Source organism: Lepidochelys kempii, chromosome 1 (assembly GCF_965140265.1).
Source record: "Lepidochelys kempii isolate rLepKem1 chromosome 1, rLepKem1.hap2, whole genome shotgun sequence".
In the NCBI taxonomy this organism is placed as follows: domain Eukaryota; kingdom Metazoa; phylum Chordata; order Testudines; family Cheloniidae; genus Lepidochelys; species Lepidochelys kempii.
Window position 1 is genome coordinate 315,607,532 of NC_133256.1, and position 288,358 is coordinate 315,895,889.

Below are 288,358 nucleotides of genomic sequence, written 5' to 3' on the forward strand. Positions count from 1 at the left end.
ATCATTCTTCTTGCTTTTGTCCAATTTATCAAGTTTTGCAAGGTGGCAGTTTCTGGGGCACATTGCAAACATAAGGTGAGCTCAAAATCCAAGTCTAGTTTATAGTCCAGTTCTACCTTTACTTTTTCCAATCAATCTTTCCCCACTGTTCCCTCCTAAGAACGCAACTTATTTTGTCAATAGGAAGAGACAGTCACTGACGCTTTTCTAGGACTCAGGGAAGAGGGGTTCCGATACTCTAGAAATCCAGTAGTTGAACTGTTTTTTCCCCCAAGAGCAGTCAAGGGTATGCACTACCTCATTTAAAAAACTTCACTTAAGTGTAACCTCCCCCTCCCCCACCAAAATGTAAAGTAACAAGTTTAATTTTCAACACTTAAGCTACCAAGTGCTGAGTGGTAGCATATAAACTCATACCACTATTTTTGAAGATGCTAGCACTGTCAAGCTCATTGTTAAAGATAGTTTTTACATCAATTGGCACATGGAAAAGGTCAGATACTTACATACTAAAACTGTACCTGGTACAATTCACTAAAGACAAGAGTGCCACAGGAAGAATTAATACAAATAGTAATATTAGTTTCAATATGACCCATTGCTTTGTCATTGGCAATATACTAATATACTGTGCACTGTATACACACCAGCAAAGTAGTTACTGGTGTGCCTATGTAGTATCTAGTGAAAACATACATTTCTAGCAACTGCAAAGAGGCAGCTGCTCACAACTATGAGCTCTTTAGTGCAGGGACCATGCCTTGGGTAGAGACACCACCTACTACAATGCAAACATTTAAATGTAACCGCTTTATTTAGGAGAAATTTGAACTCATCTAGTTTTGTAGATAACTTTTGAAGAAACATGCCACTAAGTTTACTCAGATAGTGAGAGCACTTTTCTCCCATTACTGAAACTGCAAAGGAATCTTTCTGCTTTCATCTACTTTCCCCTGTAACTTACATTTAAGGCAGAGCGTGGAGATTGTCTCAAGTTGCAGACTCACACCAGTCAAAATAAATCTTTATTGAATGCAATATTAGGCATTCAGCTTTCATTTAAGACAAGAGTTTTCCAAAAAGACTCCCTTTTACAATTTCTAAAAGCCAAATTCTACTATAGAAAAAATATTCACGTCAGAAGTCCCCAGATGGTCAGTCCATTTTGTTTGAATTATGAAGTTCAGGATAAACTTAAGCCCCTCAAAAAGGATTATCAGTCTTAACAGATGCTAGAATGAGAAATAGGCAGTTTGCTTAAGAATAAACTGTTTTTAAATCAAATATACCAATTCAAACAAATTCTATACTTCATCCATCTAGAGTGAGGTTCGTAGTTTGAGGGTTTTATTAAACCTGTATAAAAGTGGCATTTATTTAAGTGAATGAAGAAATGCAGCTGGGAGGGCAATTAATCACTATCAGTTTCCAAAATAATCATACTGGCAACCTGCATATTCAACACCATTTCCACAGTACATCAGGTAAACAGCACTTCAGTCCAATAATTTAAAGTGTAGATATTAATGTCTTCCTTTGGAATGCAGATCATAAATCCTCATGTCCAGCAGATGGAGGTGCAGTTACCAATGTCTCTACTTCTTCTCCTGTAAAAAGTGTCTCAGTTAGAATAAAGCCTCTAATTATATTTTAGAATAAGTACAACCATATTTGTCACCTTTTGACTCTGGGAACTTACTGTGTTAAGAGAAACTACCCAAGAGTATCCATCAAGAAAGAACCAGCAACATGTGTCTAGTCATACTGGGGAGATGCCTGCTTGCATTAGTCTCCTGTCTTAGCTTTATAAATTGGTTCCAGTCTACAGAGCCTGTGCTTACTTGAGCCAGTGTTTCTATATCATATAAGTTCCAGAGGACTTAATTAGAATACACTTATAGCAGAAGCAATCACAATACCAGCAACAAAAAGAACAGGAGTATTTGTGGCACTTTACAGACTAACAAATTTATTTGAGCATAAGCTTTCGTGAGCTACAGCTCACGCTGTATGCATCTGATGAAGTGAGCTGTCGCTCCGGAAAGCCTATGCTCAAATAAATTTGTTAGTCTCTAAGGTGCCACAAGTCCTCCTGTTTTTTGCAGATACAGACTAACCCGGCTGCTACTCTAATATGAGCAGCATAGCTTTTTCCATTTTAGGCCTTTGTTTTCACTGTATTATAATTTTGACTTAAGTTTAAGAACAATCAATTTAGGTATTTTGATAACAAGGAGAGACACCCTCTTCCAATTAAAATAAAAAACTCTTAATGTACCTATATCCCAAACAGCTGTGTAGGAGACTAACACTTAACAGGGAAATAAGGAGAAGTGCCTTTTGAACATTCTGGTGACATTCAGAGTTATAACCCCATTAATTCACATTGTGAACATGCAATACATCTCTATTCTGTGTTAGACTCAAAATGCCTGATCCAAAGCCCACTAAAGTAAATGGGAATATTTATACTGATTTTAGTGGGCTGTGGGTTGGACCCATAGAACACAGCTAAGGAAGACTGCACATGTGTGGCTAACTTAGCTATTTAGTGAAAATTATACTGAAGGCAAGCATAGCTCAATCCTTCATGACCTTAGGAAGGGTGAAGGAGTTAAGGAGGGCTTCAGCACAGTATGGCCCACCTGGACTAACAGATTAAAAATCAAAAGGGACCATCACCACCTACTGTGACTGTCAGCTCCCCCATATCACTGGTCATAGATTTCCACCCAGTAATGCAGGCATCAAGCTCAATAACTTGGTCAGATTAAAGCATCTTTTCAATGGCTCTCAACCCTTCCAGACTACTGTACCCCTTTCAGGAGTCTGATTTCTTGCGTACCCCAAGTTTCACCTCAATTAAAAACTACTTGCTTACAAAAAGACAAAAAATACAAAAAAGTGCCACAGCACACTATTACTGAAAAATTGCACATTGACTCATTTTTACCATATTATAAATAAATCAATTGGAAGAAAATATTGTACTTATAGTTCAGTGTATCACATATACAGCAGTATAAATGACTCATTGTATGAGATTTCAATTTGTACCGATTTCACTAGTGCTTTTTATGTAGCCTGTAGTAAAACTAGACAAAAAAATATCGAGATGAGTCCATGTACCCACTAGAAGACCTCTGTGTACCCCCAGGGGTACAGGTAACCCTTGTTGAGAATCACTATTGCAAGTGACAGAAAATCTGTCACATCCATTAGTGATCTGTTACAATGGTTAATTTCCCTGACCTAAAAATGCACATCCTATTTCAAATTTGCATTTTCTAGTTTCAACTTCCAACCACTGGATCTATTTATGCCTTTGTCTGCCAAAATAAAGAGCTCTCAGATATCAGGGACCTTCTCCTTGTGTAGGTATTTCCAGACTCTGATTAAGTTCCCCCAGAGCCTTCTCTTTAAACTTCATGGCTTGATCTCCTTAAGTCTCTCATGATAAGGTGTTTTCTCCAGACCACAAATTCTTGTAGCTCTTTTCTGAATCCCCTCCAGTTTAACAATAAGATAGACCCTGGTTTGGATTTTTTTGACCCCTTACACAAGAGGGGCTCTCTCCCAAGGGGAGGACAAAAATAAAAAGTAGTAGAAGGAAAGGTACTAGCAAATAGAAAGCGGACCAATAGGACAATAAGATTAAATACTGACACTTCCTATCTGGGAATGCCTTCTCTACCAACAAACAATTTAATATTAAAGACAGTAAAACAGGAGGCCCAGATTAAGGGCTGATGGATGTGTATAACATGCACCCACAGATGAGAAAATGGAAGTGACTGGATACTCTCAGAACAAATACAGTGTCAAAGCTGTAGAGTATTCACACCTTGTAAGCCTGATATGTTAGGCATGCTGTACTAAAGTACATTTAGTTTCAGGGCCTTTTTTAAGTCACTCACCTGCTTTTACAGTCTGAACACAAATACCATCTTTTTCTTCAAAGCTTTCTGAACAGACACACGTGTAACTGCCTGGGGTATTAATACAGTCTTCATTTTCTCTTACACACACTTTTTCTCCAAGGTTACACTCATCAATATCTAAAAAAAGAAAGTTAACTGCTTTAAAACAAACAACTGTTTAATTTATAGTGAAAACTGCTAGCACCCAGTTCTACGAAAGTGTCCAACAATCAGATACATAGGGGGTTTGCAAAGAACTTTCAAGACACATTTAATTTCAACAAGGGAAGACAAACATTGCTCTCTTCCTTTGTGGATGTCAAGGCACTTCTAGTATATTCATTTACTGCTCTCCTCAGTACTGAAGAAGGCAGAAATCCTGCCCATAGTTTTCAATTCTGTCTCAAGAATGAGCTTGATTCTGACCTGTCTTGATTCTGCTGACTTCAGACAGATGTCAAACTCATTGGGAGGCGTGTGCTGATTCCATGTTTGATTGTAGATCATGGGGTGGGATAAGTTCAGGACTTTGTACTCATCTCAATATACAGCAAATCTCACAGATGTCAGCGGAAGATTTGCACAGACATCAAGGGGAGATCAGAGGCTTTGTGTAGTAAACTATTTTTTCAGTACCATATGGTCACATTCAATAAGAAAATGCTCCTCTTTAGGCCATCGATACATCTGCCTGTTTTAATCTTCCCTCCCCATCTTCCCTTCACTGTTTTGCTCCCTCTTTGTATGTCCTCTGTTCTTCTCTCCAAATTTCCTTCTCCACAGCAACTCCCATTTCCACCCCTTGAGGGGTTCACTCCACCTCTTTTCCCAATGCTAAAGTAACAACCAATGAAAAAATTAACGTAGACACTGAAGTATCATCCTGGGGCTTCAGAGTTGCCACTCTGATGAGATTAACAGGAGAGAGAGTACACGTCTGCTGCATTGTTTCAGGCTGCCTGCTAACTCTGGCAGATATGACAAACTACACTGTTCACATTTGCAAGTTTGCTTTTAATAAAAATTGAAGCTTAGAGTCTGCATAACATGAGCATGTATAGTAATTCAGGTCAGAAATCATGAGGCCATACGTTTGACTCTCCTGAATGAGTTATCTTGTCACTATAATAGATATACCAGGAAAAAACTTTAAGTGTTAAACGCAATACCTTTTTCCCCTGCGTAGGGGTGTCTAGTCTTTTTAGGCCTTGCTGTAGATCAGTTTAGCCATATGAGAGTGCCTGAATATTAGAAGGGATCTTTATTTTTACATAAAACCAATGGACTGCTGAGCTTTTTATTTTATGAAACATTTTGAGCATTTACAAGAGCTGAAGCTCTAACAGACTAACATTTAAAGAGAGACACTCAGCAATAAACCATCTTGTATTCCAGCTTTTGGAACATATGTTGATCCAGCAAGTGCACTACAGTACATTAAGAGTAACTCAAAAATCCAGCTAACCTGTACACTTTTCATCTTCTATTGTGTATCCAGACAAGCAGCTTTTACATTTGCCAGAACCTTCTCCTGTGCAGCCTACACAGCTAGCATCGCATGCTAAAACAAAAACACCATTAATCAATACTGGAATGCAGATGAGATGTAAACAGAAAAGATTGTATCTTGAATCACAAATTTACAAAAGAAAGAGGGGGAAAAATGTGAAAGAAATTATAGTTCCCAAAACAATACTAACTTGTTCACATGTTCAACATGGAACCACCTATAGGCCCCTCCCCATCTCCCCCTAATCAGGACTGGGCACTGTTATAAGGATGTTTAACTGAACAATAGGACAGTCCCTGATGAGCTACAAATTAGTTCCTTCACTGTTGTGCATTTAATTTTGTAATCTTTAATTTGGATTCTGGGGAGGAGGGTAATTCAGCTTCCTTGATTCGAAAATGAAACAAAGAACATGAATAGAAACTGCCTGTGCTGGTTAATATTAACATTTAAACATTCCTTGTGGGCAGTGGAGGGTACCCATTATTAAGCTGAATAGTTTCTACTATTTAGCCAGACAGTTTTCTGCAGTGAGGGTTTAACATGGCAACAATACATTAGTTTACATTGTGAGGACTTTGTGAAATGGAAAAATATATATATATTTAGTTTTCTTCAAGCATTCCAGAAAAGTCCACTTTAAGTTGAAACCAAGCACAGAAAGTTTGGTCAATAAAGAAAGTTTCAGAAAGCTAAGAGCAAGGAAAAGCTGAAAATAATTAATGGTATTCTAGGTGTAACTATATCATCATTTAGTGCTGCAAATAGTATAAGAGGCTTTAAGTGTTTTATAAACAAAGTTGATTTATAATGGTGACGTACACAAGGCTGTAAAAAAATTGCAGTATGTGTCATTACTAATACATTCAGATTCTGAACACCAGCAACAAACTTCAAGACACTCTACAGATGATGTCAACTATACAAACATCCCTCAAATGAAATATGAAAAAAGGAAGAGGGCACAAACAGCAAATTCTCTTATTCCAACTTGTGGTTAGGACAGAAAAAAATTATAGTTAAATTAAAAAAGGGTATTTTTGAAGCAACTGTATTAGTCACGCTTGTCTAGCGGAAGAAAGTAACAGAATTTGTTCCATTCTATATAGATCAAATATTATTCTAAATGTTAAGGTAATTGAAAGGAAACCTTTGCATATAAAAGATCCATTTGTGTTTAGACAGTACTGATCATCTTTGCAAGGAGAGGCTTCTACAGCACATTCATCCACATCTGAAACATAAGAAATGACACAGGTTATCTACAACTGTGGAATGTGGTTAAGTTAACATAATGTTTAAGTGTTAATCTTCAACATCATGTAAGAACTACTTTATACAGGTCATGATCCAAGTCCTCTGAAGTCAACAGAAAGACTACCATCCAATAGGTTTGCATCAGGCCCACAGTGTCCTGAAAGCAAAAAGTAGTCAGTGCCCAGTATTAATTTGCCCAACTTGAAAAGGTATATTTGACACTCAAATACTAATGAAGTTTCATTCCTTTTAGAGCAGCAGTAAGACAGACACTTTGGACTGGAATGATTTCAAGTTAAATAAAAAGCAACTGAGACTGAGAAAACCTCACATCCTGATGTGTTTCCAAGTCTAACACTTGGAGGTATGCATTCTCCTACGCTAATCACATAAATACTACAGTAGAACCTCAGAGTTACGAACCCCTGAGTTATGAACTGATCGGTCAATCACACATCTCATTTGGAACCAGAGTATGCAATCAGGCAGCAACAGAGACTTAAAAAAAAAAACAACAAAAAAACCCCCCGCAAATACAGTATTAAATGTAAATTACTAAAAAATAGGGAAAATTCAAAAAAAGATTTGACAAGGTAAGGAAATTGTTTGTGCTTGTTTCATTTAAATTAAGATGGCTAAAAGCAGCGTTTTCCTCCTACATAGTAAAATTTCAAAGCTGTATTAAGTCAATATGTTCAGTAGTAAACTTTTGAAAGGAGAACCATAATATTTTGTTCAGAGTTACAAACATTAAGTTTTGAACAACCTCCATTCCTGAGGTTCTACTGTATGTAACTTGCAATATTCAGTCAGTCACTTCTACCTCACTAGAACACTTCTGCTTTTGCTGCTCCCATGTTACTAAGCCAGCAAAGTGCTCTAGGTGTTGTTAAAGATACAAGATTGAAGAGGAAAGTGCAACACAGGATTGGAAAAGAAATTAAGTTTGATTAACAAGCCATGTTGAACATTAATGCCACTTTAGGAAGCCAAGTACATGCTCATTTTGGTTGTAAATTCAAGGAAAGGGTGCAAATCCACTCAACTAAAAATCAGACAGAGTAAGGCTACTTGGGTCATCCTTGCTGCCCACTTCTTCCTGCTGCTGCTTACATCATAACTATTATTTCCTTGATGTAACTTGTACAGATGCTTTTCCCTACGGTGTTCTACACTTACCTACACAAGTATAGACAATAGCTGTAATTCTGTTGATTGTATACTAGCTTTCATGCCAGTCACTTCTAAAGGGGCCATATCCACACAAGTTTTCTTCCTTTTTTTGTCCAAAGGCTTGTGGTAATTATATCTGATCCACTTACTACTGCTAAACCTTGGTACTGATGAAGTGTAAATTTGTAGATTTAATTCTGTAGTACTGAGAATTAAGAGACCATCCAGAATGTCCTGATACCACCTACTTCGGGCAGCTACAAGTAGTACTGAAAGACTTGCTCTATACCAGTGGATTGCAAAAAAATTTTTGTGGACCACTTGAAAATTTCTGAGGGTCTTGGTGGACCACTTAATGATCTTTCCAAATGTCATTTGTGCTGTTAGCTAACTATTGTAAAGCAATTTGGATAAAAGCGCTATTAAAAATAAAAAAACAATTTTTTTGTTCTATAAATAAAAGCACACTCATATTTTTAATATCAGTAGTCTTACCTTTTTAATGCAACAGATGTGCCCTCTCTCCCCTGCCATGGCAGCCCCTGAGCTGTGGCTGGGAAGGAGAGGGTCTTTCCCCTGCAGCCACAGCCCTGGAGCTGGGGAAAGTCACCTCTTTCTCTGGCTGCCACAGCCTTCGTGTCCCAAATTCCCGCCCCCTCCCCCACCTCTTCTCACCCCACTTCCCCCTCCCACCTACCCTCTATTCCCCCCCAAGGCGACCACCTCACCTTACATGTGCGTCTTTTCCAGGGTCCAGGCACCTAAGTAGCGAAGCCACGCCTGCGTGGTTCCACTAATTAGGTGGGTGGCCCTTCATTCTCTCATGTCCGGCCACCCAGGTGCACACCTTAGAGGGAACTATCTGCGGACCTGCATAACTTTTCTAAAAGTTCTCTTAGGCAATCCCACAATACATAGTATGATGCCATTCAAGGTATTTCTAAAGCACTAATTAAAAATATTTAGTATTCAAATGTACCCATGTTTATTAGCAACGCGATATTTGATGTATCTACATTTGTGGTTCAGTGGATTACAGATGCAAGCTTTCAGTTCAGATTACTTGGTATATCTCAGACTGAACATTTGTTATGCTGTTGAAAGGCATTTTATTGAGAAAAAGGAAGATATCCTTCTGGTATTGCCATGCATGATGTTACAAGTCAGGAATCAAGAGACCACCATAAATCACAGAACACATCTGAGCTAGTTTTCAGAAGGATACCATAAATGCTCTTATAGTGGAATGGTTTCAGATTGATGTGGTCTAAGCTTATTGATGTTCACTTCAACTATTTTGTATTTTGTGTTTAACTTTGTGTTAGCATGGACAAGACCTTGCTTACCCACACATGTTTCTTCCTCATTTTTGATCCAGCCCTCTTTACAATCTTTGCAGTCTTCGTCAGTTGAGCCAGTGCAAGTTTTACAAGCATCATGGCAAGCTAGAAAAAGATTTTGAGCTGTTAGAGCTACATTAACTTATGCTTTAAACAAATTAGACTCTCTTTCAAACTAAGTCTTCAGGCAACCAAATACTAGGATTGACCAGAAATTACCTGATCACATTAACGTATAAATATGATTCTTTATAAAAAACTCAGATTTATTCTGATCATATATATATTATTTTAGTTTTAACCACACACACTACCAAAATCTGACCACCTACAGAGTGGAAGAGAGCAAGCATTTTAACTAGCAACACTATACAACTAGCTGGGTTTTTTGTTTTTGTATTTTGCATAAGTGTAATGAAGAGGTGGGACAGAATGTAGTTACCCACATTAGAATTTAGTAAGTACAGAGAGGTTGGCACCCTTGTGTTGAGAGGAGAGCCATTAGATTATTTGATCACTGGAAGTGGTTAGAACCAAATTTCACCTCTTATCAGAAATACAGCAACTCCTGCAACCCTTTGTTCACTAGCACAGTGTTGGGGCACTAGATTAGTACTAACCCAGAGCAGTGCTACCTACTGAATCAGCAAACTTCACTTTTTTTAGCACATAATTTTGCTTTAGGATCCAACAACCTGAGATGGTACTGGCCTCAAAAGGCTTGGTGAAACATGCTATGCATCCAGCATTAGGATTTGATACTACTGGATAACATTTCTTTAGATCATAACATGAAGCAAGTCAGATGGAAAAAAAGTGCTTAATAACTGCGTTATAACACTGCCAAATTGTGCTGCTAATAGTTCAGTTAATGCTACGGAACATTTTTAGTTAAATCCTACAATCATGGTTTTTAAGCTACTAAATTAGTCTGCTCTGCACTGAATTGCAAAATTAGACTGTGAGGTTTTTTATGTTTTAGATGGAACTTGAAAGTATTTTTAGCCAAAATCCATTTAAGTGACCAGGACAGACTATCACGCAGGCTATAATGTGGACCATTATATGGTAACCTACGGTCAAAATTTCATAGGATATTTGCTACAGATTTTAATGTATTATTTCTGCCATTAAAATCAATAGTTACATTTAATAATTGAATTCTGCTACAAAGTTACTTAAAGATCATTGTCAGAAGAGATTAACAAAAAACAAAGACCATTCAGAAGAATGATTTGCCAGATCCTCCACCACCATGGAACATGTGCATGACTGATACGTCTCACTGTTAAGACACAGTAATCTAACCACTCTGATTTTTCCCCCCCTCATTTATTGTTAACTATATCCTCTACTTGCACAATTTTCTAAGATATTTTATTTATTAGAATTCTTAACTACTAACAAAGGGTTATACAAAGATGAAAGCAAATGCTAGTTACCTGCACAAACTGAATGTGTATCATTTTTCAGGATGCTGTAATAACCATCAGCGCAGTCTAGACAAAACTCTCCTGTGTACTCCCTGTTACAACTGCATGATCCATCCCCACCTCTAGTGCCATCTCCATCACAGTGACCATTTCCATGACAAGGCCTTTCTGATCCACCAAGACATGCTACAAAGAGAGTTAAAACATTATAACTTAGAACTTTTCATTACTATGGGGTAAAAAAAACCTTGACATTCTAAACAGAAGTATTTTCTATCTTCTTCCCATCTCCTTCCACCCATTCCCAAATTAGCCAATAAAAAGTGAGGGGGGAATTTATTTTTCACACTAGAAGATCACATCATGTGCAGAACCTCCTCATAAGTTGTGTTCTACTCTTGAAACCAAAAAAAAGTCCCATGACAGGGTCTTACTTTTGTACGTCAGTATACAGGTCAATGCCAATAATCAGTGTCTCAGGGACATCGGACATTAAAATAACGTGTTTCAGATAAAGACTGGTTTTCATAAGAATTTTAGAGTTATCTGGAGTTTACCTGTTGTGCTGAATTTCTTTTTAGATCATTTCTTGAAAAATAGATGTAAGAAAATAGATTTGCTGAAAAAAGGTAGCAAAGAGGCTTAGATTGAGGAATGACCCTACCCTTTGCTCACTTGCACATACACATTCAAAAATTCTAACTCCAACCAGCGCCGGTATGAAATAGCTATGTCTGTGCTATCTGCTTACTGGAGTTTTGACTAAGTTAATTCCACGTCTTAAATGAATGTGTGTTTCAGGAAGACAAATTTCATGTACTTTGGAATTCATTTAATTAGGCTTCGTCTATTTAGCAATTAACAAAAAGATAGTCGGATTGTGAAGAGTGATCAGATTGAAACTGCAGACAGGTATTAATGGCACTACTTATAGGAGAGGTCAATTTTTGATCTAACCCACTCCTCTTCCCACCCACTTCTCCTACTCTTTTCCCAGAATCACCTAGCAACTGTGCTTCCTCTGCTGCTGTTCCTAAACCTCTCCAGCTGCCTCCCTCCCATTTCTCCTCCTCTCCATTCCACCCGATCCTCAACTGTGGATTTGCCTGTGTCTTCCCCAGCAGCCTCCAGGATGCTTCGCTGTCTCTGGCCTCTCAACTGGGAAGAATTTTCTGTAGTATCTGGCTAATGAATCTTGCCCATATGCTCAGGGTTTAGCTGATCGCCATATTTGGGGTGGGGAAGGAATTTTCCTCCAGGGCAGATTGGAAGAGGCCCTGGAGGCTTTTCGCCTTCCTCTGTAGCATGGGGCACGGGTCACTTGCTGGAGGATTCTCTGCTCCTTGAAGTCTTTAAACTACAATTTGAGGACTTCAATAGCACAGATATAGGTGTGAGGTTTTTTTTGTAGGACTGGTGGATGAAATTCTGTGGCCTGCGTTGTGCAGGAGGTCAGACTAGATGATCATAATGGTCCCTTCTGACCTAAATATCTATGATATGAATAACTGCTGTTCCACCTTCAGCTACACTAGCTACTGCCATATGTGCACACGCTTCCTGCTATTTACTATACTACTATTGTATATAGATCACCCTGGTATCTGGACACGAACCCTCATTGTTATGATTCTGCCTGCTCAGCTCCACTTCAAGATACCATTTCCCTCTCACCTCTTTTGATCTGGACCCCCATTAAGTCAGATGGAGTCTCCAGCAAAGTTCTATTTTTACAAAGCGGTTCACGATAGACAAGCATTAGGTGACTGGATAAAACAGAGCCAACATACTCATGGGTTTAAAATGACTGTAATATTTTCTAAATTTAAAGAAATACCAAGGCAGTCTGGTCCATATGTTCCAGCAGGGCAGCAAACTTCAGTAGTTTCTATACAAAACCATTTAAACAAGTCAGGATACTTCTTCTTTCTGTAGAATAGACATTACATTTCTTAAAAGGAGGAGTAAAGATTCCTGTATCTAGCACATCACACAACTCAACAAAACTCTGTTTGAAATATACATGTTTAAACACAATTCTCAAGAGTAGTGCATGGGCAAACGTCTCACCTTGGCTGACACTACTATAAAAAAAGTGAAGGGTAGTTTTGGAAGACAGAACAAAAATAAAACATATGGATTAAATGATTTTAAAATGTATCACAATTTTTTTCTGTCAACAATGGAAAGAGCTATCTTAGCTCTTTCTGGAAGGCATCACTGAATTATCTTAATTGGATTCCCAAATGGAAAGATTTCAGAGTAGCAGCCGTGTTGGACTGTATTCGCAAAAAGAAAAGGAGTACTTGTGGCACCTTAGACTAACCAATTTATTAGAGCATAAGCTTAATAATTAGAGCATAAGCATAAGCTTTTGTGAGCTACAGCTCACTTCATCGGCTGTTATACAGCCGATGAAGTGAGCTGTAGCTCACGAAAGCTTATGCTCTAATAAATTGGTTAGTCTCTAAGGTGCCACAAGTACTCCTTTTCTAAATGGAAAGAGCTATCTTAATTCAGTGACACCTTAATTCTGGAAGCCTTCCAGAATCTGATGGTATTCCAAAACCAAATTACTTTAAACCTTTTCTGTTTATTACACACCTTTCATTATTTAAACAGTTTTTGTAGCTCTCATTTCATATCCCCTGACTTTAAAAAATACGGGGAAAGGTAAACAGTGAGGCAACAGTCCAACCAGCTAATTTTTTTCGTAAGGTATGGAATATAGCATAAACCTGGGCAACCTGCGGCACATCAGGGTAAGCTGATTGCGGGCCACGAGACATTTTGCAGACATTGACCTTCTGCAGGCACAGCCCCCTGCAGCTCCCAGTGGCCGCGGTTCACCATTCCCATCCCTGGGCTGTAGGGATGTGCTGGAGTACATGATGAAATAATACAAGCATAATTAGCCTACTAATCCCAGGTTAATTTGGCAAAACTGGCAGTTAGAGGGGCTACTTTTTTACCTGTAAACTGAGAAAATATCTGGAATTATGGAAGAGATATGGAATCCTACAAAGCCATCCTCACTGAGTATGATTTTTATTTATTTATATTACAGTAGTACGTAGGAGTCTTAACCATTGATCAGGATGGGAACAGTAACAAACCATGGGATTGCACCAAAGACTATTAGAAAAATGCTACAAATTCACAAGGGATCAAATCCCTGGACTCACATTAGCATCAACCTTCTATACAGTGAGTTAGTAAGCCAGGAAAACAACCAAAAAGAGGCAGTATGTACACACTGCCTGTGTCTTTAAGGTAATGTTCATATAGGACAAACAACAAGAAACTCCACAGGCTCATAGATCTAGTAACTGATCCATACAAAGGTAAATAGAACAATATGCTATTTATTGTGAATAGTCTTTCAAAATTTAAGAAGAGCTAGGTCTTTTTGCTCAAGGTACTTGAACAGAGATCTCAAGATACTTTTAATAAGAAAAAAGGTTTGCCAGGGTGTCTTAGCTAAATGTCTACCTTTCCTCATTGCTGTACCGCATGCCAATTGGGTACTACCATTCAGTCCAGAGACTGCTGCATTTCATAATACTTTGTGTATAGAGTAATAAAGTGCTTTTAGAGCCTTTGGAATGAGAGGTGCAGTATAAATATAAAATAACCTCAGAATAATTTCATAGCTACACTATGCACTTTCTCCACAGTTTACCTGATTCCATAATCCTAATTGATCAGTGACCACACAGAGAAAAAAGAAAAAGGAGTACTTGTGGCACCTTAGAGACTAACCAATTTATTTGAGCATAAGCTTTTGTGAGCTACAGCTCACTTCATCGGATGCATACTGTGGAAACTGCAGAAGACATTATATACACAGAGACCATGAAACAATACCTCCTCCCACCCCACTCTCCTGCTGGTAATAGCTTATCTAAAGTGATCACTCTCCTTACAATGTGTATGATAATCAAGTTGGGCCATTTCCAGCACAAATCCAGGTTTTCTCACCCTCCAACTCCCACACACAAACTCACTCTCCTGCTGGTAATAGCCCATCCAAAGTGACCACTCTCTTTACAATGTGTATGATAATCAAGGTGGGCCATTTCCAGCATAAATCCAAGTTTAACCAGAATGTCGGGGGGGGGGGTAGGAAAAAAAAAGGGGAAATAGGCTACCTTGCATAATGACTTAGCCACTCCCAGTCTCTATTTAAGCCTAAATTAATAGTATCCAATTTGCAAATGAATTCCAATTCAGCAGTTTCTCGCTGGAGTCTGGATTTGAAGTTTTTTTGTTGTAATATCGCGACCTTCATGTCTGTAATTGCGTGACCAGAGAGATTGAAGTGTTCTCCAACTGGTTTATGAATGTTATAATTCTTGACATCTGATTTGTGTCCATTTATTCTTTTACGTAGAGACTGCCCAGTTTGACCAATGTACATGGCAGAGGGGCATTGCTGGCACATGACGGCATATATCGCATTGGTGGATGTGCAGGTGAACGAGCCTCTGATAGTGTGGCTGATGTTATTAGACCCTTTGATGGTGTCCCCTGAATAGATATGGGTAAGGACAAAGAACACTATCCCCGATAATGTCACGGCTAACCTGGTGGCTGAACTTTGTGACTTTGTCCTTACCCATAACTATTTTACATTTGGGGACAATGTATACCTTCAAATCAGCGGCACTGTTATGGGTACCTGCATGGCCCCACAGTATGCCAACATTTTTATGGCTGACTTAGAACAACGCTTCCTCAGCTCTCGTCCCCTAAAGCCCCTACTCTACTTGCACTATATTGATGACATCTTCATCATCTGGACCCATGGAAAAGAAGCCCTTGAGGAATTCCACCATGATTTCAATAATTTCCATCCCATCATCAACCTCAGCCTGGTCCAGTCCACATAAGAGATCCACTTCCTGGACACTACAGTGCTAATAAACAATGGTCACATAAACACCACCCTATACCGGAAACCTACTGACCGCTATTCCTACCTACATGCCTCCAGCTTTCACCCTGACCACACCACACGATCCATCCTCTACAGCCAAGCTCTGCGATACAACCGCATTTGCTCCAACCCCTCAGACAGAGACAAACACCTACAAGATCTCTGTCAAGCATTCTTACCACTACAATACCCACCTGCGGAAGTGAAGAAACAGATTGATAGAGCCAGAAGAGTTCCCAGAAGTCACCTACTACAGGACAGGCCTAACAAAGAAAATAACAGAACGCCACTAGCCATCACCAACCCCCCAACTAAAACCCCTCCAACGCATTATTAAGGATCTACAACCTATCCTGAAGGATGACCCAACACTCTCACAAATCTTGGGAGACAGGCCAGTCCTTGCCTACAGACAGCCCCCCAACCTGAAGCAAATACTCACCAACAACCACATACCACACAACAGAACCACTAACCCAGGAACCTATCCTTGCAACAAAGCCCGTTGCCAACTGTGCCCGCATATCTATTCAGGGGACACCACCACAGGGCCTAATAACATCAGCCACACTATCAGAGGCTCGTTCACCTGCATATCCACCAATGTGATATATGCCATCATGTGCCAGCAATGCCCCTCTGCCATGTACATTGGTCAAACTGGGCAGTCTCTAAGTCATTATGCAAGGTAGCCTATTTCCCCTTGTTTTTTCCTACCCCCCCCCCCCCCCCCCCCAAGACGTTCTTGTTAAACCCTGGATTTGTGCTGGAAATGGCCCACCTTGATTATCATACACATTGTAAGGAGAGTGATCACTTTAGATAAGCTATTACCAGCAGGAGAGTGGGGTGGGAGGAGGTATTGTTTCATGGTCTCTGTGTATATAATGTCTTCTGCAGTTTCCACATGCATCCGATGAAGTGAGCTATAGCTCACGAAAGCTTATGCTCAAATAAATTGGTTAGTTTCTAAGGTGCCACAAGTACTCCTTTTCTTTTTGCGAATACAGACTAACACGGCTGTTACTCTGAAACCACACAGAGAAAGAAATAGTAGCTTCTTACTGAGTTATTGTAGCGTGGAAGGGGAAAAAAGTGAGGCTGAGCTGTTCTTATTGATCAGACACAGGATTTAGTAAAAATGGACTGTCCTCTTAGATATTTAGATTGTCTAAAGACAATCTCTAGATTGTCGGGCTCAACGGGTAGTGATCAATGGCTCCATGTCTAGTTGGCAGCCGGTATCAAGTGGAGTGCCCCAAGGGTCGGTCCTGGGGCCGGTTTTGTTCAATATCTTCATAAATGATCTGGAGGATGGTGTGGATTGCACTCTCAGAAAATTTGCGGATGATACTAAACTGGGAGGAGTGGTAGAGACGCTGGAGGGGAGGGATACGATACAGAAGGACCTAGGCAAATTGGAGGATTGGGCAAAAGAAATCTGAGGTTCAATAAGGATAAGTGCAGGGTCCTGCACTTAGGATGGAAGAATCCAATGCACCGCTACAGACTAGGGACCGAATGGCTAGGCAGCAGTTCTGCGGAAAAGGACCTAGGGGTGACAGTGGACGAGAAGCTGGATATGAGCCAGCAGTGTGCCCTTGTTGCCAAGAAAGCCAATGGCATTTTGGGATGTATAAGTAGGGGCATAGCGAGCAGATCGAGGGACGTGATCGTTCCCCTCTATTCGACATTGGTGAGGCCTCATCTGGAGTACTCTGTCCAGTTTTGGGCCCCACACTACAAGAAGGATGTGGATAAATTGGAGAGAGTCCAGCGAAGGGCAACAAAAATGATTAGGGGTCTAGAACACATGAGTTATGAGGAGAGGCTGAGGGAGCTGGGATTGTTTAGCCTGCAGAAGAGAAGAATGAGGGGGGATTTGATAGCTGCTTTCAACTACCTGAAAGGGGGTTCCAAAGAGGATGGCTCTAGACTGTTCTCAATGGTAGCAGATGACAGAACGAGGAGTAATGGTCTCAAGTTGCAGTGGGGGAGGTTTAGATTGGATATTAGGAAAAACTTTTTCACTAAGAGGGTGGTGAAACACTGGAATGCGTTACCTAGGGAGGTGGTAGAATCTCCTTCCTTAGAGGTTTTTAAGGTCAGGCTTGACAAAGCCCTGGCTGGGATGATTTAACTGGGAATTGGTCCTGCTTCAAGCAGGGGGTTGGACTAGATGACCTTCTGGGGTCCCTTCCAACCCTGATATTCTATGATTCTATGTTTTATCCACAAATAAAACCTCATTAGAGATTTTGTTACCTACAGTTTGAACCACCAGTTCTCTATATGTTCTTCATGCTCTTCTACCATGTTGTTGCATTCAAAATTACTGCTGTCACACAGGTTCTCTATGATCTCTACAAGACGGATTTCACTAGAAAGGAAAAAAGTTACAAGTTTAAAATTAATTTAAGAATGGTATGCGATCACTGAGTATCTAGACTCCAACCTCTTAACTTTTATTACATGATCACTTTGTGGTGTGATTTGGGCCACTTCCCAAACATAGCAACAAAACAAAACAACTTTTGCAGAAGCATTAAGAGTTAGCTAATATTGCATCATCAACTAAGCAGCCAGCACCATTGAACAAAATCACAAGAACCACTTTAATTTTACCAGTTATATTTATAGATGATAGTGGGTTGCAAAGGCAAAAAAGAAATAATTTTCAACCACAATATTTTTAAATAATCATCAGATACTTATATTTATCAGTAAAATCAGATGCAGGCAAGCAATATAAATCCACAGCTTTGGTAGTTACTCAAATCTAGAAGTTTCACGCTAGCATCTTATTACTCAGAGACCAAAATTCAATACTGAATTTGCAGATTGGGAGAAGAATGCAATTCAAACTGGCAGGTTTTTTTAAATCCTGCATATGCAAGAAATGGGAAGGTGAAGCATTAACTGTTCTAGCACTGAAACAGGGAGAAAGTCTGGACCTTTGGATTACTGTCTGTCAAAGTTGGTCCAATAAATGGTATTACCTCACCCTCTTTATCTCTCCAATATCCGGGGACCAACACTGCTAAAACACCACCACATTCTACAATAGTGCAGGCATTTAGGGACCGATTATTTAACAAACGCTAATGCAACAAATATGACCGCATCTTGGGATTAAAATCAAGCCTATGATAGCTCTGACAGAGAAAAAAAACCAAACAAACTACTCAATAAATAGCTAAATAACCTCACAAGATTTTCAACAGCGTGAGATAATGGAGCCTAGTTTTTAGTGGTGTTGGTAAAAATCAGATAGAGGGTTAAAACACTGGACTGTAGTCTTCACCAAAAACTGCTAATATCCCTGGAAATATCAAATTGGTTGTATTTGATCAGAAATCATTAAGAACACATAGCTTTATATTATTATTGTACAAAAAATATGTTCAATATTTATGCTTTTGTACACACTGCTACAACATTATGGCAGATGAGAAACATGGCTTGGTCACGAAGTAAAAGTTCATAGATATACTGTACCTGGATTCATACTTGGATAGTGTTTTCTCTTCCCAAGCAGTGTTCCCACCACCAAAATTCTTTTTTGCTGTATCCGCCAATCCCTACAGAAAACAAAATACTTTTTAAAAATAAGTTTTATTGAAATAATTATCCGTGTAGACCTTTACTATTAAAAAGGTAATCACATTTTAAGTGTAATAGGGGAAAAAAGTAATATTTATAACTTTCACAACATGCAAAGTTGTGATAGGTGCCTAACAAACAAGATTTTGAAGCTTACCATCAAATGTTACATGAAACAATGGGACGAAAGGCAATGGGGGCAGGGAGGGGGGTTAGAAGAGAGACTAAAAAAAAAAAGTAAGTTACAATCGTACCTGGTGCCTAGATTGTCATTTGCATAATAAGGTTCTGGAATAGTCTTTATTAAGATTGGTTTCCTGGCTGCCCTATGGGAACGTGAGTGAAGTCCCAGCCTCACTGAAGTCACTGGAAGTTTTGCCATGGAGTTCAATGGGGCCGGAATTTTACCCCAACACTCGGATGAACGTTCCCACATGTAGCGTCTCACACACCCACACGCATCCCATAGAACAGAAGAGCCAAGGTGACAACAAAGAGCCGGCGCAGAGTCGCTCCCGCAGCTGGCGCATCACACCGGGCGGAGAATGAACCACTGCCCGATGTGCTCAAGTCTCAAACCCCATTAGCTCAGCAGCCCCAAGAAGAGATGCGAAGGGAGCCTCTCGCCCCAGCACAGCGTGAGGCACGGACCGCCCCTGCCTCGCCAGCAGCCCCGGACCCCTGGAGCGAGGCTCCGCTCTAGGAGGGCACACCAGGCTGGGCGCCTGCCCCGCTCTCGGGGCCCCGGACGCCTGGGTTCCATCTCCGTGGGCCCCCGTGTCCCTGTGACGCGCGGCTCCCCCGGCCGCGCCCACCTGGTTGAAGCGGTCCGCGATGCCCCGGCAGGTGGCGCAGGCCTGGCGGGGCCGCGGCCCGGCGCCCCGGGCGGGGGGCGGCAGCAGGGCGGCGCACAGCACCAGCGCCGCGGCCACCGGCGCACAGCCGCGACGCGGGCCGGGTTTCATGGCGCGGGGGCAGGGGGAAGCAGGCCACAGCCGCCCCTCGCTCAGGAGCCGGCCACCCTCACAAGCCGCGAACCGAGCCGAGCCACGCCGGCCGGCCGGGCCCAGCCGCTGCCCCCATTCGGATTTCCGCGTCAGCCCCACGCATACTCCAACTGCCGGCGCCCATTGGAGCAGACAGCGAGCCTGTGGGAACGTGGCCCAATCAGAGCTCGCCACGCTCGGGGCCAATGAGAACGGACGTGTAGGCCCGGGGCGGAGATGGGCAGGAAGCCGCAGGAGAAAGAGCAAGGGGCGGGGCCGGCTGCACGCTCAGCGGCCATTTTGAGTCCGGGCAGCCGGGAGCCAGGCAGCGACCTCGTACCTGGCGCCCATTTCTGTTAGAAGCTGCGCGTCCAGGGGCTCCTATGCCTGCTGTGGGTGCTTTGCCCGAATCCACCATGGCCGCCTGGAGCCTCTTGTACGGTCAGGTGATCTGAGGCGGTCACCTGCGCCCTGTGGGAGGCGGCCACGTGGCTGACGGGCTGTAGCTGGTGAGTTCAGGCGGCTGCGGAGGCAGGTTGGCCCCTGGCTGCTAGGGGTGGAGTGTAAGGGGCGGCTGGCCAGCCTGCAACCCCTTCCACACCTCAGTCTTCTCCCCCGGGGGTACCCCCTCACGCGGGGCGCCGGCGCCTCCAGGGGAGGCGGGAGGGGACTCAGGGAGGATGAGGGGGATTCGTTTGACTTGTCCTATCCACGCGTGACCGGCCTTCGCGTGACCGTGTGGCAGGCACGTCGCTGTGGGACACTGCGCGAGCCCCGCCGACTCCCCTCCCCACAGCGCTGTGCCGTGGACTGAGCGGAGCTGCCCGGCTCGCGAGGCGCCCACGGGGAGAGCTGGGGCTGCCCAGTGGAAGCAGGGTGAGGTTTTCACTAATGCGTGGAAGAGGCCAGGGCTCCCCTACGACAGCACTGGCTGCTGGAGGAATGCACACACCGGAATAATAATGTGCAGGGAGGGGGGCCCATCTGGACATGTCTCACCCCTGCCAGCTGGGAGAGCGACTGAACTGGGTCATGGAGGAGAGTGTAGGGAATCTAAGCTAAAGGCAGGGCCGGTGCAAGGATATTTTGCGCCCTAGGCGAAACTTCCACCTTCGAGCCCCCGCCTCCTACCACCGCACATTGGTTCATTGAGGGGCAAATCCCCACAAGCCTTTACAGACCCTAGGGGCCAGCCATGCCCAGGGGCTGCTCCCCATACCAGGTTTCTCCCTCCCCACCCGCTGAACCCCCCTGCACAGCCCCCCCACGAGCCCTCCCCACCCCACCCCGGCGGCCCCAACCCCGAGTCCACTCACTGGCTTTGCCGGGCTTGGGCCGCTGCAGCAGCTCGGCAGGGAGGAGCCGCCTTCCGGAGGCACTGGAGAGCCAGAGCATCCCGCTTGTGGTGGCGGCGAGCCCTAGCCATGGAGGAGCCGGCGCAGCCAGTGATGAGCTGGAGCCGGTTGGCTGCAACCAGTTGTTAAATTTAGAAGCCCTTTTAGAACTGCTTGTTCTGTGAGGGAGGGCTTCTAAATTTAACAACCGGCCAAAAGTGGCGCCTTAGGCACCAACTCCATGGGGAGCACCCAAGGGGAAAATTTGGTGGGTGCAGAGCACCCACTGGCAGCCCCCCCCAGCCTCATCTTACCTCCGCTCCACCTCCTCCCTTGAATGCACCGCCCTGTTCTGCTTCTCCGCCCCTCCCTAGGCTTTCTGCGAATTAGCTGTTCGCATGGGAAGCTGGGGCGGGCTGAGAAGCAAGTGGAGGTTTCGCACTCAGGCCCAGGGAGGCAGAGGTGAGCTGGGGCGGGGGGGAACGGACATGAGGAGGGTCGCCCACGCCGCAGCGGGTAACCCGGGGGGGCGCTCAGGGAACTGCTCTCGGCCCAGCTAACCTCCGCCACCCTGGCTCTGAGCGTGAAGCCGCCACTTGCTTCTCAGCCCTCCCAGGCTTGCTGCCGAACAGCCGATTCACAGGATGCCGGGGGCGGGGGGGGGGAGAAACAGAGTGGGGCGGCGCGTTCAGGGGAGGCGGTGCAGCGGAGGTGAGGTGAGGTTAGCTGGGGCCGGGTGTGGGGTGGGGAGCTGCCGGTGGGTGCTCTGCACCCACCAAATTTTCCCCATGGGTGCTCCAGCCCCAGAGTATCCACGGAGTCGGCGCCTAAGGTGCCACTTTTGATGTGATCAGTGGGGGGAGTGGCCGCTCCCCCTTCTTCCCCCCTAGCTAGGCTACCCTGCCCCTAGGAGCCAGAGGGACCTGCTGGATGCTTCCTGGGAGCTGCCCCAGGTAAGCACCGCCAGAACTCCCCACCTCGCCCACCGGCAGGTCCCTCTGGCTCTTAGGGGTGGGGTGGGCATCCGCTTCGGTGGCCCACAAGACCCTCCTGCCCGGTTCTGGGGGCAGTCAGGGGGGTGGATGGGGTAGGGGTTCCAGGAGGCAGGGGTGGGCAACGACCCCGTCGTGGGGTGAGGAGGGAACCGATTGTTAAGATTTTGGCAGTTCATCACTGGGCGCGGCACGGGGGTGCAGCAGCCCTGCAAAGGCGGTGGCGCAGCTGCCCCCCCACTCCTCCTGCCCAGGCCGCGGGCCGGCACCCCACTCCTCTGGGGGGCTCCTGCAGGCTGCAGCAGATGCATGAGGGCACCAGCCCCCATGCGCCCCCGGTTCCCCTCTCACCTAGGGTTACCATATTTCAACAACCAAAAAAGAGGACGGGGGGGAGAGCCCTGCCCTAGCCCCACCCCCATCCACTCCCTCCCACTTCCTACCCCCTGACTACCCCCCTCAGAACCCCCAACACCCCTCCACTGCTCCTTGTCCCCTGACTGCCCCCTCCTGATACCCCCACCCACCCTAACTGCCCCCCTAGGACTCTACCCCCTACCTGTCCCCTGACTGCCCCAACCCTTATCCACAGCCCCGTACCCAGACAGACCCCTGGAACTCCCATGCCACATCCAACCACTTCCCTCCCCCTGACATGCCCCCAGAACTCCCGACCCATCTAACCCCCCCTACTCCCTGTCTGCTCCGAGTCTCCCTTCCCCCACCCCCCGAACTCCCGACTCATCCAACCTTCCCCCTGCTCCCTGACTGCCCCCTGGCTGGGACTCCCCTTACCATGCCCATGCCGGTCAGACACTGGCTCCACGTGGAGGCAGAACATGCTGCCCCGCGCACAGCCCCTCCCCCACAGAGTGCTGAGGCAGTGGGAGGGGCAGTGGCTCACACTCCCGGGAGCCGCAGAGCTCAAGTATGGTGACGGGGGATGCCTGGGGGCCGCCGCCCGTAAGCATCTGCTGTAGCCTGCAGGTGCCCCCGAGGAAGAGGGGGTGCTGGGCCGCAGCCTGGGCAGGAGGGGTGGGGGACGCGGCTACTACCCGCTAGTGGCGCCACCGCGTTTGCAGGGCTGCTGCCCCCCTGCGCCGCGCTGGCTCCTCCATGGCTGGGGCTCGCAGCCCCCACAAGCCAACACTCTGGCTCTCCAGTGCTTCCGGAAGGCAGCTCCTCCCTGCCGAGCCAGGGCACCGCTTTTTGGCACCCCTAACCATTTGGCACCCTAGGCAATCGTCTAGTTCACCTAGTGGTTGCACCAGCCCTGCGTTTAAAATTAAACCAGGGTAAAAATTTGACAAAAGTTTGTCTTTTGACAACATAGGTATAAATATTCACATCATGCATCTCATAGCGTTAAACTATAAACAGTGTATTTGTAATCATATTTCTGAAGCCATTCATTCTGTCAAACACCCTTCCTTTAAAGGAAAACTGCACTGATTGGCTCTAACACCTTCTGGAAAGCATTCCCAAAAGGTTATGAAATGACATAATAATCGTGGATTGTGTTAATGTTTATTAGAAATAACAAAATATTTCAGGATATTTTTTAGGGCTGTCAAGCGATTAAAAAAATTAGTCATGCAATTAATCGTGCTGTTAAACAATAACATGATACCGTTTATTTAAATTTTTTGATGTTTCCTACATCTTCAAATAAATTGATTTCTATTACAACACAGAATGCAAAATGTACAGTCTCACTTTATATTTATTTTGGTTGCAAATATTTGCAGTGTAAAAAACAAAAGAAATAGTATTTTTCAGTTCACCTAATACAAGTACTGTAGTGCAGTCTCTTTATCGGGAAAGTTGAACTTACAAATGTCGAATTATGTACAAAATATAAACTGCATTAAAAAACAAAACAATGTAAAACTTTAGAGCCTACAAGTCCACTCAGTCCTAATTCTTTTTCAGCCAATTGCTCAGACAAACAAGTTTGGTTACAATTTGCAGGAGATAATGCTGCCCGCTTCTTGTTTACAATGTCACCTGATAGAGAGAACAGGTGTTCTCATGGCACTATTGTAGCTGCGTCACAAGATATTTACGTGGCAGCTGCAAATGAAGATTCATATGTCCCTTCATGCTTCAACCACCGTTGCAGAGGACATGCGTCCATGCTGATGTCGGGTTCTGCTCGATAACTATCCAAAGCAGAGTGGACCAATGCATGTTAATTTTCATCATCTGAGTCAGATGCTGAAGGACATAAATCCACACCGTGTAGAAGTCAAGCACAGGAGTTTATTACTTAACAGCACTGACGGAGTGTCACCTTGCTTATTAGGCTCAGAGACACTGTCAATCAATTGATTACAATGGAATAAATGGATTTTCCATGGGCAGGGGAAAGTGACAGGGTAGGCAGTCCCACACCCCCAGATAGGTCTAGCAACAAGACATAATAGCACAGTAACCAATGGTCAAAGGTTACATAATGGTCTGCCCATGGTCTTAAATTGACAAATTAACATTTAACATTTAATTAGTACTTTAATAAATGTATTAGTATAAAATATATATATTGAATTCTGATTTGGAGTCCGTAGGAATGAAGTAGCTTCTTTGATTGTCCAATGGATACATATCCAAGGGTAAAAGCAAAGAAACAGTGAAAGTATATGGCAATAAAGTTTGTCTTTCAAGTTATTCATTTGTGTTTTAAGGCAGGCATTGGTCCCTGGGAAAGGGAGATGGGAGGAGGCCATATCTTATACTGAAATGCTTGAACCTTTCATAAACTCAAGGTTGGATGTGTGGGAAGAACATCTTCCTACAGAAGAAACTAACACAACAGAAACAGGGCTTTGTTCTATTTGCAACTTTGAATAAGGCACAATTATTGCCCCCAACATCTGGCGTTTTGCTGACCAGGCATATCTTAGCAAAAGCAAAGTTATCTTTGGTTATTCTACTTTCTCTTAACTAATCCCTATTTGCTAGGCCTCTGACCTCTTGACCAAACTCTGGACTTTGGGCCTGTACACAAATCCATATGCCAGGTTATTACATCAGCAATGGATTTTAACCCTTCAGTCCCTCCTCTTGACCTTAGGGGTTCCCTAACCCGCCAGGTCAAATATACCAATTTTAATTTACCCAGTCTATTTTGGAGTCGCTGGTAAAGCACCAATACCATCAGGAATGTCAGGTTAGACACTCCCCACATAACTTGACAAAATAGCACCCAGATCCATCCCCAGGGGACCTTATTACCTGAAAGCATGCTCCACAACTCGTCCCTCTCAGACTTTCATATTCTTAAACCTTGGGTTGAGTCCTGTAGCTATTTTTAGAAATCTCACATTGATACCTTCTTTGCATTTTGTCAAATCTGCTGATAAAGTGTTCTAAAAAAGAACATGCTGAGTCATCATCTGAGACTGCTATAACATGAAATATATGGCAGAATGCGGGTAAAACAGAACAGGAGTCATACAATTCTCCCCCAAGGAGTTCAGTCACACATTTAATTGACACATCATTTTTTTAATGAGCATCATCGGCATGGAAGCATGAAGGGGCATATGAACATTTAGCATAGCTGGCACATAAATATCTTGCAACGCTGGCTACAAAAGTGCCATGCGAATGGCTGTTCTTACTTTCATGTGAGATTGTTAATAAAAAGCCGGCAACAGTATTTCCTGTAAATGTAAACAAGCTTGTTTGTCTTAGCAACTGGCTGAACAAGAAGTAGGACTGAGTGGACTTGTAGGCTCTAAAGTTTTACATTGTTTTGTTTTTGAGTGAAGTTATGTAACAAAAAAACCTGCGTTTGTAAGTTACACTTTCACGATAAGGAGATTGCACTACAGTACTTGTATGAGGTGAATTGAAAAATACTATTTCTTTTATCATTTTTTACAGTGCAAATATTTGTAATAAAAGATAATATAAAGTGAGAACTGTACACCTTGTATTCTGTGTTGTAATACAAATCAATATATTTAAAAATATTTAATAAATTTCAATTGGTATTCTGTTGTTTAACAGTGCAGTTAATTGTGATTAAATTTTTGAGTTAATCGTGTGAGTTAACTGCGATTAATCAACAGCCCTAATATTTTGATAACCTGGTTACCACCATTTTCTATAGAAATCTTAAGTTTTCTCCTCAGATTTGCAGTCCAGAATTACAGCCTTCTTCCTTTGATTGCCCCGAACTCAAGAGATGTTAAAATCTAGAAAGACTACTATGATGTGCACTACATCACCTCACTTTGTAATGAAACCATCCCCTCCCTGAAGGAAAAAAAAAGCCTGGTATAGGCCTTCTAAGTTTAAAAATACTTTTAAGGCCACCTTCAAAACACATTGTCAAAGCAGCTGACACAGCTCAAGGAATTAAGGATTTGCCTTATTGTGGCAAATCCCAAAGGGATGTACCTTCCTTGCAGCCTCCTAATTCTGAACGCACTTAGAGTCAAATAAAAAAGAAAAGAAAATCTTTTTGTTAAAATTTTAATGTTGCAAAACCAAGCACTCAAAAGTTAAGATTGTATAGGCAGTCCTAACTCAGGTCACTGATGGGTATGCAATCTTTAATTACATGATCACTGTCTATTTTTTTCTACAGGACCTCTGCTCCCATCCAGTGCATTGTGGACAGTGCTTTGAGTAGAAATCAAGGTTACGTAGTGAATGAAGGTCTGTAGGACCACTGACTCATTTGTTTTAGAAGTTGGAAGGCTTGTAGTGAATAAGGCAGGGGACTGCAGGAAGAGAAAGGATGGTCTCATGGTTAAGGCAGTTGAACAGAACCCTGGATAATTTGATTCTCTCCCTGCCTCTGCCACAGAGCTCCTATGTGATGCCAGGCAGGTCACTTAAAGCAAACTTTTCAAAGGTAGTCACTAATTGTGTGTTCCTCATTGTTTTTGGTGTCCTGTGGGAAAAAAAAGTAGTGTATGATCAGTAATTAAAGGCTGTATTATAATGCACATGCATCCGGGGGGGGGGGGGGGGGGAATTTAGGATTCATAAGCAATCTTAATACTGGCATTTCCTAACTTTTAAGTGCTTAAGTTTGCAACTTTTGACACAACTATGGTAAAAGAATGTTAATTTCTTAAGTTTTAAACAAACCTTACCTTAGTTCCTCCTGTGCCTATGACACATCGGGCTGTCCAGTTCCTCCATTCATTACAGTCACTCACTAGCTGTGGTACTTCTCCTCAAGTGATGCCAGCGCATTCAGTATCCTCTGTCACTGTCTTCTGCCAGTTCTTCCTTGGTCTTCTTTGCTTTCTCTTTCCTCCCTTGGGTACTCTTGGTTAGCTTGTCTCCTATCTTTCAGAGCTGTGTCTATCTGGCTCTTCCTGAGATGTCTTTCACTATTCTATAGAGCTACTTGAAATCTCCCCTCTGTGCTGTTATTGCTGCCTTATAGTCTTCTCCTGAACCCAGGCAATTCTATCTTATCTGCATCTGTTCTTTAATTTTTAAATTTTTTTTTTATCCTTTTCTCTGTATCTTGCATCCACCTCTAAGAGTTCTGCCTGTGAATTGCACTGTTCCTTTTTGGCCTTCAGAGCTTTTAGCTCATCAGTTGCTTCCCATGTTCCAGATGTAATCCAGGCATCTTTCTTCTGCCCCCTTCGCTGGCCTGCTACTTTCTCTGTTGTCTCAACTACCATCTTCTTCCAGTTTGGCCATGTGTCTTCCAGACTTTCATCAGTCTGGTCCTGTAAAACAGTAGAACAGTTAAGTGCAATCTGGAAATTGATCTTTGTTTTTTTGTCCTGGAACTTCTTTATTGCTATAACATTCTTGTTTCCATTTTTGTGGGGTTTTTGAGTCTAAGTTGTAATGTGGCCATTCAAAGATAATGATCTGAGCCAACATCTGCTTCTCTGCTGACTTTGACATCCCTCCAGGAAGTTGCCCATCTCTTAGATATACACACATGGTCTGTCTGTTTGATAGTTGCATTCTCTGATGATCTGAGTGTGAGCTTTTGAATTCTCTTCTGCTGGAAGAGGTTTTTATGGTTTCTGTGCCACAGAGATTCAAGAGCCATTCACCATTATCAGTTTGGATGCCTGCCACTGCTGTGCCCATTACTTCTTTCCATCCAGTACAGGTGTTGCTGATTTGTGCACTGAAGTTGCCTATCATTAGCTTGATGTCATGAATAGGCATGTCATCCGATACTTGGTGCAGCTTGCAGATGGTGGGAGACCCTGGTGATGCCCAGTTATCTATGCTGCGTGGCTTATACACAGGTTCCAGTTTCCTAATCCTTGCAAAGGGGGACCCTACCCTTTGTGGGCTTTCTTAAATTTCTTCTGATGGGGGATCAAAATGAAAATTAAATGTCTCAGCAGTACACCCGAGAATATCTTCTTCACTGACCCAACTCACAGGGAAAAAGGCAGACAATACCATCTTATTGCAGGACAGTCTACTTAGCAGTTTTTGACAAGTTCGTCTGGCTGGGCTACTGAAATCAGGATCACTCTGTCAGGCTTACCCTGAGAGTTCACTGTACTCCCTCTAGAACTGGGGATGGATATCTCCTGGATGGGAGTTCCCCTTGTGTCTTCAGGAGTTGTTCCAGCAGTTTTCTGTTCAGGATGATCTTACCCCCACAGCTGCTTGCAGTTTCCTCCTTTTTATTGGCCTCCTCCTTATCATTCAGGATTGACAGGGGTGGCGAGGGAGGGGGGGGGTTAATCCTGCACATAGGGTGTGCCTTCCTTATCAGTGTGGGGCAGAGGTGGGCAAACTATGGCCCGCAGGCCACATCCGGCCTACGGGACCGTCCTGCCTGGCCCCTGAGCTCCTGGCATGGGAGGCTCGTCCCCGGCCCCTCCCCCACTGTTCCCCTCCCCCGCAGCCTCAGCTCACTGCGCCACCCACCGCCACCCACCGGTGCAATGCTCTGGGCGACGGGGCTGCGAGCTCCTGGGGCAGCGCAGCTGCAGAGCCTGGCCTGACCCAGTGCTTTGTGCTGCATGGCGTGGCTGCTTGTCCTGGTGCAGCCGCGCCACCAGCCAGCGGTGCTCTGGGCAACGCAGTAAGGGGGCAGGGAGCAGGGGGGTTGCATAGAGGGCAGGAGAGTTCGGGGGGTGGTCAGAGATGTGGTCAGGGATGTGGATAGGGGTCGGTGCAGTCAGAGGGCAGGGAACAGGGGGGTTGAATGAGGGCAGGAGTCCCAGGGGGCAGTCAGGAAGGAGAGGAGGGGTTGGATGGGGTGGCGGGGGGCAGTCAGGGGCTGGGCTTCCGGGGGTGGTCAGGGGACAGGGAGCAGGGGTGGGGGATGGAGCAGGAGTCCTGGGCGGGGGCGGGGGGGGAGTCAGGAAGGAGAGTGGAGGTTGGATGGAGTGGTAGAGGGCAATTAGGGGCGGGGGGGGGTCCAGGGGCGATCAGGGAGAAGGGGTGGTTGGATGGGGCAGGGAAGTTCTGGGGGGGCAGCCAGGAAGGAGGGGGAGTTGGATGGGGTGCGGGGGCAGTTAGGGGCGGGAGTCTGGGGGCTGTCAGGGAGAAGGGGTGGTTGGATGGGGCAGGGGTACCTGGGGGGCAGTCAGAAAGGAGGGGGGATTGGATGGGGCGGTGGGGGCAGTTAGGGGCGGGAGTCTGGGGGCGTTAAGGGGATAGAGAGCAGGGGGGCCGTCAGGGAGCAGGGGTCCCTGGGGGGCCATCAGGGAACAGGGTGGGTTGGATGGGGCAGGAGTCCTGGGAGGGCCGTCAGGGGGCGAGAAGCATAGGATAGGGGGCGGGGGCCGGGCCATACCTGGCTGTTTGGGGAGGCACAGCCTCCCTTAACTGGCCCTCTGTACAATTTCAGAAACCCAATGAGGCCCTCAGGCCAAAAAGTTTGCCCGTCCCTGGTGTGGGGTCTATACAGCCCACCACACACCTGCTCATAGAATGAGTACTTTTCGCTGCCACCTGCTGTGTTTGTTTGTGCATACTTCGATTATTGTACATTTGCTATGTTTTATTTATAGTCTAGCTTTTGTTAATCTGTTGTTCACTGGCTCACAAACCACAGGGTCTTCACTGTGATGTTATCCAGCATAATTTATACACCTCTTTTGTGCATTCATCTTCCTGAATATAACATTGTAGCTCCAGACACTATCTTGCCACTCCCTGGCCATCTTGTCTCACTGACACTGTGTTCACATGGTACTTTTTCATTTCTTGTGTGACCTGTGCCAACTTTCCTGTACTATATAAAGTATATACATGCCTATTTGGGTTACAGATTTGGTTATGAGGATTCAATATCTTGAGATCTCAGCTTTCTTTTGGCTTTCACTGATAACTCTCATACGTGGGTTTTGACCTCCATCTCTACTTACTCAAATTTCTGTTGGACTGAATTGTTTCAGTTGCGTTAAGGTTTTACCTGAATGGGTAGCAAACCTAACTGCAGAACCCTCCTTTTTTACCCAGGCTTCGGACTGGCATTGTTGCTTATATTTGGCAGTGCCAAAAGTTACAAACCAAGAAAAATGGAAAAAAATTCCTTTTTGTAAAACCAAACTGACGTCTGGATGTATTATCAACGGTGTTGGAACCTTTAGTTTTCCAGTACAGACCTCTGGGGGTAACACAGTAATTGGTAGTAGGTTGTCATTCTCTCCATGGGCCAAACAGTAGAGGTAGATGAGACACATACTTTGCCAGTGGGTTTCACAGGTATTTGCTGACAGCAGGGGAATGGTGAGCCTCAAGAATCCTGGGATCAACTTTAGGTTCTCAAGGTGTACATATTCTAGTAGTTACAGACCATTATACCTCTGATCCCTTCTATTTCTGCCCTTCGTTCTGTCTGGTCCCTGTCCCAGTCTTCCTTTTGGCTTGTGTGTTGGTCTCCCCTCTGCTCTTCACCCTTCTACATTCCAGTTAAGTTACCTCCTTCTCTATACTGCCTGGGTGCTATCGGGGTGGGGGGGGGGGGAGGGCATTGAGAGCACATAATAGAGAGACTCCTTGCTCACAGTTCCAGTGTATGGTACCACAGTGGCCCATGGCAACCAGGGGGAGCAATTACAAAGAAAATTGTGCTCAGCACTCACATTCCGAGTGTCATCACCAACAGTGTAGTCCTAAACTGCCGTGTCTCCGCACCAGCCTGATCCTTTAACCCCGCCTCATGCTGCTCTAACTCTGCCCCCACTCTGTAAGGGGTGGTGCACTGAGCCAGAACACCATGCTGGTGCATTCCAGTTCCACTACGCCACTGTTCCTCAGTTGCGCTGTGGGGATGGAACATATGCAGCCTAGCCAGCATGTAGAATGTGTTTGGGGGGAGGAACATGATGTCTGCCGACAGAATTTGCAGAGAATTTAACTATCACCCTCTAACATCTCCCTACTGAGCATGGGTGAATTATGATTTTTAGAGCTGCATAACTTGGTAAATTTGGGTGGATTTTCATGGGAACAGCAAAAGGCACATTCCTGGCACCAGGATGAGCTTCAGTTGTAAGAATTTTTTAAACATGGGGAAAATATATTGTTTTGCCCAAAGTTTGTTCTTGTAAACATCTGGACTGTTTTTACGGAAACTGCCTCAGAAATCAGCTGGTCTCTGTCACCAACAGAAGTTGGTCCAATAAAAGATATGACCTCACCCACCTTGTCTCTCTAATATCCTAGGACCGACATGGCTACAACAACACTGCATACAATTATTAAAGTCAGGCTATTTCACACCACAGGGAGGGGCAAGTTACAAAGATATGGGACCCGCACAGAAAACACTGTGCCACCAGCTCCTTCTCTTTTATGTTTGTGGTGGCAGTATGCTATGTGGAGAGAGGTTGTCTTTTACGGTAAAGCATAAGACATTAAGGCTTTATAGAGTAAAGCCAAAACCTTAAACTTCAGGCAGTCAGTGCAAATCATGGAACACTGGCTGAGTATGCTCTTGGCAAGATACTTCACTTTGTTAGTATATATGAAAACCTGATTGATTACTTGATCTGTTAGTCATGCAGTAGGCTACATGTACAGTAGCATTGTCTTTCCCTTCATATTTTATTAAAATGCATTAGTCTCTCCTTTTCCCTTTGTAGGCACGTTGTCATGATGTTAATATAATTTCATTTTTCCCCTCTGTCAGTTTTGATCTCTTTAATAGACGATATGTGGATTTCATGTCCAGCATGGCTGAGAAGAGGAGCTCAAGTGGACAATCACTCCTGCTGTTGCTGATCATTGCTGTGGCCTTTGCATATTTAACTGTCTGTCCATTTACAAAAGTGGAGGAGAGCTTCAACCTCCAAGCCATCCATGACATTGTGTACCACAGACTGGACTTGGAGAAGGTGAATAGGAAAGAGGACATTATTATTTATGGTCTGTCCAAGATAACCCACCTCTCTCTTGACCAGCACAAATGCAACATGAAGCATAAGAGCATTATTTGTCTAGTTCTGCTACATTCATCTGTTCTTAGACATTATTTCTAGCTTGCCTGTCACACTGAGCCTTTCTTTTCTTTGCAGTACGACCATCATGAGTTTCCTGGAGTTGTCCCAAGAACGTTTCTTGGACCAGTCTTTATTGCTGCGCTTTCCAGCCCAGCTATATTCGTGCTGTCTAGCTTGCAAATGTCCAAGTTTTACTCACAACTGATAGGTATGAACTTTAAATCAGGTCTGAAAGGAGATCTTGAATAGTGATGTATTCTGCAGTACTGGTCTGTAACACTGTTCTAAGGTATAGGATTTTGGATCAATGCTGGAGAATATGGTAGTATGTTTATTTTACAAATGAACTTGCAAGACTTGAGTTATTTAACTTAATGCTAACTTAAAAGTTCCACCATCCTTTTTTTACCAGGTAACCAACACAAAGAAAGTTATACTAAAGTAACAGAGTTCTAACAGAAAACTGAGGGGATGGTGGAAGGGAATTCAGAATTCACATCCAAGTTTTTATGGACACAATGTGTTTTATTTAGACATACTATTATCTACCGGTAGTCTGGTGGGTCTGTCTAACTGCTTGGGGACAAAACAGTCAGCCACGCCTACACACATACACACACACACCCTGAGGGCTGGGGACCAGGGAAGTGTTTGTCTCTCCTGGCTCTCCTTCTCTGACAGAGCTGGCTATTCACTTATATCTTCCTGCTGGGAATCAGCACCAATCATTGGCTGCTTCTTAGCTGGATTTGGTCATTCTCAGCACCTGTCTTCTGGGCTTCTCCTTTGGCCAGGGCTTGCTGCTCCTTGGCTCCGCAGGCCCTTAAAGGGGCAGACCACCCTGCTACACCACCCCACGTAACATCATTCAGAGAACTCAGCCCCTGCGATACTGAGTCACAACCAAACAAGGATGGATTGCACTGAAAACACTACCTTGGATACTTTATTCTTTTAAGTCTGATCTAAAATATTGTATTGTAACATAATTTGCCTGTTTCTTTATACACTCCTTACCCCATCTTTTAAATATTGCACTGCTTAATATTTTCTTTGTATTTGTGCAATAGTAATTTAATATTTCTTAACATTCCTCTTTGTTGTTGCCTACATCAATAAGCAACCTGACATTGCTTTCTTATCTTAATTTTTTTTCTTCACAAAAGTCCGAGGAAGTCTGGGGCTTAGTGTGATTTATGCACTATGGAAGTTAAAGAAAGAAGTCAGAAAGCAGTTTGGATCAACTGTATCGACGATCTTCTGTCTAATAACTGTTACTCAGTTTCATCTAATGTTTTATTGCACTCGAACACTTCCCAATATGTTCGCACTTCCTGTTGGTAAGCATTTATTTTGAGGATGTCATATACATTTTGAAATTATTTCTAATGTTATTGATAGTGAGTGCACATGGACAAATAAATGTAGTCAGACCAAGTTAATGTATATATGCTTGATGGCTGGACTGTGTGGCAAGGAGACTGGAGAACTGTGGTTGTATGTTTTATAGCATATGTGTTAAAATAATTCGCTAAACTGAAGTTGTATTAAAGCTGAATATATAGGGAGTTTACCTAGTAGTGACTTTGATTAGGTAGAGATTTGACTACATTTATTTTATTTATGAAACACGTGGCCATTGCACAGCCTCTGGACATTCTTACGATTTAAAAATCTATAGTAAAGGTAAAGCTAGTCTGTGCAGGAGACAGAGCTACCTCAGAGGACAGTCTGAGACTATGCAATGAACTCCCTTCCGAAATAAGGACCGTCAGAAACCTCACCACCTCCCTCTCTAAGTGCAATATGCTCTTCTTTGACCTGATCTAAACGCATCTGAAAAATAAAAAATCCCCCAAACCAGAAGATTCCACTGCACACACAGTTCTCCCCCTGGAGAGAGGATGGGAGAAACAACCAGTCACATTGGCAGATATTAGTTGTGTCCCTTAATGCACTACTGGAAGGTACTCAGATGAGGGCAGTATAAGAACCTATATAGAACAGAATAAAAACACATTGAATCATCAAGTGACTGTTGCACAGCGATAACCTTTTCAAAGCACTGTACAAGGTATTGAGACTACTAAAATACTTTTCTACTATTACTCTTTCATATAAGCAATTGCTGTAATTTCCACATGGATGCTTTGTGATCGCGACTGGTGCTCAATATGATCTTTGTTAGGATGTGGCCAACACTATGAAAAAAACTAGAGAACCCATAGTATATAGAGATGTGACACATGTGCAACTAGCCACCCAAATGTGTTCATATTTTTTTGTTCTTAGGAGACGCAGGGTACATTTTCTTCTTGATGCTTGGATCTGAGTGCCATTAGCATTAATGCAAGGTACACACAGGTCATGAGAATAACAAGCACACTGGCTGTCACAGAATAAATTATAATAGTAATAACCATACCACTTAGATTCAGAAAAGCTTTCAGTACCAGGTCACAAGTAGAGTTGTTCATGTCACTCATTAAATATACTCCCGGGGGAGGGATTCCAGACTCTTTCCTTTGTGATACACCTGTTCCTAGTTAGCTAGGGCATCAAACTAGAGTACTTTACAAAGGGCCCTATTCTGCATACCTTTCTCTGGCAAAGCTTTGCTGCAGTAGGAATACTGAATAGGGCCCAAAATAGAGGAGATACTTGAATTAAAAAAAACCTTAAAGATGTCCGGTGGTTAATACAGTGTTTTTATATCTTTTTACAGTTCTCTTGGCACTTACATCTTGGATACAGCAAAAGCACGGACCATTTATTTGGTTCTCAGCACTGGCAATTATTGTCTTCAGATCAGAGCTCTGTATCTTCTTGGGCCTCATGCTTCTGGTGACATTATTAAGTAAAAGAATCCCCATTTTAAAGATGCTTTCCCATGCTGTTGCTGCTGGCGTTGTTTGGTTGGGTAAGTGCTCCTTTTTTTCATTGAATTTAATATCTACTATTTCCTCTTTTTTCTAAGGTCTTCTTTTATTTAAAAATATGCCTGCAGTAAAACTTACTCAATAAAAAGTGAAAATTAAGAATAAATTTCCTCTGTTTTCACCACAAGAAAGCTAATGTATTCATTAAACTGGTGAAATTTTACTCTGGGAGAAATGCAGGATATTTAGCAAAAACCTTAGGACCATATTGTCTTCTACACAGAAAGAACTTGTGTAGGGGCTGGAAAATGCTGCATGTTTCAACTAGCAACGTTTCCTAGAGTGCACTATTATGGTAAGATGAGATGGAGTTTCCCACTCCCAATGTTCAGGGGGGTTGGCCATTATTACCATCAAATGGCCTGAGATCTGCACCCTGAGTAGCGAACTCAGACCGGGAATGAGATGTAATGTGATGTGACACAAGATGATATTGAGGAAGATGGAAGGAGGGAGGTTTACACAAATCAGGTTCTAGGGATACTTGAGTTGCCTGGTACATGCTATGTTCCCATCTTTTATTATTTCATTTCTTTAACTTTAATAGATTAGGTGTTGGTCACTGCAGAAAAACTGTGAAATCGCCTGGGTCTCAAGCCATCTGTGGAGGCCTGGAGCATATGTAGACCCACTGAGCCTCCTCATGGACAACACGACTCTCTTAAAAAGCATGCTCTCAGAGTCTGCCTGATGGTGGTTGCATCAATACATTTGCTATTTATGGGCAGGGGGGAGGGTGTTACAACATTGAGAGGAGAAGCAGTGGAAGATAATTCTGAGCACATCAGCATTCACTTACTCCGGCACTGTGAGGTGGAGGATGCTAACAGAGAGAAGCCACTCCCTGCTTCACATCCTTCCTGATCGACAGTCCAGACTATTGTTCACACTGGACATAGAGCAAGACCACAGTATGAGTCTCTCTCTAATAGTGCCTGTGATTTCTACAATGAAATGCAAACTGTGCAATTACCTGTCACATTTCTATGTCAGCACAAGACCCAGAGCATGATCTGGCTCCCATTGGTTTAACTGGCATTAGATCAGGCTCATAGGGTGTCCCAGTCTATGTTCATCTCTTAGGCAAATGTTCAGCTTGGATAAGCTCCTCAGTCTTAGATATTTTTTTTTTCTTCTAGGACTAACAGTTGCTGTGGACTCCGTATTTTGGAGGCAGCTTCTATGGCCGGAGGGGAAAGTGCTTTGGTATAATACAGTTTTAAATAAAAGTTCAAACTGGGGAGTATCCTTTAAATATATATAGGAAAATAAGGACATGGCCTTATGTCAGCTAAGCCAAATATTTGTACTGATTTATTCATGGGACTCAGCTGTGACATGATTGAAATGTTTGGCATCAATGACAGAATTCAGTTGAAATTTACCTTGTGGGGTCCAGTTCCAAGACATACCTCTCTCCTGTCCTCCTCTTGGTGCCTGCTCCTGCCCCATTAAAGTCAAAGGAAGTTTTTCCATTGACTTCCAGGGGCACAGGATCAAGCTCCTTGTGCAATCCTGCATTGTCCTTCAGTCTCTTCACTGCCTTATCGTTCACTCTTCTCTCCCTCTTGGTTGTGAATTCCACTGTCCTCCCTATCACCAAGGCCTTGGTGCTGCATCTACAGTGGCAAAAACAGAATTCATCGTTCCCCATTAGTGCAGTGGTGGCAACAGCGGTTGCAGCTGTAATACAGGCAGTGGCTAAGAGTAGGGTTAGATGATCCAGTTGCAAAAATGTCTGAATCCCATCTACGCTGTAGCTTCTGCTGCTGGTGGCACCAGTGGAACAACCCGGATGTATATATATTTTAAGGGTTCAACTTTTCCTATGTAGTCACAGCCTTGGTGCTATATTCAACTCACCACCACCCCTGGCAGTTATTCCTTTACAAAACCTCTACAATTTGCCCTTTCCTTTTTGTATTTACTGCTAAGGGCCCGATTTCAAAATCACCCCTTGACTCCTCCTCTCTTACCTCATTGCCTCTAACCTTGAAAAGAGAAGAGGGCTTTTCATGAGAGTGCATTTTATCTCTCTGTCCCCTTGAATCCAGCTCCCTTTTTCGGCAACAGTTTGACTTGCTACCCACTTCTTAATTCTCTTTGTCTAACTGTTTAACATTCCCAGCATAGTGTTTGCAATAGGAAGAGAGTGGGAAAAGACCAGTGGATCACCGACTGCAATTGCAAGGGCAGCTGAGCACAAAGGGTGAGGGAGAAGGGAAGCTGTAAAGTCCAGGAAACTTTAAAAAAAAGAAAAAAGATGTTTTCAAATTACCAAATTAATGTTTTTCCCAGTACCCTTCCTTTCTTCTCTTATTTTTCTTATAATCCTTAAAAAAAGACTTTAAATTCAGGATCCCTGTTGTAATTGCATTTAGCTGTGTATTTGTGCACAGTGGTTCATTAATATATGCCTATATGCTGCTTTATAGGTTTTTGTACCATGTTCATTGTCTTGATAACTGAATGCTTGAGGGGAATGAAGGCCCATAGCATTTCCAAGGATATATTAATGGACCACTGAAACATGCCTTCATTTGCTTATTTCTTTACATGGAAGCTGGTAAAAAAAAAAATCAAGTTCCTCAACATTTTGGGAAAAAAACGTTTCTACAACATTTTTCATTACCCTTTTTTTTCCTATTTTTCAACCAGCTCTGTAGATGACTGCAAAACTTAAGTGAAGAAAACAAAATCTTCAGAAATGACTAAACTGTCTTATTTAGAAGTTCAATATATGAGTAATTTGGAACAATGTGATAGCTGTAAACTAAATAAATTTATTGCATACTTAAAAAAGTTTTGCAGAACATCTGAAAGGATAAAGTTACTTTAACCCAAACATTTGCTGATAACAATAACATCCTTAACTCCCTTTTCATCTTAAAGACTTCTCCTTTCTTGTGGTATTTCTATTCAGCCCTGCCTCGTGCTTTGGGATGCAGCATTATATTTGTGCCTCTAGGTGCAGCAGACAAAAGGACTCGGGTATTAATTCTACCAGCGCTGGGTTTTATTTTTTTGTATTCTTTTCTCCCACATAAAGAGCTGCGGTTTATCATATACACTTTCCCCGTCTTCAACATAGGGGCTGCCAAAGGTTGTACACGAATGTAAGTTCAGAGTAATGCTTCTTGAACAGATTATTCTCAGTTCAAACTTGATAGTAGCTTACAAGATGCTGGTCAGTTCTTTTATCGCTTAGAGGAGAAAGAGATTAAATGTAATGTGCTAGCCAAAGGAGTGCACGTACGCAGGTGGTGATTGAGCCAGATTCTATACCTGAACTGCTGTGGCCAGCAGTGGCAGCACAGGTTGCAAGTTGGCTGCCCTATACTAGCTCAGCACAAAGCTCTGAAGGTTCTCCATAGCAAGAGTCACAGTGGGGTGCATGAGGATTGGACTATGGGGCATGGGCCACTCTTTTATGAGCATGCTTCTTCTAACCTAGCAATGCCCCAGGAACATGTTATTTGGGCACCCAGCAGGAGTAAGGTGGGGGGCAGGGCTGTGCTTTGGGTTGCTTGCTGCCAGCCGAAAATGGAAGTAGTTTAGCACAATGGTTCTCAACCTGCTGTCCATGGACCCCTGGGGGTCTGCGGACTATGTTTAAGGGGTCCGCAAAAGACTTGGACTGAAAACTGATGGAACAGAATTCAGCTATATATACAGGCAATAGATCTCTATACATGTCCGCACCTCCATTCAAAATTTCCAAAGGGTTCTGCACCTCCATTCGAAAATTTGTAGGGGTCCGCAAATGAAAAAAGTTTGAGAGCCACTAGCACTCTCTTTGCAATACATATGTGCACCTGTTTGGGAAAGGTTTGTTACAGTTCCAGAATTTGGCCCATAGTCCTAGCCTTATAACCAGATAGTTAAAAGTTTATTTATTAAATAAGTCATCAGTTAAGGCCAGAACTGTTACAACACTATAAATAAAGTGGGATCGCTATTGTCTGACTATCATTAAAATGATTTATTAGAAATCTTATTGTATATGCTGTATAAATACAGGTTTTTGTTCTCCTTGATGAATGTGTGACTCCAATTAATGAAATTTATAAGTAGATATCTGCAGCAAGTTGTACCCCAGCGTAGTGGTATAATTCAGTTAATTTCACCCACAAGAGAAAGGGGCACATTCCAGTGAATAGCTGTACTGTTTATTACTTTACTCAGGAAACTCCTTAGTGCTAATTAATTAGGTACATTTAACTATAATGTTTATCTTAAAGAACTAAATTAGTTGTTTAAATAAACAAATTAAAGTGAAATTCCAAAGTGCTTTTGAGAATTGTATGTTTATTTCTATAGCTAAAGGTTAAAAACACGGAAGTGTTAAAGTGTTATATTATGAATATTTTATTATTTGTTGTAATTGTAACTATTAATTTGTCATTCAAAATAATTCCTTTAGAATTAAGGGAAAGAAATACAGTGTTATAATTTTTTAGTTAATATAATAGAACTTGCAGTCATCCTCACTCTTGCTTTTGTCCAACAGTGAAACCTTTTATTTTTAAAATGTTCTGCCCCAATAACTACTTACAGAATGTAAAGGCAAGATCAACAGCGAATTTTCATTCTGGTTTTTTTACCCCTTAACAGTTTGCATAACTACAAAAAATCCTGGCTATATAAACTCGGATCGCTGTTGGTTATGACACATCTCCTAATTAATGCTGCTTATTCAGGAACATCGTTATATGTTTCACATTTCAACTACCCTGGAGGAGTTGCAATACAGAAATTACATGAGTTGCTGCCTTCAACAGCAGGTATGTAAAGTTGGTTTGAATGTTAAGTAGTGTTCATCTAACTTCAGTTTTGAGGATTCTTTGCTGTACATTTCTCATAAATACATTAGATATTGTTTATTTTGGAATATTTACACGTATCTTTATGGTCACATAGCTTATTCTTCACTTACAGGTGTACTGTAGTTACAAGCATTTTGAAATAGTATTGTTTTTGTTGTAGATGTCTCTGTCCATATTGATGTGGCTGCTGCACAGACTGGAGTTTCTCGATTTTTGGAAGTCAACTCGAATTGGAGGTATGCCATGAGCAAGTGGTTTTTGTCAAGACAGTAAACATTGTTTTTCCCTCTTGTGTGCATGCATGCTGGCAAACCGGATGGACACTGATTCTTACACAGTGTGTGTGTTAAGTCATGATCAGGGGCAATCAAATCTTCAGGGAATTTTGGTGAAGTCTGTAAGAATTCTCTACCAAACATGGAACGTCCGTGAAGCTTTTTGTTTTCTGTTTTTCTTGGCCCATTTATTGTTTAAGTACCAGAGATAATTTAAAGACACAAGAGGGAAAATCAAAAAATCTCTTAGCTTATTAAACTCAACTACCTTTGTTGTGACTGGATAAAAATGTGTCCTGGATAACCCTCAAAATCCATTTTTACTTCACTGGATCTTTCAAAACACGTTGTAGTAGTCCATCACTTTTCAACTGATGACAGTAGAGTGTATCCTAATTTATCCTAATTTTTAAGAACAGTGGCAAATATCTTAAATTGAAAAAATGTGACAAAATGTTCCGGTATTTGCATGTTCAAATATAGCCTTAGTTATGTGGAATATCCCTTCCACCATATAGAGTAGGGATCGGCAACCTTTGGCACGCAGCTCATAGGGAAATCCGCTGGCAGGCCGGGATGGTTTGTTTACCTGCAGCGTCCGCAGGTTCAGCTGATCGCAGCTCCCACTGGCCGCGGTTCACCGTTCCAGGCTAATGGGGGCTGCGGGAGTTGTAATTTAGTTCTTGAGGTGATCTGAGAACTCATGGTTTTTGGAGTCAGGGAGGAGGGAAAATGAGAAGGAAGAACCAATTAGCTTTTGTCAGGAGTGCAGAAGTTAGCCAGTTTGGCACCACTTATTGTTGCTACTTTTTCTCAATCTAATTACAATACTGAATATGTTAGTGGGGACATTTCCTCACAACTGTTCAACTCTCATGTCAGACTACTCTTCACATGTTGGAATCTGGAGGAAACTCTAAATCATGAACTGTCAGAAATAATTGTACAATGTCGTCGTCCCCCATGTGGTAAGACAGATATGGTAGCTAGAGTGCCCCAATTCTAGTTTATTCAGCAAGCTACTTTACTGAACGTACTTTGGACTATTTTACATTTTCTGTATATGATGCCTAATTTTGATGGCTTTTAACCAGTTTTTGCTTCCCATTGGTGGTGCAGCATAGAATGTGAGGCCGTAATGTGATGGAAAAAAGAAAGTAATAGCATTTTGTCACTCTGACAGATGTTCCGTGGTCTTGCAGCCTGATATGGAGGGGCAGTTTGTCACTCACTGTTATCTTTGCTCATCAGAAAGGTGCATCAAGGAAAGGCTGATTCATCATAAGGATCAACATAAGAGAGGTCAAGGATAAACAGCAGCTGACGATCATACACACAGGCACCAGGTTCTCATCACACAGCACAATAATGCAAAGAATCAGGGTAGTACCAGACCTTCCCTCTGGCATGAGGAAGCAAGAGCCCTGCAGATGGGTAGAAAATAATTTGCTGTCTTCACAGACTGTACACATAAAGGGATAATCAGATTTATGGATGGAGTGGCTAAGCAGACTAATGATTCATCAGGATAACTGCAGTGTATAACTAGAAGTGTTTTGAAGTGGCATGCCCAGATATTCTATTTGCCCCAAGACAAATGCAGGAATTCCATTATCTGCCTTCAAAGAGCGACTGTAGATTCTAAAACTGGATGGGTCTATAATCTTGTTTGCCTTTCCTCCATTAGCATGAACTCTTTGAAACAGGATGAAAGGTGCTGTATGAGCATAAGGTATTATTTTAAAATACTGTAATAATATTCAGGAAAGCTTGCATCCTAATGATAGCTCCTTTACTAGCCCAGAGGGAGACTATGGGATTGGAACTGGCAAGGCTGTTGGCCAGATGTCACGTTCTCTCCACCAGCCTGACCAGATGTGCCATCTCAAATGGTAGCTGGATCTGATAGTCCTTAAACTGCTTAGTCCCAAAAAGGTGGTTTCTTAGGAGAGACGATAAATATGTAGTTTGCATACATTAGTGTACCATTACACAGTATATTTACAGGCTTCTTGAGATTCTGCGGAATGTGCTTCATGCTGTGGCACCATCTTTGAAATTAGTGTTCTTAATGGGATTTTGCTGGAATGAAGGTTCTGTTTCTATTAACTTTTGTTATCCTTGTCCCTCTTGACTTCTCCATCACTGTGAGTTGCATCTCAGAGGTGAATACTGAGGGACAAGCAGTTGCTAGAGGACAAATGTATTTCCTGTCAGTTTTTCTCATCAGCTCAATGTTCATTAATTTGATTCAGCCTCAGCAAAGATGAGGCTGGTTATTTCATGTCAAAACTAACTTAGATTGATCAGAGCTGAGTTTTAGTGTTAAAGAGTTTTGGAAGCTTTTGTTCTGGAATTAAGGCCCTTCCTCTTGCTGGCAACTTTAGAGTAACCTTCGGATCCCACCAGGGAAGAAATTGCTTAGATGTGAAGGATTGGTGGACATACAAGTTGAAATGTAAGGAAGTTTCTTCATTCCGTCTTCCTTGCCCCATTGTTGCAAGGTATAGAAGTGGGAACTCTAATTACAGAAGGGAAGCAAATTGATAACTTAAACATAACTTTAGAAATTAGCTAAAAGGATTTATCTTTATGAATCATTTATGTACAATGGAAAATATACACATATAATGTGAAAATATAAATATTTCTTATCTTCCCACTATGTGGAACCTAATGCAACATGGTACATAGTCTCATGAAGGCTATGATTTAACCTGACTCATTTACTTAAGAAAATAGCATTCCCTTAGAGCTATTATATTTTCATGGGCATGCTATGTTTCTATCTATCCCCCTTTAATGTATTTATCTTCCCAATAGCCCTGTGCAGTTGGGCTGTCATCTCTGTTTTACAGATGGGGAACTGAGGGACGAAGCAACAAGTGGCCAGATGGCCAAAGGTATTTAGGTGTCTAAAGATGCAGATAGGTGCCTACATACTGCCTAACTCCTGTTGATTTCACTGAGAGTTAGGTATCTAAATGTCTTTGAAGATCTGGGCCCTAGTGTAATTTACAGAAGTATCTTGGCAGGTTAGGCATTTTGCATGCATAGGCATTTCTATAAACCATGCCAAGTACCGATCTGCATCTTCAGGCACCTAAGTACCTCTGTAACTCTGGTCCCACGGTCACACAGGAAGCCTGTGGCAGAGCAGGGAATGGAACCCAGGGACTCCCAAGTTCTACACTAGAGCCCTAACCAGTAGGAAATCCTACTTGTTTTATCGGTGGGGGGAGAAGAGATGATGACTCAGCACCATCATGATGTTGGACCCCCACTGCAACTGCCTGCCAGCAATGGGGGACTGCCCCTTCTGCAGCCTAATAAGTCAAACCCACATAATCAGATCCTAATGAAAGCCAGTCCACTCCCCCTCCCCTGCAAATCACAGGCCTCACAGTAAATCTTTTCTCCACAGCTTTCAAATAGAGGGGCAGAGAGGAAATATGCTATGAGCAGCTCACAGATCTCTATGGACTACCAAAGTAGCAGCAGGAAGAGTTGCTAATGCAATGTTTGACTTCCTTTGAACAGCACTTGTTTCTGTGGCTCACATAATGAAGTATGATGAGAATTAGACTGAGAATCTTTTTATTCCTTTTATGTTGTTTTTGATAGTACATGTCTGTGCAGATAACTAGCAGAAGTTTAGTATGTTCTGAAAAGAATGCAAATAAATCCACTGCATACTCCTTACAGGTATGATAAAAGGGAAGATGTTAAACCTGGGGACCAGATGATGATATCTTATACACACATTCTAATGGAAATGGATCCCATTCAAGTATCTCGTTACAAGATGACCCATCGGCCACTTGCACATATATCAGGCATTGACAGAATTGGGTTGAACCTTACCACACTACCTCCTTTTACTTTAAGCTTAAAAACAAAATTAATACTGTTGGAAAAGCTTACTCGCTCTTCTTGACCATAAGGAAGTTTTCTGACATAACTTCACTGATGACTTGATAATCTCCAAAATAATTGCAATTTGCCTAACAATGCAATTCAGCAGCTATGGAAAAAATACAATCTTTGTACTGATTAACTTATTTACCTATACAGCTGTTTCTTACATAAATTACAGAAAGCTTTCTAATGTTATGTAAATCCAATCCACATCATGATTGAACTGTATATTGTATGTATCTTCTTTGAAACATTTTCAAGGTCAGCATTATTAAATAATTTGATTTTTTTTGGCCTGTTTACCAATGCAATATATACATGGTTTTTAAATGCCTGGTATGAAAAATATAATGGAGCAGGCGTATGCTATTCTGTGGTATTTAATCCTTGGGCATTACAGATGTACTGCTTGCTGGTTCTACTGTATAAATTGTGATTTTTTTTCCCACTAAATTGCTATGTGAAACTTTAATAATCTCATTTTGTATCATAGCAAAGCCACATTCATTGTAGCTTTGTCACTATATATAATTGTGCTTTGTAAGCTGTTAAATAATTAAAGTTACAAGAACCCATCTGAAGCACAATTGTACTTTTTGGCAAGCACCACCTTGAGACAGAGTTGGGAATTAGAAGAGGGTTCATCACATTTTTATATTGAACATGGAGAAAGGACAATTTAGATTTCAGAGAAAAATATTTAGGCTTTTGTTCAATAATCCTTCCTCCACAACCAAACTATCTTGACACGTAACAAAGACATGTACCTATAAAAACATTCATTTCTATAAATTTCAGAGAGTTAAGTTGTCCTGGAAGACTTTGCAAAGGGATAGGGCTAGAACATATTTAGGAGACAAATGTACTGTATAGTATAGGTTTGGTGATATGCCCTTGTGTTTAGAGATCATACTTTGAGACTGATTCACTCAGCTTTCACGCAGTTTAGACCATCAGCTTTCACACAGATACATGATCAAAATCAGCACTGGGAATCCACCCTTGGGAATCCATCACCTCTCACCAGTAATTCCTGCTAAGTAAACCTGCACAGTCTACTCAAATAAACAAGGGATGTGGTGTATCAATTTAAATCTTGTGACATCTTGTTTTCTTAACCATACTAGATCTGGTGTGGTGAGAGGTCCAGCAGCATATGAAAATTCAATGCCAGTGACAAGTATAAATGTGATGGAGTTTAGCAATCGAATATGTAAGTCTTCCTTATTGTCTGAAAATTGAAGACGAAAAATATTTTACTGAGCAAAAAGTTTCCCCACTGAAAAAGCAGCAGGTGCTCACCTTCCTATTCATGGAAGTGCATGTTTACAACTCTAGGATTTTGTTTTCTTTTGAAGCCCCCACGTAAGATTCAGTGCGCATGCATGGGAGGAACTGATAATATTGGGTGGAGCCTGCTCCACTGTGGCAGTTGAGGCTTTCTCCCGCAGTACTCTTGCAAGGCTGATTCTGCAAAACCTGTTAAACCAGTCTTTAGCCTCCCCTGAAATTGCCATTGGTGAAGTGCCATCTATTTGATTTTCCCTGTGGGAAAAAAAACTTATCTAATTCCCTCCAGAGCCATCCTAAACATCAAATATCATAAGAGGTATTGAAAAGAGTAAGTATGCAAGCATGTAAGTTTACAAAACACAAAGGAAAGTTTTGAGTGAGTTCATCTTTCCAGATCTCAAAGTTCAGATTTTTTTGGTCTTAAAAGTTTTGCAACACAGCTTCAAAGGCACCAGCATTTAGAAGAGAATCACCTGTTTTCTGGTGTATTGTTAAACAAAATAATCTAATTCCTAGTTTGCAAAAAACTCTCTCTTGACTTCAGTATATTCCCCCCCCCCCCCCCAAAATAAAGTTTTAATGAAGTAAAGATTAAGGGTGCAGTACCACAACGTGCCACTGAAACAAATAATTACCCTAACTACCACTGTAGAGAAGCAACTATATATTTTCAGATTGAAGTAGGAAGTATTGCACCATTTATTTAGTTGGGCTTAAGCCTTTGGTCCTTTGGATAGCTTTAAGTGAGAAGTCAGTAAATAGGTGGTGCACTCAGCCATTGCTGTCTTGATTTATGAACTATTTTCCAACTTTTGTGAATGGCTACGTATTGGGTTTGGTTTATTTGTTTTTTGGTTGGCTGGTTTTGATAAAAACTTTTAAGAAGCCCTCTGACATAGGCTTAAGTTTAGAAATATACTCAGAGGAGAAATAGCACCATTGTGTTGCTTTCTTGATGTATGAATCAGCCATACATTTATAGGCACAAACCTTGTGGGTTTTTTGCAAAATTTTTTTTACACAAAGTTGTCTTTCAAAAGTTAACTGTTATGGTTAGTTTCTGTAAAATCTGAACTTTTAGGTATCATTGTTAATTAATACATAATGCTTCCAGAACATTTTAACTTCTAAAGAACACCAGACCATGTCTTCTTTCAAAATATTCTCTCTGTTCACGAGAGAACATAAATCCCATGCAGTGAAATCTTGCCAGAGATGATCGTTTGGAAAAATATACACCCAGCTTACCCATCAATGCTGCAACCTTATCTTCATTGTCTTCTTTTGTGAATGAAATTTCCATTTTTTTAAACTATCAGATTGGCTTCAGTAGAGGATGCCTCTGCTGCAGAGCCAGGAGGCCTGTACAAGAGAATCCTCACTGTTAGCTACCTTTACCCTACTTTCCCCCCAAATTTAGGAGTGCTCTTCACACCACACACTTATAAACACTAGAAGACGACCACCCCCACATGCTTTTTTACTTGTAGTTCTGAATGCTTAGATTCCCTCTACATAAATGAGTTTAATTCTTCAAACTGCAATAAGAAAACAAAACCACAAACCAGCATGATATCAATATAAGCAAGACTGTTTGACCGCAGCTTTCACTGTTAGTGGATTACACAACTGGTCGCAGCTTTGTCTTCAATGCAGTTTGCCACTGTGACTGGTTGAAAGGGTGGGGGAAGCAGGAATAAAAGCATCATTAATGAGAATCCTAACCTTAGAAGTTACACTAAATTGTTTTTTCTAAGGAATATAGTAGTTTCACCCTGAGATTTGTTTCCCCCCCTCTACAGTGGTAGGTGTTGATCCTTTTAATGTACAAGAGAATCTTTTATTATAAGTGGAGCTACCAGCTCCAATCCTTTTAATGTGGCACCAGTGCGTAATAGTTGAATTGCATTACATTTGTTAATATAAAATTACAATGAAGTGATCAAATCTGAGTACCCTAAATTTTAATTTCAAATCTTTTATTATAAGTGGAGCTGGTAGCACTGCTTGACATGTTCCATTATACAGTGGTTTTCTGTTGCTTATTACTTTGCCAAACTTTAACCAGTTGGGCTGAAATTTTCATGCTGGGTTTCTGCCTCTGACTGAAAAAACTTTCCAAAATAAAGTTCAGCCTTTTCCAAGAAAGAGACTAAGGAAAAATACGTTTTACCTATGCTAAAAAATTCTGGCAGTCTTTTTTGCTTCACAGTAAGGACTTGAAATTTGGTAGGAGCTGGATTTCACAGCAGGGATTTTTCCCATCCCTTTGAAAATCCACCCAAATTTGGTCAAGTTATGTCTTTGAAAAGTTACTGGCCAGATAGGCTCAGACTTGTAAGTGTTTAGCAGCTAAAATCTTTGAAGATTCTGTCCACTCCGAGCATACTCAAGCCTTTCACAGCTTCTAGTGCTGACCAGACTGCGCATGCATCATTCTCAGAGTGACTGAGCATGCTTCAGCCCAGGGGTATAACAGTTCAGCAGGACTTGTTCCCAGCCTGAGTGAAGTTGCAGACTAGAACTGAGCAGAGACCCAGCCTTTTGCATGTTCTCTCTGACCCACTGTGCTGATGCCCAGGCAATGTAGAGGAGGAAGCCACCTAGACTTAAATGCAGAAGGCACAAGAAACAGACCCAGATGGGAAAGCACTGGGTTAGAACAAATTCTGGTCTCAGGCCAAATACAATTCCCGTATATTTCAGTGGTGTTATTGTGCGTATAGTTGAGAACAGAATTTAGTTTTAATTGTTCCATTAACAGCCTATTTTCAAAATGTTTTGGGAAGTGTCATGTAGTAACTATTAAGCCACTGGGAGAACATCTCAGCAACCTTTACTTAGGTCAAGTAGGCATACTGAAATCAATGGAAGTAAGTAAGTAATTAAGTAAATTAAGTAAGTAAGTAATTGCAGTAAGACGCTACTCAACGTAAGGGCTACAGAAGATAGCTCTCTGGATTTCAAAGGCTAAATATACCAATTAATCTCCCTTCCATATAATGGTCTGTGCTAAAATATATGTTTCTGTATGTATTTTAATCAGTTTCATTCTCACATTAAACAGTTTTTCTACTTCCATCTGAAACGAAAAAGGCAGTGTTCAATAGCACTAGAAATTGCAAATAAAATGTTTAATTTCAGAAACTGAGTTCACCATTTATAAATACACTAAAACATAGTAAATGCAAAATTAGATTAGCATAGGTACAGTATTTTAACAAAACTACAATTTTTCTAAAAGGTCATAGGCAAATGCATGACTTGCTTCCCAAAAGTATTTAATCAAACTGAAATGGGAAGATGACTCTTTAGTAGTTGAGAGAAAAACATGGAAAACATTGTTTACAATTTAAATGCTGGCTATTTTTACTCTATTTTTGAAGTTTAGAGGGTTCTACAATAACTCATTTGTAGGGTCCTGCGAAATTCACAGCTATTAAAAATGCGTCATGGACCGTGAAATCTGGTCTTGTGTGCTTTTACCCTATACTATATAGATTTCACAGGGGAGACCAGTGTTTCTCAAATTGGGGGTCCTGACCGAAAAGGGAGTTGCAGGGGAATCACAAGGTTATTTTAGGTGGGTCGTGGTATTGCCACCCTTACTTCTGCACTGCCTTCAGAGCGTGGTACCTGGAGAGCAGCTGCCAACTGAGGGCTCAGCTCTGCAGGCAGCAGTGTAGAAGGGTGACAATAGATACCATATCATGGCATCCTTAGTTCTACAGTGCTCCTGGTGGCGGCTCTGTCTTCAGAGATGGGCTCCCAGTCAACAGCCACCGGTCTACAGCTGCCCAGCTCTAAGGCGGAGCAACCAGCAGCAGCGCAGAAGGGTAGCAGTACTGGAACCTCCCCACCCCCACTCCACAATAAACTTGCAACCCCTGCACAACTCCTTTTTGGGTCAGGCCCCCTACAATTACAACACTGTGAAATTTCAGATTTAAATAGCTGAAATATGAAATTTATGATTTTTAAAATCTTGTAATAGACCATGAATTTGGTAGGGACCCACTCATTTGCATGATGGACACCAAACAATTATGAATCAACCCTACTACATAAAATTCTAAGCAGTGCACCGTATCCATAAGGCTATTCTTCAGAATCAGAGTTTGTTATTTTTGTACTAGGAACTTTAAGACAAATTGTTATAGCCAGCTGTAATCATGTCAGGAAGCAGGGTTCAATTTTTACAGCAGGTAACCCTTATAATTGTGATGCACTAAAGATTAAAAAAAGGCTTTAGAACATCAGATCTTTCACTGTAAATTTCTTGCCTTTTCATGCACTGCATTAAACAACAAGCATTCATTCACAAACTTTGATAAAAACTTCCAAAAAGAGCTTATATAAATACTCAGAATATTTCTGTAATTCAGTAACAACGAAAAACCTGAATAGGAGAACAGCACATGGCAAGTTTTATTACAGATTACTGTATAACTGATGTTCCATAATACCTCTAAATTTAGTTACGTTTTCAAAGAGTAATTCAATAGTTTCCTGTCATAGTAAACATCTTCCATAATAATTCTTCATAACCCTTTAAGTACTTTAGGGCTTGCAATTAAAAACTGCTAGGTAAAAAGATGGCTTGAACTCCACCTTTTATGTACAGCTTTCTTTTGACAGCTACAAAAGCTATTTTGCTGCAATTAAAGCAATGTTTAACTAAAATACAGTACCTGGTTTATGGGTTTTACATAATTGAATAAAAAACTACAGAATAGAACTGTTTACATCTTTTTTGCCATTCTATTAAAACAAATGACCGCGCTTTAAGTTCATTTACAATTATGGATTAAAACCTACATAATTATGTATAATTTGACAAGACAGGCTATTTCTAGTGTGAACTTTTAAAAAACATATATACAATATCTGGCCTGAAGAACTATGAATAAGGCACATGTAGACATTTTAATGAAAGCTGACAAAACTAAAATTTTGAATTACAGTCACTGATTAGATGTCATACATGGCCCCTACTGGAGCAATTTAACAATCCAAATATTTAATATCCAGTGAGCAACAATAGTTTTAGTCTAATTTGTTCATTAGTTTCAATACTGGAAGTATATTAAGGGAAGATTCACTTTCAAAAAGATAAGTTTTTCAAAGTGTTCAATCATTAGCCTTGACTGACTAAAGCTGCTGTTTTCATTGGATGTATTGAACAATCTCTCTGAAGGAACAATACTTGGTGGACAACCCAAGAATCTGACAGCCAATTTTGACAATACTGGCCAAGATGACTTCTTAAAGTCCCAGTAAGTTAGTGGGTCACAGTTATGCTCAAGCACTTCTTCCTCCAAGTATGAGAGCACCATATCCTCTGGTAACTTTGCCTTCTCTTTTAGATCTTTTGATTTTTTCATGTCAGCCATAAGTGACCAAAGATTATCCTCCCCACAGGAGTTTGTAGATGGTGAACCTATATCGCACCCATTAGAAACAGGTTTATCATCTGAGGTAGAACTCAATATTTCCAGCTCCCTGATTAAGTCCAGTTTATACTGTTCAGCCTCCTCCTCTGTAAATAAGGATGTTTTGTAGCGGGGGTCTAAAAGTGTAGCAAAAATGTACCTTGGATCATGAAGTGTGCTAGACAATCTACTCGCCATAGCTTCTTTCAAGGATTTTAACATGGTGTCAATCCCCATTGTTTCCTCAAACAACATCTCTATTTTTCTGTTAAGTATGTGAATCATTGGAATCACCTGGCTTAAAGTGGACATGTGTGTACTCATCTCTCTACTCGCAACTTCAAATGGTTTCAGAGCATGACACACAGATTGCATAACTACCCACTGATCACAACTTATCAGCTCCCTAAAGCTGCACTCTATTGACATTTCATCAATTGCTCTTTTCTGTTCAATTAAGCGTTCAAGCATATGGAATGATGTATTCCATTTGGATGGAACATCTTGAATAAGTTGATGTTGGGGCAACTCATATTCTTTTTGTAACTCAGCTAATTTCTCCTTTGCTTTTGCTGACCGATGAACACGTTCACAAATCTTTCTTGCAATACTAAGCAAATTTTGAACCATTCTCTGACTTTTAATAGCCTCATTTACTATGAGATTAACAGTGTGACCAAAACACTGCACACTCGAATGATCACTTTCATTTAAAGTTTTTCCAATACTCTGATTATCAGTAACAGTAATCCCAATCTGAAGGCCAATGGAAGTTATCCAGGCTTCCCACCAATATTCTAACTGCTTTTGAATACTGATGCCATTGTAGTCACAATCAATCTGTGACACATTTAAAAGTGCTGTACAATGGTAATCTTCACACTGGGGTCTAAATGAGGACTCAAATGTTACCCAGTGAGCAGTAAGAGTTAGATATTCTCGTGTTTGATTGCTCATCCATATTCCTGATGTAAAATGTATTACTCCGCTTTCAGCTTTTTTCAGATGTGAAATAATTATTTGTTTCACGTTATCATACATTTCTGGAATTGCTGTCCTAGAAAAATACGATGGTGAAGGTAAGGAATACTGAGGTTGCAAGTATTCAAGCAGCCTGTTAAAGCCAATGTTGTCTACAAAAGAATATGGCTGAAGGTCAAGTGCAATCATTTCAGCTACAAGACTTGTAATTTTTTTGGCAACTGGGTGAGAATCACAAAACTTGTCATTGGTTTCATCAAAGGTTGAAGATCCTAATAATTCTGTGCTCAGGGGCTTGTGATTATCCGTAGAAGAGGACAACACTGTCTCTGAAACATCAGTTTTCAGCACATTGTTATGAAACCGCTGCAAATGTCTTAGAAGGCAACTTGTACCTAAATTTATTGGCTTTTTCCCCCTGCTTATTGTACGTCCACAGTGCATACATATTACTTTAGTTGAATCTGCAGAACAAATTGAAAAGTGATTCCACAGTTTTGAGGTCTTCTTGCTATTGACAGGAAATATAATCGGATTACCATTTGTAACCATTGTGGGTAAGTCAATCAATTTTGAAGAGGAACATTCTGCGGAAGCCAAAGTAGCATAAGGAGAATTTGCCAAACTTGCATCTATAAAACTCTTCTGGTTCCCAATCACCTCAGGGTGGCGTCTATATAGATGTCTCATCAAGCAGTTTGTGCCTACATCTCCTTTTTTCCCACAACTTATCATACAACTACAGTATCTACATATAGCTTTTAGACTGTCCACTGGAGACAGTGAAAAATGGTGCCAAACTTCCGATTTAAGCCTTTTCATAATCCTTTTATTCTGCTGAAACACAGAGCTATGTTCAAATATCAATGGACTTAATCCCTCACACTGCTTCTCAGGAGAAGACACTAAGGAGGCTTCACCTATATCATCAGATGACAACATCGATGAGTCTTCCACCAGAGCATCTCCAGAAGGAAGAGTAGAATGGATTTCCTCTGCCATTCTATCTGGAGAGGAAGAAGCAGACACCGATTCTTTAAGCAGTTTTCCTGGAGAGGACGACACAGAATTCAGATCACCGTCAGAAGGCAGTAAAGAAGGCAATAAAGTTGGAGGAGCAGAGTACAAGGGTGGTATGCTTGTACCACCGCCATTCTCCTGCAAAACGATGGAACGATGGGCTCTCCACATGTGCCTTATTAAGCAACTAGTTCCAAGATCTTTTCCATTCTTTCCTCTACTGAATTCATTCATGCAGTGGATGCAAACTGCTTTAGAATTATCTAAAGGAGACAAATAAAAGTGTTTCCAGACAGCAGATCTTCTTCTGGAACCTGATGTACTCTTTGGAATTGGAACAGTTTTCTCAGCTACATTCTCCACAGTTTCATCATATTGATTGTTGGGTAGGGGTGGAGATGACCCGGCCATGATTTCTTCTTTGATGCACTTTTCAGAAACTGAAAGGTCTGATATTTCTTCAGAAGAGACTATAGAAACAGATTCCTCAATTACTCGATCTGGAGATGGTATCTTAGAAGCAATTTTCTTGACCAGTTTTATAGGCGATAACACAGCACTTAAATCTCCAACATCTGCAGACTGAGCAGGCAGTAACAATGAAGGCGAAGAAAGAGAAGCTAGACCCGGCATACTTCCATTTTCTTGAATAAGTACAGTAGGATGAGCTCTCCTCACATGCCTCATGAGACAACTTGTACTTAGGTCCTTTTCATTTTTACCCCTGCTAAATTCTTTCATACAGTACATACATATTGCTTTAGTGCTGTCTCGAGGGGATATAAAAAAATGATTCCAAGCAGGGGATTTTTTCCGGGAGCTTATGTTTCTGCTAGAAAGGAGGCTTTGTGTCACAGCTTCCATTGCTACATCATAAAGAGTACTACTGTACTGAGAAAACAGAGATCCATAATCATCTTCATTTTCTGTAGATAAATATTTGCCAGGATTGTTATTAATGAAATGTTTTTCTTTGTCTTCTTGTTCATCGCTACTGTCTGTATGTTTGAAATCTTCATGTTCATTTTTTATATCCATTCTTTCCAAAGTACAATTATTCATGCCATCATCTTCTTGCTCTACTTTTAAATTGTTGATTTTATCTAACACAAAGTTACTGTCCATTTCTGGGGAATATGCCTTATTTTTTTCCATGGGTGACAAATTATTCTTGCCGAGTCTTCATGTATTAAGAAATAAATAAAAGTAAAGATGATTTAAAAATTTAATTTAAAATTATATATCTTGCGTAATGCACAAACAAAAATGTATCAGTATGACCCTTGGGTTTTGTATTCTATATTTTTGTTGTGCAGATTTAAATATCATTAGTCACAAAAAACGTGCTGAAAAATTATAGCTCTAATTTGTAAAATCTCAATTTCTTTCCGGGACCAGGAGATCTCAGGTCACAAATTAATTTCTCAAAGACAGCTACTGTTAAATACTTCATGTTGTAGACATAAGCCTATGAACTGAACGTTTGTTTTCTTCATCCAGGAAGCCATTCTGTTCATGCTGATTAGGTAATTATGATCCTTTCACGCCATCTAGAAATAAAAAGAAAACCATGTTAAACAGTTCAGATTATAATACATGAAAAATTAAGATATACTTCTAGAAACAGTGGGCTTATTTAATGTGATTTCCCCCCCTTAAAAAAAACCTAACAGTTTAGTATTTGTCAAAAAGGACTATTTCACACTCACTCTCACGAGCACACAGGTGGAAACTAGTTATTTTAGCTTTGAGTTTTGCACTTAGGGATTTTAGTTTTGCTTTGTTTCATATTTCAGTGATTGAATTCAATCTCCAAATTTGTTATATTTCTTCAGAGAACAACTGAATGTTCCATATAATATGTTTAGAAACATTAGGTTTTGATGAGGAAATACTTATCCTTTGAAATGCATCCAGCTTTCTTGAACCTTTCTTTGGGTTCCTCTAGCTGAACAACCACAGTCCTCACAAACTCAAAAATTCACTCCATCACTCCCCATATCTTGTATGCAAGTCACTTTTGATTTTTTTTTTTTAATTAAATGCAGTAACTGTTTAGTCAAGATAATTGAACTACACCACAAAAACCAATGAAGCTGCTTGGCTCTGTCAGCAACTTCCTTCTCTGATACAACAGGAGGCAGCTGCTTTTCTAGCAGAACTGCAGGTTTCCATATTGACACCTTGGATTTCAATTCTGTCACCCTGCCCCTTCTTACTAATAAGGGCTAAGACAAAGTAACAAGAGGGTCACAGAAGGGGAAGCTGAAGTTGTAGTGGGCCACAGCTTGAAATTCTGCTACGAAGGCAGCTGTTGCTTCGAACTTAACTGCCTGTGGTTCATCAGAGCACTTCTGGTCTGACATCTGAGAGAGTTTGTCAGTCTGGGACTTAGGTGCTGGGTTTACCAAACATGGTTAAGGTGAGGGAAGAATAGAGACTGGCAGCAAGGCTGGAGAGCAGAGCTCCTGGCTGACTCCTCGTAAACGTCACTGATTAAACTGATCAGCATTTCAATGCTAGAGAACGACCAATGACAAAACCTGACACTTAACACTACAAAATGCACTCTCGTCTGTGTAAGTGACATTTTTAGGGGCTAAAATTCACCCAGTGTGGGGGAGAAATGCAACAGAATGCACAGATTTTAGGCAGGCTTGGACATATGTTTGTAAAAATTTCCTTGCTAATTCTCCCTGCCTATGTTTCACATATACAGGTGGCTTCTCTGTAGACTCTGCAATGCAGTGGATACAAAGATTATCCGGACACAAGGCAGGGTAACAAATCTACATGGCACATGTAGTAACACAGGAAAAGGTTTGTGGTACCAAGCAGCTTTGACAGAGCTGTCAACTCTCCCAGTTAATCTGATTTTTGGCCTCTGTTGTAGGCAATCTTGGGAGGACACCAAAAGCTGCAGCCTTCATAGGACTTTCAGACCTGCAGGGAAAAGGCCCTTTGTTTAGTTAGCTTCAGCATTTTCCTACCTTCTCGGGAAGGACAGCCTACCATAGCTGCTGCAAGAGGTAGAGCTCCCTCCTGGGAGAAGCAGGAAGAGTCTATAATCATTTTCACATGTAGAAAGGGGGCAGCAGAAAGAGCACAGCAGCTCTGCTCCCTCCCCTCCTGTGCAAAGTGACAGTTGCCTCTTGCAACTTTGCACCCAAGAAAGGAAAGAAGAGGACCTCTGCTCATCACCAGGCTTGGAAGGTGGAGCCCTGTTGATGCTGCAGAAGGGGGCAGATGTGGGCTCTGTGTGGGGCAGAAGAGAATCAAGAAAATTAACTGGTATTTTTGGTTTTGGAGAGAAGACCGAAGCCCTACACAACAATATCAGGCAGCATTTAATACAGATTTGTGTAATGTGACTTTATTTGGAACTTTTTGGCTCCTGCTGCAGAAGCTCTCGCTCAGTCACCTCACTCACTACAAACTTGTGAAAGTTGGTAACACATGATCTCACACAGAGAGAGTGGGCAAGGAGTCCTCAAAGAGGAAATCAAAGAAAATGGGGGAGGGAGGAGGGGAGGAGGAGAAGAAAAGATAATATCTTTGTCAGATGGTAAGTGCATGCGAATTAGCTAATACATATCCCTTAAATATGCACATGTGCATAAAACACAGGAATTCTGGGGCTAGAGACTAGTTCCCAATTTGAGAAACCTTTAACAGCCTTTTTTCAGGAATTCTTCAACCCTCATCTTCTAATAATCAGATCCCTTTAAGGTGACAAGATGAGCATCTAAAAATTGGAGCACTCAAAACCATTAGTCAATCACTTTTGAAGTTCTGTCATTAGTATTTAAGTGGTTTATCATCCATATATATATGATCCTTCCCCCTATTCAATTCTACATAGGATTTCAATCAGTTCAATTTTTCAAAAAAACGTACAGTGGTATACAATGAAATCTAAACCTGCTTACAACCACTCCGCAGGATTTATACACACTTGCACACTGGGCGCAGAAACTCTACTACAGCTTAAGAGCTACTTCTAGAAGTACAGGATATTCAAGGAAAAGGTTTTTGCTTCATATAAGAGATACACATAAAGAGATACCTCACAGCACATATTTAATGCAAACTGTATAAATACTATGGCTTTTCCGAAGACAAATATGTCTGCTAATCCTTATGAAAACTAATTTCAAGTTTTAGAAACCATTTACTTATGGCCACCTCTCACAAAGCATGAAGTGTATGCTGAGTGAAATATGGAGATTGATAATATATGAGGAGGGGGTAAAGATGGATAGTTAAATGTATTTTTGTACAGTTGAATGCTTCTGGGTTTTGAAGAAAACTGCTATGTTCTCTTAAGGGTTTTTCCTCCTGAAGTGAGCAAATTCTTCTTTCTAATGAAACTCCACATTAATTTTCTCCTGGAAATAGCACGGTTACTATGGTGTGTAACTGGAAACAACTTTAAAAGAGTTTGAAATGTTTGTCATTGATTCGGAATTAAATGATTCGGAAAATTCAGCCTCAGTCACAATGAGCACATCATCATTTGGTATCTTAAGAAAAAACACTTGATGTAATTTTAAATGTAAATATCTTGCCTACTTCAGTACACACTGTTTTGTCATATTTGTTAAAATGCAAGTTTACAAATAGCTACTGTAAAATACTGCAAGCAAAATTCTGAAGTGCATAACATTTTCAAACTCCAACTGAAAGTCATTTGTGCCTTTGAAAATCTCCTCTAGTTTATATACACAAACAATGAAATACAGATAATTAAGGAAGGTAATAATGGCAATGAAAGTCCAAATATTTTGATAGGAGAAAACAGAAATAAAGAAAAACCACCTGTTCAAATCTACTACTATGATCAAGGCCAAAAAGAAGCATTTATGTAAAACAAACAAATATCTATATGTATTGAGTAACATATAGCAAAACAGGGTCAAAGAATACTTTCACATATGTAGATAACTTGTTTCTGAAAACAGATAAGGTATCCAGAGGTTGAGAAAAATTTGGATTTCATACTAGTAGGTTACTGTTAATTGTGGACCTAAATATTCTTGGGAATCCTTCAGCAAGTGATCATTTATAACAAGTGTTTTAAAAGGTGCTTGAGTTATAAAAAAAGTTTATATAAAACTAGCAACATATATGGTTGCTTTAAGGCAGTGGTTCTCAATCAAGGATACGCGGAGGTCTTCCTGGGGGAGAGGTACATCAACTCATCTAGATATTTGCCTAGTTTTACAACAAGCAAGCAGTAAAATTCAGATAGAAATAAGAAAGAAAATATTGTTCAATACTTGGGGAAAAGTTAAACAAAATTTGTAAATATGATTGAGAGAATAAAGACAATTAAAGAAAAGAGAGCAGACATAGGGTTTTCCATGGAAAACCCTAAACAGGAAAACTGGAATTGCTGTCAAATTTACTAGCTTGTCCACAGATTTAGAAAACATGGAAAAACCCAGCAGTGGCTAGTGGAGATACTAGACCTCATTGGTGTTCTCCAACTCTAACAAAGAAACTCAGGGCTCTGAGTGGCTTACATTCTCAACTGATGTCATATTTCAGACTTTAAAATAAATTATGGACTATTACTTAGCGCACACTTCTCTAGCTCTTTATATTTTCCAAGTGTTGTACAAACATTAAGTAAAATTTAGGAAATTAAATATGATTAGAGATCTGTAGGACTGGGATTAGGACTACAGTGCTAGGTTTTGGTAGTGAGGAAAGAGATGAAAGAATATCTGGTAAATTAGTAATCAATAAGAAACAACAGACATCAAGCTTAACTGATATCAGTCTTAAAAGAACTAACAGCTGTTTATTTTTTAAATTAATGAACTTGTTTGAAGAAAAGAAAATACAAAACAAGACTCAAAGTTTATGAAAGGAGATGACGACCTAGGAAATTATTATTCTGATGTTTATCTGGTACTGAAGTGAAAAAGGTCAATATTAAAATAATAAAAAATATTAATATGCAACCACTAAGAATAACATGGTGAATGATACGCAACACAAGTTAATAAAAAAACAATTATTCCAGATAAACCTGTTAGCCGCCCTTTGACTAAGTTACACGTTCATTGAACAAAGAGATTGGGAATGCAGTGGAATTAATTTATCTACACAGACTTTATACCAAAAGCTTTCTATCCAGCCCTTCCTGGAAAGGAAAATACAGAAGTTGGAAAGTTACTACAAGATTATATTAAAAGATAGTGACTAGGGCTCCATTCCTGAAATCAGACCTATGTGAGCAGAGATTTACACTCTCAGAGTCCTACTGAAGTTAACAGGAATTCTGCATTGGCAGAGATATCTGCCAGAGTGGATCAAATTGCGGGGGGGCGGTTTGGGAAGCGGCTAAAGAGGGTCTATGTATCAGAGGGGTAGCCGTGTTTGTCTGTACCCACAAAAACAACGAGGAGTCTTAAAGGCTAACAGAGCCCTTAAAGAGGGTCTGTGACTAAGTCACTTTTGTACCATCTGAATTTTCGGTCAGCTGAGGGAAGAATAAGAAATGTATGGTTTACTGGGACTCCCCATAGGCTGTCTCCTAGCCTGCAGCAGCCAAGAATTTCTGTAGCACCATGGAGACAGCTCCTGTTCCTAGCCCCAATAACTATACCAGGAGTTGCAAGTGGAGATGTACAGGGCTACACAAAGTGATCATGTGATTCTTGAGCTGGGGGAGTTCTCCCTGTAGCTGACTGCATCATGTTTACACCCCCTATATACCACTGGAACAGTTTACAATGGTTGGGGGCCAGACATATATGCTATCTTTGTTAATCCTCCAGGAGATGAGTAAAGTACATACTGATACAGTCTGTAAATTATATCAACATAGAAGTGGCATCTGAGAATAATTACAGAAAGATCTGAATATTTTAGAGAAATTTTAATAGGATAAGAATTTAGAGAAGTGTAAATTAATAAGTGGGATAAATTACCACCACCACTCACCACAAAAACAAAATAAGAGTAATATCTAGAACAGTCATCAGAAGAGTAATGAAGAAAAGGATTTGGTAGAAAAAAAAAGGGACAAATTCACTTTTAAGAGACTCCTGATTACTAATACTGAAAAATACCTAACTGTAAACATTGAAAGATTTATAAAAATTGTTTTACTTGTGTTTATGCTCTTAAAATTTCCTTTTCAAACCTGATTCACTTTTAACAGTGACAAATTGGAACAACAAGAACAATCTTGTCACTAAGCACTGGGCTAGGACTCTGGATATCTGGATTAAATTCCCAGTGCTGCCACAGAATCTTGTGGAAATCTTAAAACAGAGATATGTTTCTCCCACACTTTGTCTATTTAGATTATGTAATCTCTTTAGGGCAAGGACTGTCTTATAATAAGTTTCTACAGTGCATAACACATCGAGGTCCTGTTTTTGGAGTGGGTCTCTAGGCACTACTGAAATACTTATTGGAATAAAAAATTATGTTTGGTAATTTAAAAATATTCTAGATTTGGCACTTGAAAAGAAAATTTATTTTAGGAAGGACTATGATATTGAAATATTCTACTCTCTACATTGGAATACACACAAAATCATTGCTAGCTGTTTGAATTACAACAGAGAAGAAAAAGAGCATCCATTTCTACCCTCAAACTGCTGAGAATCAATATCAATGAAGTTACACAGGTTTTATACCAGTGTAAGTGAGCAGAAACATGCCCAGAATCTTGTGTGATGTCTCTACCAGGATAGGGGACAGAATGTTGGAATCAGCTGATTCATGGAGATTCTGTGACAGTTGGACACAGGCTGTTGGGAAAAGGCCGGGCATCATCTGAAGTATAGGGATAGCAGCTGATTCGCCCCACCCCAGCCACTTCCCTGGGAAGGCAGGAAACCAGAACAGTCAGGAACGAGAATACAATACAGACCAGGGTAAAGCACGAGGAAAAAAGTGAAAATGAACGGTGGAAAATGATGAAAAATAATAAGAAATCCACAGACAGAACAGAGTGGGAGGACTGAGGAACCCAGCTACAAAGGTATGTGAGCTCTTACTTGTTCTCTCACTTTCCGTGGAGGGCTCTGATTTATCAGAGACAATTCACCTCTCCCCACATAACTAAAATATCTAGATGCCTGGTCCGAGACTGAGACCAAATCAATAATTAATTTTGGTCAGGGATAACAGGTGTGACGATGTGAGTATGCAGCCACAAGTATCACTATCTGGGTTATTTAGCCCTAGTAACAAATGCAGGGGGTTGACTTTTCCAGCTGTATCTCTAGTGATAGAAACTATGCTACAATGTGAAAATCAGCAATACAATTACCTACAGTATAAAATCACAAAATAATTTTACTGTGTGTAAACAGGAGCCATTTTGTTTATATTAAAAATTAGAGTAGGACTGTTGATTTCAAGTTATACTTTTGTTCTTTAACAGTCTCTTGGGTACCCAGCCTCCTTCCCCCATCACAAAAAATAATGTAGTAAGATGACACGAATAGAAAGCTCAGAAGTGACTGTTTCAATTAAAAGGACACAGTCAAGCTGAAATATAGCCAGCCTTAAAAAATACATCAAAAGTGGATTCAAGTCAATATGATCCAACCCCAATTTCCCCTGGCTAATTTGTGATTTTACAATTGCTTTCTCCCTTCTTAAACTTGCTGCTTCAGTCTTCTTCATCAGGTCCATAGAGGCCACTGCTGGGTGCTCTTTATATCACTGGAAAGGGTGCAGGGCATGAACCAACCCCTCCACGCCCCAGGATCCCAGCACCTCTCGCTTGCATAGGTATTAGGCCCCTCACAGAGGCACACCCCAACTCCTGATTCTTCCTAGTTCTGGCCAAGCATTCTGGGTTCAAATTTGGAATCAGCAGCAACTCTGCTACCGTATTACTTGTAATACATTTCCTGAAACATGTGAAAAAGAGCCCCCTTTAGAACATAGAGAAGATGTGCTAGTGTACAAGACAAGAAGTGAAACAGACCAGCAATTAAATAATGAAAAGAATATACAAATCACTGTCAAGAACCGAAGGAAAAAAAATTCCTGACCAAAAGAAATTTCAGATACAAGTATGATTCCTACATTGATAAAGTCCCTTTAAAAACTTTACTCAAAGACATTTTGTAATTTAAACATGTAATTTAAAATAAAAGCACTTCTAAGGAATGTGGTCTTATTTTAAATTTAAAGAATTGATCAGGTCCTTATCTGCATAATAGAGCCAGTTTACTCTCACTAGCCCTCCACTCACTATGTAGCATCTTCATAACATGGAGATTTTGTTCCTCAAATATTACACATGTTCTAGCTATGTGTATGACACTAGGAAGAGAAACAATAGAAAGATTATATTGTGCCCACATGGGTAGTATGTTTGGTGAAAGTTTAGCTCTAAAGCCCATATTCAGGCGTCCGACTCTCAAAACTGCAAAGCATCCAAAGTTCCCAATTACCTCCATAATGGATGTTGGTTGTTCAGCATTTTTGAAAATCAAGAGGGTGCCTAAATAATGAACAAGAAGCCAAACTTCAGGCTATTTTTGAAAATGTTGGCATTCGTTCTCTGTTTTTCATAAGTCACTCGAAAATTACTGAACATTTACATTCCTGTAGCACCTACATGCCTCAACCAAGCTGGAGCTCCATTGTGCTAGGCACTAAACAAATGTAAACAAGCCCTACCCCAAGGATTGCAATCTAAACGTAGTTCTTGCTTTGCATGTTTTGAGGGTAAGCACTATTCATTTTCCAAGTTCTAACCCAGCAATACAGTTAATTTAAGTCTGACAGATAACACCCTAATACAAAAATCATAAAATAGATATTAACTTTAAGTTACAGTTGCTCTGCTAAATTTAAAAAATAAACAAAAAAACACCAAACTTTCCAATTCCAAAAATCTAATGGACCCCAAAAAGAAAATTATTACAAGCGAACACAATATCAAGTGTTAACTCTGACTTAAATTTCTTTGCCATTTATCAAAGTAATATTGTAATAACTTCTTGGAATTTTGCGTAGTAACTATGGGTAAGATTTGCAGAAATTCTCAAGGCTGGCCTAACTCTGCTTCCACTGAAGTCAATGGGAGATTGTCTCAGAGACATTTTGATGGTTTGATTATTTAGACACACACATTTTCCATGTCAGGTTATACAACTTTATTAACATTATTAGAAGACCTAGGACAATGTTACTATGAAAAGTCATTTGTTGAATATTAGGGTTTCTTTTTCAACAGAAAAACTGCTATTTAGGTTTCATTTGTTCATAGGATTTTTTAGCACTGGACATCAAAGCTGCTGTTAAATTCTAGTGCTAATAAGCTCTTGGGGGATCAGCAACAAAAGGACTGGAATAGGAGAACAATAGAGTGGAGAATGAAAAGGTGAGAGTGATAGCAAGGTGAAAAGGGATCAGAGATATCAGGGAAAGAGAAAAACAGATGAGAAAAAAAGAATTTAAGACAAAAGAAACATGTATCCCACTACAAACTGCATTTTGTTGGTTGAGAATGCCAGGTCAACTTTTAAAAAGCCACCCGAAACTCAGAGCACACCTCCTTTCTGATCTTGTTTCTCCCCCAAACCATCCCTTCACACAGCATAAACACTGCGCCTCAGACAACCCTCCCCCCAAACAGAGCCACTCATTAGCCACACTACAAAGCCCTGCTCTTTCCCTACCTCATGACACCCAGTCTGCTCTGTTCCCCTACTGTACCTGCGCTACAGAAAGACCTAAATGTGTCAATGATCTGGTATGCACAGTGGACATAGAAAGTGCAGCTGAGAAATGAAGAGGCATTCGCGGCAGGGCGGAGGGGGAGGGAGTGGGGATGTGTGCGCGTGTGTGTGGGGGACATGTCTCCCTTAATCCTGCTCCAATCTATATCTAGGAAAAAGAACATTCATAAGTTTTCAATGTAAGAATAATCATTTTGCTGAAACAAGGAATAAAATGACAAGTCATTCAAGAGGATGCCAAATAGTCAGTACTGGTGGAGGCATAAGGTGAGAGAGACTTGCTGGGCAGCTGGTGTGTTGTGTCTAGTCAGTTTCACTGTTTCTACTACTCTGTTAATATTTATAAGGCTATTTTCAGGAAGAGAAACACACAGATTTTAAAGGATTTTAAAAATTTAGAATACATCATTTAAAGAGTGCTCTAACCAAAACTGGATTTTTATTTATTTTAAGTTAGTCAATTTTTTAAAATTCAAGTTGAAAGATCAACTACGAAACTGCTAGGACACTTTTACTATGTGTCAGTTTTCTTTCATACTAATGAGAATCAGCACCCAGAAAGGTCTGTTTTAATCCCCAAGGGCTGCCCAGAACAGTTGATCTCTACACATACTTCCCACGGACATCAATATGAGCTGAACTTCGATGGACTGCATACAAATAAGTGTTTTAAGACAGATTTATTTACAGCCTGTGGAGATTTTTCATTATTTTATTGCAGTAGTACCTCAGAGTTACAAACACCAGAGTTACAAACTGACCAGTCAACCACACACCTCATTTGGAACCTGTAATACACAATCAGGCAGCAGCAGAGACCCCCAGAGTTACAAACTGACCAGTCAACCACACACCTCATTTGGAACCTGTAATACACAATCAGGCAGCAGCAGAGACCCCCCCACACTCTCACTCCCCCCCCCCAAAGCAAATACAGTACAGTACTGTGTTAAATGTAAACTACTAAAACTAAAGGAACAGTTTAAAAAAAAAAGATTTGACAAGGTAAAGAAACTGCTTATTTAATTTAAATTAAGATGGCTAAAAGCAGCACTTTTCTTCAGCATAGTAAAATTTCAAAGCTGTATTAAGTCAATGTTCAGTTGTAAACTTTTGAGAGAACCACCATAGCATCTTGTTCAGAGTTACAAACAATCTCCATTCCTGAGGTGTTCCTAACTCTGAGGTTCTGCTGTATGTTACATTTATATAGAGACAAGGTACTATATTTACACTAAGCTTGTGTTTGCTGGAACTGGAAGCCTGATTATGCATATGGAGATGAATTAATAAAAATAGATACATGTGTTGAGGCAGAGGGTCCCTGAAAAAGCAATATGTATATTCTGTGAAGCAATGAGTACTAAATCAAAATCTTCCATATTAATTTTGCTGCTAAGTTTGACTATTCTTTTACAGTTCATTCTGTTAAGAGCTCTGAATAGTTTTATATAGCTACCAAAAGTTACCATAAATTACAAATGATTCTTCAAACAAACCTCTAGTTCATCTCTATTCTAGGTTTTCCTCCTAATTCCAATATTTCCAAACCCCTGGGTTTTCTCTGTTAACAGGGTTTAACAGAGCTTGTTTTTTCCTGGGTTCATCTTAACATGTTTCTCTGATTCTTTTCTGCTGCAACTAACAATGGGCCAGGACAAAAGTGCTAGCTTGGAAACTTTATATAAGTCATATATATATATATAAAAAACAAAAAACAAAACAACAAAAAAACAAAACACCTTTAGAAATGCTTTACCTTGCCTATCATGGGAACAACTGTGACCAGATCACCCAATGAAGTTTAAACTTGAGGACCCAAAAAAAGTATTATGTGCTTATAAGCCTAAGTAAACTGTACATTCACCACAAGCATCCGAGCCTTCCACAGCGTCGTAAGGCCCATACCCCATTTTAGAACAGTAAGTTCCATCTCTAACTTCAATAATGAGCCCACTCCTAGACCCCACTAGGATAGTTTTACAGAGGCTTTTTCTGCCCACTTGTCAGCAGTCAGCCAGCTCTTCAGCTTACAACTACTCTAGGCTCCATGCCAGGAGTCGATGATCCTAGTCTCTGTTGCATGCACATTTTGCTTGCCTTCTGCTGCTTAGGCAAGACTGCAGCAGAAAGAGGCAATTGTTACCAGCAAGGGAAAAGGTGGTAGTTCCCACCATGGCAGCATTTGGTACAAGGAGGAATTCTGACACAGACACTTGTCTCCTCCCTGGCACAGCAAAAGCCCAGTCTCCTCCTCCCCAAGGAGCTGGTCATAAAAAAGAACTGTCCTATTGATGCAGGCATGGGTAAATACAATTTGCTCAAAAAGGTGAAATTTAATTTAGGACAGGAATTTAATTTATATGAAAAAATGAATTTTAATAATATTTTGCATATTCAAAGTGCTTCACAAACTTTAATCCATGCAACACTCCCTGTAACACAGAGAAGTATTATCAAAGTATCATCTGTAGCTCAATGGTTAAGGTTGCATTGAGGGTGGTTTGTGTTTTTTTTTTTTTTAATTTAAAAGTAGTTTAAATCGCTTCACAGAGCATGAAAATTAGTGTTTTCCCTAAGCAAAATGATACCATTTATTCTTTATATCACTTACAGGTCTAATTTCCTAGAAAACGAAGTAAATCCTTTTAACAAACCTAATGTTTTCGGGGTGTGAGGAAGAGGAACTGAACAAAATAAATGGAACAAAGGAGAGGAGCAGAGATGAGAGGAAAGGCACTTTGTTCCCTCCCTCTGCCCTCCACACCCCCAACAGCAAAGAGACTCCTAAAGCTGTGGCTAACATAGCATGTGGCTCCTTGAAAGCTGCCCTTTTATCCCTACTTCCTCAGTGCATGTACAAGGTATTAGCCCACCTGCCGAACTTTTTCCTTCTACTTTATACTGAACTGTGAGAACACATGCAACAGCCACTAGCATATTCTCATTCCCCCTCCTTGGGCTGTCTGTAGCCTTCTAAAAGAGTGAAGGAGTGCAGGGGGAGAGAGAACAAAAGTAATCAAGATAGAAAGCAAAGAAAAAAGAAAAAGTAGAATGTACCTGCCAGCAGAACTAAAAGGTCTGCAGAAGCAGGATCTCTGCTCCTATGAATCTTGCAGTTCCATACTGCAGGCAACCTGCCAAATAGCACATCTTCTCAGTTGCACAGGAGGTAAGCCTCACTGACACACCCAACCGAAGGTCTGCAGAAACTCTAAAGGGTATATTTACAAAGCAGTTTAACACTCATGGCTGGCCCAAGTCAGCTGACTTGGGCTCATGGGGCTTGGGCTGCTGGGCTGTAAAATTGCTGTGTAGTTATTTGGGCTCTGGGTCCCACAGCAATTTTATTGCCCCGCAGGCTAAGCCCAGATAGCCCAAGTAGCTGACCCAGGCCAGCCGCAGTCATGCCTATGGGTCTTTTATTCCTCACTAGACATACCCTAAGGGTATGTATACATTGCAACATAAGCACAGGGTTAGTAGAACTTTAGTTAGCAGACCCTGGGTGTATTAACCTAGGACTTGAGGGTCTACACTCATTTGTAACCCCAGGCTAGGAACTACTGAACCCTGTGTCCCAACCTGGTGGTCCAGCATCTATACTGTATTATGCGTGCCCAAGTCCAACCATGCATATCCCAGACTTCCTAGCTCCCCTCCATAATGCGGTTGCTCTAGCCCTTTGAGTATAGTGCAGTATGGAAAAACCTGACTGTTCACCAAACTTGACTGTCCAGAGGACAAAACACATTGGCCCATTGGATTCTTTTGATGGTCTCCCAGAACACAAGTCCAGTGGGGTTCCATCTACACTGCAAACCAATATTGAATCCCGAGTCCCAGCTTGACTCGGGTTAGAACTCCTAAACCCCATGGGGTCCTGGTGCCTTGGATCTGGACCCTGGGTTAGCATAATGTATGTATAGATGTAAGGAGGGTTAGGGCTTGAGTCTAAATTCAAACCCTGGGCTTACACTGCAGTGTAGACATATCCTAAGCTACACTCATGCTGCTCTTGTGCACAATGGGATCAGAGCCACTCTATGCAATCCCAAGCACCAGCACACAATGACCTGTGCACAATATGCTTTGTGCTGAGATCTATTTTGGTAGTTACACATTATATGTATGAAAATTTAGCAACTTCATATTTACTCTTAGTATACTATACAATATTTCTTAATACCTAGACAAATGACTTTTATTGCGAGTTGATACAGTAAATTTAACCCCATATGAAAACAATTATGGGCAAACAAAGACGTAAGAAACTGATTGTTTAAACATTTACATAGAGATTCTATTTTTTTTTTTTATATTTCATACTCCCAAAAACATGTTAAATTTCACCTTACACACTCCAATAAAAACCTTAATTCTAACTAACAGGACACATTCCGCTCTAATATAGGCATATATTCTATTTTATAGTGCCCCAAAGCATGCTCCATGTTACACATAAGCCCTATCCCAAAGTGCTTATAATCTAAAGTTAAGACACAATGAATGAGCAGGACAAAGAATGGGGAGTGACATGTATGAATTGTAAAGGAAATGAAATATTTATATAAAATGTTCATACTACTTAATGTCTAGAGTTAACTGCTTATAAGATTACATTATCTACTGCAGCAACCTTAGCTTGCAGTCAATAGTTATTTTGACTAGGATTATCCTCAAGAATTATTTCCTGAATTACAGCTGAGACATGATGCCCATTTACAATAGAGTTAAAGTGGATACTTCCGTATTTCCAATTAATGCTTTTAACCTTGAGAGCTGCATTAGAAAATTGCTTTAGGTACATCTATAAAAAGCTGCAGTATTTGACATCATATAATGAAATGTGAAGTAGGTACTAAAACTCACTCTGATGTGCACATTACATTTCAGTTTTAATACCTGCAACAAATATATATTTTAATAATATTTAAAATTACATATTACCATGTTCTGGAGAAAGCAATATTGTCTATTTTCATAGAGTTGAATAGAAAGGCCACTACAGAGAAACTGCTCTTTTTTATCCCTATTCCTGTAATTCTGTCTTAGACTGCCTTAATTGGCTACGTCTACACTACCATGGTAAGTTGACCTATGCTACTCAACTCCAGCTACATGAACAACATAGCTGTAGTCAACATATCTTCGGTTGAGTTACCGCAGGGTCTATACTGCAGGGGGTCAACAGGAAACACTCTCCTGTTGACTTACCTTACTCTTCTCATCAGGGGTAGAGTACAGGGGTCGACTGGAGAGCGATCTGCTGTCGATTTGGCGGGTCTTCACTAGATCCGCTAAATCAACTGCCAGTGGATTGATCTCAGAGTGTCGATCCCGGCTGTAGCATAGACACAGCTTAAGCTCTAAATAAGGAAAAGATCCCAACGCAGAACTAGTACACAACAGGACCTCTCAGGCTTACTACAGACATATGACCTAGAAGAATTGTCATCTTACATTCTCTTCAAACTTTTGGTAAATTTTGAGAAAATATCTGAAGCTATTATAGTGTTTAAGTGAGCCTATCAATGTTTCCAGACTCAACATTTTACCTACCGTAAATATTTCATCCATCTGTTGTCATTGTCCATATGATCCAATGAATGCATCCATTTTAAAAATTAAGTTAAATTGGATTTATGAAAGAAAAAACACATTCTGAAACCCTACACAAGAATAAATAATGTTTATTGTCAAGCTACATTAATATATTATGAACAGCTCTTCCCCACTTTATTCATGCTCTATGGGTTTTTAAAAAAATTTTTAAACGGGCAATAAAGCGTACCCTGCTCTTCTGATGACCTGTGCTTGCTGATCAGAGGGAAACCTTAGGCCTAGCACTTGTCTTTTCACAGGATAAGGATCTAAAAACCCTTAGCTATTTTGGCAAGTAAGGGTATTGATTTCAAAAGTAACTAAGGGATTTAGGAGCACAAATGAGACACTTGCTTCTAAATTCTATAAGCACTTATGCAATTCCCCCCCACATACTCACACTAAATTATGAAATGCTGTACAATTTAAGTCACTTTCATGATCACTGATTCAAGTCCCTTCTTCAACAGCTGGCGTTGCTCTAAATTAAGGGGGAAAAAGGTACAAACTGGAAAAAGAAGAGAGCTGTCCAACAGTTTATTGACAGAGACTTACATATCTGCTCCACTGTGTTCCATTGGCTTCATTTCAGGTTCAGTATACGCTATGCAAATTGATGCTGAGGAGTCTACCTGAGAGAGGGAAAAAAGCATTTGTTATTTTAAACATAAGAAATTTTCAGTGTTGTCAACTATCATGATTTTGTCCCAAGTCTTGCAGTATTTTGAGTTTGGATTCTTTTGCTTTAAGTCCCAGGTCCTGGGGTCATAACCACATGAGACTCAGCTTTCAATTGATAAATTTCCAGCCTCAGATGTGGACAAAAGCTGGAAAATCTGAATTCTATGAATCTTGTAAGACAAACAACATGCCTAACATTATAATTTTTAGAAAATTAATGGTTTTAACCCAAACTCATTTTTGGAACCTGACACTATTATTGGGTGCTTGGGGTTGGCAATACTGATTTCTCCCTGAAAATGAAGTCAATGCATGCCACACACTTCTCCCCATACACGGGACTTGCATCACATTGGAAACAATTCACTCAAAAGAGCCTATCAATTTATTACATTGCAAACAGAAGATCTGACAGCAAGTTATTCCTTCCCTCCATAAATTGAACATGCTGCTTCACCAGTGCTCCTAGCCTAACAAAATCTTGTATTAATCAACATGTAATACAGTACATGATCACCATACACTGAATCTCTCATATATAACATGTTCTATACACTCCATTTGTTCCACCAAAACCAGGTATTTTGAATTAACAAGTAGGTATCAGAGAATAAGCACAGGGGGCCAGAAATCACTCCCTCCAAACAGAAAATACACAGGAGGGACTGAGAGTCTGGAGGAGGAAAATGCAAACATTCACTTTATATATCTTTTAAAGAACTGACTCTCCTGGTGAGAGGAGCTGGGCTGGAAGCCTGCAGATTTTAAAGGCTGTGCCCCTCTAGTCCCACATATCTTGAGCCAGCAACAGGAGCTATCCTGTAGGGTCATCTACTGCGCCACAGCCTCCCCTACATCTGAAAGTACAAACTCAAGCAGAAGGTATGATACCACTGACAGATATCCCCTAAGGCTGCTCAGAAACTCCAAACTGTATCATCTCTTGCATTCATATTTTCATGTAGAAATCCTTGGATTCTGCAGTGGAGGGAAAACAGTTTGGCACCTTCCTTCCCCTCCTCCACTTCATGGTTCTCCAGAATCCACATGGGGTAAGGAGGAGTCAGTACAGTGTGTGTGCAGGTGCAGAGGGGAAGAGATGGGGGCCATGGGGGCTAATTCAGCCCCACAGAATTACAATAATCAGAACTACTCTGCAAAAATAGAGAGTTATGTCTTTAATTTATAATAAACTCCAACACCAACATATTGAGAAACTGAGCAGGGGAGGGACTAGGTGACTTGTCCAAGGTAAAGAGGGAATCAGTATGAAATATTGAAATTGAAAGTTGAGAGAGTTAAGCCCCCTATGGGCACATTCCCATTCTCTATCCCATGGTATCTCACCATCTACAGGGCAGTTACTAGTATATGAAATATTCACAATAAAAAACAAAGCTATTTGAAATTGAGTTACATTGTGTTACAAATTCAAAAAAGAGAATACTTGAGAATTATCACTGAGACACAAACCTTAAAATGTAAAAGTATGTCCATTTTCCAGTGAAAAGAAGCCAATAATCAAGCACAGACTTGATCTGTTGCCTATGAAAAGACATTATTTATGCAAACATGGCTTTTGTATTAATAAGTCAAAATCTGTGCTTTCACTGCAATTCAACCCAGCAAATAAAATGAAATTTTAGGGGGCTGAAATTATACACAAAGGAATTTTGCACAGCTCTCGTAAAAGCAGACATATTTCACTGTCTGGAAAAGCTATAGTTTCTTTTGACAAAATGCAATGAGCTTCTAGTCAGCTATAAAAATGAGTAACTCTACAAGTTTGAACAGAATAATCAATCCTTGTTCAGCCCTGCAACACTACCTAAAATTATTACTGGGGGAAAAAAAATGTTATAATACAATTTTACAGAATGCATTGTTTCCTAGTTTAATAAAAACTGTAGTAATATTGTAACATTTATTGTGCCAACTTCCACTAGAAACTATTACATTATGAATCCCAGAAAGATCAACACATTTTAAAAACACCATGGGTTTAAGTTTTCAAGAGTTCAGGACAAATTATTATTATTTTTTAAATTAAATATGGTACAAATAAAAAAGAAGAATGCCAAGATTATGTTATCCCATTCTGCTTATGTCACTTATGTGGCATGGCAACAACATAATAAATTGTCCAATACTGTAGTAATGCATTACAAGGATACTATCACATAGTTTAAGTCAAAAGTTTATCTAACTTTTAATTAGTTGTAACCTGGTGGCACCTTTAATGTTCTAATTTATTTTGAAACCTCCAACTTTAAAACCCACATAAATAGCTTTTTGAGTCACCAAATCAGCATGCACGCCACCTGTTAGTTAGTTCAGCACATGAAATTAACACATTCTCACAATTGTGCACATTTCTACTGAGAATAATGATGCTGGTGCAAATGCAGGAACAAAGAGCCACAGTGGCACAGAAAGCAGGGCAATTTTGCCAAACAGAAAAGGACACATTTGTTAGGGAAAATGTATTTCCAAACGTCTACAAAAGTAAACAGTTAAGACAGATGAGTTTTAAACATATAAAGCAGTTTTCACTAGTCTATGTCAGTACTAACAATATTCTTGAAATCTCTCTACTTAAAGAAATATTGATACTACAAAGTTATTTGGCTCAGTGCCTGAATTATGATTATAATCTATTCCGGTTTTTATCTCTTACCCATCACCGAGGTATCTGACCTACTGGGTGAAGTTCTATAGTTTGTGATATGCAGATCAGACTTAAGGATCATAATCATCCCCTTTGTCTAAAAAGATCTAATATTTATAGTTCTTTGGTTGCCTTAATCATCATGTGAATACAATTAATTAAGTAAAGAAAGTCTACTTTATTTCCCTTCAATGTACTCTGCAGTGGCAACCCAAAAACAAAGTATGTTTCTTTTTGGGATATTGAAAATTTCTAATTATGAGAGAAAACTTCAAAACCAAATTTTCCCCTACATGGAAATTATCTGGTCTGGGGATAGAAACAATGAGTTTTCCCCCCAACCTTTGTAGACTTACCCTGGCATTTTTGGGTTGACTGTGATGAGGGGCATGAAGCAGTATGGTGTTCAGGGAGAGACAACAGAACATTTACAGAGAGCTCATGTCCCTCAGTCCCAACTCCTCCTTACACAGAAACAGATTCCCAAAGGTAGTCTTCAGTTAGGTCATGGAAAAATGAGAGAGATTAACACATGCCTGCTGAGGGACTGTGGCAAGAGGATCAGCTATTTCCCAACAATCTAAGCATTTTTATGGGTTTTTCTGTAGTATCTAGTTAAGAAAATCTGGTTGGAGGATCCCATGCATTACAACATCAAACCACCCTTAGAGACTTTTTTTTTTTTTTTTTTTAAATAAAGTGGGCTTCTCAGATTCTCTCACTCGCTATAGGCGACCCTGACATTTTATTTTTTTGTTTTAATTTTATAAATATCAGCAGTGTGAACTCTGGTCTTTTCTGGTTTTCCTAGAAGACTGTATGCTTCAGATATACATTAATATTTATATTTCAGTATTGCCTACAGAGCCTAATCATGGTCCAGGACCTCATTCTGCTAGGTACCATACAGACAAGTAACAAGAATACAGTTCCTACCCCATATAGCTTGCAATCTTGATTTATGACAAGATTGAACAGGTGGATGCGGAAAAAAAAAATAGGTCTGGAGAAGGTGGGAAAACAAGTGGGTTTTTCAAAGTAGACAGTCGTTTCAGTTCACAATATAAAAATTTTTATATATTTAGCTCTCACACTGAAGATGTTGAGTCTAACAAAATCTTCCTTTATCCAAAGTGTCAGCAATTGAAGTTAAACAGGTGTTTTTAATAACAGTAAATTTTAAACAAATTTTCCCCTCTGAACAACTCAGCTTACAGTCTTTTGTGAGGCCAAAATGTCATATATTCTCCATTCAATTTAGGTTTTGCTTACATTATTGAAATTACACAGAAAAACTCCCACTGTTCCCAACATCTATTTGGCTACAGGGGTGTTAGCAATATTGGAAACCCTAATGTAGATGGTTCTCAGACTCTAATACTATGTCAATTAGACTTGCTCCCTCCGAGGTAGCCATGAACAGTCTTCCAATCCAGACAGGACTCCTATCTCTAACTTAAAAATCAATTGGGAGGGGGAGGGGTGGTGGTGAGGAGAAGAATGTCTTTCAGGACTTCTTTATCCATCATAATGAAGCAACAAATAAAAAGATATATAGGCTCTATTCTTCCTCTGCATCCACCTTTAAAGTTCTACATTTCCGTTATAACATCCCTCCCCTCCTCCAACCCTTCCAATATTTGAAAGAAATGGTGATTTTCATGGCTATAGGTATGACTTTTTGGGTGGGAAAGAGGGAGCTGACAGAGATTCTCCAAGTATCAGAGGTGTTGCTGTGTTAATCTGTATCCATAAAACCAACGAGGAGTCCAGTGACACCTTAAAGACTAACAGATTTATTTGGGCATAAGCTTTTGTGGGTAAAAAACCCACTTCTTCAGATGCAGATTTCCCCTCCCCACACACACCCCCTTCAAATTATAGGTCACTGTTAAAGAAAAAGTAAGGGACTGCGTCCCCTTTTCCTTTTTTTAAAACAATGCATAAGGGAAGCCTAAAAAGTTTGTTTTAATGGGGGCTGAAATGATATCTTCATTAAAGATTCAGTAAAGATCCCTTCAGTTAAGGCATGATGGGTAAAGACCTTTGAGGTCCCCAGGAAGTCCTCTAGCAAAACCAGGAAAGACCAGATTTGACATTCCTGTTATTTCTAATGTATAAATAAGATTGGGGGGGGAGAAGGAGAAAAAAAAATCAGGCCTTTTTATGCATCATAATCCAGCAAGAAATGCACACTCTTAACCTGTAAGTGTTTTTTTAAAAGTTATCATTAGTGTCAACAGGACCCTTTCATAATTTAACTTGCACATCTTTAATATTTTCACAATTTTAGGTCATCTAGTGCACATGCATGCTATATTTTTCAAAATATCTCACATCTATTATAATGGAACTGGTGTGCAATAAGGAAGTTTGCTACTCTATTACAATGTGCTATTTTAAAAAAGTAATAAATATCCAAAACATGTAAATATTGAAGTATTTTAAAGATGTTGTTAAAAAACGTAAAGTTAATATTAAAAACTGCATTGGAATAGATGACAGTCAAATTCTGCAGACTTTACTGACACGTCTCTTTAAACCAAGGGCAGTTCTGTCTGAATACCAACTGAGGACTGGGGTCCCTCAAAGGAGGGAGGAGTAGAGATGGTGTCTATATTATCTCTGATGCTAGCCATGGAGGTTCTTTCCTCTAAAATCCAGTGTCCACATCAAAAACAATTATTTAGACCTGGTGTCTAGAGTCTCGTTTATAAATTGTATGTTTGTGTATGAGAGTCCAGACGTACTTTCCATCTCAGCTTGTGCGCACACAAATGGGGGCGGGGTGTGTCTTGTTGAGCACACACTTTCCATCTCAGCAAGCACGTTACACACATTTACACCTAGATGCAGTACGCCGGGCAGGGAGTTCCCCATTACTCGTTAAGCCCACACCCCAGCATGCAATCACAGCTCTGCAGACCACAATGCCTGCCTAGCGGGGTCCTGGGCTATTCTTATTCACTCTTAGCCATCTTAGATCGGGTTCACACCGGCCACATGGTCACTTCTTCCTCCCGCCCCCAAGTGAAGGGCCCGGTTCCTCCCGCGGCCTCTGGGCGGGCAGGGCGCAGAGTGGTTCGGGCTGGCCTGGCGCTGTACGGGGCGGACAGCGACGGACGGAGACAATGCAAGTCGCGCGCTGCCATGCATGCGAAGCGGGCCCCGGGCCTCCAGAGAGGGCTCGTCGGGAGCCCTCCACCCAGCCTGCCGGATACCGCGGAGGGAGCACAGCAGCTCCCCAGGCAGGTCAGACCCGCGCCCCCCACCACCGGGGTTGGGGAGAGCCCCGCCCAAGGGAGCGGTACTGGGCACCCCCCACCTCAACAGAGCCCCCTCCCAGGGCCTCGGAGACAATGGAGCGAGCGAGCACCAGGGGCCTAGGCCCCCGCTTCCTGTGCCTCGCCACCGCACGCCCCTTGCCCGGCCTGGCGGCGCTGCCCTGTGGGCGCTCCTGACCGGAACAGGGCGGCGGGGAGCCCCGGGAGCCAACGGCTCGGGCACCCGGGAACTGGCGCGGCTGAGGCAGAGGCAGAGCCAGCCAGTGGTGGGGGCAGTAGCAGCCCCGGGAGCGGGAGAACCGGATCGCCCCGCTCTAGCCCCCGCCCTACGCCACAGCGCGACCACTCACCTCGCCGGTCAGCCGCCGCGGAAGCGGGAGGCCACCAGTTACCGCCCCCTGGCCGGGCCCGAAGGAGTTAAAGGGAAGGGTCAGGCAGGACCGTCCCATTCATTAGTCGGGCGCTTTGTCTCCAGCTGCCGCCGCCGCCGCGACGCTGATCGGCTCCCCCGGCTCGGCCGCCCCAGCGCACACCGCGCAGGCGCCACGGGCGGGGGCGGGGCCGAGGCACGCAGCGGAACGAAACTCAACGGCAGCACGTACGGCGCGTAACGTGTCGTCGTACAGGCAAAGCGAGGCAAAATGGCCGTTTCAGGAGTCTCTGGGTCTGGCTGCAGCGTGAGCGCGCATGGGACGTGTGGGGCGCTGAACGGTTACTAGGCTCTGCGCAGAGCCGCGCCCTCTTCCTTAGCAGAGGAGGGCGGTGAGTGAGACTAGGTCCCTGGCTGGCAGCGGCTGGCACCGACCGCACGGCGGCCCCGTCTCTACGGGGTTTCCTGGGCTTCGGTGGGCGCCTGACGGAGCTGGCCTGGGTGGGGCTCCCGTTGACTGCGCTGAAAGGGGAGGACTCTCCCCGCCTCATGCAAGTGTGGAGGTTGCTAAAGGGCGACACCCGCCCGGAGCACCGCTGTAGCGTCGGGGATGGGGAACTTCGCTGGGCCCGGGGTCTCATCCGCAGATGGCATCTGGCATAGGAGCGCTCACAGGTGTCTTCTCACAAGAGCTTTAAATCCGGCCCCGAGCACGGCTCCCGCTCTGCACAGCTCCATCCATAGGCTAGGGTCTAATCTGCAGTATGTTCATCACTTACTCGCCAAAGCCCTGTGTTCATGGTCAGATCCCAAGTAGCGCGCTTTCCCACCACAAACAGAGCTTCACCATATATATTCATCCCCCAAATATGCATATTATCCAACGTAGTTATGGTTTCACTATTCATTTACAGATATATCACACTACACTTTACACTTACGTTGAATATGATCCAATCATGTGTTTTCGGATGTAATCCACAGTGTGCCAAAAATAAGAATTATGCTCACCGTGTTTGGGGGGTAAAATACCTAATAAATCTAGCTCTAATTTGGGAGAGTTTTTTGTTCAGACTAGTAGTCTTAACTCTGATACATTTGCTCCCTTCAAGCATTTGGGGATCTCCAGAACACACATCTTCAGTTGGCACTAAGAATGCTTTCCTATGCATTTTTACAATACATCACTCTCCCATTCTGGGTAGGCCCTCACTATGTGTTTGGGGTCTAATCCAAAATACATCTGGTAGCTGTCCTGGGGAGAGCTTTACAAAGTTTTGATGTCTAATCATGAACCAGTCATTGCTCTCTGGAATTCAATTTTGATGTACACCTCTCATGTCAGGGTAGTAAACATGTTTTGATAGGTCACCTATTTTAATGCAGTCGGTCTACTTCCAAAGGGCTCTAAATTGCTGTCCTGACAGGCCAATCTATGACAATTTGGTAGGCTTTTATATTGATCTCTTGATCTTGGTCTTTGAAGAGGCAGCTATAGACTTCCCCCTTTTCTTAACTTCGGGCTCACAGATCACCATGGGTAGAAAAAAACTCATGTCCAGTATGGTGTTATTGTTAAATAATAATGTAAAAAATGATACTGTATCTGTGTAGATGACAAAAGTTTCTGCCTCAACCCTAGTGCTAAATCTCAATAAACAGATTTATTTCAAGAAGTGGAAAGCCTAGTTAATTCAAGCTGACTTTCTGTGCATGTATCTACCCTCAAATTTGTCTCTGGCTGATGTAACCACTCCATTATGGCAACTCAGTAAAATCACCTCCCCAAACAGTGTGGAACTATGGTCGACCTTCTGAGATTGACACAATGCAACTATAGGCGCTGCATGACCTATGTTGATCCAGACAGTCCTCCACAGCATCTGTCCCACTCCATGACAGTGACCACTCTGGTCACAACTGTAAACTCCACTGCTGAGGGTCACAGAGGCTGAAAGCCAACTTCTGCTTAAAACCCTCCATGTGTTTTTGCAATTCCTTTTTTTGATTGTACATCTTGACAGCTCATCTAGCAGTGTTCTCTTGTTGTGTGCAACTGACCATGTCAGCTCCACATACTAAACATGCTCCTGCCAGGAGTACACAGGAGGTATTCACTCACTTAGGCCTGTGGGGAGAAGAGGCTGTGCAAACACAGTTATGGACTAGCCATAGAACTGTGGACATCTACAAACAGATTGCATGCACTCAACACCATAGGTGCCGACTCTGTGGATTCTCCGGGGCTGGAGCACCCATGGGGAAAAATTGGTGTGTGCTCTGCACCCACCAGCAGCCAAGCTCCCTGCCCCAGCTCGCCTCTGCCTCCTCCCCTGAGCTTGCTATGTCCCCGCTTTTCCTCCCAGTGCTTGCCACAACAAAACAGCTGTTTCACAGCATAGCAAGCTGTGGGAGGGAGAGGGGAGGAGGCAGGGCCTGGGTGGGGATTTAGGGAAGAAGTCCGATAGGAGCAGGGAGTTGGAGCGGGGACTTTGGGGAATGGTTGGAATGGGGGCGGGGCAGGGTGGAGACAGGGCGGGGGGGGGGGGGGTGAGCACGCACTGGTGCCAGGAGAAGTTGGCACCTATACTCAACACCTGATACTTTGTGATAATGGAATAGAGACAATGGCTGTGCTCTGGAGCCACGTGTGGCTCTTCAGAAGTTAATATGTGGCTCCTTGTATAGGCACCAATTCCGGGCCCTGGAGCTACAGGCGCCAACTTTCCAATGTACTCACTGCTCAACCCTGGCTCTGCCACAGGCCGTACACCCACTCCACCCCTTCCCACCCCCTCCCCTGAGCCTGCCAAGCCCTCACTCCTCCCTCTCCCCCCCCCCCCACCAGAGCCTCCTGCACACCAGGAAACAGCTGATTGGAAGGTGCGGGGAGGGAGGGGGAGGCACTGATCGGCTGGGCTGCCAGTGGGCGGGAGGCACTGGGGGCCAGGCGGGGGGGGGGGGGGCGATGACATGGTCTATGTCCCAAAACATTGGACAGTTTTATTACATGGTGGTTACTTTAACTTTAAGCATGTGAGAGAAGACTGGTGTGTGTGTGTCTCTTGTCTTTGCTCTACCCCTACTCCCGGCAACTATCTCCTGCAACATATAACACCTTCTCCACCACCAATTCCAGGTAACCTACCCCTTTCCGTTCCATTAAGACATTACATCTTCAGAAGCCAGGTGTGCATAAAAAAGTTTGTAGAAACTGTGAACTTTAAGAAAAGCTGTTTTTTCTGGGAGGTTTTATCTCAGGAACCTCTCGCTCAAATGATCCCAAATTTATATCAGCAATCATATTAGACAGAAAATTTCAAGACAATACAACTAAGCATGCAGATTTCAGAACACTTAGAAAACTCAACCTTTAATCAGAAAAGTGTTCTCAATCTTAAGGCATGTTTACACTGGCAGAGTCACAGCGCCGGGAGTTACAGCACCACTCAGACAGCACTGAAGGGAAACCGCTGTTGTGTGTTCACACCGTAAGCTGCCTGCACACTAGTGTGTTCACTTGCGGCACTTGAAGCGGTATTCGGAGCGGTGCACTCTGGGCAGCTATCCCACAGAGCACCTCTTTCTCTTCTGCTGCTAAGAGTTGTGGGAAGGTGGAGGGGGTTGTGGGGCATCCTGAGTCCTGTCCCAGTGCCCTGTGATACATTGCTTTGCATCCCAGCAATCCCTGTGCTTCCGTCTGCATGTGGCGCCATCTTTCAACGGTGTGTGTATTGCATGCCCTGCCTCTTCAGGCTGCAGGAATGGATCCCGAACTGTTGACCAGTATGCTGCTCCTTCTGACCAACACATCAGGAGTGGCAGTGGAGTTATTCCTTAGTCTATAAAGGCAAGAGGAGAGCGACATGGATTTCGCCACGCATAGTAGCTACAACACGAGATTGCTTGTTGCATTCACGGAGGTGCTGACCACAGTGGAACTCCGCTTTTGGGCTCGGGAATCAAGCACTGAGTGGTGGGATCACATCGTAATGCACATCTGGGATGACGAGCAGTGGCCAAAGAACTTTCGGATGAGGAAAGTCAAATTCATGGGACTGTGTGATGAGCTTGCCCCAACCCTGCAGCTCAAGGACACAAGAATGAGAGCTGCTGTGCCATTGGAGAAGCACGTGACGATTGCACTGTGGAAGCTGGCTACGACAGACTGCTACTGATGGGTTGCAAACCAGTTCGGAGTAGGAAAGTCAGCTGTTACACTCGTGTTGATGGAAGTCTGCAGGGCCATTAATTGCATCCTGCTCCGAAAGACTGTGACTCTGGGCAACATGCGTGACATTGTGGATGGCTTTGCACAAATGGGCTTCCCTAACTGCGGAGGGGCAATGGATGCCACACATATTCCAATTCTGGGACCAGACCACCTAGTCACTGAGTACATTAATCGCAAAGGGTATTTCTCAGTGGTTCTCCAGGCACTTGTGGATCACCAGGGACATTTCATGAACATTAACGCTGGTCCAGAAAGGTGCATGACGCACGCATCTTTCGGAACACTGTCCTGTTCAGGAAGCTGCAAGCAGGGACTTTCTTCCTGGATCAGAAGATCACCGTAGGGGAGTCGAAATGTCCATTGTGATCCTGGGAGACCCTGCCTACCCCTTAATGCCATGGCTTATGAAGCCACAAACGAGCCACCTTGACAGCAGCAAGGAGTGATTCAACAACAGGCTGAACAAATGCAGAATGATTGTTGAGTGTGCTTTTGGCCATTTAAAAGTCCGCTGGCATTGCCTCTATGGGAAGCTGGACCTGGCCAATGACAATATTCCTATGCTTATAGCCGCGTGCTGTATGCTCCATAATATTTGTGAAGGGAAGGGTGAAAGCTTCACTCAGGGCTGGACCACAGAGGCTTGTTAGAGAGCTTATTCCTTCACTCTCCCACTTCCCTGGTCCTTCTCGCATGAACAGAGAGCAACAATACCCGAAGTCCGAAGGTGCAAACAATTCAATGTTTATTGGGGTGAACTTCCAGCAAGCTTAAATCCAAGTTCCTTTTTCCTTATTTTTGAATCCCCACTTACTTCCTGTTTGCCCCTAATTTATATAGTGATATTCTTAGCTATACCTCAACCAATCATTCTACTGAAATTTAACTAACCAATCCTAACATATTGTAACATGATTAGCTAACCAATTATATCCCACCACCTTAATTAGTTTACACCCAGCAAAATTAATTATACAGCAGACAGAAACAATCACAGAACCAGACAGAGACCATGCAAATAAACAATAGCAAAGTGGGAACTATAATGACAAAACAATATAGAAGTGAGAATTTCACAACTACGTCTATAAAGACATAAGGGTTTTCCAGCTGTGTCTATTGATAAGTGAGTTCTTACCAGACAGAAAACTATCAACCTAAATTTCCTTTTACATCTTCTAGGCTCTACCCTTTCTCTGGAGGTGATAGATCAGATCACCTTCCTAACAGCCCCATATTGATTAGTTTGGAATGTGAAGATGTGACCGTACGCTTCCCAGCTTATGGCTGCCTCTGCTGCTTAGCCAAAGGCATTGGCCTAAGAACAGGGCCTCAGACTGTCACAGTGAGAGAAGGCCCTTACACAGTTTCTTTCTTGTATACCTCTATTACTACCTAAATGATAAACATAAACCTACATTCTTAGAGTATAGGCCTTTACAGACAGGCCTGAATATCTATATCCTAACAAGGCTCAGCGCCTGGAGGCTGAATTTGAACAGCCAGAGACCAGGGCTATTAGAGGGGCGCAGCACGGGGCCATAAGCATCAGGGATGCTTTGAGGCAGCAATTTGAAGCTGAAAGACACTCATATTTATTACTATGCTCCGGAGTGCAGTGCTTGGAATGCTAGGTGGTGATAGGTGCAGACAATGCAGTATGTGGGTTTAACATAATTATATGTTGCTTTGTAGGGCTCTTTTTGCTTTCAATTAATAGAATAAAGATTGCTTTCAAACCAACACAATTCTTTTACTAAAAAAAAAACAGCAGGAGGAGAGAGTCAAACCAAAAAAAACCATCAGCAGTGAAGGGAATAGGGGAAGGGAAGGTCCCAGGAGGAGGAGATCCCGGGATGCCTAAAGATTTGTGTACATCCAGGGATCACATCCAACCTTCTCCTTTGGAGTACAATGCAGCGGGTACTGTGCTTCAGCAGGGCCAAACTGCAGAGGGATGGGTGTTGAGTGCAATGGGTAGTGGGAGTCCGCAGTGCTGGACTGTAAGGGGGTAGGAGTGGAATGCAGCGTGTATAGGCTGGAGCCAGGAGGTTGATAAGAGTGTGTTGGCGGTGTCAGGGGAGAGCATGGGAAAGAGTTTTGCCACAGTGGCAGGGGAGGGCGGGCATGGAGCTGCGCGCTTTGAAGAGCTAGTATTGCCTGGAGCGTGTCAGCTTGGCACTCCATAGCCTTTAAGAACTGCTCCGTGGCTTCATACTGGACTGTTGCATTCTCCTTTCCGTCCCTTTTCTCGCTATCCCACCGCTCCTTCAATTCCTGTTTCTTGACGGCAGAGTGCATCACATCATCAGGCAGAAAGTCCTCCTTAGTTCTTCTTGGCCACTTTCTAATTCTGTGAAGCCATTCAGCCGCCGAAAACAAAGGGGGAGGCTGGGCTCCCAAGGTCATCTCTGTGAAGTTTAAACACAACATTTTACAGAAGTAGTATTGTTTGCAACACAGAGAACACTGATTCAGTGATTTAAAACACAGCCATTACTCTCCCACCTGTCACTAACTGGCTGACCCCAAGCAAGCACACAGGAGCCACAAGACCCCCAGAATGGTGAGTAGCCCCAGGGGAAGAGTAAATCACTCTTCCCGCACCGTGTTGTACTGGAAATGGGCCAGCACTTTAGGAGGGGCCAGATAATCGTTACTGTCCCCACACTTTCCATAGGATGTGATCATTATGGCAGACATCTCGCTGCTGAGGGTCAGCAGGGAATCAAGGGAGGGTCTTCTCCAAGACGGTGGCTTCTGCCCTGGCCCCTGTGTGGCTTGCCTGTGTGTAGCAATGGTCCTCAACCCCCTGTGACGGCACAGTGGCCCGGGAAAGTTACTGTTAATGGGGCAAGAAACAAAGCAGCTCTACCGAAAAACCTGCGGCAGCGAATTGCCCAGTATCTCCACAAGAGTTTCCTGGAGATCTCTGAGGGAGATTCCTGTGAAGTGAGGGAGTCAATCAAAACTGTTCCGCTGCTCAGTCTAGGCATGTGATGGGAGACAAGCCTGCTTTCTGCAACTCTCCTTCACCCAACAACTCGCTTCACTGATTCCACTTATCAGGAACCTCCTCTCCAGTTTGCGCTTTGCCAACATCTGATAGTTGTGACTGGCTAGCCTACTCTGGGGTAGAAAAGAGATCCTGGCTGCATGCATCTCTGACCTCCGAGTCATCCTCTGCCATCCTCAGCCCCCACACATCCTCCTCCAAGATCTTCTCCTCCTGGCTCGATCCACTTTCAACTGGCACGCGAGCCACCGAAGTATCCACAGTGGCCTTCGCAATGGAGGTGGGGTTGCCATCGAGTTTTGCATCCAGATATTCGTAGAATCGGCAGCTTGTGGGTGCAGCACCAGAGCAGCGGTTTTCTTCCTGCACCTTATGGTAGGTGTTCCACAGCTCCTTCACTTTGACCCTGCATTGCAATGTGTCCCAGTCATGGCGCCTTTCTGTCATGCATCATGAAATCTGTCCATAGGAATCATAATTCCTATGGCTGGAGCACAGCTGGGACTGGATAGCCTTCTCTCCCCAAATTCTGATGAGGTCCAGCAGCTCGGCATTGATCCAAGCAGGGGATCTTCTGGTGTGTAGAGCAGGCATGATCACCTGGAAAGATGCACTGAGACCACTGCACGCGTCACCGAGCAAACAGCACGGGGACTTTCAAAATTCCAAAGGAATTTATAGGGTGGGGATGACGGTTGGTCACCTGAGGGCAGGGCAGTAGAGTTGAAACTGATGACCGGAGAGATGAGAACAGGCATTGTGGGACACCTCCCAGAGGCCAATCACAGTGCTGTAATCAACCATGGTGTCTACACTGGCACCAAAGTGCTGTAGCCCTGGCAATGAAAGCTGTACGCCTCTCGTTGGGGTGGGTTTTGTACAGCGTTATAACTTCACAGTTTCTGCACACTAAGTGGCTTGGCACTGTGTACACCTCGGGAGTTACAGTGCAGAAAGCTGCTTTACTGCACAGAAACTTGCCAGTGTTGACAGGGCCTCAACTGTAGCAGAATTGGTGCCCTGCTGTAATATAGTATGAAATTAATCAGCAACTGCTTTGCTATATCCAGATGCCCAGCACAGGATAAACCTGAAAGGACAGGAGGTTCTGAGGAGTGTGAAATGACCCATTCATCTCAATGTGATGGTCTCAAATGAATGAGAACACCCCATGGAGATGAACAGAGCCCAGAACAATAGCTCTGAACTATATGAATTACTCCATCCCCATGGATGTTCCCATTCCGCCCCCTGCTTCTGAATTTTCTGCTGTACTCAACTGATATTTCCCCAAATTTAAAATTATTTTGACAGAAGCAGATTGTAGCAACATGCCAACACCCACCTGATTTCTGGTCAAGGTGGGATATGAATTTACAGTGCCTCAATGTTGCTGAAATTCAGTGGATGTCCCCTTGAGCCACACAGCTTGTGTGAGTCATGGCTGACTAGCAAAGCTCTTGGGCAGTCTATCTATACACGTGCAGTATAATCTGTTTGGCACTTGAGTGTTAGGCAAGGTAGGCATGCAGCTATTGAGAGTGCCAAACTTGTTTGAATAGTGTTTTCAGTGTTGCTCCTCCAAAGATTTAATGGGTGCAATACACTAGTTGGGGTAAATGTCCAGCTATTCACATCATGGCCTTGTCTTCACATACGATGCTACAGCGGTGCAGCTGCGCTGCAGTAGTGCTTTAGTGAAGATGCTACTACGCAGATGGGACAGCGTCTCCGGTAGGCCTAGTTAATCCATCTCCCTGAGAGTTAGTAGCTATATTGGTGGGAGAAGGTCTCTCGTCAACATAGCGCTGTCCACATGGGAGGTTAGGTTGGTATAACTACATCGCTCAAGGGTGTGGTATAAAATGACAGTTGAGGCAGTTTTGGAACTGTTTGTGCTGTAAATCCAAGATTGGTTTGTTCTCCCTCCTGTGGTGATAAAGGTAACTCATTTGGATTAAATGTTTAAAAGGCAACCTAAGATTTTTTTAGGATAGAGGCACACTGGCCCCTGTGTACACTTGAATCTCTGGTTTGATCCCTATGTCTGTGCAAAAGAATCTGTCAACCTTAAGAAAAGTATTGGGGTGGGGGCTGTATCTCTGGAACCCCTTGTGGATCACCCTACCTGGAACCCGCATGATGAGCTACCCAATTTCAAGGCAATCCAAGTAACCATGTGGATTTTAGAGCACTTAGAAAGGTCAACCTTCAAACAGAAAGCTGTTCTCAAACTTAGCTATAGTAGAGCTGGTACTATAGTAAGACTGTAAATCCATTCTGTGTTCTTCTATTGTGCATGCCAACTTTCCAGTGCATCTCTGCTCTCTTTACTGTTTGTTTACTGTCCCTACCCAAACTGCGGAAATCCTTCTAAAGATCAATGAAACGGGATATCACTTTAAATTATCTGCTACTTAACGGGAGAGAGAATAAGCACATAGCTGCATCTCTCAGTGGGTGAAATGGCTAGAACTTTTTTCCTAGCTAATAGGAATATATAAAAAGCCTGAGAGGAAAAAAAAAAAAAAGCTGGGACCTAGAGCTTGAGCAGGACTAGCATTCAACTGGAGGAGAAAAAATGTCATCTCACACACAAATCAGCACAAAAATTTCATAAGACAAAGCAAAGAAAAAAGAAACAGCGATTTGTTGGCAGGTAGTGGAAGACAAAAGAGTTAACTACAAGGTGGAGAATAGGCTCCAGGTGGCAAGGTGTTAGTGATGCAGATCAAGAAAGGTGATTCTTTACAAGAAACCACAACACTTGTAACTGCAACCAAGACTTGGTAATAGTCTTAAAAACCTATTTCACTGCAAAAACTTCAATGAAACAAGTGAGTAAAGAGACAAAGGCCCAGATCTACAAAGGGGCGTAGGCACTTAGAAAATCACAGGAACAAAACTGTGATCCACAAAGCCTGAGTTAGGTAGGTTCCTATACTATGGGAAGATATAGGTACCTTAGAATGGAATCCACCCAGCAAACACCCTAGGTGAGGAGCCACCACCTAAGCTAGCCAGTGAGATATCCTGACCAGAAGGGTGTGTGCTAAGCACCACGTTTCTCTCAGAATTCGGCACCTAAGTCTAGGCTGCAGAGAGGTGTCTGTCCCTGCCTGTGATTCACAAAAGGTGGTGGTGGGGGCCGAGAGAAGATAGGCAATTCAGCTGGCTTAGCATGTGCAGGGGCTGATCCAGTAGGCGAGCTCAGAGGCCTCCCATCAGATCAGAGCTCTCAGGTGAGTTCACACAAAACAGCTGAGGGCAAGGAGATGTGAGATGGAGGCCTGTTATAACCTACTGGTTAGAGTACATACCTGGGTTGTAGGAGACCCAAGTTCAAACCACGCCCTCTACACTAGAAAATATTTGCTATGTCTTAACTGAGAGCTCTAACCACTAGGCTAAGGCATCATTCTAACTTTCTGTGACCTAGTTATTCAATTGTTATTAAAACAATTCAATGGGAAAGATTAAGGGAGCCCCACATCAAAAAATCCTATAGCCTAGTGGTTAGGGCACACTGCTGAATTGTAGCAGATTCCTGTTCAAATCCCTTTTCATCAAGTACAGGAGACTTGAACCAGTGGTCTTCCAACATCCTGACTACTGCGCTAAAAGTTGTGAGGGAGGTGGTTGTTCTCCTCCTCCTCCCTTCACCAGCTATTGTGTGAACTTACTTGAGGGACACAATCTGGTTGGCAGCCTTTTGAGCACACCTACCAAATCGGGCCCTGCACACAACTTCAGGCGCTTGAATGCCTATCTTCCTCAGTTGGCATAGGTGCCGATTCCATGGGTGCTCTAACGCTGTAGCCCTTTAGTGAAGATAATACCTATGCCAACAGCACTATGTTCCCCAGTGGTTAGTTTGGTTTAACTGTGTTACTCAGTGATTTTTCACACCCCTGAGCATCTTTCTACTGACCTAATTCCTACTGTAGACAAAGCCTAAGATTCACCTTGTTACCCCCTCTCTATCAATAGGGAGTCTTTCATGTGGTAGCTGGATGTCAGCTCCTAGATACCACCCAGACTTCAGCTACTCAAGCCTGGGTTTATGCCATTCCTAATTTCACCTTGCAGATTAATAGTAGGTGTACTTCAATCCCTGAGTCCCTTTGAATCATACCCCTGTGATTTCAGTGGAGTATCCGTGCGCCTTGATTATGGCAAAGACTGAGAGAAACTTAATGCAGCTCTTTGGGAAACCATTTGACTTCCAAGCAGTATTTAGACAAGCTATTTTAAGATGTGGGACGTGGAAAAAATATGTTTTGAAAATTCTAAAGAGTTTTTTGTTTTGTTTTTTGCCTCTTATCTTAACAATGCTTTGCTTCAAATGGGGTTTATTAAAAACTTATTGGCAAGATTTAGTACACAGAACTCGTTCTTATATTGAGAAAGTCTGTTGGTATTGGATTAAGTTGTATGGTCTGTGTTATGAACATAAGAACAGCCATATTGGGTCAGACCAAAGATCCATCAAGCCAAGTATCCTGTCTTCCAAAAGTGGCCAGTGCCAGGTGTCCCAGAGGGAATGAACAGAACAGGTAATCATCAAGTGATCCATCCCTCATTCACTCATTCCCAGCTTCTGGCATACAGAGGCCAGGGACACCATCCCTGACTAATAGCCACTGATAAACCTATCCTCCATAAATTTATCTAGTTCTTTTTTGAACCCTGTTATAGTCCTGGCCTTTACAACATTCTCTGGCAAAGAGTTCCACAGGTTGACTGTGTGCTGTGTGAAGAAATACTTCCTTTTGTTTGTTTTAAACCTGCTGCCTATTAATTTCATTTGGTGACCCCTAGTTCTTGTGTTATGAGGAGTAAATAACACTTCCTTATTTACTTTCTCCACACCAGTCATGATTTTATAGACTTTTGTCATATTCCCCCTTAGTCGTCTCTTTTCCAAGCTGAAAAGTCCCAGTTTTATTAATCTCTCCTCATATGGAAGCCATTCTGTACCCCTAATAATTTTTGTTGCCCTTTTCTGAACCTTTTCCAATTTCAATATATATTTTTGAGATGGGGTGACCACATCTGCATGAAGTATTCAAGATGTAGGCATACCATGGATTTATATAGAGGCAATATGATATTTTCTTTCTTATTATCTATCCCTTTCTTAATGACTCCCAACATTCTGTTCACTTTTTTGACTGCCGCTGCACATCGAGTGGATGTTTTCAGAGAACTATCCACAATGACTCCAAGATCTCTTTCTTGAGTGGTAACAGCTAATTTAGACTCCATCATTTTATATGTATAGTTGGGATTATGTTTTCCAATGTGCATTACTTTGCATTTATCAACATTGAATTTCATCTGCCATTTTGTTGCCCATTCATCCAGTTTTGAGAGATGCTTTTGTAGCTCTTCGCTGTCTACCTGGAACTTAACTATCTTGAATAATTTTGTATCATTTGCAAATTTTGCCACGTCGCTGTTTACCTTTTTCCAGATTATTTATGAATATGTTGAATAAGGCCTTGTCTACACAACAAAATTAGGTCGAATTTATAGAAGTCGATTTTGTAGAAAGCATTTTTATAAGTCGATTTTATGTGTGTCCCCACAAAAATGCTCTAAGTGAATATAGTCGGCAGAGTGTGTCCACACTATCGAGGCAACCGTCGACTTCCGGAGTGTTGCACTATGGGTAGCTATCCCACAGTTCCCGCAGTCTCCGCCGCCCATTTGAATTCTGGGTAGAAATCCCAATGCCTGATGGGGCTAAAATATTTTCGCGGGTGGTTCTGGGTACATATCATCAGGCCCCCTTCCCTCTCTTCCTCCGTGAAACCAACGGCAGACAATCGTTTCGTGTCTTTTTTTCTGGGTTACCCATGCAGACGCCATACCACGGCAAGCATGGAGCCCGCTCAGCTAACCGTCACCGTATGTCTCTCCTGGGAGCTGGCAGATGTGGTACTGCATTGCTACACAGCAGCAGCTTATTGCCTTTTGGCAGCAGACAGTGCAGAATGACTGGTAGCCATTGTTGATGTAGTCCTGGGTGCTCTTTTAACCGACCTCGATGAGGTTGGGGCGCCTGGGGAAACATGGGAGTGGCTCAGACAGGTCATTTCCCTTTTAAGTTTCGTCTCATGGCGATTCAGTCCTACCGGCAGTGCACTGTCTTCTAATCAGCAGTCAGTAGAAGACGGTGGCCAGCAGTCATACTGCACCGTCTTCTGCCGAGCACCCAGGAGATGACGATGGCTAGTGGTTGTACTGCACAGTCTGCTGCCAGCAAGATGTATAAAGATAGATGAAGTGGATCAAAACAAGAAATAGACCAGATTTGTTTTGTATTCATTTTCCCCTCCCTTCCCCTGTGAAATCAACGGCCTGCTAAACCCAGTTTTGAGTTCCATCCTTGAGGTTTTGAGTTCTATCCTTGAGGGGGCCATTCTGTTTCTCGCAAAGCCACCCCCTTTGTTGATTTTGATTCCCTGTAAGCCAACCCTGTAAACCATGTTGTCAGTCACCCCTCTCTCTGTCAGAGCAATGGCAAACAATCATTTCATGCCCTTTTCCCTGGATTGCCCGAGCAGGAGCAGACGCCATAGCACAGAAAGCATGGAGCCTGTTCAGCTCACTGCAGCAGTTAGGACCATTGTAAACACCTCGCACATTATTGTGCAGTGCATGCAGAACCAGCACCTGAAAAACCACGCGTGGAGGCAACGGCAGCGCGATGATGAGGACATGAACACACTTTTATCTCAAACCACGTTCCCCCACAATTTGGAGATCATGGTGTTAATGGGGCAGGCTCATGCCGTGGAACGCCGATTCTGGGCCCAGGAAACAAGCACAGACTGGTGGGACCACATAGTGTTGCAGGTCTGGGATGATTCCCAGTGGCTCCAAAACTTTTGCATGCGTAAGGGCACTTTCATGGAACTTTGTGACTTGCTTTCCCCTGCCCTGAAGTGCAAGAATACCAAGATGAGAGCAGTCCTCACAGTTCACAAGCAAGTGGCAATAGCCCTGTGGAAGCTTGCAACTTACACTGTGGGGAGGGATAGCTCAGTGGTTTGAGCATTGGCCTGCTAAACCCAGGGTTGTGAGTTCAATCCGTGAGGGGGCCATTTAGGGATCTGGGACAAAAATGGGAGATTGGTCCTGCTTTGAGCGGGGGTTGGACTAGATGACCTCCTGAGGTCCCTTCCAACCCTGATATTCTATCATTCTATGAACTCCAGACAGCTACCGGTCAGTTGGTAATCAATTTGGAGTGGGCAAATCTACTGTGGGGGTTGCTGTGATGCAAGTAGCCAACGTAATCATTGAGCTGCTGCTATCAAAGGTAGTGACTCTGAGAAATGTGCAGGTCATACTAGATGGCTTTGCTGCAATGGGATTCCCTAACTGTGGTGGGGCGATAGACGGACCGCATATCCCTATCTTGGGACCGGACCACCAGGGCAACCTGTACATAAACCACAAGGGGTACTTTTCAATGGTGCTGCAAGCACTGGTGGATCAGAAGGGACATTTCACCAACATTAACGTGGGATGGCCGGGAAAGGTTCATGACGCTCGCGTCTTCAGGAACTCTGGTCTGTTTAAATGACTGCAGGAAGGGATTTACTTCCCAAACCAGAAAATAACTGTTGGGGATTTTGAAATGCCTATAGTTATCCTTGGGGACCCAGCCTATCCCTTAATGCCATGGCTCATGAAGCCGTACACAGGAACCCTGGACAGTAGTAAGGAGCTGTTCAACTATAGGCTGAGCAAGTGCAGAATGGTGGTAGAGTGTGCATTTGGACGTTTAAAGGGTTGCTGGCGCAGTTTACTGACTCACTCAGACCTCAACAAAACCAATATTCCCATTGTTATTCCTGCTTGCTGTGTGCTCCACAATCTCTGTGAGAGTAAGGGGGGGACATTTATGGCAGGGTGGGAGGTTGAGGCAAATTGCCTGGCCACTGAATACGCGCAGCCAGACAACTGGCCTGTTAGAAGAGCACAGCAGGAAGCGCTGCGCATCAGAGAAGCTTTGAAAACCAGTTTCATGACTGGCCAGGGTACTGTGTGACACTTCTGTTTGTTTCTTCTTGATGAAAACCCTCCCCCTTGGTTGCCTCTAAATTCCCTGTAAGCCACCCACCCTCCCCACTTCGATCACAGCTTGCTTGCAAAGGAAAAAGTCACTATCATTTAAAAAACATGTATTCTTTATTAATTGATTATAAAAATAGGGAGATAACTCACAAGGTAGCCCGGGTGGGGTGTGGGAGGAGGGTAGGAGGGAAGGAAAAGATCACTTTAAAACTTGTTGAATGCCAGCCTTCTGTTGCTTGCGCTGTCCACTGGAGTGGAGTGGTTGGGTGCCCGGAGCCTCCCACCCCGTGTTCTTGGGCGTCTGGGTGAGGAGGCTATGGAACTTGGGGAGGACAGAGGGTGGTTAAGCAGGGGCTGCAGCGGCAGTCTGTGATCCTGCTGCGATTCATGAACCTCCACCAGATGCCGGAGCATGTCCGTTTGATCCCGCAGTAGCCCCAGCGTTGCCTCATGCCTCCTCTGATCTTCCTACTGCCACCTCTCCTCACGTTCATCGGCCACTGTCCTGTACTCTGCTATTGTGTCCCTCCACGCAGCTCTGTCAGTGCCGGCCGACTGCATGAGCTCAGAGAACATGTCATCACGCGTGCGTTTTTTTCGCCGCCTTATCTGAGATAGCCTTTGGGATGGAGGAGGGAGGCTTGAAACATTTGCAGCTGCTTGAGGAAAAAAAGGGAGTGCTGTATTTAAAAAGATACATTTTACAGAATAATGGCTATTCTTGTTCACCGTGAACAACACTATTCACATTACATAGCACGTGATTTTGGTACAAGGTCGCATTTTGCATTTTATATTGAGTACCTGTGGCTTTGGTGTTAGAGATCACACAGACAGGACCGGGCAACAGAATTCAGCTTGCAGGCGGCCATGGTAAGCTATAGTCTTTTGGCTTCTGCAACCTTCATAACAGCAATCCCCTCCTTTCCCATACCAAGCAAAGCCCGTTGAGTTGGCCATGTTTTCCTGTTAACGTGCAGCAACAGAAGCCAAACTAACCCCCTCCCCCGCATCCAATTCTCTGGGATGATCGCTTTCCCCCCTCCCCCCACCGCCTGGCTGGTATCAGGGAAGATCCCTGCTAGCCAAACACGAACAGCTCAGCGTCAATGCCCTCCCCCCACCCCCCTGCGTGGCTAACTGCGGGGAGGATTTCTTTTCAGCCACAGGCAAACAGCCCAGTAGGAACGGGCACCTCTGAATGTCCCCTTAATTAAATTCCCCTATTTCAACCAGGTTATCATGAATGATATCACTCTCCTGAGGATAACACAGAGAGGTAAAGAATGGATGTTGCTTGAATGCCAGCAAACACCAGGACCATACGCTGCCAGGCTTTGTCATGCAATGATACCAGATTACTTGCTACTAGCATGGCGTTGTAAAGCGTCCTACCATGGAGGACGGAATAAGGCTGCTGTCCCCAAAAACCTTCTGCAAAGGCTTTTAGAGTACCTCCAGGAGAGCTTCATGGAGATGTCCCTGGAGGATTTCCGCTCCATCCCCAGACACTTAAACAGACTTTTCCAGTAGCAGTACTGGCCACGAATGCATCCCAAGTCCTCAGGGCTACTTAATCGTTAAAAAACACTTGCTTTTATAACATGTATTATATTTTAAAAGGTACATTCACCAGAGGTCCCTTCTCCGGCTCCGTTGGGTTGGGAAGGTATTTCACTCAGGGTGATAAAAAGATCCTGGCTGTCGGGAAGAACGGTGTGCTGTGTGCTCTCCCCAAGCTTGTCCTCCACATCATCATCTTACCCATCTGCAAAATCCTCAGCCATGGTGGAGAGTACCCCATCATCGGAGTCCACGGACAGGGGTGGGGTAGTGGTGGCGGCGCCCCCTAGAATTGCATGCAGCTCAGCGTAGAAGCGGCATGTCTGGGGCTCTGTCCCGGAGTGTCTGTTTGATTCTTTGGTTTTCTGGTACACTTGTTTGAGCTCCTTAAGTTTCACGCAGCACTGTGTTGCGTCCCTGATGTAGCCTCTGTCCCTCGTAGCCTCTGAGATTTTTTGAAATATTTTGGCATTTCGTCTTTTGGAACATAGTTCTGATAGCACGGATTCCTCTCCCCATACAGCGATCAGATCCAGTACCTCCCATTTGGTCCATGCTGGAGCTCTTTTTCAATTCTGGGACTGCATGGTCACCTGTACTGATGAGCTCGCCCGGCCAAACAGAAAATGAGATTCAAAAGTTCCTGGGGATTTTCCTGTACACCTGGCCAGTGCATCCGAGTTCAGAGTGCTGTCCAGAGCAGTCACAATGGTGCACTGTGGGATAGCTCCCGGAGGCCAATACCTTTGAATTGCATCCACACTAACCCTAATTTGAAATGGCGATGTCGATTTCAGCACTATTCCCCTCGTTGGGGAGGAGTACAGAAATTGGTTTTAAGAGCCCTTTTTGTCGAAAAAATGGCTTCGTTGTGTGAACGGGTACAGGGTTAATTCGGATTTAAAGCTGCTAAATCCGACATAAACTCATGGTGTAGACCAGGCCTAAGACTATTCCCAGTACAGACCCCTGGGAACACCACTATTTACCTCTCCATTCTGAAAACAGACCATTTATTCCTATCCTTTGTTTCCTATCTTTAACCAGTTACCAATCCATGAAAGGACCTTCCCTCTTAGCCCATGACAGCTTACTGTGCTTAAGAGGCTTTGGTGAGGGACCTTGTCAAAGGCTTTCTGAAAATCTAAGTATACTATATCTACTGGACCCCCCTTGTCCACATGCTTGTTGACCCCCTCAACGAATTCTAGCAGATTGGTGAGGCATGATTTCCCTTTACAAAAAACATGTTGACTCTTCCCCAACAAATTATGTTCATCTATGTGTCTGACAATTTTGTTCTTTACTAAAGTTTCAACCAGTTTGCTTGGTACTGAAGTCAGGCTCACTGGCCTGTAATTGTCAGGATCACCTCTGGAGCCCTTCTTAAAAATTGGCGTCACATTAGCTATCCTCCAGTCATTTGGTACAGAAGCTAATTTAAATGATAGATTACTGACTACAGAAGTAGTTCTGCAATTTTAATTTGAGTTTCTTCAGAACTCTTGGGTGAATACCATCTGGTTCTGGTGATTTATTACTGTTTAGTTTATCAATTTGTTCCAAAACCTTCTCTAATGACACCTCAATCTGGGACAGTTCCTCAGATTTATTACCTAAAAAGAATGGATCAGGTTTGGGAATCTCCCTCACATCCTGAGCTGTGAAGACCGATGCAAAGAATTCATTTAGTTTCTCCACAATGGCCTTATCATCCTTGAGCGCTCCTTTAGCATCTCGATCGTCCAGTGGCCCCACTGGTTGTTTAGCAGGCTTCCTTCTTCTGATGTATTTTAAATTTTTTTTGCTATTACTTTTTGAATCTTTGGCTAGCTGTTCTTCAAATTCTTTTTTGCCTTCCTAATTATATTTTTACACTTCATTTGCCAGAGTTTATGCTCCTTTCTATTTTCCTCACTAGGATTTAACTTCCACTTTTTAAAGGATGCCTTTTTGCCTCTCACTGCCTCTTTTACTTTGTTGTTTAGCCACGGTGGCTCTTTTTTGGTTCTCTTACTATGTTTTTTAATTTGGGGTATACATTTAAGTTGAGCCTCTATTATGGTGTCTTTAAAAAGTTTCCACACAGCTTGCAGATATTTCACTTTTGGCACTGTACCCTTTAATTTTGGTTTAACAAACCTTCTCATTTTTGTGTAGTTCCCCTTTCTGAAATTAAATGCTACAGTGTTGGGCTGCTGTGGTGTTTTTCCTGCCACAGGGATATTACATTTAATTATATTATGGTCACTATTATCAAGCGGTCCAGCTATATGCACCTCTTGGATCAGATCCTGTGCTCCACTTAGGACTAAATCAATTAGTTGCCTCTCCTCTTGTGCGTTCCAGGACTAGCTGCTCCAAGAAGCAGTCATTTAAGTGTCAAGAAACTTTATCTCTGCATCCTGTCCTGCGGTGACATGTACCCATCAATATGGGGATAGCTGAAATCCCCCATTATTATTGAGGTTTTTTTTATTTTAAAAGCCTCTCTAATCTTCCTGAGCATTTCACAGTCACTATCACCATCCTGGTCAGGTGGGTGGTAATATATCTGTACTGCTATATTCTTATTATTAGAGCCTGGAATTTCTATCCATCGAGATTATATGGTACAGTTTGGTTCATTTAAGATTTTTACTTCATTTAATTCTACGCTTTCTTTCACATATAGTGCCACTCCCACACCAGCACAACCTGGTCTGTCCTTCCGACATATTTTTTACCCCAGTATTTCTGTGTCCTATTGATTATCCTCATTCCAACAAGTTTCTGTGATGCCTATTATATGAATATCCTCATTTAATACAAGGCATTCTAGTTCACCCATTGTATTATTTAGACTTCTAGCATTGATATATATGCACTTTAAAAACTTGTCAATTTTTAGCTGTCTGCCATTACGTGATGTAAATGAATGGGATTTTTTTTCATTTGACTCTTTTTCATCAGATCCTACCTGTATTTTATCATCTTCCATCCTCTCCTCCTTATAGGACATAGAGAATCTCCATTAATAGATCCTCCTCAAGGGATGCTCTGTCTGAACCACGTGCTCCTCCACACTTGTCAGCTTTCCACCAACCCTTTTAGTTTAAAAACTGCTCTACTACCTTTTCAATGTTAAGTGCCAGCAATCTGGTTCCATTTTGATTTAGGTGGAACCCATCCTTCCTGTATAGGCTCCCCCTTTCCCAAAAGTTCCCTCAGTTCCTAATAAATCTAAACCCCTCCTCCCTGCACCATCATCTCATCCACACATTGAGACCTTGCAGTTCTGTCTGTCTACCTGGCCCTGCATGTGCAACTTGAAGCATTTCAGAGAATGCTACCACAAAGGTCCTGGACTTCAATCTCTTTCCTAGCAACTTAAATTTGGCCTCCAGGACCTCTCTCCTTCCCTATGTCATTGGTACCTACATGTACCACGACCACTGGCTCCTCCCCAGCACTACATAGACACCTATATAGATGCCTTGAGAGATCTGCAACCTTCGCACCAAGCGGGCAAGTCACCATGTGGCTTTCCTGGTCATCACAAACCGAGCTATCTATGTTTCTAATGATCGAATCACTCTAATACCTGTTTCTTCCTAATAACTGGAGTTCCCTCCTCTGGAGAGGTATCCTCCATGCGAGAGGATACACACCATCATCTGGAAGGAGGCTCCCAACTATGGGATCGTTTCCATATGCTCCAGTTGGATGTTCCTCTGCCCTGAGACTTTCCTTCTCCTCAACATCACAGAGGCTGTCAGACCGGGGGTGGGACGATCTACTGTGTCCCGGAAAGTCTCATCTATGTACCTCTTTCTTTCCCTTAGCTCCTCCAGTTCAGCTACCCTGGTTTCCAAAGTCCATACACGGTCTCTGAGAGCCAGGAGCTCCTTGTACCGAATGCACACATACACCACCTGCCCATAGGGCAAGTAATCATACATGCTGCATTGGGTGCAATAAACTGGGTTGCCCCCACTCTGTTGCTGGACTTGTGCCTGCATTATCTTCTTACTCCTGAAGTTAGTTCTTTTGTTGAAGTTTGGTTTTTATCAGGGGGTGTTTTTGGCTTTAAGTTTAAAGAATGTATCTAGCCCTCCTCTGTAAACTCCCTTGCAAAACTCCCGTTAGCTGCTCCTGTTCACTAGCTCCTCTGGTTGCTTAGGAGTGGGCTTTTTAAAGCCCTGGTCTTCCTGAGCAGCCCCGCCCCCTGGTAAGGTTGATGGGTGCTAAAGGACTTAGGGATCAAAGCCTTGTTAAGAAGCTCTCAGCCTTGCCTAGTGGGCCACTAGGCTCAGCACTCACACAGTCAGTGCACAGTCCCCCAAACAACAGACCACATGGTAAATTTCAGTCAAGCAACAAGCACACCACAAACACAAACATACGCACTACGGACAACAAACTTACCCCAAGGGTCACGTAATCACTCCTCCTTCACCTGGAGAACTCCCTCACAAAACTCCCCTGTTAGCCGCTCCTGCTCGCTAGAGAGTCATTCGAGATGATCATAATGGTCTCTCCTGGCTTTAAAATTCTGTTAATCATTCTGAGCAGTTCCACTCACCACCTCTGGTATGAGGGCATGGTATTGCACAGGTTTTTACCTCTAGCCCCCTTATTGAGCACCTCTTTAGCCCTGCAATAGCCTGTTCCTCTCCACAATTTGGCATTCAGCCAAATCACATCTAGTCCAGACGCACTTCCAGGGTAAGACAAGTGCAAACACAAGTTCACACAAACAAAATGTTCTTTTACTCCTCTTCTATAACCTTGTTCCTTCTGAGTTATGTTTAAATCTTTCTCTGGCTCTTAGATAGAACCCCGACTCGCGGGCTTCTGCTCTGGAATCCCATCACCATCTCAGCCCCTCTTCCAGTGGATACTTGAGGACTTTCCACAGGAGCCCAAATTGCATCTTTTAGTTCCTCCTGTAAACTTCTTCTTCATGTGTTTTATGGTGAAGCAAACTCATTTGCCAAGTCTATGGCTGCCAAACATTGGACACCACATAGATAATTCAAGAATTAAAGTCTTTCATCTTTCCCAGTGTTCCTAAAGAAGCACTCTACTGCTTTTTGGTAGGGGCTCATTTTCCTGGAGCTCTAACTCGGTGTTGCAGTGAAAATTTTGATACTTTAAAGCCTCTACGTTTTTCATATAAATTCCTCCTTTCAATGGTATACTCTTTGCACTCCCACAGCAGATGCTCAACTGTTTCCTGCACCACACACATCCCACATAATCCAACTTTGTTTGTTTATTAGTAACAAATTACTATTTAAGTCACAACGTACAGTTAAAATTCTAAATAGCCACTTCATTGTCTCAGGGCCTTGGAGTGTATCAGCATTTTCAATTCTTGGTCTTATATCATGGATTTTTTTCCTTTTCCTTTGCCCATATTTCCTGCCATTCCTCTCTGAACTCATTTTTAATTAGATTTCTAAACACCAGTTTACTTAAAGGGTTCTCTGAATCAGCTTGCTTGTGTTTGACAGAACTTTTTGACACTTTATCTACCAGCTCATTACCCACTACCTCCCTCCAGTAAACTTAATCTTCTCAGTCCTTGTATGAGGCCCACCTGATGCCAGTTAGTCCTGCCTCCTCTGCCTTAGATACAGTTCATTATGGCACAGGTGGGCTGATTGAACAGGATTGGCCAGCCCCAGGCTCTCAAAGGGGCAGGCCCACCATCTTACAATCATATCTGAGAAGCCATTCAGTGGTGAATTTAGGATGATCAGAATGACCCTACTGAAGTAAGCTGTGCTGGAGGTTAGATGATTTCATGAACTTTAAATGGGCCTATTAGTTTCCCGTGGACCAAATTTCTTAAAAGTGATTCTTCACCTGAGACAGCTTCTGCAGAACACTTATATGTTGCAGAACTGTCCTGTTTCTCCTCGGGAGACAAGGTATATGAGACATCTTTTATTGGACCAACTTCTGTTGGTGAGAGACAAGCTTTTGAACCACATAGATCTCTTCTAAGTGACTCTGTTGCTTTCACGGAGGGAGGGAGGGGCAACTGACTACATGTACCCAAAAACACCCTAGACAATGTTTTTGCCCCATCAGTCATTGGGAGCTTAACCCAGAATTCCAGTGGGCAGCAGAGACTGCGGGAACTGTGGGATAGCTACCCACAGTGAACCGCTCCGGAAGTCGATGCTAGCCACGGTATTGAGGACACACTCTGCTGACTTAATGCGCTTAGTGGGGACATACACAATTGACTGTATAAAATCGATTTCTAAAAATCGACTTCTATACAATTGACCTAATTTCGTAGTGTAGACATACCCTTGGATATTTGCTGGTAGCAGAGGAGAAATGGTGAGAGTCACAAATCTTGGGTTGCATTCTAGGCTCTGGAAAGTAGTGGGCACAGATTGTTCTGCCCATTTCCTCACAAACTTAACTCCTTCCGTGCCATCCCCTCCAATTTGTCCTTGTTTCGCTGCTCTCTACCCTACCCCAGATTCCTGTCCCAGTCCCATTCTTCTTGCCCACCCAGTCCCAGTCTCTACTCCTTAAGATTCTCACCCTAGTCTCAGTCTCCTTGCTAAGCCAGCCTAGTCTTCCTCTCTAGGCTCGCTGTCCCTATCACCCTCCTTCACTTCCAGTCTTTCCCTATCCCTACACCCAGGCCCAGCTCTCCTTTCCTAGCCAGTCCCCTTGCCCAACCAGCCCCAGTTCTCTTGCTCCCAGTTTCTCATTTGCGTTGTCTTCCCTCATCCCACCCCACCCCAAATTAGCTTCCTGTTGAAGATTCCCTCCCTGGGCTCCTCATCCAATCTCAATCTTTCCCCCAGCTCCTTAACCCAGCTCCTTACTTCCTGATCTATTCCCAGTCTCTTTGCCCAATCAGTCTCAGTTCTCCCCTGTTCCTAATCTCAGTCTCCTTGTCCAGACTGTCCCAGACTTCCCCTCTCCCACAGATCCTTGTCCGATCTCAGTATTGCCCCTCAACTAACTGGCTCAAAAGGGGTTCTCCTTCTTCAGAGGGGAAAGACCAGAAAAAGGAGAGGGATAAACAAATTCCAGGGGACAACAAATGAAAAAACAAGAATGGGAGTGAGAGTCATAGGTTTACAATCAGGGTTCCAGAAGGGGACACTGAGCCGAGAACCTAGTGCGCACTGCTCCTTGAAAGAGTCCAAGTCTGCTACCGCTGCTGCTCCACGGAAGATCTCTTGGAAAATGATTATGAAGAAGATCCTCGCAGACCAGCAGCACGAAGGGGAAGAATGGTGCCTCCTCGAAGGATTCCCCCCACTCCCCCACAGATGCTGCTTCAGAAAGATCCTGCATACTGAGACCGGCCTGTCGGGACATTACAACCAGAAGGAACAACCTGCCCCCCGCTTTCCAGCAGCACCAGCTGCCATGGGACAGCCCCTCCACTCTCCAGCTACCGCCAAAGGACAACCCCCCAACCTGCTCTCCAGCAACCGTCGAGGGACACCCCCCCGCTCTCCAGCAGCACCAGCCGCCGACAGACAGCCCCACTGTGCTCCAGCAGCCACTGACTGACAGAACCCCCTGCTCTCCAGCTGCAAGATGCTCCGAGGCGACCACCTTCTACCCCTGCAGCTGCCCAGGACCCTGACACTGGTGGTGCTCTCGCTGCTCTTCACACCATCCGGGTAGGAATCTTCACAGACAGGACCAGCATCTCTCCAGAGACCACCCAGAGGGTTATCAGCAGCTTGCAAGATGCCTGCCCAGCCTCAGAAATCACCCAGAGGGACCCCAGGACCTTGCCAGCACCTGCCCAGCTGGACCTTTCGACCCCACCCACCCACACCAGGGAGAACCAGCCAACAGTACCACTGATGATGCTGGAAACCCCCTGCTGTAAGATAATGAGAACACCATCTACCTGCAGTATCTTCTTGCTGCAGATGTTCTCATCTGCCCCATCTGCTCCCCGCCCTGAAGCTTCCATCTCCTCGGTGGCATCACCAGGAACCTGAAGGGATGTCACAGCAAGCAGGTGCCCTCTGCAGGCTGCCCTTCGAGACGCAGAAGCAATGCAAGACACACCAAGTTGCCTGCAAGAAATGCCTCAAGGGAACAATACAGTCTCCTGCCCCGGCTCCCAGCCCTCCTGCTGCACGCTGGCCCGCTGCTCCTGAGCCTCAACAAAGAAAGCTGACCTTGCAAGCTGCCATCAAGAAACCTGCCTCCGTCACCAGGCCAGCGGAACCGGGTGATGCGATTGGGAAGGTACCTGCTGCATCGGGGAACATCACCCAAGTCCTCACCAGCAAGAGGCCCATCTCACCCTCGCATATCACCAAGAAGATCTCCATGCTGAGACGACTCAGTGCTGCCTCACGACCTGTCCAGCATGTCCCCGTCTCTAGAAGGATCAGCATCCCACCGTGCATAGCTGCTCGAGATCCTGCCACTGGAAGGTCCACACCGCCCCTCGGACTGCCCTGTGAACTCCAACTGCCAGAGGAGCCAGAACCACACCTCAGACCTACAAACTTCCGCCATCACTGGAGGAACCAGCCCCACTGTCACACCAAAGCACGAGGCCTTCATCGCCAGATGGACTAGCACGGCCCCCAAGTCCATCCTGTGGGACACTGCCTACGGGAGATCTCACTCTCCAGCAGCAACCGCCCAGGCAGCAGCCACTCATAGAAGGACCAGTAGTGTCCCAGAAACCCCCGAGCCAGACCGCATCTCTCTGACCACCAGCAACGCCACCATCCCGCCAGAGATTCTACCCCAGCACCCAATCAAAGGGAATCCTGACCCATGAGAGAGACGGCAGGCCGGCCACACAGCAGGCTTAAAGCCTGCACCAGACGAGGTCGAGTACCTTGAGGACCAGCGGCCGATGGTGAGGGCTGCCACACTGTGGCAGACGGCCTGGACCGAGGAGCTACAAGTGACAGCTTCCTTTGACGACTTCGACCTCCTCATAGACAGGGTCACTCGAGTGCTGTCTGCGGAAATTGCTTCCAGGAGGAGTTTGAACCAGGAGAACGCCTCACCTGCGCACAGAATGCCTGCTCCGAACCACAACACCGCCACCAGGGGAGCCAGAAGCAGAAACGCCAGTCACCGCTATGATCCAGTAGCAGCTTCCAGGATCCAAAAGCTGTACCGGGCAAACCACTCCAAGGCCATGAGGAGAATCCTAGATGGGTCCTCGTCCTACTGCACGATCCTGTCTGAGCGTCTCTACAGCTACATCAATGATGTATTCAACCACATAGCGCCCAGAGTGCCTCCGCCCCCTGCCCCGTGTCATCGACGTAGGTGTCCTGGAGACTGACTTTATGCCCAAGGAAGTGATGGCCAGACTCTCGAAAACAAAAAACACAGCTTCTGGGAAAGATGGCATCCCCCACAGCCTCCTGAAAAAGCGAGACCCCGGCTGCCTGGTCCTCGCCATGCTCTTCAACCAGTGCAAGCAGTTCTGCCGGACTCCCAGCTCCTGAAAGAAGGCTGTGATGGTGCCGGTGTACAAGAAGAGCGAGCGAGACGACCCTACCACCACATCTTTGCCACACTTCAGGAGTTCGGGATGCCAGAGAACTTCCTTCGTGTGATCCGAGAGCTCTACGAAGGATGCAGCACCACCATCTGCTTGGCTGAAGGGGAGACCGCTGAGATCCCGATCCGGAGCGGAGTAAAGCAGGGCTGTCCCCTCAGCCCCATCATCTTTAACCTCGCCATGGAGCCATTGCTGCGAGCGATCTCCAATGGCACAGATGGCTTCAACCTCCACGGTGAGAGGGTGAGCGTCCTGGCTTACGCAGACAACCTGGTCCTGACCGCGGACGACCCAGAGAGCCTTCAAGGTATGCTAGACACCATAAGTCAAGCTGCCGACTGGATGGGGCTCGGCTTTAATGCAAAGAAGTGCGCAGCTCTCCACATTGACGGCAGCAAAAGGGACTTGGTGAAGGTGATGGGGTTCCAGATCCAGTCAAGCCCATCATCCCCCGGCAGAGGGGCAGGTGTATTAGCACTTTGGCACGCCAACGGGTTTCCATGTCTGGCAGACACCAAGGACACCATCCAGGAGATCTTACAGGATGCCGCCAAGATCGTCACCTCCCTGCTGGCACCGTGGCAGAAGATAAATGCCCTGAACACCTTTCTGATCCCCCACATCTCGTTTGTCCTAAGGGGATCCGCTGTTGCGAAGGTGCCCCTCAACAAGGCAGACAAGACTGTCCTTCAGCTAGTGAAGAAGCAGCTGTTCCTTCCCCAGAGATCCAGCAATGAGCTGGTCTACATCGCCCACAGGCACGGCAGCGCCAACATCCCTCGCATCGGCGACCTGTGCGACATTGCAGTGATCACCCACGCCTTCCGCCTGCTGACGTGTCCCAATGCCATGGTAAGGAACATCATGGCAAATGCCCTGCATGGCGTGATAAAGAAGCAGAGCCCCCTCCAACCAAGACATCGCCACCTTCCTGAGTGGCTCCCTGGATGGCGAATTCGGACGGGACAGGGGCGACATTGCTTCACTGTGTTCCTGCGCTCGCAATGCCACACGTCACCTGATGTCAGCTGACGCTGGGAGTGGTGCGAGGAGCGCCAGGAGCTGGGAGTCCTGGTGCTGCAGATCAGGTCCGACGACAACACCATTGTCACTGCAAGCGCTGGGGCATGCTGGAGAGGACCCTGAAGGCCACCGTCCACTCGCTGTACATGGAAACCCTGAAGGGTAAACCGGACCAGGGTAAAGCCTTTGAGTTAACCAGCAAGTGGGATGCCAGCAACCACTTCCTCACCTGTTTCACCGACTGCCCAGCTCAACAGCATCCCGCTCAATGGAGCTGTCAGCCACAGAAACTGAGACAAGCGTTGCAGGAAGTGCGGCTACTCCAATGAGACCCTGCCCCACGTCCTGCGAAGCTGCAAGCCCCACTCCAGAGCCTGGCAACTGAGCCACAACGCCATCCAGAACCGCCTGGTGAAAACCATCGCACTGCGCCTGGGGGAAGTCGCTGTGAACTGCGCCATCCCCGGTTCCGAAAGCCAGCTGTGACCTGACGTCGTCATCACTGATGAGGCCCAGAAAAAGATTATCCTCGTCAACGTCACAGTCTTCTTTGAGAACAGGACCCAGGCCTTTCGCAAAGCCCAAGCTCGTAAGATGGAAAAGTACACTCTCCTTGCTTACACTCTGAGAGCGAAGGGCTACGAGGTGCAGATGGACGCCCTGATCATTGGAGCCCTGGGCGCCTGGGACCCCTGCAACGAGCGTGTGCTGCGGACCTGCGGGATCAGTTGACGCTATGCACGGCTCATGCGGTGCCTCATGGTCTCAGACACCATCCAATGGTCCAGGGACATCTACACCGAACACATCACAGGCCACCAACAGTACCAGGAGGTGTGAGCCAGAGCGACATCGTGCATCGACAAGAAAGGGACCGAGAGACTTTGTCTGTTGGACCATATGAACTAGAACCATAAACTCATTGAACATTAAATCTCACCAAATGAGGGTCAATCCATCCTCATCATCATATCCACTCATTATACTTCACACGTGAACATAGCCATTATATGAACAACATACCCTCATATCTCAATGTCTGTACTTTGAGCTTTTAACCTTTTACCCCCAATTGGAGATATTGCAGATTATGTATTCCTTCCGCCATCCAATCTTAAACTGAACTTTGCACCCCTTGATAATCTGTATATGATTCCCTGATAACCAGAAACTTCTATGCTTAAACTCTGTACCATTCACTTTTTTTTAAACATCATCTTAAATAAAATTTTAGACTTGGCCAGAGTTTCACAGCTAAATAGATAGTTTAGCACAGTGGTTCTTAACCTGGGGTGCACGCACCCCTTAGGGATGCGAGACATGCCAGATTTTTTAAGAAGGTAAATAATTGAAAACACAAATTAAGCACAGGCACGTAAGTACAACTACTTCATGAAACCTATGTGTTTATTAACATTATACATTTTTTAACGATTACTGTAATATACAAACAAAAAATATATCTAGGTTTAAAGAACTGACCTACTTCAACGATTTTTGATAAGGGGTGCAAGAACGTATTTTGAGAACCAAAGGGGTGCACACTGCAGTAAAGGTTAAGAACCACTGGTTTAGCATAACTAGTTAGCACATAATCTAAGGGACCATTCAAGGAGAAAGAAGAAAAGGAGTACTTGTGGCACCTTAGAGACTAACCAATTTATTTGAGCATGAGCTTTCGTGAGCTACAGCTCACTTCATCGGATGCATACCGTGGAAACTGCAGCAGACTTTATATACACACAGAGAATATGAAACAATACCTGTATATAAAGTCTGCTGCAGTTTCCATGGTATGCATCTGATGAAGTGAGCTGTAGCTCACGAAAGCTCATGCTCAAATAAATTGGTTAGTCTCTAAGGTGCCACAAGTACTCCTTTTCTTTTTGCGAATACAGACTAACACGGCTGTTACTCTGATTCAAGGAGAAGTGGCCTGTTAACACCCCTGTTGTCATAGGACCAGGAGGAGGGTTGGTGGGTTACAGATCATTGTAATAAGCTATGAATCCATGATTCTGAGTGTCTAGCAAAATCATGAGCTGCTAGGTGCTAAGCACTTCTGAAAATCAGAAAAAATATATTTTTCACAATATGGCCATGATCTTAAGGGTTCATAATAAAGCTGTGATTTGGATGCCAAATCTCTTTATCATAATCATGAAAAGCAGTGGAATACCTTAGGAATGGCTATGAGGCAACTGGTGTGCAAGGACAGTCCAATAGGTAGTACTGTCCACATTTAATTTGTGTTATTCGGTAGGAGGGACAGGTATAGGTACAGAGGCCTGTTGTTTTAATACAGCAGTCATTTTGTCCTTAGGTATTCACTACTTATTTCCATTTGAAATTGTCTGCCCACCTTATTCCCGGTGGGGTCAGCTGGTCCTGGTGCCCAAGGGGTCTGGAATCAGAGAATTAGAGGACTGGAAGGGACCGCGACAGGTCATCTAGTCCAGTCCCCTGCACTCATGGCAGAACTAGGGATATGTCTACACTGGCACAGTTACAGCGCCGGCAGGTACAGCACCGTTCAGAGAGTGCTGAAAGGAAACTGCTGTTGTGCGTTCACACTGTCAGCTGCCTGCGCAATAGCAAGTTCACACTTGCAGCACTTGCAGCGGTAGTTGAAGTGCTGCACTCTGGGCAGCTATCTCACAGAGCATCTCTTCCTCTTCCGCTGCTAAGAGTTGTGGGAAGGCGGAGGGATCCCAGCAATCCCTGTGCTTCCATTCACATTTGGCACCATCTTTCAGTGGTTTGTATATTGTGCGTACTCTGCTCTGCCTCTTTGGTCTGCAGGAATGGATCCCGCACTGTTGACCAATATGCTGCTCGCTCTCACTAACACGTCATGAGTGGCAGTGGAGTTATTCCTTAAACTGCAAAGGCAAGAGCAGTTTGACATTGATCTCGCCACGCGTAGTAGCTACAATACAAGATTGCTTGTGGCATTCACGGAGGTGCTGACCACAGTGGAACGCTGCTTCTGGGCTCAGGAAACAAGCACTGAGTGGTGGGATCACATCATGATGCATGTCTGGGATGACGAGCAGTGGCTGCAGAACTTTCAGATGAGGAAAGCCACATTCATGGGCATGTGTGATGAGCTCGCCCCAGCTCTGGCTGGGATGATTTAACTGGGAATTGGTCCTGCTTCGAGCAGGGGGTTGGACTAGATGACCTTCTGGGGTCCCTTCCAACCCTGATATTCTATGATTCTATGATTCTGTGGCACAGGGACATGAAAATAGGAGCTGCCCTGCCGTTGGAGAAGCACGTGGCGATTGCACTGTGGAAACTAGCTACTCCATACTGCTACCAATTGGTCGCTAACAAGTTCAGAGTGGGAAAGTCAACCGTTGGACTCATGTTGATGGAAGCGTGCAGGGCCATTAATCACATCCTGCTCCGAAAGACTGTGACTCTGGGCAATGTGTGTGACATTGTGGATAGCTTTGCACAAATGGGCTTCCCTAACTTCAGAGGGACGATAGATGGTATGCATATTCCAATTCTGGCACCAGATCACCTAGCCACTGAGTACATTAATCAGAAGGGGTATATCTCAATGGTTCTCCAGGTGCTTGTGAATCACCGTGGGCATTTCACGGACATTAACTCAGGCTGGTCCGGAAAGGTGCATGACCCGCACATATTTCAGAAAACTGGCCTGTTCAGGAAGCTGCAAGCAGGGACTTTCTCCTAGACCAGTTTTCAGAGTAACAGCCATGTTAGTCTGTATTCGCAAAAAGAAAAGGAGTACTTGTGGCACCTTAGAGACTAACCAATTTATTTGAACATAAGCTTTCCTGAGCTACAGCTCACTTCATCGGATGCATACTGTGGAAAGTATAGAAGATCTTTTTATACAAACAAAGCATGAAATAGGTCGGAATATGAACAAGAGGCTGCTCGGCAGCTCTCCAACACCACTTTCTACAAGCCATTACCCTCTGATCCCACTGAGAGTTACCAAAAGAAACTACAGCATTTGCTCAAGAAACTCCCTGAAAAAGCACAAGATCAAATCCGCACAGATACACCCCTGGAACCCCGACCTGGGATATTCTATCTACTACCCAAGATCCATAAACCTGGAAATCCTGGGCGCCCCATCATCTCAGGCATTGGCACCCTGACAGCAGGATTGTCTGGCTATGTAGACTCCCTCCTCAGGCCCTATGCTACCAGCACTCCCAGCTACCTTCGAGACACCACTGACTTCCTGAGGAAACTACAATCCATCGGTGATCTTCCCGATAACACCATCCTGGCCACTATGGATGTAGAAGCCCTCTACACCAACATTCCACACAAAGATGGACTACAAGCTGTCAGGAATACTATCTCCGATAATGTCACGGCTAACCTGGTGGCTGAACTTTGTGACTTTGTCCTTACCCATAACTATTTTACATTTGGGGACAATGTATACCTTCAGATCAGCGGCACTGCTATGGGTACCCGCATGGCCCAACAGTATGCCAACATTTTTATGGCTGACTTAGAATGCTTCCTCAGCTCTCGTCCCCTAACGCCCCTACTCTACTTGCGCTATATTGATGACATCTTCATCATCTGGACCTATGGAAAAGAAGCCCTTGAGGAATTCCACCATGATTTCAACAATTTCCATCCCACCATCAACCTCAGCCTGGTCCAGTCCACACAAGAGATCCACTTCCTGGACACTACAGTGCTAATAAACGATGGTCACATAAACACCACCCTATACTGGAAACCTACTGACCGCTATTCCTACCTACATGCCTTCAGCTTTCACCCTGACGACACCACACGATCCATTGTCTACAGCTAAGCTCTGCGATACAATCGCATTTGCTCCAACCCCTCAGACAGAGACAAACACCTACAAGATCTCTATCAAGCATTCTTACAACTACACTACCCACCTGCAGAAGTGAAGAAACAGATTGATAGAGCCAGAAGGGTTCCCCAGAAGTCACCTACTACAGGACAGGCCTAACAAAGAAAATACAGAACGCCACTAGCCGCCACCTTCAGCCCCCAACTAAAACCCCTCCAACGCATTATTAAGGATCTACAACCTATCCTGAAGGATGACCCAACACTCTCACAAATCTTGGGAGACAGGCCAGTCCTTGCCTACAGACAGCCCCCCAACCTGAAGCAAATACTCACCAGCAACCACATACCACACAACAGAACCACTAAACCAGGAACCTATCCTTGCAACAAAGCCCGTTGCCAACTGTGCCCACATATCTATTCAGGGGACACCATCACAGGGCCTAATAACATCAGCCAGACTATCAGAGGCTCGTTCACCTGCACATCCACCAATGTGATATATGCCATCATGTGCCAGCAATGCCCCTCTGCCATGTACATTGGTCAAACTGGACAGTCTCTACGTAAAAGAATAAATGGACACAAATCAGATGTCAAGAATTATAACATTCATAAACCAGTCGGAGAACACTTCAATCTCTCTGGTCACGCGATTACAGACATGAAAGTTGCAATAGTACAACAAAAAAACTTCAAAACCAGACTCCAGCGAGAGACTGTTGAATTGGAATTTATTTGCAAATTGGATACAATTAACTTAGGCTTGAATAGAGACTGGGAGTGGCTAAGTCATTATGCAAAGTAACCTATTTCCCCTTGTTTTTTCTACCCCCTCCCCCCCCCCCCCAGACGTTCTTGTTAAACCCTGGATTTGTGCTGGAAATGGCCCACCTTGATTATCATACACATTGTAAGGAGAGTGATCACTTTAGATAAGCTATTACCAGCAGGAGAGTGGGGTGGGGGGAGAGAAAACCTTTTGTAGTGGTAAACACCCATTTTTTCATGCTTTGTGTGTATCAAAAGATCTTCTATACTTTCCACAGTATGCATCCGATGAAGTGAGCTGTAGCTCACAAAAGCTTATGCTCAAATAAATTGGTTAGTCTCTAAGGTGCCACAAGTACTCCTTTTCTCCTGGACCAGAAGATCACCGCAGGGGAAGTCGAAATGCCCATTGTGATTCTGGGAGACCCTGCTTACCCTTTAATGCCGTGGCTTATGAAGCCATACACGGGGCACCTTGACAACAGCAAGGAGCTGTTCAACAACAGGCTGAGCAAGTGCAGAATGACTATTGAATGGGCTTATGGCTGTTCAAAGGCCCGCTGGCGCTGCCTCTATGGGAGACTGGACCTGGCCGATGACAATATTCCTATGCTTATAGCTGCATGCTGTATGCTCTATAATATTTGGGAAGGGAAGGGTGAAAGGGCTGCACTGCTGAGGCTCAGCGCCTGGAGGCTGAATTTGAACAGCCAGAGACCAGGGCTATAAGAGGGGTGCAGCGTGGGGCCATAAGGATCAGGGATGCCTTGAGGTAGCAATTTGAAGCTGAAAGCCTCTGATATTTGTTGCTATGCTCAGGAGTGCAGTGTTTGTAATGCTAGAAGGTGATTGTGATTGGTGCAGATGATGCACTACGAAGGTTTAATAAAATTGCCTGTTGCTTTGCAGGGCTTGGTTTGCTTTTCTAACCCTTCTGCCTGTCAGAGTTGGCAGCAACAAGGGCCGGGTTCAATATCTAGGGGTTCCATTCCAATAACACAATGCAAACCGGCTCGAGCCCCCACCCAGTGACCTGGGACAAATATATACCACCCCCGCTGGGCGCCTCCAAGAGGCAATACTTCCCCTCTCGCAAGCACATAGTCTGAGTGTAGCAAAAAGCCTTTTAATAACAGAGAGAAACAATGTGGCATTATATTGGGGAAACACCACCAACAGGATTCATAACAAAACCCATGAGCAAAAAACCCACCCCAAGCAAATTGGGGCATGCCCTTTCCCTTTGGTTCTTGAGTCCAGCAACCCCAAATCACCCAAAGTCCCAAAAGTCCAACGACCCAAAAGTCTCTGTCCCTGGTCAGGGCAGCCCCAGAGTTCAAAAGTTTATCTGCAGAGTTTTACCTCCCAAACTGGTGGAGATTGGGGAGGAGGGGGGGTTAAGGGGCACCTTACGTGGTCCAAAGCTGATGGCCCCACCTCTCCATGGGGTTCCGCTCTGCCAGCTGCCCCATGAGCTGCTCTAGGCATCCAACAAACTGCTCTGCTCCACCATCCGCTCTGCTCTGCTCACCGTCCCGCAAACGGCTCTGCTCCAGCAGCCGCTCCGCTCTGCTCCGCTCGCTGTCCCACAAACTGCTCTGCTCCACCAGCTGCTCCTCTCTGCTCGCCGTCCCACAAACTGCAATGTTCTGCAGCCATCCCGCTCGCCGTCCCGCAAACTGCTCTGCTCTGCCAGCCGCTCCGCTCGCCGTCCCGCAAACTGCTCCACCATATAGCTTCAGGCTCCCCCACTACTTGACACAACACTCAGTGATTTCAGCTCTTAGTAAGTTTAACTCTTTTGTGATTTCAGCTTGTAGTAGGGGAGCCTCAGTGCTGGTGCACCATTAGCCCAAAGTGAATTCAGCTCAGCAGCCTGTAACTAGATTCCTAATGGAATCAAATATTCCATTAATTGAAATAGCTCTGATATTCCACAGTGGAGAGAGGAGGAAGTACAATTAGCATGTAAGGCCCTCACCAGGGGGCCCATGCCACCAAGTATTAATACCTGCCCCCCAGCCTCTCTCAATTCACAGAGTTTTGGAACCCATGTCCCTTGCCTAGCGAGTGCTACTTAGTTGATGGTGAGTCCCTCCATCATAACAAAAGGCCAAGTACAGTTCCACTGTCCTTGATTCCCATAATCAGGGTAATAACAATTTATTCTTCCTGCCCCAATAACAGAGTCACTGGGGATCCCACAGCAGCCAAAGTGACCATTTGGGCAGCTATGGCCTCATTCTAGGTGGGGTGGGTGTGCCTATGCAAATGAGATCGGCCCCTGAAGTTCTTTTCCACAACTTGCCACACCTCACCACCAGATGTCAGGGTGGAGCTCATCCTGACTCTGCTTACACTTTCAATTAATGGAATGAAGATTGCTTTCAAACCAACACAATTCTTTTATTAAAAAACAACAACCAGAGGAGACAGACCAAAAAAAAACCGAACACATCAGCACTGAGGAAGATCCCAAGGGACCAAGGGAAGGTCCCAAGAGGAGGTGGGGGTTGAGATAGATAAAAATTTGTGTATGTCCAGGTTTCATATCCAACCTTCTCCTCTGGAGTACAGTACAGCGGGTACTGTACTTCAGCAGGGCTAAACTGCAGAGGGACGGGTCTTGAGTGCAATGGGTAGTGGGAGTCCGCAGGGCTGGACTGTGGTGGGGGAGGAGTGGAGCCAAGAGGCTGATAAGAGTGTGTTGGCAGTGTGTGGGAGACTCATGGGAAAGAGTTTTGTCACAGCGGCTGCAGGGGAGGGCGGGCGCAGAGCTACTCGGCTTGCAGTGCTAGGGGTGCCTGGAGCGTGTCCGCTCGGCGCTCCATAACATTTAAAAGCCGCTCCATGGCTTCATTCTGGCGCGCCATGTTCTCCTTTCGGTCCCTCCTCTCGCTGTCCCGCCACTCCTTCAGTTCTTGTTTTTTGGCCAGGGAGTGCATCATGACATCACACAGAAAGTCCTCCTTAGTTCTTCGTGGCCGCCTTCTAATTCTGCACAGCCATTCAGCCGGCCAAAACAAAGAGAGAGGCTGGGCTCCCTAAGTCATATCTGTGAAGCCAAACTGCAACATTTTACAGAAGCAGTATTATTTGCAAAACAGAGACCACTGATTCAGTGATTTAAAACACAGCCACTATTCACATACCTGTCACTAACTGACTGACTGCAGGCAAGCACACATGAGCCACAAGACCCTTAAAATGCTGAGTAACCACAGGGATAGGGGAAATCAATGTTCCAGGACTGTACTGTACACTGGGCACATGGCTTTTGTGGTGGCCTTCTGATCATTACTGTCCTCACATTTTCCACAGGCTGTGTTCATATGAAAGATATCTTGCTGCTGAGGGTGAGCAGGGAATCAAGGGAGGGTCTTCTCCAAGACTGTGGCTTCTGCCCTGACCCTTATGTGGCTCGCCTGTGTGCCGTAAGTTACCCTTAATGGGGCAGGGAACAAAGCAGCTCTGCCAAAGAACCCACGGCAGCGGATAGCCCAGTATCTTCATGAGAGTTTCGTGGAGATCTCTGAGGTAGATTGCCGTGAAGCGAGGGAGTCAATCAACACCCTGTTCCGCCGCTCGGACTAGGCATGTGGTGGTATGCACATCATGCAGACACAAACCTGCTTTCTGCAATCCTCCTGCGCCCAATAACTCGCTTCAGCAATTCCCAAAATCAAAGCCACTTACCAGGGACCTCATCTCCTGTTTGCGCTTTGCCAAGCTCTGACAGCTGTGACTGGCTAGCCTCCTCAGGGGTAGAGAAGAGCTCCTGGCTGCATGCATCTCTGACTTCCAAGTCGTCTTCTGGGTCGCCCTCCACCTCCACATCCTCGTCCAAGATTTCCTACTCCTAGCTTGGTCCACTCTCGACTGGCATGCGAGCCACCAAAGTATCCACAGTGACCTTCACAATGGAGGTGGGGTCACTACCGAGTATGACCAGAGAGGCGAGAACAGGCATTGTGGGACACCTCCTGGAGGTCAGTTGCAACACTGAAATCCACCAGGGTGTCTACACTGGCACTGTGGTACTGTGGCCCCCGTGCAGAAAGCTCAATGCTTTTTTGAGCATTTGGGTGGCTTTTTTTACAGCTCTGCAACTGCACAGTTTCTGTGCACTATATGGCTTGGCAGTGTGTACACCTCAGGAGTTACAATGCAGAAAGCTGCTTTAAGCTTGCGCAGAAACTTGCCAGTGTAGACAAGGCCTAAGTACTATCTAGACCATCCCTGACAGGTGTTTGTCTAACCGGCTCTTAAAAATCTCCAGTGGTGGAGATTCCACAGACTCCCTAGGCAATTTATTCCAGTGCTTAAGAACCCTGACAGTTAGGAAGTTTTTCCTAATGTCCAACCTAAACCTCCCTTGTTGCAATTTAAGCCCATTGCTTCTTGTCCTATTCTCAGAGGTTCAGAAGAACAATTTTTCTCCCTCCTCCTTGTAACAACCTTTTATGTACTTGAAAACTGTAATGTCCCCCCTGAGTGTTCTCTTTTCCAGGCTAAACAAACCCATTTTTTTCAATCTTCCCTCATAGGTCATGTTTTGTAGACCTTTAATCATTTGTATTGCTCTTCTCTGGACTTTCTCCAATTTGTCCACATCTTTCCTGAAATGTGGTGTCCAGAACTGGACACAATACTCCAGCTGAGGCCTAATCAGTGTGGAGTAGAGCAGAAGGATTACTTTTCATGTCTTGCTTACAACACTCCTGCTAATACATCCCAGAATGATGTTTGCTTTTTTTGCAACAGTGTTACACTGTTGACTCATATTTAGCTTGTGGTCCACTATGACCCACAGATCCCTTTCCGCAGTACTCCTTCCTAGGCAGTCATTTCCTATTTTCTATGTGTGCAACTGATTGTTCCTTCGTAAGTGGAGTACTTATTGAATTTCGTCCTATTTACTTCAGACCATTTTTCCAGTTTGTCCAGATCATTTTGAATTATAATCCTATCCTCCGAAGCACTTGCAACCCTTCCCAGCTTAGTATCATCCACAAACTTTATAAGTGTACTCTCTATGCCATTATCTAAATCATTGATGAAGATACTGAACAGAACTGGCCCAGAACTGATCCCTGCGGGACCCCACGCATTTTGTCCTTCCAGCATGACTGTGAACCATTGATAACTGCTCTCTGGGAATGGTTTTCCAACCAGTTATGCACCTTATAGTAGCTCCATCCAGGTTGTATTTCCCTAGTTTGTTTATGAGAAGGTCACGTGAGACAATATCAAAAGCTTTACTACAGTCAAAATATACGTCTACTGCTTCCCCCATCCACAAGGCTTGTTAGCCTGTCAATGAAAGCTATCAGGTTGTTCTGACACGATTTGTTCTTGACAAATCCATGCTGACTGTTACTGATCACCTTATTATCTTCTAGATGTTGGCAAATTGATTCCTTTATTATTTTCTCCATTATCTTGCTGGGTACAGAAGTTAAGCTGACTGATCTGTAATTCCCTGGGTTGTTCTTATTTCCCTTTTTATAGATTGGAAAAGGGCAAATATAGTGCCAGTCTTCTGGAATCTCTCCCATCTTCTGTGACTTTTTAAAGATAATTGCTAATGGCTCAGATATCTCCTCAGTCAACTCCTTGAGTATTCTAGGATGCATTTCATCAGGCCCTAGTGACTTGAAGACAACTAACTTGTCTAAGTAATTTTAACTTGTTCTTTCCCTATTTTAGCCTCTTCTGATCCTACCTCATTTTCACTGGCATTCACTATGTTAGATGTCCAATCACCACCAACCTTCTTGGGGAAAACAGAAACAAAGAAGTAATTAATGTATTTGTAGAATGTTTTCTTGTTACCCTTTATGTCTCTAGCTAATTTGATCTTGTTTTGTGCCTGGGCCTTTTAAATTTTGTTCCTACCTACGTGTGTTATTTGTTCATATTCATCCTTTGTAATTTGATCTAGTTTCCACTCTTTGTAGGACTTTTTTGAGTTTCAGATATTGAAGATCTCCTGATTAAGCCAGGGTGGTCTCTTGCCCTACTTCCTATCTTTCCTATCCTGCAGTGGGATAGTTTGCTCTTTTGTCCTTAATAATGTTTCTTTGAAAACCTACCAACTGTCTTCAATTGTTTCCCCCCCTTAGACTTGCTTCCCATGGGATCCTACCTACCAACTTCCTGAGTTGCTAAAGTCTGCCTTCTTGAAATTCATTATCTTTATTTTGCTGTTCTCTCTCCTATCAATCCTTAAAACCGTGAATCCCCTCAGTTCTTACGTTTCTCAGGGGCTTCTTAGGGAACCCAGGCCCACCCACTCCATTGGGTTCCAGTTCAGGGTCCTTAAACTAGACAGGCAGAATCAGGACTCAATGACTCCAGCTGTGTCCTGAGCTCCTTCCTACTTTCTCCGGTTTCTGTAGGCTTTTCAGCCTTTTGGGCTAGTCCTCCCTTGTCAGGGTTCTATCTCTGAACAGCTTCTCAGCAGCTTGCCAGCAGGAGTTCTCTTCTCCAGCCTGCTTGCTCCTCTGGAAGCCATTCCATTCCTTTTCTTCCCAGTCCTTTTATCTTTACAGCCACTGTGAGGCTGCCAATCAGCATTGGCTAGCAGTATGTTCATAAAGCCCTTGGTTTCTGGGCCAACATGGGGTATATACACCTCATGTCATTTGGCATGACCAGGAATAGATCTTCCATATTGTTTCTTTTCTTGGACCAGCGGCTTATGAGCCTTTCCACTGCTGCCAACCCAGTCTGTGAAACAGCCCTACTGTAGGACATCTGTGGCACAATTATGGCCCCTGAAAGAAAAAAAGAGTGAATAACCCTATCAGTCGTCCACCAATCTCTTGAAATGCTAGGGAATGCAATAATGAACTTAACTTTTGTTCTGTTTTTTATTTTGTCACCTTCTTATAGGTCACTTTCTTATTAGACCAGAGATGGTAATGACATATTATTAGAATTCATACACCCAATGTTTAATGCAGGCAGAGCTTGCACCAATGCCTAGAGTTAAGATTGCCTAACACTTTTTATTGTAAGACTCTACTTTCAGTTGCTTACATCTTTGTCAGAATTTACCTGCGTCAACTGAAATTTTTCATGCTGTTTGTCTGCTTTAGGCTTAATTTTCTGGATATTAAGTATAAATGGTTCCTATCTTTAAAATGGTTCCTATCTTTACCCCCATGTTTTGGGGCATGCATCTGAAATTTGGTGGGTGAAGGGTGTGATGTTATACCCCATATTCTTCATGGAAATATGGTTCTGATATTAATATGGTATAACTAGGATGTATTTTATGCAAGATGGCTCATGTAAGGTATCACTGGAAAGATTATGATTTACTGAATGTGTTTATCCAATTCGTATGATATTTTTGAAACTGAAGCTGGGAATATTGACCATCTCTCTGTATTTCAGATGTGTCATGTTGGATGAGGCCAAATAATGTTAGTGACTTATTGAGGAAATGCACACAAACATAAGGATTACCCCAGAAACTGTGTGCAATAGAAACCTCTCAGAGATAGCTCTACACAACGGGAATTGTTTGACCCAGGTCAGATAGCTCTACACAATGGGAACTGTTTGACTCAGGTCACAGCAAAAAAGCTTTCTCCAGCAAGTGGGGAGAAGATATAAAAGAGTGACAATGACAACATGAGGGGACCTCACTCTCCCTACAACAACATACCTGAAATCACCTGAGGAACAAAGACTGAACTATGGGAAGTGATGGTCCCAGGCTGGAAGGATTTTTAGCCTGGGAAAGCCAAGGCAACTTGTGCCTTAAGAATCTGCCAGCCAGTTTATCACTCAGGGTGAGAATTTGCTCATTTGTATCCTACCTAAGCTCAGTTTGTGGGTTTTGTTTATATACTAAGGTAATCTGCTTTGTTCAGTTTGCTATCCCTTTAACAACTTAAAATCTACCTTTTGTAGTTAAACTTATTTTGTTTATCATTAAACCCAGTTTATGTAATTTCTAACTGGGCGGCGTGGGGAAAAGTTGAGCACATCTCTCTTCATATTGAGGAAGAGGGTGGATTTTTATGAGCTTGCACTGTGCAGCTTTTGCTATACAGTGCAAGACAGTATTATTTTGGGTTTATCTCCCAAAAGGGGTGTGCACATGAGTGCTGGGGGAGTCCTCTCACAGAGAGCTGACTTCAGTCTGTGTCTCAGCAGGGTGTGGCCGTACCTGTGTATGTGCTACAAGAGGCCGGAGAGCCTACTTCAGCAAAGCATGGAGAGGGAACCCAGGCTGGTTGAACGAGAGGCACTCAGTGAAATCCCAGTACATCAGGTGGCACCCCAGAAAGGGGGGTCCAACCCGTCACAGAGGGGTGTCATCTTAGGCATCTTTTGCTGTCCCTGTGAAACTCAACCCAAATGTGACAGAATTTAAGCCTCCGAAAATTGACATTTGAACATGCTTTGTGGAGGTTTGTTAGAGTCTGGGCATGTACATTCTCCAAATAGTCCATCTCCGCTGAGCATGCTCCCAGTGTGCAACGGCTGGTAGGACTGTTCCTGCAATTGCTCCCCCTGAGTGCTGAGCCTGCTGTGTTGTTCTGAGTGCCAGTTCCTGACTAGGAGACTCTTCTGCTGTCAGTGCTGCCCCTTGTGGTACACAGGCATCCTAGAGGAGAAGGAAGCATGTTCAATTGAGTACATGGAGGTGAAGAGCAGTCAGGGAGGAAGACAGATAGGCTGTGGGAGAGAGAAGCATAGGGTAACAGGGACAGGACAATGACAAACTGGAGAAATAGGAGCCAAGGTGGACAGGGACAAGTGGTGTGTTGTGCTAGTTGGGAATTTTTTGACTCATATTCAAGAATGTTTAATTCAAACTAGAACAGCACAGAGAAAGTCTATGAGACTGATCAAAGGAATAGAGAGTGTGCCTTGTAAGAGAGAGGATATAAATACATCTGGAAGGTAAGCACCAGGGAGGGTGAAGAGCTATTTAAGCTAAGGACAATGTTGGGACAAGAACAAATAAGTATAAACTGGCCATGAACAAATTTAGGCTGGAAATTAGAAGGTATCTAACCAGAAGAGGAGTGAGGTTCTGGAACTACTCCCGCAACTCCTGTTGAGAGACTGACACCTTAATTAGTTTTAAGAGAAAGCTTGACAAATTTATGAGTTGGATTGTATAATGGAGTTGTAAAGGTATGGAGCAGGGCATGGCCATCTTGGGTGTCCCTTCTGATTTATTAAGTCTTATATTCCTAAAATATCATGCTTCAGGGCCTTAGCCTGTCATCTATAGGGGCCAGGAAGGGAATCTTCCCCCCACCCCGATATTCTGGGTGGTTTCTTTGATTTTTGTCTACTTCCTCTGAAACATCAGGGATGGCACAGCAGGAGATGGGCTGATGGATGGGCTGGGCTAGTCCTCTGTATCTGTGCTGTGAGAATTCTCAGGTGCTTGTCTGGCTGGTTTTTGCTTTCATGTTCAGGGGGTAACTAATTGTGATATTTGGGGCTGGGAAAGAATTTTTCCTCAGGTCAGAGTGGCAGTGACCTGCAGGGTTTCCTCTGCGCATGGGGAAATGGTCACTTGCCAGGATCATCTAGGTATATTTAATCAAGTCCCTGTTATTGCATAGGCCTCAGGAATCAGTGCACCTCAGTTCCTTCTAGTCTCTGCCTGTGGCACACAATTGTTCAATCTCATGAGAGCTGTAGTGTTCTGGTCTAATTTTGGTTGTTGGGGTCTGTGTGGGGGCAGTAATCTGTGATATACTCAAGGTCAGACTAATTGTGGTGATTCCTTCTGTCCCTAAATTCCAATTCTGTGACAAAGCCTGCTAAATTATCCCACACTGGTATATTTTACAACAATAAAAATGCATATCTGCTGTAAGGGGTCCCTTGCGTCACATTTTTTTTTTCCTGAACTGCTTAGCTACCGTCTCCAGATCCTATGGCTTCTTGCCTCGTAATAGATGCTGGGATTCCAGAAATGCATTTGCCATCTCCTGACCTGGATCCTTATCCAGCTGGTCAAGTTTCACAAAGCCAGCATTCTCCTACATACACTCCTCACTAAGTATGGTTCCATTTTACTTTCCAGAAGGACCTTGAGTTGGGTAGAGAGGCAAGCTCTAAGGATTACATAGTTTCATAGAATTTAAGGCTAGAAGGGACCATTAGATCATCTAGTCTGATGTATGTATTACAGGTCATTGAATTTCACCCAGACACCCCTATACTGAGTCTAAAGACGTTTGATAGACCAATTGTCATAACCATAAGGGTAGCCTAAAATTCCTCCTTACCTGTAAAGCGTTAAGAAGCTCAGATAACCTGGTTGGCACCTGACCAGAAGGACCAATGGGGAAAGAAGATAACTTTCAAATCTTGGGGTGGGGGAAGGCTTTGTTTGGGGCTCTCTCTGTGTGTTCTCCCTGGAGACAAAGGGAGAGGCCAAGCATGTAATCCAGCTCCCACTGAAATGATACATCTAATATTACAGAAATAGTAAGTAATAGCAAGGAAATGTGTTAGAGTATCTTTGTGTTTTAACTTGTGAATTGTCCCTGTGCTAAGAGGGAGGTTTATCCCTGTTTTTGTAACTTTAAAGTTTTGTCTGGAGGGGAAATCCTCTGTATTTTGAATCTTTTTGTTACCCTGTAAAGTTATCTTCCATCCTGATTTTACAGAGGTGATTCTTTTATCTTTTTTTAAAACAAATTCTTCTTTTAAGAACCTGATTGATTTTTCATTGTTCTTAAGATCCAAGGGTGGGTCTGTGTTCACTTGTACCAATTGGTTAGGATATTATTCTCAAGCCTCCCCAGGAAAGGGGGTATAAGGGCTTGGGGGGATATTTTGGGGGAATAGGAACTCCAAGTGGTCCTTTCCCTGATTCTTTGTTAAATCACTTGGTGGTGGCAGCATACCATCCAAGGGCAAAGAATTTCTGCCTTGGGGAAGTTTTAAACGAAGCTGGTAGAAATAAGCTTAGGGGGTCTTTCATGAGGGTCCCCACATCTGTACCCTAGAGTGCAGAGTTGGGAGGAAACCCTGACACCAATGCATTTCAGTCCTCATAAGACTAAACTGTGTGCCATAGGCAGATAACTGGACAGATCGCAGTGCCACCAATGCCTGGGGCCTCTGCAAGGGCAGGGAACTGATTAGGTGAGATATGCCCAGCAGGCCAACCACATCCAATGCTGCTGAGAAAGATAAACAAACAAAAAAACTAGGTCCCGTCTAATTAGTGTGACCATATTTCCCAAAGGAAAAATGGGACACCCCGAGCTACTCACCCAAGCTTCCTCCTCTCCCCCCGGCATGAGGCTGTTGCCCAGTTGCTGGGATCCTGCTGGCCTCCACATGCTGGAACACTGCCTTCCCCTCCCCAGCCCTGTCTCCTCCTCTATGTGGGGCTGGCATCTCCACTGATCCCCAACATGTTTCTCCACACCACACCACACTTTTTTTTGACAAAAGTGGGCATTTGTCCTGTTTGCTCTTGCCAACTGATAAAGTTGCAAGAGCAAAGCAAGAGCAAACAGGACAAATGCCCACTTTTTCCAAAAAAGTTGTGATGGCCGGGACAGATCTTAAAAAAGGGGCTGTCCCAGCTAAAATGAGACATATGGTCACCCTACTTCTAATCTGACATGGGGGAGTATTCCTTCCTGACCCCAAATCTGGCAGTCATTTTGACTCTGAGCATATGAGCAAGACACATCAGCCACAGACACACCACTACAGGACACTGGCCCTCCCTGTCTGGTGTCTTTTTTTCATTTGTGGCCTAATTCTGATGCTTCAGAGAAAGGTAAAGAAAATAGAATACATCTAGGCAATTGTGCATTGGGGAAAACATTTATTCCTGATTCCTGCATGTGATGACCAACTGAAGGTTTGAAGCATTGCATGTGATTATAGTCATTAACCTAGTGCAGAGTTGCAAGTGTTATGAGTATGTTAAGGGCAATGCAGCAATCCTGTTTCTTCATGACCCATGAAGGAAAGGGATGAACAGGGATACTCAGGCACAGAGTCCAAGGGCAGAAAGGAACACAACCACTACATAGCCCGACCCTCTGCATATACAGGCTGTAGAATTTCTCCCAGAAGCTGGATTAAAGCATATCTTTAAAAAATAAAAATCTAATCTCATTTCAAAGACTCCAAAGAATTGTGAATCTGTCACCTCTCCTTGTAAACTGTTGCAATGTTTAATTACCCTCACAGTTAGGAAATTGTGTCCTATCTCAAGGTTGAATGTGACTGACTTTAACTTCCAGCTGTTGGATCTTGTTATGCCTTTGCCAGCAAGCTTGAGAAGTCCCCCACTATCAGATCTCTTTTCTATGTGTAAGTACCTACACACAGTGATAAAATCACCTTTCAACCTTCTCTTTGATAAACTGAATAAATTGAGCTCCTTAAGCCTCACCTTGTAAGACTTGTTTTCCTGGCCCTGGATCATTTTTGTGATTTTTCCCTTTGAAATCTCTTCAGTATTTCCACATTCTTCTTGAAGTGTGGACACCAGAACTGGACACAGTAGTCACAGTCTTACTAGTGTTGGTACAGAGGTGAGATTGCTTCCCTACTTCTACTTGATATCCCCCTTTTTATACATCGAAGGATTGCATTAGTCCTTTTTTGTCACAACGTTGCACTGAGAGTTCATGTGGAAGTGATTATTTATGATGACTCCTAAATCCTTCTCTAGGTCACTGCTTTGCAAGACAGAATCTCCCATCCTATAAGTATAACATTCATTCTTAGTTCCCGGATGTATTATCTTGCACTATAAAATGTACTTTAAAATGTATTTTGTTGGATTGTGACCATTTAATCAGGAGATTCAGATCACTCTGTAACAGTAATCTGTTCTCATTATTTACTACTCCACCAATCTTTGTGTCATCTGCAAACTTTATCAGCAAAAATTTTATATTATCATATAGGTTGTTGAAAAAACATCAAACAGTGTTGGACCAAGAGCTGCTTGTTGGTATTTCCCCATTAACAACTACATTTTGAGATTTGCCATTGAGCCAGTTTTAACCCATCCAGCGTGTACCCTAGCATTTTGTAAAATGGCTTGTTGTCTGCCCCAAATTGGGCTTTTATTATGCCAGGCCTCATGATATAGGAACTTCAGTTCCTTTACTGTCTCTTGACACTACTTGGCACTTCTAACAATGCCCATTTCAGCCAGTTTTTTGGATACCTAGTCAGGTAATGTGTATGATTTGAGTTCAGCTGTCCCTGGATCTCTTCTCTCCAGATGGTTACCAGCATCTCCACGGCAACCTCAAACCAGCTGGCAGCAGGCTTGTAAGAGGATTCCTCTGGGACTAGTTGACAATATGATCACATTTGGGTAACAGAAATGGGAAATGGATTTTCTTTGTGAAAATAGTGCATACAAGAACTCTACAGCACGTGCAGTAGTTTTTATGGAAGTAAAGGGCTTCGAGGCAACTTGACCTTGACAGAATGGAGTGCAGAAATCAGAACTGAAAGGCCACCTCGGCAGTGATTGGTGCACTGTGGGACAGTAATGGAAGTTTATAATGTTGGAATTATTACACCAGTGGTATCTGTCCATTCTGACAAATTACCAGCGGATACTGGCATGGTAGAAGACAACATGGCAGATGGTCTTGTGGCTAAAGCACCTGTCTGGGACTTGGGATCCGGATTCAGTTTCTTGCACTGCCACAGATTTCCAAGTTACAAACTGTCTGTGCCTCAGTTCCCTGTCTGTAAATTAAGTATGGTAACACATACTTCCCTACTTCACAGGGATAGATTTACTGTGGAACGGCTTCCGTATGAGGAGAGATTAATAAGATAGGGACTTTTCAGCTTGGAAAAGAGACAGCTAAGGGGAGATATGATTGAGGTCTATAAAATCATGACTGATGTAGAGAAGTAGATAAGGAAGTGTTGTTTACTACTTCTCATAACACAAGAACTAGGGGCCACCAAATGAAATTAATAGGCAGCAGGTTTAAAACAAATAAAAGAAAGTATTTCTTCACACAATGCACAGTCAACTTGTGGAACTCCTTGCCAGAGGATGTTGTGAAGGCCAAGACCATAACAGGTTCAAAAAAGAACTGGATAAATTCATGGAGGATAGGTCCATCAATGGCTATTAGCCAGCATGGGTAGGAATGGTGTCTCTGGCCTCTGTTTGCCAGAAGCTGGGAATGAGCAACAGGGTGGATCACTTGATGATTACCTGCTCTGTTCATTTCCTCTGGGGCACCTGGCACTGGCCACTGTCAGAAGACAGATACTGGGCTAGATGGACCTTTGGTCTGACCCATTAGGGCCATTCTTATGTTTGGACAAATCCATTGTTTGTGAGGCATTCAGATATTATGGTGATAGGTGCCATCTACCTAAACAGACTTTCTTTGAACAAAGATAACCTAACATTTGTTGTAACATTTGTGAACCACTGAAGCACTTTTATGTGTGGATGTGAGGTGTGTTGCAGTGGTGCTATGAGACCAACCAGCAGTTAACATGCCTCATTGCTCTCATGTAGACAAGGCCTAAGTGTATATTTTACCAGCTCTTCTGTATGATTTCTCTTTTCTACACACATACTTTTTAATGTGATACTCAGGTACTTAATGCCTGTTTCCCAAGGAATAACTTTGTGGTTGAGAAAAGCCTGTGGGCCTCCTTCTTGCCCTGGAGCTAAAGAGGGCCAGGGCCATAGTTCTCTGCAGTCAGACCTCACTCAGGCAAAGCTGTGTGTCTCTCTTGCATGGTGGCTGTGCCATTGTTGCCAACTTTTGAGATTTTTAATCACAACTTTAGTAATTCTGGGATGTTATTTTATCTGTCTCATGAAAACATGATGAAAGGTGCCAACTCACAATTTTTCCCTTATTCAGAATTGCCACCATCCCCTATTACTGTCAATGCAATTTCCCTCCAGGCCATCTGCATGTGGAAGTGAGGCCGCCCTTAATAAACTCACACTGTTTTCAATAAGACTGAAGCCAGGCCCACAGGGAAAAAAGCTGCCACTCTATGGTCCCAATGGCTAGACAGGACACGGGGACTCTGAGGAGCAGCAGAGACACTGAAAAGTAGATGGGGAGAATAAGGGGGAGCAGGAGGCACATTTAGGATTTTCAGGGCTGCAGGATGTTGTGGGAGGCTAAGGGAGGGGGGGCAGAAGACAGTGATGGGGGTGGGATATGGAGGGGATAGAATAGCAGGTTCCCCAGCCTGGGGGTCAGTGGTGGGGGAGTCACCTCCAAGCAGCCAGGGGAAGAAGCGTTGCCAGCTCCCATGAACTGATTCTGATCCATGAGTCACAGGATTTTGGTACCGGCACGAGGAGCTGTTCTGATGACGCTTCTCAGTAAATCTTCTATCCCACAACTTTCAGGGCTGGACATGTGGGCAGAGCTATGTGCGAAAGCCTTGGGACCACAGCCACAGACCTGCCTTAACATGTGTATAGCCCTGGAGCCCAGAGAGGATACTGGGCTAGGAGGCAGCAGTGCAGGGGAGAGTCACAAACTGCTGCTGCTGGAACCCAGGTACAGGAGTCCAGCCCAGCGGGAGGCAGAGAAGCATAGCTGCGAGGTCAAAGCAGTAATAGGAAATGGATAGTAAGGCCCTATTCTATGATTCTATATCTAGAGGAACAGAGGGGAAGTTGAGGCTCCCCCTGAGCAGCCAGGAAGAGGCGTGCATTTTGTGTGGATTAAAGGTTGGCTTTTGTATCTGAAATTTTCTCACACCTGCAGGGACAGAACGGAGTGGAAAAGGGTGACCCCCCCCCAATTCTATTTTAGGCCAATCGTGCTTTTGGGGCGCCGACGCATGACTTTGGCTCCGGGGTCGGCAGCGCCGCGTGCCTGCCCGTGTCAGGGAGAGCCGCCTCCCCGGCGGCGCGCCGCGGCTCTGCACCATGGGGCAGGCCCCCTCCCCCTCGCAACACAGGGCTGGGAGGGCCCCTCCCCCACGGCGGCGGGGCGGTGCCTGGGACTGGCGCTCTCACGTCCCGTCCCCCGCTCCCCCCGCCGGCGCAGCGCTGTGGTGAAGCCGCATTGTTTGTGCTGAGGGGGGAGGGGAGGTTCTCAGCCCGAGGACGGAGCGCCGAGCCCGCAGCCGGACTGCGACCAGCGCCGCGCCTCCCGAATGCGCCGCGCGAGGCCCGAGCAGGAGCCCCGCACCCGCCGCCGGCAGCCCGAAGGCAGCCCGGCACCGCCAGCGCCCGCTTGGCCGCTCGGGGCTGCTGGGAGCGGCATCGGTGGGGCCGCCCCCGCCATTAGACCGGCCGCAGCGTCGACCCGGAGACGAGGAGCAGGAGGGTCTGTCAGCCGCGCTCCGGCGGCTCCCACAGCGTGAGTGCGGCCGGGCGGGAGAGCGGGGCCGGCGGCTTGCGGCCGGAGCCGGGCCCAGCGAGAGGGGCTTGGCGGCGGGAGCGGGCGGAGGCTGCCCGGCACAGCGGGCGGGGGAGGGCGCAGCGCAAGCTGTTTTGTTGGACGCCATGTTTGTGGGCCGAGTATTGTCAGGGTGGGGGGTGGGGCGAGGCTCGGGAAGGGCTGGAGCTGACGGGCCTGGGCAGGAACTATTCGCGCGGGGGTGACGGGCGCGGGTAGGAACCATTCGCGCGCGTGGGGGGGGGTGTGGCTAGAGCGATGAAGGGCGTGGGTAGGAAGTGTTCGTTGCTGGAGCAGGGTGTGGGAGGGATAAGGGGCGTGGGCAGGAACCATCCATTGCGGCGGGGCGGGGGGGGGGGCGAGTGGGGAGAGAAGGCAGAGGGAGCTTGGGGAGGAAACCCTTCTGGAAGAGACTAAGTGCGAGTGCCCTTTGGGAGGGCGGCAGGGTAGAGAAGGGGCTAGTGGGGTGAATGATGCCGGTTACCGCCTTGCTGGGTTCCGGGAGACCCAGGAAATGTTAGGCTTGGTAATATCAGGTGGGCTAGAGCCTAGGCCTAAAATGGGTATTTTCATTGATGGGATCAAATGAATTCTTCAGGGTTCAGCCACTGTTTTTTCTGTGTATCAATATGGCTAGACTTGAGAGGGTGATCATACTCTGAAGGCTGAGGCTGCTGGTATCCTATCTCCACGTGTATGCTGGAAATGTTTCTGCTTGCTCTCCCTTATGGTCTGGTACTAATGTACTGTTTGTAACATCCTTGGTAGTTTCATTGTGTCCATCTCTTTGCGGTGCTCCACAGAAGGATGCTTGTTGAGAACCATGAATGGAATGGGGGATTTCTCTTCCATAAAGGAGTCAAGGACCAAACACAAAGAAATGAGGGAGAAGGAGAGTAGTGAGTGCAGGGTTCACTGCAGGCTTGCAAAACGAATTGGTAGCCTTTACAAAGGTCCGTACAAGTGCTGCACCATAGGTTTAATCTGCTCTCCCCTCACCTGTCCCCTTAGCAAGGAGTGCTTCAGCCCCATAACTTTCATTGCACAAAAACAGCTGCATTTTTTTTTTTTTGGTCATGATAGTGGAAACTGTCTCAGCAAATGGTCATTCTAAGAAAAACAATAGCTCTGTGGAGAGCATTTCTTCCATCTTCTGCAGGCTTTGACATCCTTTAAAAGGAGGAAAGAAGTGACCCAAACTGAGTTGTGTAATGCATTAGGAATTCTTCCTGTTTTATGGTAAGGTTAGCAACCCTTATTATTATGCTTTAGGGTCCAGGTTATTTTTTACTCACCCAAACTAGGTATCTGCAAAATGAGGACAGATAATTTCAATACTACTTCCACATGTAGTGTGCTCCCTCCCACACATTTTTACTGTTTTCCCTTTAAGTGTAAAATGTTAAATTACCATCCATTTCCAGACTGGAAACTAATCTAAATGTAAGAGAAAGTGCTTAAGTATGTAAATGATAATTGTCCTAATCTCATTATTGGGAGATACCTTTTTTCATCACTTTGTGGTAGACATCTTCCCTTATTTAGGATTTATGACATTTGCGGTACACCTGGGAGGCAAGCTGCTTGCATTCTGAGATACTCTTGTTCATCAACTGGTTGCCACTGTGATTGAGAAATTGCTTTTTGGCCTGGAAACTAATACACATTATTGTGTTTTTTCCAATATTAGAATATATGAAAGAACAATGACTAGGATATGGACAAATGGCAGTGTCTTCTATTGCCATGGTTCTCAACCAAGGATCCGGGGCCCCCTAGGGAGCCATAAGCAGGTTTTAGGGGGTCTGCCAAAATAAACCAGAAAGCAAGGCTGACTCACTGGGGACCAGGGAAGAAAGCTGAAGTCCAAGCCCCGCCGCCCAGGGTTGAAGCTAAAGCCTGAGCAACTTAGCTTCACAGAGCTGCCTGTGGAGTTGGGCCCTGAGCCATTGCCCTGCTTTCCTACCCCCTAATGCCAGCTCTGGCTTTTAACCTACTGAATATGGAGAAAAACAGTAGTTGTGGCACAGGTGGGCTGGGGAATTTTTATAGCACGTTGGGGGGGGGGCAAGAGGGAGGGCTCTGAAAGAAAAAGTTTGAGAACCCATGTTTTATAGTCAGTCATAATAGCCACTGTCTGTCCCTCTTTTCCAGTTTGAGGTAATAGGCAGTTACCTCCATGATCATTGGTATTTGTAGCTCTGGTTATGGTGTATATAAAAATAGGTGGGTTTATATAAAAATACTCCAAATATTCATATGTTGGATTATTAAAATTGAATTAAAAATCTATTTACTCTTTACCTATTAATGATAAATAGCATATCTTAGAAAATGAAACTAAATTGGTCAATTTCAATGTCAGGTTCTCTTGCACTAACAAACTGATAAATGACTTTACAACATTATAAGGGTACAAACAAATCTACATTTTTATTGAAATTTAGAGGGGCCGTTTTATATTCCCTGCCCCAGAATTTGTGAGATTATGGGAACTAAATTTAGAGTTAAATTAAATTGTCACTCTTTATATCTAGTTATTAGGCCTACTATAGCGAATATTAATGGATTCATCTGTTCTGTGGTTGGAAACTGACACGTTCAATGAAATGTTGCTTTACAAACTAATAATAACAGTACCTAACTTTAATATAGTGCTTTTCATCAGTATGTATCAGAGCACTTCACAATCTTTTAATATATTTATCCTCACAAGCACCTCTATTAAAAGTTTCATGGAAATTCACAAAAGGAGAAAAATCTATGTAGATTTTTTTTTGATCATTACCAAGAACAGTGGAAATCCAGATGTTGCCCTGTAATGATTGTGCACTGGATGTTGCTTTTTGATTTGTGTTAGAATCATATTTTTAATACAACTGTGTTTGACTTTAACACAAAATTTGTTAAATAACACACTATTACATCTACAAAACCACGAAAACAAGTTCAGGCTGATCCTTTTGTTGTTGTTTGTTAAATGAGGCCTTTTGTGGGGGGGAGGGTGAAGATATTGCAATGGATGTGATCTGATATTGCCTGCTTGATACATTCCATCTTGCCTTTGTACTGCAAATCATGAGGTATGTGATTGTTGTGCATATAACTTCTGAAGGTGAGGAAAGCAGTGCATTTTAGGTTTGCCTTTGAATTTATTGGTTGTAGTAAATTTTGTTTCAACTTTTTATGAAGAAAACAGAAGTATATTTGCCCCAATGTTTTGTTAGGCATACTATCACTGACTGAAATATTTATTCTGCAAACTTTACTCACGCCATCGTGTGTAATTCCTGACTTGATGGGGCTTGTATGGTCTAGCTAGCAGGTCAGATACATGGCCATGGGATCTTAAGAAATCAATTCTAGGGGGAGCAAGAGTTCGCTGTTGGTAAGATTGAGACTTGCTTACTGTCTAACAGCTGGTTTTCAGAGTGCTCTAAAGATAAATTAATATAAAGTAATTACCATAACTTTCAGATGCCAGGTTGAGTTTGCAGGGCTGATGGAGAAAATTATCTTTCATTTGGTCAGCTGATCAGACCTGTGCTGAAAGAAATAGAAACATGGAAGCCAACAGTTTTATTTTTAGTAATCTTTCAGATTACCAACCGTGTATGGACCAGTCTGGTCAGGATGCTTAGTTTTCCATTTTTACAATCTTATTATCACAGCTTCCTTTATGATACAGATGCAATACTTTATTCCAGTAGAACTTGAAGCTAAAGATGAATGTTTCTTTTCCTAGGTCACTGGTTCAAATCCAGCCCAAGCTAGCTGTGTATAATTTTGAAGTTAATGGAATTTTAGGAACCCTACTACAAGTCAGAAAATGCTGATTTACTCTTGAGAATCAATTGCTGAAAATAGCATTGGAGGTTTCTTTTAGATCAAATGTTCATTTTAAAAGTGATTTTGTTTTCTTCTCTAATTGGCAGCCCCAAAAACCCAGTCTGGGAGCTAAAATTAAAGTAGTTCTCAGTTTGCGTCTCCCCTAGTGGTAAAAGTATTGGTATTAAACCTTAATTCATAGTTGTCTCGGTGATACGTGGGCCGTAACGGAATATGCTCTTCCACAGCAATATGGGCTATACAGAACTGAATAAAATGTATGATGGTGGTAATAATTTTAGTGACAAAGATTATGTTGATTGTCTGATAGCACACCTGTGAAAATATGTATAAGACCATTCCCTATCTGTAAAAGTTTACAATGTAAATAGTGAGACACATGAGGAAATAACATAAACCATACATCTTTGAGGTTTACTTTAGGTAAGTGTAAACATACTGACTAAGCAGATACAATTCTGAATACATAAAGAGGTCAGATTTGTTAAAGCAAGTGCAATTTTTACATAGTTATTTTTCAGATCATAACTGCCTTTTGTGCAAAACTATATCTGGAATATTTCTTCTTCGGGCTGCTGCTGAATAAGCTTTCAACAGTGAAACCAGGACTTTGCATACAGGCCTTTATTTCTGGAAAACAATGGTAATTTTCCATTACAATGACTACAACGGACCCTCTCTAGAATGCGGGATCCATGCACGGTACCGTGTTAATGCGGGGGTCGCGTTATCATGGATCCCAATTTAAATATTTAAATTTGGGATCCATTACTGCGACTGCGCTATATGCGAATCCATGCTCTAGTGAGGGTCCGCTGTACTTCTGTTACCTTATGGCACAAGTTTAATCCTTTGGTGGGTGGGTCTTGGCAACAATTTCTCTGTGCCAATGTTGAATTGCTACAGTTGGATTGGCTTCCTGTCGCTTTACAGAACGTATAGTTCTCTAAATTCATTATACTCTTATTAATTTGTCTCTATGGGACTTTTTTAATGTAGGAAATGAGTGTAATTAATTCCAGTAATCTATCAACACATTTGGATTTGGAGTAATGCTAAATGTGCTACTCACTGGTGTGTCTTTGGAAGTTAGGGGTAGCCAGATTTAAGTTTGTTTCAAGTACAAACATTGCATAAATTTAAGACTTGCATGTCCCTGGGTAGTACAAAGCTTAAACTAGCTTCTGGTTTTTTGTTTTTTTTTTACTGTATTAATTTTTATACTTTAGCAAGAGAGATAAATTTTCAAAATGCAACATAATAACTCTGATTATAATTTTAGGTAAACATTACCAAATGAGGAGAAAAGGAAGATGCCATCGAGTATCTGCAGCAAGGCATTCTTCTTCCCCGTGCAGTATTAAACACTCACCTACACGAGAAACTTTGACATATGCTCAAGCTCAAAGGATGGTTGAAATAGAAATTGAAGGTCGCCTGCACAGGATTAGTATTTTTGATCCATTAGAGATTATATTAGAAGATGATCTCACAGCACAAGAAATGAGTGAATGCAACAGCAATAAAGAAAATAGTGAGAGACCACCAGTTTGTCTGAGAGCTAAGCGACATAAAAATAACAAAGTGAAAAAGAAAAATGAAGCTCTTCCAAGTGCACATGGTACACCTGCTACAACAAGTCCTCTTCCAGAACCAAAAGTACGTGTTGTTGAGTACAGTCCACTTTCTGCCCCTCGGAGACCTCCAATTTATTATAAATTCATTGAAAAGTCAGCAGAAGAACTTGACAACGAAGTAGAGTATGACATGGATGAAGAAGATTATGCATGGTTAGAAATAATAAATGAAAAGCGAAAAAGTGATGGAGTATCAGTTGTGTCACAGAATATGTTTGAATTCCTTATGGACAGGTTTGAAAAAGAGTCTTATTGTGAGAACCAAAAACAGGGTGACCATCAGTCTTTAATTGACGAAGATGCAGTATGTTGTATATGCATGGATGGTGAATGTCAGAACAGCAATGTAATCCTATTTTGTGATATGTGTAATTTAGCAGTGCATCAGGAGTGCTATGGGGTGCCATATATACCTGAGGGTCAGTGGCTCTGCAGACGCTGTCTGCAGTCCCGTTCCCGGCCTGTAGACTGTGTGCTGTGCCCAAATAAGGGAGGTGCCTTTAAAAAGACTGATGATGACCGCTGGGGACATGTTGTGTGTGCTTTGTGGATTCCAGAAGTTGGATTTGCCAATACGGTTTTTATTGAGCCCATTGATGGTGTCAGAAACATTCCCCCAGCCAGATGGAAGTTAACATGCTACCTCTGTAAACAGAAAGGCGTTGGTGCCTGCATCCAGTGCCACAAAGCAAACTGTTACACAGCATTCCATGTGACATGTGCTCAAAAGGCTGGTTTGTATATGAAAATGGAACCTGTGAAAGAATTAACTGGCAGTGGAACAACATTCTCAGTAAAAAAGACTGCCTACTGTGATGTACATACTCCACCAGGTTGTATACGGCGACCTCTAAATATTTATGGAGAAGCTGATATGAAAAATGGTGTGTGTAGAAAAGAGGGATCAGTCAGAACTGCAAGGTCTACATCAAAAGTCAGAAAAAAGGCAAAAAAGGCCAAGAAATCAGTGGTTGAACACTGTACAGCTATGCCAACAGTATCTGCTCCTTATATTCCCCCTCAGAGGTAAGCAAACAATCATGCAGCAAAATGTAGACACAAATTTCTGTATGTACTTTTGAATATACATTTGTCATAGGTTCTATAGATAAAGAATTAATGGAAGTTTGAAAAACTGCATAAGGTGCTTATACAACAAAGGAAAAAAAGGAAAATAAATAGGTGTCCCTAACATGTAAATTGTGCATGTTGTATTACTTTTGCCACTTGTAGTTAAAAAGCGCACACAAATATTTTCACATAGAAATTGGAGGATAGTCCTCCCCCCATCCTACTTTCATTGTTAGAGCCAGCAATCATTTTTCTTCCACTCTGTAAATTCTGTGTATGTCCTTATAGTTTACTCACTTAGGCCCCAATTCAGAATAGTAAAAATATCACATGCTTAACTGCACCTCATTTCAGGAAAGCTCTTAAACACATCTTTAAGGTTAAGCTGAGATTTACTTGCTTTCCGAAATGTACCTGACTTTCCATTCTCAGCGGGGCTTTTTAAAGGGACATCAACATGAAAATCACTTTTGCATATGACAGCATTTGTATCCAGTCAACTTCATTGGTTTTTTGATAGTCAGTTGTTCTTAGTGTCCTGTGCATTTAGCACCATATCATTCTCTGTACTTTGAACAGAGCTTGCAGTTATGTTCTTCCCTGAGCCCGCAGTGAAAAGAGGACAGTGTGGAGGAGGAGGGTGAATATAAGCATGTTTTGTGGTCCAACTGCTGTTCCATGCTGGAAAGACCCTTAATATCAGCAGGGAACAGGGGGAAAAAAAGCAACATAAAACATTTTAATACAGGAATTAATCAAAATACTCTCTACATGCTGATTAAAGAATACTTTATCAGAAATTAGAATTTTTTGAAATTAGTAAATTGAATAAATATTCAAGTTGAGAGTTTCCCTCAAAATTTCATCTTAGACCACCAATACTAGTGGCTTCTGTTGAATTGGACATCCTGTGCTCATTCAATTTTAGTCTACTGTAGAATGTTTTCCAAGTAGTATAAGAAGCACTCTGAGGCAGTTCTTTGGCTAACGGGTTAGATCAGTGGCTGGCAGCCTGCGGCTTGCAAGGGTAACCTGACTGCGGGTGGCATGACATTTTGCTGACATTGACTGTCTGCAGGCCTGCTGCTTCCCACAGCTCCCATTGGCCAGGAACGGCGAACTGCGGCCACTGAGCTGTGGGGGGCCATGCCTGCAGACTGTCAACGTCAGCAAAATGTCTCACGGCCTGCAATCAGATTACCCTGATGCGGCCCGCAGGTTGCCCACCACTGGGTTAGATTCTCGCATGGCTGTTCCTACACCTTCTGTTTGGTATTGCAGTGCAGCTATATTCTTCAAGGCTGGCAAGAATTACAGTTTGATGCTGTGCAGATTTCTTCTTGAAATTAACCAGGAAGTCATTAAAGCACTGCGCTACAGTTTAATAATGCATCTGAAATGAATTATTAGGCATGGGACCAAAAGCTCTGTGCCATCAATACATTGACACTAATACATGTACATGAGAACATAAAAATAGCCCTACTGGGTCAAACCATTGGTCCATCTAGCTCAGTAACCAGTCTTTCAACAGTGGCTGGTGCCAAATGCTTCAGAGGGAGGGAACAGAACAGGGAAATTTATCAAGTGATCTGGCTTCTAACAGCGAGAATTTAGGACACCCAGAGCACGGATGGACCTATCCTCCATGAATTTATTGAATTATTTTTTGAACCCAGTAATAGTTTTGGCCTTCAGTTAACACAACAATCAGGGGTCACCCAATGAAAGTTATGTGAAGGAATAAATAACACTGCCTTACTCACTTTTTCAACACCATTCATGATTTTATAGACCTCTATCATTACGTCTCCTCAGTCTTCTCTTTTGCTAAACTGAACCGTCCCAGTCTTTTTAATCTCTCCTCGTATGGAAGCTGTTCCATACCCCTAACAGTCTTTGTTGCCCTTCTCTGTATTTTTTTCCATTCTAATTTTTTTTTTTTTTTTTTTTTTTGAGTTAGGGTGACCAGAACTGTATACAATATTCCTGGTATGGGTGTACCATGGATTTATATAGTGGCATTATGTTTTCTGGTTTACTATCTATCCCTTTCCAAATGGTTCCTAACATAGTTAGCTTTTTTGACTGCCACTGCACATTGCGGGAATGTTTTCAGAGAACTTTACAGAGTGACTCCCAAGATCTCTCTCTTGAGTGGCAACAGCTAATGTAGACCCCATCATTTTGTATGTATAGTTGGGATTATGTTTTCCAACGTGCAGTACTTTGCATTTATCTACATTTATCTTCACCTTCAACTTTCTTTCCCAGTCACTCAGTTTTGTGAGATTCCTTTGTATCTCTTCACAGTCTGCTTTCCAAATCATTTATGAATATGTTGAATGGCACTGGTCCCAGTACAGATTCTTGGGGTAACTCCACTATTTTCCTCTCGCCAGTCTGAAAGCTGGCCATTTATTCCTACCCTTTGTTTTCTATCTTGAAACCAGTTCTGATCCATGAGAGGCCCTTCCATCTTATACCATGCCTGCTTAGTTTTCTTAAGTGCCTTTGGGGAGGGACCTAGTCAAAAGCTTTCTGAAAGTCCAAGTACACTATATCCACTGGATAATCCTTATCCAAGTTTGTTGACACCCTGAAAGAATTATAATAGATTAGTGAAGCATGATTTCCCTTTACGAAATCTGTTGATTCTCCACAATGTATTGTGTTCATCTGTGTGTCTGACAATTCTGTTCTTTGTTACAATTTCAGTCAGTTGCCTGGTATTGAAGTTAGGCCTATGGGCCTGTAATTGCCAGAAGTGTCTCTGGAGCCTGTTTTAAAAATCGGTGTCACATTAGTTATCTACCAGTTATCTAGTACCAATGTTGATTTAAGTGCTGTGTTACATACCACAGGAAGCAGTTCTGCAATTTCATATTCGAGTTCCTTCAGAACTCTTGGGTGAATATCCTCTGGTTCTGGTCACAACTTATTATTTAATTTATGAATTTTTCCTCTATTGACATCTCAATCTGGGACAGTTTCTCAGATTTGTCACCTAAAAATAATGGCTAAGGTATCTACCTCACGTTCTTTACAGGGAAGATAGATGCAAAGAATTCATTTAGCTTTTCTGCAGTAGCCTTGTCTTCCTGGAGTGCTCCTTTAACATCTGAATCTTCCCAAGGCCCCACTGATTATTTGGCAGGCTTCCCTCTTTTGATGTACTTTAAATTTTTTTCTGTGTCTTGAAGTACAATTGTATAGTTAAAACTAAAACTGAATAGTTCTTTTAAAAATGTTTCCATTTATTTAAAAAAACAAACAAACAAAAACATGGGTGGGATAAAATTTCTGTGATCCTAATCTTGCTCTTTTTCATTTTAAACTTTGTTATATTGTAAGTTCCTGCAGGAACTTAAACCTGTATCTTGTACAGTTTTTTGTATATATCTATAAAATATATGTAAACACACTGAAAATTATATAGTGTACTGGTTTTAGTGCCTGCAGGAGTTTGTTATATGCAGAAGTGTAAATACAAACTAAAATGGATCAAAACTAGTATCAAAGCTATTTTCACCTGTTAAAATTGTGTGTGTGTGTTACCAATACTTTAAACAAGGACTGCTGGTGTACTGGCAGTCTAATTTAGAACTTGTGTGAGTTAATGAGAGACTGATAATTTCATAAAAGCTAACACTGTGAGATTTCCTTTGCGTGGGGAGAGGAGAGCAAAGTTGCAAGACTGTAACTTGGCTTCATTTATCTATTTTCAAATTTAGGAGGACTTAGAACAGCTTAATTAAATGAAGAGAGCACTGAAACTTATTTTTGTCGGATTCCATTCACTTACGTTAATTGAGTTTTAATACCTCTTGAATGTGGAGACATACTGATTATGATGTCAGAGACTTGGGACAGAAGGTTTGTCAGAGAGACATACTGACTTCAGTTTTGCTGAACATTTGGGACTTTACCTCGTTGATACTCAAAAACACAACATATAGTAGGGGTCAGGAAATAAATATGACACATAATTTAGGGAAAGAGATTTTTTTCTGATGTGCCTCTCTCTTCATACTGATTTCATTTCCAGCATTGTTATAGCACCAGTATTCTCTTTTTAGGATTAAGCGAGACGAATGCTTTGTAAGATACTTTGTGGCAGGGACAATGTTTGTGTTCATAATGTTTACTACAACAGGGCCCTGATCCTGATTGGGCCTTTGAGCTCTACCTAATACTACAAATAAATTATACCATTTGATGTATAATGTACGTATAATGTATGGTTAGAGCTGGTCAAATTATTCTTTACAAATAATGGTTGTTGAGAATGTAGCCCCCTTCTGTTCTGATTTCTGTTAATATGTACGCTGAATAGCTTGGACGAACAGCTTTCAGTCTCTCTGGGTTGGTAGCAGACTTCAGTTAGATTGTACTCCGTTCATTATTCATGGTTTGTGATTGATTAAATGAAATTATTTCTGCTTCTTGATGAGATAATTAATATTTTAAAACAGGGTAATAGCAAGTAACAAATACTCTTGTTCACATGAAAAATAGGTATTCATACATTAAGTCTAGCTCCAAAAATGTTTGTAAGCAATTCTGTTTGCTTGAATGTTCACAGATAACAAGGGGAACAGGAATTAAACAGGTTGAATTAAATAGCAATTTAGAATTTAAATGTTCAAACAGTGTTGAACCAGTTCTACCTTTTTTTCAGTTCTTCCTCTTTTTTTTTTTTAATTTAATTAATTCTCACTAAAATGAGGCCATCACATATGTGTAGAGGAGGGGGAGGGTAAGGAGCGGGGGGGCATTATGGTCAGAATGACCCAATTTTAATATTTGATTTCTTATGAAAAATCAGGGATAGAAATAAGTTCTCTACATTGTTGGGAAAACTGCTTCCATTCCCAGATTCCACAGATATTCCAGCATTTGTTTCCAGCCTTGCTCTGAAGCAGTTGGACATGTAATGTTCACTGATTTCTCAGACCAGAAATTATATTTTTGGCAGTGGGCCAGGGTTTAAAAGTGTAGTTAAAAAATAACAGTTTAAAAAAATGGTTTAAAGGCAAGTTCTTTAAAATAAATTGTTTGGCTTTGGAAATTGCCTCAGAGTCCAAAGTTGAAAGGTGTATATTTTCCTAAACTAATCTGTGAATCAAACAAAAAAGTTTGTTTTTGATTTGTTTGATTTTGCCTTTACTGAAGAGAAAATTGATTTGACTGTAGCCCAAAAACTTCATGATCTAATCTCCTTTTCCTGAAGGATAAATACTATGAGAATTAATATGTGGGCAGTTTTTAAGTACAATTCCACAAAATGATAGTAAATGCTATGGTTAATGCTACTTGCAGTCTTCATGGAAACTAACCCCTTTTCTAATACTATTTTTAAGCTGTATCTCTCTTGGGGATGAAACTTGCCATGCCCTTTCTACAGAGTGAGGAAAATTTAAGCCGTTTAAGTTATAAAAGAAGGAAAGCATAAACTCAAATTTTAAAAATAATTAATTGGCTTGATATTTAGAGCTGTTGAACAGTGACGTAAAAGTTGATGGGGGAGCTACATGTGCTCAGCACCTCTGAAAATCAGGCCATTTAATGTATATATTTATTAAATCTCCTGCTGAGTAATACCTCAGAATTGGCTGAATAAAGAAACTGTCTATTTGACATGTAGCTAGACCTTCATTTGAGTGTTTCTTAATCAACCTTAGATGAAAAAAACATTAAAAGTAAAGTGAGTAGAAAAAGGTCTTCTGAACATGTTCAGCGAGCATCTCTGAAACTTTAGCAAAACTTAATGAGCCCCTGCTTCCATATGACATTCATTTAGGTATGAATGCACAGTCTCCTTAATCTGGAGTGCCTCAGTGAGAGAAGCTATACCTAAACAATATGTATGTGTGATATTGACATACACCCACAGTAAAATTATCCCCGAAAGCCCCTGCCATAACACTAATGAAAACGGTAGGTGTGAAATTTGCAGTCCCTGTGATTTCAGGATATCTGTGCAATTATTTTGTATTCCAGTTTTCTGTACATTAAGCTTGTCTAAGAAAAAAATCCTAGGTAAAGCTTTCAGAATCGTTTAAGGGAGTTAAGGTCAGATTTTCATACAGGTTTTTGCAGCAGTTTAACTAGGTTGGTTTAAAAGCAGATTCAAGTTATACCAGTGCAGCTGTTCCATGTAGATAAGCCCATAGGCTCCTATGTCCTTTTGGCATTTTTCAAAAATGTTACCCGTTCTCTTTCCTGCTCAGGAAAAATACATCTCGCCCAGTGCAAATTAACATTACTGCCCTATTAAACTACTCTTTGAGAAAACTCTCCGGCAAAATGAGCCCACTTCTACTCCTGTTGATGTAAGTGGTAATGGGTAGGGACTCTCCCCCCTTCAGTCTTCTCTAACATTGTCACCCAGACTGCTCATGCTGTATGTGTTCAATTATTCATTAAGTCGGCTACTTCTCCCACACTGAAAATATATATTAGTTAATTACTTACAACAGGACTCTGTTATTTCCTTTTGTTTTGTTTTTTTTAAATGTTGTAACTTTAATGTTGCATTAAGTTTTGCCTGTGTTTATTATAAGGGAGCATCCTCTAGATCTAGATTACGTAAAACTTTTGATTATAAAAGATTGATATCTTCTTTGAGAAGTTCTCACAACTGCATTGTTGCTTTTGACATTGAACAGTGGGATATCCCTTAGGCTACAGAAGTGCCTTGTCTTTCTTCCATGAAAGCTTTGGCTGAGATAGAAACTGAAAGTTATCACTTACCTTCTGTTGCTTGCGTTCCTCAGCAAAAGTTTGGCAGTTTACTAAAATAACTAAATATGATCTGAGGCAGTGCTGACAATGTTGCTGCACATGCTATAGTGGGAACACTTAAAAGATGCTAGAGCAACTGTAATGGGGATGTTGACCCGCTGGGACTCAGCATGTGGCCCCAGTTGACACCATCTGGGACAAGAGGGTGTTTGTGGCGGGGAAGGAGGGGTGGGGGGCTGGGCTCCTCTCATCAACCCCGCAGATGTAGCACATTGCCGGAGTGGTCCATCCTCCCTATGGAATAACAGCCTTCCGCTGGCAGCTAATGTTGGCTCTGTAGCTCACGTGGTAGCAGTCTGTGTTGTAGTGTCAAGGTTCATGGTTCAAACTCTACGTGATATCTAAGCTGTTACAGTTGTACATAATGGAATTTGTTTTTACCCTTTTCCTTTAAAACAATAATTCTAGGAAATTACACACAAAGACTGCAATGTAAAGCACTCAAAAGTTAGGAAATGGCAGATTTACAGTTGTTGGTGCAGCCTTCATTCTTCCCCTCGTGTATGCATTGATACAGTGTTTAATTTCATTTTCTCATCCTTTTATTTTCCCGGCATGATCCCTGCCTCATTCAGCGCACATGATAGATGGGCAAGGGGCTGAATTATGGCTGCCTGTGCAAACTAAATTTAGCATTTCCTAATTTTCTAGTTCTTGACTTTGCAACCTAAATAACATTCGTTTAGTGTTGTTTTTTTGTTTTTATACATATAGACATGATACAGACTTGACATGCTTCTTTTGGCTCAAACATACAAATCAAGTTTGATCACTATGTAAAATGAGGCAGATTGCACAATTTATATTGTTTGGGGGAGGGAAAATCTTATGTGAGAACTAACTGAAGTTTGATACCAACTGTAAGGAGTGTGGCTCAGGAATATTTTTACATAATGTTAAGGAGATCAAAAATACTGTAGAAAGATTTAAAATTCTTCAGTACTTTGGAGATGCACTGTGACATGTAACCCACTAGGTTACCATAACATTCATTCAAGAATTGTCCTTCACCCTTGAGTGAGGCAGATAAATTAAAAGACTTAACTTTTTCTGGCATCTTCAATTCCAGATTAGAACTGGGTAAAAGTTTTGTCAGTTTCACCAGACATGATTGTTTCAGTTAAAGAAATAAAAAATAAAAAAACCAAACAAAATCAAATTTTTCATTTAGACATTTTTGAAAGAAAACTTTTTTTTTTTGTTTGAAAAGACTTTTTGTTTGAAAATCCTTTAATTTTATTATAAACCCACAAATGTTTAAAAATGGTCAGTCTAAACATAATCTTTGATGTTGGTGAAATGAAACATTTTGTTTGACCCACAACATTTTTTTTTAATTGCTCATGAACAAAAAAATAAATCCATATTGTCCAGCTCCACTCCAGATACTGGAGAGTACGTATGTAGTCTTGGAAGCTGAGAAAATAACATCTGAAATGTAAGGTTGTTTTGGTGACTGGAAGCTGAAGAGAATACGAACAATACTTTCAAATAACAACGTAATGGACAGGAATGATCTAGCTTTTTGTGTGTGTCAAATTGTGTTCAGGAGGTAGCCCACTTCTATCTTATGCTATTACCTTTAAAAGATATTTAATGTAATTATTTTTATGAAAAATTGGTCTGCAGGATGTAACCAATGGAGAAGGAACAGTAAAGCTCCTAAGACTCTTAAATAATTATATCTGATATCTTGGAGGATAAACTTTCTCTATATTACATAGATTTTTTTTCTTCCACATTTATCTTTGTTTTGATGATGATGGCTTATTTCAACACATAGTAGAAATTCAAATTTTGCCACCATATGCTTCAGTGCACAATATGCCTGTCACTCTATTTCTCTTGAATAAATAATGGGGGCCACCATTCCTGAACAAGTATTTATATCCAAATAATGAAATGCTTGACTGAGTATATGGATGTGGTTAAAAAAAAAGCTTTGACCACAGTTGTGACTTGGGATGTCATAGAGCATGGATTAGAAAATATTTTAACAAAAGATGCTTGAAATATGAACTTGCTGAAGTATATAGTTGGTTAAAGAGGCTACATTTTAAAAGGGTCCCCTCAAAGTAATGTCTCTTACAGGCATACTCAACACGTAGAATAGTTTATTCAAACCTTGAGGTTTTCTTTTGGCATAATAGTGATAATATTATGCAGTGGCGATATCAGGAAAGTGGCAACATCAAAATGTTTATTTTTATTTTTATTATCACTCCTGGTGATGGTACCACAAAAAATCTGAAGATAAATATTTGAGTGTTTTAGTTGATAACTGTATAAATTTGAATCGGAGGATAAGTGGCTAATGTACAATATTGTTTTGTTTGAATTTATAAAAGAGTAAGAGGTGTGTATTTCACACTGTCTGCACCTCCTGACAATGACAAAATACATCCACATAATTAACATGGGGAGGAAAAAACAGCAGCCTCACAAAATGCCATAACTACCAAATAGCTGTATAACACTTGTCATGTCTGGATGAAAAATAATTAATTGGATGATCAAATTACTGAAAGAAATTTAGAGGCTCCGAAGGAAGTAGGAAATTGGTCACTAAGGAAGACTGATTGTCCTATAAGTTTCATTAAGTTGATAACCTCTCTGGTGGATATGTAAGACTATTTGTTGAAGTCACTGTCCCCTTCACTGAATAAAAATTGAAGAAGTTCTTTTACTTGAACCAGGAAAAGAGCTACTGAATTGTGACAGTCACACTTCTCATTGATAGTTTGGGCAAACTTTGGCAAAGAAGCTTCAAACCTCTCTTTCCAAGCTGGCCAACCTGGGTGTGTAGATGGATTTTAAATTAAGTTTAATAAACACTATTGTATTTTAACAAGCAACCCTCCTGCTCCCTGTTTTTCCCATAACAGCTTTTCTGCTATTTGTAAAAAAGGTTTCTGATAAAGTTGTTGGGGGGTACTTAACGTGCTATGTTGTTACTGAAAACCTCCTTACACGTAACTCACATGTCCCAAATTATTAATTGGTTTATCTTAACCTTCTGTATAAAAATCTAATCAATTGGGAAGAAAGTCTGACTTCATCAGTTAATTATAAATTGTGCATAGAGACATGCCATAGGTATGTCCTTCCTTTTTCTTTTCCTGAGTTACTTTCTGTTTGTTTCATATGTACAGTGCAAGCCAACTGGAGAATAGATGGTATTTCTCTAACCTAAGTGGAGACAAATGTTAGTATTTTTGCAGGCAATCTCTAGTGCATCTTCCAAAGAGTTTCAGTCCCTGATAATTGCATACATGGGTATAACTGATGTTCTTTGTTTTCAGTTAACATAGATAAGTCCAAAGTTCTTGCCCTGAACCAACAGGGTAACTAAAACAGAACTTCAGTTTTTTAAAGGCAAAAAATCTGAAATATTTTGAGATTCACTTATCTACCAATTGCATATATTAACTAAAATTTTTCGTGCTGACAGATAAAAAGGCAATGAGAAGTGGTTGGTTCTTCCTCTTCAATTATAGAAGAAATTTGATTTCAACATACATTGCCAAAAATACTGTTTACTGGTCATTTTATTTATTTCACAAGAAGGTTACAGAACTGCAAAAAGGAGGGGGAGACCACGGTTCAGTACTCTTCTAGAGAGAAAAGAGGCACGCAATTCTTCAAGGGAAAACAAACAAAAATACCCTTGAGGTATAGAAGTAAGACTTCAAATTTTCTATAGAATCGGTTAAAAGGAAAGTTGCATAATCTAAATCAGTAGGAAATAAATTCATACACTAAGTTTGCAAGTTCTAAATATTGTATGACTCCATGAATTATAATTAAGATAAGCCACATGAAGGCTTAGACAATAGAAAATGGGAAGGTAGGAAGAATTAACATATATGATGTTATATTTCTGCTTTTTATTTTTAAGCGTATAATTTTTGATCAGTATTTCATTCCTCATTGCTATGTGTAGTCCTTTGAGGTAAGTGCTGTGGTGATGGACACGGAAGAAAAACTCTTAAAATTTATTAGATATTTAAAGAGTAAATGCCTCTTAAAAAATATTTTCAGTGCGATTTTTTTCAACAGCTACCCTACAAGATAGTATTTAAAGATACTAGAAACAAAGCAATTCCTGCTTGGGATTGTCAAAGGAACCTAAAGGAATTTGGTTCCCAAAAACCATTGGATTTCAAAAGGATTTGTATGCCTGACTCCTTTGAAGGTCACATCCTATATCACTATACAGGAGTAGATATATTAACCTTGTAAAACTCATGAAACTAACCAGCCAAGACACCGAACCCCCCCAAAACAAAAACAAAACCCCCTGCTCACCTGTTACATTAATAAATGTTTATATTTTACTTGCCCCATCCAAAAAAAAAAATAATTACTCAAATGGGTGACTGGACAGGTAGAGTTTTTGCGAGAACTCTAGAAAATGGAGACCTGGTTTTACATTCCATAGTGTGAGTGAGAAGTGAAGGTAAAGGGCTTACATTGACTTTACTAAAAGCAAAGTGAGGTAATTGTCATTTAAGTACTAATATAAAATGTAAAATAAAAACTTTGTTTTATTGCTTTTTATCATAATGAGAGCCTAGGGAAGGATGTGTGAGCTTCATGAAGAACCTTAATGGGAAGAAAAAAACAGGTACTAAAGGGCTCTCTAATCTTGTGGAGAAAGTTGTAACAAGAACCAATGGCTACAAATTAAAGCAAGACAAACTCAAAGTAGAAATAGAGCATAATTTTTAACAATGAGGATGATTAACCTTTGGAACAAACTACCATCAGAATGGGTGGATTCTCCATCTCATAAAGTCTTCATATGAAGACTGGTGCCTTTCTGTAAAATATGATTTAATCATGATATGTTATGGCTTGTTATATATGAGATCCAATAGGGTTATCTAATAATCCCTTCTGGCCTTAAAAAAAACTATGAATCCTCTAGGGCCTGAACCAATGCCCGTTGAAGTCAATGGGACTTCAGTTGGTGCTGGATGAGGCCCCCATTTTTTTTCAAGGAAAACTGTGGATCTTTAGACCCAAATCCTGCAAAAAGTGATACATATATTTAACTTTATATTTTGACAGGTTTCAGAGTAGCAGCCATGTTAGTCTTTATTTGATGAAGTGAGCTGTAGCTCATGAAAGCTTATGCTCTAATAAATTTGTTAGTTTCTAAGGTGCCACAAGTACTCCTTTTCTTTTTATATTTTGAATATTTCCTGGTCAGAAATTTTCTTCAATGTCCTTTTCTTAAAAACAATCTGTGGGAAATCTGTGGGAAAATTTCACTTTTGCTGGAAAATATAAATGATGGCACCCTTGCCTGATTAGAAGGCTATGGTCAGAGCAAACGTGAAATTGACAAGAGCCATCCAGGCAGGCAGCTGAGGAGCAGCTTCAGCTAGGCTGAGGGGAGATGGGGAGGCTGTGCTTCCCAAATCTTAGGCAGCTGGGGAGTGGGAAGAACTCAGCGTCCAGCTGAGTCTACTTTGAGGGTTCTTGTCAATTTAACTTTCTACCTGTAAGGAGAAAGTGAAATTGACCAGAGCCTTCCAGGTGAGTAGCTGGCCACCATAAAAATTGTTTTGGTTCTCACAAAACAGAATTTTTCAGAATTTGTCCTACAAAAAAACTGTTGAGGTGCTTACTATTCATCTTGAATTGGGACACAATTTTCTGTGGGGCAGAAATTCCATTTTCCAGCAAGCTCTACTTCAGTTAACTTCATTGGGGCTACTGGAAGTGTATAAAGTTATGTGCATGTTTCGTTGTCGGATCAGAGCCTTATTTCTTTCTGTGAGTTGCTGTGTATTGTTAAGTGTAGTTTTAAAAGCACCAAGAATCTCCTGGGATTCTTTTTGAAGATCACCTTGTTTCCTTTTAAAATACTAAAGTAATTGATCTCAAACACTAGATAATCAGAAATTCAAATGTAATTAAACGTCCCCGTGATTTAATTTAACTTCCTATAGTTATATTCTTAACCTTTAATAGTGAAAATTATTGAAAATGTCATACTTTCATATCCTTTGTTTCCATTATGTAAGAAGCATATTAAAATAAAATTTCTTCCTCTCTCTAGAAATTTTTATTGTTTGGGAAATAAGGAAGTTGGAATAGAATGGACGCAAATTTGACTCCTTTTGTGTGTGTGTACACTAGCATCAGTGATGAGTCAGTAGAAAGTCAGCAATGTATTGTTTTAGTTAGTGACTATATTTCATTTAGGCATTTAGTTTTGCTTGTTTTTTGTGGATCTCTTAACATAACAGCAAGGGAGGGAATAACAAATAAGACTGTAAAGTCATAAAAATTGGCAGGAATGAAGGAAACTCAGGGATAGGAATAGTACCTGAAATTTTAGTTATAGTTCATATTTCAAAACTGATTAGATTTCCGGTTAAGTGTCCTTTTCATTCATATAACTGGTTGTTTGGGCATTTGATCCTTTATGATATCTATATACAAGAATAGGAAGTGACTACCACATAAGTTCAGTTAATATAATTATACTGGAAAAATACACATTTGCACTTTTGTGGGAAGACTCTCATTTTAGGTGGTCTGCATTTTGAAAGCCTAGTAAATGTGTAATGTAGGCAAGTACTACAGAAACTTTCTTGCATTGTTGTAATAACTGAGTCCTTAATCCTGAACTGCCATACTCTTGCTATTTGGTATTAGTCTCTTAATTAGATACCGTCAGTAAGCTACCAATTAAAGTGAATTGTGTGGCATTATGTTAAAAAGATCCACATTAATTTGCACAGGTAGCATATTTCCTTTACCACTGCCTAATGTGAATTTTGATTTCCATATATTTCTTCCAGTCATCACTTAAGAGAGAAAGTTTGTTTTTATACCCGAAACTCCCATTATTTAGACACCCTCTTTACTTCTGGTGTCCCTACAAGAAACAGTCTCTGGTTATATTCGGTAACATTTATCAGAAGTTTTAAAGATTTCCCTCCCACCCCAGGAGACTGCAGAAGACTCTTAACAGGTTATATTTGATTCTGTTAAATAAAACAATTCTGCTGAGCAACAAAGAAACTACTGTAATTGCTTGAATAATAGATCCGATGCATTAGCCTCCTTTTATAAAATGCGTGTGTGGATTTTTTTTTTTTCTTTTGGCATATAAAAAGTTATAAAGATGGACCAGTCTTTCTGAGGAGGTGGAGGCTGTAATAGATCTTTCTTTCTTGCTTATTTGTGTCATATGCACTGTTATGCAAATATTTTCTGTTTGTTTTGTTTCTGCTTGAGAACTTCATAAGCTAGTGTTTATTCACTGTGGATTTAATTATGCAAATTGCCAAAATGGGCAAGTGCCATTGAAGCCAAATAGAAGTTTTGGGTGCACAGTATGTCACAGGTTTGGGCCCTACATATTTTAATATTTATCTGGTTCTTTTAGGTTAGTGGTTCTCAAACTGTGGAGCAGTTGCTGCAGTAGAAGAGAACTGGCTGGTCTTATAGTACTGCCTTTCCTTATTTCAAGCTGCTACATCACATCTAAAGGGCAACTAAAAATATGTTATGTTTTCATGTAACTAATTACTGTAGCTGCCATAGTGGTGGTATATAATTGAAACTGAGAGAGGAACTGGCCGACATAATAATGGGGGAGATGTTCTGTGAGATTGCTGTTGGGAGGCCAAGCAGTCCATGAAAACATATTTGAATAAAGAAATTATCCACATTAGAAAAAAACCTGTCCTTTTGCTACATCTACCTAAGCCACAGTCTTTCAAAGACTTTAAAACAATCAATCAAAATCCTTTTCTGGATGCAATTGTTTTCAAGCCAAAATTCACTTATAGCTTAACTTCCCAGTTTGGACGTTGGAATGTCATGCAGATGGAATATATATATGCAGCTCCCATTTGACAACCGTTAGGTAAATCCCCAACTGAAAAATTATGAGTAAGGACTTCAGTATATCCCAGTTCCACAGTTATAGTAATACTTCGGCTGCAAGCAGAACTGTAAGGCTGTGAAACAAGTATAACAGTTGTGAAAGTGTTTAAACATCTTTGTGGTTTTGGAGTGGAGCCCAGGAAAGGGGAAACCAGCAGGGGGCCTGCCAGGGGAAACTCAAGAAATTAAAAGGTAGCAGTCAGACAAAATAGCTTTAGAAAATAGCCAGTGTGAGGATGGTAGCACGTGCATTTGTGCTTTTGGTTTCTATCTAGAACAACAACTTGGAAGCTCAAAGTCTGGTCCTATTAGACAGGACCAATTATACATGGAGGGCCAATGGAACAGAGCTACTTTCCTTTTACAACTCTCTAAGAAGTAAACAATACAGAAAGGCTTTAGGAATACTGAATTTTGAAGCTTGTTTTTAATCTATAATATACACATTCAGTTCCTCAGGGATGGGATGCCCCATAGTAACGTTAACAAATTTTGCACCCTTGTCAGCAGTCTCAGAAGAGAGGTCAGCAATTGCACAAACGTGGAGACTGACCTGCCTTTCCTGCAGCGATTCTTCCAGATCAGAGCAAAAATTTACATTTATCCTGCACTTTTAATGCCTGCATGAGCACTCTTCCCATTAATCTCCTACCCCAACATTTCTGTGAATCCTGGTCTACACTTGAAACTGTCTTAGTATAGTAATGTTGGTTACAGCTTATTGTCTCTTCTCTTCCCCCTCCCCCCCCAACAACATTTTTATTAGGATTGTCGATTAATTGTAGTTAACTCGCGATTAACTCAAAAAAAGTAACTGTGATTAAAAAAATTAATCATGATTAATCACACTGTTAAACAATAGAATAGAAATATTTTTGGATGTTTAACAGTGTGATTAATTTTTTTAATCACTTGACAGCCCTAATTTTTATATCAGTAAAAGTCCTAGTGTGTACACAGTTATACTGGCAAAAAGTGCTTTTGCTGATATAGCTGGGAACTGATGCAAGGTTATACCAATTAAAGCACTCTTGCTGGTATAAGCTGCATTTACACCAGGAGGGTTTACTGGTATAGCAAACTCCCAGCTTTCCGATGGTGTATACACTGTTTGCTTCTGAAAGAGCTTTAGATTATTACTAGACTTATAATATCTGTGTATAAAAATATTTGTGGGGGGAGTGAATCCCTGAAACTTATTTAAGAAGATTTTATTAAAAATGGCAGTTTAGAAGCTGCAAGAGGTTTGAAATGTTAGCAGTAGTCCTAACTGAGATGGATCAGTGGCAGAAATTTCCTTGTCCAGGAATGGCACTTAAGTACGTGTTTGTGTTTAAGTACGTGTTTGCTGTTACCTTTGATAGCAAATGTCCTGGCTAAGATTGGGGGACACAAATGCTCCAAGAATCCAGTAGTCCCCTGTTGGATTAACAAATACAATTCTTAAACCTGATAAGGATTTTGTGGTTTAGTCTCACCACATCTGATCACACAAGAATCTCAAGCTGTGGTTACTTGGGTATCTTCAAGTTGGTGTAGTTTTGACCCAGATTTTTGACTCAGTTGAATAGGTTTTTCTGTCTCCATGAGAACCATGTCAAAGCAGTTATTTGACTGTATCTTTTACTGTGTTGCTTATCAGCTTAGTATGGTCTTAAAGCCTATCCCATATCAGAAAAGTCTGTTGTGGCAGCCAGCCTCTGATTTTCCCTCAGGGTAGTCAGTCCTTTTCCTTCCCCATGGGCCACACTTCCCCCTCTATCCAGGAGATTTGCAAAGCAGCCGGATTTCTACATGCTTGCTTAGCAGTTTTGCTTTTATTTAAAGTAACATTTTCAAGTGCATCTAAGTTACGTATAATTAGTCATTAAATGTCACTGGGACTTAGGACCCTAAATTGCTTTAGCACTTGAAAATGTTACCCTTAGCTTCCAGATAATCTGGCTTGTCTGTCGGAGATACAGGACCTCTTTTTAGGCCCAAGCTTTTGTAACTTTAGCTTTTAGTTTTGGAATTTCCCTTTTTTTTTTTTTTTTTTTTTCTTTTTAAGAACGGTCTCATTCTTTATATTAACAAAAAAACAAAATATATGCCGGTATCTTATACCTCTACTAAAAAAAGTAATTTTTGATAGTCATGTACAAAATCAAACAAACACCTTTTCTGCAGTTGCTACTGCTTGTTGCAATATTTTGTTTTATTCAAACATCCTTAGAGTGTTTTACTCTAGATGGATGTACATTTGTTATAATATCTTACCAAAGAGAAAGTAAAAATGTTTCCATTCACTCTTACACTCCTTCCCCCAGAGATGAGGTTTCTGTAACCCTTTATTATTTTACCTCCCACTCAGAAGGGAACTGTGGTTAGAGCCTTGTAAAGCTTTTGCGTTCCGTTGCAGGGACTGAAATAAAACAGCACTTGTTTGCATGAATAGCTTTAGAATTTTGTGCGTTCCCATCTCATTTGCATGCAATAGTAGGCCTAAAAAGTTGGGGATCTATTTTGATTATCTTCAGAAAACAGTGGTTACAGATAAATTAATAATCTTCAGCGCGTCAAAAGTGGTCTAGACTTGGATAGAGGTCTGACACTGAGAAATTAAATCACTTGCTAAACTGGTTACCACTGGCAGTGGGTGAAACTACTTCTTCTTTTAGTAGGGTCACTATGTGTGCTCCACTTTGGGTACATATGACCCTCTCAAGCCCTTGATTGGAGATTTTTCTATTAGCAGTGTCTGTTTGACCCACACATGTGCTCTACCCAACCTTCTGCTGCAGTCCAAGGGTATATAGGGCTGCATAGGTGTATAGGGCTACATTTGTTCCTTCTCTACCACTTTGGCCTGAGACAGAGCTCTAAGGGATCCAACTCTTTTTCCCCCCCTTCTCTCTCCCTTTTTTTTTTTTTAAAAAAGATTATTTGGCTTGGGTTAGTAGGCCTGGCTTGCCAGGTTTCAAATGCTGCTCTCTTGTTGGGAGGCTCTCACGATCAACAACAGCCACTCTGAGTGCATCAGTTGCTTGGAGGAATTCCATATCTCCCAAAAGTGTAACTTTGTCCTGGCTCTAAAATCTAGAGCTTGGAGGAACTGGGAGACCAAACTGAAGCTGCTGCTGATGGAGCATTCCCTTTGACCATTCCAGGTCAGGTCAGGATACCCCCATGTATGTCTGTCTCCGAACGGGTTCAGTGACCCTCCAACTTCAACTGAGAAGGGAAAGATCCTTGCCTCTGTCAGGGATGGTGGGATTAGTCCTGGGTACCATCTGTCCTATATGGGTCTTCCCAGTTTCCATATTGAGTTCCTTGCGCAGTATATTAGCAGCAGTTTGCCAGACCTCCGGCTTCACTACACCAGGAAACTAGGGTCACACAGTCTTCTCCAGCAAACCCCCAACACAAGGAGACCTTTGAGGAACAGGAAGCTAGGGCGGAAAAGAGTCTACTCCTTCCGATTTTGTCTTCATTGCCTGACGAGACAGTCACACTTCTGCCACCTTTGATGGCCGATGATTTCCGTCAATTATAGGACCTTGCAAAGAGGGTTATAGACACCATTCAGATACCACTGGAGGAGGTTAAAGACTCACATCACAAGCTCCTGGACATTTTGCAGTCAGTGACACCTACCCAGATTGTGTTGCCTATTAATGAAGTGCTCCTGGATCCAGCAAAGACTGTTTGGCAAACTCCTGTCACCGTACTACCAACTTGTAAACTGGCATAGAAGAAATATTATGTTGTCCCATGGGGACTCCGAATTTTTGTTTTCCCACACCCAAACTAATTCCCTGGTGGTGGATGCTGCAGACAGGCACGGTAGACATTATTACTCTAGGTCTGCTCCTTATGCCAAGGACCAGAAAAGGTAAAACCTTCATGATGGGAGGCCTCCTCATCCAGGACCTTCAGATTTCAGATCGCAAACTATCAGGCAACAATGGCCAAGTATGACTACATGAATTACAACAAATTTGCATCCTTTATTGTACATCTTCGACAGGAGCATAGAAAACAATTCCAGGTCCTCATTAAGTAGAATTTTTAGCCAAAATCTCTGTCCAAGTGTCCTTGGGTGCCGTGGACCCCAAGAAATGAAATGTAGAACTGGAAGGGACCTTGATAGGTCATCTAATCCAATCTCCTGCATTGAGGTAGGACTGAGTATTATCTATTCTAGACCGTCCCTGACAGGTTTTTTGGCTAACCTGTTTTTAAAAACCGCTAATGACAGAGATGCCACAACCTCCCTAGATAATTTGTTGCAATGCTTAGCTACTCTTACAGTTAGGAAGCTTTCCTGATGTCTAACCTAAATCCCCCTTTCTGAAATGTAAGGCCTTTACTACTTCTCTTGTCCTTGGTAGTTAAGGAGAACAATTTATCATCTTCATCTTTATAACAACCATTTACATATTGAAGTCCCCACTCAGTCTTCTCCAGACTGAACAAACCAGTTTTTTTGAATCTTTCCTCATAAGTCATGTTTTCCAATAATTTTTGTTCTCCTTTGGACTTTCTTCAGTTTGTCTATATCTTTCCAGAAGTGTGATATCCAGAACTGGACACAGTACTCAAGTTGAGGCCTTATCAGTGCTGAGTAGAGTGGAAGAATTACTACTTGTCTTGCACTCATGTGCAGGGTGTCGTGGCTACAGTTGTCGAGATTCCTGAGAGAGTCTCAGAATGTGATTGAGGATCTCTCATTTGATGATCAGAAGCTTTGCTTGGGAGCTATGGATGGGTCCATGCAAAAACTGAAGGACTCCAGGGCCACGTTGAGGTCTCTGGATATATACACCCCTACAAACGAGGAGATTTAGCAGGTCTCAGACTGCCCAGAGATTGCACTCAAGTCAGTACTTTTGTTTTCACAGAGCCACTGAACCTGCTAGAAAAAGACAGATTCCAGAGAAAAAGAACTTCCTACCCTCCTTCACTAGTACCCAGTCATTATCAAAACAATAATTTTGACAGATTGGTTGAGGGCTCGACTTCTTCCTCACCTCTAGTTTGCAAGCTGCAACCATTTGTCTCCTTCACCACTTCAGGAGACTACCCTTCCCATTTCCAATAGGCCTGGCAGCATAATACAACAGGTCATGGATGTTATAACATCGGGGTACACCATCCATTTCACATCCCTCCACATCCATCCCCCTTCTCCATCCTTCTTCAGGGACCCTTCTCACCAGACTGTATTAAGTCAAGAGGTACACTCCCTCCTTTGTTTAGGAGCAATAGAACCAGTCCCATCCCCTCAGGGGAAAGGGTTTTACTCCCTTTTATCATGCCAAAGAAGGCTGGAGAGTGGAGACCTATCTTAGATCTAAGATGACTGAACAAATTTGTAAAGTCTGAAAAGTTCCAGATGGTGGTTCTGGCACACATCAGATACCTGTGCTTCACCATGGGCTGGGATCATTTTCATTACTGAGTACTCATGATCTGGTATAGTGCGCTATTATCCTTTGGGGAGGCAAAACACGAGCTTCATTGTAGCAAGCAGTAACACACCAGAGGTCCATCTCAGCAGTCCCTTGAAGAGATTGTGGACCCCTTTGATCTTCCTACGTTGGCGACAAAGACTAGGTGGTTTCAAAATTGTTTGGTCCTGTCCAGATCTCTTTCCAGCCCCAAGGGTGTTCACGAAGGGTTTAGCAGGATTGGCTGCTTATCTTTGTAAGAAGCAATTTTAGTTTTCCCATATCTCGACAACTGGTTACATAAGGGCCAATTTTATGAAGCCATACTAACTTACACCCAGGTCTCTCCCTCTTCCAGGAGTTGGGTCTCCAACTAAACGTAAAGAAGTCCAAGTTAGTCCCGGTACAGAGAATACAATTCCTTGGGACATATTTGGATTTTTTGGCAGCCAGGGACTTCCTTCTCACAGACAGATTAACAACTTTGAATCTGGTTTGGACAATTCAGGGAAGCCCTAGTACTATAGTAAGGAATGGCTTACAGCTCCTGGGTCATGTGGCAGCTTGCACCTTCATGACCAAGCATGCAGGATTACACCTTGGCTACTTTCAAGGCTGGTTCATGAAGTCCTATTCCTCAACCAGAGTTAAGTTGGATAAACAGGTCACAGTTCCCTGCCAGGTGGGGAACTCCATGGATTGGTGGAAAGATCAGCACAAAGTCTGTGCAGGTGTCTTTTTCATCTGCCCAGTTCCAACAATAATTGTGACAATGGACACATCACTGTTAGATTGGGAGCATCCTATTCGATTCATCTACCTGTATTTTTTCCCTAAACCACATAAATCTCGGCAGGGGACTTTTCTTCATATGTTAGATGTACCATGGGCATCGGCCTTTTATCTGGATAGGACCAAACAATTTTGGAAATCACCTAGACTCTGTCTCCAATGCAGAAAGTTCAGAGAGGTCCACAATCTCTTCAGAGGACTGTTGAGATGGATCTGTGGGTGTATTACTGCTTTCTACAATGCAGCTGGTGTTTTGCCTCTGCAAATGATTATAGGACGCTACCAGATCACAAGCAACTTTCACGGTGCTACTCAGAAACATTTCAGTGTCTGAGATATGCAGCGCTGCTACATGGGCTTCAGCACATACATTTTCTAAATTGTGCGTTGGTCCATCAGAGCTGGTGCGGAACTTGGTTCTGTTGTATGATCTTCAGTCCTGGTCTTGATTCTGATTCCATGTGAGGATGCTGTTGGGGAGTCACCTGAAGTGGAGCACCCACAGGGACGCTACTCATAGAAGAAGAAAAGGTTTCTCACCTTGTGCAGTAACTGTGGTTCTTTGAGGTGTGTGTCCCTGTCGGTGCTCCACTACTCACCCTCCTTCCCCTCTGCTTTGGACTGTTCTTGCTGGATGTTTGACTAGAGAAGGAACTGAGGGTGGTTCGCCCACACAGCCCTAGATACTCTTGTGGCACAGGGTTGTCTAGAGCGCATGTGCAGGCCAAACAGACACTGCTAATGGAAAATCTCTGATCAAGGGCTCGAGAGGCACATGCGTACCTGAAGTGGAGCAGAAGGTGAGTAACCTGTTTTTACATTTATAAACTTTTTTGTAAATACATGACATGGATTATCCACTAAGAAATTAATAACTTTTTTAGTTTAAGACTACTGAACTGAACGAAATAGATCATGTTCTCTTTTAAGAATCTTTAAAATTTTTTTTTTTTTTTTACCTTTAGAAAGTGTCCCATAATTGCTATTTGATGACCCAGTCTTGCAGCTCCTGTTTACATACGTTCCATTGAGGCTGTGTGTGCACAACTATGGCATCAGTGTTCTGATGTTTTAATTTTCATATTGCTTTTTTCTTCGGAAAAGTCTCTCTTCTAGGCACTTAAGAAAAAACAAATCTAGAGGAGGGTTTTTTTGACATATTTTAATATCTAAGGTGCATTTTAAATGTTTAGAAAAAGCTAAAAATCCATCTTCTTTTTTAAAAAATAAACTAAACATAAAATAGTAAGTAATGAAGGCACAAAACATTCATCCGAAAATTTGTATAGGGCTTTATGGCCCTGAAAATTAATTACAGGGGTTTAGGATTAAGTGTCAACATTTTTTAAAAAAAAATTCTACTGCTGAGATTTTACTGTCAGATCTAATCTGAGATCATTTTTTATGCCTGGGTTAGTAACTCATGAAAATTTACACATCTTCATATATTAGTATCATAATTTGTAATTTGATAGAAACTAAAATGTTGAGTAGTTGCTGTTAAAGGTTTTATTTATTTTAGCAATCAGATAAAATTGCACCAAGAGCAATATAGTCCAAAGAGATTTTATAATAAATGTTAGTGCAATATTGTTGTAGTACACAAAATATCTTGATAGAAATGAAAATTTTGATATTTAATTTCCATAACCAAAAACATGTTTGATGCTTTGCTGCAAAAATTAAACTTTCAGTTTTTCCACGTTTTTAGATTAAATAAAATTATGAATCAGGTGGCCATTCAACGGAAGAAGCAGTTTGTTGAAAGAGTACACAGTTACTGGTTACTTAAAAGACTGTCTAGGAATGGTGTTCCTCTGTTGAGAAGGCTGCAGTCCAGTTTACAGTCACAAAGAAACATACAACAGGTACGTAGCACACTTTTTACTCAAAACACAGATTTCAAGTCTTTTAATTTAATTTCATTTTGTAAAGAAAACACAAGAAAAATTTCTAGGAAACTAGCTTTGAATAAAATTTGATTTTCCTTTAAATTATCATCTGATGGATAATGTCCTCTGAATTCTAATTTAAGATCATTTAGTCTTGACAAATATTTTTTAGGCCTCATTAGATTACAAAAATATTTTTTTGTATTTATCTTGGGTATGTTGTAGCAGGGAAATACTGTTTGCCAAATTCTTCGTACATCATCTATAATAATATTCAGGTTATTGTATCCCACTCATTATCAGGGTCTGAGTGTTTTACACCTATGGTACACTAATAAAGACCCAAAAATGCATTTTTTATTTTAAGATCCATTGGAAACACATGAAGCAAATTCAGTGGTTGCCAAATGGAAAAGAAAATAAGGAAAGCTTTTGGAGGTATATTTTACAAATGGGGGAAGGCAGGGTTATCTAGTGATTAGAGCAGTGGATTGGCATTCAGGAGACAATTCAGATTCATTCTCCAGCTCTGCTACTGCACTGCTGGGTGGCCTTGGCCAAGTCACTTCCCCTCATTGTACCTCAGTTCCTGATTTGTAATTGGGGATAATGATACTGATGTTCTCTGTAAAGTGATTTGAGATGTACGGGGATGAAAAATGCTATGTAAAATCAAGATGATATAAACATGACCTGAAACTTTTTTTAAATCCCAAAGGCTTTCTCCTGCTCCTGGTGTTTGGTGGCAGCAGAATTAAGCCATAAACAGTCCAGGGTGAAATTCCCCCCAATGCAGAGAACCCAGCAGAGATCGATGTACCATTTCAATACTCCTAAAACCATTTTATGATGCCTTAAGTGGGACTAAAATTATACAAAGGCCTTGTACTGGCTTTTTGCACATTGCACCCTAGCAAAATCACATTTAGGTTGACTTAAAATTATAAATATATTTAGAAAATGAAGTACATGAAAAACAAAAGAAAAAAATATTATCCTTTGCCATCCAATTTCAGGGTCTTAATCAGGAGTAGGAAGCAACTTGTACTTTGTTTCAGGGGTTTGTGAGGTCGTCATCTCCTGTGCAAATAACACATAACCCTGACCTTGGGTCTTGACGTGCTTAAAAATGTGTCTAATTTTAAGTCCTTAGTAGATTCTGTAAATGAGTTAACGCCCCAATCCTGCAATCTGAATCATGAGGGCAGAGCCTTCCCCCACTCTGATTCAGGATGGTTCACGCAGTGCAGATTTCAGCCTGCATGGATAAAAATGCAGGAGTTTTTTGGTCTTTTTTAAAAAGAGCTGAGAATATATGTGACTGTTTCTTTCAGTTTGTGCTCTTACTTAAAAGTGAGCCCCATAATTAGTTATAAAGTAGTCTTTACTTTTAAAGCTGTGCTCTTTTCATGAAGAACTCTTTATCAGAAGAGTTTTGTGTAATTTTATATTGTCATTTAAATTATGATTATATAAAAAAACTATTAAAGTGAAAATTTCCCTCAGTGCATCAAGAACACTGTTTATACTGTACTATTATTTGCTAATATATCACTCGCTGGTAGCCTGACTTGGGGGGGTTTATGATCATTGTTGCTTTGTCACTTCCTTTGTTCTTCTCTTTGTCCCTTTCTCCCCTTCTCACATTTCTTCTCTCTTTTTCTTTTATGAAAACCCCATTGATGCAGATTGTGACATCCAAAGTAGTTATTTATAGAGGTAACATAGCTGATTGATAAGACTGACAAATTCTCTGCTAGAATAGACATTGGATATAAATCAGCCAGTCATTTATCTTTCTCCTCTCTTCTTACTTCCCCATTCTGGTGGTGTAGAATTTTTTTAATGTGTAATTTTGATTTTTTAAATATCTTAGATTTTGAATTTTTGATGTTCTACACAACTAGGTACTGATCCTGCACCACTGAAGTCAATGGGTGAAGGATCAAGCTCCTATAGAAGACTATTTGAATAATGTCTCACTAATCTAAATTGGGTCAGAAATTGAATAGCTCATTGCACTATAAAACAGATAAACTGTACAACTATAAAAGTCTTGTGTAATCTTCTAGTTTTAAATACTAGAAATTCCAGCTTAGAAGACATAATGTTACACATTAATGAAGTATTTGCAACTAAAAAAATCCCCCATTTTAAAGTGACTTCAGTGGGAGCTATGTGTGTGCCCAGCATGTCTAAAAATCAGGACAATTGCTTAAGTATGGACATAAGGCTTTTTAGGCTTCTGTTTCTGAAAAAGTTGGTCCCATTAATTGGTGGATGGGAAAGAAAACACAAAATAATTCTGCTTTTGGGATGATGTCTCGAATCATACATTTTAAAACTTCGTAATATTTAACAGTGAATAATTTAAATTAATTGGCAAGTACTACATAGTACTCCTGGGGGAATTCTGCACCATTGAGCAATGCAGAATTTGTGTAGAATTAATGTTCTGCACAGAATTTCATTTTTCCTGGCAGAATTGGTACTGCAGAGCTGCTGGCCATCGCTAGGGGCCACTGGACCCATCAGAGTCTGACTCTCCAGCTCGCAAATACAGGACACTGCTGGGGAGAAGGAAAGGGGGAGCTGGAGGTTTCCAGGCAGCTGCAGTTCCCAGCATGTCCTGAAGGAAGAATGTGGTGTGCAGGAAACTCTGTACAACCCTGGCACCCAGCATCAGGCTGTTTCTCTCTCTGGATCCCTGGGCTCTGGGCAGTAGGGGCTGTGGGTAGCTGTGCTTTGGGGGTAGAGGGTGTCTGGGCTGGGAGGGGCACCCCACAGCTGGGTTCTGGGGAGGGAGGGATGTGGGTGTCTGGGCTGCAGAGTGCTCCGCAGCAGGCTCTGCTCTGGGGGAGAGGGGGGGTGTGTGTGTGTGTCTGAGGCTGGAGTGGCAGAGTTTTGCCCCAAGATGGTGCCCAGCAGGCAAGTGTGACACACCCATTCTGAGACACCCAATGGAGAAAGAGGAACTGGGTTGTCATAAGGGTTTCTTTAACTCTACTCCTGGAGGAATCTTTTTTGTTGTCTGTATAGTTACAGACATACTTACTGACAGGCATTTTGAAATAATTTACCAAAATAATTGTAACTGGTGTGATTATATTGTGTTGTTTTGACAAATAAAATATGCAGAACTTTGCAGAATTTTAAAATATTATGCGCAGACTTTTTAATCTTTTGTCACAGAATTTCCCCAGGAGTAATATAATGGAATTTTAATGGCAGGATGAAAGCACTCTATATTGGCACTCCAATTGTATCAACAACTATAGTTTAGATTGTTGAAGTGTTTTCATTTTAAACCCCTCTTCTGACTCACTTTCAAAAACTTTTGCTTGCTAAACTGAAATTCTGCAGAACTGAGAAATTCTGTGCCTTTCTCCAAAGGTGAGTGTGTAGTTGATTGGTTTTTTTTTTTTTTTTTTTTTTGAGCTTAATGAAAACATGGTTCAGCCATTCTTGACTAAGAATTCTGTGTGTGGGGGGGAGGGGAGAACATATCCACTTTACAAAAAATGGGTGTATTGGAACAGCTTGCTGAAAATGTAACAGTGAACTCTGGATGCTTATGTTCAAAATTTTAAAGTCAAATATTAGAAAATATTGGCGTGATTTAATATAATGGATTAATCTTAATGAGTCACTTCTCTTTTAAAATGTGCTCAAATATTAGGTCAATCAACAGATTGCTACAGCCTAAAGAGATTTAACTGAAATAAAGATGTATACTAAACATACGTTTTTAAAACTTGATTTGTAACCCTTGAACAGCGACCCTTTAGCTTGCCTGTGTGGCAGTATTAAACACTTTTTGCTACAGCTGCTTTTTTACTTTTAAGTTGTGCAGGTTGTACTTTAAGTATTTAACAAGCAACTTCAGATACCACAATGTATGTATCCTTTTAAGCATCTAAATGTCAATACATACTGCTCTTTATAATAATTTGGTATAAAAAAAATTTTAAATAGGTTTGGTGTTTCCTGCATTGTTGTGAGTTGTTTCTGTAGTTTAGGATTAACCAATAAAGATAAAATCTCAGTGTAATAAAATTTCATAATAGGATTTTTTAAGATTTAATCTGAAAATAAATTCCACAAACAAGAACCCTAATTAGAAACTGAGATTGGTTGTACGTAAGCTGTTTCAACTGAAGAGGCCATTGGTCCATTTTAGTTAATGCCCAACAAATGAGAGTGAGAACTTTTTACACTTTCTTTTCATTTCGCCTTAGGGAGTAGCTGCCTCATACAAACAGATTGTGAAATATATTTGGTAGATGATGAGCCTCCAATTGTTTTGAAATGAAATAGAAAGATTGAAGTTTTATTTGTTCCTTATTTCTTCAGACTCAAAAGTAACTCCTTCAAAAGAGGGTTATAATATTTTCAAGTGTCAGTTTTATTTATGCACCTGTAAGGTTGGAGGAGAAATTACAAACATTTTAAAGTTGTTTAAAATGATTTTCCTAGATTGAAAGTACCTAGTATAGAAGAGGACTAATAATAGAAACCTGAATATAATGTTCTTTTTCAAATAGTGTCCCTGTGGATGCTCAGCTTCAGCTGTGCCTGTGCCTTTGATCAGAGATTTTTGGTAGCAGTCCCTGTATGGCCTAGTCATATATCCCACACCTTTCTGGGCACTGTGCTGAGGCTGTATGGGTCTGCAGAAGGCAAACCACTCTGTCCCTTCTCATCTACCTTTGGCCCAAGACAGAGTCTATGGACTTGTTCGCTAATATTTAGCTTTTTCTCAATCTCTTATTGTTACTTACCTTAGTGTTATGGTTGTTGGAACAATTGTTACCCTTGTTTTTTCTAACCCCTCCCAAAAAAACCAGCAACCCACCACACACAACTTTATATTCATAGAGATAGTTATATAGATTTCCCCTTCTAAGGGTTACCTTGTCATTCGTTTTGCTCTGGAATGTTGAGCTCCCTGAGATTCAAGAGATGTCTCTCCTGTCGTCAGGCTATTTCAGTAAGTAACAGACACTCCCAGTTCCTCCGTTGTCTGGGTAATATTCATTTCCTCAGGAAGTGCAAGATCTGCACTTCCTTCAAGGGTAGATCCCGAAAATATAGAGAAATAAAGTTTAAACTCCTAATCATGGAGCAAGCTTTATGTCCAGCTTTGGATCCAGGAGCAGGGGGACCCCCTGTGCATAGACTGCCCAGTACAGCTAGTGCTGTCCCCACATGGACATCTTGGTCACTGGACGCTGGTAGAGATGTAGGTGGTACTGCAACACTGAGTACATCTACAGGACCAAAGTCCTCATCTACATCTGCCTCTAAGCCGAAAGAGGTAAGGATAAACGTCCAAGAAGGCCACGGAAACTTCAGGTCCCAAGGGGAGTTCCATGCAGGCTCCGCGTGAGGCTAGCACAGCAAAGGCATAGAGGAGTCAGTACTCTAAGACAGACTCAGTACTGAGTTTGGATACCAGTACCCAGAGCGGCAAAGACAAGACTGAAAAGATCAAGCCCATCCCTGAACAGTACGTGGAACTGAGAACAAGAAAATCAGTGGTATCAAAGACTGCTCACCTACCTATAGTACTAAGCGTTCCATACAAGCAGCATTAGTATCGAAGCTGTTCTCCACAGGTTCCCACTTGGTCCAGTCTTTGATACCATCAGTAATGCAAAGATTTAGGTACCCTAAGGTTCTAATAATGTCTTCTGAGCCAGTCCCCCCCTCTGTTATCGAGTGCTTGGTGTTTGTCAATATCAGGACTCTCTTGGTCAATGACTCCTTTATGACCTAGGGCACCACGTTCCCCCTCATCTCTTCTTCAAGCCAAACAACTGCCCCCCCCCCCCTTAGAATATGCGGGAAAGGACTCATCACACTCTCAAATTTTGGTACAGGTTCCCCTGCCTATTCTAGAACAGATCACTTTCCTTTCTATACTAGTGTACGAGGACAGACCTCAGATGACACCCACACGGCAGGAACACAGATGGCTACCTCCACCTATACCTTTTGGGCCCCGGAGTGCTGTTGTTGGGGTCCGTGGGCATTGTGTCACCAACAGTTTACATCAAGGTCCTCGCAACACCAGAGAGAACAGAGAAGAGCCCCTTTGCACCACCTATCCCAGAGGAACAGACCTGTGAGGAGCAAGAAGCAAGGGCCAATAAGGAGGTTGCACCTCTTACTAATATTTCTTCCTCCTCTCCTGATGAAACTCTATAACTCCACCATCTTCTGACAGATGAGTTCAGGCATTTTCTTAAACTGATGAAGTAGATTGCTGACATGCTGCAGATTCCCTTAGAGGAGGTTTAGGAGTCCCACCATAAATTTCTAGATATTTTACACACTTGAAAGTCTTTCAAGATTGCCTTTACAGTCAGTGAAGCTCTTGTGGAGCCCATTAAGATGGTTTGGTAAATCTCTGCTATCGCACTGCCTTCCTGCCAGAGAGTAGTTACAAAGTATTATGTTCCAGCTAGGAAATCGGAGTTTCTATTTTCTCGCCCAACTCAAAATTCCATTGTCATGCACACCATTAATGAATGAGGCAGACAATATAACTCAAAGGACCACAGGAGACTCAATCTTTTTGGTCAAATCATATGCTTCAGCCACACTTCAGTGCAGGATAGCAAAACATCAGGCACTCGTGGCCAAATATGACTATATTTAAATGGTGATAAATTCAGTTCTTTTATTGAGCAGCTGCTGGAAGAACATCAGGACCAGTTTAAGTCCATTCTACAGGAAGGTCAGCTCCTGACTAAGAGATCGCTCCAGGCCTCCTTGGATGCAGCAGATACTGCAGCATGGTCTATTTCCACTGCAGTAGTCATGAGAAGAGCATCTTGGCTACATCTGTTGGGCTTTCCAAGATAGGTTTAGAGTACTGTCAAAGATATCCCCTTTGGCAGTCACAACCTTGTGAACTTGACAGATACATCTCTCCACACTTTAAAGGACTTGAGAGCCATATTTCAATCCCTAGGGATTTACACTCTTCTCAATAAGAGGAGATTTGGTAGGTCTCCGATACAGGACATGCTCTTTGTGCCAGATATCCGTCTGAATCCCCTGGTGAAGAAACAAAGATACTCAAAAAAACAAACAAACAAACAAAAAAACCCTCCTTCAGTTACAGATACATCTTCTCAGCCATCCGTGTCCCGCACATGACAGTTTTGATGACTTGGTCGAGAATCTCAACCATCCAACCAACAAGGTCTTACAGCTGCAACATCTTATCCTCCTTTTGAATGTTGCCTCTCCCATTTTCAGGACGCATGGGAGCATATATCATCGTACAAATGGGTTTTGGAAATAACATCTGGTTACACTATCCATTTCAAATCTCCTACCCATTCTCCCCCCCTGTTCCTCTTCAGATCAACCTCGAAAAGTCCATTTTGACTCCAGTACAGCATCCAGATTTCATAGGCATATCCCTGGATGCAGTGACAGGCAAAGCATATCTACTGTCCAGCACATTTCTTGCCTTAGCGAATTTCATCTGAAAGATTCAGGGAAGTCCTCAAGCAACACTAAGAGATTGTCTTCAACTGCTAGGGCATGTCCAATATGCGTCTTTTTAGTGCAGCATGCCAGATTACACCTCCAAGGTCTACAGGGACGACTGAATGGTTCGCAAACCAAGTACACAGTCTTGGCAGATTACTCTCTGTTCCGCAGTGGGTTCTACAAGCACTCAACTGGTGGAAGGCCTGGAACAGAACTGCACAGGTGTTCCATTCTTGTGGATTCCCCCTACATTAGATGCTTCACTTTTGGGATGGGGGCACATCTGAGACCTCACAATGTACAGGGACAATGGTCATTACAAGAGCAGTTTCTCCACATCAGTCTCTGGAATTGAGAGCCCTCAAAAATGCTTGTCTACACTTCTTTAGCACTAATCAAGTCAAAGTCAGTAAAGATAAATGATCGACAATGTGGCATGCATATCAACCATCACCATCTCTGTGCCAAAGCGATAAAACCCTGAAATTGGTGTATAGCCAGCCACATAGTCATCTCAGCTTCTTACCTCTTAGATATTCAGAACACCATAGCAGATGACTTCAGCAGACATTTTCCTCTAAATTATGAATGGGAACTGAACTCCAGATTCTTCCACAAGGTGTTCTTAGCCTGGGGGTTGATCTGTTTGCCATGGCAGCCGGCACAAAATGCATCAGGTATTGCTCTGGAGGGAGGAGGCCCCAATTTACAGTGGACTCATTCCTCATCTCATGGACGAAAGGACTTTTCTGTGTGCATATACCTACATTGTTACTGTTAAAGGTTCTCAGTAAGAAACCAAGATCAATCCAGAGTGACACTGATTGCACCAGTATGGCCAAGACCGGTCTGGTATCTATATATGATCAGACTAATCTCTCACCCTTCAAGGAGGCTTCTGATCAGTCCTCACCTACTGACTCAGGATGCTGGCTGAGCATTTCACCCCAGCCTGCAGATTCTGAGGCTCCAAGCATGGGTCCTCAAAGGTTCTCTGCAATAGAGAGATCCTGTTTGTCAGAGGTACAACATGTTTTATTAAATAGTAGAAAAGAATCTATAAGAAATACTTATCTCCAGGAAAGAAAATATTATCTTTGGTGTAACAGTATTCACAGCCGACTTGCTCTCCTCTTCACAGGGTATTGGATTACCTACTGGAACTGAAAGCATCAGGACTTTCTTTGAATTCCATTAGGGTTCACTTAGCAGTAACAACTTTTCACACACCTATAGGTTTTTTTTTTCACTCTTAGCTCACCTAACTATTGCAAAATTCCTAAGAGATTTATTGAATATCTCCCCATAAATCACAGATCCTATTCCAAGCAAGGACTTGAACCTAGTTCTTAATTATATCATGAAACACCCTTTTAAGCCACTAGCTATGTGTTCCTTATTAGATTTATCAATGAAGACAGTCTTCCTGATAGCAATCACTTCTGTCCCAAGGGTGGGAGAACTGGGGGACCTTAATGGCAGACCTCGTTTAGGGTATTCACCAGAGAGAAAGTGTCACTACAGGCATATCCAAGTTTTTTAATTTAAAAAAGTAGTTTAATTTAATTTCTAAGGTGTCCTCAGAATTTTATATTAATCAAACCATTCACCTCCCAGTTTTTTTTTTTCCAAAACTGCCAGAAAACCATATTCCAATAGATGTCAGGAGGGGCATTAGCCTTCTACCTAGATACGACCAAACTATTAAAAAGATCTCCGAGAATATTTGTGTCCATTGTTATACAGAAACACAGATTCAGTAATTTTAAAACATAGGTTATCAAAATGGATCTCTGATTATATTAAAATTTGTTGTGACAGAACTCATGTTCAGCCCCCTTCAGGAGTGACAGCACATTCTGGAAGAGCACTACCAACATCTATGGCCTAACTTAAGGATGTACCAGTTGCAGACAGCGGTAGAGCGGCAACGTGGTCGTCTGTTCAGACTTATTTTAATCATTATGTTTTGGTACCTGTGGCAAAATCAGATGCTGCTGTAGGTGGTGCAATTTTGTCTTCTGAATTGAACTCTGGTGCAAACCTTCCACCTCCTTATGCGGTTACTGCTTGGGAGTCACCTGAAGTGCTCTACTACCCACCCTTTTCTCCCTTCTGTCATTTATTTTTAATTGAACAATTCGATGTCCAACAATCAGCAGAAGATTTCATGATTCCTTACGTCTCTTTTGTGATCAATGAAGCGTCATCACATTTTGATGTGGCAGTGACTTTTTGAGGCAGTTAATTACAGTGATAAATTACTTTTTTAAATTTAAAGTTTTACACTCCATACATTTAAACTCTATTTTTTGAATTCACTAGAAGATACCACAGAAACGTCAACATGTTGTAGAAATCAGGGGACCCTGCTGAAGAATTTAATACAGTGTGGCGCACAGTATATAAAGTCCAGATTAATAGCAGGAAATCAGCAAAAATTTAAAATATTTATAAACTTCTAATCAAAAGTAGAAGTAGTGATATAATTTAATTCAGTTCAATGCAAAAAATATGCATAACATGATATGGCTGTGAACTTAGTTGGAAAAGTTAAGAAATTTAAAATTTTTGCTTCCTAGGAGAACTGGATTGTGCAGACTTTTGGTGTTGAAACAAATGCAATTACATCGGTTTGGAAAAGAAAAGCACAGGAGAGGTTGCTGATGCCAAAGACTGTTGCTCAGTTGAGGCACATTCAAGTGTGCAGTCTGGCAGTTGTTTACCAGTAATTGCACTGGTAAATTTATTTTAATGTTTATATTATAGGCGGTGCTGTTAATGACACTTACATTTGTATTTCACTGACGTTGATTATGAGTTCCTGTTTTCAATTTCGTATTCGCCCTGCTACACTTCAGTTGTGAGAGCTTAAATCTTCCATGCACATTCTCTGCTTCCTTCCAGTTTTTTTTAGAACTGGATTGATTAAATCTGTTTAAGTCCAATGATCTGTTGATGAGAGATAAGTGTGTATGTGTGTGTGAATACATGCTGGCTCCCAGAGAAATTGAGTTATGCTGACTTAAGTTCTGTGTGTGGACCAGAACTCAGAAAAAATGGTTGTCGTTTCTGAGAATGAAGTTAAGAAAAAAATGGGTAGCTTTTCTAGTTTAAAAATTTTTTTCCTACTATTTTTTGAAGAATTTATGTGCCTCCAAAGTTTGCAGTTGGAACTTCACAAAGGGATGGTTCCAGCATGAGAGAGCTCTCTCTTTTGCTGTCCCAGTGAAAAATCTGACCACATTTGGCCATGTTGTAAGCCTCTGAAAATCACCATTTGCACGTGTTCATCAGAGCTTGTTGGATTGAAGGAGATGTATCTATTTTAACCATTGGAAGAAGGTGTGCTGGATACAAGGAGAAAACCCTGAACTCTTCTACTGACTGGTGTGAACTGTGTACACTCCACAATGTTTAAACATTGTGGAGTGTACACAGAAGAGCCACAAGAATGATTAAAGAATTAGAAAACATGATTTATGGTGATAGACTAAAGGACCTTAATCTGATTAGCTGAGAAGAGAAGGTTAAGGTGTGACTTGACTATAGTGTGAAAGTAGCTATGTGAGGAATACACGTTTAATCTAGCAGAGAAAGGTATAACATTATCTAAGGGCTAGAAGTTGATGCTAGACAAATTCAGACTGGAAATAAGATACGGATTTTTAACTGTGTGCAAAGTTAGCCATTGGAACAATTTCCCATGTGTCGTGGTAGATTCTCCATCACAGGAAATTTAATTCAGATTGGATCTTTTTCTAAAAGATACGCTCTAGTAATTATTTTGGGGTAGTTCTATGGCTTGTGTTATACAGGAGGTCAGACTAGATGATCACAGTAGTCGCTTCTGGCCTTGCAATCTATGAAACTTTATTATAGAACTTAACCTTATAACCCTTGTTTTAACACCAGCAAGTATCACTTCCTCCATTTTACGGATGTGGGGTGTAACTAAGAAGTTACACAAGGTCATGCCTGACTGAGCTGGGAGTAGAACTCAGTGGTCATATTCTGTTAGATGTCACAGGAAGCACAATAGAGAAGGTTTAACTCTGTGAGGGCAAATGTTGCCTTAAGCTACCTGTGTTTCTTCAACAACCTGGGCTGCATTGGGGGCTGGTGTGGCCCCGCTGTCAGTTAGTTCAGCCCTGAAGGAGGCTTTCAGTTATGGTGACATTGCTCATAATGATCCCAAACAGCTAGGTAAAAGGTCCATGGGATTCATTAAGGTTTAAATCCCAGTGATGAACTTCCTTAGAACAAACTCTGTGATCTACTGTTAGGCCCACTGTCCCTTCCTGGACAGTAGAAATACTCCTTGGCCTTTAACACTTTTCAAGACCATGAGGATATTAATCAATTTTTCCTGTTCTAAAAATGATTTTTAGTATTGGTAATTATTTTGACCCAGCAGGTTGGGGAAGTAGAGATTTTTGCAGAGAATGGAATAATTGGTTTTCAGTCAGAATAAGATTATTCAAAGGAGAATCACATCCTTTCTTCCTAAATTTCTCTTTCCTTTCATGTCAGGCAGGACATCTTTTTGTTTTTGCCACAGAAAAGAGATTTTTGGAAAAAAGGAACTCTGGAGATCCATATTTAAGGATGTTGACAGAACAAAAAAATTACGCATATCAGAAATTTTTTTTGTTAGACACTAAAATGAGACCTGAAAGGTATCTCAAATCGCCTTACTCTTCTCCGAGGGTGTAAGTAAATACATATCTAAGACCTAGTCTACATTGATTACATTAAGTTGATGTAAGTTACGTCGCTCAGGGGTGTAAAAAAATTGCCCTCCTCAGCGACACAGCTTACATCAACTGAACGTGGTGTCAACACTGCACTATCTCCCGCTGCTTTAGCTTCCGCCTCTCGGAGAGCTGGACTAATAAAGTCGACGGGAGGGTGCTCTGCCATCAACTTACCATGTCTTCATCAGACCCGCTAAATCAATGCCATTGCATCTATCTCAGCGCCGATTTAGGGGTTTAGCGTGCCCGTGTAGACAAGCCCGAAGAAGCCTATGCATCTTTGAGGCGTCTTCCTGTCTAGCTGCCATGAGGCCACTTTGTATTAAAAATAAGGTTTCTCTGTTCATCAAGAGAAGGGAGCCTCTACAACACACAAGGCAGTTACCCATTTCTGAGTCTTTTGCAAGCACTCAGGATTTATTTGAGATTCAGATGATGGACCTTTTGGGAACACTAAGAACTAATGCTAGTGCAGACCCTGCTAGTAGAGAAATGCTCTTTTTAAAAATTTAGAAATAAAAATTCTCGTTAGTGGGTCTCCTACTTGACCATCAGAGTTCCTATTGGAATAAAGAGGTTGGCTCAAAATTCTCACGTTCAAACTTTATGAAGTTAGTGCTATTTTTCCTTTTTGCTTATATTTGAGTCTGATTCTGTTCTGTGCCTCTTTGCAATTTGGAAAGAGGAACAAACCATTGTTTACAGATTGGCCTGATGAGAGAGAAAAAACAGCTGATAGATGAGAATTCTTAACTTTAGCAGAGGAGTCAGAGAGATTTACATGTCTTGAAATTGTAATTGTAAGCATTTTGATAAATAAACTATATGGCTGTCCTGTTTTACCATAACTTCTGTAAAACAATACATTATTGTGCTGAGATGTTTGTTTTTTTTAAAAAAAATCACAAAATCGCAGACCCATTGGCTCTTGCCACCTCCTTTTTGTCTTCAAGTGACATAACTTAAAAATGACACTAAAGTCTGAAAAAAATCATCTACCCTTGCTACAAAGAACCTATATTAATATTACTAAAATTGAAAGATGAGAGATTATTTCAGTTTGTGCATTTGACAGCTTTTGTGTTGAGCCGTGTTGTATTTTCACGGTTCTCCCAAGCATTTCCCTTGTTTTTATAGATATATATTTCAAATTTAATGAATCCCTGATTTTATTGTTTTTTATTATTTCTATTCTGGAAGCACCTAAAGTGTCCAACTGTGTTTGTAGCCCATTTTGTTAGGCACTGCTAATCATCTAACAGAAGACAGTTCCAGGCAAGTTGACAAAATTTTCAATTAGCTCCAAAATATCTTTGTAAAATCTGATACTCTGTATTCTGTAAGTAGATCATTCTGTTTCCTGATTAAGGTCTAACTTCAGGACTTTCCAGGTGACTTGCTTTTCCTTTTTGAATACCCTGAATAATCTCTTCCTCTTCTTTTGTAACTGTTTGTTTCTTCCATACAGCGTTATCAATATTTTTCCTTCATATTTGTTCAATTATAGCTAAATACTTCATATATTACACAATTAGTCTTTCTAGAGATACTTAGGAGACCTATGTTCACGGGTTCATAAAGCCTATCAATTTGTTTTAATCTGGTTTAATCTTATTATCTATTTGAACTGATTATTTTCTACATATCCTTATCATATATTTTGTTAATTGATCTTCTGTTGAAATTGTTCTTTTGCCTCCTGCAGCTGAAACTTTCAGGGTTCTAATCCATTGAATCTATAGTCAGAATAGCTTTCTAACTTTATCCCTCTTCCAAGTCTAAGGTTTTCCCTCCCTTGCTACCCACTACTGGAGAGTGTGTGGGAGGGTTGATTTTTGTTTCCAATTCTTCAAAGTCACAGCATTCGTGGTGCCCAGTCACCACTACTCCTTAGCTTACAAAAGGGGGTCAGTTGAGATGACAAGAATTGCTTCTTTTACCAGGACTGCTTCTTGCAATGCTTCTAAATCCTGCTGGTCCAGGAGTTTTGGACCCAGATTCATATACTTTTTGGTATCTCAGCTGCCATTTGTTTTCTAAAGTAAATTCATTTTTGTCTTAAAAGTAACCAGATGGGACCAGATGGGGCCATCCTCCCCTCCAGCACTTCCTTGGACCCACAAACATGCAGGGGAGACTGAGTACACTAGGACTCAGGTGGGGCCGCCTTTGCCTCCCATGTGGCCTTGGGGTGGGGGATGGGGACTACAGAGAGGAACCAGCAAGAGACTCCTGCTGGTAGAGGAGAAGCAGCAGAAGTAGGGACCTTTGTTCCTTTGGACATTAGGATAACTTTCTACAGTTTTGACTGGACTTTCTCTGTCATATGCTGATTGGCTGTTTTGCTTCAATCCTCCCCCTCAATCTCTTCAGCTCAGCTTCACACCATACCTAACCCATTCTTCTCCTATGCCCAGTCTTTCTCACCCCGCCTTTCCTTCCCTTTTCTTTCTGTTGAGTTTATCCCCTCCTAACCAACAACCGCCCCCACCCCGCCCAATTATGGAACTAAAACATTTGTTGTTGGCACATTGTTCATTCTGCTTGTGTATTCTACCTCCTTTGCCCTCCTTTCTACCTTCTCTGTTTAGATTATAATATCTTCAGGGCAGGGACTGTCTACTACTCTTCGTTTGCACAGTGTGGCCCTGTATTTAGTTGGTCCTTGAGCACTATCATAAAAACATTTATTTAGAATAATAATAAATAGTGTGAAACCGAAAGCAGTCAAACCTTACTCCCAGGTAAGGAATTTAGAAGTAGTAAGGAAATACACTGGCTTGTAAGGGAGCGGGAGGTTTGTACCATAATTGTTTTGAATGCAATATTTGAATTGCCAAAAATAGAGAATGGTTTGCTGTTTTTAGAAATAAGTAAAAAATAATTGGCATTTCCTGTTATGTTCCAACTTTAGAAACTATGGTTATTTTCTTACAGAGAGAAGATGATGAAGAAATGCAAGCCCTAAAGGAGAAGTTAAAGTACTGGCAAAGGCTGCGCCATGATCTGGAGAGAGCACGTTTGTTGATTGAACTTATACGTAAACGTGAAAAATTAAAAAGAGAACAGGTAAATGGATAACTTCAATTTGGTGAAACTTTGTTGAAGGAAAAAGGAAGATTGCTGATGGATTTCTTTTTTAAAGGAAAAAGACTCTACTGTCTGTCTCATTGATGTTAAACAATAACAAAATCACGCATAGTATAAAGAATTTAGACTGAATTTAGGCCATTATGTTGGGCAGTCCATTATTAAGTAAATTAAAATAGCACCTTTCTACGCATCAGATCTGAAGTAGAGTGTGTGTGTTGCATTTATTCACTTTTGTGTGAAAAATAATTGGTATTTTTAATTCCTATTAATCCTGTAGAGACAACACAGAGGGCAAAGAAGCACAGTGGGAGTAAGGGCCAGTCGTTTACACTTGTATAAACATAATGAAGTCAGTGGCTTTGCCCTAGTGTAAAGGAATGCATAATTTGGCCTGCAGAATCTTCATACTGGTGGTGGTAGGTGAGAAGGAAAGAACACAGCATGACTCTCAGAGCCAAAATTGAGTTTGCAGTGCTGGCACTTACAAAAACCACAATTTAGTTGTAAATGGGGCACATGAGCTCTGGAATCACTCACATATTAAATATGAAACCCCAGGATGACATTTTTCCAAAATTACTTTTCAGAATGTAATTGCACTTTTATTATGAGTTAATATAGTCCATTGGTAATAGTCTTGACTACATACTGAAGTTTAATGCCTTAATATATTAAAAGATAACAAAGTCCTATACATCCCCTTATCAGTCAATTGATGTCTAAAAGGATATCTTTCATATCGAAAGTATCACTGATATTGAAATCAAGATTATCCAGGAAATTGTTGCTTTTAATGTTGAATACTAGAAGTATGTTCTTAAAATATTCTGAAACCACTTTTTATAGAGGATTATTTAAAACTTTCTTTACAGTTATTAAAACAATATATGATTATCCCTATAGGAGGATCAAACCTTTGAAGTAATTAGTGATTTTGATCTTTATAAACAGCTTTTATTTTTTCTGGAAGTTTAAGTAGAACAGACCTTAGGTGTAGAATTGTAATATTTTTACTTTTGGATATCAGTGCTATAAACTCATTTGGCATAGCTTGCATGTGGCACCATGTTTGAGTTTTGCACTGTTTTAAAAAAAATGTATTTTTCTTGGTTTCTCCGATGAAGTGAGCTGTAGCTCACGAAAGCTTATGCTCAAATAAATTTGTTAATCTCTATGATGTCCTCCTTTTCTTATTTTTTTGTATATTTGGTCTTGTTCTATAAAGCCGCTTTTTTTGTAGCCTGTTTTCTTTAGAACTGTTAAATAATTTTTGAAAAATTACTAAATTTAATCTGCACTAGCATTATAATCATTCTCAGATTGAAAGTGCATTCAGATAACTGATAAAATCCCTCCTTGGAAGTGAAGCTGCAAATTCACTTGAATTAGACGCTTTTGAGAGAGAGAAGAAAAGTAATTTGTAGGCACTTCTTCTAGTTGAAAATAACTTACTATTTGGTGTTTTTTATATTTCATTATTCAGATCAAGGTTGAGCAGGTCGCCATGGAGCTCCAGTTGACTCCATTCACTGTACTGCTGCGATCAGTTCTGGACCAGCTGCAGGAAAAGGATTCTGCTCGAATATTTACTCAGCCAGTAAACCTTAAGGAGGTGCCTTTCCAATTAATCTTTTCATCATAGTTCATAGCATGATAGCTGAATTTAATTTTTTTTTATTCAGTTATACTGCAGGATTGGAAATATTTGAAGTAAATTTATTTTACAATATGCAGATTTGAAAATAAGTTCAAATTAAACCCCAGTAGAAGTAGACTGGGAACATGAAAATAGTTCAGTGAGAATTTATGACTTGGTTTTCCTGTTTTTAAAATATTAAATAATTCTGTAGTATTTAGACATAGACCTATATTATAGGAAGACATTTGAAACTCATTTTGCAGTCTAAAATTTAATTTGTTTAAACATAGATGTAAACATGTCGTGGTCATGTTACTTGATGAAGGACGTTGGAAAGGTGTCTTCATTTTTATTTCTGTTTTTCAAATAATCCTAGAAACTACATCTTAAATTATTCTGGAGATGGAAGGTCAACATTTCCCAAAGGAAAACCAAGTTCATATGCGAAACTTGCATGCAAAAAAATACTACTATTTAATCCCTCCACAATCACAAAAATACACTGTTTGATATACATTAATAGCGTTACTTAAGTTTCATTGTCAGTCACAAGGTTCATGCTCCACTTTTAGAAGTCCACTAACTGATCTGAACAGGCTACCAATATATAAATAAACATGTGGCAGTAAGAGTACTAAGGCCATGATCCTACAGAGATTTATGCCCATGCTAATCTTTACTTTGTGTAATCTCATAATGGGAAAAATTAAGCATGTGTATAAAACTTTACTGGGTCAGGGCTTCAGATTAGAAACTGGATTCTCTGCTTTCTTTATTTCACAAAATATACTTAAAATTTTAAAAATCTAGATTAGTTCATCACAGTACAATTATTTTATTGTTATATCAGCTGCAAGTTTAAACATCTTCTGTTTTAATATTTATTCGTAGGTTCCAGATTATTTGGATCATATAAAACATCCCATGGATTTATCTACTATGAGAAAACGGTTAGATTCCCAAGGCTATAGAAACCTTAATGAGTTTGAAGAAGATTTTAATCTTATTATAGATAACTGTATGAAATACAATGCGAAGGATACAATATTCTATAGAGCTGCAGTGCGATTAAGAGATCAAGGAGGTGTTGTTCTGAGACAAGCTAGGCGAGATGCTGAGGGGATCGGTTATAATAATGAAACTGGAATGCATTTACCTGAACAGCCTAAACTAGAATCACCCCAGCCTTTCTCCTGGGAAGATGGTAAGAAACTTTCTAAATTACTGTAGCGATCAATTTTCAAGAAATATAATCGAAGCATTAGCTGCATTTTTAAAGTTTAATTTTTAAAATAATTTTTAAAACTGGCACTTTTTTACTGCAGTCAGACTATGTAGTTCTTACACATGTTCAAGTCATACCTGTTTAGTTTACCGACAAAAAGATTTTTTTTTACTATTTTGTAGCACTGTGAATACATCATACCTTTGAAAGATTAAACTGTATTCTCAGTTCTGTCCCATCCATAATCAAGAAAAAACTTTTCAAATGAATTCTGATTCCAGAACATTTAGGCCCAGATTTAACAAGGTTCTTAAGCATGTGCTTAACTTCAGTGCATGAGTCCTCCCATTGAAATATACAAGTTACTTATGTATGGGCATACTTGAGTAGTTCAGTGGGACTGTTTACATGCTTAAACGTATGTAAACGCTTAAGTAGCTTGCTGAATCAGAAGTATTTTTGTTTAGTGGTGTTACATGAAGCAGGATGCAAACAAACTCAATAATCAGTTATAATAATCAGTTGCACTTGTAATACGAGCAATCCCAAAAAGTCTTATTTTGACTTGTGCACTGAGAAAATAGTAAACGTAAGTCTATGAAAAGAGAAGAAATAACTATAGTGGGGAGGAATTAATAGTATTTGGTAGAACTATGGGTCAGGCGTCATTATACATCCTTTCTATTAGTATACCTCAGTCCTGACCTATAGAGTCCCTGCTATTCCAGTTCTGGATGTCTGAAGCAAAAAATGCTAACTAACAAGAGTTGTAGCAAATGGCATAGCAGGAATTTACACTAGCACCTTTTCACTAGTGATAGTGAGACTATAAAACTTGCTTCAACTTGTGGCCAAAGTCCGATTTTATTTTTATATTTTTAATTCCAAAACATGAAACTTAGCAAATATTTATTCTCCAAGTAGTTTTTGTAAAAAAAATTCTTATTAACAGATATCTTAAATTACACATGTTTTGACTTCAGTGGATAGGTTACTGAATCCAGCTAACAGAGTGCATATGTCCTTGGAAGAACAGCTGAGAGAGTTGTTAGAAAAACTTGATCTCACCTGTGCAATGAAATCCAGTGGGTCAAGGAGCAAACGAGCAAAGCTGTTAAAGAAAGAAATCAGCATTATTCGCAACAAACTAAGTCAACAACACAGCCAGCCTCCCCAGATAGAATCAGGTATTGGAAGTTTTGAAGAGGAAAGTGCAGCATTAGAACAAGAAGGTGAAGAAGAAGGTAAGATTTTAATTGGTGTTTACATCAGTACTATTTTGAACACTTTCAATTAGATATCCTACATTTGTCATGTAAATTACCACAGTAGAAAGTAATATTCTATTATGATCTGATTTCAGGACAGGTTTAATACACTGCAAATGAACTATACTGTTACCTTTAGTATGCATAAAATCTATTCTCTGGTTACTTTCCCCTTGCTCCTGCGAGAGAGAGATTTTTTTTTTTTAAAGAAAATACAACAAGAGGTAGCAAAATTAAACTTTTTAAAAAGTACTACTTTATACTGAAAGTTATGGGGCTCCGTATTTTTGAAAGTTGTGTTATTCATACTTAGGGTCTTTAATCCATGTGCAGCCACTTAACTTCAGGCACTCAATACTGAAAATTTTGGCCACTAAACACATCCTTTTGTAGTTCTTCCTTCTGACCCCTGCACTGTAGGCTGTTTTTTGTTTAATTTATTGATGATGGAATTTGCCAGAAATGAAGTAGAAGGTTGCAGAATATGAATATAATAAACAATAGGAAAGAAGGGTTGGGGGTAGAGTAGGGTTGACCGGAACGCCCAGTTGAAAAGGGACCCTGGTGGTTCCGGTCAGCACTGTTGACTGGGCCGCTGAAAGTCTAGTCAGCGGGGCTCAGGCAGGCTTCCTGCCCTAGTTCTGCGCAGCTCCTGGAAGCGGCCGGCATCTCTGGCTCCTAGGCGCAGGGGTGGCTACAGGGGTTCTACGTGCTGCCCCCACCCCGAGCACCGCCTCCACAGCTACCATTGGCACAGGCAGCACGCAGAACCCACTGATCTTTCCACCTAGGAATTGGACATGCCAGCCGCGTCCGGGAGCCACCTGAGGTAAGTGCTGCCCATCCAGAGCTCGCACCCCAATCCCCTGCCCCAGGTTGGAACCTCTCCCACACCTTAACTTCCTCCCAAAGCCCTCACCCCCGTCCTGCACCCGAACAGCCTTCCACAGCCTTAAACCCCATCCTGCACCCCAAGCTGAAGCCCTCACCCCTTCCCGCACTCCAACCCCCTGCCGCAGCCCGGTGAAAGTGAGTGAGGGTGGGGGGATGGAGTGAGCTGAGGGGGTCCTCAGAGGAAGGGGTGGTGCAGGGGACAGGGCAAGGGTGTTTGGTTTTGTGGGATTAGAAAATGGGGGAGGGGACGGGGGAGATTATGGTAGCCAGAATAAGATCATGTTTCAGAGTAGCAGCCATATTAGTCTGTATTCGCAAAAAGAAAAGGAGTACTTGTGGCACCTTAGAGATCATGTGTTTACATAGACTAGCTATTGTACACTTGAGGCTTGCAAGTCGTTTGAAAGCTGGTATTTAAAAAAAAAAAAATCAAATATCCTTAACTGTTCCATCACTTAGCCATCTTTGGAATTGCATGTTTGAGTCTCTTAGCTTGATAAAAATGTTTTTCAAAAGATATAAACTGTTGCAATATGGAGGCACAGTGTTAGAAAAATGTAACTACAACTGCAGTTGGCCTTCTCGTCTAATTCTGTGATTTCTGAGTACTCTTAGAATAGCTATTTTAATAATTTTAAGCAAATCTGATTCCTTAAATTATCTCCCTAATCTTGTTAAAACTGAAAACATTTGTTTCTGAACTTTCTTACTGACAGATAATTAAAACAGTAAAAAAAAAAAAAAATCAGATTGATTTAGATACATTTGAATCTTAAAATAGTCAAAAGATGCGTTTATAAATAAAGTGCATAGTGGTTAGACATATACTTATTACATATACCTGAAATAAATGTATTTTTAAAAAACATGTTAACATAACTATTCAGAAGTGATGTAGTAGGTCAAAAGTACAGTTAAAAATTCATATACCTTTATGGATTTTAAATAGCTTAAATTTAAACTCTGGAATAGAAATGAGTTAGAAAAGAATTAGAAACATATTGCAAAACAGATATGAGAGATGCAGGCAAATAGATCCTGATAGTTGTTTTTAAAAATAAATAAATAAGTAAAAAACACAGCAGGTATTGACCAGGGAAGAGGAATTTTTACATTGTTAGTCTCTCAAAGTGCTATGGATTATCTGGTATGTTTATAATTCCATTTTGGATTTCTGACCACACAAAAAAGATCTCTATTCTTGAGAGTTATAATATTTGCAGAGTACCTCAGTAAAATTACAGCTTTGTAATATGTGGTTAAATCTTCCCTTTTGCTAGTTGCTTCCATTGGTAGTTCGATATTGTGTCTGTCTCTCATATATCACATTTTTCTTGCAAATAATTTGGATTTTATAAAGAGGAATATAAAATGTTCTTATCAAATCGGTGCTTAATAAGAAAGTTTACATCTTATTTTTAAAGATACCATTTGAACAGAATTCTTATTTTGGGATCCTGTCCTGAGTAATGACAGGTTTCAGAGTAACAGCCGTGTTAGTCTGTATTCGCAAAAAGAAAAGGAGGACTTGTGGCACCTTAGAGACTAACCAATTTATTTGAGCATAAGCTTTCGTGAGCTACAGCTCACTTCATCAGATCTCTAAGGTGCCACAAGTACTCCTTTCCTTTTTGTCCTGAGTAAGTTCACAAGAGAAGCACCAGATTCCACCTTGTTATGATTTGAATGCAACTGAGGGTATGACTACACTACGAAATTAGATCGATATTCAAGAAGTCGATTTTTAGAAATCTATTTTATACAGTAGATTGCACATGTCCACTCTAAGCGGATTAAGTCAGTGGAGTGCATCCTCACTACCATGGCTAGCATCGACTTATGGAGCTATCCCACAGTTCCCGCATTCTCCTCTGCCCATTGGAATTCTGGGTTAAGCTCCCAGTTCCTGAAGGGGCAAAAACATTGTCACGGGTGGTTTTGGGTACATGTCGTCAGTCGCCCCACTCCCCCGCCCCCCATGAAAGCAACGGCAGACAATCTTTCTGCGCCGTTTTTCCACGCAGACGCCATTACCACAGCAAGTGTGCAGCCGGCTCAGCTCAACTCACTCACTCCACCGCTGTTGTGTCCTGGGTGCTGCTGGCAGCAGACGGTGCACTAGGACTGCTAACTGTCGTCCTCCACTGCTTCTGCTGCAACTCTGCTCTGCTGCTGTTGTCTCAATAGCGAATTTCTCCATGTTGTCTGTCGTGGGCTCCCCGGTACATGTTCTTCCTTGGGAAATGTGTGTGGTGCTAACAGTAATCCTCCACTGCTTCTGCTGCATCTCCACTCTCCTGCTCCCATGAATCCACCTTGCAGGTCCTCTTGTCGTTCTCTATAAATATCTATTCTTGTGGCATCCATCATCAGCCACCGCTTCCGCTGCAACTCTGCTCTCCTGCAGACGCCATACCACGGCAAGCATGGAGCCCGCTCAGATCACCGCAGCAATTATGAGCATTGTAAACACCTCGCACATTATCCTGCAGTATGTGCAGAACCAGAACCTGCAAAAGCAGGTGAAGAGGCGACGGCAGCGTGGTGATGAGAGTGATGAGGACATGGACACAGACGTCTCTCAAAGCACAGGTCCCGGCAGTTTGGACATCCTGGTGGCAACGGGGCAGGCTCATGCTATGGAACGCCGATTCTGGGCCCGGGAAAAAAGCACAGACTGGTGGAAGCACTTTAGGTCTGGGGTGATTCCCAGTGGCTGTAAATTTTTCACATGCGTAAGGGCACTTTCATGGAACTTTGTGACTTGCTTTCCCCTGTCATGAAGCACAAGAATACCAAGATGAGAACAGCCCTCACAGTTCACAAGTGAGTGGCGATAGCCCTCTGGAAGCTTGCAACGCCATACAGCTACTGGTCAGTTGGGAATCAGTTTGGAGTGGGCAAATCTACTGTGGGGGCTGCTGTGATGCAAGTAGCCAATGCAGTCACTGAGCTGCTGCTATCAAGGGTAGTGACTCTGAAATGTGCAGGTCATAGTGGATGGCTTTGCTACAATGGGATTCCCTAACTGTGGTGGGGCGATAGACGGATCGCATATCCCTATCTTGGGACCGGACCACCTTGGCAGCTAGTACATAAACCACAAGGGGTACTTTTCAATGGTGCTGCAAGCACTGGTGGATCACAAGGGACGTTTCACCAACATCAACGTGGGATGGCCGGGAAAGGTACATGACACTTGCATCTTCAGGAACTCTGGTATGTATGAACAGCTGCAGCAAGGGATTCACTTTCCAGACCAGAAAATAACCGTTGGGGATGTTGAAATGCCTACAGTTCTCCTTGGGGACCCAGCCTACCCCTTAATGCCATGGCTCATGAAACCATACGCAGGCACCCTGGACAGTAGTCAGGAGCTGTTCAACTATTGGCTGAGCAAGTGCAGAATGGTGGTAGAATGTGCATTTGGACGATTAAAAGCACGCTGGTGCAGTTTACTGACTCGGTTAGACCTCAGTGAAACCAATATTCTCATTGTTATTGCTGCTTGTTGTGTGCTCCACAATCTCTGTGAGAGTAAGGGGGAAACATTTATGGTGGGGTGGAAGGTTGAGGCAAATCGTCTGGCTGCTGATTATGCGCAGCCAGACACCAGGGCGATTAGAATAGTACAGCAGGGCGCCCTGTGCATCAGAGAAGCTTTGAAAACCAGTTTCATGACTGGCCAGGCTATGGTAGGAGAGTTCTGTTTGTTCTCCTTGATGAAAACCCGCCCCCTTGGTTCACTCTACTTGCCTGTAAGCCAACCGCCCTCCCCCCTTCGATCACTGCTTGCAGAGGCAATAAAGTCATTGTTGTTTCAAAATCATGCATTATTTATTAATTCATCACACACATAGGGGGATAACTGCCAAGGTAGCCTGGGAGGGGTGGGGGAAGAGGAAAGCACCAGGTGGGGTGGTGGATGACGGGAGGAGGGAAGGACAAGGCCACACTGCACTTCAAAACTTGAATGCCAGCCTTCTGTTGCTTGGGCAGTCCTCTGGGATGGTGTGGTTGGGTGCCTGGAGCACAGTCCTTCCCCACCTCCCCCGTGTTCTTGGGGGGTCTGAGTGAGGAGGCTATGGAAATTCGGGAGGAGGGTGAGCGGTTACACAGGCTGCAGCAGGGGTCCGTGCTCCTGCTACTTTTACTGCAGCTCCACCAGACACCAGAGCATGTCAGTTTGATCCCCCAGTAGCCTCAGCATTGCATCTTGCCTCCTCTTATCGCGCTGCCTCCACCTCTTATCGCGCTGCCTCCACCTCTCATCGCGCTGCCTCCACCTCTCATCACGCTCGTCTTTTCTGTCTGCTTTCCTGAACTCTGACATTGTCTGCCTCCACGCATTCTGCTGAGCTATTTCAATGTGGGAGGATTGCATGAGCTGAGAACATTTCACCATGAGTGCTTTTTTTTCCACCTTCTTATCTGCACTAGCCTCTGGGACGGAGATGATGGGGGGCGTGTTGAAACATTTGCAGATGCAGGAGGGAAAAAAGGGAGAGGAGTATTTAAAAAGACACATTTTAGAGAAGAATGGGTAGACTCTTCCACAATGAAGCAAGCTGTTAACATTACATAGCACATGTGCAAGGTCTCATTTTGCCTCTTATATTGAGGGCCTGCTGGTTTGATGTGAGAGATCACACACGCAGGGCCAGGCAACAGAATTCGGCTTGCTGGCAGCCATGGTAAGCCACAGTCTTTCGGCTTCTTCAACCTTCATAACTTGGGAATGGTTTCAAATCTCAGTGCCCTCCTTTCCCATACCAAGCACCCGTTGAGTTGGCCATTTAAAAGGAGGGGCTGTGGTTTTTGGGTTAAAGTGCAGCACAAATCCAACTAACCCCCTTTCCTCCCCCCCAATTCTGTGGGATGATCACTCTCCTGAGGATAACACAGAGATATAAAGAACGGATGTCGCTTGAATGCCAGCGAACACCGGGAACATACGCTGCCATGCTTTCTTATGCAGTGATTCCAGACTACGTGCTACTGGCCTGCCATGGTAAAGTGTCCTACCATGGAGGATGGAATAAGGCTGCCCTCCCCAGAAACCTTTTGCAAAGGCTTTGGGAGTACTTTAAGGAGACCTTCATGGAGATGTCCCCGGAGGATTTCCGCCCCATCCCCAGACACATTAACAGACTTTTCCAGTAGCTGTACTGGCCGCGAGTGCATCCCAAGTCTTCAGGGCAAATTAATCATTAAACACGCTTGCTTTTAAACCATGTATTATATTTACAAAGGTACACTCACCAGAGGTGCCTTCTCTGGCTTCATGGTCCAGGAGCCCCCCTTGGGAGGGTTGGGAGGGTATTGGTTCCAGGGTGATAAACAGTTCCTGGCTGTCGGGAAGAACGGTTTCTCTGCTTGCCTCCTGTGCGCTATCCTCCTCCTCCTCATCTTCCTCGTCCCCCAAATCCTCATCCCTGTTGCATGAGACTCCCCCCTTCAGGTGTCCACAGACAGGGGTGTGGTAGTGGTAGGCCGCGCCCCGCCCCCGAATTGAGCATGCAGCTCATCATAGAAGCGGTATGTCTGGGGCTCTGACCCAGAGCGACCATTTGCCTCTTTGTTTTTTTGGTAGGCTTGCCTGAGCTCCTTAATTTTCTGCTGCAGGTCCCTGTTGTAGCCTCTGTCGATCATGCCCTTGGAGATTTTTGCAAATATTTTGGCATTTTGTCTTTTGGAACGGAGTTCTGAGAGCACGGATTCATCTCCCCATACAGCGATCAGATCCAGTACCTCCCGTTTGGTCCATGCTGGAGCTCTTTTGCGATTCTGGGACTTCGTGGTCACCTGTGCTGATGAGCTCGCCACGGTGGCCAAACAGGAAATGAAATTCAAAAGTTCCTGGGGCTTTTCCTGTGTACCCGGCTAGTGCATCTGAGTTGAGAGTGCTGTCCAGAGCGGTCACAATGGAGCACTCTGGGATAGCTCCCGGAGGCCAATACTGTCGAATTGAGTCCACACTACCCCAGATTCGACCCGGCAATGGCGATTTCAGTGCTAATCCCCTCGTTGGGGAGTACAGAAATTGATTTTAAGAGCTCTTTAAGTCAACAAAAATGGCTTCGTCGTGTGGACAGGTGCAGGGTTAAATTGATCTAATGCTGCTAAATTCGACCTAAACTCGTAGTGTAGACCAGGGCTGAGATTTTAACATTTTAGGTGTTTCATTACTAATGCATAGATTGTGAACTAGTCAGAGGAAAGGTGGTCCTTTTTGAGTGTATAGAAAGCACTTACCATACTGCTATAGATAAACAATGACAAACTAATGAATTATCATTTAAGTCAATAGAATTCCAGACTTTCTGGCTGGTTTATGTGCAGTATACGTATGTAAACTTAAATCTGCATGAGATTAGTTAAATATGTTTTGATCCTTTTTGTGGTCTACACCAACGATTATTTTTGTGGTGCAACAAGTTACATTTGATTACATAAATGCTCACTTGTAAAGATATAGCCTTTTCATTTTGTTAGTGTAGCAATATATCTGTAGAGAAAGCAGATAGACGTCTCAACATGGGCTTTTTTTTTTTTTTAAAGGAGTATAGAGGAAAGATGAATAATTTGTACACTTATCTGTTGCAAACTGTGGGTTGGGTAATTTTTGCTTGTTTTATTGAATTCTGTAGAGCAGAATTTTTTCTTCTGTCATTTGTGTTAGAGTATTTTCTAGTGCTAGTTTTATCTAAACATCCACAATGTGTGTCTTGCCATTCTACACCATGAAATTGAAAGAAAAGAAAAACAAAACAGAAGCCAGAATTGACATTTGAGTTGGATAGGGGGAAAGAAAAATTGGTAGAGGGGTGGTTTTTCTGATTTCTCCTGTAATGGCTGCAAAGATGTCTTTGCCAAGCATTTGTCAGTAACTATACGTTTTAAAATTTAAAACTGGTACCCATAACTGTAAAGCAGCTTTGCAGAACTTTCCAATTTGTGAATTTGGTAATAGTTTATAGCCCGCTATTACGGTTAATTTTGATAGGTTAAGCTATAAATGCAATTCTTAAAAATGGCTTTATTTGCTTTAAAAATGCTTTTCTTATTTAAATTAACGTAAACAGGTAAGATGAATATTTAAATTAGGAAAATGTATTTTATTCAGACTTTAATGTTAATGGTGAAATACTTGCATTACCAGATACAAATCATCTGCTACTCTACTTTTCTGTAAAAAGTTCTTGTACCTAAGATTTTAAATACCATTGCATGTAAGGTAAAAATACCTGCCCAGGTTTAAATTTTTAACACTAAATGTAAACACCTATTTTGTTAGAATCCCAGTATAAAACTAGGCACTACTAACTAGGATAGGTTGTTGCTAGCCAAACGTTTATGTATTTAAAATGTTATGGTTTGTTTCCAAACAACAATTATTTGATGAGCTGAACATTTATAGTGAGTGTTATAATAGATTTTATAACTACCAGTTTTCAAAAATCACACTCTATTTATAATTTTTTCAGGAGATAAATCTCCCCCTAAACTTGAACCATCAGATGCATTACCTCTTCCTTCAAACTTGGAGACTAATTCAGAACCACCAACCCTCAAACCAGTAGAACTCAATCCAGAGCAGAGTAAGCTTTACAAAAGAGTAAAATTTGATAATGAATTATATAGCACTTCCATTCAGAAAGAAATAAATGGACACACTCCAGAACACTTACTTGACAGTAATCTCAATGAGTCGACTGTTTCTGCTGTAGCTGAGTCATCAACTGATGTAAACAGACGTACATCCATTCTCTTCTGCAAATCAAAAAGTATAAGCCCCCCAAAGTCTGCAAAGAACACTGAAACCCAGCCAACTTCTCCACAGCTAGGGACCAAAACCTTTTTGTCTGTAGTCCTTCCAAGGTTGGAGACTCTTCTGCAGCCAAGGAAAAGATCAAGAAGTGCATGTGGAGATTCTGAGGTTGATGATGAGTCCCCTGTAAAGCGCTTGGATACAGGTAAATATTACAAAACTTACATATTGGTGGGCAGAAATATTGGAAGATAATACAGATAATACAACAGACATTTTAATATACATTTACTTTAAATAATTCTTTAATCATTTAAATTATTTCAACACTTCAGCATTTTTTCCTCACAGTTGAACCAAGTGCAGTTATGATTTAGGAAAGTTATTGGTTTGTTGCTGACAGTCCTTTGAGATGGCTTCTCAAATTTTTATTGCTGTAGTACAGACCTCTCTCTTTCTCTCTCTCAAAAAAAAAGTTTTTTTTTTGTTATGCTTGCTTCCTATTATCTTTCCCTTGCATCCACTAGGGGAGACAAACAACTCACTTCCTCTGAAAAGACCACTGGTGAATCTACATTACATTTCTTTATAGGACATAAACATGAATCCCGCCCCATCAGCAGCCATCATTATACTCTCTCTGACTTTTTATTTTATATTTATCTCATGCCTTTTTACTTTGTATTAATTTTCCATCTAACGCCTTTCCTTTCTATGAAGCAAAAGTGATATGACTATAAGTTTAGAATGTGTGAGTGATAGCTATACAGAATGTTGTATCTGGAGTGTTAAAATCATAAGGCATTGTTGGCTTTTCTTTAGAAAATTCCTATTTTTAAGTGAAGATTTTTAAAAAGTAAAGCCATGCATAAGAAAATTGTAGGTGTCAAATATTTGAGCTAAAGGATCCAACTGTAAGATTACCATGGCTAGATGTCACCTGGACTAGTTTTTTCAGAAATTTTATGAGGAACTTATTCTGTCCTGTGAAATGAAGTTGTGTAAGTTAATTATTTTTCTTGATAGTGTTTTTCTCAGTTATATTTGTAGTAGATACTTTGAATAGAACAAATGTATGGGGAGGTGGGAGAAGGATAAAGTAAGCAACTAGTAATATGTACTTTCCTTATGTTAGTCTTTAAAATTCTTGGTTTTTTTATATCCTCTGCCATTTGTCATGTTGATATATAGATTTTTATGTTTGAAACGTATGCATGATGTTAGTTCTGACTCCACTGAAACAAAATTGGATCTGCATAAAAAACTCATGCTGTGAAAGTATAATTTTAAAAAGTTTCTATTTACTGTTGAATTGAAGGGGGGAGGGCGGTTGGCTTGCAGGGAAGTGGAGTGAACCAATGGGGCGGGTTTTCATCAAGGAGAAACAAACGGAACTGTCACACCACCGTAGCCAGAAAATATAGGGGGAGGAAATTACAAGTAACACTTGGTGCAATTTTTAAATGATTTTTTTCCTGTAAAAATGCTTTTACAGACCTACTTGGAAACAACACTGACATCTGATTTGTTCTTTTGTAATAAGAAAGATTAATGTATTTTACATAAATACTGTGATACTAGATTGATGATTTGAATTCGGACAATGGATTAATCTGCACTGAAAGTCTATGGGGCTTCTTTCGCTACATGTTTACTCTCACCAATTGTTAATAGAAGTGCATAATGTATAATATGTACACAATATAGCATTGCTATATATTCTATATCCCAGATACAGAATGTACAGATTATCTATAGACCCACTTACAAAATTAATCCAAACATTTAAATTACATTTACAAAAGTTTATTGTATAGATTATTTAAAAAATCAAGAAATACAAACTGCAGTGTTTAGTTCTTACATTTACGTGATAATTTTACCAGTTATATTTTATGTAACAGTTGAAAAACAAAGTTTGTCTGAAATCCTAATTATTGTAAAATTCAGTTGTGACTTTCTGCTTAGATGCAAGGATTAACATCTTTGCTCCATTCGAGGCAATGGCAGAACTCTTTGTGACTTCAGTGAGGCCAGAATTTCACCCCAGATATTTTGGGTTTCAGAACTGTTTTACAGGGTTTTTTTTTTAAATCTATTTGAGTGAGACAGTCTCACACTTTATTTTGAGTATCTTTATGGAATTAAGTAAATTGACTGGGGATAACATCTTTTACTTGCAATCAGTCTCACAGTTCAGAAATATTAGCTATATTACTCTAACCACATTAACAACTGATTGAGTAGTTAAAATAAAACCCTGAAGATGAAGAGAAATGCCTTCTTTAAAATAAAATTCCATTTAATAGAACTGTGCATTTTAAATCTATAAATATTTTTGTTGCTTAATCTCAAAGTACAAATATTTAAGATGCATTTTTATTTTTTATTTAGTTCATTTAGATGAATATATAGGTTTAGGTCCATACAAATCTAGACTTGAGTTAATTAGCAAGTTTTTCACTTAATCTTGAACATTGTTCAGGGGCTTATTGATTCAGAACTCCTACTGAAATAGCTCCTTGTTTTCCATTTTGTACCTATTTTACAATCTCCACTGCTGTTCTCTAAACAAAGTTTTTCTTTCCTGAATTGCCATCTTTTTGACAAAGTTCTTCATTAAAGTTTTCATACCTGTTTATCTCTTTCACATTAACTTGGATAAGTGATCAGTTTGTTGGAATTGGCTGCTGCCGTGGGCCATGATCCTTTAGAGAGGTCCAGTGCACAGACCCTTCCTTGTATCTTTGTGAAATCGAAATCTAGTTGACATTGATTTCCTTTGCAGGTTCAGTGTCTTAAACTACTACAGAGTAGCATGTTAGTGTTCAATCAAAATGAAATGAAATTAAAAATATAGAAAATGCAGGAGTATGACATTTCTGTTTTCAGATTGATATTTTACTAAATTATTATTTCATGTTGATAGTCAAAATATTCATGTTCAAAAGACTTTGGTTTTTTATTCAGATGTACCTTTTGAAAATCATGAAGTCATAGACAAGTTCTGCTTAAAGGTGTTCTTCTATGATTACATTCCTCGTGTTTCTCCTAGTACAGATCAACATTCGTAGTAATTGGAAGATAAACCAGTATAATAATTTTTTCAGTTTAATTAGTATGAGTATTAAATGAAATCTTTTTGTATTATAGGAATATAATGAGCAATTTAACAAAAGCTGTATATTTTCTGTACTATATATCAAATGTTCAAGGCTGTGGTAGCCTCTGGTGGGAAAGTGAAGTGATCGAATGGTGGTCCCAGGTTTTTTGCTGTCAACATCTCGTCTCCCCCATTACTCTTACTTAAGTCTGTGCGCTGCCAGCTCTTGTTCTTCAAAGTCATTTCTTATCTGTCCACATAAGATATTGGCACTTCTTCCCACACTATTCCACTATGCCTTGTATTTTGCCCTATGCCCCTTACACTGTGCAGACTCCTTCTTGAAATCTTACTTTTTCATGTAGTTTCTTGAGCAATAGAAAAATCATAGCCATATTTAGGTACTCTTCCCTTCCTCTTTTCCTCTTGCCAGATAATGAGTTCTTCCTGTATTTTTAATTCATGTATTTATGGTAATTAGAATAAGCTCTCTAAAGCAAGGTCATTGTCTTTACTAGTCAATGTTAAGAGACAGGACTGCTGGTCTGTTTGGTATGACAGTTTCTGTGTTTTATGATTTTCTAATAAAATAGAAATAAATTAATGTAAAATAAGTAATGTTTTGGGGAATAGATGGTAATATACGAAACATCAAAATATTATCTTTTGAGAGGTCTAAAACCAGTCAGTTTTAGTGATACCATTCTTTACTTCTGCTTCTGATCTCTTATCTCCCAGAGAGATCTTAATCCCTCCTGTCCTTCAAAAAATAGCTTAACTCTCCATACATAAAACTTCTAAGATGGCGTTAAGGTTGAAAGTAGATAGCATTGACTTGGTTGTTGAAGCCTTGCCAAGAAGGCTGGTATTATCAAACGAACATTAGAAGATGGTAGAAAAAAATTACAAGAATTGTGTAGGACTCCTTTGTGGAGGAGAGTGAGAGGGAAAGCTTTTTAAAAAGCTAGAAAATCATAAGTTAGTTTTAACTTGTACAGGAATTTTTAAAAATTGGCTTGTTCCCTTTTTGATGCATTGTGACATATTGAGAGAAGTTGAAAGGTATATAAAAACCACTTGCTTGTTCTTGGAGTGCTTGCTCATGTCGTTTCCATTCTAGGTGTGTGCGCACCCACGTGCGCGGTCGTCGGAGATTTTCGCCTTAGCAGTAACCATAGGGCCAGCTGTGGCATCCCCTTGAGTGTTGCGCCCAGGCGCTGGTATATCAGGCACCATTGGCCCTATCCCCTCTCAGTTCCTTCTTACTGCCCATGGTGGTTAGTTGGTGCGCTTTTCCTTGCTTAGCAAGGGCTATCAGTTTTTTTTTCTCCTTTGGACTTCATTCCTTAAGGCCTTGTATAGAATTAATTCTTCAGTAGTTAGTGTTAAGTACCTGTTAAGTGTCTAGTTGTTAGTAGTTAGAGTCCCAGAGGGGACTTTGCCCCTGGTGGGCATGCTCCGGTCTCTGGGGTTCAAGCCCTACACAGAGCTTGAACAGGCCTATGCCTATTAGTGACTCCCAGCTTGGGGGGGAGGCGCACATAAGAGAAGTGCCGTATCTGCAGAAACTTTCGGCCCAGCATGCAGCAAGAGCGGGACATTCGACTTCAGGCTTTTCTGATGGAGTCCGCCCTCCATCCGGCCTCTGAGCTGTCTCGGCATCGGTGCGACGTGCACCCCCGGCACCGAGCTCCATTCGGCACGGTTCTGGCCGCCTCCACTGCCATGGCTGTGGCAGTCTCATCCAGGGTCTGCTAGAAGAAGGGACAGAGACACTGGGTTTAGTCATCGCCTCCATTCTGCCTCCCGCTCATTTGCGCAGCCTGGCCTAGCGAATTGTCCGGAGGGCAGAAGTGCTCATTTTGATGGCGCTCAAGAGCGACGACCCAGCCAATTCCCCAGATCCACTGTTCCTTTTCCTCAACCACCTTCACTCCTATCGTTCGGCCTGGTCGTGGGTCACCTCGGACCTCTGGATACTGTACATAGTATCTCAGGGCTAAACCCTGCAATTTCCGGCCACCACTCCCTCCCACAGCCCCTTTTCCCTGTCCCTCTTCAGAGATCCTTCTCACGAGCATCTCCTTATGTGGCTGGGGGCAGTAGAGGAGGACACGAAAGGGAAAGTGTTCTACTCCTAGTACTACTTAATCCTGAAAGCAAAAGGAGTCCTCAGACCCATCCTGGACCTGTGTTGCCTCACAAGTCTCTCAAGAATTTGACGTTTCCCTGGGTTCCATCATCTCCTCCAGGAGATTAGTACACCGCTCTCAATTTACCGGATGCTTATTTCCATATTCCTGGGTCACAGAAGTTTTTTTCGGCTTCATAGTGAGCAGGCACGATTTTCAGTTCATGGTGCTGCCCTTTGACTTATCTTCGGCCCCAATGGTGTTCTCAAAAGGCCTGGCTCCAGTGGCGACTTAAATGAGACATTGAGGGGTCCAGATTTTCCTGTATCTTGATGACTGGCTTATCAAGGGCAGGTCTCAGGAGCAGGTGCAGAGGAGCCTCAATCTGGTGAGTTCGACTTGTCACGATTTGGGCTTGCTAATAAACATTAAAAAGTCCGCATTAATGCCAGTCCAGCACATAGAATTCATAAGGAAGATCCTCAATTCCATGCAAGCCAGGGCCTTCCTTCCGGAAGTGTGTTTTCAGACCATGTTGTACTTGATCTCCCATTTAAAGAACCACCTGTTTGCTGCGGCCCACACCTGCCTGTGTCTGATGGGCCAAGTGGTCGCCCATGCTGACTCCATTTATGACCTCTGCAAGCATAGCTGGCCTCGGTCTATATCCCCAGCAGACCCAGGTTGGACTGGGAGGTCAGGGTGCCGAACCATATCCTGTTGTCCTTGCAATGGTGATTGGATCCCAAGTCGGTGCTGCAGGGGGTTCCCTTCACAGCTCTGTCTCTGTTGCTTGAACCTGGTCTCCTGACGATTTGGATCTGGGCTGGGAGGCCCACCTGGACGAGCTAAGCACCCACAGCCACTGGCTGTGGGACAATCTCACCCTCCATATCAACATCAGGGAGCTCAGGGTGGTTCACCTCGCCTGCCAGGCTTTCTTGCCCCACCTGAAAGGCAAGGTGGTACAGGTCCTGACGGACAATGGCGCCACGATGTATTACATCAACAGACAGGGCGTTGCCAGGTCCTCAGCCCTTTGTCAAAAGGTGCTCAGCTTTTGGGACTTTTGTGTGCAGCATGCCATTCATCTGGTCGCCAGCCACCTGCCAGGCACCAGGAACGTCTTGGCGGATCACCTCAGCAGGACCTTCTCATCTTGCCACAAATGGTCACTCCATCCAGAGATGGTCAACATAATCTTCTAGAGGTCGTGGACTCCCCCAGGACCTGTTCGCATCCAGGCAGAACAGAAAGTGTCACGTGTTAAGTTTGATTTGGGGTCTGGACAGAGGTTCCCTTTTGGACGTCCTTTTTTATTCCATGGTTGGGAGCACTGATGTATTCCTTCCTGCCAGTGCCACAGGGTCCTTGTGAAGGTGAAGTAGGACAGAGTGACGGTTATCCTGGTAGCTCCCGCATGGCCCATCAGCACTGGTTCGGCACGTTGCTGAGCCTTTTGGCAGCCACGCCTCCTCCGCTGTCTCTTTGGCTGTATCTGCTGTCCCAGAACCATGGCACTCCTCTGCATCCAAACCTGGCAGTGCTGCACTTGACAGCTTGGCTACTGCATGGCTAAGCACGGACGAGTGGGCATGCTCAACCTGTGTCCAACAGGTCTTGCTGGGTAGCAGAAATCCTCCACCAGGGCAACCTACCTGGCTAAATGGAAAAGGTTCGAGTGCTGGGCCTCGAAGCGACGCATCTTAGGGCTGAGTAGGCTTCGCTGCAGGACATATTGGATTATCTGCTGCATCTCAAACGCTAGGGGTTGTCCATCTCTTTGATCAAGGTCCACCTGTCCACCATTTTGGCATTGTGTCCTCCATTCCAGGGCAAGTCTCTCTTCGCCCAGCCTATGACAGCATGTTTTTTGAAGGGTCTGGAATGCCTCTATCCACACATCCGGGATCCTCCCCTCTCCCCCTGCCTCGGGACCTGAATTTTGTGCTGTGAAGGCTTGTCGGACCTCCCTTTGAGCGTGTGGCTTCCTGCTTCCTGCTGCTTCTCTCCCTGAAGGTTTAGTTCCTGGTTGCCATAACGGATGTCTGAGATCAGGGCACTCCTCTCTGAGCTGTCTTATATGATCTTCTAGAAGAACACGGTCCAGCTGCGCCCGTGTTCGGTGTTTCTGCCCAAGGTCATTTCTCAGTTTCATACTGGTCAGGACATATAGTTACTGGTCTTCTGTCCGAAGCCCCATGCATCTGATGAGGAACGCAGGCTTCACAAACTGGACGTCAGGAGGGCGTTGGCATTTTACATAGATAGAATGAAGCAGTTCCGTAAGTCAACGTAGTTGTTGATCATTGCTGTGACAGACAGGATGAAAGGTCGTCCGGTGTCTGCTCAGAGAATCTCACCCTGGATTACAGTCCGCATCCGCTACTGCTAAGAGCTGGCAAAGGTGTCCCTGATGGCGATCCAAGAGATCTGTTGAGCCGCTCTCTGGTTGTCCGTCCACATGTTCGCATCACATTACACGCTGACCCAACAAGCTCAAGATGATGCTGGCTTTGGCCGAGCTGTGCTGAAAGATGCAAGGCTTTGAACTCTGAGCCCACCTCCATTGATACTGCTTGTGAGTCACCTAGAATAGAATTGACATGAGCAAGTACTCGAAGAAGAAAAAACGGTTACCTATCTTTTGTAACTGTTGTTCTTTGAGATGTGTTGCTCATGTCCATTCCATTGCCCACCCTCCTGACTTTCTGTTGGAGTTGTCGGCAAGAAGGAATTGAGAGGGCGTAGGGCCTGTGGCGCCTGACGTGCCAGCGCATGGGTGTGACACTCAGGGGGGCACAACGGGCGGCCCTATGGATACCGCTCAGGTAAAAATCTCCAATGACCGCACATGTGGGCGCACACACACCTAGAATGGAATGGAGTTGAGCAACACATCTCGAAGAACAACAGTTACAAGAGGTGGTGTGTTTGTTTTTTTACCTTAGCCGATATTTCTAAGTCAAATTTTGTCTTCCCCTGGTTTTGCTGGAGAACTGCTTGGGAAGTAGGTGTATATGAGGTGTGTGGAGTGAACTGTCACACCTTACTTAATTGGAGGGACAAGGATGTGGAATATTTAACAAAGATGTCATTTGTCCCAGGTGTTCATTAGGATGAAGTATTGGTAAAAACAAGGTTTTTATCACTGTCTAAAAATCCTTTAACCCTCTTAGTGGCTGTTTTCAGTCTCTTGTGATGTCATAATTCCCTTAGTTTTCCAGTCATTTTAGGCTTGGTCTACACTAGCAATTTGTGTTTGCTATAACTGCGTTGCTGAGCAGTGCAGTTATGCTAACCTAACTCCTGGTGCAGACTCTTGTTGACATAGCTACTGATTCTCAGGGAGGTGGATTACCTACGCTAATGGGAGAAGCCCTCCTGTTGCCATAGGTAGCATCTTCACTGAAGCGCTATAGTGGTGCATCGGTGCAGCTGCGCCGCTCTGGCCTTTTAAGTGTAGATAAGCCCAGAGTCTTTCTTTGTAGATAGAGCCTCAGTTACTAATGTAAAAATGAAACAAAACTATTTTTGTCAGAAGTTTTACATGTGTTTTTTTTTTTTTTTTTTTTTAAAGGTGGGGGAATAAACCCCATCTTATTTTTCCTTTGCCATTCACTGGTCTACAGCTGCCCAGCTCTGAAGGCAGAGCCGCCACCGGCAGCAGCACAGAAGTGACAGGTTGCAGTACTGCAACCCCTCGCCCCACAATCTTCTGATCCCCCCCACAACTCCTTTTTGGGTCAGAACCCCTGCAATTACAACGCTGTGAAATTTCAGATTTAAATAGCTGAAATCATGAATTTAACGATTTTTAAGGTTCTGTGACCTTGAAATTGACCAAAATGGATCATCAATTTGGTAGAGCCCTACTTATTGGTGTAAACAAAGACTTCAGTCTTGGGCCATGGAATTTATAACACATAACATGGTAAAAAGACATGCATATAAAAAACAAATTTTAAAGCTAATGCTCTGTGTTGATATTGATGAAATTTGACCCGCAGCCTGTCCAGTGTAGCGACATCTTCATTTTTATTTAGCTTCATCTGTGGATTTTTAATTTTTTTTTTTAAGTATGGTGTTTTTTTTCCCCCTAAAGCAGAGGGAGGTTGTCTTGTCTTGTTGGTGTGTGTGTTTGACTTGGGGCTGGTTTAAAATGCAAAAAAAATTGTTCATTTCCAAGCACAAAACACTTTGGTTCAAATGCTGATCTTATATATGCAACATAAAGCTCCCTGTGCCTCAGGTAAGAAATGAAGTTGCACATGCATATCTAAGGTCCTATGTTGATTCCCTTTTGGTAAATTTTGAAGCCCTAAGTTATGCACAGCTAATTGGAGGAATCAATTGATTTAACATTCCAAGATGGCTTAATGTGTCCCTGTGTCCAAATTTGGAAAAGTTTATCAGCTAACAGTAAAAATACTGACTGTTAAAACTGCTGATGCACTTCTTGGATCCTTTTATCTTGTATTAAAAATAAATACTCTGAAATTTAATTTCTTTTCTTTTCTCTAAAGATGGCCATTGTTGTGAAATAAAAGAGCTTCTTTTAGAAAGTCTGCTATAAAATTCAGCCATTTAAATCCTTAGGAAAGTTGGTTGAAAACAAAAATTCCTGTTCCACAGGAAATTCTGAAATTAAAAAAAAATTATTTCAAAATTGAACAAAAAACTAAATTTCCAGCAGAATGGGAATTTCAAATTTTCATTTTAAAAACAGTCAAAATGACATTTAGTTTTGACTTTTTCTAAAAGTTTCCGAGGCTCCCTGAGCTGTATACAGTCCTAGCAGACCCTGAGGTGGGGAGCCTAGGAGCCAAGCAACTTGGAAATCCTGAGAGCCCCTGCTCTGGACCAGTCCACCTCCTGAGATGACAGGGAGCTAGAGATCCTGGTACTCCAAAGAGCTTGGGAGACTGGTCTGCCAAGGAACAAGGCAAGCAAACTGGCAGGAAGTCAGGCGGGTTTCTAATAGAAATGTTTATTTTGATGAATTTGTATTTTCCAACAGAAAAGCATTCCTTCTGAAATTTTCCAGCCAGCTCTGGTGGTTGGTTATGGCTAAAACCAAAACATTTCTATTAGGTTTTTTTTTCTTTTTTGGCAGTGGGGTGGTGTGCATGTGCGTGCATTTTGAATTTAAAAGTTGCTTGGGTCCCCTGTGCAAAAGAGACCAATTTGCAAGAAAATAAAAACAACATAACACAGACATATGTTCAATAATTTCATGTTTGCTTTGTCCTCTAATGCCTTTTTGAAGTTTAGATGAAGAATTCTAGTACGCCCAATAATTTATCAAAATTTGTTTATCAAAATGGATTTAGTTAAAACAGTGAAAATTTATAGTACTTAGTGTATGGGAGAAAAAAAGTTAAAATAAACCTTTTATGTCATACAATGTGTTCAGTGGCATTTATGAGAAGTTATGCTCCTGTGATATTTATTTCATTTTTAAAGATTCTTAGTAATAGGTAGTATTTTTATCTTTTAATTAAAAATTTAGTAAAGTAAAAAGATTAAAGCAGCATAAATGAGGGGAATTCTATGTACCAGTACGCAAATGTGTAGATAGTTTTCTGTTTTGTTTGAAAGCTTGTGAAATATGTGCATGAAATACTTAAACATAAATAAGTATACAGCTTAACATTTCAAAAATTGTTCTTGTTATAGTTCTTAAACTTCTTTACCTTTTTTGAAAATATTTTCTAAGGTAGATTATTTTTCAAGACTTGTTAATTATTGACCCTCTGAAAATTTACTAGAGTTGAATTATATTTTCTTAAATAATTGTAACTTAAATAATTTTGTAATGGTAAGAAATGTTTCATGTTTCTTGATGCTACAGGTTGTGGTGATCCTCTAGGTTTAGTTTTATGGTGAGTAGTAAAATACTATGGGCATCTAGGTGAATGCAGCAGTGCTACTGAATTGCTATTTATTATTTTGTGGTGCACATGGAATATAAACAGTGAATTGAGAATTGCCCTGTTCATGTAAAGGTATAGAAGCCAATGAATTGTGGAGGTGAATATAACCCTCATGAAATGGGGGTATGCTGTTGCATCTTGATCCCAAATAACTGCATTTTCAAGACCTGTTATAAATATTTCACTTTAAATTCACAAATTGGTATACTTATCTGCAATTTCATACTCTTCAGTGCCTACGTCAAATGTATAAAGTACCAGTGATAACCAAAATCACAGTTGTTTGGCTTGTGTAAACTAAAGAATAATTATAGAATATATTTATTTGCATAAAGGTTTGATTTTTTTTTTTAAGAGGGGGCATGTGTGTGTTTTTAACATAGGATCCAATCGTACAAATTAAGTGGCGCTACCCATATGCATAAAGTTACTCATTCACATATTTGCAGGATCAGGGCCTGTATATGTGTGTGTTTGTGAGTAAATAATATGGAGTGGTGGAAATAAATTCTTCCACATGTGGGGTGTGTCAAATATATAAATTATATTCAGGAAATCTTTGTGTACACCTCACACACATGTGGGAATGATATATTTGTATTTATCTGGTATCAGTGGTCCTCTCACTTGTATTCTGCCCCTTAATTCATCTCCACCAGGACTGCTACTAACATACCAAACTTCTGAATAGCTTCTGAACTGCCATTTTTTATGAACAGACTGCTCAAATGTTTTTCGCCTCCATTCCCCATCTTGAAATATGAATTTCTGTCATTGAAAGATTATATTGTCTCTGGACCAGTGAAAGGTTTGCAGCTTAATTATACAATCACAGGTGGAGATATCTATGAGGTAAATTGTGGGGCCATGTATCACACACCTCTAATTACCTGGTATTTGCTCTGCCTGTGAATCCTTCTCCCCCCAAACTTAATTCTAATATTCCAAACTTTGGATCAGCTACTGCTTTATTTAAAAAAAACAAACAAACCAGATTCAACCAATGTCCTTGTATTTTCTCCCTTTACCCATCACAAAGTAAAATCACAATCTGAGATGGAGGAGGGGGGTTATTCAATCCTAAAGCAGTAACAGGTTATATTTCCCTATTTTTTTTTTACTCTGCAGGGCTAGAAATTTAGTTTTATAGCAGTGTGAAGGGAGAATTCTCTGTGTTCGATTGGGAGGTGCATCGTTTTGCTTCTAACGTCTCAAGTTACCTTTTAAGCAATGACATTTTTATGTGTAGAAAAGTTTAGGTAATTTTTGGAGATGTTTTTAAATTCATTATTTATATTTTTCCCTCCCATCATTTATGTAGTAACTAGGCATTGGCTTGAAGGTAGAGGGATACAAGATATAATCCAAACACATTTCACAAAATATCTAAAATATTTGTAAAATGTTTCCCCTGTAATATATGTGGACTGCAGAATACATGGTGATATGATACAAAGACTTTATGTAACACTTACTGTAGGTGTCTTTTATGGTGTCACTAAGGAATAATGTGAACTTTCTAAAATTATTATAACCAAATGCAAGCACACAGCTGAGGGCCAATCCCAGGCCTGAAACAAACTTTCTTTTTCCCTCATGGCATTGAGCATATTACTGAGCGATGAACTGTAATAAGTAAATAAATGAGCGTCTCATTTTTAAAAGAAATATTTATTGCCTTAATGTAAAAAGGCCATGATTTTTTTTTTTAACTTGAAAGTGGGAGAAGGATTTGGCGGGACGGGGGCTTGTTATTACAAATTCATGCATCTAACCTGAAGGACTTGATGATGATGAAAGATAAATGAAATCACGCGGAACTGAAAGCAGAGCAAAAAGGAAGGGCTTTTTAGTCAGTTTGTTAAAACAAACAAACAAACAAAAAACCCACTTATGAACATTTCAGAGAATGAATATTAAGGATGCAAAACCCCTATTCTTTCAGGTGCGATAGCTTACAATAAACATCTCTTGAGACCCCTAAGGAGTTCTCCAGCATAATTAGGGAAGACCAAAGTTTCCAGTCTTATTTCTAATATATAAAAACAAGCAGAAAAGCTTTTTAATTTTTATTTTTAAAGCATCACCCTTCATTTACAATAATATAAACAAAAAGAATATGGCTGAGGGTTTTCTTTTTAATAAATCCTCTCCAGTCACCTTTCAACCTCACTATTACACACTGCAGATGAGTTAGTTTTCTGATAAATAAGCAGTAAAATAACTTGGTTTCCGTGCTACCACAGCTGCAATCATCTTTAATGCTTGAATTAGAGCCTTGTTGGTATGAATGTGGCTGTGCTCATAGTATGCTGTCTGTGCGGGGGCCACAACTTTGGAACTGACTTCCTGGTATGATCCAAAACAACTCATATCATTTGATCTTCAGGGTACACTGTAAGGCCTTTCTCTTTATGTACGCTTTCGGGGAGATGGATCAGTGAGGTCAATATGGTGTTTATGGAGTAGGCAGAGTATAGTTTAGATTTTATTTTCTGTAATAGGCTCTTTTATTTTTATTAATAGGGAAACTTCTGTGTATATTTTATGTCAGTGTGCTTTTAGTTACATCAGTGGTATCGAGCCCCTGATAAGTGCTGCTTCTTTTTATTAGTAATACATTGAAATAAAGAAAAGAATATAGTATTATTCCAAAACAGAAAAAAAACTTTAAAGCTCTAGTTATTTGTAAGAGAAGTATTTTTGAAGAAGTGAAGAATATTTGAAATTGGCTTTCAGAAGGGAAGTTAGAATAACCAAAAAGGACTATCAATTGCATACACCAACAAAAATGTGTTTTGGGTTTTTTTTAATCAAAGTGTTGGAAATATTTAACTGAAACTCGGCAAGTCAACCCATGTGCTTTAACTGTATATGCTGAGAGAATAAATTTCCATAATATTTGATAAAATGCAGCTTTTATACTGTACATGGCTTGCTTCAGATGTCCATTTAAATTTTGGGAGCACAGAATGTGTTTTGTGCATTACCCTATACCTCAAAGATCAAATACTTATATATACAAATACAAACATATGCATTTTTGATGTGTGGTGTATAATAGTTGGGTATCTGTACAAACTGAAGTAAATGTAAAATGGACAGATATACACATTAAAAGTTTCTATTTTTCTGTTCTTGGTGTATTTTTTTTTTTCTTGCAAATTTTATACAGAAGATCTGTATATTTTTTTAATAGTTTTTGCCCTATTTAAATAATTAGAATTAATTGAAGTGTGTGTTCTCGTGCAAAGCCATAACTAAAGCTCTGTGAACTCTAGAGACATTTTCTTACTACCAGCGTTAGCAACATTGGGAGCCCCAGAATAGATATGTTGCCAGCTGCTGCTGGGGTTTTCAGTAGTTTTTAACCATACTTAAAGCAGATATGATCAACACGTGACCTGTCTGTGGCAATAATTGGTCAGTCTGAATCATTGTTAGCAAACATGATCCATTTTTAGAAAATGTTCCTATTATATACAGGGTCTAGCAGTCTTCTGCTTTCAGACTGCATCAGAAGTTTTGGATCAGGCAATCTGCAAGGCTCTCTTTTTTTTGCTTTGTCATCTTTTCAACATTTTATTTGTTTACTGCTTTTTCATAAGTGGTGATTATTAATCCTTATTTGGAATAAATTTTGAACATTTTTGGCTTTCTTTCTTTTTGCCACAACGAGCTGCTTCTAGCAAGAAGAGTGGCAGCCATTCTCCTGCGACAGCACATCCATCCTCACAAATTGTAGTTCTAAGATTATGATATATCTTTTTATGTCCTTATTAGGTGATATTCTTCAGATAAGTGTGTAGAAGTAGTTATAAGAGAGTGGCTAGATGAGCTCATCCTGATATCTTTTGGACTAGCTTGACTTTTATTTTAGGGCTCTAGAAAAGGAAAAGGGGAAGAAAGGAACTTTATTGTTCTTTTGAGAGGTTCTGGAGAGAGGTATTAAGAGCTGTCATTTTCATGGGCCCTCTTTGACCTGTCCGTCTCCCTGATTTTGTCAAGCTCTTAGGTTTGCATTCCCACATAGAGACTTGTTATGTGTCCAAAAATATTTTCATCCTCTTACTGGGAAGGAAGCGTTAAAGTCTGTTGTGGAACATGGTGATGAAAAGGAAAAGCATATCCTCGAAACTTCCAAATTACTACAGAAGCTTCTCCTTGGACAAGGATTAATTTCAGTCTTACAGTCAAACACCAGACAAGATTTCTCAGATGGCTGGTGAAAACTGGAATAGGAACAAGGGAAACTGTTGCCAAGCAGGACTTAAATAATTCTTCCACAAACACCAATACAGAAAACCGCACTTTTCAGGGCCTTTTTGTTTTGTTTCCCAGATGGATCAGAGCATCGTCGGCTCTTGTTGACATTTTAAAAATACCTAAATAAGATTTGGAGACCTGGGTTCTGGTTTTTGGTGCCAGTATTGATTCTCTGTGTCTGGAAAAATTACTGGAGCTCAAATCCGTTGCTTGAAAGTTCAGCACTCAAAATCATATTTAGATATAGATGAAAATATTAGTTTATGAAAGTGCACTTCATGGGGTTGTCCATTTCCCCACCAACATTGCCAGTAGATTTGTATGCGAGACATCTGTTGAATGTGGATGCAATGGTAAATACTGGAATTACCTAGACTTGCAATACAAAGGGTATCAATATACAGCCCTCTTTCCTTCAACTTATTAGCCCATAGGCTCTTTACAAAATATTGTACGTTGTTGTCGTCTCCCTGTTGTCAAAGTAATTCCATTTATACCTGTATTGTGTATCACATTCTCATCACAGCTGGATCACAAAGGAAGGCTGTTGCAAGGAGTCATACTTCTCAGAGAGAAATCCACAGGCCAGTGATAAATCAGCAGAAAGTCATCCTTATCGCCTCTGAGAGAATTGCTCACTTGTAGCCAGACAGCCAGGCCCCCCCCCCCCCCCCCCCCCACACACACAGCAGGCAGAGGCCCTGCGACAGACATGGCTCTTAGCCCCTACTAAATAGCGTGATGCACACACACCAACATCCTAGGTGGGAAAATATTTACCCTGATAAAAGAAATGTCCAGTAGTCGAAACTTATTGTTTCTCTCCCTTGCAAGTGTAAACTACTCTTGCGAAAGCTGGCGTCACCCCGACAGACCAGCCCCAATTTGGCATAAGAAAGGAGAAAGAGAATAAAGGAGTACAGAGGTATAAGTAGGGGACCTACAGCACCATGATTTTTGAGTGCTTTTCACTATCTATCTGCTGGTCAGATAAGTGACAGCCTCCCAAGGCTTCTGCAGCTAAGAGGGTCCCTACGCCTTGTCCCTTATTCGTCTTTCCGCGGAATTGAGTGACCGATCCTGGCTTGGCACCGCTGGAATCGAGAGATGCAAGGAGGGTAAGAAGCACCCACACCTGATCTCCTATCTTTAGTGTACACATATTTTGAAATAGAGCTCTATACTTTGTTTTCTTTCTTTGGGATTGTGGCTTCAGTTTTGTAACTTGTTTGTGTGTGTAACATCTCTACATTTAAATAAGTAGGCACTAGCAATTTTGTAACCACATGATTAGAATCTAGCTTAATAAATTATGGTAACCATTTATGCATAAGCCTGACTTGTTTTCTCTGGTTTACTGTAAAGCAGCCAACACAATTAAAGAACCTCAGCCGTTTTGGCTCTAAAGCCTGGCCATTAGGTGAGAGTACTAAGAGCCTAGCGTTGAGTTGTGCCGCCTCCACGGGGCAAACTCTTGGGGCACCTGTCAGTCAATCCTGGCTGCCCACTGCGAAGGAGCTCTGAGCTCTAGCAGTTAAAGTCACGGGTGTGGAGAGGCTCTTAGTGCTGCCATTGGGGCACCTGTCAGTCAGTATTGACTGCCCGCTGCGAAGGAGCTCTGAGCTCTAGCAGTTAAAGTCACGGGTGGTTAGGACCTTGGGGCATCCGTCAGCCTAGCCCGGGCTGCCCGCCACGAAGGGACAGTGCGTCCTAGCGGTTAAAGTCACGGATGGTATAAACGGGCATAGCTGGCACCTCACCAAACATCCTTGGCCGTCGGCTAACATCACTTCATGGTGATTCTGGATGCGCTTTTAGGCTGAGCAGTTCTGTCCAATACCACGTTCATGTAAATGGTTCATAGTGTGAGTTAAAATAAGAAAATGTAGAAAATCCTTCTTGCAGTTTCTCCATTCAGTGATCTCTGCAGGCTTAAGTGGTTCCTTGCACAAAGTTATATGTGTGGCTGTATCAAAGACCATTTTATGGTAAAACTCTGTTTTAGAAGGACCGTATGCAAAGGATGATAAAAGATTCTATGCTTTGGCAAATGAAGAAGTACAATGTGGTGTTTGCTTTTGTATTCTCCAAAGGAAATTATCACAACTGACTCTAGCTTTAAATGTGGGACAGAGCGAAGACACTGAACATCCAGGCAGGAGTCATGGAATCTGCAGAAAGTAATGGAGTATAAACTTTCTTGAACATAAGGCGGAGCATACATTCTTTCCAGAGCCAACTACAAAGCTGTCATTAAGCAGTCACCGTCTTCTATCTAAAACTAACAGGAAGCATCTGCATCTACTTCATTCCAGTGGGCAGAGGTATATGTAGTCTCAGTTTAAGCAATGCATATTAAACAGAAGCACAGGCAGACTGGCTTACTTTCTGCATGTTGGACGAACGGAATTTACATCAAGAAATCTTTTACTTGGAACAGATGGGTTACCCCAAAATTTAGACCTGCCGTGACCACAGCTAAGAGAATAGATAAGGGAACTGAGACCAAGGTTGAAACAAAAATAGTTATGTCACAGATCTGCTCTTCTTTGTCTTGCCATTGATTTTGCTCTTAAACAGTGTGTTAAAAGGACACCATCAACTTAAAATCTATTTTCAAAATATAAGTTGAAAGTAGTTTCAGGTAGTACACCTGCCCATGAATTCCCCAGACACAATCATGTTTGTTTTATTCAAAAATTCTTCTTCTCTCCCATGTAACTGTGAGAAACATCCGCATGTCCAAAAGACAAAATTAACTACACAGAGGAAACTACACAAGATGCTCTTAATGCACAAAGTAAATGTGCTGGTAAAATGTATTTATTAGTGATAGGAACGTCAGATATTACATGTAACAATAGTAGGAAAAATATTTGCAGACAGAAGCATTAATTTTAAAAAGATCTTTTATCAGAGAACAAAATAGAATGGTCAAGGATCCATCTGGTCTTGCAGGCTGTGCTGTCCCAAACTGGGACAATTTTCAGTGCCAGAACCAGTATAGCTGCCAGTCAGGCACAGCTTCCCATCATACTAGCTTTAGGAAGGATAAACCTCTAAGAGAATACAGAGGCAACAACATCCTGCTGTTAAGAAGAAAGGGTCTATGCCCCAAATTGGATAAAATACATGTATTTATGCAGAGAAAAGGATTTTTGGCCCAGGGAGATGAACATCCTGCAGATTCTTCAATTCTTACAGAGAAGCTTCTAATTAGGTCTGAGTGTCAATTCATTAGAAGTACAAGTGATAACATTGAGCATTGTTGTTCAGTCTGATTTTTTAACACAAAGTTGTCCATTCGTCCATGCACTAGGTGCTGATTAATTCCTGGGCAATCAAGGAATGTTTCATTTGAAGGCCCTCCATACACTGACAAACTGTGTGAACTTTAAAACGTCTTGGAGTATTTTCTATGGGACTTCTCCCTCCCCTCTCCCCCGTTGCAATCCTCTTCAGCAAAATATTGGATCTGGGGTTACTATTCACAGAAAATCACTACTGTGCTTTTCACTAAGACAAGATTGCTGTGTGAACGGTTTCAAATACGTACACTTTCAAAAGTTGCAAAGAACTGTCCTCTTCAATTTTTGCTCAGATTGCTACCTGAAAAAGAAACTATGCAGGTTGCACACCTTAGGTTCATCTGCAAGCCATACAAGACACAACTAGCTATTTCAAGGAACTGGAGTTTACTAAACCACTCCAGCCTTTTAATCTGAAGAAATCTAAACTGCAGCTATCTGGACTACCATTCCCACCTTTGCCATACACTGGACGTTGGATTTGCTGTCATCTTGTGATTGTCTTCAAGTGTGAGGTTTTCCACGTTGCAGAAATTAAAAGGTTTACAAGTGTATATAGTTTTATATATTGTGTATCTTTTTTCCTCCCAGGAACTGGGATTTTCTTAGTGATTTACCAGTAATACAGAATTGCTGGGCATGTCTTCATAAGGGAGTAAAATTTTACTTGCCCGTTAATTAGTTTTCCTCTAGGTACAATGTCCAGCAATCAGACTTTCCCTTTTATGATGAACTTCTGTTTTCCACAAAGGAAAATAGATATTTGCGTTCTAGTTGGAAATGTTATGTTTTTAAATTAATTAAAACTACAATTCCAGAAGAACCATTCATTAGGGGAAGGTGAGGATGTGGGCAAAGCAGGTCCTGTTGGACAGCTCTGAGACTGCTAGGGTCATCTAACCTAATGAAGAATTCTGGGCACTTGATATAAGAAGATATTAACAGGTAAGTACTATTTTTCCAGCTAACAGTTCCCATTAAAATGTGAGTATTCTGCATCAGTGCCTCAAAATGGGAATATGTTATGTTGGTTCTAGTCTGCAAAAACATACAGGTATGTATAAATATACAGTTTACATGTTGTTGTTTTTTATAAAAATGTGGAAAATTTAGAATGGAAATTACCAAGGGTACAACTTTAGTTTTTCTCCAGTTCTTTTTGCAGAAACCCATATAAAATTCGTATCTTCTTATAATTCAGAAATACGTATTCCCATTCTGGTGTTAAATCTTCTTACTGTTTACTTTCACTGCATCTTGGCATAGATGATCCTAAATATTAACAGCCCCCTAGGTGAGTCTTTTCTTGTATCTGAGCCACATCTCACTGTAAAATACAAAGTAAAAGCCTGAAATCTATGTAGATAGATACGTTACGTTTGTATTTATTGTTGCTTGTCATAGGCCATGCAAACTTGAGCTGACTTAAGTGAACTCACACGAACTTTTTAAACTCCTCTGAGCTATGTGTGCTTTTTATGGGTTATACTGTTTTGTCCCTGACATCACAAGTACTTCCTTTATGTTGGAGCAGCCTCTTGGAAAACCCTTTTAAAACATTCTGTATTTAAGACCATTCTGCTTGCATATTCTACATTTTCTGTTTCTCTTCCACCACTTTCTTTCTGGAATGTTTTTGAAAGTTTTCCGTAGGTGTTGTCTCCTACCTATATATATAATTTCATTTTTTGTTTTTTGTTTGAACATAATCCTGTCCTGTGGAAGATTCAATCTGAACAGTTGATGAGTTTTCATCTAGAAGTGTGCAGCTCAAAACATACTGTTTTTACAGAACAATCATGGTGAGCTAGGGACTTTTCTGACAATTCCAGCGTTACTGTAGATACAATTGGATATAGGATGAAATTTTTAAGCATTCTTTCTAAGAAATATACCTAAAATAAGCACTTTTATGATCATTCAAGTTAATGTTTGCTGAGTGTATTGACTAAATTTCCACTACGTGAAAATTTTCCATTTAGGAACTGAAAGGATTCTGTTGTACAGTATGTAGGCTACCAATATCCTTACATCATGAGCTCATTCTGAGCGTTCTCTGCTTTCTTTGAACCGTAGTCAAAATTATGGGCAAAAATTGAAAATTCATTTCTTAAGCATTGTCTCTTCATCCCAGCTCTTGGGTACCCTCTTCAAGATTACAGTAACTTGCTCTGATTTGTCTGCCACCTCTGTTTGAGTTTCTCTGGACTCTGACATGCTCTGAGATTCACCAGTGTGCTCTGAACTTGAGGGGGTGTATTTTAGCTGTCTGCAGTGCACTCCAAGATTTACTGATGCAAATACATTTTCTCAAACTCACCCTGAGACTAATTTGATGAGAACTTTATGGATGTCTTCCCAGGCTGTTGATGCAGTTTGAAAGTAACTGGTTGTTTTCAGTAACTGGAGATATTCAGATATTTATAGACTTGGTTAGACTATTCCTTTATGTATATAGGTATATGCATAGGCAGTGTAAAACCTCTTAAAATAGGGTCATCTGTCTTCTTATTCTCATTGGAAGGAATTTAGAAAATATCAAAACCATGTTCTTGATGAGTATCACACTCTCAAAGATTGTTTTCTGTGCTATCAATTTCTTATGTAAGTAATTTTCTTTTTCAACAATGAGCAACTGAATCTGAGTGAAGCCTCTGTTTTAGTCTTGCCTCTTGTGAAGCTTATGTTAAGTATTAGTACATGGAACATTTGTATAGTTTTCACTGTCTCTGGACACTGTGCTGCAAGGATGGCTTATTTATTTAAAAGCTTTGTTTCCTTTCAGTGAGACTTAATGGCTTTTTCACTGTCTTCCAGGTTCTCATATTAACTAATATCATGCTGGGTATTTATCTCTTTGGAGCCTAATTATTTTATATTATCCTCAACACGGAATGGAATTCAATTAAATGATCATTTTGGAACGCAGAAAGACAATTACATTTCAAGTAATTATTTTGGATCATGTTGGAGACACCAGCCATCCTTAAAACAAAAACAAAAAACATGAACACTGTTGGAGGAAGTCTTTGACATATATGAACCTATGCTCTTCATTCAATATATTTCCCCATCTCCGTAAGTTATAAAGTTGTACATGTTACAATATATGTGACACAAATTGGTCGCAGTATTTTTTTACCAATCCCCAGAGTCCTTACTCAGAGAACATGCTCTCTGAGGGATGATTGGTTAAGAATGTTCCATCTTTGCCCTCCTACCTTCCCTTCCCACCAATCGAATCTTCCTTTGAGATTGGAAATAATGCATACAAAAAAATCCCATACCTACTTTTGGTGCGTTTATATAATTCTATAAAATATGCATTATTAGAAGAAGTGTCTGGCTAAGAGAGGTTCTGACTGTCTGGGTATCCAGTATAAGTGCACAGATCAGGACTTGGTAACCAGTCATTTCTAAAGTGTATGAAACTATTTTTATATAAACAGTGATGCACTGTAAGAGGCATACAGATGTACCCAGGTATAACAACACACCTTATCCTGTACTAATGCTTACATATCCATCAAGCTGTGCATAATAAGGTTTGACTTGCATTGGAATTAAATTGGTTACGTGAATTCTGCTGGTTGCTTGTTCTTTCGGTGTCAACTGAATCTCAGAATGAGATTGCAGCCTTAAATGCACAACCTTGTATGTTTTTGGTAGTATTTTGTATATTCTTAACATATATTGCCCTTCAAACTTTTGTATTTTTCCTTTCCTTGTCCCTGCCTCTGCTCTGTCATCTCTGCATTTTACCTCCTCCTGCTTCACTGAATATGTTTAGATGTACACAGGATTCTACGTTGTTTGAAGTGTTATATTTTTAATTGCAGTATTCATAATTATAATAATAGCTGAAAATTTGCTTCCCCAAATGATCAGCGTTGGAGAAACCCAGAAGTAACTTGTGGATTCAATTTGCATTATTTATTTCTAGCTTAAAACTGTTCTGTAGTTTTGTAAATTTTTAAAATGTATTTTGTAGTACCCATGTCATTGATGATTACTCTGTGATTCACATGGAAGCTAATGTTGCTTATAAATTGTACAGTCTCTAGAAAGCTGTCTTATGTATTAAGAGTGGGAGCAGTAGTGACCCCTTACACTTAAAATTGCTAACAGTTTGCACTTGTTTAAAACTTCCTGCAAATTTCACCGATCAGGCTGAAAAGGTTTGTACTTGGTCTTTGCCTAAAAACGTTTGTGGAGGGGAGTTTTTGTTTTTGTTTTCTGTTTTGTGGAAGTCCGAATACAAAGAAATTGTATAGACTGCTTTGAATAGTTCTATAGCTGACGTAACTGGGGGTTGAAAGTTGAAGTAGTCGATGGAAATAGCTGCCACCGAGGTGTGACTTTTCCCTGTTGCATAGAAAACTAGTTTTAATGTGAAGAAGTTGTGGGCTTTTGAAAATTGAGTACATAGCATACACAGCTGATTTAATAGACTTTCTACAGACTTGTAAAGTGCGAAGGAGGGCAAAATTAAGATTGCCCCAAAGTCTTGTCTTTAGTGGATCTTGCTATGAAGATATTTTGCTGAACTTGTAAGATTCAAATGGATTGAGAGAAGATTCCTGCGTACTTTACAGGAGGGAGCCTTGTCCTGATGTATTTTGTAACTGCTGGATATTTGCAGGAGATTGGGAGTCTGTCTACGCTGCAATGAAAGATCCACAACACTCCTGCAGCTGGCCCGGGCCAGCTAACCATGGCTTGGGCTGTTAGGTTAAAATTGCAATGTAGATCTGGCTTAGGGTGGAGGCCAGGCTCTGGGACCCAATTCCCTTGCAGGATATCAAAGCCCAGGCTCCAGCCTGAGCCAGAACGTCTACACTGTAGTTTTTAGCTCCTCAACCTGAGCCCTTCAAATAACCTGAGTTCCGAGATTCAGTGCAACGCATTTTTTTTATTGAAGGATAGACATACCCTGGATGTCCTCCTGTTCTTGGGACAGGGAGCTTCATGGGTGTCTAGGCAAGCAGTTCCAGTTAATATAATTTAAATGAGGTGTTACTGCTATGTTTACTTCTTTTTTATAAGTCAGCGATGCTTTGGAGTACTTAGAAAATTATGGTGATGAAATTTTATCATCCAGTTATGAAGTCACAATACAGATTTGCAACTAGATAACAGAACAATCTTGCCATTTTAGTTTCAAAGATTTAATGAGACAGTCTCTATTTAAAATGCCTTTTTTTTTTCTTTTAAAAAGTAGAAGTTGTGGAGTTTTGTCATTTAGGATTTGGTATTCATTTAGTGGGATTACTGTGAACAGCTTCTGAAGATGAAATAAGTTAAATTTGAACTTTCCACAAAAAGATAAAGAGAAATAGCTAAATGTTTTGTGATTAGTGCTATTGCACTTTCTAAAGTTTCCCTTTATTTGACTCTTTTAGATCATATTGTACTACTAAGCCCCAAGCAGACTTTTAATCTTGTCCTGGGGGCGGATTCTAACTGTGTGTCTCATAATACAGCTCTAATTAGACTTTAGCTACCAGTCTTCTTTTATGAAACTTTCAGCCAGGAATTGAAGACTCGGGATGTAAAATCATAAAGTGATCTTAACACAGTAACGATCGTGATGTGTGTTGGGTTTGTTTTCTTTTTGTTAAAGACCCGCCCTGGACCCAATTGGAAGTTTGCTAGATGTAATGTTAAAAATATTGCGTTGGTGAAGTCAAAAACAATGAAACCCACTCAAATTCTTTATCCTAGGAAGGCCCTGCAGATGAAAATGTACCGTTCCAACTACAGGTGGCACAGATCCCACATAGGCCAAACTTATTTAAGCCACATTATACAGTAGCATGTTATGCTACCCTAACCTTGCAAGGGTGCGTATACAGATTTCCTCTTGCTTTTCTGTTCATTAAAGGGCTAGGAACTCTGATAAATTAAGTTGTGGAAACAGCTCTGATTTACCTCCTGACCCCACAGCACTAGGATTGATATGTGAGCCAACATCTGTTAGCTTCTTTAGTAGCTTAATCATTGTGTAATTTATATTTCTGGTTTCTGGCCACGATGCAAAACAAACAAATTGGCAAGACTTTATTTAAGAGTAGGTCTGTCTACCTGCTGACAGCTATCCTACAATGAAAGGATAACCTGCGGAAACCTATTACTAGTCTTTCTCAGTAAGGCTTCATGTCCTTTGTTTAAAACATTTCATATAGGCATCCTCTTAAATCACTCTTGCTTTGAAGGAATTTTCAGCAACATTAAGGTTAATCTCCTGGAACTACCTGCACTGACTGGCTGAGAATAAACATGATAAAAATGAGCATGATAAAGGGCTGATTAATGATTTACAATTTAGGGCTTCATGACACTGATAAAATAATTACTTTATTCTCCTCTTCCTCCTCCTCATAGCATGTACATAGTTTTGTACTGAGGAACATTAAAAAATTGTATATTTTATTACTAGGACAGATCCAGTGGAGAATTGCAAAAGACACTAGAAGTTTCTGAATGGGAAGAATGATAGAAAAGTGAAAAATGAAAAAGTAATCTCTTCTTGTCATTTTTAATTTGTTCATCTTTTAAATATAAAGGTAGCAGACTATAACAGTCTGTTTTTTAAAGCATTGGATAGGTGCTTGTTTTTACATTGTCTATACAAATCTAAATACTTTGATACATAGAGGTTTCAAGAATTATGCTGAAAAGAGCTTCTGTGTGCAAACACCATAGGATAGGGTTGGATAGTATCAATTAAAATAGTGCGCTAATATAAAAAGATTTGATTAGTCAGTGACTTTGTGAGGGCTTGGGAAGTGGCATTTCTAGTTAGTAGTTAAATGAATTAGAATGTGGTAAAGTTACAAGTAACTCTACATGTGATCAGCCTTTGTCTTTACTACCGTGCGGTATGTAATACGTTTTTTTTGTACTTACTACTTTTTATAATTTTCCTGTCAATTTTGTTGCACTTCCAAAATACACAAGAATCTCCTAATGCAAATTAGAAAATTAAATAAGACAGAGGACTTGAGAAACGTCTTTAGCAACTTCTGCCTATGGAAATGAGGGTTCCGATATCCTTTATAGCATGTAGAATGGCTGTTTTTTACAGTTTCGATTTAAAAGTACAAAATGTCACAACTTTGCACATGTGATTTAAATAAAAAATTTGAATGTACATCATACTATATGTCAAGAAAATAAGTGTGTTCTCAGAAGTCCTACTTAAGAATAAAATTAGATAATTCTAGAGGATCTCAAGGCCCATAGCAGCTAGCTGAACATGGATTCCTTTAGCTCACTGGTCCCTAAACTTTTTACATCATGTTCCTCCTCCCCCCCTCCCCCCTTTTACCCCTGTCCATGACCTCTTATCCCCCCGGAGCTGAGCACAGGAGCAGGGACACAGCTCTGGGAAGAGAGCCCACAGACAGGAGTAAGGGGGCTGAGGCTGGGGGTGGGAGCAGAGCCTCAGGCTGGGGGTGGGAGTGGAGCTTCAGCTGGGGGCTGGGACTACAGCTAGGGGCAGGAGGGGAGCCTCAGCTGGGGCCAGGAATGGAGCAAGGTGATCCTCCCTGAACTTCCCTAGGTGGGTGCGTCCCAGAGTTTGGGGACCTCTGCTTTAGCTTAATTTGCTCCATTTCTGTTGATGTTCTTCCTATGTCTGCTTTGACTCACATCTGTTTAAAATATAGAGTTTTTAAAGATGTATTTCTCATCGGATCCTATACAGATACACACTTTATTTAAGTAAAGTATGCTGTTTAAACACAGACAAATGAAGAGTCTTAAGAAATACAGACTGTATGAATAAGCAAATAGATGCAAGATTTATGGTGGCCCAGTTATAAAAGTCTCAGATTGGTAGCTTGAGCATTCTATGTGTTTTCTACTATGTTTTCCTCATCAGAAGGCTGAAACAAAACACACAAACTATGGTGACAAGACAACAGACATCAACTGAATTTACATTATTCATTTTGATAGAGAAGTAGACGAAATATTAAGAGTCTTAAGTCTGGATTAAGTCTCTTAATAGTCTTAAATCTGGATTCTTGTTGAAATACATTATTCTGAAATAGGTTTTCAGGACCTGATTATAGTGGAAAGATTCCCATTGACTCAGTGGACATTGGATAGGGCCCTTAATTAATCACCACTGCTGGTTATTTTGAGCATTGAATGGCTATTTTCAGTACTTCCTGTCTTGCAATTTACAGATTTTAAGTACATTAAACTTTTATAAAGATGAGTTTTCTGTTGATATTTTTATTTTTAAGAGTCTGCAAATTTTGTAACACTTTTTTTGTTCCTTGGTTCCAACCATGCACTCAAGATTAACTATCCAATGCAGTATTTATTGAAGTATGACATATGGGGAATATTTTTTGATGTGCCATTGTGCATATCTTATAATATAATCTTTATCTTTTTCCTGTTACCTGAAATTAACTTCCTGTTTCTTAACATCTGGACTACACAAACTTTGCCTGATCTTTCATTTTTGAAAATGAAACATTTTATTTTTTCTTTTACTCACATCACAGTCACTTACCAGATGCGGAACAAAAATTATGTAAACATATGTATATAGACTTGTATAAAAACAAAATGTAGTTTAAAATTCGGTGTAATGTATACCACTCGTTTACATTACAGGCCTATCAAATGGTTTTGGAGATGGAAGTAAAGAGAGAGAGTTAGATGATGCTCCAGGAAGAAAAGTTGAACCTCGTCGCCGCTGTGCATCCGAATCTAGCATATCCTCCAGTAACAGCTTTTTATGTAATTCAAGGTAAAAATCTGACTTTTTTTTGCCCTTTTAAAATTTTTAAGTTTTAAATAAAGAACTATAATCATGCACCAGCAAACTAAAAAGTATGCCCTAAACTAGAGCAACAACACATACATGTCTGGTTTTAAAAAAAATGTTTAAATTCTCATTTTTAGGTTTCAAAATTAACACAACATTGAGGTTCATATCTTTTGAAATCATTTCAGGCTTTCTGCAAAATCAGAACCCAACACTGCCTCAGTTTACACGAAATTCATGTTTTGTAGGTTATCACAACCATTAGGGCTAGAAACTTTTTTCCCCCCTATTAATGAAGGCATATATTCTGGAGCCCAGTTTTGCAGCAGGGGGTGAATTACATAGCAAATTCCATGGCCATAGAACCAGGGAGTAATTCATGCAGTGATATAGATCTTAATTGCATTTCTTGAATGGTTGTCCATATGAATCCACTCTCCAAAAAAGGAGGGAAGGTGAGAAACGAATCTCTTGTTAAGGGTTCCTGAATAAGAAAAAAGAAATGAAAGGGCAATTGGGCTGCACCCACATTTGTGCACTTATGTCCTAGAGCAAGAGGGTAGGGTGGGTGAACGTGGGGCTTCACTTGAGTCTTGAAAGCTTGCTTGAAAGTTCCAGGCTTGTTCACCAATGGTGCATATCTCCCATGAATGTGACTTGATATGGCAGTCATCGGGAAGAACCAGAGTTGCTTTAATAAGTAACCATTTTTCTGCTGTGTACTCTTAAATTCACCATCAATGTTGGACTGTTTAAGAGGTTAGCATTAACATATTCATGCCCCAAAATTTGATTTGCATAGCATAAGGAAAATTTCATATTGCATTCCTTGAGGATGAGTGATGTATTGTGAATGCAGTGCAAAATAATTTTTGGTCAGATTACTTAAATCTTTTAAAGTGAAAATACAGGAGTGTGCAAAATTTATCCATGGGAAAATATCTATAGTTCAGTGATGTTTCTGAACATCACTTTTTGGGAGGGTGGTGGAGGAGAAGGAATTCTTATTCTCTAGTTAGATCTTTTGCTTATCAGTACAAGTTGAATCAATCAATTTGTACATGTTGTCCGGCTATACTGAAAGAAAAGACTTGATGTGGTTTTAATCAGGCTGCAACCTTATTATTAAATGTTGAGGACTACCTGGCAGATAAAAGTGATGATCCATGATCACTCAATATGTACCTGGGAGGCTTCTGCCAGCCCCCTTCCATCCATGTCCTCCAGCCAATCCATTGCTGAGACCTTACCATCCCCACCCCCCGGAATGAGGGTTAAGGTGGGCTATAAGGAAGAGGGGTTGGCTCCTGCCATGCCAGTCATAGGAGCCCCAAACCCCCTCCTCCCCTTTAACAAACGCCTCCTTTTGAAGTCCTTTATCAACCCATTTATCTGGTCATTGTACTCAATAAGGAAGGGATTCCTGCACTGGACACCTGCCCCACACTTACATAATGAGTTGCGGCATCAGAACCTAACTCCTGTTCCTACTCACCATAATAAAGTTCTTCCTGAACCGCTGTGAGGAAGGTGAAAAACCCCCTACTCCACCTAGGCCAATCTGGTAGTAGGGAAAAATTTCTTCCCAGCCCCTCTAGAAAGGAGCGGCTAGTGCAATGCCCAAAGCAGGTCCTGACCAAACCTGGTATTTGCCACCTCCAAGAGATGGGAAGGTGGGTGCTGCTCCACCTGGTCTGTGGAAAAGGGTATTCTCCCACTAGGCTTGCCCCTTTTCAACTCCCCAGCCTTTCCAATCCCTGGAGGATGAGTGCTCTTTTGCAGCAGCCTCTGAGCCACTCTCCCACCCTCTGCCCATAAAGCGCGATTTCCCATCTGCCAGCAAGCTGGACAACGGCCCTCCCCGCTTAAGGTGGGTGCAGTCATTCTGTGAAATACAGTAGAATTTACTACTCACCTTCAGGTAACTGTAGTGACATATGTGTACTATATCTTAAATTCCAAACATTTTGACAGAAGGGAGTGGAGGGAAGTGAGCATACTAGTTTTCCAGTAACATTTAATATTTATACCTCTGCAGTTTTAGCTTGCCAAAGTGTGGTAAAGGCAAACCAGCGCTTATACGAAGACACACCTTGGAAGACCGAAGTGAGTTGATATCATGTATTGAAAATGGAAACTACGCAAAAGCAGCAAGAATTGCAGCTGGTAACTATAATAATTGTATTCTTAAAGTACATTGTTAGGGGGCTTATTCCTTTAACCACTTATTTCCCTGGTCCTTCTCGTATGAACAGAGAGCAACAATACCCGAAGTCCAAAGGTGCAGACAATTCGATGTTTATTGGGGTGAACTTCCAGCAAGCATGATTCCAGTTTCCTTCCTTAGTGTCCTCCTTCACAGCTCTGACAACACAGAGCCTTACCTGTGTCCCTGTTTCCATTTCCCCCTTTAGCAAAACATGATTCCAGTTTCCCCACCCCCATTCCTTGTTCCCATTTCCCCCACCCACCCACTCACTTCCTGATTGACTGCAGACTATATAGTAAAACTTGAGTTCTGCTTAGCTATACCTTAACCAATCATTTTACTGAAATTTAACTAGCCAATCCTAACATATTGTAACATGATTATTTAACCAATTATATCCCACCACCTTAATTAGTTTACACCCAGCAAAATTAATTATACAGCAGATAGAAACAATCACAGAAGCAGACAGAGATTATACAGATAAACAATAGGGAAATGGGGACTACAGTGATAGAACAACAAAGAAATGAGGATTTCACATCCCACCTATTGATAAGTGAGTTCTTGCCAGACGGGATGCTATCAAACTAAGTTTCCTTTTACATCTTCTAGGCACTTCCCTTTCTCTGGAGGCGATAGGCATTATCAGGACAGGATTGTATTCCTAACAGCCCAATAGCACCTTATCTCAATGTGACTAGTTTGGAATGTGAGGATGTGACCATTCGCTTCCCAGCTTATGGCTGCCTCTGCTGCTTAGTCAAATATCTTAGCCTAACCACAGGGCCTCAGACTATCATAGTAAGAGAAGGACCTTACACTGGCGGACAGTGATTTTGATTCTTTCTTTTATACCTCTATAACTAGCTAAGTGATAAGAACACACCTATATTCTTAGAGTGTAGGCCTTTACAGACAGGCCTGAATATCTGTATCCTAACATACACTATTATAAGTCTGTATTTTGCCAAGCTGCTTAGGACCAGATTTTGACATCTTTATTTGCATTATATAGTATCTCACTCAACAAGTAACCTGTTGATTTCACTGGCACTGTTCCTAAAGTTAGGGTGTAGGAATCTGACCAATAGAAACTTACTAATTTTGTTTTGGACTATTTAACTTTTAAATATGGTTTTAAAAGAAATTAGTCTCTTTGAAGTAAATAAGGCTACTCAAGTAATGCAAGCACAGTTTGGTTCAAAATCTTATCTACAATTGTATTCCATCATCAGGCATATTAAATATTCAGTGCATAATTAATTAATATTTGCATCTGTCTCTCTTTGATGTGCTTATTTTTATATAAACTTGTCATGGTGAAAACCACATAAATAAGTGAAGTGAAAAGACAGAATTGTAGCACAAGCTGTAAGTAATGTTCCATTACTTTAATTATTTGATTGGGGGGCTTAATGGCATTTGCTATACTTGATGGCAGAATGGTATTTCACACGTATTAGAGTTCTACAGATTTATATGTTCAACAAATTCATGCAGAACAAAATAACTCAGTAGTCTGAGGAAATAATAGGTCTGGTGATAGCATAAACATCTAACAGGTATAATAGGTTGTGAAAAATGGATGTATAATTTTTTCTTCATCGGTTTCCTTATTTTTCATGTTATTACATGGCTTATCCTTTCCTTTCCATCTCTTCCTCCCTCATCCCCAGAGCTTCTCTACTTCAACAGCTACTGGTGGGCAGTTCTACGTTTAGTTTTTTCATTTTTGAGTTTTTTCACTTGCTCTCTTCCCTTCACACCCAGCTCTTAGTTGGGTGTTGCTTGCTCCTCCTCCTCCTGTCTCTGTTCTAATGTGCTGGTTCGCTGTGCTGAAATAACTCGGAGGCAAATGCCGTTTAGTAGAGCCAGAGGAAATACTGAATTGGTATTTATTGCTGCATTTTCTCTGACATGAGGTGATTTCAACATCCTTTACCAATCGGTGTCTTTGGTACCTTATGGAAGCTAGATAGAGAGGGAGATGTAGTGAAATGTCCAGTTTCCATCCAATGAATTACAACAAAAGTTAATTCTGAGGCCATGGTTTGACTACCCACTGTATGCTACAGTTCAGTACAAAAAAGTTATATTTTAACTTTCATTATGTAGGACCGAGGTTTTCAAAAGTGACCAACGATTTTGGCATGTCTCATTTTTGGCCAGAACTGTGGTGCCTTCCCGGTCCTGATTTTCCAGAGGGTTTGTGCTCATCTTTTTCTGAAAATGGGACACGTTTAAGGCATCTCAAGTTGGACATCCAGTGTCACTTGTGCAAATGCTGACCTAAATGCACAAAATAGAAATAATGGCTCCCACAGAAACCTTAATGGAGGCAAAGTGCATTCATTATATTTTTTTTAAAATAGCTTATGTTGTTTTAACAGCTTCAGAACTGCCTAGAGTATGTAGTACATGGAGTAAAATGAACCTCAAGTGCTACCTCAAAACCCCCAGTACAGTATTTTGAAATGCTGAAATTCTAGTCTTTTTACATTGATCTATATGTGTAACTGTAATAAAAAGTGGCGTATTTCAGTGTACGCATACAACACGCACACAGATGATGGAAGTAGATTATGGACCCAATTAAAGTACATTCTGATTCTAGAGATTTTACCAAGTCTAGTAGTATCCCTCACCTTGAGTAAAGGGAACACCTTTGAAACGTTTACTCTTTTTAAAATCAAAATAAACTTTAAGTGTACCGTCTGCTTGAATGTAGAATACCAGTGCATTCAATTTATAAAAGAATCAGCTGCATATAGTGATCAAAGCCACTGAGACAAAATCATTCCTATACTCCACTTGTAAGAATCAATGCCTTTATAAGAATCAAATCATCTGAAATGGATGTGATTCTTATAAAAGGAGTGCACTGTATGTGTGTATATATATTATGGAGGGCACTTATCATGGCTATGTAGTTAAGGTTGTGTTGAGTTTTGCAAATTTATTTATATATTACACACAAACTATTCTAGGAGAACATTATTAAGGTTGCCAAGTAAAGTTAGGAAGTGCCAGAATTAAGACTGCTTGCGCAACCTTAATTTGACCCATTGTGTCTGCGTCTTTAATAACACGTTCACTTACTATTTTTTTTGACAGAACTCCTGCCTCATTCAGTGGACAGGACGATAGCACTCAATAAATGAGCAGCTATTCAATTTTTTTATATTGTCCTCATTATTCAGTGTGTGGCCTCATGCCTTATTCACTGCAGCATATTCAAACCCTGCTCTGAAGACAGAATTTCTCATTTCCTCAAGGGCTTTTCTATGTCACTCATCACAGTACTATGAGTTCTTCACAAACATTGAATAAATGTATTTTCAGACGTCTCTGAGGTGAGAGGATGGTGTCATCCACATTTTATAGATTAAGGGAACAGAAAGATTAAGGGCAAGTATCCACTAATTTTGGGTATCCAATTTGAGATGACTAGAAAACAGATTTTTCACAGTACTTAGTATTATTTAGCACTTTATATGCTAAAAGCACTGCTCTTACTTCAGTTGCAGCTGAGAGTGCTCATTACTTCTGCAAATCAGGCCCCAGGGTATCAAGTTAGGCACCCAGAAAATGAAAAGTTGGGTTGAAGTGACTTGTGCAGCATATCATAGGAACTCTGTAGCAGAGGCAAGGATGGAATCCCATTCTCTAGGGAAGCATTCGACTGCCTTAACCATCCTTTCTCTTCTTTGCAGTCCTCTGCCTCATTCACTATATGCCTTTCCATCTGCAGAAAGAGGGAGAGCTGGCACTCATCTGCATAGAGTGTGTCAAGTTGTAGCCCCTCTTCCAGCTCCTGTAGAACCTCTTACTGAGGTTCTGGTTGCACTTCTCCCTGCACCTCCTGATCCTGGGACACCTGTCTATGGCCCCACAAAGTTGCAGGACCTCCTTATCAGACTCCTCCTGTTGCTGGCCAAGACATGTGTACATCATACCAGGAAGAGGAAGTTGGACAGTGGAATATTCTATTTTCTTTACCTTGTTCTGTCACTCCTCAAAGCAGAGTTCCCCTGGGTGGTGTCCACTGACTCCTCAGATACCTTTGAGGAGCAGTGGGTGCTGTCAGGGGTGTTCTGCCCAGTATTCCCTTCCAGTTACCTGATTTTTGCCCTGTGACTTTCACTCCCATCCCTGTTTTTTCATTTGTTGTCCCCAGTATTCACTTGTAGCCCAGGTTTACTGCCCCTCTCTCCCCTCCTGGCTAAGATAAAGGGTCTTTAGCTGTTGGCAGGCTTAGGCCTATTGTTTTCCTGGAACCACAGTAGGTGCACCACCTAACTTCTGCAACAAATGAGACAGCAGTCCTACATACAACAGCCTCCTTTGCTACACAAACCTGATTCATACTCGGAGCAGATCCATCCTGTGCACTGAATAAGGCAGAATAATGTGGAAAAAAATTGTTTGTGATCATGTTAATTAATGCCTATACCATGCATGCACACAAAAGGACTGAACTCAAGTTGCACAGGCAATCTTAATTCTTGGTTTTCCAAGCTTTTGCCTGACTTTGCAGTCTTAATAATGTTCTGTTAACATTGTTTTATGTGTGTGTATATCCTAGGTTTTTAAAAAGCAAACTGAGAAATTCCATCATGTGGCATCATATTGATATCATTGATAGCGTTGTTCATCAGCAGGATTGGAATCTTAAACTCTATCACCCAGACTGCTTCCACTTGAGCTAACAGAGTAACTGATTGCAGTAATGGGTTGTCTTCCTTTATGTGGACCCACACTAGAGGGGGATGGGACACACTTTGCCAGTGGATTTCATAGTTATTTGGTGACAGCAGAGAAATGGTGAGACTCTCGGAATCTTGGGTTGCATTCCAGGCTCTGGAGGGCTGTATGCTCTAGTGAACACAGACTCTTTAGCCCATTCTCACAAACTTGATCCCTTCTACCCCATTTCCTCCAACCTCTCCCAGTCCTCCTCCTGTCTCCCTTCCCCACTCACAGTTCCTTTTCCCAGTCCCTTTTTCTTTGCCTACCCAGTCCCAGGCTACACTCCTTTATCTTCTCATCCCAGTCCCAATCTCCTTGCTCAGCCAGTCCCAGTTCCCACTCTCCTATCTCAACTCCTTATCCCCATCTCCTTGCTCAGACAGTCTAATCCCCCCCACTTCCTGGCTCCTCATCTGATTTATCTCTCTGTCTCACCACCACACTGCCTTCCAGTCCTAGCCCTGGTCTACACTGGGTTTTTTTTTTGGGGGGGGGGGGTGTCAATCTAAGTTACGCAACTTCAGCTTCGTGAATAACGTACCTGAAGTCAACGTACTTAGATCAACTTACCATGGTGTCTTCACCGCAGTGAGTCGACTGCTACCGCTCCCCCGGTGACCTGCCTGCTCCTCTCGCAGCGCTGAAGTACAGGAGTCGACGGGAGAGCGCTTGGGGGTTGATTTATCGCATCTAGACTAGATGCGATAAATCGATCCCTGCTGGATCAATCGCTGCCCACCGATCCGACGGGTAGTGAAAACATATCCCTAGTCTTCCTCCCCAGGTTTCTCATCCAGTCTCAGTCTTCCCCACTTGGCTCCTTGTCCTTGCCTTCCAACACCCACCCTCAGATTCCTAGTCCCAGTCCCTCCCCATACATTCCTCCCAATTCAGCTTTTTGGCTCCTCTGCATTCGAATCCTTCAGCTTCCTCCGCGCTGCCTGGGTGCCACGGGAAGTCACTGAAAGCACGGGAGAGTCAGGTCTCCACTAAGAACTGAGAGAGGTTCAAGCATGCTTAGTGAGTACTGACTCTAAGGAGATTTTTAGCTGCTTAAATTAAAGTCCCTACTGAGCATGGGCAAACTGTGGGTTTTTTCCACAGAGGTTTGTAACTTGGCTAAATGTGGGTGGATTTTCACTGGGACAGCAAAAGGCACATCCCTGACATCAAGGCCACTTCCTGTCAAATTTAGAGTCCTTGCGCCACAGTAATAGAGCTTTTCAAAGACAAGGTCACCAAGAATATTTTAACATAAGCAAAACTATGTATTTTTCCCTAGCCTTTGTCTCAGAAATGGCTAAACCATTTTAACTGAAACTTTCAAAAAAAAAATTCAGCCTGAGGAAGATATGCGGCATGTAGAATTTCAGCCTAGTCGCTTAAAGCACAGTGGCAGTCCAAGAAAAAACAACAAAAAAACAAAAACCAACAATGTTAAGAACCATTAGGAAAGGGATAGATCATGAGACAGAAAATATAATACCTCTATATAAATCCATGGTATGCCCACATGTTGAATACTGCATGTGGATCTGGTCGTCCCATCTCAAAAAAGTGGTTTTGGAATTGGGAAAGGTACAGAGAAGGGCAACAAAAATGATTAGGGGTATGGAGAGATTAAAAAGAGTGAGACTTTTCAGGTTGGAAAAGAGACGAGTAAGGCATATGATAGTGGTCTATTAAAATCTTGATTGTTATGGAGAAGTGATTAAGGAAATGCTGTTTACTCCTTCAAATAACACAAGAACTAGGGGTCACCCAATGAAATTAATATGCAGCAGATGTAAAACAAAAGGAGGTAATACTTCACACAACACAGTCAACTGTGGAACTCTTTGCCAGGGAATGTTGTGAAGGCCAAAACTATAACAGGGTTCAAAAAGAAAATAGATAAATTCATGGAGGATAAGTCCATCAATGGCTATTAGCCAGGATGGTTAGGGATCCAACACTGTGTAAGTGTCCCTAGCCTCTTTGCCAGAAGCTGGGAGTGGATGGCGGGATGGGATCACTTGATGATTACCTGTTCTGTTCATTCCCACTGAATCACCTGGCATTGGCCACTGTCGGAAGACAGGATACTGGGCTAGATGGACCTTTGGTCTGACCCAGTATGGCTGTTCTTAAGTTTGGCAAAGTTATAATGAACTGAAAATAGGGTCTAATAATGGGACGTGTCGAGTAACCTTAATAATCAGTGGTGCCACCAGCTCCACCTAGAACATGCAAATGGTTTGTGACTATATAGTATGTTATATTTTAAAATTAACCTCCAAATTCATTATTAATGAGTTGGTTTAAACTTTACAAAACTTGAATTCCTCATTTAGGACTGTGCAGATACCAAGTTTGAAGTTATAAATCAAAGCTGGTATCTGTCTCAACCGTAGCTATAGGACCCTTCAGACTCTCCCTGTTTTTTTTTCAGTTCACAGGAGTATTTTTATTTACATCTTTTGACAACAGATTTCAGATTTTCTAGCAGTGTAAGCTGCCATGACTATTAGCACAACAGGAATAAATGCAGTTCCTCTTCTAGACTGGGGTAATCAGAATTTTTTCTTGTGGTAAGAGAAAATTACTGACTGTGCATTTTTGTATAGCATCCCCGTCACCAAAGTAGGTAAGTGCTTATTAAAGGAAGTATTTATTATCCATGAGATTTCACTGTTGGTCACGTCTTGAGAATTCTCTCTGAGGGAGACTTGCCACATTCCACATGCATGCAACAAAAGCATATACACCTTCTTAGCTTTAAATCATTTCCTTTTCTTTTATGTTGACTTTGCAGCTGAGAGAAATGTAAGTTTCTTTATTGTTTACCTTGTGTTAGCTTATTCTAAATAAAGATCCTGTACTGTTCTTCACATAAGTTTAAATACATCTAGTTCCTGTATCTGTAGTATTTTGGATCCTAATGAAGCTCAAGATGGAATTAAGAGACCAGAGCAATAGAGAATGTACCTAAACCAGTTTATTTGTCAATCATGCTGAAAATGATTGTTGACAATGTTGTTAGATTTGAGATCTTGCCAAAATTCTTCACTTGGAATTAGCACAGCTCTTTCCGTAATATTCTTGAATATCTTCTTTCCTTAACCAAGCTCTTAAAAGGGTAGTTTGATATCATCAGAACCTTAAGATGTACGTCTGTCCTTATTGTTCCCTTGTCACTTATGTATTGAAGAATATTGTATGGTTTTGATAAAGAAAGTGTTAGATTGTATAAAATTTTCTTAATACTTCTTTTTCTCATGTCTCAAAAAAATCTACAGAAGTTACATATGAAGAAAATAAATGAGAAGATTTTTTATTTTCCCCGAAGGCTGAACAGTTTAGTATTAAAAAGTAGAATTGTGCCATCAAGAATAAATCCGTATAATGCAATCCTCTTGATCAAAGGCCTGAACCAAAGCCCTTTTGAAGTCAGTGGTGAGACTCCCATTGACTTCAGTGGGCTTTGGATCAGGCCTTTAAAACTGCTGGGAAAACTGTCTTGGGTTCTGCTTTTTTTGCTTACATTGATACTGTAATAAATCATATTTCACAGTTGTGCTCTTTGTGCTTTAAAACTTCTGACATCTTGGCCATGATGTGGTGATGAGTAGATGACAGGGAGATTTTTATCAGTAGAGTCAGTGTTTACAAATTTGAGTGCCAAAAGTTAGTTCCAAAAAATCAGGCCACTTATTTGAGTAAGTACTGAGTGTCCACACCTCTGAAAATGAAATATAATGGATTTAGATGCCCACGTTTGAAAATTTTGTTCAAGAAAACGATTACAACTTTTCTGTGCTAAAGTATATATTATTCTCTGACTTTCTACAGCATCTCCTGGGTACTTCTAGTACTCGGAAAATAAACCACAATCCTTAGGAATTTTACAACAACCTTTTTGATCTGTACTGGGTGGGAAACATGTTCTTGTTGTTGTTTTCACTAGAAGCATTACCCATTTCAAATCCGAAGAATGTATTTTTCCTTCACATGTAAAAAAAATTCTTCTATTCAGTATGGCCCTATTACCTGAAAATTGAATGACTGTAATTTCTCATAATTTTTTTTGGTGCTCTTGCCAGAGTTTCATCTGCTACAACCATCAGGGTCTCAACCATCCCTGGAGCTCTGAGCCTCTTAATTTCCTTCTAGTATTCTGAGCCCCATCCTATTTCCCCACAAAAGAAATATGTGGGTCCCTCGCTCCCCATTCTCTGTTCCCACCCTCATCCCTGTAGATCTTTATGGGCCACATCTTCTCTCTGGTATGTGACTGCCTTGTGTCCTGCAGTCAGTTTGTGTTTTCCTTCCTTCCAGTGGTGGTTACCAAGGAGGAGAAGGGGAACTGAGAGAACAGATGGAGGTAGCTTTATTCAGCCTCAGAGGCTTACTGTGCTGCCTTCTGTGGAGAAATAAGCACTGCAGCAACTTTATACTGTCCTGTAACATGTTCCGGGCTTTGGTAGTAGAGAAAGGAGTTTTGACAGCTGCCCCAGGGAAAGGCGAGACAGAAGGGATCAATGGAGGATGAAAAAAGCTGAGGAGAAGAAGAGCGGAGAGGATCTACTCCTGAGTTTGCTCTTTTGCAAATCAAAAGGCTGGTATGCCATGTAAATGGCAGAACAGTGGTCCTAAATTATCAAATCTCAACCATGCTTCTCAGTGTTCCAACAGGGGTTAATTTATACCTGAGATGTGAAGATCCAAAGTTGTAAATCACAATAGCCACTAACTTGTTGGGTGACACTGGGCAAGTAATTATGGCCAAGATTTTGAGAAGTAACTAGTGATTTTGGGTGCCCAATTTAAGACAAGCTAAAGATGTCTGATTATCAGAACGTGCCGAGCACCCACCTTCTGAAAACATAGCCCTTTAAGACAGTGAGGCACCTATAAGCTAGTCACCTGTGAAAATCTTGGCCTTTATCCTTCTGCGTTTTAGTTAATCCATCTGTAACATACTAGCATACCTCACAGAAATATTGTGGGTCTTATGATTTAATGTACTTTGATATCCTGAGATGAAAGATGCTGTGTGGGTGCAGAGTATTAACAATAATAATTATGGTGAGATAGGGGCTGATAAAATGGCCCATAGTGAAGAGTTGCAGAGGGGTAACCCAAGCTCTGAATCTTTACACTACTAATATTTAATTATGTTTTTTCTTAGAAGTTGGACATAGCAGTATGTGGATTTCAACTGATGCTGCAACATCTGTTCTTGAGCCTCTAAAAGTAGTGTGGGCCAAATGCAGTGGATATCCCTCCTATCCAGCACTGGTGAGTGTACAGCATACCACCAGTATTACACTGAAACTTTTTCACTATTTCCAAATGGACCCATAAAATCTAATGCAGAGTGGAGCAAAAGTGAATGTTCACTTTACCTTACGTGTAATACTTTCCATGAAACTTCAGGACACAGAGTTCGTACAATGGCAGACAATGACACCGTGGGCTAATAATGAGCCACCATAAATGCACCCAATAGGATTCGGAATACCTGTTCTGTAAGCAAAATAGACCAACCAGCGTGTTTTGTACAAGAGAATATTGCATTGTTTAGAAGAAGGCAAATTAGAATAAACATCAGGCTGACTTTTTATCAGTACAGGAACTGTATGCTATTGTCTGCTGCAAAACAAATGTAAGAAAAGTCTATTTCTGTAGCTCCTTTGGCTTATACACCTCCTTCTCTCCTCCCCCCCCCCCCCCCAATCTGCCAGAACTGGTATATGCTCAATTGAAACATGCGAAATTATGGAGTCGATAGGGGAAACTTTTCAGTCACGTTCACGTTGCTTTGAGAATAACAATTAATTCCATTAAATTAACAACTTTAGACAGATAATACACAGAGAAAATACTATTTCTTCCAGTGAGTAGCCAGCCTCTGGTGTTCAGTATTATGAGAAATTGTTTAAATACCAAAAGGAGTACTTGTGGCACCTTAGAGACTAACCAATTTATTTGAGCATGAGCTTTCGTGAGCTACAGCTCACTTCAACATCTGATGAAGTGAGCTGTAGCTCACGAAAGCTCATGCTCAAATAAATTGGTTAGTCTCTAAGGTGCCACAAGTACTCCTTTTCTTTTTGCGAATACAGACTAACACGGCTGTTCCTCTGAAACCTGTTTAAATACCGTGGCTAGACTTTTAAAGTAGGGTAGATAATCTTATGGCTGTTAATAGTAGGCACATGCTAGAAAATGGTAACTAACTCTCCTGATTCCTTGTGTTTGCTGAGCATCTCCAGGGACCAGGAGGGAATTTCTCCCTCCATCTCCATGTTCAGCATTGCAGAATTAACTAGATGCATATTGTGTGGTTTTTTGCCTTCCCCCGAAGCATCAACCATTGATCATTACATAAAGGCAGAGTACTAGACTTGAAGACAGACAGGCTGATCAGGCATCATAAACCAATAGCCAAGGTTTTCAAATGCAACTACTGATTTTTGAGTCAACTTTGTCTCAGTTTTAGGGTGCCCAACCTGAGACATCTTTAAAGTGGCCTAATTTTCAGAAATTGTCAAATCACCCACATTCTGAAAATCAGGCCTCCTTTTAGGTGTGTCAGTTGGACACCAAAGCTTGATGTATCAAATATCACTAATTGCATTTAAAAAATTGGCCTGTGTTTCTAAACTTATTTGTGAATTTGTCAATTGTATTTGAGTGCTCTGAATTTGTGATCTCTAAGGGCTTTTCTACATGGAGCATGGCACCAGTTAAGACATGATTTTAAACTGGTTTAATTAAAAGAGGTTTAAAATGCATTGTGGACACTCTTATTTTGCTTTAAACCAGGTTTATTTCAGTTTAACTTAAAACTGTTTAGGAACAGATTTAAGCTAAACCAAAATAAGATTGTTTAATTAAATCAGTACAAGTTTGTGTTGACAAGGCCTAAGTTTATACACATTGGCTGTTTGATTTGTATAGTATTTTCCCATTAAATACATTCATGATAAAAAAACCTTTAACTATTAGTGAACACAGATTTAAAAAAATTAGGAACTGTTCTTTTTTTTCCATTTTGTAGATTATTGACCCTAAGATGCCTCGTGTTGCCGGTCATCACAATGGTGTTACAATACCAGTTCCACCTCTAGATGTATTGAAAATTGGAGAACAAATGCAGACCAAATCTGATGAGAGGCTTTTCTTAGTTTTGTTTTTTGACAATAAAAGGAGTTGGTACGTATAGTTATTTAATCAAATGTAAGAAACATATAGTTTAATGCACTGATTTATAATCCAAAGCAATAAGCCATATTTTAGTTTTAAAAGAAATTTGAAACACCATTCTCTCCACATATATAAACTGTAATGTGTATTTAACATTTAGCATTTCTGAATGTGATGTTGGAACCAGACATCTTGCTAAAAGACTGCCAATTTGGAGGAACAGTATGATTATAAACTAGATATTATCATTCCTTAGTATAGGTTTGGTATCAGAACAATCATTGTTTTGATATTGGCATATTAAAATTCTCCCTTTGATTGCAAAACCTGTTTTAAAGGATGATAGTCTACATTTCTGTATATATCTATCTCTTCATCTGAAATATCTGACTTCTTCTTTGAGTGATGGTCCCTACTGTATTGCACTGAGGGTTACGTGCATGCGCCTAGAGCTTTTCAAAGTAGTATTGCTTGGTGGTCCAGTCAGGTGCCCTTGTATTTCCTCATAGTTTTGCCCGAGGCGATAAAGGGCAGGGTGGACTGGCCACGTCTCTAGTTCCTTCTCACTGCCGCATGGTCCAAGTTGGAGCTTCCGCTGACCTGTCGTTCTTAGTGACATATTTTCAAATTTTTTTTAATTTTTTAATTTTTTTTTTTACAAAAAATGTTCTTATTTTTGTTCATAGTTAAGATTTTATTGTTTTTTGTTGTACTTTGGTAATTTCTATCAGTTTTTATAATTGAGGAATTGGGATGCTTTTTCCTGCCAAACATTCCCAGCCCCCATGTCTGGGTACTGGATTATGCCAAAGATGCCAGGATTCCAAGTCTGTGCTTCCTGCCCGTGCTTCTTTTCCATCGGCAATGAACACCAACGCTGTTTGCACTGTTTGGGGGAAGCCCAGAATGCCTCCAGATAACGTATCTTCCTCTCTTTCCCTGCCCATACATGGGAAGGCCAAGCTTTTCTCCTCAAGAAGCATCTCATGGAGGTAGCCATGGCCCCAAGTTGGATCCTGGCTGGGAAATGCCCCTTGTACATTGGCAGAGCCCTGCCCTGACCGTGGAGCCTCCTTCCAGATACTCTGGTACCGGTGTTACAGACCCCGTGATTCGTCAGTCCTGAGACAGGTGTCTTTACTGGTTCCGATCCCATCAGTAGACCACCTTCCATTGACTCCAGGGAGAAGCGGCCCTCACAAACTGTTATCCCTGGAAGGAGTGAGGTCTGTGCATGTCCAGGCGCACTCACCAGTGCAGTGGGCTCCATCTCCTGCATTGCATCTACCTCTTGCTGGCCATGCCTCTCTAACGCATTCCATTCCAGGGGCTCCATCAGCACTGCCATTCATGCAAAAGTCCAACTCATCTGAATCCAAGAACCCAGATGTTCAGCACGGTCCACCACTTCCAGAGAAACATGACTACCAGAGGGTTCCAACGGCTCCATGACAGTTTCCTCCTTTGCCTTACCCAAGAAGCTGATTATCTGACTTGTTGAGTACAAGTACAAAAACAGCAGTATCAACTGGATTGGTCATATTGGAGCTTACGGCCCCAGTATTTGCCTTCAGAGCAGTCTCTTTCAGCTTGGGAGAACTCCCGTGTCACCGACCCATCCTTCACGAGTATCTGGAAGGAGGCTCCAAGGTCAGGGCAGGGCTCTGCCGATGTACAAGGGGGTAGACATTTGGAAATGGGGTTAGATGATGCTCCAGTCAGCCGGGCTCTGATGGTACCAGCAGATCCAGAGAGATTCCCTTCCGTATCATAGACATCTTCCTGCCCCTCAGATGACTATCATCATTTTCAAGAACTCCTTTGTAGAATATCGAGATGCCATTGGAAGAGGTGCAGGACAGTCAGCACCAGCTACTAGACATTCTGCGTGCATCGGCACCAGAACAATGATGCCATTCTTCAACTGGCATGCAGTGAGTGGCATACCCCAGCCACATGTGCACTGACTCTTAAGTGGGCCAACAAAAGATATTAGGTCCCCCAAAGGTTCAGAAATTTTATTTTCACACCCTCCACCTAACTCCTGGGTAATACAGGCTGCGTTGGAGCGGACAAAACAGCAACACCACTAAGCAATGCTCTGGTCGCATCCCTTCCGCCCTGCAACTTCCTCCATGAACTGTGTTCTGTCCTCACCAGTTCTGGTTCCCCCTTCTCCGCATGTTGAAACAATCTTCACTTCTGCTCCAGATGTTTCTGGTAACTGCTGACACAACACTATGGCAGACTCAGGCATTCAGATCTATGGACGTTACACCTGACAGCATGGTTTTTGGATGGGCACCTCTGTTAGCACGGTAATGTGAATTAGCAGTGCCAAACGTCCTTTCCAGTAGCTAAAAGGACTCCACAAGGCAATCCTGTCAGGCCAAATGGACATGGCCTGTCTCACTAAAATCTCCTTGTGGATGTTTAGCCACAAACTCAAGCTCAACATGGCTAAAACAGAGTTCTTAATCTTTCCTCCTCAGCCCTCCCTTATTACCTCCTTTCTAGATCACTGTGGACAATGCCACCATCCTGACTGTCACTCACGCCCCTAACCTGGACATCATCTTTGATTCAAACCTCTCTCTAGGCCCTTACACATGTTTGTGTATAAATCTTGCAGCTTCTTTGTGCATTACATATCTAGGATATGGCTTTTCCTGTCCACCCTATCAGATAAAACTCTTATCCAAGCTGTCATCATCTTTCATATCGACTACTGTAACATCGTTTTATCTGGCGTTGGCTAATGCAGTTTTGTCCCACTGATAACCATTCAGAAAGTTTCTGCAAACATCGTTTTCCTAGCCTTTTTGCTTTGACCATGTCTCACTCTCTTTGCATTCCTCCACTGACTCCCCACTCTTTATCACATCAGATGTACGCTACTTGTCTTCACTTTCAAGGTACTTCATAGCCTGTCCCCACTCTCTCTATCAAGATGTTGACCTTTACCGTTGTTTGGTCCGTGATGCCAGCCTCCATTGCCCACTTGTTAAAATTTCAAACAAGCACCTTCATGCTTTCTCCCATGCTTTACCTCGCATTTGGGAAGAACTCCTCTTGAACATCTGCAAAATTCACTCATCAGTTTCCTTCAGATCCTTTCTTAGAACTCTCATTTTCTGTGATGCCCACAATAATCTTGACAGCGGCTAGACTGCTGGTACAGAGACCACTGTCTGTCATGTTGACCAATATTGTCTTAATGTTACCTTGTACTCCCCCATCTGTGTCTTTCGTCTTATATTTAGATTGTAAATTCTTTGGGATAGGTACCATCTCTTTGCTCTGTTTGTGCAGCACTTAGCACAGTGGTGTCCTGGTCTATGACTAGGGCTGCTAGGTACCACAGCAATACTAAGAAATGAATAATAATTTGGTAACAAAGTTTCTCTCTTAAAGACTGTCATTAAAAATTTTATTCATATTCAGTTTTAAAAGGGGCCCCCATCTTACAAGTTTGAACAGTTTAACTCATCAGAAGCATAGCTTCTGCCATCTCTTAATATAAGAAATGCAGATATTGAAATATTTTATTTCAAAAGAATTTCATTTTTACCTAGTGAGACTATCTTCCCAGTATCTAAAGCCTAAAATAAGTGAATTAACTAAAATGAGCATCTCTTTTTAAAGATGAACTAAATGATTTTTTTTTTATTTTATGTAAACATATCTCCTCCTTGTACTTGTAAGACTGTAGTTCAGAGTTCTTTATTTTTGCAGTTGTTAATGCTATAACTAGTAGAGCTGGGTGAACAATTGACTTTCTTGGTTCATTGGCAGTTTTGAAAACTAAAATAAAAAATGCAGTTGTGGTTTAACAGAATTTGAAAAAATTGGCAAATCAGAAAAATCTGTTTCGGATGAATGAAACATTTTGTTTGATCAGAAACATTTTGTTTCCTTGTGTGTGTTTAAATGGCTAGATTGACAAAACGAGATGATGGTGCCTGCCTAAGATTTAGCCCACCAGTTAGGGCACTGACGTGGGATGGAAGTTTGAGTCTATATGGGTTCAGTTCTCCCCTCTGCCTGACAGGGTGAAGGGATTTGAACTTGGGTCTCCACACTGCAAGAGAGTGCCATAGCCACTAGGCTGTGTGATATTCTGATGGTGGGTCTGTCAGTCTATTCTGTTGACACTGTTCCACTTTGTATAAATAATGGTTATTGGGCCAGAGAGAGAGAGAGAGAGAGTTAGAATGACTCTGTAGCCTGTTGGCTGGGCTACTCACTAGGGAGACAGGAGACAAAAGTTCAAATCCCTGCTCCAATGAGTAATTGCTTTTAGTAATAGCAGTGTAACAGCTTGAACAGGAGAGATTGAGACACTCATATCAGAATACCCCATCGCCCAGTGGCTAGGTTGCTTGCCTGTATGGTGGGATTCCCAAGTCCAAATCCCTTCTCCCTATCAGGCAGAGAGGGGAGCAGAACCTTGGTCTCCCACATCCCAGATCAGTGCCTATAAGGGAGGCACTATTACCTCTATTCCCTTCCTCCTTGGTCTGTTTGTGAAAGGTGCCTCAGACCCCACACAAAAAATGTGCTCAAAACTATTTGGAAAGCTTGTGAATAGCATTGATTTTTTTAAAAAACACCTGGCTCTAGTCACTACTACCTAATGGAGAAGAGTGAGCTGCACATTCTCTACCCTATGCACCGAATTGCTGGTATTAAAATGTTGTAGGGTAAATGCAGAATGCTGGACTGAGCAGAATTTCATTGACTATGGAACTCCTTATTGGAGACCAAAACTAACACACGTTAGAGTGTGGAGTAACCAAATTTTTGCAAAAAATTTGTGCAATGATGGAAATTGAAGAATTAATAGTTTTTAAAAAAAATTCTAGAGGTAAAAGCAGCTGAATCTAGTAGTGACTGAAAACAATCCATTACTATCTAATCTAAGCCTGAGTTGTTTTAATACCTAGATATGATGTTGCATCAGACTGACTCCTATTAAAGTCAGTGTTTGCCATCAATTTCAATCCTATGGTGCCTGTTGGATTTGTAAGTCTTGTTTATTCAAGAGACTGATGCTACTTGTGTCTTAAACCCCACGTTAAAAACAGGTGTCCTATCTTTGGTAAGAATTTTGCTATTGGATTTTTTTTAAGGTGATGATAAATTGTTTTGACACACTGCATGAGAAGCATTACGTAAGAGCTAGTTTAGTCCTCTGTAAGAACAATCCTGTTGATCTATGCTTTATTTAACCTAAGATTTATTTGATCCTATTTATAGGCAATGGCTTCCAAAATCCAAAATGGTTCCCCTGGGGATTGATGAGACCATAGACAAGTTAAAAATGATGGAAGGTCGAAACTCAAGCATTCGTAAAGCTGTGAGAATTGCTTTTGATCGTGCTATGACTCATCTAAGTAGAGTCCATGGAGAACCAGTCAGCGACTTCAGTGATATTGACTGACAAGGTGCTACCAAGGCAAGAAACACACCATACACAGACTTGAACTTTATTAATTAACCTCATTGTCTAAAAGAATGTATTGACAATACAACTCCTTAATCATTGATTCAGTGGCTGAGTTCTGCAAACTTCAAACACTTGAGCAGTTTCTCTAAATCACCATTGCCATATAGATTAATGATTTTATCATCGTGTTGTAGTTTGGAGGATTTTCCACTAAACCTGTTAAAATGTCCTGTTCATAGTGTTCATAAATTGTACATATATGTATATTCAACACTTAACTTATTCTGATTTTAGAGGTAGCTCTTTAATTCCCTTTTTTAATTTTGATGGGGAGAGAGTAGGTTTTCATTTCCATGTTTTTTACATATTAAAAAAAAAGTAAAGTACATAAGCACCATCTTCCAGCTTAAGGTGCTTAGTGAATTTAAAGCCTAATATCAAAATAACATCAAAGATATGTTTGCCTAAATCATATATTATACAATATGGTGCTGCTTGTATCATTTTCCCTTGATCTGTAGCTTTTGAAAGACTTGTGAATGTTTAATTTTGTGTAAATCATTGCTCTTTGCACAAAGTACCACATATTTAAGACTGATGTAAATTTACAATTACAAATGTGTATTTTAAGAAAGAAAATTACATTATTTTGGAGGGTACTTTGTGAGAAAGGCATCAAGAGTAAAATTATGCTATGTACATCACTTGCAAATCACCAAAAACGCTCCATTATTGCCCCAAATAACTTTTTTTAGAGATTTTTTTCCCGTTTTTTCTTTGTTATAAACAAACTTGGCTTAAAGCCAGTGAGCACATTATTTTTTTTTCAAAACCATCCCATCTATCTCCCATAGATTTTTTTTTCATATATGTGCCTCCCTGTTTTATTTATTATAGAAAATGTATTAATTTCCTTTATAATGAAAAATAAATTTGACAAAGTATATTGATATGCATTTTTATACAGGCACGTGAGGCGATAACTTGCTTTGGGAGAAAAATGTATTGAAAATTGTATAAAATGACTTGATGGCTTGTGTGTAATTTGATTTTTTGTAACCTGTATGCCTTTGTTTCCAATGAGGGGATTTATGTAACTTTTAATTTAGAACACTTTGGTAGCAATAGAAACTTTGGATACATTTTTGTATGGTACATGTGATGTATATAGAATTAGTACTTTATTTTTATTTTTAAGAAGTAAAGCATTATGTATGGGTGAGGGAAAAGAAAGAAGGGTGGGTTTCCAGAACTGCATTTTTTTATATTAAAAAAATAAAGTCAAGATATTGATTGTTGTAGCTACTTTATTCCTACGTTCACTGAAATACTGAATTTGTAACAATGAAAATGGCAAGGTATGTTTGCAATGTGATTTATAATGACTCCATTATTTATAAATGCACTGTGTTGAACTCTTTTGCAGTGATATCTTAAATACTGTACCAAGTTACATAATATGCAACACCAAATAATGCACATGAATGCACAAAGTATTTATGCCCAGCTTTTTTTATAATGGATTAGTGAATACAGCAAAACCAATACTTTTAAAATCTTTTTTTAATTCATTGCATAGCATTCTACATTGTTAAATCTGCTTGAATCTTTATTTTAAAGGGACAGTCAATTACTTTTTAAATACTTTTTGATGTTTTTATTCTCTATGGTTTGTAATACCCCCTTAGAAACTTGAAATAAAATTTCTTTCTCAACTGATAATTTTGTCCTGCATTTGGCCCCTGTGGAATCTTGGTTTAGTGTCCATTCTCCCAGAGGTAAATTGGATTGTTAAGGAACTGCTACCATGTCATTAACTTAATCATTTTCTGGCTGTTTTCATAAAGAGGGAAAGTGTCATCCTGTGCGGGGGCCACTGCTGTCTATTCCAACTAGCCTCCTCTGAAGAGACTGGTGTTTGCGGCTGCATTATCCAAGACCAGTCTTATATGCTGAACTCTAGTACTTTCAAGGATTCCCTGGTTAAAAAGCAGTTTGGGCTTTGAAAAATTGGTCATGCATTTGCTGACTGCCTTCCCTAGTCATGGCAGAAAACCTTGATGGGCATGCATCCAATTAAGATAACGTTTAAAGGTCTGTGATATGATACTGACAGTGCATCTGAAGTAGAAACCCAAAAGGTAAAGTTGATTGATTGCCTCAGGGTTCCAGTGGGCTGGAGGACGTGTTGTGTAACCGTATTCACCTCTTGGGGAGGGAGCAAAAAAATGGAGCCCAGTTTGACAAAGACCAGAAAAAATAAAGCCACACTTAAGTCCTTGAGTCTGCTGCTTAACCTTCAATATCGGTCTCATGCTAAAGTAAGAGTAAGGACCAGTTTTTCTGAAAATTCCAGTTGAAATGTTCCCAATACCCTCATAGGTGGTATATCAAACTGAGAGACAGTTCTCAGCCTCATATCAGTAAGTAGCAAAAACTAACGTTTTTTTGAGGCTAAGTAAGAGAACCCTAGTGTCCCTCATACAATCTCCTGGTTCCTAAATAGTTATAAAACACAAAGCCCCCACAAAAGTGGTTAGGATTACAAAATGTGGCTTATTGAAAACTCCTCCAGATTCCCGCATCAAGTATGTTCTTACTACTAGAAACAAATGAAGTTGGGAAAAACCAACTCCTCGTTGCAAATAATTCCATTGAGCATGTACTATTCTAACTGAAAAAACATTTACACCAATCTATTGCTTGATTTCAAAAAGACAACACAAGCTTCCACCCATCATCATCTTAGAAATAAACTACCTGGTCAAGAATTGAAGATTGCGTCTGGAAACAATTCCACGTCTTCCACAGGAAGGTGTATTTATGCATTCTTGGTCTTACGACATAGAAGAACATTACTACTTATTCAAACTTTGGGCAGCCCATTTATTTACAAGACCCTTTGTTGTCAGAGTGGTGTATTTACATAAAGGGCTAGATGTGACAGGATCTGCAGGGTGCAGCCTGGGACTGTGGGACTGCTGTGCCCCCAAACTCTCTCCAACCTGTGCTGTCTCTCAAAATGCCTTGCTAGTGGCCAGCTGCAAACCCCTCCAGGTGCTGTTATCAGTCAGCACAACTGCATGTGAAGACCCAGCACCCAGCTAGATTGCATGAATGCTCCCAGAGCCACTCATGAATCTCACAGAGAAAGGCACCAGAGCCAGATCCCTCCCAGCCTTGCACCTCAGGAATATACTGTCTTGCACTGCTCAAGACGAGCAATGCAGATTTATTAATTGATTCACCACTTCATCAATGGAAAGTGGACATACACCAGCATTCGCAAAACCTGAGCAGATTTGCCACACACTTCATACAAACTCACTGGTAAAGATAAAACAATAGAACAAATGTATTGACTACAAAAGATAGATTTTAAGTGATAGGCCAAAAGTCAGAGTTAGTTAGCAAAATAAAATATAAGCATGCAGTCTAAACTCTCAACTCTGTTAGACTGGGCAACAACTAGACTAAGCAGTTTTTCTCACCCCACTGGATATTGTAGTCCTTAATATGCAGATTTTACCCTTGAAATCTGCGCCAGTCCCCTCAGTTGGAGTCTTCAGAGTGTCCTTGTTGCTTGCAGCGTAGGTGGGTGAAGGAGAAAGGCCCAGCCTGGGGCCACTGTGTCTGTTTTATACTCTGTCCATGTGCTTGGAAAACAAAAGTCTAGGCATGTTTGGGTGCATTGCTGAGTCTCCAGGCAAGGTTAAGCAATTCCCCTGGTGCGGCCTCATGCAGGTGAGTCATTGCATTGTAGCTCCCTTGCTGGATAATGGTTGTTGATGGGTTGATTGACACCCCACCTGGATATTGGCTACTTTCCTTGCTGTTGCCTCTGGGGAGCTAATATCTGGCTGATTCCCCAACTTACAGCATGTTTTAGTGACCACCATACAACACAATTCTCATAATTTCATATGCATTAATGATACACATATATGGATAGAGAAATGACTTTCAGGAGATCATATCCATTCTCCTGATACCTCACACGGCATGCTTTGTATGTAAGATCAAGATCATGATCACATATAAGTGAGGAATATGGGGGTTACAGGGCACTCCCCCAAGGTGCAGAATGTCACACTAGATTTTTGTTTTTCTCATGTGGAACAAAGGGAACTTAAACCACCTGGAGATTTCTCTTCAGGAATTCCTCTTGTGTAGGGGGTATAAAGCTGATGACATATGTCTAGCAGCATTGTCTGCTAGCACCTTCCTCTCCCATTCTCTCAGCTGAGCTCCGCTGTGCCTAATTGTGCACTACAAATCTCTGTTCCTCTACTGCCACAGCTGAGCAGCTGGGGATCTGTGAGCCACAGCTCACTCCTTACAGCTGCTACTCTCCACTACATCTGAATGTAGTTTGGCCATAATGGAGAATGGGAGCGAGCCAAAATTCATATCCATGTGTATCTTAAAATAGACAACTGGCTGATTAAGGACCATGTCTGGTCACTATCATAGTGCTATACTTCCTGGGATTCAGAATAAACTACCAAGTCATAGCTTATTCCTACAGATTACTTCATATATATCAGAGCCCTGCTTGGAGACAACTAAGGAAAGTCTCTTCTTTCCCCTTCAATAGTTCTGAAATCACAGTGATGAGCGTGATATATATACACTCAAATAGAAAAATGGTACTTAGGGCAGGTCCATGACACAATGGCCTGAGCAGGAGGGAGCACTTTGGACCATGTTGTAGATATTGAGCCTGATGCCCTCCATCATCATGGTGGTCTTTTCATGCCTCCCTAAATGGTGCCCCTAGGAAATGCTGGCTTATACAGGGAGTCCTTGGACTTGCAACACAATTAATTCCTCAGAATTGTGTTGTAAGTCGAAATGTAAGTCAAAACCGCTTTCCCATAAGAATCAATGGTATGAAGTGGGGATTGGTTCCTGAACCAAGGCTTGAATACACTATTTTCTCCACAGTGACCCAGTTTTTTGTACTAAATGAATTATAGATGAATAATGTTGCAACATCAATATATTTACTGTACACTATTTTGTAAACAGCATTAAAATAAACATATAAACTCACATATGCAGCTCAGAATGCTGGCAATTCAGGCTCAGAAAGCTCACTTCAAGCTTTCTGATTGGCTGAGCCCCGGGGCCAGGAGCCAATCAAAAACAAGTGGCAACCCTACCCAGCAACAAGCTATCCTACTGCCTCTAAGCCAATCAGAAGCGACCCCTTACAACTCCAGCCCAGTATAACACAACCAGGAAGTGATTTCAAGCAAACTTTATGCAAATCGAGCATCCTAAGGCTGAAACGGGCAGTCAATTGAAAAGCATTGTAAGTGGTGTCCAACGTAAGTCTGAGGACTCCCTGTATGACATATGAATGATGGCTTTCTTCCAAGAGTCACTGGCTTGGTGGCACACGAATGACTATGTTCAATCCCAAAAAGACTCAAAATTCTAGTTCCGATAGTAAACACAGAAACAGGGAGACCATATAAGGCAGGTGGAGGAGAAGTTCCTATTCAGGATGTTTTAGTTCTTTCAGGAGATTCATCTGCACATAAACATTCATAGGTTGTAAGGGCAGAAGGGATTTTGTGCTCATCTAGTCTGACCTGCATACCACAGGGCCATAGAACTTCCCTGAATTTATTCCTATTTGAACTAGAACACCTCTTAAAAAATTCCAACTTTGGTTTCAAATGGCCCATGATGGAGAATCCAACACAATCCTTGGTTAATTGTTCCATTCTGGAAAGGGCTGTCCTATATGTATTTTGGTCATTCAGAGAGATCTGGAATTCCAAAAGACTGTCCATGTTTGAAATAGAATCCCCAGACAGCTATGTTCTATGTCAATAACAAAAAAGGACAAGTTCTTGCTTTCTGTTCAGGGGACCTCTCACTATGTGGAACTGTACATTGCCTAGAGAAGTGGTCGGATCAGTCTGGTTTTACTTCCTCGGGAAGTAAACAGCAATGTGGCCTCAGGATTGGTCCTTAGCTGATTGACCAGTTTTTCTCAAGTACTCACAACTGATATCTCTTTTCACCATATCACTATCTCATCTCCCCTGCACACATCCCCCCCAAAATTAACAGCATTTTGCTTATGACAAAAAAACACAGTGGCAACTGATACTTGGGCACACCCTGAGAAATGTTCATGAAATGGTATGCTCTCCATTTCACCTGATTATTCCGAATCAAGTTTAGGAGAGATGAAGATTTCATAATTCAAAGTCATGATAAGACACAGAGATGTAAACCTATGACTGTTTTTAGCCCACTTTAGGTTTACAGCCAGAACGTTTGCATGGTAGCCAGATATTGTACATTTTAGAGCATAACCAGGACTAGGTATTGTGATGCAAAGCCAGGTTTGACATATTGGTGATGCAGGGCCTGTTTGGGGTTAAGTCTCCCATCTCCATTTCGAGTTTTACGTATTTAAAGGATTCTTAATAATCTCAGAAAGAAATCTTAGTCCCTCTAAAATGATCTCTGACCATATATTAAAAGTAACCAAATTCTGCACCCAAGTAGGTAGATAGTGAGCAAAGCCCTTTGCTTTAATTGCATGTGTCTGAGAATGGAATCTGCTCCACTGTGTTTTACTATTATTTAATTATCTGTAACTCATATTGCAGCAGAAGTCTTGTTTTTGAGACATTGTTAGTATTTTGCACTGGAACGTGCATAGAATGGGAATCTATCACTTCCCAGAAGAAGAAGAAAAAATCCTTGATCTCTGAAGAGAGATCATTTGCTTCTCATTGTTTCCTCAGAGACAGGTTTTTATGGGCAAGTGTTGTGGAGTGGGAGGGTTCCACCGTGATTTGTCATACTGGTGTTTCTCCTGTTTGTTTAAAAAGGAATTAAGAAGTGGTAGAATGACTCAGGACTCTCTGCTTTATTGTCATGGCTTGGGACTGAGAGCTAAATCAAAATTAAATTTGTCCTGTGTCTGAGGCAAAACAACTACAGATTGTAATTTACTGCAATGTTAGCGAAATAGTTACAGGTAGGTACAGTTTTTATTTTTGCCCCACACTATATTCACCATTTTCTGTCTCTGTTTTTATCACCAAAATCAATCTTTTGTCCACTTTATTGTTTGTATTGTATAACACTTTGCTGTTTTGTGGAAGTTTTCCTTTTTGTTGATTGTAGTTTTGTGTTTTTACACAAGAGGGAGCAATATACTTAGGTCTTCTTCAGATTAAGAAATTAAATATTTGAATATTTTCTTTTTAAACTTTCACTGCTATGAACACATTCAGTTTCTGTGTTTAACTGCAGTGTTTAATCTCTTGAAATGTTTGTAATCTGTTTAAAGTAGCTCTTTAAGTGATTTCTTCAGCCAGCGATCAGTTTTGGAGAAATGGTTATGGTTAAATTTTCTGCTGACGTATTAATGAATGGATCTCTATTCCAGGTTCTTTTGTCTGCTTCCATCTCACATGGAGAGATGACTTTAAAGTTTTCATTCCCGTTAGCATGCATGTTCCTATTACATTACATATCATTCTCTGTTTGCAGCGTTGTAGCCATGTTGGTCCAAGGATATTAGAGAGACAAGGTGGGTGAGGTAATAAGCGATTTATGGTTTATTACAACAGTCTGTAACCCACTAACCCCCCTTTTTTGTCTTATGACTGCAAAGGTTTTCACAAGCCACTTCACCTAGAATGGTCTCTTTACAATGTATGTTAACTACTTATGCCAAGCAATTTTTTCCGCTTTGGATTAGCTGTGACACGTCTTCCCAGACCCGAAGAAGAGCTCTGTGTTGCACAAAAGCTTGTCTCTTTCTCCAGCAAAAGTCGGCCCATTAAAAGATATTACCTCACCCATATTACTCAAAGATATTACCTCTCTAATATAATTCTCTAGTTGCAAGTTCCTTTTTACACAGACTACTGAATTCATTTTATAATCTTACGAACAGAGAAATACACCAATTCATTGAAGCTCACTTGTGGCCTGATACATCGTGTGGGTCAAACACATAGCAGTTAGTGGCAGGAAGGTTCCAAGGTGTAGCATACAAGAGAAGAAAAGGAGTACTTGTGGCACCTTAGAGACTAACCAATTTATTTGAGCATGAGCTTTCGTGAGCTACAGCTCACTTCATCGGATGCATACTGTGGAAACTGCAGAAGACATTATATACACAGAGACCATGAAACAATACCTCCTCCCACCCCACTGTCCTGCTGGTAATAGCTTATCTAAAGTGATCATCAAGTTGGGCCATTTCCAGCACAAATCCAGGTTTTCTCACCCTCCCCCCCCACACACACAAACTCACTCTCCTGCTGGTAATAGCCCATCCAAAGTGACCATTCTCTTTAAAATGACCATTCTCTCGGTCTCGGTCAGGGATCGGCAACCTTTGGCATGCGGCCCATCATGGTAATCTGTGGGTGGGCCGTGAGATATTTTGTTTACATTGACCATCCGCAGGCCTGGCCCCCTGCAGCTCCCAGTGGCCGTGGTTCGCCATTCCCGGCCAATGGGAGCTGCAGGAAGTGGCAGCCAGCATGTCCCTGCGGCTTGCCACTTCCCGGAACCCCCACTGGCCAGGAACAGCAAACTGCGGCCACTGGGAGGTGCGGAGGTCTGTGCCTGCAGATGGTCAATGTAAACAAAATGTCTTGCGGCCTGCCAGCGGATTACCCAGATGGGCCATGTGCCGAAGGTTGCTGACCCCTGGTCTAGGTTTGCTTAATCCTGCCTCAACATGTGGAGATGGATTAGCTGAACTCTTGAGGTCCCCTCCATCCCTACATTTGTATGATTCTTTACTATTTGAAGAGGACTATTACGGGAAATATTTTAGGGGGCAGGTTCAGTCTCTGTTTATGAAAAACCAGTTTGTCTTCATTTCTATTCCCCATAATCCTATATCTAAATTAATTTCTTACAATAATTTATCAGTACTTCTGTGAAAGATTTATTTCCCCTAAGGCCTCTCTGACAAGGTAGAAAAATAATACATTCAAATGAATGAATGTTTTGAAGTTGAAAAATGCTGTTTCGGAATAAAATTAAATTGCTAAAAGCAAGAAGCTTTTACAACTTTGTATAAACTTCGCATTTGATTAATTTATTTTATCTTTAGCCATTTGTATTCAGCTCCCTTTATTGTAAGTCCTTCCTCCTACCCTATCTAGCAAAAGCCTTTACTATCGCATTAGGATCCTACCAGGTAGGGAGCAAGATGCAAGATCTGTCAATCAACTGCATTCATTAAGCCTCAGTCCAGCCCCTTTCCTCATTAGCTTCCTAAATGCTAGAAATATAGCACTGCAGTTTCCTCAGTCCTTCTGCCCCATTTACCCTTGTCCATTCTTCTTTCCTCCCTCCTTCTAGTAATAAAAGAAGGGAGAAGACAGAACAAGGGGGTTAGAGGAAAGGATACAGAGCCTATAGGAACAGGGAAAGCTCAAAAAGGGCAATAGAGAGAGTTCTCATCTGTGTGTCTGCCCCATTTCCTGGTACTAGCATTCTGGGTTCAAGTGATAGCTCCTCTCTGCTTCCCAGGAGTTCTCGCACTGAAAATCCAGTGTGCAGTGCAGGTGTTGTGTGCTCTACTGCAGAGGTTCTCAAATTGTGGTCCATGGACCACCAGTGTCTGCGAGCTCCATTCAGGTGGTCCGCAGATAGTTCCCTCTAAGGTGCACACCTGGGCAGCTGTACACAAGAGAATGAAGGGCCACCCACCTAATTAATGGAGCCACACACGCATGACTCCACTAATTAGGTGCCTGGCCCCTAAGAAGACACATATGTAAGGTGAGGTGGTGGCCTTGGGGGTAATAGGGGGTAGGTGGTAGGGGACAGTGGGGTGAGAAGAGGGGGTGGGAGGATGTTCAGGGCTGTGGCGGCCAGAGAAAGAGGCGACTTTCCCCAGCTCCAGGGCTGTGGCTGCTGGGGAGAGACCCTCTGCCCTCCCAGCCCCAACTCAGGGGCTGCTGCAGTGGGGGAGAGAGGGCACTTCCATCACATTAGAAAGGTAAGACTACTGATATTAAAATAGGAGCTGTGTGCTTTTATTTGTAGAACAAAAAAATGTTCATTAAGTTTTTTTATATCTAGTGCTTTTATCCAAAGTGCTTTACAAAGTTACCTAATGGTACAAACAACATTTGGAAGGATCATTAAGTGGTCCGCCAAGACCTGCAGCAATTTTCAAGTGGTCCGTGGGGGAAAAAAAGAGTTTGAGAACCACAGGCCTAGACACAGGGCTTGTCTTTTGCCCCTGCAGAACTGGAGTCTTCTCTGTAGGATCTTGATAGCCTTAGGGCTAGAAAACCTGAAACCTCGGTATACTAGTCTGGGGTTTTAGTTTTTAAGTGGGACTCTTCCCCCTCCTGTTTGGAGAAGGGAATAGAGATAAGATGGGAAAGTCCTTAAATGAAAAGGAAAAATAAGTTACTTTACCCCTTCATCATCCTGCTTTTCAAACAAGCTGAGGCCAGGTGGATTTGCATTCATTTGACTCCTTCCCTGAGGTGTGGATATACATATGTGCCCTTTTCCTACTATGACAGCCTCAGTTTCCACTCTGAAAAATGTTCACTGTCCCTGTTCTCCCCCAATCCATAGCATAGGCTGTATGCAATGCAGCAAATTAAAAAGGCATTGCATGCTCAGATTTAATAAGTCATGATATCAAATAAATAAAACTTTAACTGAGTTAAGTAAGACAATCAAGCAATATTTAATGCAGTATAGGAAACATACCAAATCTGAGGTATGTTTAGGTAAGGCAGCCTATTTGAGTTCATTTCTGACTAACTCCCTAGAACACTCACTTTTAATATGCCGTTCAGAATGAAGAAAAATCTTTTCTTATGCTTGATCTAATTTTGAATCAATAAAGGCAATGATAGTTGTAACTAATTGTGTCAATGTGTTGGTGCAACCGTGCCTCCTCTGGCCAGAGCAAGCATGGCAGCTGAACTCACTCAGCCTGGTGGGCTGTTGTTGGTGCCCAGGGGTCTAAAGACACTCTCTACTCATAAATCCATCAGGGAGCTGGTAGGGAAACCTAGGTCCTCCTATTCCACTTAGCTCTAACTCAGGGAACCTCAAACTAGGTAAGCTAGATCAGGGTTCATCATCTCCAGCTGTGCTCTGAACTCTTTCCTACCTCCCCCAAGATTTCTGGAGGCTCTTCAGCCTGCTGGTCGGTCTGTCTGTCTGTCAGACAGATAGCTATTCTGGCCCCTGAGAATGACTATGAAATACCTCCTATCACCTATAAAAGTGCCGTAATGGGCTCACATGTGTTCCAAGTATAGATGGTTGGGATTTTTTCAACATTTTTTCATCAAAAAATGCTGATGTATTGAAACTAAAAGTTTTCATAGAAATGTACTGATCTCAACAAAAGTTTAATCAGGAAAGTTTCTTTGGTCTTGACCAGAAATTTTATCCTGGACCTAAGAGACAGAAAGACCCACTCCTCCGGAATAGTCAGTAGCTCGGTGGCTAGGGCACTCAGTGGGGACATGGGAGACCTAGATTCAAATCCCTGCTCCAAATCATGTGGAGCAGTATTTGAATCAGAGTCTATCACATCCCTGGTCAATGTCACATCCCTGTTCACTCCACACCAGCCCTGAAGGGGTTAAGGTGGCTCAGAAGGGGCTAATTAATAAGCACTAATTGAAGATGAAGCCCAGCTGGGAAGGGACAGGGTGAGCTTGTATAAAGCCAGGAAGTTGTGAGCAGAAGGTGGTTACAGACAGATTCTGCAGTTACTCTGGCTACAAAGAGGTGGGTAGGAGTAAACCCACCAGGGAGCAAAAGCCCTGGGGTCCTAGTTCTCTGAGAAGGGTTTACTCAGAGGATTTGTGGGGAAGAAAGCCTATAGAAGATGGAGTAGGGAGAAGTGAAGAGAAAGATGAGTGGGGGTTGATACTGTGTAAACTTTGGCTGCTCATAATATGGGTCTTGGACTAGAAGCTGGAGTAGCAGGTAGGCCCAGGTTCCTCTACCAGCCACTGGAAAAGGGGCAGGATTTGGGAATTAGACAACTGCCTGTGATGGCACAGGCAGATTATCGGGTGGGATTTGGCTGCCCTGAAATGGGAAGACTATATAGTGACCTAGCTGGAGAGCTGAGTCCAAGTCCTGGAGAGCAAGAGGGACCATGTGGTGAGTGAGCAACAAAAGGGGGTGCTGGACTGACTGAGAGCTGATCCCCAGACCTAGCAGTGAGTGAAACACATTATAATGCCCTAACCACTAGGCTATTGGTGGTTCTGGCATCTGTGTGTGTCTCTCCTCTCTTTCTCCCCCACCCCACCCCTTGAAAAAATTTGGAAAGGTCTCATTTTCCTTCTGCATTGGAACAGCAACAAATGTTCAAACAGTTTCATGAAACAGAAATCTTGTTTTCTGGCCAGTCCTAGTTCTAAGCAATGCCTGGATTAGACTCACTTTCTGGAAGACTAAAATCAGTTTAGTCTGGAACTGATTTAGTGCCAGTGTGAATTAAACTGTTTGTTTAACATTAAATTGTTCAGACTGAAACTGTTCCGTCCATAGTTATTGTCTCACAGCATAGTAGTGGCCTTTCCAAGTCTGTCAGAATTTACTGTTTCTGGGAGATTTGAAGTACCCAGAGGGCATTGCAGATTAAATGATCTTGGACAGCACTCACATGAATGTGGGGCAAAAGAACAAGGGTTCCTAAACCAGTTCAGCGCGACCATAGTGACTGAGCTATTTGTGCTTAAACCGTTTTAAGCACAATCCATTCTCTCTTGATAAATGGTTTGATGCTGTAATGTAAACACAACATAAGAAGCACTGGAAGGCTGACAGGAAGTGATCTGTCACAGTTCTGGGGTTAACTGCACCTCTGCTCCCTCAGTCTCTGGGTACACCTTGAGGTCTGAGGCCTCTAGCAGTCATCTCTCTATGGGTCAGATCCCTCATTCCTCTCCCTCTGGAGTTTTAGGGTTGCAGTTCCCTTGCAATTCATTGTGCCTGTCCTAGCATGTCTGGCTTTAGTCCTCTGCCTGCAGTTCTGCTCTTTTCCAAGGGCTGTGATAGTCTCTACCAGCAACCAACTGGTTTTCACAAAACACAGTATGCTTAGGAGGAAAGCATTCCAGAGAAAACACTTGATAAAACAATAGTCCATGTGCATGCTAAGCTTACCAGCTGTATCCCTGGTTGGTTTCCAGTCTTTCAAACCCTTCCAGCAGGGTTTTGTCCCATTGATTGAAGCCTCATGTCAGTTCATTACTCAAGGGAGAGGCCTCAGAATCAGGCTGATGCATCATACTGTTTTTTTTTCTTTGTTCCCATGCTTCCTGAAACTGATAAAATGTCAGTCAATGCCCACTTTCCCCAAGGGGAAAAGCTTCACAGGCTGGGTATCTGTGTTGGGAAATCCCTTGTGTATTTCAGGCATGATCAACACATTCACAGAAGCACATGGACACTGGTGGCTTTGGTTACGGGTCATGTTTATTGTAGCAGAAGCTTAGCTACACCCTGCAAAAGCATAGCTGTACCACACTCATTTCCCTCCCCCACATCCCGAGGCGTGAGCACTGAGATCCTTTTGTGTTTCCCCTTTTATTGTAATAATCAGCCTTCCCTCTCCCCAGGTCGGCAGTTCTCGTCTTGGCCCAATAATTGCCCTCTAATTTCCCTACCCATGTTTATGTTTACCCTCGCTCATGACCACCGTTGCCATATAAGGGGTTGTTGTTGAGCACCTGGCTGTCTCCGTCAGTGAATACCTAAAAGCTTGCAGTTTTGGGGTTTTCCATGTGTCTCTCTGCTGGCAACTCCCCACAATCTGCATAATTAGCATTGGGATTTTGTTAATTACGCCCTCAGGGATTCCAGATTCTACAGGAAACTGAACAATGGGCCAGAAAGACCCATACAACTCTTACTGATAGGAAAGTCTATGAATGCTCAATGAACTTGGCTACATTTACACTGTCATGTACTATTTGTGGTGGTAGGGCTTTTACTAGTGGGTCAGATTCTTGTACCAAATATGGGGGGGCGGGGGGGAGAAAGGAAGGACAGAGACAGACAGGGAGACCATTTCCATGAGATGCTTTAATGCACTGCCATATATATATCTGCTGAATGCTCAGATAAGGTATTGGAGAGACAAGGGGACCAGTTTCTCTCTAATATCCCGGGTCCAACTGGCTGGACAGTATAGTAAAGTTTAATATTTCATTACACCATGGGTGGCAGTGTGTAGGGTATGTTTAATGCCACAGAGAAATGCCGGCTGTGTCTTTTCGGTACTGTGTAGCTACATATGTGAATGAAAGGCTCTGGTGGGGGGAGCTTCTGGCTCCTTTTCCTGCTGCTGGCGCCTTACCATGTGACAGGAAAGACCCCAGAAGAGGGGAGGCAGTGGGACACTACACTCCTAAAAATAGCAGGGGAGGTGGGAGGGGAGGTGCTGCTTGGGTGAATAGAGTACACACCCACAGTGTTCAGGCATGTCCTTTCCGAAGCAGTGCCTCACTATCTCTGCTACTGTTTATACCCATGCTGGGAGTGAAGTGGGACGTACAGCATATACCGGGGTGGCCAGCCTGTGGCTCTGGAGCCACCTGTGGCTCTTCAGGGGTTAATATGCGGCTCCTTGCATAGGTGCCAACTCTGGGGCTGGAGCTACAGGTACCAACTTTCCAATGTGCCAGGGGCTGCTCACTGCTCAACCCCTGGCTCTGCCCCAGGCCCTGCCCCACTCCACTTCTTCCCCTGAAGCCCCCGGCCCTTCCCCTGAGTCTGCTGTGCCCTTGGGCCTCCTCACCCCACCCCGCCAGCCTCCTCCACACCACAAAATGGCTGATCGTGGTGGGTGGGAGGCGCAGGGATGGCAGGTTAGGTGCTGGCAGTACTGCTGGCGGGTGGGAGACACTGGGGGCGGGGGCTGGGAAGCTGATGGGGGGCTGCTGATGTGTTCCTGTGGCTCTTTGGCAATCCACATTGGTAAATTCTGGCTCCTTTTCAAGCTCAGGCTGGCCACCCCTGGTATATACTCTAATGCCACTGAGGAGTGAGTAGTGTAGATATACTGTGTGTGGGGGGGTGGGGAATGGACTGAGTTTCACATTCTTTCTGAAAACAAACAAAAAACCCTGTTTCCCATTTCTCCACAATATTCACTTGATGTCCCCTGTCCCCAACACCTCTCTGGATCTTACTCTACTCCAATATTACATTGGAAGTATGTGGTCGTCATGGAGGAAGCTTGTCTGAAGAAAGGTGGTAGCCTGACACACGGGTGTAGGGTCGTCGTTCAAGCATCTTCAGTGACTCCCCTTTCATGGGGATGAGAGCCAAAAAGTAAGTGCAAGGTCTAGAAGTTTAATAGATACCCAGTTGAAACTGGAGCTGCCTCTCTCCATTGGTGAAAAATAATTATTCATCATCTAAAAAGGTGATGACACAGTAAAGTGTGTTAAAAGATTGTTTTAACTGGGTCCCTCTTAAAAATAAATAAAGGGTGACCATTTAAAATTGAGACTTTTCTCAATAGAAAAGCATGTCTCTTCTCTTTACTTTGTTTCTGATTAAACTTGCTTTTTCCCTGAATATGAGACAGGAAAATAACTGTTTGTGCCCAGGGGGAAATGAATCTAATAAGAGGATTTAAACAGAGTGAAACTCTAGACAAGTAGTACATGAGTTTAATTAGCAATCTAAATTTCATGCCTTTTCAATGACTTCTGTGTTGATAATTGTGAAACGGCACCGTTCTTAATGTACATATTTTAGTATGAAACTGAAATTAAACAGTTAGTTTGCCGCACTTTCTTCAGACAGTGCTTATGGGGATAACATCCAGGGCACAGTTAGGGTACGAATGAAGCATGAAGATCAATTTCTCAGATCGGTTTCATCAAATAGTTTTTACTGAGACACTCTAATTAGCTGAATTCTTGTGTATGCCATTCTACAGATGGCATTTCTTAAAGTGCATGATACCATACTTGTCAGTAGGTGTACCTTGGTGACAAATATGGGACTTGAATGTATTCTCAGTTACATTAAAGAACAACCTATGTTTTTGCAGAAAATGTCGCTCTTTGAAAGGGGATTTCAATGACACAGAAGAAAGATCGTGGCGCACTCTTGGGATGGGAGAAGAACTGTATGCATAACCTTTTGTTCTTTCCAAACTCTTAAATCAGGTGGAACTCTTTCTCCCCTCATCCCCACCAGGAAAACCATTAACTAGGCCTAATTTATAAGGCTAAGTCTCTTAAAAGAAACATTTAACCGTTACTTTTGTTTTCCTCTGAGGAGATGTACAATTCAGCTACTATAAAAAATCTTTTTTTTACTTTCTGCTTTCTCTCAATAAGTAGTGAAATATTTGAGTTCTATTGTTCTTCATAGACTAGAACAATGCAGACAGTATCTCATTTACAGGCGTGGCCTCCTGGAAGCAGATTTCACATAAAATGGTGGTGGTTGTATCTGAGGAAAAGAAGCCATATATTTTTAACACCTCAGAGAACACATCAGAAAACAATACATCCAGGACATCCATCTCATCCCCATTGCACAGACTCTCATATCTAACCTGGGTGGCTAATGTGCATTGGGAAGCACCCCTTCTCAAAAAGTTTGTTTCCATGGTTTGTTCTTTGAGTGGTTTTGCAGATGTCCACCTGTGGGGCAAATGCTGACGCATGTAGCCTAATGGTGGAATCTTCTTTAAGCCTGTTGGAGCACTCACATACCCCATTCTGGCCCATCCCTCAGGGTTCATCCTGGGGGGAAGGCTATGAAGAAGGGAAGCTGTGCTCTCTACTGCTTCAGTTCTATCCAATCACTGAGAGGGAAGTGAATGACTAAGATGGATCTTGGTGCTCTTGCCTCTCAAGTGTCCCTCATCGTGCAAGACATCCTGCATCTGGCCCCAGTTTGTAAAGTGGTCCTGTGTTGCTACTGGAAAGTCCTGCTTCAGCACCCAGACACAACTACACCTAGCAGCAGTGGTGGATACCTCCTCCTCCCCTGCTGTGTGTGTGATGCCTCTGTCTTACTGCTCCAGCAGCCACCAGGGACCAGGCCAGACTATGTGAGTGGGTAGTTTGGGAAGGCCCCGTGGGGTGTCCTCCTCTGAAATGGTAGAGGGGAGGGGAGACCTGGGGGCTCACATGAGGGAGGGGAGGCTGGGGTCTCCCTGGGGGCAGGGGGAGTAGCTTACTAAAAAGCCTACCTCTTGTAGTAAACAGAAATCATTGTTTAGTTACACTAATTTTAGTGTGTGTGTGTGTGTGTGTGTATTAAATATATAACAGTGTGATCAATAAAAAAAATTGTCACTCATTTCAAGGTTTGTTCCTAATTTTGATGGTTACTATCTCTCATTTCAGTATCCAGGGTTGAAAGGTATGTTAGTGTCTTATAGGATTAGTTTGCTAGCATTTGTTTTTAAAGTTGTTTTAGTATAGTTAGATAGTGTTAACTATTTAACAGTAGACTATAAATTAGCATTTAGGTTTTAATAAGTTTCCATTTCATGACCTATGGAGGATCTGAAAAGAAGAAAGTAGGCTTCAAGAGGTGTGCTTCCTTCCCAGCAATCTTTCTGGCTTTGGATGACCATGTGGTGTGCCTTGGACAGATGTGTTCTTTGTCTAGGTGGGAAGTCTGACAGCTGGATCACCTAGAGCTCATAAGGAGAGACAAAAATAGGCTACAGGCATGCTTGGTTAAGGAAGCTTTTTCTGCTACACCTTCGGGTTCTGGAAGATCTTTGGAACTTAAGGCAAAGATGCCTATATTGGCACCAACTTCATCTAGTAAAGCGAAGGTGCCCAAGAAGATGGTGGGATCTGCTTCATCTTTGGGTCTGGGTGTGGCCCCACATTCAGGAGCATTGGATCCATTTGTGAAGGCTGTCAAGGTGTCCAAGGCACCCTCTGCTCAGTCTGCAGCTAAGGATCCTATATTAAAGCCACTGACTCTGACTGTGTTGGTTCCAAAAAAGAAGATAAGGGAGAAAACTGCCACTGTTAGTAGTGCCAGATCCCATGAGTCAGATTTTTTGGTTCCTACTGATTTGGATCCATCTTCCTCAATTGCGGTTGCAAAACCTACATTTCTTCATACAAGGAATGATTCCAGGGCAGAGATTATGGATTTTAGACTTTACCCAGATCTGAGTATCCGTAGAAGAGTGGCACTGCTGTCATTGCCAGCCCCAGCACCAATAGCAGATCTGAAAAGAACTTTTACAGAAGTTCACCACGCTAGTTCAGATAGTTCTTCAGAACTGAATGAAAGATCTGTTTGGGGGGAAAGAAGAAAGATATAAATCTGATACTTCAGATAAGAAGGGCAGGAATGAAGATGACCCCAGTGTTTCCCCAGACCGGTCTGTGCCTCTTCCTCCTAAGACTCCCATGGGATTCAGGCAGATTCTTCTTTCTTTTTTTCTCTCCATCCTCTGGTGCCATGGTTTCTCTGGTTAGATCCATTGTGGATCCAAGGTTAGATTCAGAATTGGAAGAGGCTCAGGATAAGATCAGATGATCTGAGCCTTCTAGGTTTGTGGAAAACCTGCCCTAGATGTCTGTCTTGTGGTCAGTTCGTACCTGTTCACGGTATGGGTATATTTCCCAACACTAGCTATTGGAAAGATTGGCAATCATGAACTCCCTGGTTTCATTGGGCTTTGTGTACAACATTCTTTGAAAATCCACATAATGAATGAATTAGTGAAGTTTCTGCTGGTAACTGGATCCAGTTACAATGGGTTCTTTGCTTCTCCCACTCTCGGCCTGGATCTGCCTGCAGATCAGACAATCATACCTGACTCATCGTCTGAGGAGGAAGAGAAGTTTGTCCCTCTCGTGGAACAATAGGTGGACACAAGGATTTGAGATGGAATTGTCTCCTGATGAGAATGTGGGCATTGCTTCTGCTGCTTCTCCTTCAGAGACATCACATCAGATATTCAACATCTTAGGTGCTCCCTCAAGGAATAGGATTTCTGTACCTATATTAGATGTTTACAACCTACTAAAGCTATTTGGGCTGCTCCTGCCAACACATTGTTAAGAAGGCAGATGACTTGTATGAGCTCCCATGTGAGGATTTTTTTTTTTGTATTTTGTATTTTCATACTCTCCTGACTCCCAATTTTTTTGGTTGTTGCAGTTGCAAGTAGTGGATTTAGGAGTGGTCAAATTCATTATATACCTTCTGACAAAGATGGGAAGAAACTGGAGTTCCATTACCATTTTCATCTATGGGAAGAGAGCTATGTTTGTTCTAGACTTACCTGATGAGAGGAAATTTGCCACTTCTATACTGACTGAAGGTCAGAATGTGTCAAAATAAGCCCTCTGGGCATCCTTTGATGCTCTGATTTTGCAGCTAGGGCTTATCTGCCATCACTCTAAGACTGGTCTCCAAACTGTCGGGTGCACCCTGCTGGGGGGCACGGAGGAATGTTTGGGGGGCATGGCATGGCCAGGCCAGGCCAGCCCCTATCTGGGCTAGGGAGGGAGCACCACTCAGTGCCTCTCTGCCTCCAGCTCCACTGTGGCCCAGCAACAGGTCCAGCCCCGGCCTTGGCCTCTGCCCCCAGCTCCTGGCCCTGACCATGGCCCCACCTGAAGATCCATCCCAGACTGCAGCTCCAGCTGCAGCTCTGCTCCTGGCCACAGCCCCAACTGTGGGCCTGCTCCCAGCCCTGACTCCCAGCTGCGCCTGTGGGTCCATTCCTGACCAAGGCCCTAGCTATAGTGCTGGCCCCCTCCCAATTTGCAGCCTGGATCTTGGTTCCAACCGCAGCCAAGCTCCTGGCCCTGGCTCCCGACCATGGCTCCCGGGAGGATGACGGGGATGTGGACCATGTAAGGGCGGGGGGGTGGGGCACGGACAAAAGTTTGGGGACCACTGCTCTAAGAAGATGTGTCCATTGAGATACTCTTCATTGGCCAATTGATACTAGGCTTAAGTCTGAGGATCTCCCTTTCAAGGGTGATGGTAGTCTTAGTAATGAGACTCTTCCAAAAATTTGTCTGAGACGACTTACTGCCCACTCACTTCAGTTATGCCTTCGTATGTAAAAGAGACCGTCTACTCTTTCTGTTTGTCATCTGACACACATTTATCCACATCCTCCTCATATTTTTCAGCCTCAAGACATCAGCAACAACAGCAGCAGCCTACTGTTTGTGAGGCTCAACAGAAGTTGCAGACTCTTAGATCCAGGCCAAAATCAAAATCATCTACTACGCCCTTGTCATCCGTGAATACAAGACCTCAGATTTGACATACGGTCTGTAAGTTAGAGACCAGTTGGCATAATTCCTACCTTTTTGGTTTGTTTGGAGACCTGCTAGTTCCGTTTGTCAGCAATTGGAGACTTATGATACCAGACCAATGGATTCTAGAGATAATAGAAACATAGGTGAGCGATTCAGTTCAAAACAACATCTCCTTTCAATTCTCCCTACCCTCTCCTCTCTCAAAGTTGTTCTTCTGTTGAAAAGCAACTTCTGCACTCTGATGGAAGCTATAAAGGAAGTTCCAGAAGATCTTTGGAGTCAAGAGTTTTATTCAAGATATTTCATAATGCAGAAAAAGGAGTCTAGTTTCTATCCTATTTTGGATTTAAGAAAGTTGAACAAATTCATTTAGAAGTTTTGGAATGCTAACTCTAGCATCCATCATTCCCTCACTCTCAAACATGGATTGGCCTGCAACTCTTGATTTCAAGGATGCCTATTTCCATCTGACTGAGTCATCCATAAATAATTGTTTTGTGGTAGGACAGGGACTTGTGTTTAAAATGTCCTCCCATTTGGCTATTCTACTGCTCCAAAAGTCTTTACAAAGTATCTTTTTGCAGTACATCTCAGAAAGCAAAATATTTTTGTTTACCCATATTTAGATGACTGACTGCTGAAGTAAGCATTGTAAGGTGCTGCTGAATCACATTCAATTTACAACTTCTCTTCTCACAGCTCTGGTAGTGCTTCTCAATGTCAAAAAAAATCATACCTCTGTCTGACTCAGAGAATCCTTTTTATAGGATCTGTGCTGGATTTGGTAGTAGGAGTGGCTTTTTCTCCCAGAGGAGAGATTTCTAAAGATGAGCCTCGATATCAGAGCTTCAGCATCAAGTAATGGATAAGATAGTCAGTCTGTCTGGGCAAAAATCACATTGGGGGAGAAAACTACTAGAGCCTCCCTTGGGACAGAGTTTGGGGTGTGCTATAGACCGCTAGGATCCAATTTGGATATGGATCCAAATGTTTTTAATGAAGTAAATACTAATGGGAATTGTGTGATAGACTGGAGGACAAGTGCTAGTAATAATAGGGCTCAGATTTTCCTGGATGCGATAGCTGATGGATTCCTTCACCAAGTAGTTGCTGAACCAACAAGAGTGGATGCCATTTTAGATTTGGTTTTGGTGAGTAGTGAGGACTTTATAGAAGAAATGATTGTGAGGGACAACCTTGGTTCGAGCGATCATGAGCTAATTCAGTTCAAACTTAATGGAAGGATAAACAAAAATAGATCTGTGACTAGGGTTTTAGATTTCAAAAGAGCTAACTTTAATAAATTAAGGAAATTAGTTAGGGAAGTGTATTGAACTGAAGAATTTGTGGATCTAAAGGCAGAGGAGGCCTGGAATTACTTCAAGTCAAGGTTGCAGAAATTATCAGAAGCCTGCATCCTAAGAAAGGGGAAAAAATTCATATGCAGGAGTTGTAGACCAAGCTGGATGAGCAAGCATCTCAGAAGTAATTAAGAAAAAGCAGCCTACAAGGAGTGGAAGATGGGATGGACTAGCAAGGAAAGCTACCTTATTGAGGTCAGAATATGCAGGAATAAAGTGAGAAAGGCCAAAAGCCATGTAGAATTAGACCTTGCAAAGGAAATTCAAACCAATAGTCAAGGTTCTATAGCCATATAAATAAGAAGAAAACAGAGAGAAGTGGGACCACTAAACACTGAGGATGGAGTGGAGGTTAAGGATAATCTAGACATAGCCCAATATCTAACATGCTTTGCCTCAGTCTTTAATGAGGATCTTAGGGATAATGGAAGGATGACATATGGGAATGAGGATATGGAGGTAGATATTACCACATCCTAGGTAGAAGCCAAACTCAAATGTCTTAATGGGACTAAATCGGGGGGGCCCAGATAATCTTCATCCAAGAATATTAAATGAACTGGCACATGAAATCGCAAGCCCATTAGCAAGAATTTTTAATGAATCTGTAAACTCAGGGGTTGTACTGTATGACTAGAGAATTGCTAACATTAGTTCCTATTTTTAAGAAAGGGAAAAAAGTGATCTGGGTAACTACAGGCCGGTAACTACCATCTGTAGTATGCAAGGTCTTGGAAAAATTTTTGAAGGAGAAAGTAGTTAAGGACATTGAGGTCAATGGTAATTTGGGGCCATATACAACATGATTTTACAAAAGGTAGATCGTGCCAAACCAACCTGATCACCTTCTCAAAGAAGGTAACCAATTTCTTAGACAAAGGAAATGCAGTGGATCTAATTTACCTCGATTTCAGTAAGGTATTTGATACGGGTCCACATGGGGCATTATTAGCTCAATTGGAAAAGATGGGGATCAACATGAAAATTGAAAGGTGGATAAGGAACTGGTTAAAGGAGAGACTACAGCTGGTCACATTGAAAGGTGAACTGGAAGGAGGTTACTAGTGGAGTTCCTCAGGGATCGGTTTTGGGTCCAATCTTATTTAATCTTTTTATTACTGACCTTGGCACAAAAAGTGGGAATGTGCTAATAGTTTGAGGATGACACAAAGCTGGGAGGTATTGCCAATACAGAGAAGGACTGGGATATCATACAGGAAGATCTGGATGACCTTGTAAACTGGAGTAATTGTAATAGGATGAAATTTAATAGTGAAAAGTGCAAGGTCATGCATTTAGGGATTAATAACAAGAATTTTTGTTATAAACTGGGGACGCATCACTTGGAAGTAACAGAGGAGAAGGACCTCAGAGTATTGGTTGATCACAGGATGACTAAGAGCCGCCAATGCGATATGGCCATGAAAAAAACTAATGTGGTCTTGAGATGCATCAGGCGAGGTATTTCCAGTAGAGATAAGGAGGCGTTAGTACCATTATACGAGGCACTGGTGAGACCTCATCTGGAATACTGTGTGCAGTTCTGGTCTCCCATGTTTAAGAAGGATGAATTCAAACTGGAATAGGTACAGAGAAGGCTACTAGGATGATCCAAGGAATGGAAAACCTGTCTTATGCATCCAATGCAGTGAGCTGTAGTTCACGAAAGCTTATGCTCAAATAAATTGGTTAGTCTCTAAGGTGCCACAAGTCCTTTTCTTTTTGTCTTATGAAAGGAGACTCAAAGAGCTTGGCTTCTTTAGCCTAACCAAAAGAAGGCTGCTGGGAGATATGATTGTACCAATGTGGACACAAGAACAAATGGATATAAACCGGCCATCAGGAAGTTTAGACTTGAAATTAGATGAAGCTTTCTAACCATCAGAGGAGTGAAGTTCTGGAACAGTCTTTCAAGGGGAGCAGTGGAGGCGAAAGACATACCTGGCTTCAAGACTAAGCTTGATAAGTTTATGGAGGGAATGGTATGATGGGGTAGCTTAATTTTGGCAATTAATTGCTGTAAATATGCCCAATGGCCTATGATGGGATGGGATCTGGATTACTACAGAGAATTCTTTCCTGGGTGTCTGGCTGGTGAGTCTTGCCCATAACTGATTTGCCATATTTGGGGTCAGGAAGGAATTTTCCTCCAGGGCAGATTGGCAGAGGCCCTGGAGATTTTCCACCTTTCTCTGCAGCATGGGGCACAGGTCACTTGCTGGAGGATTCTCTGCACCTTGAAGTCTTTAAACCACGATTTGAGGACTTCAATAGCTCAGACATAAGTTAGGGGTTTGTTACAGGGGTGGGTGGGTGAGATTCTGTGACCTGCATTGTGCAGGAAGTCAGACTATCATAATTGTCCCTTCTGACCTTAGTCTATGATTCTATAATCCAGATGGTGGCCTTTTTTTTTTAGGGTTTATGGGCATCAGGGCAATGACAACTTACGTTGTTCCTTATGTACATCTCTGAATGAGGCAGATGCAATGTTGTTTGGCTCAAGACTACTGGCCAAATTTGGACCATCTACACAAGTTAGTCCGCATGCCATACTACGTGATGCCTTGATATGGTGGAGACAGTGGTCCAATGTTCTGAAACTGATTTTGATCAATCATCCCACACCATCAGTCACAATAACCTCGATGCATCAAACAACATATGGGAAGCTCATCTGGACTCTGACAGTTTTGGGGTCTCTGGGTTTTCCAAGAAAATAAATTGCATGTAAATGTTGAGGGCAGTTTGTCTGGCTCTCAGATAATTTCTTCCTCACATAAAGTGGAGAGTAGTTCAGGTAGCGACAGATAATAAAATAGCTATGTATTATATCGACCGACAGGGAGGTGCTCATTCAGCTCTGTTGTGCATGGAGGCAATTTGTCTATGGGATTGGTATGCATAACATTTGGCAGGAGACAGCGATGTGGTGTTGGATCGGTTAAGTAGGGGCACTTCTTTAACCACCATTAACACATCTGAAGTCCCAGTGATGCAGAAAATCTATTGTTTGGGGTCAACCTGTCACAGACCTTGTTGAAACTGGTTGCAAACAGAAGTCTTTATCTTGATTTTTTTTGATCAAGTGTAGGAAAGGACAATCAGTCCATCATGGATATTTTCCTAATGCATCAGGGAGAGCACATGAATATGTTCACTGGGCTATGAAAAATTGGCATGCAGTTACTGTGATATAGTATATGCATATACAAACAGACAGTGAGATGTATAATTAGCCATTTGAACACAGTTATCCTAATTTCATACCAAAAACACATGCTCATTTTGCTCTTGCAAAAGCATTTTTGAAAGTCTGATCCCAAGAATCTCTGTAGTCACACTTTGGAATCTACTATTTTGTCCCTCAAATGATTAAAATATGAAATAATGCACTATAATGTACTAGATTTGTATTTTAGTGGGCAATGTCACCCTTTAGTGGGTGGATCGCCAAGATAAAGGTTCTACTACTCCTAGCAGCTATAGGAGATCTCTTTTGTCTCCCATGTCAGAGGCTAGTGTGTTTGAATCTGGAGAACTAGGATTCTACTCCTGGCTCCTTTTGCGTGTGTGATTTATACGGTTTTTTATGTCTTCAGTACATAGCTTTGTTAAATTACTCCTAGCTACTGAGTATAATTAAGTTTTTGTAATTCAGTGAAGAAATTTTTGATGATTAGGATTCAGTGCTTACATACCAAGATGACAGAAACCTTAGAAATACCTGAGACACTTAGTGATAACTCTGACATAAGACCAAAGCTGATCTGGTCCATTCCTGTCACTAGACCCTTGAAGGAGTTACAGCCTTCTGCTTTGCAAATTACCCATATAAAATCCTGCTTTTGTAGAAGTGAATACTGAAATCTTTTACCACACTGTCAACTGAGACCACTCACCCCCTTATTTTGCTCTGGGTTCTGGGGCATGGGTACTAGGTGCCTTTCAGGTCCCCCAAAATGCAACAAGCTCAGAGCACAGCTCAGTGTCCTTGATTTGCCTCTCCTCTTCTCCCCTCCCCTTTTCTGCCCTTTTTTGTCACTTTTTTTTTCGTATTCAGTTTAAAAATACGCTAAAGCACGGAGTTCTTCATGCCCATGTTGTTGGAGAGTCAGCACTCTTGGGGGTTTGCCCCTTTTCTTTCTTGTTTTTCAGTAGTCTGAGTGGTAGCCTGTGAAATTCAATGCTGACAGTGCAAGGTGAGTGAAGTGTTTTGAACTAGTCAGACACCTTGTTTGAATCTAAACTAAATGTCATCACTCGGGGGAGAGATGTGGACAGATCAATGAAAGCTGCTGCTCAAAGTGCCGAAGTAGTGTGTGTTTGTGGGGTTTTTTTGTTTTTAAATGGTATGATGGATAAATAATGGCCTAGAAAATGCTGCAATGCCCATGTATAAATCAATGGTTCGCCCTCACATGGAATATTGCATTGTGATCTGCTCCATTGTGTTTCAAAGGAAAAAAGATATAGTAAGAATAGAAGGGGTTCAGAGATGGGTGACAAAAATTAGAAGCACAGAGGAACTTCTGTCAAAGGAGGGATTGAAAAGACTGGCTCTCCAGAGGAGACACATGAGAGGACATCATAGAGAGATCCTAAACCTTAACTATACTTCCTAGTTTTCTAAAATGTTGTAACCTTAAATATTCTTGTAAGACGTGCTGAGGAGCCAGTAAAATGTGGCTGAGACCTTACCACCAGCTTTTAACTCCAGTAATGTGGGACAACCAAACTGCTAGGGCCCTACCAAATTCACAGCCATGAAAAAGGCGTCACGGGCCATGAAATCTGGTCTCTCCCTGTGAAATCTGGTCTTTTGTGTGCTTTGACCCAATACTATACAGATTTTGTGGGGGAGAACAGCGTTTCTTAAATTTGGGGGGCTTGACCCAAAAGGGAGTTGGGGGGTTACAAGGTTATTTTGGGGGGGATTGCGGTATTGCCACCCCTATGTCTGTGCTAATTTAAGATCAGGATGGCTGGAGAGCAGCGGCTGTTGGCCTGGCGCCCAGCTCTGGAGGCAGTGCCCTGCCAGCAGCAGCGCAGAAGTCAGGGTGGCCATACCATCCCATGTCACCCTTACTTCTGCACTGTGGCCTTCAGAGCTGGGTGGCCAGAGAGTGGCAGCTGCTGACTGAGGGCCCAGCTCTGCAGGCAGCAGCGCAGAACTGAGGGTGGCAGTACCCTACCAGGCCATCCTTACTTCTGTGCTGCTGCTGGCTGCGGCGCTGCCTTCAGAGATGGGCTGCTGGCCAACTGCCACCGTTCTCCAGCCACCCAGCTCTGAAGGCAGCACTGCCATCAGCAGCAGCATAGAAGCAAGGGTAGCAGTAATGCACCCTCCCCCCAATAACCTTGTGACCCTCCCACAACTCCTTTTTGGGTCAACACCCCTACAATTACACCACCATGAAATTTTAGACTTAAAGTAGCTGAAATAATGAAATTTATGATTTTTAAAATCCTATGACCGTGAAATTGACCAAAATGGACTATGAATTTGATCCGGCCCTACAAATTACTCATAAATGGAAAAGCCATGAGTCAGCCCAAAGAAATGTCAATAAAACTGTTATACAACATCATTATGTATTGTTATGTCATACAGAAAGAAACTATTTTAATCCCGTTATAGGTTGTTTTTTTCTTTTTTTTTTTTAAACTGGGACTTTTTTAACCTCTTCCTCTAAAGCCAGGTGTCTTTGTTAACACAACTATACAAAGCTCAGAGCCAAAAACCTTAAAATGATCTAAAATAACTGTTCTACATCTTAAAGTTACAAATAAAGTTTGATCTCTCTGGATGATTCAGGGCTAGAAGCGAATGAAGGGGCATATTAGTTAGCTGGGAATTTCCGCTTGCTGCTGGAACAATGCTCCCATCTCTAACTCTGTGGGGTCCTGAGATACCTGCCTTTAAAGCTGATGTATTTTTATGTATAGAAAATCTTTTAGGAGACTGTCCAATACTTGAGTTGCTATCTTGGCCCTTGGTCAGGGTCATTGTTTACTCCCTTCCCTGAACATTCCTCCAGCAGTTTCTTTTAAAAGCAAATTGGCAAGGGTATGAAGTACCTCAATGTCTTTGAAGTAGTAGAATAAATTCTGCCAGCCGTGTTAGAGGGAAGAGAGTAGATGAGGAGGCCAAAGTTGCATAATAGTCATTTATCATATGGCTTTGCAATTTACCTCCTCGTTATCATCACCATACTGTGTATATAATTATAGTACCTAGCTCTTCACTAGTGCCTTTTATCAGTAGATCTGTTTTTACAAATGAATTATAATCACCCCCATTTTACAGATAGGGAAACTGAGGTATAGGTGACCTGACTTGCCAAATTCATTCAGCAGTCTGGTGACCGAGCCAGGAATAGTGTCCAGGTCTCCCGTGTCTTGTCTGGTGCTTATTTACTAGGCCACAGAGAGAGAGAGAGAGGAAGATGTGTTTTTTTTGTATCCCATCTTATGCTTTGTTTTTATAACACTGCTTCTCTTGTTCAATTTAAAAACAGGGTTTGAAATAGAAAAATGACATTCTTCTAATAATAATAGTAGTAATGGCTGCTCCAACATGGATTAACTCCAAAAAAATTCTCCTCCTTTTTTCAACCTTTATTCCTTTACTACACCCACTTATAGCCCCCTGAGGAGCCTTAAAATGAGATGGTAAAATGAATACAAATAGTAAGAAATTGGCCCAAGTGGCCACCCCTCGCTTTTCTTCCCTTTACAGCCTTGTGCCTGAAGGATATATGGTAGTTCTAGCTCTTCACCACATAAGCAGAATTTCCTCTTCCTCAGCTATTTCTCCTGCGTTGGAATGGTGGCTGCAAACTTGCCTATATAGATACCTTTGAGAATGCAAGCAAAGAGAAATGATCTAGCTGTCCTTCACAAATTGCTGTGTGTGGCAACATTGTCCTTGAAAGATATGTGAAGCAAAATAAACACGGGCAAAGAAAGTGAAAGCTTTTGACAACTGATTTGACATTTGATCATTGAAGCAATAGGGTCACAGGCAGCTGGGCTCATGGAATTTACCTGGGCAAAACATCTAGCTCAATGTGACGTTTCCTGTTGAGGAATGACTATGCTGGGTTTCTAATTTTCTGGATAATCCTGTCATTTAATGTATTTTAATTCTGCTCTATAGGTAACTTTTTTTTCCCCTAAATCAAGCATTGTGCTAATTAAAATAAATTGTTCTAGAGGCAGATGAACAATTTTCCCCTGTGTTTTTTTCTCCTTTTTAATATGGTCTTCATTTGTGAAATATAGCCTAGTCAACATATTCTTCAAGCCTTATTTACAGCTAGAATGCATATATATATCATCAACAACCCCCTCCTAATCTATTAACGAGAATGATATTCTAACCAATATGGAGAAACCAGACCTTAATTCCACTCGTTTTGGTTAGCAGGAAATCTAGAAACACATCTTTTGAAATAGGGGGAGGGAAATGCAATCCAAAATGAACAATAAGTAAGAATTGTTAGGGACATCACAAAATCACTTTATCCATCTCAGATTATTTATGTGCTGTCAGTCTGAATTAATCCAAATAAAAATCTGCCAAATAAACCTGAATTTGATAACTGGACAGTAAAAGCTTATGACTAATCTCAATTAAAATAAAGACCTAATTTCTAGGAAAGGATTCAGGGGCTGCATAGACAATGAGGACAGACAGTTCTTGGTTTAAACACACAATGAAAATAAATAAGGTCCGAGACCAGAGCAGCAGCAGATAGTCACATGACGCTGCCTCTAGAACCTTGTATGTCAAAAATGCTAGTCATACTGATTTCTTATTACTGCAGTTGTTCAAAGCGTCAATCAAATCTTGCCAGCTTCATATGAGTTTATTTTCAGTAAAATAAACTCTTACCATTTTAACACCTCAGCAATAAAATATTCTGTCTTTCAAAGCACCGGCCTTGTGTTGTGTTTTAATGTATTGGAGTATTTTCATTCATCTTCGTTTGTGTGACACTATCTTTTGCTGGCAAGGTTACTAAAGCTGACAATGATGAATTCAATCAGTCTGAGAGCTATGTGTAGTTAATGAATTACATGAGTCTGTTTTATTACTTGTCTTTTTAAAATTAGCTGAAGCCTGAAGCTCATACTAACTGGTGTATTTTACTGTCTTTTTAATGTTAGCCATATGTGCATAGTTACCAACTAAAGAAAAGATGCTTGGCATCAGAAAACCATTAAGGGGGTGGGGAAATCTCAAAGTTGAGCATGAGTAGCCTAGCTTTATTCTTAGCAGAGTTCACAAACTTTGCGTAGATTAGTGAGTTGGTGGATTTTAGTTATCCTCCTGAAGGATCTCTTAAGTGGGTTTTAAGATGCATCCTAGAGTGCTACAGTTTAGCACACATCCCTGCACCTGGAAGAGTCACAGCTCACTCCATGAGAGCACAGCATGCCTCTGTGGCATCTCTGCAGGAGGTCCTGATATAAGACACTTGCAGAGCAGCTACCTGGAGTTCACTACACAACTATGCATTAGTTCGTGCCTCTGTGGCAGATGCAGCAGTGGGAGCTGCGGTACTGCAATCATTTTTGTTGGCCAGCTTCCTCACCCACCTCCGCTCTAAGCACTGCTTGTCAATCAGCCATTTCTGGAATACATGTAGGGACCAGCACTCTCAGAAGAAATGGGAGGTTACTTCCCTCTAACTGGAAGTTTGTTGAGATGTGTGATCCTGATCTGTATTCCACTGCCTGCCCTCCATCCCCTGAGCTTTGGCTCCTATTAGATTTGAGGTACAAAAAGAAACTGGAGAGCTGTTGACTTGCACTGGCTCTTATTTCCTCAGTCAGGAGCATGAGGAGACCTGCTGCCTCCAAAACTGTGGAAGGGGTGTGGTTTTTTTTTGTTTTTGTTTTTTGTCATCACAGATGGCTTTTATGTCATCAGTGACTGTCCACAATAATTGCTTTTCTGCAACTAAATCAAACAGCTTATCATAGCTACCTTCAGCCCCTCCCCCTGCCATCTATTTTTCATATAATTACACATCTTATGCGTATGAGTGACCTTGTCAAACACTTTAAGGTTTCTATACTTCATTCTTGAGTCCTGTTGATGGATCTTAAACCTCTTCAATATGTTTTCTTCAAATTTCTTACACGCTACGGCATCACCCACCTCCATACCATTAAACACTGACTGGGAAAGCCAGACAAATCTGGTTGAGATGATGGGCATCCAGTTATCTTCTGGAATCTTATAGATTCTGCACAGTCTCCCAAAGGTAGATAGGAGCGCCTCAAAGCAGTCAGTCTCTTGATAAATTGGGCAGGCTTTCTTCTACTTCCTGCAGTTGAGAGGGGATATACTCACAGTCTGAGGCTGCTCTTTTTGCTGCTCCAGGACTTTGAGCTGCAGTGCATAATTTATCTCCTCAGTTGTTTAGCTTCTCCATGTGTCTTTGGTGGGCTTCCTTCTCAGTTTCAGCATTGGCTTTGCATCTTATTGGTAGGCTCTCTCCTTGGTTTCTTTCTTCTCCTTGCTCTGGAGCTCCGCCATCCTGATTTCATGCTTGCATTCTTTCTCAGCTTTTGAGTATTGTAGTCGGGCCACTTCTTCTGCAGTATCTGGGGCTGCAGGGTCCTTGGACACTTGGTCGTAGCTTATGAACAAAGCTCTCAGTTCCTGATCAGAGGCTTTCCTCTTAAAGGATAACCCCTTTTGCAAGCACAAATGCTCATGGTCTCTTGTCCCAAGACCCACATATGACTGGTTAACTCGCTGTGGTGGATCTTTAACCCTTAAAACTCTATTAAATTTAAGCTTTTAATAGCATTGGGTTATGATCTATAAACCTAGTTGACCTGTGGCATGTGAATCCTGCCACAACAATGTCAAATTGTCATGCTGTTTGGCTGGCTCACAAATGAGTGCCTACTTGAAAACAGACTGTCAGAAAACAGGACAGACAGCCGAAACTGGTGGTAGTTATGTTCTATAATTTAGATTTCACCAAGCCAGAGACAAATGAGAACTCCTGCACCACTATATCAGTGTTACCATGGAATCACAGACAGTCCCCTCGGATTCTCAAATCAATCTTGCCACCCAGACAAACTACATTTTGTGATAAAAGGTCACTTAACAAAAAAAATCACACCATATTAGGTTGCTCCCAGTCCCACAAGACCAGTCACTTACCCCAAATCAATTGGTGCTCTTGATCTTCTACCAAAGACAACAGTGGTAGCCAATTCTGTAGTACACAAACTAAAGGTTTATTAGCTAAGGAAAGGAAATGGGAGTTAAGAGGTTAAAGCAGGTAAAATATATGCACAGGTGAGTCAGTTTGTAATTCCAAATAGTGGCAGCGATGTGATAAACTGCCAGTTTCCCCGAAGTCTTTTCAGGATACCCAGATTGTCTTTGGGGAGCTCTGCTTTGCGTCTGGTACACTTCCCTGTAAGAGTTCAAATAGTCAAGAAATGAAGGATCTTTCCCTGAATCCATACTTATAGCTTCGCCTCATAGAAAACAGACTGAAAGGGTCACTACCCATTTGGGCTTTTCCTTTGATGGCAGAGAGTGAGGAATACATTTTGAGTCTTTGACCTTTTGATTGTCACACACAATGACCACTTGCTTTGAAATTAAGTCTCTTCTGTTAGAGTTCTTCATGTGCATTCTACAAGGCTTCTTTCTCATCTGATGGGTTATAGTGACAGGGGTATACACAATGTAAATGTTTTTGTTTTTTTGCATTATAACAGGATACAGATAAATGGAGAATAATGCAAGTAACATCCCATTAGGTTTCATGAAATTTAAACACCAAAGACACTCTTGTACATTTAACAATCACTTTGATCTATTCTAATACACAGTGAATTGGCATGGGGCTCTGGCATGAGCTGGCACCTGGTCTGCCAGTGTCACACCTGCAGTTAACCTTATTCCTTTCTTCCTGCATCTAAATCTCTATTGCCTGACTCCCTTTCAGTTGTATGCATTGTAACTAGAATGGGTCAAAAATTTGAATGGAAAATTGTTTTTTTTTTCCTAGAAAAATTTCATGAAGAGAAAATTGTTTCCAAAATGTTCATTTTTTTTTCTTTGAAATTGGAAAATAGAAATGGAAAATTTGGATTTTTTTCCCCATTGTATGCGGTTTTCCCCTCAGCCCCTTTTCAATGAGAAAAAGAAGAAAGGGAGTAAAGACAAAAAAAGGGATGAAAAAGCAGAAGCAAAAACAACAAAAAAATGAAATTTTGAGAGCAAATTCTTTTGAAAGTGAAAATGTTCCTTGATTTTTTTTTTTTTTGTACAAGAAAAATTGTTCCTTATTGAAAGCTGCAGAATGAAAATACTTCAGTTTTCCTTGATCTATCTATCCCTCTATCTTTGATCAATTCTAATTGTAACCAATAATGAAGTTCGGATTGCTCTTGCTATTGACTGGAGAGTGACCAGAGGAATGGGAGACAGATGGCACTTAGCTCATAGAGCTTGAGTTTTGCTCATTTTAAATTAGTATGGCACTAACAATGGCAAATAAAATATTTTCCAAGGCACCTAAAGGTCCCAGTTGACCCAGTACGTGCACGTTCAGAGAGGGGCCCTGACTGGAATAGTTTGCAGTCTAAACAAACAGCACCAGAAACGGGTGGGAGAAAGGAAGTATCATTATCTCTTTTACGGATAAGGAACTGAAGCAGAGACAAAGTACATGCCCAAGGTGACACAGTAAATCTGTGGCAGAATTAGGATTTGAATTTATCTACTGAGTCCCAGTGCTGTGCCCTAATCACAAAAACATTTTTTTGTAAGTACTGATCTACTCAGTGCTCAATTATCTTAGTTTCTTATCTGCACATAAACCAGATTCTAATCTAATCTATTTTCCTGTACTGCAGCTGTGAAACACAGTATTAAAAAACCCACAACAACCCTTGAAAGACCGATGCTAACCTATCCTAATGTGGGCATTTATACTGCATGGATGGGTCTTTCTGGCTGTTCCCCGAACTCCACTCAATTCAGATATCCCAACACTAGGTTGAAAGGGAAACAAACTACATTGTACATTCCTTCCTTTTGTGATTTTTTGCAGAGAGCTAGCACATTGGGGGCACTACCAAAAGACACCATTACTGCTAACAGTTCAAGGTCTTAAAATTCAGCCTTATAGCGATTAAAGTGATGGGGTTTTACTGTTGTTGTTAAAATAGACTACTGTTGAGCGGGTAAGGAGAGGAACAATTTTATATTTATCCCCTACTTGAGATAGCTATAGATAGATTATATAATGTGTAAATTCATTTTGTACTGGAGAGTCCTAAGCAGACTGTAAAAAATGATATGCTGTTAAATTTAGCTCCCGAAGTGGGTGTTTAAAATAGTAAAAGAATGAAAAAAAATTGTTTTATCTTTCCCTGGGTTTTTGAAAAGTAGAAGCACTGAGCATTAATCAAATGATAGCATTAAATTAGCACAATGGTCTTTAAGGGATTTGAGCACTTCATTCTGATGGATGAGCTGCTCATTTAGTGCAAACATACAAAACCCTATGGAGAATTTCAATAGACTAAGTTTTCTTATGGAAAACTTTCCTCATTAACATCAGCTTGTTGTGGAAATCTAGAATAAGAGAAATGTAGGGCTTGAAGGGACCACTAAAGGTTAGCTAGTCCAGCCTCCAGCGCTGAATGGACCAACTAAACCTAGATTATCCCTGACAGGTGTTTTTTCCAATCTGTTCTTAAAAACCTCCAATAATGGGACTTCCACAACCTCCCTTGGAAGCCTGTTCTAGAGCTTAATTACCCATATAGTTAGAAAGTTTTTGCTCATATCTAACCTAAAATCAACACTGCTGCAGGTTAAGCCCATTACTACTTCTCCTATCTTTGGTGGACATGGAGAACAATTGATCACGGTCCTCTTTATAACAACCTCTGATGTATTTTGAAGACTATCCACTCTCCTTCAGTCGTCTTTTCTCAAAACTAAACATGTCCAGTTTTTTCTTCACCTTTCCTCATAGGCCAGGTTCTCTAAACTATATAATCTTTTTGCTCTCCTCTAAGCTCATTGTGATTTGTCCACATCTTTCCTAAAGTGTGGCACCCAGAACTGGACACGCTGCTCCAACGGAGGCCTCACCAGTGTCCAGTCAAGCAGGGATAATTCCTGCCCATGTCTTGCATCATACTACACTCTTGCTAATGTACCACAAATGCCATTTGCCTTTCTTTTGCCATTGCATCCCACTTTTTATCTCATTCAATTTATGATCCATTATAACACAATAGGCTTAGCTTGTTGTCACTGTTGTAAAGCACATCTTTACCCTTGGGGCTTCTTGGGCTCCCGTTGTGGAACTCCAGAATTGCCCTGTTTAGCATCTTTGATGGTAGAAGGATGTGTTATCTCCAGACACTGTTGCTGTGATAGTGGCTACATCGCTTACCCAAGATCTCATTCGTGGATTGTGCCATCAGAAGCCATACACCAGAAGAAGAAAACCCAGATCCTTTTTCAGCTGTACTTCTGCCTATCCAGTTATTTCCCATTCTGTAGTTATACACTTGATTTTTGAGTCCTATGTGAAGTACTTTGTACTTGCCTTTCCTTGTTGTTTTCAGGCCAATTCTCCCATTTGTCAAGGTCATTTTGAATTCTAATCCTGTCCTCCAAAGTGCTTGCAACCTCTCAGTTTGAGGTCATCTGGATCTTTTATAAGCATACTCTCTACTTTATCATCTAAATAACTATTAAAACATTAAATATTAAATCCTCTTTGTTCCCCTTTTCAAAGATAGGTCCTATGTTTGCCCTTCTCCATTCCTTTGGGATTTCACCCGTCCTCCATGAGTTATCAAAGGTAATTGCTATCAGTTCCAAGATTGCTTCAGTTAATTCCTTAAATACTGTAGGGTGAATTCACCAGGCCTTGCTGACTTGATTACATTTAACTTTTCTCTAAATATTTTTAAACCTGTTCTTTCCCTATTTTGCCTTGTGTTCCTTCCCCTGGTTGTTTATATTAATAGTGTTAAGTATCTGGTCATAATTTACCCTTTTAGTGAAGATTTAAGCAAAATAAGCATTAAATAACTCTGTTTTCTTGGTGTCCCTTGTTATGAGCTCTTCCATGCTAGGTAGAGGACCTAACTTTCTTTCATCCTTCTCTTGCTCTGTCTTTTATGTCCCTTTCTAGGTGTAACCCACTTTGTGCCTTAACTTTTCTGATTTTGTCCTTACATGCTTGTGCTATTGTTCCTTTCCCCTGAGATTTTCTTCCCATAGAGCCTTCCCTGGCAGTTCTGAGTTTTTAAAAGTCATTGCCCTTACTTTGCTGTTCTCACTCCTTCCTTTCCTTAGAATCATGAACTCTCTCTCATTTCACAATCTCTCACCCAACTTGCCTTTAACTTTCAGATTTGCAACTAAGTCCTCCCTGTTAGTCAGAATCAAGTTTAATATGGCTGCTTCTGGTTCTTTCTTCCACTTTTTGAAATTAACTATCCCCAAGCTATTCCAGGAACTTACTGAATATTTTGTATTTTGTCATATTACTTTTTCAACAGATGTCTGGGTAGTTGAAGTCCCTTATTACTGCCAGGTCTTGTGGTTTTGGACAGATCTTTTTGTTCTATAAATGCCTCATGCCCCTCTGCTTTCTGATTTGGTGGCCTATAGTAGACACTTAACATGACATTGACCCTATTTTTTCCCCTTTATCTTCATCTAGATTTTTTCGACTGGCCTGACTCTCACCTCCTTCTGTATCTCAGAACAAGTGTATATATTCCTGATGTAGTCTCAGTATCTCCCCCCAGCCTGTCCTTCCTGAAGCTGTACACATCTATACCAATATTCCAGTCATGAGATTTATCCCACCAAGTCTCTGCGATGTCACTTAAGTAATGATTTAGCTTATGTACTAATACTTCCGATTCTCCTTGTTTATCCCCCATACTTCTTGCATTTGTATATAGATATCTTATATGTAGAGCAGGTTTTCTCCACTGATTTCCCTCTTGTTACTACTATGTCCCTATTTTAATTTTCCATTCCTGACCCCCAACATCCTGCCCTCTGTTAAGGTCACCTTTTTTATACCTATCTTTACACTTTTGTCACTTGCTCCCTTTGAACTTGGTTTAAATCCCTTCTAACTAGGTTGGTGAGTTGGTGCATGAAGATGCTCTTCCTATTCTTGGTCAGATAAACCCCATCTTTTCCCAGTAGTTGTCCTTCCTGGAACAGCATCCCATGGCTGAGGAAGCCAAAGCCCTCCCATTGACACAATCTGTGCAGCCATACATTCATCTCCAGGATGTGTCCCTCTGCCTGGGCCCTTCCCCTCAACCAAGATGATGGACAAGAACACCACCTGTGCCCTGACTCCTCCCCGCTTGCTCCCAGAGCCCTGTAGACACTACTGATTTGCTCTGGGCCATACCTGGCAGAATCATTAGTGCCCATGTGTCTGAGCAGCATGGGGTAGTGGTCAGAGGATGGATGAGCCTCAGCAACCTTTTCTGTAATGTCTTGGATGCAGGCTCCAGGCAGGCAGCAGAGCTCCTGGGACATAATGACAGGCCAGCAGATGGATGTCTCTGTCTCCCACAGAAGAGAGTCCCTGACTGTGAACAGTCTACACCACCACCTCTTCCTCATGAGTTTCCCACCCTTGGGGTAGGTGACTTCTCCTCCTCAGTTATTGTGGGTCTTCTCACCTCCTGTTGCTGATACAGGCTACTGGTTCTTGATCGTAATGGATGGGGGACTCGGTGGTGGTGAACTGACTACAGCACAAGGTGGCCGAACAGCCAGTTCTCCTTCCTTTTTTAGTACCACTGTAGTCACCTGTAGCTGGCTAGCTTCCTCTATCCCAGACATCTCCAGGTGCATCCTGTCAATGAATTCCTCAAGCTACCTCCTCTTGCAGCTCTCTTACCTGCTTCCTGAGGGACTCCATCAACAGACACCTCTCGGCCCAGATGGTTTCTCCTGCCTAACTTTTATTGGCGGGCACTTGCAGGCCGTATTTTCACCAAGTCAAGACCAGGACCTGGGTAGAGCCTCCAGGGTCAGGATGCCTGTCTGGCTGGGGCCCCGACAGGTGCAGAAAGAGCTAGCAGTGGTGCTGGTGAAGTGCCATGTTTCTTCCTTGTAGTTTCCTTCCCTACATCCCTGCCTTCTTCAGCTGGCTAACTCCCTTAGTCTCCCAGCTGTCTTCCTCTGACCAGCCATGTGTCTCACTAGCCACTGGGCACCTGTGTGCTTTTAAAGCCTGGGGCCCATACATAGCAGGAATGGGTGACTTAACCCCTCTCACTCAGCTGCCTATAATGACTGGCCTATTAAAAATAATTGCACTACACTTACTTCAAAGTGCCCTGCTAGAGCCCTTCGTATAGTAGAGTTATAAATGGGTTAAATCTCTTTTCACAATTGTAACTAATTTTATTGCTCAGGTAAAGCCTCAGTTAAGAACTGATTCTCCTCCAATGTAATAAAATATGTATTTTTCAAATACAGAATTACACCAAAGCTAGGCTTTAGGATAAAATAGAAACAATATTCATGAATAGTTGTCACAAGGGGAAGTCTAAATGTACGCATCTGGTTGATTCTTCCCCCCCAACCAAAAAAAAAAAATGCTACCAGCTCCTATTTAAGTATCCCCAGCATAGGGAGAATGCTCCTCCCATTTCCAGCAATGTGAAGGAGGAGGATGACCAGCATGCATGGTGCTCCAGTGATCTCTGGCTGTATTTCCACAGCTAATATAAATTAGAGCACTCATGAGGTTGCTCTAGTTTTATGCCACTTTTACCCTTGCCCCACTCCTGAAGATAAATTCATTTCCTGACCTAGGTTAGATCTGGTCTGGACTTGTTCCCCCTCTTTCAGCCGCTCCCTTGTCACTCCCAATAATCCTCTAATGCAAGGGTGGCCAACCTGTGGCTTCGGAGCCACATGTGGCTCTGCAGAAGTTAATATGTGGCTCCTTGTATAGGCACCGACTCCGGGACTGGAGCTACAGGTGCCAACTTTCCAATGTGCCGGGGGCTGCTCACTGCTCAACCCCTGGCTCTGCCGCAGGCCCTGCCCCCACTCCACCCCTTCCCATCCCCTCCCTTGATCCTGCCATGTTCTCACTCCTCCCTCTGTCCCCAGAGCCTCCTGCATGCCACAAAACCGCTGATCAGGAGGTGCGGGGAGAGAGGGGGGAAGGTGCTGATCGTGAGTGTTGGTGGGCGGGAGGCACTGGGGCGTGGAGGCTGCCGATGTATTACTGTGGCTCTTTGGCAATGTACACTGGTAGATTCTGGCTCCTTCTCATGCTCAGGTTGGCCACCCCTGCTCTAATGCCATTGGACTAGCAGGAAAAGGCATAGAACTAGCTACCAGAGGATTTGTCCCTGCCTCCCAAGTTTTAATTTCTTCCTCTTCCATAATTCTTCATGTTTCGCTTTCTCTCTCTTTCTTCAGTTCAGCTTGCAGGTTTCCTGAGTTTTCTTCCCCCTTCCTCCATCTAATGCCCCTCCTCTTTCTACATTTTGAGAGAAGGGAAAAGAGGAGGAAGTGATAGATTGGAGAGAAGTGTGGACAAGGCTGAGTATCACCATCTAAACAAACGTTTGCCTCTATCGAATGTGAGATCAAAGAAAATTAGGGTGCATGTGAAGAAGACATTGGACCAACTTCTGCTCTGTTAGTCCATGGAACCTGTCTGAAATCAGTGGGTTGTAACTCATAGCTGAAATAGACCTATATTCTAAGTAGATTACAGCTGCATAAAAATTCAGTTGGAACAATAAGTTTAAAAGTGGTAGTTTAGTTGGAATTCTTGCTTTATTCTTTTTTCAAAATGAGAGAATTGTTTGAAGTAAATACAAAACTGACACTGTGTAATTGAGTTGAAAACAATGTTACAATGTGAAGAATTTAAATTCTTTAAATATACATAATTAGTGTAAAAGTAATTTACAATATTTATTACATTCAATAAACATGTCTGTATCCTGGAACAATATGTTGCTGTTTTTAAGGGGGCAGAACAAAGTAAAGAACTCCTTTTGGATTTTAATTTAGGTATCAAAAGTGTGGTATATGTTTCAGACTGTAACCAATTGCCTTTGACTTTCATATAATCACCTTTTCCAGCCTAAGGCAGTTTAATTCATACAGTCCAGAAAAGAGATATTGCTTGAGGTCTCCTTTGGAGCAAGTGCTGACTTGCTGCTCATGATTGAAGTTTTACAGACAGTATCAAGGATAGTAGGCTTTTGGCAGAGAATGTTGTTAACTTTGAAAGCATGTATTATGATAGATGGCTAGTTAAAGAGATCATGGGAAGATCCAAGAGCCCACAGACTTGTAAGCCTGACCTGGCTGTAGAACAGATACTAGAAACATTCGTAAGGGATAAGATTCTCTAGCATTAGACAATGTGCACTTGTGGAAAGGTCAATTAGGCTCTTCTACTCATCAAGTCATGCTATCTGATGCAGTTCACAGAACACATTAGTGACCTGGTGGATAAAGAGAAAACAGCACTCAAAAATGTCTGTAGATTTTAGAAAAGCTTTGACTTTCCCTTTTGCACATTCTCCCCCCACCCCCCGCTTGCCCCACAAAAATACTGCTGTATGAAATCAATAAGCACAGCGTTTGGATTTGAGCAGTGCAGTGTAATGGTTGATTACGGTGTTGTGAGAAATATTGGACTGGGCCCCGAGAGTGTGGGATGGATGCTCCTAGAACGTATAATGCGGAATGAGTAAATTGGTATGAGAGAGGTATGGAAATAAATTAAAATCTGGGCATTAGATGTTAAGAGTTTGCTATCTGTCAAATGTCACATGTTAATATTAATAATGGTAACTAATTATGGCATATTGTGACCTGCTCATCATACTGACCAGTAAGGTCTCATTTTCTTGTGCTCACCTGTGTCCTTGTTGTAGCCTCCTGTTCTCTTATATGTAAATTGTAAATTCTTTACAGAAGAGGCTGTCTCATTATGTTTTTGTACAGTGCGGTTTGATCCATGCTTGGGGACCTTAGTGTATATATAAATAACTATTAATAAATAGAAGGTCTTGGTAAAAAGAACCATTATTCAAGGAGAAAGGTAAAAATGACACACAGGTCTGTTACAGGAGTCCTAATTTCTGAGATCAGATGACCCACCTCTGTGTGAGAGGAGACTAAGGCCCCAGCTGTAATTCAGGAGTAAAGGGATTACTGTAGTGTGAGAACAGGAATTTGGCTTTATAGTTTTGAAAGAAGGAAATTTGAGGGAACTACTCAGCCCAGGTATAGGAGTAGTGCATTCAAACTAGTTAAAGTGATGAACTATAGGTTGACTTCTGATTCTGTAGGATGATTAGAAAAATACTTGCTGCGCATATGGATTTTTGTTGATGCCTAAAAAATTACAATTAAAAAAAAATTCAGTGGACTTTTAAAAATGTTTTGTTGTAACCACTTCTTCCGCTTCTCCAATCTTTAGGCTGTCTCCCTGGCCACACTGACTCAGCCAGTTTCTTTTGAAGCACCTTTTGCGGGGATTACACAATCTCCTTCCTATGATCAAGGACTCAGATTGTAGCCTTCACTATTGACTTGGCTTCCTCTGAAGTCGGAATTCAGATTTCTTCTCTCTGGCAGACCCAGCAGCAATTGCGCCACTAGCAATCAAATTCTCATTCAGGATAAATGTTCAATGAAACATAAGCTAGACTGAGCACTGTGTGTTGCAGTTTAATTACAGGGACATTTGTTAAGAAAGATGAAACATTGTACATGGTAGAAAGTGCTTTTGTTTGACTCAAAAGCTGTCTGAGTGTCCTTAGCCAACTCTCTGACAGTTGAGCTCAGGCTTTCATGCTTATGAAAGGCTCAAGGAGGCATCCCTGTACCATGGTGCTTCTCATTTCTGCATTGGCTGCCAGTATCCTAGGGGTTATATGTTGCACACCTTCCCAAACCAGTCTGGATGCTGCCTCATCCTTTCCCCCTAGTGTGGGGTGGTGGGTTGATGCAAGAGCACCTGCTCTGGCTGTGTGGAGCATTGCACCTGAGTCCACTCTGGCAGGGCTGTTGACCGGTTCCTGGTGCCCAGGAGGTCTGGAACCCCCTCAGTTTTTAGTCTTTCAGGGGGTTGCTGTGGGAACCCAGGCCCGCCCACTCCACTGGGTTCCAACTCAGGGCCCTTAAGCCAGACAGCCAGAATCAGAACTCAACTACTCCATCAATGCCCTGAGCTCCTTCCTACCTTCCCTGGTTTCTGTAACTTTTCAGCCTGTTGGGCCAGGTGCTCAGGGTGCTGTCTCTGAGCAGTTTTTCAGCAGCTTGGAGGCAAAAGTTTCCTTATGCCTGCCTGCTTGCTCCTCTGGCAGTCCCACCCTTCTGCTCCCACCTCTCTCTCTCTCTCTCTCTCTCTTTTTTTTTCCCCCCCTCCTAGCTACTATGAGGCTGCCAATCAGCACTGGTCTTGCTGGGTCCGCATGGGGTATATATACTCAGCCTCCAAATGTATCATCAGTAAGCAATTCTCTCTGACTTCCTCCTTCCCATCGTTTCCTTCACTGTAATGACACTTTAGAAATATGTCCTGAACATATTGACTATACTCCTAATCCTTTAAAATTCTTCCTATACTACAGGCGATCTCTCCTATTCTGTAGGTGAATTTCACTGAACTGAATAATGCCGAGTTCCCGTAAAACTGGAATGCTCAGTTCCTTCAGCATATGAGGAATTTTAAAGGGCTAGGGTTGGAGACATAACTGTGTTGGCAGTTTGCCTCCAAACCACCAGTACTAGGTATCTATGTATTACAACAAGGGTCAGAACTTGTAGTACCATATTACTACTCAGATATTCAGTTTATCTAGATTGTAAACTTTTTGGGGCCAGGACCATCTTTGCCTCTTGTATTTGTACAGTAAGCCAAGCACAGTGGGACCCTGATCCATGACTAGGGATCCTAAGTGCTACAGCAGGGATCAGGAACCTTTGGCACGCGGCCCTCAGGAAAATCAGCTGGTGGGCTGGGACAGTTTGTTTACCTGCAGCATCTGCAGGTTCAGCTGATCGCAGCTCCCACTAGCTGTGGTCCGCCGTTCCAGGCCAATGGGGGCTGCGGGAAGTGGCGGCCAGCACATCCCTCGGCCCGCGCCACTTCCTGCAGGCCCCATTGGCCTGGAACGGCGAACCATAGCCAGTGGGGGCTGCGATCAGCTGAACCTGCGGACGCTGCAGGTAAACAAACCATCCCAGCCCACTAGCGTATTTCCCTGATGGGTCGTGTGCCAAAGGTTGCCGATCCTTGCGCTACAGCAATGCCAATAATTTATTTTAATATAGCTATTGAGACATATAACAAAGAAGTTAGGTTATTTTTTGAATAATTTTCTAAACTCTACTGAATTTAGCTAACCGAGCAACATGCATCAGAAATATGTGGAGCTTGTCCTCATATGCATACAATTAATATTTCCAGTTTCACAAAACAGCATGTCTTTCTAGTATATTTGTTCTGTTCTAATTGCAAGGAAGGAAAATGGCAGAATTAGATCAAACAAAATTCCAGCAAAGAAGAACATAAAAGTTATTTGAAGAAAAATCACACTCAAACACAGAGGTGGATTAAGGTTTTATGGGGCCCTGGGCCAGAGCAAGTGGGGGGCCAGAGCAAGTGGGAGGCCCCTCCCCACCCCTTCCACCTAAGGCCCGACCCACAGCCCCTTCCCTTTCTGCCCCTTCCCTGAGGATTGGGGGGTTCTTCAGGGGTTTCCCCTGTCCCGTGACTTCTGCCAGGGGTGGGGTTTGGGGGAGGGTGCTGGGAGGGGACTTCCCCTGTTTCATGGCTTCTGCTGGGGATGGGGTTGGGGGGTCCGGGGGCTTTTCCTGTCCCACCCACCGGGCGGCAGAAGCTGGGGGCCCCCAGCTGGCCGGGGCCCCGGGCGTGGGTCCCATGGGTCCAGTGGCTAATCCGCCACTGCTCAAACAATAGTCCTCATACAAGAGATGCATTAGCAAAAATCAGTAATGTGTTACCCGTGGCTGTATATTTCCCATTCTGTTTTACATTAGCCTCACGTGCTAAACAGAATGTGCTTTCAGCATTCATATCTATTTACTGGCCAAAAAGAACAAAAAGGCACATTTTTCTTTAAAGTCAATAGTCGAAATCTCTTACTTCTGGAATTACCACATATGGTTCCCAGAGAGCGAGAGCCAAAACTTTCTAGGCTGGGTTCCTAAAGTTAATTGTCCTCCCTCAGTCATAACCAGGTGCCTATATACAAGTACCCCAACTGCTCAGAGGTGCTGAGCACCTACAGCTGCTGGTTACAGTGATAGTGCATGAGCAGTCCACCATTTTTGTTGCAGAATTAGCGTAGTTGGTGGTGAACAGTGACTTTCATCTTAAATGACTCATATATGGACCTCTTCTCTTGTGAATCTGAATATCTGATTGGCATCTCAAGGCTACAGAAGTAGGTACTGCACAATTGATTCCCACTTCAAAGGGTGCAGAGCAAACATTAATTTCAGACATCTTAAGAATTTTTATGCAAAACCTAATCCCGTGCTAGATCTTTTTTTTGCATTTAAATTACATTTGCTACTGAAATGAGAGCCAGGACTAGATGTTTACAACAGCTCAGGGAGGTCTGGAAAGAAAGGGGGATTAAAATCTGGAGAAAATATTTGTTTGTTAATAATAGGGAATGTTGTGTGTTAGAACCCAGGCATGATTCTCATTTATAATAAGAGCCCTTTAGATCACTCTCTAGCGGTTTGGAATGGGCCTCAAAGGGTATGTAAATCTTAAGTAATGATTTGGAGAGTTTCCTATTCCTTTCAGGAGACCTCTTGAATGAGCTTGCAGAGCTGCTGCTGCAGCAGGCTGGAGCGGGCCAACACACTTGTCAATTAGCATCGCACTGCCCATGCTGAGTATTTCAGAACATTTTGTATAGCCCTACAGCTGAAAAATAACCAAATGTTGCTCATTTTCATCCTTTTGTAGAGGAGTTTTGAACATAAGAATGGCCATACTGGGTCAGACCAAAGGTCCATCTGGCCCGGTATCTTGTCTTCCGACAAGTGGCCAATGCCAGATGCCCCAGAAGGAATTAACAACAGGTAATCATCAAGTGATCCATCCTCTGTCGCCCTTCTGTATACATGTCATCTTGCTGTCTTTGCAAGTTTTTACCATTGCTAGTCTGAGTGATGACCATAGCCCTGGTCCTGCAACATGATCTACATGGACAGACCCCTGCCTGGATCTGATTACAGGTTTTTGACCCGTAGGGGTAAGACTTACAGAAGAAAATCTGAATCCCTATATAATTAAAATGCTTAAAGTAGATTTTTTCTTACATAGACCTACCTCTGAGTAAATTAGTCAGCAAATGCAGTGAAGCCTGTTTTGAATAATATCCCAGTTGGTTGCCTAGTAAATGCAAAGGTCTTTTACTAAAGGTCAAACAAATTTATCCCAGTGACCTAGGTGATACTTTAATGTGGCCAGTTCAGATGCTGGAGCAGGGTGGGCTTTCAAAGCAACTAAACTAAGCAAATATTTTGGGAGAGGTGGTTTGCAGCATCAGCAATTCATCCTTTCCCTCTGACAGCAGGATTGGAAGGGGAGGGAACTCTGTCAGCTGAATTCCTTCCTTCTCTCACTCCTTAATTCTAGCAACAGAGGAGAATGCAACTCAAGACCCATTATCTTGGTATTTACAGTGCTGCTTGGTGCTTGACATTCTGTGAAGCTGGCTCTGCTCTGGATGAGCTCCTCAGTGTAGGTTTCACTTTCTGTCAAAAAATAAGAACATTTCCAGATCTGCCTGATGCACTTTGTGTGTTTATGTAATATCTTTATAACTGTATTTTCCAGATATAGTCCCCTAGGGAAATGAGGAGAAAGGAAATAACTACCAGTTGTAACGCTCACAAACTCTCTGGTCGTTAGGGGGTGGGATCGAACCTGGGACTTCTGGAGCTTAGTGCATGAGCCTCTACCCTGTGAGTGGCAGGCAGGTGGGCACTGCCACTAGAGGGGACAGAACACCACACCCAGGAGGTGTGTGCATTACACAGTCACTATTGCCTGAACCAAACTTTCAAAAATCATGAACTTGGCTAAAAATGAGACTTAGAACCCCAGATGTATTATTTTTTTTCTTTATTTCTTTTCTGATTTTTGAGCATTTCAGAGACATGTTTCTAATCTTTTCTCCACACCCACAAGGGCTAGACACTTTTTTTTTTAAAATAAAATGAAAATTGAGATTCTCATGTAATCGCAGGATTTTTCTTTTAAAAATCTCCCAAATACTGTGAGACTTGTTCACAAGACTTGGCAACACTGTTAACTACTCTGGCTGAACTCCCTAAAGGGACAAGAATGTCAGTGGTTTTTCCTGTTGGGAATAAATGTTACAATCTTTGTTTTTTACGGTTTCGTAGATTTGCTGAGCCATTCTGGCAATGTTTGGTTGTTTTTTTTTAGTTGGGTAAGATTTCCAGCAGCTCATGAAAATACACCACAGCACGTTCAGCTTCCCTTTATACTCATGACACACATTTCATGTCAGTTACAGGAAGCAGGTAACTCTACATTCATGAAATTTTATGTATGGTTTTGTGGGGAGGGATGTTTTTCTTTGTATTTACAAAAAATAAAACTATCAAAGTAAAACCAGCCCAGTGAAATTGTTCTATTTCATGCATGCGACATTTCTCACAGCTCTAATTGTATCTTAATTCTTAAGTGAGTAACTTTAAAGTTTTTTACCCACCATTTCCTAAACTTTTAAAGCTTGAACCTGTTTCAGGAAAATAAGCCAGTAGTTCTCCTTCTGCAACAGTGCTATGTGTTAAAGGCCTACACATTTAATTTGTACATCTCCTTCTGCACACCCAACCCCTTCTCTGCTAGTACTTTGCACCGCCTCTACTTTGAGAAATGCTGATGGTGGTATTCATAGAATGATCCTTTTCTCCATTCCTACATGTTTTGAGCAATCAAATACTTGAGCTGTTAACATTAACTATCATTGATACCCACTGAAATGAGTTAGCATCCGTTGTAACCTGCCCACAAGCACAAAGTCTCCTCATGGCTTCCACCAGCCTAGTTACTTCTTGCACCAACAGCCCTTTCAGTTCTGAGGGCTTGTCTACACTTGAAATGCTGCAGCTCTAACTCTTCAAATGTAGATACTACCTACTCCAACAGCAGGGGTTCTCCTGTAGGCATAGGTAATCAACCTAGCTACCACCTCTCGGGGAGGTGGACAGAAGAATTGTTCTGTCAACCTAGTGTGTCTACACCATGGGTTAGGTTGGCTTAACTGCACTGCTTAGGCTGACCCAGCTACATCACTTAACTTTTTAATGTTTTCCAGGCCTGTGCCTCCCCAGATTCATTTGCCTTGAGACCTTAGCTACCAGAGACTAACTTTTCCCCTCTGGTTCATCACCCTCAAAGGCGTGAAACCAGCTCCCCAGTTATCTGCTCACTTTACCTCTCACTGCTCATGCATTTTGCACAGCAGATATCTGCTTGAGGTAAAAATTAACTGAAGAACCACGGATTCAGAGATCAAATAGTAAGGGAAACAAACATGCAAGGTAGATGAAAATAAATATAAAGACCCAACCTCAGGCTTTATTTTCTATATTAGATAAAATCCCTTTTCTAGTACGAATCACCTTTTCTGGTACGAATGCCTTTGAACAATTTTCCACCAGACCTCCTAGCTATACGGAAGTTCCAGCATTCACTGGCAGCCTCCCTGCCTTTGAGAAGTTCCAGATGAAAACCTCAGATTAAGCTTCCTTTTTAAAAGGCTTTTGTCCTTCTGGCATACGGCTCATGGTTATTCAGAGTGGGGGAAATTCCTTCTTGTCTCAGTGTCGTTCCATTAACTTTAGTGGTCCACCATTGTCTCTTGCTAGACTAGACAGTGGATGGGTACTTGAAGCTGATTTCATGTATACAACTGGCTTGGGAGGTATCTCCTTATTTGATTGCTTGCTGTCCTGCTGTGAGGTGGAGCTGAAATTCTATGAACCCAGTTCCCCATACACAAATTCATAACAATAGCCTGTACGCGTATCTCAGTATGATTAAGTTGAGAACATTACAAGCTTTCATAAACTACTGTACTCAACATGTTTTACAGCACAATTACATTTGTATAAAATCATTTGATTCAGCTGCTTGAATCCCAAAGAATAAATTCCTTTTTCTCCCCTTGATGTGTCTGGACCCTGACTGGCACAGGTATCTTTTCCAAATATGGTTTAGATGCAGCCAAAATCTCAGGCAATGTCTATTTTGAGGAGATTTAGACTTTAAGATTTCAGAAATCTCACACACCCAAATGATTTATTCTTTTTGGTCTTGAAATCTTATGACAACACCTTGCAAAATTCCAGGTCTGTTTAAATCAAGGCTAAAGTTTATATTTATTTGGCACTCAAACCCTATACCAATCCTTTTTATGTCCCCCTCTCCTTTTTCCCTGACTGGGGGAACAGCTGGATTCAGAATGAGCTGGGAAGCACCCATCTCTCCCAGCTGAAGTTCTAAAGTTCTGAGACTATGCAAGGTGAAGGCTGGGGCCATGCCCGAAACTGAAGGGAAAACAGGGATGGTAGGAAGTGGCTCAGGCAGCTGATCTGGAGTGGTAGCCAGAAGGGAGAGTCAGCCCTCACCTTGCTCTACTAGGACCCAATGGAGAGGAAGGGCCAAGGTCTCTCCCACCTTTCCCTCCTCCCCTGGCTGCTGGAGAGATGCCAAAGGACTTTGTGGGGGTAATGAACTGCCAGTTGGCTGCTGGGCACTGCAAACAACCCAGAAGAGCCATCCTAAGACTTAGAGATGCTGTTTGGCTGCAGCCTGACCATTGGTCTTGCTGGACCCCAAGTAAAGTCTCTGCTACAGCCCCCTATAACTCTGTCTCATCATTATGTATGAACGTGTTCGTGCACACACACATGTATCACTAAATATTATTTGAACAAAACTAAAAAGTATTGACTACATTGGGGTGAAATTGAAAGACCACTGAGCTGTTATGTTTTTTTTTCCTTGAAGGCCAACTCTTTTTATTCTGTAATCACTTTCTTTGATGGATAATGCCACATGGACATTTTTGTTTTGTACTGTTTTCGGTACAGCAAACTGCCTGTTAAAATAAATCTAAAAGAACAACAAGGTCACACTGATCTAGTCCCAAGTGTTCACAGAGGCATATGTTGAGACAGGTGGTTAACTCAGCCTCCTGGCCAAAAACAATACGTGAAGGAATTTCATCTGAACTCCAGGCAGGTGGTCAGCTCATCACAGAGATCTGTGAAAATGTTTGTCCAAAATATGTATATGTATTTAAAACTGAATCATGGACTCACTGGGGCTAAGCAAATCCACCATCCTGCAGTTTAAGGTGGGCCATTTGGTCTTCATGAAGTAGCTGGGTATATAGTCTCAGAGCTAGAACTCCTTTGGTTATCCAGACAGGTGCAGCGTATCTTCATTGCACTGGGATCTGTTCTGTTCTGGAGCGGTTCAGGACTACTGTTGAGCTAGTTGTCTCTATTAACAATCGCTCCTTGGTCTATCAGTTGAGCGTACCTGCAAGACGCCACTGTTTTGGTAACTTTTTTTGATGTGGACATCTGTTCATTATGAATTGGACTGAGACACTTTGCCATAGAATAATTCATCTTTGTATTATAGAAACATCTGGCAATGGTGCAGCTGTACTGGTGATAAGCAGCAGTGTCTTTACTGTCATGTCATGAAAATCAGCTCAGCAACTACTGAAGTTCTAAATGCGGCAACTGTCCTCTTCCTTCAGAAACAGGGTCTGTGGAGTGGATAGTAACGTCATTGACAGTGATGTAAATCTAGGGAAACGCCATTGTTTCCATTGTAGCTGAAATCACACAGCCTTGTGTCTGTGCCAGTTACTTTATATAGTGGGATCCTCAATTCCAGAATGCATGCCGAAAGGTGGCACACCCTTGTCAACACTGGAAAACTTAGGACATGTATCATTGTAAGTGGTAGCAGTGAGGTAGCAATAATAACAACACCTAGCTTTATATAGCAGTTTTCAGCAATAGATCTCAAAGCACTTCCCAGTCTTTAATGTATTTATCATCGTGACACACCTGTGAGGTAGGGAAGTGTTATCCTATTTTATAGATGGGAGTTGAGGCACCAAGAGGCTAAGGCCCAGATTTTTAAAGGTATTTAGGTGTTGCAGTGCTCAGTATTGCAATGCTTAATGAGTTAGCAGCTTAAATCTCATTTTCGAAAAGGATTTAGGCACTTAGGAGCCTAGTTGATGGGATTTAGGTTCCGAAGTGCCTAAATACTTTTTGAAAAAGAGATTTAAGCTCTTAAATCAGTTAGGGAACGGTGAACCGTGGCCACTGGGAGCTGCGAGTGGCCGTATCTGCAGACTCTCAGGTAAACAAAGCATCTTGCGGCCCACCAGGGGCTTACCCTGAACAAGCCGCAAACAAGTTTGGGAACCCCTGTTCTAAGTCCTAAGCTTGTGCCCTAACTGCTGACTTCCTTTCTGTAAATTTAACGGCAAGAGACCCTGGTCGGTGGCAGGTAGGATCGAATCTGGGGCATCTGGAGCTTAGTGCGTGAGCCATCTACCACATGGCCACAGCCACAATTGGCTGTTGGGTAAGGCTGTAGAGCAAGCTCATTAATCTCTCTCTCTAAGTGGTCTCGGTGCCACTAGATGGGACTGAACACCACACCTAGGATGTATGTGGGTTACATAAACACCAGTGTGGAGTAGGCTTACATGTCTTTTTACCATTGGGTCATGGACATTTGCTGAAACGTGGGGAGGCTAATTTTCCTATTGGACTTGAGGTTTTTGTGACCTTTCTTAAGACTATATCAGGGTTTCCATCATGAATTTCTACTTTCACAAATACAGAACTTACAACAAAGTTTTTTGTGCGGTTTTTAAAACTTACAGTATATTAATATATAAAAAGTGTTTTTAGGCACTTTTTAAAGCTCCTGAAAGTTAAAAGTTGGCAGTGGAGTTTTATATTATTGACTTTTGTATTAACATGTTTTAGCGTCCTGGTGGATATTAAAGGAAAAACTAAATTTAAAACTGACCAAGTTAATCCTTTTAGAAAAGAAGATTTCTGAGCAATGTACATGCCTTTTTGGGGTGCTTTTTTCAAAGGAAATTTCAAAGTGAATTCCAGTACATGGCTTTAGTGAATACATGGGCCAGCAGGGGATTAATTTGTGGCTGTAAAAATTCTCAAGTACTCATTGACACGTTAGGCTGAAATTTCTCCCAGGGATCACTGAGGGTCTAATTTGCTCCAAAAAAAGTATCAATTTGCATGAAATAAAGAGTGCTAGCACTGGGAAGCTGCAACTGCTGACATGAGCTGCCCTTATAATTGACTTTATGGATTTTAGTACTAGTGAAGACTTAATACCTGATACTTCCAAAGTACACTATCTTAGGTATACGCTGCCAGTGCTCAAAACACACATTTAAAATATTTAAACAAATGGGTGCCCTTTGATTTTCAAGGAATGAAAACTGTTTGCTTTAAATTGTCATCTTACAGTTGGTTAAACTTTATAATGCTTTCAGTTTATTTTGCAGACATAGAAATCCTAATTCTTCCCTAATTTCACTCAGGCAACCCTATTAACTTCAGTGAAGGCCTACTACATATGGTCTGTTACAAGATTTTTTGACCCTTTCTTTCTGGAGCATCTGATTGATACTGGACTAGATGAAACACTGGTCTGACCCACTATGTACTTTCTGTCCTCTGATGCATTAATGGTTGCTCCAACTCCCATTGAAATCAAAGGGAATCTTTCCATAGATTTTAGTGGGAACTGAATTGGGCTGCACTGCTGAAATTAGGGCAGACATTCTATGGGTGATACCCTGGCTCCATTGAAGTCAATAGGATCAGGTTTTCATCCTCTGCCTGCAGCATCCAGTTGGACTATCTGAAAATGTGCTTAAATTTAATCAAATATAATGACACTCTTTTTATTGCTCAACAATCAAATACCATACTCTTGGGCTGGTAGTATGGAAAATACAAGTGCTCTGCAAGTTAATTGGGAAGTTTGGGTTACACATTATGAAACACATTACAGATGTCCATTTGTTTTCTTCATGACAGTGTTTTTAATTTAGTAGACTGTAGGATTGCATCTATAACTGTCTTCAGTTCACTAGCTTAACTTAATGTTCCACCTTGGAAGAAACAAGTTAGCATCCGTGGCATTGAAGCTTTTAAGCCATTAGTACTGCCTTAAAAAAATTAGATTCCGTGTCTTGGCATCAACCAGGGCTTTAAAATTGAAGACACAAACCCACTGAAGTACCTGTGTTCATATGTGCTCTATAGATACGACATCTTTTCCTTATGAAATTTGGTGTTGCATTTTATGTTATCCTCAGAACTATGATCTAATGGAATTATTATAACATGAAAAATGTCACACCGTATTACACAAGGAACTGGATACTCATGATTGTTTTGACTGAAGAGATCTAGTTTTTGTGTTCACAGTAAGAAAAACAGTGACAACAGGAAGAAAGGTGCAAAATTACAGAATTACAAAAATCAATCTTTAGTCATTTACATTTTACGAATCCTTAATACAAGGTAGTAGCATTCACCTTGGAATGCATGCCTTTCTCTAAAGGGGAGCCTAGTCCCAACTGTATTCAAATAATCACCTATTTCTTATTTTTGCTATTGTCTCAGTTCTATCGTTTTAATATTTCTTTTTGTATTGTTCTATTTCTACAAATGTATCTTAAAATCCAGGGTACAAAAAAGAGCTATCATTCTTGCTGATTCCCTGGGCAATTAGTTCCTTAAAATAAAAAAAAAAAATTAAAAATTTAGAAATAGAAATTGTAACATGACATCAAACCAAAATAGACGTGCACACTGGGAAAATAGGCATACTGACCAAGAAGAATGATGGTATGGGCAATAATTGCAATTTGGTTCAAACTCACTAGTTATGTAGCTAAGAGTCTGTGCACATTAGTGCTTACTTCGGTATAACTTAAGTCGCTCGGGGTGTGAAAAAGCCACACCTCTGAGCAACATAAGTTACCCTGACCTAAGTGCCATTGTGGATAGCTGCGGGGGGTGGTGGTGGTGGAATAATTATGCTGACAGGAGAGCTCTTTCCCGTTGGTGTGACTGGAGTTCCGGGGGGGGGGGGGCATGCTGAGGTTGCTCAGTTAGGGCAAACTGCAAAGAATGGGGCAGACAATCCCTAGAACTATGGTTATTCTGTTACTTAGATTCACCAAGCCAGCAACAAAACAGCTTCTACAGTACCTTACTGATTACTCAGAAGCCAGAAATACAGTTCCCTTAAAGCAATCCAGCCTTGAGCTCCCACCCAGACAGCCAAGTCAAATATGATGAGGATTACTGAAAATCTTGTTTGTCATATAAAAAGTTCTATCAGTCCCAAAGGATTGGACACCTTAACCATGAGGTTAATGGATATTTTGGATCTTAACCAAATACATGCTTACAGCCAATTCTTATGAACTAAACTAAGATTTATTTTTTAAAAAAGAGAGAGAGTATTGGTTGAAAGATCATATACATCCAGATATGAGTAGAGTTCTTAGGTCAGTTTCATAGTAGTGATGTTGAACTTCAGAGTTGCAAAAATTTCTTTTAGAATTAGTCCATAGGTTGAAGTCCAATATCCAGATGGAATGGAGACCTCAGTCCTGCAACTCAAACTTCCCCTGATGAAGCTTAAGCAGATCTGAGATGAAAGGACCAGGCCCCAAGAGTTTTTATAGACCACCGTGGCAGGCTATTGTCAGCTTCTTGACAGCAGGTGTTCCTTGGGTGAAGAATAATGTCTTTGAAGTAACCTCCTATTTCCTAAGCATCACCAGTAATTAGCTGCATGGATTAACATAAGGCAATTGCCTATCTCCCACCATTTACAGGTAATTTACTATATACTTCAAAGAGAAGTGGAGACAGTGATATCATTACTTCACAGTTCATTTAAATGTTAACATCTCTTTTTGCTCTCTGAATTAACAGAATACAGCAATAGACAGGAACTGACTGGTTACATGGTCAATCTCTAATAATATATATGTAAACACACAAAAATCACAAACCTTATCTACTGACATGTCTCTAAAGGTTGAATCTGGGTCAATTAGCCTGCAAGTTGCGTAACCTTTTCTGACCCTTTGTCACTGTTGGCATAGAGCGTCTGCACGTAGCTGAGCCACTGTAGCGCTGCTAATCGGTACTGCCGAGCCACTACAGCGATTCCGGTGTAGACTAGCCCTAAGTATCGGTTGTGAACCAGAAAACAATATATCAGCCAAAAAATGTAAAGAGAGGTAATTTCCTGAAAAGGATTGTGAAAACACCACCAACTTTTCTCTTTGGAATAAGAGACAAAGCATCTTATAAGCCACCATAAGGCTGCTCTGTGGCATAATTGGTCAGTGTGTCCAGCTTTTACTAAAAGGATGTTGGTTTGAGCCCAGCCAGAGGTGATAGTGAGGCAGGGTGTGCTGGCCTTGCCCAGTGAGCCCAAGGCCAGGCTCTTTTTTGTCATGTTAAGTCTTTAAATTAAGATTGGATATCTTTCTAGAAACCATACTCGAGCTCAGGCAGAAGTTAAAGGCGTGATGCAGGAATCACTGTGTGAAATTCTATAGGCTGTGTGTTATACAGGAGGTCAGACTCGATGATCATAATGGGCCCTTCTGGCCATAAACATCTTTGAATTTTCTAATGGTGGTTTTTTGTTTTTAAGAAATGAGGACTGAAGGATTCTCTATTGATGTGGCTGTTGCTCATGATCTGTCTGGGAGAGAGAAAGTAAATACATCAATAATAATCACAATTTTAATGCTACTTGTCCCATCTTCCCAGCATCCTTTTGTTTTAGAGACTGACGCTTCCATATTGTCACACTACTGAGAACTTCAGGGCATGGTGATATTCAGTGAGATGTTATGGTCCAAGATTTTCAAGTGGTCACTGATCTTTGGTGCCCAACTTGAGACATCTCATTCCTGATTCTTTTTCAGAGGTTCTGAGCACTTGTACTTTTCATTCATTTATTTTGAACTTATGGATGTTTAGTGCCTCTGAAAATCAGATAACCAGGTGTCTCAAGTTGGATGCACTTGAATGGTGGTCACATCTGAAAATTTAATCTTAGTTGTAGACCCCAAGTACTGAGTGTTCACCCTAGCTTGCTCTTCAGCCTCTTACCACTGCAGCTAGAAAACACGGCTGTTAACTTAGACATCTCTTCAATGTATTATCCATTCAGTGAAGTAAGAGAGTAAATAAAATGCAGATCAAGTTCACTTGGAAGGTTTTAGGTGATAATTTAATAACACTTGATAGAAAAATTCCAGCATAGCTCGGTTACAGTTTGCTGGTTAATGGTATAAATATAACCAAAGGTCTCCAATGGCTGCAGTATGTTGTAAATTACTGAAGGCAAGTTTCCATTAAATAAAATGAACCTCCTTGTTTAAAATGATTTGTATATCTGGCTGATACAAATCTTTGAGCAGCACTAGGTAGAAATCTAGTTAGCTTTTCAACTTTTTACTATTGTTTTTTACTTGCTCTGAAATACAGTGCTTAATGTTTAAGTGCTTATAGAAGACCTTAAAAATATCTCAGTATGTCACCTTCCCTTTAACCCCTCTCCTCAATATATTGTCAGTATTGATCAAGGGGTACTTTCATCATCTATAAGGTATGTATTAGTGGTAAAAAGAAGGAGCTGCACATGCTGCAGGGGTTTGGAAAACATGAAACAATGATCTTAGCTTTTATCTTGTGGATGAAATAGTGTTCTTGATAGTGGGTGAGAGAGCAGGAAGAATGGCTCATAGTTCTGCATAATGAACCTGCATTCTCCAGATGAGCCCTTCTGTTGTGTGTCTTGGATTGTCTGAGAAGATTTCCACGCCCAGCAATCAGGCTACAAGAAGACTGTCTGCTTACAAAATAGATACCTAAAAAGTTGTGGCAAGGATATAATTAAATTTAATCTACATCAGATGATGCACAGCACTAACATATTGGATACGTGCTGGTTGATTCAGATTAGATATTTTTCCTGTACAAGTGCATTTCTATTGCATACTGAATGCCTTTTTAAAATATGCCCAGATTGTAAAGTATTTTTTAACATAGACATAAAGATATTTTAGATTCAGATACTGAGTGAATAAATTTTATATTCACTAACACCTTCAGCCTAATCACATTCACCCTTGTGATTGGATAGCTGAACTACTTACTCATATTAAAGCAGCTTTACTGGTTGATGTCTATTGGGAGAACAGATTTTTTTAACCAAGCCACTCTCCCTAAAAGATTAAATTTAATTTTTATGTATGAATTTATAAACCATTAAATTGAACATTCTTGCACATAGAAATGCTCCTTGTAATTGTGAAGTATAGCAGCTATAAAATATTTATTACAGATTTTATTCCTTTTTTTGTAAATTGTAATGATTTCTCTAATGTTTCAGGAGTATCTGACATCTTTACACTGCTCTTATGGATTCATTAGTCTTTTTTTCTTAATCTCGCAAAGGGAAATAAACATGCGGTACAAAATCGTTCTGAAGCACTGACCAAAGCCTGGATGTTAACAATTCCTTCCTCAGTTAGAGTCCACAAGATGGCAGTCTTGGACTGAAAGTGTCCAAAGTACAGTTCGCAAAAAGAAAAGGAGTACTTGTGGCACCTTAGAGACTAACCAATTTATTTGAGCATGAGCTTTCGTGAGCTACAGCTCACTTCATCGGATGCATACTGTGGAAACTGCAGCAGACTTTATATATACACAGAGAATATGAAACAATACCTCCTCCCACCCCACTGTCCTGCTGGTAATAGCTTATCTAAAGTGATCATCAGGTTGGGCCATTTCCAGCACAAATCCAGGTTTTCTCACCCTCCACCCCCCCACACAAATTCACTCTCCTGCTGGTGATAGCCCATCCAAAGTGACAACTCTTTACACAATGTGCACGATAATCAAGTTGGGCTATTTCCTGCACAAATCCAGGTTTTCTCACACCCCCCCCCCCCCCCCCCCCATACACACACAAACTCACTCTCCTGCTGGTAATAGCTCATCCAAACTGACCACTCTCCAAGTTTAAATCCAAGTTAAACCAGAACATCTGGGGGGAGGGTAGGAAAAAACAAGAGGAAATACAGTTGTGTTTATTTGAGGGTGCTGCTGATGAAGCTGTGGAACTGATTTCTGGGCTGTGTATATAGGTAAGGCTAAGTAAGTCAAGGACAGGTCACGGACAAAAAAGAATAATTCACGGAAGCCGTGACCTGTCCCTGACTTTTACTAAAAATATCCATGACAAAAAGGGGATCTGCGGGTCTCCACACCATCTAAAGTGGGGCAGTTGCACAGGGGCTAGGAGCCACCTACAACAGCTGGGGGCCACGGGGCACCCCGCCACCTGCATCTCTGGGGGTCCCCCATGGCCTGGGGGGGCTGGGAGCTGTAGGGTGCCTGTGCCCTG

The 288,358-nt window shown here is 41.7% G+C and overlaps 4 protein-coding genes across 23 annotated transcripts; 2 read left to right on the forward strand and 2 right to left on the reverse strand.

Moving 5' to 3' along the window:
* Positions 1 to 1,007: 1,007 nt before the first annotated feature.
* CRELD2 (cysteine rich with EGF like domains 2) lies at positions 1,008 to 20,298 on the reverse strand. The gene is made up of 10 exons (XM_073328326.1): positions 19,991 to 20,298; positions 19,071 to 19,153; positions 17,842 to 17,952; positions 12,471 to 12,562; positions 10,643 to 10,819; positions 9,207 to 9,305; positions 6,581 to 6,664; positions 5,386 to 5,481; positions 3,918 to 4,058; positions 1,008 to 1,607 (listed from the first exon to the last, which is right to left on the reverse strand). Exons 1-10 carry the CDS (start codon positions 20,138 to 20,140, stop codon positions 1,549 to 1,551), a joined length of 1,092 nt encoding a protein of 363 aa, XP_073184427.1. The 5' UTR covers positions 20,141 to 20,298; the 3' UTR covers positions 1,008 to 1,548.
* A 155-nt stretch (positions 20,299 to 20,453) lies between these two features.
* ALG12 (ALG12 alpha-1,6-mannosyltransferase) lies at positions 20,454 to 45,435 on the forward strand. Of its 6 annotated transcripts, none has more exons than XM_073328322.1 (11): positions 20,455 to 20,670; positions 27,085 to 27,155; positions 32,587 to 32,791; positions 32,972 to 33,104; positions 34,063 to 34,236; positions 35,622 to 35,816; positions 36,975 to 37,078; positions 38,728 to 38,951; positions 40,450 to 40,619; positions 40,822 to 40,897; positions 44,642 to 45,435. In XM_073328322.1, exons 3-11 carry the CDS (start codon positions 32,621 to 32,623, stop codon positions 44,871 to 44,873), a joined length of 1,479 nt encoding a protein of 492 aa, XP_073184423.1. In that variant the 5' UTR covers positions 20,455 to 20,670; positions 27,085 to 27,155; positions 32,587 to 32,620; the 3' UTR covers positions 44,874 to 45,435. The 6 variants fall into 6 exon arrangements, with proteins under 6 accessions (XP_073184426.1, XP_073184423.1, XP_073184421.1 ...); XM_073328323.1 differs by lacking the exon at positions 20,455 to 20,670 and adding an exon at positions 20,685 to 21,037; XM_073328320.1 differs by lacking the exon at positions 27,085 to 27,155.
* A 3,827-nt stretch (positions 45,436 to 49,262) lies between these two features.
* ZBED4 (zinc finger BED-type containing 4) lies at positions 49,263 to 77,095 on the reverse strand. Of its 7 annotated transcripts, XM_073328317.1 has the most exons (5): positions 76,895 to 77,095; positions 73,617 to 73,754; positions 72,066 to 72,137; positions 70,467 to 70,543; positions 49,263 to 55,130 (listed from the first exon to the last, which is right to left on the reverse strand). In XM_073328317.1, exon 5 carries the CDS (start codon positions 54,733 to 54,735, stop codon positions 51,217 to 51,219), a length of 3,519 nt encoding a protein of 1,172 aa, XP_073184418.1. In that variant the 5' UTR covers positions 54,736 to 55,130; positions 70,467 to 70,543; positions 72,066 to 72,137; positions 73,617 to 73,754; positions 76,895 to 77,095; the 3' UTR covers positions 49,263 to 51,216. The 7 variants fall into 7 exon arrangements, with proteins under 7 accessions (XP_073184418.1, XP_073184415.1, XP_073184416.1 ...); XM_073328314.1 differs by lacking the exons at positions 72,066 to 72,137; positions 73,617 to 73,754 and adding an exon at positions 56,571 to 56,835; XM_073328315.1 differs by lacking the exons at positions 72,066 to 72,137; positions 73,617 to 73,754 and adding an exon at positions 69,870 to 69,979.
* A 48,848-nt stretch (positions 77,096 to 125,943) lies between these two features.
* BRD1 (bromodomain containing 1) lies at positions 125,944 to 232,256 on the forward strand. Of its 9 annotated transcripts, none has more exons than XM_073328328.1 (13): positions 125,944 to 126,320; positions 131,491 to 132,871; positions 155,570 to 155,726; positions 170,954 to 171,085; positions 172,593 to 172,721; positions 173,640 to 173,952; positions 174,957 to 175,217; positions 183,623 to 184,111; positions 211,286 to 211,421; positions 213,478 to 213,605; positions 223,571 to 223,680; positions 225,446 to 225,600; positions 230,851 to 232,256. In XM_073328328.1, exons 2-13 carry the CDS (start codon positions 131,505 to 131,507, stop codon positions 231,032 to 231,034), a joined length of 3,561 nt encoding a protein of 1,186 aa, XP_073184429.1. In that variant the 5' UTR covers positions 125,944 to 126,320; positions 131,491 to 131,504; the 3' UTR covers positions 231,035 to 232,256. The 9 variants fall into 9 exon arrangements, with proteins under 9 accessions (XP_073184429.1, XP_073184430.1, XP_073184432.1 ...); XM_073328329.1 differs by having other exon boundaries at positions 184,007 to 184,111; XM_073328331.1 differs by lacking the exon at positions 183,623 to 184,111.
* Positions 232,257 to 288,358: the final 56,102 nt, after the last annotated feature.

Excerpts from the sequence above, each read along its gene's own strand:
- CRELD2 (XM_073328326.1), bottom strand. The coding sequence starts at position 20,140 with ATGAAACCCGGCCCGCGTCGCGGCTGTGCGCCGGTGGCCGCGGCGCTG. Across the intron at positions 19,154-19,990 it reads TCGCGGACCGCTTCAACCAG|GGATTGGCGGATACAGCAAA; the intron begins GTGGGCGCGGCC and ends TGTTTTCTGTAG. Across the intron at positions 4,059-5,385 it reads AGAAGATGAAAAGTGTACAG|ATATTGATGAGTGTAACCTT; the intron begins GTTAGCTGGATT and ends TTCTTTTTTTAG.
- ALG12 (XM_073328322.1), top strand. The coding sequence starts at position 32,621 with ATGTCCAGCATGGCTGAGAAGAGGAGCTCAAGTGGACAATCACTCCTG. Across the intron at positions 33,105-34,062 it reads GTTTTACTCACAACTGATAG|TCCGAGGAAGTCTGGGGCTT; the intron begins GTATGAACTTTA and ends TCTTCACAAAAG. Across the intron at positions 40,898-44,641 it reads GAAGTCAACTCGAATTGGAG|GTATGATAAAAGGGAAGATG; the intron begins GTATGCCATGAG and ends TACTCCTTACAG.
- ZBED4 (XM_073328312.1), bottom strand. The coding sequence starts at position 54,735 with ATGGAAAAAAATAAGGCATATTCCCCAGAAATGGACAGTAACTTTGTG.
- BRD1 (XM_073328328.1), top strand. The coding sequence starts at position 131,505 with ATGAGGAGAAAAGGAAGATGCCATCGAGTATCTGCAGCAAGGCATTCT. Across the intron at positions 155,727-170,953 it reads CACAAAGAAACATACAACAG|AGAGAAGATGATGAAGAAAT; the intron begins GTACGTAGCACA and ends ATTTTCTTACAG. Across the intron at positions 223,681-225,445 it reads ATCCCTCCTATCCAGCACTG|ATTATTGACCCTAAGATGCC; the intron begins GTGAGTGTACAG and ends TCCATTTTGTAG.